This window comes from Carassius gibelio, chromosome B7, assembly GCF_023724105.1.
Source record: "Carassius gibelio isolate Cgi1373 ecotype wild population from Czech Republic chromosome B7, carGib1.2-hapl.c, whole genome shotgun sequence".
In the NCBI taxonomy this organism is placed as follows: domain Eukaryota; kingdom Metazoa; phylum Chordata; class Actinopteri; order Cypriniformes; family Cyprinidae; genus Carassius; species Carassius gibelio.
The window spans coordinates 4782912-5026704 of NC_068402.1; the positions used below are offsets into that span (position 1 = coordinate 4782912).

General features: G+C 38.3%; 8 protein-coding genes, 3 long non-coding RNA genes, 17 other non-coding genes and 3 pseudogenes across 38 annotated transcripts in view; 24 read left to right on the top strand and 7 right to left on the bottom strand.

The window, feature by feature from the left end:
• The window catches only part of si:dkey-85k7.12 (interferon-induced very large GTPase 1), a 17331-nt gene extending 13887 nt beyond the window's left edge, over positions 1–3444 (bottom strand). Inside the window, exon 1 of one of the 2 annotated variants that reach the window (XM_052560850.1) lies at positions 3185–3444. The gene's annotated coding sequence lies outside the window, so the exon portion shown is untranslated. Of the gene's footprint in view, positions 1–2435; positions 3137–3184 lie in introns of those variants that run through there. The other variant, XM_052560851.1, reaches the window with a different exon arrangement.
• Positions 3445–3553: 109 nt separating this feature from the next.
• On the top strand, positions 3554–5213 carry si:dkey-85k7.11 (endonuclease domain-containing 1 protein). Of its 2 annotated transcripts, XM_052560855.1 has the most exons (3): positions 3554–3952; positions 4061–4236; positions 4426–5213. In XM_052560855.1, exons 1-3 carry the CDS (start codon positions 3889–3891, stop codon positions 5023–5025), a joined length of 840 nt encoding a protein of 279 aa, XP_052416815.1. In that variant the 5' UTR covers positions 3554–3888; the 3' UTR covers positions 5026–5213. The 2 variants fall into 2 exon arrangements, with proteins under 2 accessions (XP_052416815.1, XP_052416814.1); XM_052560854.1 differs by having other exon boundaries at positions 3555–4236.
• A 225-nt stretch (positions 5214–5438) lies between these two features.
• Positions 5439–9611, top strand: si:dkey-85k7.10 (endonuclease domain-containing 1 protein). Its single transcript, XM_052560856.1, has 2 exons — positions 5439–6639; positions 7268–9611. Exons 1-2 carry the CDS (start codon positions 6346–6348, stop codon positions 7847–7849), a joined length of 876 nt encoding a protein of 291 aa, XP_052416816.1. The 5' UTR covers positions 5439–6345; the 3' UTR covers positions 7850–9611.
• On the bottom strand, positions 8828–9543 carry LOC127961649 (inactive Ufm1-specific protease 1-like; annotated as a pseudogene).
• Positions 9612–22783: 13172 nt separating the features above from the next.
• LOC127961748 (erythropoietin-like) lies at positions 22784–30572 on the top strand (annotated as a pseudogene).
• Positions 30573–30996: 424 nt separating this feature from the next.
• LOC127961749 (ribonuclease P protein subunit p20) lies at positions 30997–32562 on the bottom strand. Its single transcript, XM_052560992.1, has 2 exons — positions 32398–32562; positions 30997–31819 (listed from the first exon to the last, which is right to left on the bottom strand). Exon 2 carries the CDS (start codon positions 31797–31799, stop codon positions 31356–31358), a length of 444 nt encoding a protein of 147 aa, XP_052416952.1. The 5' UTR covers positions 31800–31819; positions 32398–32562; the 3' UTR covers positions 30997–31355.
• A 22-nt stretch (positions 32563–32584) lies between these two features.
• mettl3 (methyltransferase like 3) lies at positions 32585–38955 on the top strand. Its single transcript, XM_052560991.1, has 11 exons — positions 32585–33011; positions 33398–33585; positions 34026–34481; positions 34551–34726; positions 34962–35175; positions 36043–36230; positions 37019–37057; positions 37136–37244; positions 38306–38371; positions 38471–38583; positions 38727–38955. The coding sequence occupies exons 1-11, from the start codon at positions 32909–32911 to the stop codon at positions 38836–38838; spliced, it is 1764 nt and encodes a 587-aa protein (XP_052416951.1). The 5' UTR covers positions 32585–32908; the 3' UTR covers positions 38839–38955.
• Positions 38956–39052: 97 nt separating this feature from the next.
• On the bottom strand, positions 39053–46330 carry LOC127961750 (uncharacterized). Its single transcript, XR_008154497.1, has 3 exons — positions 46165–46330; positions 40784–40879; positions 39053–40495 (listed from the first exon to the last, which is right to left on the bottom strand). It is a non-coding gene; the product is annotated as an uncharacterized LOC127961750 (long non-coding RNA).
• A 3812-nt stretch (positions 46331–50142) lies between these two features.
• LOC127962188 (transmembrane 4 L6 family member 5-like) lies at positions 50143–55539 on the bottom strand. Of its 2 annotated transcripts, XM_052561689.1 has the most exons (6): positions 55184–55539; positions 52886–52951; positions 51432–51512; positions 51078–51220; positions 50747–50936; positions 50143–50462 (listed from the first exon to the last, which is right to left on the bottom strand). In XM_052561689.1, the coding sequence occupies exons 2-6, from the start codon at positions 52913–52915 to the stop codon at positions 50445–50447; spliced, it is 462 nt and encodes a 153-aa protein (XP_052417649.1). In that variant the 5' UTR covers positions 52916–52951; positions 55184–55539; the 3' UTR covers positions 50143–50444. The 2 variants fall into 2 exon arrangements, with proteins under 2 accessions (XP_052417649.1, XP_052417648.1); XM_052561688.1 differs by lacking the exon at positions 55184–55539 and having other exon boundaries at positions 52886–53161.
• Positions 55540–56251: 712 nt separating this feature from the next.
• Positions 56252–56442, top strand: LOC127962791 (U2 spliceosomal RNA). Its single transcript, XR_008154659.1, has one exon. It is a non-coding gene; the product is annotated as a U2 spliceosomal RNA (small nuclear RNA).
• Positions 56443–63377: 6935 nt separating this feature from the next.
• LOC127962778 (U1 spliceosomal RNA) lies at positions 63378–63541 on the top strand. Its single transcript, XR_008154647.1, has one exon. It is a non-coding gene; the product is annotated as a U1 spliceosomal RNA (small nuclear RNA).
• A 13799-nt stretch (positions 63542–77340) lies between these two features.
• LOC127962792 (U2 spliceosomal RNA) lies at positions 77341–77531 on the top strand. Its single transcript, XR_008154660.1, has one exon. It is a non-coding gene; the product is annotated as a U2 spliceosomal RNA (small nuclear RNA).
• A 1177-nt stretch (positions 77532–78708) lies between these two features.
• LOC127962779 (U1 spliceosomal RNA) lies at positions 78709–78872 on the top strand. Its single transcript, XR_008154648.1, has one exon. It is a non-coding gene; the product is annotated as a U1 spliceosomal RNA (small nuclear RNA).
• Positions 78873–80061: 1189 nt separating this feature from the next.
• LOC127962797 (U2 spliceosomal RNA) lies at positions 80062–80252 on the top strand. Its single transcript, XR_008154663.1, has one exon. It is a non-coding gene; the product is annotated as a U2 spliceosomal RNA (small nuclear RNA).
• Positions 80253–87414: 7162 nt separating this feature from the next.
• On the top strand, positions 87415–87578 carry LOC127962780 (U1 spliceosomal RNA). The gene has a single exon (XR_008154649.1). It is a non-coding gene; the product is annotated as a U1 spliceosomal RNA (small nuclear RNA).
• Positions 87579–95238: 7660 nt separating this feature from the next.
• LOC127962781 (U1 spliceosomal RNA) lies at positions 95239–95402 on the top strand. The gene has a single exon (XR_008154650.1). It is a non-coding gene; the product is annotated as a U1 spliceosomal RNA (small nuclear RNA).
• Positions 95403–96060: 658 nt separating this feature from the next.
• Positions 96061–96251, top strand: LOC127962789 (U2 spliceosomal RNA). Its single transcript, XR_008154657.1, has one exon. It is a non-coding gene; the product is annotated as a U2 spliceosomal RNA (small nuclear RNA).
• A 6505-nt stretch (positions 96252–102756) lies between these two features.
• LOC127962783 (U1 spliceosomal RNA) lies at positions 102757–102920 on the top strand. Its single transcript, XR_008154651.1, has one exon. It is a non-coding gene; the product is annotated as a U1 spliceosomal RNA (small nuclear RNA).
• A 657-nt stretch (positions 102921–103577) lies between these two features.
• LOC127962796 (U2 spliceosomal RNA) lies at positions 103578–103768 on the top strand. The gene has a single exon (XR_008154662.1). It is a non-coding gene; the product is annotated as a U2 spliceosomal RNA (small nuclear RNA).
• A 4089-nt stretch (positions 103769–107857) lies between these two features.
• LOC127962784 (U1 spliceosomal RNA) lies at positions 107858–108021 on the top strand. The gene has a single exon (XR_008154652.1). It is a non-coding gene; the product is annotated as a U1 spliceosomal RNA (small nuclear RNA).
• Positions 108022–108674: 653 nt separating this feature from the next.
• On the top strand, positions 108675–108865 carry LOC127962788 (U2 spliceosomal RNA). The gene has a single exon (XR_008154656.1). It is a non-coding gene; the product is annotated as a U2 spliceosomal RNA (small nuclear RNA).
• A 7418-nt stretch (positions 108866–116283) lies between these two features.
• Positions 116284–116447, top strand: LOC127962785 (U1 spliceosomal RNA). The gene has a single exon (XR_008154653.1). It is a non-coding gene; the product is annotated as a U1 spliceosomal RNA (small nuclear RNA).
• Positions 116448–126532: 10085 nt separating this feature from the next.
• Positions 126533–126696, top strand: LOC127962786 (U1 spliceosomal RNA). Its single transcript, XR_008154654.1, has one exon. It is a non-coding gene; the product is annotated as a U1 spliceosomal RNA (small nuclear RNA).
• A 5491-nt stretch (positions 126697–132187) lies between these two features.
• On the top strand, positions 132188–132378 carry LOC127962790 (U2 spliceosomal RNA). The gene has a single exon (XR_008154658.1). It is a non-coding gene; the product is annotated as a U2 spliceosomal RNA (small nuclear RNA).
• Positions 132379–133639: 1261 nt separating this feature from the next.
• On the top strand, positions 133640–133815 carry LOC127962798 (uncharacterized; annotated as a pseudogene).
• Positions 133816–137484: 3669 nt separating this feature from the next.
• Positions 137485–137648, top strand: LOC127962787 (U1 spliceosomal RNA). The gene has a single exon (XR_008154655.1). It is a non-coding gene; the product is annotated as a U1 spliceosomal RNA (small nuclear RNA).
• A 649-nt stretch (positions 137649–138297) lies between these two features.
• LOC127962795 (U2 spliceosomal RNA) lies at positions 138298–138488 on the top strand. Its single transcript, XR_008154661.1, has one exon. It is a non-coding gene; the product is annotated as a U2 spliceosomal RNA (small nuclear RNA).
• A 9899-nt stretch (positions 138489–148387) lies between these two features.
• LOC127961432 (uncharacterized) lies at positions 148388–152452 on the top strand. Its single transcript, XR_008154447.1, has 7 exons — positions 148388–148745; positions 150705–150832; positions 151075–151158; positions 151252–151805; positions 151918–152004; positions 152139–152219; positions 152306–152452. It is a non-coding gene; the product is annotated as an uncharacterized LOC127961432 (long non-coding RNA).
• A 10-nt stretch (positions 152453–152462) lies between these two features.
• On the top strand, positions 152463–155961 carry LOC127961431 (uncharacterized). 2 transcript variants are annotated; one of them, XR_008154446.1, is made up of 5 exons: positions 152463–152775; positions 152846–152984; positions 153158–153323; positions 153720–153806; positions 153910–155961. It is a non-coding gene; the product is annotated as an uncharacterized LOC127961431 (long non-coding RNA). The 2 variants fall into 2 exon arrangements; XR_008154445.1 differs by having other exon boundaries at positions 153720–155961.
• Positions 155962–158807: 2846 nt separating this feature from the next.
• Positions 158808–165450, bottom strand: LOC127961015 (transmembrane protein 88). Its single transcript, XM_052559938.1, has 3 exons — positions 165177–165450; positions 162891–163289; positions 158808–159501 (listed from the first exon to the last, which is right to left on the bottom strand). The coding sequence occupies exons 2-3, from the start codon at positions 163281–163283 to the stop codon at positions 159220–159222; spliced, it is 675 nt and encodes a 224-aa protein (XP_052415898.1). The 5' UTR covers positions 163284–163289; positions 165177–165450; the 3' UTR covers positions 158808–159219.
• Positions 165451–169603: 4153 nt separating this feature from the next.
• Positions 169604–242857, bottom strand: LOC127961481 (lysine-specific demethylase 6B). Of its 7 annotated transcripts, XM_052560615.1 has the most exons (25): positions 242385–242856; positions 239482–239636; positions 217357–217393; positions 190204–190266; positions 181987–182085; positions 180545–180634; positions 180176–180299; positions 179965–180054; positions 179670–179880; positions 179287–179538; positions 179040–179204; positions 177728–178231; positions 174430–177554; positions 174179–174305; positions 173915–174020; positions 173586–173791; positions 173330–173433; positions 173124–173192; positions 172788–172936; positions 172561–172675; positions 172275–172462; positions 171878–172019; positions 171674–171800; positions 171381–171551; positions 169604–171287 (listed from the first exon to the last, which is right to left on the bottom strand). In XM_052560615.1, the coding sequence occupies exons 7-25, from the start codon at positions 180292–180294 to the stop codon at positions 171264–171266; spliced, it is 5994 nt and encodes a 1997-aa protein (XP_052416575.1). In that variant the 5' UTR covers positions 180295–180299; positions 180545–180634; positions 181987–182085; positions 190204–190266; positions 217357–217393; positions 239482–239636; positions 242385–242856; the 3' UTR covers positions 169604–171263. The 7 variants fall into 7 exon arrangements, with proteins under 7 accessions (XP_052416575.1, XP_052416577.1, XP_052416579.1 ...); XM_052560617.1 differs by lacking the exon at positions 181987–182085 and having other exon boundaries at positions 242385–242857; XM_052560619.1 differs by lacking the exons at positions 217357–217393; positions 239482–239636; positions 242385–242856 and adding an exon at positions 190380–190734 and having other exon boundaries at positions 174430–176956; positions 177047–177554.
• Positions 242858–243793: the final 936 nt, after the last annotated feature.

The window sequence follows — 243793 nt, forward strand, 5'->3', positions numbered from 1 at the left end:
TCCTTTTCGCTTCACTGTTCTGCACGTCTCTCTTTGTGGCACTGTTTTGACGTGGGGGCGGAGTCAATTGACAGGGGCGTGTACAACATGCCTCCATGGAAATGACGTCATCAGTCCTAGACGCAGCTCAATGATCCAGGTGCAGTCATGATGAGCAGAGACTTTCGAGTGGATCGTTTATTTTTATTCAGTAGCATTAAAACATTCATGTTTTCATTTTATTTACTTTATTAACAAATGTATATGTATTAGCAGCGTTTGCTCAAGTTAAAGAAGTTGTTAACATGAACATCTGCTGTTTATTTCTCTCGATGTGCACACTTTTATGTGTATTATTGGGATCGCAAATCATTTGAGTCATTTCTGGAGTTCGTAGCGGGTTCGCGAATCATTTGAGTCAGCTCGGGAGTTCGTAGCGGGATCGCGAATCATTTGAGTCATCTGAATCCAGTTTGGGAGTTGGAGCGGGATCATTTGAGTCAGTTGGGAATCGCAAATCATTTGAATCAGCTCAGGAGTTCGTAGCGGGTTCGCGAATCATTTGAGTCAGTTTGGGGATCGCAAATCAGTTCGGGAGTTCGGAGCGGTGTGTGTGTCCTAAAGACTGTGCTGCCCAACCGTTAACTGTTAGATGTTCAAAATGTAACCTTAAATCAGACACAATTCGAAACCGAAAAATAAATATAATAAGATTAAAAGTTACAGATACCTGAAGCTGTTGTATCTTGGCGTTCAAGTGTTTTGGCTGGGGGGGGGGGGGGTTACTTCCTTTTTTGAATAAGAAGAAGATGAATTTTGCAATATCCATTTTAATTTTCAAATAAATTGATCTAGTAAAATACTACACGCCAACAAACCGCCTGCTCATTTCATTGGCTGGATCGTACAGACGCTCATCGATGGTTGGCCAGTTTACATGTCAGTCAGAAGCACTAGACTCAGTGGGCGGTTTTCGTCGGGTGTGAATGACAACGTGTAACTTACTTGGGTAAATTTACAGACACTGTGGACGTGAGAGTCGAGAGATATTTATTTATTTATTTATTTAAATTCTAATATAAATTACTTTATTGGGCATGAAAACTCATTGATGGCATGGTAGTAATAAAAACATTTGGGGCTTTACTGAAAACATTCGGGGCTCCAGCCCCCTTAGCCCACCCCTAACACCGCCCCTGCTTGTATGTAAAATAGAGTTTAGAAGCAACAGAATATCTCTCTTTTAACTGAAAGTGCTGCTCCTCTCTGCTCGCTGAACAGAGCAGATGCAGAGAGATAGAGGCGTGTGCGCGCGCTGGAGAGAGAGAGAGAGAGAGAGAGAGAGAGAGAGAGAGAGAGAGAGAGAGAGAGAGAGAGAGAGAGAGAGAGAGAGAGAGAGAGAGCTCGTGCGGCAGTACCGGAGAGTCTCAGATACTTAATAAGGTCTGTCAAAAATAGTCCAAGTAAAAAAAGTCGCTAGATGTGTCGCTAGTCGCTTATTTGGAAAACAGTCGCTAAATTGGCAACGCTGGCAGCATTACCGAGTAGTAGTAGTAGATTCGATCACATCGCTCTAACCAATCCTTCTTCAGACTGATGTTGGCACCCCCTCTCAATTAGCATTAGCAAACAGTGACGTTTAGCAGACTGAATCAATTAGCACAGGGAAAAATAAATGTAGAAATGTGGAAATACATAAATAAATAAATGTAGAAATATGGAAATACAGAAATAAATAAATGCAGAAATAAATAAATGTAGTAATAAATGTAGAAATTAATAAATATATATATATAAAATAAATACATATAGAAATGCATAAATACATGCAAAAATAAAGAAATAGTCATCTATATTACCAAAATGTATTTATTTCCACTATTATTTCTGCATTTATTTATTTCTACTTTTATTTATTTATTTATCCTTCTGTCATTTTTAGTCCTTCATAGAACGTGTGTATTTGAATGACAAAAATGCACATATTGAGCGCTGATTGCCAGAGACGAGTAGAACAATTGTAGTCTCTTTTAACTTTAATATTCATATACAATAGTCCATATCGATATGTGATTCATTGTACATCCCTGCTGTAGATGTATTCATTCAAAAATAGCCAAATTCCGTTCCATTTGAGACTGGATTCCGCGATACTATCCATGTCGCTTCGCAAACATATAGACGGGGTGAATTTATTAATGAAAGTGTAAAAGCTCAGATACAAAACCAAGTTGGTACATATCCTCACTCTTTTTTAAGTGGGTATACGGCGTATCACGTAGACACCTCTTAGCAGACGAGTTTATGTTACGTTACATAGTTTTGCTTCAGGTAGAATAATAAGGCTAATTATATATGCATGCCACTTTCTGAAACAACCTTACACAGTTTTGATAACGTTATGAACACAATGTTAACGTAGCCTGCCTGTGATGAAATGCCGACTGCACACATACATAGTTTTGGGATTCCACAACTTCCCTTGATCATCCTCACAATGTATTGCTTGTAGCCATTTTGTCCTCCTTTCCGGTTCTGTATGTTTATTAGGAAGAACATCAATTCATAATTTGTTAGTTTACTGGAGGTACAGAAAACGACACAGCAACTCTTCGGCATGATTGTCCCGTGTATTTCAATTGGCGCCAAGACAATTGGCAATGTTTTCCCCCACAGGCTAAATTCACATCACGTGACGGGGCGTTCCAGGTGGCGTTCCCACACCAACTGTCTGGAAAATCTCCGCCATGTTCTCTCTGACAATACCCTTTAAGCGTGATTTGTTTGATTGTGAGATTTTTATTACTACTACTATTATTATTATTATTATTGTCGTTAAGACACACACACACACACACACACACACACACACACAATCACACACGTCCAAAAAGTATTACTAGCATTATAGTCATTTTAACTAACTTGTATTAACATTATTTACCAGATGTCCTAGGATTAAAATGGACTAGGCCTATTTGAAATTGAAATAGCCTACTATTTTCAAATTGGAAAGCTTACTGTAGGCAATTTAAGCTAACTGTAATCACAATAAGAAGTGAAAAAAACATTAATAATTTTCTAGTATAACTTATAAGATAATCAAAAGACAAACTTATGTCGAATTATGTTAAATAGGCTATTCAAGAGGGCTTACTTGCCTGCAGTTCTTTTTGTAATTTAGAATATTTCAAAGGCTACTTACAACTGATATTCACACTTCCAGCAATGAAAAACCTCTGCATTTCTCAAAGCGTAACTCGAGGATCTTCCAATGCAACAGTGACGTTTAGCAGACTGAACCATAGGCTATTTGAAGTAGGACTACATGTCGCCTCCGTCACCCTTGTTTAAGGTGTTTTGTAAAAGTATGTGTTTATATCTGTATTGTCTCTGAATTAACGTTCTAGGTTTAAAACGTTACGTGTGTCCAAAAAAATAACAATAACTTTTTATTCAATGGTTTGGTCCGACCGAAGAAAAAAAAAAAACGAAACGATTTTCTAGTTAATCGAAACCTATCAGTTCCTTGTAAATGTCCCCGCCCTCCGGTATACACATGTTGGAAAAACAGCCTTTTAGCTCAGGTGTAGCCTATTTGTAATTTCTTCACACTTCTGCCTGAGTATTTGCAGAAATGCACTTTGGCATATGATATGAGGCAATTCTGTGTCACAATTTTCTGATTAAACCCGTTTTCAATTTGTAAATTGTCGCACAGGATTTTATCAGTTCCTTTGCACGAACTAAATCTGTGATCATTCTTTTTTTCAAAACCTCCCAGTGCTCTATTGGTCAGAAACACATGCTGTAGTCAATGACTGGCAGGACAAGCGAGTGATGCTTTGCATATGATGGCTTTCACTCTTCGAAGTTATCAGACTGGTTTGGAACACCATGAAAGAATAAATGGATCTGCATGTCTTTTCATTAAAAAAAATGGACATCAGCTTCTCACTTCTGATGGCTCTTTGTAAGATTTTTATCTTCAGGCTTCTTCTATTAACAGGTTTGCGTCTGGCAGGTGGCACAGTCTCTGACAGCTTTAAAGAATGCAGTCAGTTCTTCTACATGCACACAGCACCCACAGGTGTCCGAGGGGGCAATCTGAAGAGGATCTGCCAACGATACGGAGATAAACTACGTTACGCCACACTGTATGACAGCAGTCGCCGTTTGGCGCTTTATTCGGCTTACACCTTCAAGAAGTCAGATGGACAGCGGAGGATGGACACACCCTGGATGTATGAACCACAGGTAGCAGAGTACCTTAGCATTTGTGTAGCCTATTTTAAATATTCTACATCGTTTGAACAAAAAAGGTCTTTATTTTGAGAACAGAGAATGCATCACATAGCAGTAAAATGGTACTGTTGCTGTTCTGTCAATATGAGTTTCAATGGATTTGTATTTCTTGCCCACCCCACCCCCCCCCCCCCCCCCCAGCTGGTTTCTGCAGATGAAAGCGGAAACATGAGAGAGTTGCCCTCTAGTGGTGAAACCGACCAACTGCTCGAGGAGAGCCAGGCTGTGTTAGCAGACTATGTTGATGCGGTGGAGTACGAGCGTGGCCCACTCAACCCTGACCAGCACCAGGCGGACAACCAAGACAAAGCAGCTACCTATACTCTCACAAATGTAGTCCCTCAGATCACAGACTTACTGGAGGGTCCATGGTCCGTTTATATCGATATGGTACGCCGCCGCCTGAATAACTTCTGCCGTGGTGCTGCCTATGTGGTGACTGGGGTGACTGTATCAGGGGTGACCATCCGAAGAGGAAGAGAGGACCGCATGGCCATCCCAAAGCACTTGTGGTCCGCTTATTGCTGTCCACGGTTTGATCGAAACTCACCCTATGATGTACGATACATGTTTCCCACTTATGCAGCATATGCTTTGAATGAGATAGTGGGACACAGTGTTACTGAAGTGCCTTTGAAAGCTTTAGAGACCTTTCTGAAAAGTCAGACTGACATGGACAACAGCATGCGCATCTTTTTTAAAGACTGTCTCACAGAAAATACACATGCCAATAGGGAGTGAATGAAGCGACTCAACACTCAGACATATGGAATAATTCTCAGAAAAAAATCGGTTCATTTTAAATGTATTGAATCTATAGAAAAGTACTCCATTTTAAATTTTTTTATATAATACTGGGAATATGGAGCTTATACTCGAAGAGTAAAAACACATCAATTATATTCCCAAATTTTCATAAGGTTTTGATCATGTTGATTTATTTTAGTGTTAAGAACAATTTGAGAAAATTACATTTAAATTGTTCTAACATTATGAATGTAAGAACCATTCAAGAGCATAATGTAAACAAACTAATAATAAATAAATAAATAACAGATTGAATTTGGCTTGCAGTAGCATGTGATATTAATCTTAATTCAATTTGAATGCAGTCAGGCAAGACTACACTACCTGTGAAGAGAGTAAAGTCACCTATCAGACTTCGTTGTAGTCTTTGTAGATGATTTCCATATTATCATGCCACACTGCAGAGCAAGTTGTGTGTCCATGACTTTACACGGCTTGTATCACTGCATTTAAATATCACTTTGTTGATATAGTGAGTACACGAATGTGAATTTAAAGATGTTTTAACTGCTGAAAATGTGAACACAACTCAGTGGTGACTTGCATATACTCTACAGCTGGAAGGTATGTGTAAGAGTTTTTGTAATTTTAATAGGTGCAACATGGAAAGATAAGTCAAGTAACAGTCCATCTAGCATTAAATGTATTCTTCTCACATTTACGAAGAAAATATTTCACCAGTTTGTGTGCTTATAATCTTGGCATTAGTAGTAAACAGATTTGGCTTGATGTCTGCAATGGAGGGCTCAGAGAGACAAAAGATAAATTAATATTCATAAAAGGAGAAGAGGGGATGCTGAAAGAACTAACAACAGAAGTGGTAAGATTATGTTTTTTTATACTTGAAGATCAGATGGGAGTGCCCCTCCCGAAATTACATTTATAACTTTTCTAAAAGTATAATTTTGTGAAATTTCTATCACCTCCTATTCAGACTCACGTTTCAGGCTGACCTGAATACTATATTCACCTTTAAGGAGCCAATGAACTTTAGGCCAGCAGCGAGCAAATTCACCTTGATGATTTGCATGATGAAGATAATGGCACACTGAAGTCCATCTATCAGTTAGTTCAGACTATCCGAACATAGTTTTGCATGTACTTTATACCCTGCATTAGAATTTTCAATGGTCCTCATTTTATTCTCTTCCTACCAGTTCAGAGGCAGTCCATTTTTTTTATTCTTGTGATACTTTCAGTCCAAAGAACATTTTACAGAGAAGACAGACAACAATTTAAAGTCTTTAGGACAACATGAAGCTCACAGTCTATTGCTGGTCACTGATGTGTTTGATATTAAGAGCACAAGCCGGAGTTGTGGACGACTTCTCCCAAGTAGATCGCTGTAAGGATTTCCTTTACATGGGCACTCCACCACGAGGTTACCTCAGTACTTCCCTAAAGAAGATCTGCCAGCGCTATGTGGACAAGCCTCGCTTTGTTACCCTCTACGACCCCCAAAAACACATCCCCATATATTCAGCATACACCTTCAAGAAATCAGATGGAGAGAAACGGGTCGACATTCCCTGGATGTTTGAGCCGCAGGTGAGTGTGTGTTAACAAAAACATGATACGTATATTCTGTATTGTTCAAAAGTTTAAGGTCTGTTTTTTTTTTTATTATTGTTTTTATTTAAAGAGGATGCAATAAATTAATACGGAGTTTGCAATGCAAAAATATAGTAAAAACTTTCTGAACTTTTTTTTTGGAACATTCCTGTGTGACGTATCACGTTTCCACAATAATACCAAACAATAATATCAAACAGCATAATTGTTTTCAACTTTGATAAAAAATGTTTCTTAAGCATCAGAAAGCGGCATATTAGAATGATTCCTAAATAATCATGTGACACTGAAGACTGGATTGTCCATCACAGGAATAAATAATATTTTCTCACATATTAAAATAAACTTTTACTTATATATATCAAAATAAAAGCTGCCTGGGTGAGCATTACACCTTCTTTCCTTTCTTTCAAAAACTCAACTTTTTAATGTTTACATGACTTTGCAATAATCAAGTAAATAAATAAAGAGTCTGTTTCAATACTAAAATGATACAGTTGAATGTTTCTCTCCTGAAATGTTTAAATGTGATCTGGGTTAGGTTCTGAGAATCTAAACCCATCTTAATCTCATGCTCATCACCTGCATTTTTCATTTTGCACAGCTGGCAACTGATAAAGGAAGCAGTAACATGGAACCCTTTCCTCAGTCTTCCTTAATGCACAAAAACTTTGAAGACACGCAGGCTGTATTAGAAGACTACGTTGATGTAGTGCAATATGAACGTGGCCAAATGAGCCCCGATGAGCATCAGGTAGACCCGCTGGACAAAGCTGCCACATACACACTGACCAATGTAGTTCCCCTGATAAGGGAGTTCAATTTTGGTCCCTGGAGCACACAGTTGGAGGTTACCCGCAAACGGCTCAACAATTATTGTCATGGAAAGGCTTATGTGATCACTGGGGTTACAACATCAGGTAATATGATCCGACGTGATAACCTAGATCGTGTGGCCATCCCAGAGTTCATGTGGACAGCCTACTGCTGCTCAGATTACGATCACAATGCTCCCTACTCAGAGCGGTATAAGTTTCCAGCATTCGGCGCCTACGGTCTTAATGATCGCGTGAACAACCACATGGTGGAGGTTCCTATCAAAAATCTGGAGAAGTTCCTCAAGGGCAAAATGGAGGTGGACAAGAACTTCCAGATCTTTTACAGTGACTGTGTGTCAGATGCGTAAATATTAGATGGGGATAATAAACCAATCCAATGGGTTCATTATCATAACGATGGAAGACACTATATTAAACTTAATACAAAAGAGTATGCATTGCATTTGTGTGTAATAAATGGTAATATTTTAATTCATCAAATTATAGGAGTAGTTCGCTCGAAAATGAAAATTCTTTCATCATTACTCAACTTGTATGAGTTTATTTGTTGAACATACTAGAAGATATTTTGAAGAATGTGGGTGATTGGTGCCCCTTAACCAGTAGACGGCCAGTAGATGTTTGGTTCCCACATTTTTAAAACAACTTCTTTTGTGTTCAGCAGAAAAAAAGAAGCTCATACAGGTTTGAAACAACATGACGGTGAGTAAATACTGAAAGAATTTTCAATTTTGCATGAGATATAACTTAAAGCCATGTAAACCATTAAAAGATACAAGCTGATATAAATTACTTGGGGACAAAAGGTTTCAGCTAGACAGCTTCATTTCTGATCTTTACCCTTTATTAGAGCCTAGATGTTAGTTTGTTTAATACCATGCTGTACTTCCCATCTGTAAAGCTAAAGCACATTTTGGGTAGATTAATGAGATTAAATGATTATAAATGTAAACAGAACAGACAAACTTCAGGATGCTGTTAACACTTCAGTTTCAGCTGTGAAATAAATATTAAAATTTTTAAAAAGTTGCATGCGGTTCATTTATCAGTTCTTTGTCATGGTTTGATATTCAAATACTACTTTGCTCTTGCTGTGACAGCTTTGAGGCATAAATTAATACAAGAAAGAAATGAGCATGGATGTCAATGCCATTTTCATTTGATTATTTTAATCATATGATTGGGTTAAAACAGAAAAATTACTAATTTTGCACACAAGGCCAAAAAAACTGCATTTTATAGTATAGTTCACCTAACAATAGTCCTTGTTCCACCCGTATCTCTGGATTAAGTCGATGCATATTGCATATGGGAGAAAAACCAAGTCACTTCTTAGCAGTCAGAGGGAGACAAAGATTGTAGAAAGAGCACTGATCCAAAGAACCAGCTGCTTTCCATGAAACCCAACCTTGACTTTGCAATGACTTTTTATCCAAAGGACAGCCAAAGTAATGAGGGTCCATAACAAGCAAATAACTCTCCCGTTTGCCAGTGCACACACCTAAGATCCCCTTGGAGGAATTGTCTCTGTCTCCTCCCATTATAACAGGTGACCCACGGCTAAGGAAGTGGTCATGAAGATCTTCCAAGGCTTGGTCAAGCTCCTCGCCACACCGCACATGCAGGAAACTGGCAGGAAACATCATACAACTGGTCAAGAACAAGACTTGCCTCAGATGTCCCAATCCACTCCCTAGATCCCATATTTGTCCCCAATTTCCACCAAAGTTTGTTGGATCTCAGAAAGACTAGGTGGGTGTCTGTGGCTCACACTGTGAGCTTGATTTAAACTCAACCATGAAGCCATGGTCTGAATAGTCCTGTATCCACAACCCCAACCTCTGTCTTCCTTTCCGTCACAACCATAATGATAATAGAGGCAGTCTCACTGAGCATCTGTCACAGTCTGGAGATGGCTGGAGATGGCGCTCTTTACTAAAGCATCCTTCCATGTTTTGTTATTGGCTGTCATCGGAGTTTGTCCACAAACATGTCTACCCCAATCTACATACTCCGTTTTCTTAGGTGCCCCTCTTTCCATGTCTGCACGAATATATATGGGCCGATAGTCACCGTTCAAGCACTAAAAATAAATACAAATGAACATTTCATGTGGTTTCATCGCTTCTTCTTCTTCTGTGGTTTTATTAGAGAGTTGCATATCAGCTTTCAGGAGAAGTGATTTCATTTTAAAATCTATATTCTGTTCTTAAGATCACTGTATTTGAAAACACCCTTTATAATTTTACCTGATCCTTGATTTGAGATTAATACATTTCTGATTGTAAATGATTTGCATCCAATTATTATTTAATTTCTTTCCTGCTCATACATACTGTTTCCATTACTTGGCATGTTTCACATAATCGTGTGCTATGTTTACCTAGTATATAAAAAGTTATTATAAGTTACGGTATCGTTTGTCAACTCTGTTATGGGCATATTAACCAATGTGTAGAAATAACAATAAATCATAACAGGAAAAATCCTTCTTGTTTCATTAGACAAAAATAGTTCTAAGATAGCTATGGTTATGGTCAATGCTTATTGGTCCGTGACGTGATTAATGAACGACTCGAAAAACCCGAACAATCATGAGATTAACTAATAAATTATCTTTCCGGCTCAGACTGTATTGACTGAACCCATAGACAGTAAAAGAAACTGAAACAGGTGAACTAGACTAATTTCAGAACGGAAGCTATAGAATTTTGCGCATGCGCGATTGAACGAATCACCCCCCAAGACGACTCGTTCTTCCCGAGTAACATTAAAGATTCATTGAATTTCATTCCAAATGAGCGAATCGTTCAAGAACGACCCAAATTTCAATCTGAACACTCAGTCAGCAGTTAAACAGATTTTTCACTAACACACAACTTAAATTGGGTCACTTCGAGACGGTCATCCACTTAAAGTAATAATAAATTGCAATTCAGTTGCCTAAGTGAGTGAGAAGTTGAAGCAGTATCGTTATAACCGTTGAGTTCCTTCGAAGACGGACTGGCAGGCTGATTCAAACATGTAAAACTTTTTGAACATTTCATCAAAACAACTGGTAAGCTCTATTGATTTGATCGTTTATTCCTTTGTATGTGATTCAAATTTCACTTTTCGCGCTGTGTTGTTGTTTTTTTGCAACTAACTGAAAGACGCTGTGCATGGCATGCAACTCTGATAATATTTCTGCTGGGTTAGTGCGGATTTCCCATTTACAGTTACAGACATACGTGCATGATGTCATTTTTTAGTTTTCACTTTTAATTATTTGATGCACTGGCTGGCATTTATTAGGAAGTTGTTGATACATTATTGAAATTATTTTATTTTTAGGATGTTTAGTAAAAATATATCCTACATCCCCTGATTATGCTCATATGCTGAGTTCATCAGTAGGGGGAGCCAGTCATCCTAAAATTAGATCCATTCGACTCTCCTGGCTTTGGAGAGTACGGCAATGAATTAAATTTTTTCATTAATTTTCACTGTTTGGTTTTACAGTGTATGAATCAGGTAAGCTACGTTATGTAACATGTTTATTAATTAATTAGAAAATTTGGTTGTGCAGTAAATGCCAACCTAGAGATGAATATTATGTGCACTGAATATGTTGTATTGTTATGCATCGTTATAGTTGCTAATCGATTGTCCAAAGATCATGTTTCTCAACTAATGCATTAAGGAATCATATATTTTACATTATATTTGTTCCCCTTGTTGTATGTTCCCCTAGTTTTATTATTATCTTGACACTTTGATTGGAGCTTACATTCTTTGTGTTTTTCAGGTCATGTCCACATGTACACAGTATTTTTATAAATTGAGTTTTTCCTTCCTCCATTTAAAAAAAAAATAAATAAATCTACATCCACTTGAAAACGCAAAAGCATGCTATGAAGCACTGTCAAGAGCATGCCAAGCCAACAAGTGACAACCGTAAAGCCATGTTGCCCAATCAGAACCCTGAAAAAGTTTATAGTAGGCGGAGATAACAGAGCATGGACACAAGCCAATGCTTGGTTTCAGTGACCTGGTGCTGCGTTTGTGTGGATGCATGGAAAAAACTCCAGTTTTGAAAATACCTGTGTTTGTGTGGACAGTCCCTTAGTTGTTTTCTTATGGACAGAAATACTAATCTTCCTCTGTCCATTCCCCAAGACAAACAAAGACCTCTACAACCAGAGAAGCAACACTGGCAGAAGTAGTATCACACATTACTCCGCTAATAAAGGTTTCAAAGCAGGAACAATCCCCAAAATATCTCTGGATAGACTGGATGCCATTGTCGCCGGAAAGAAAAACAACTTGTACGAGGACAAACAAATGGTATGGTAAACACAGCTGTTTTGACCTACCATGTATGTTCATGCATTTAGCTGCATGATGAACTTTATGCATGATAAAGCTTTATGTTCTCTTAATCATTAAAATAGATATCCTGTTTTACATAAAAATGTCCCATGCCATTACCATTTATTGTCGGCCTATTGTGAAACGGTAGCCATTTGAAGCTATACAACCCAGTTATACAACCAAATATTTATTTTTGAAATAAAATACAGGGATTACGGTTAAAATATTTCATCAAAAGTAATATTATAGTTTATTAACAGTTGGCTTTAGTGGATGCATGTAAGATCCATTAAACTGAAAGGGATTTAAACCAAGGTCAAGACACAGCATCTACCTAGACACAGAAAAAACATGTATAAAAACAGATCACAAGGTCAAAGAATAGACTACGATAAACAATGTATGATAAGGGATACGTGAATGCTGGCTAGAAATGTAATGTTTTGACTTGAGATAGAATAAAGATGAACACTTAAGATCAGACACAAATCTGGAGATGGAAGAAATTCCAGAACGAACCTAAATATGAGGCCCCTGATGCAAAATACCGTAGTTAGAATGGAAAGAATAAAACCCTGTTCCTAAAGAGGTCACACTGTTTGTGGGCGTGTAGTTATGATTCAAGCTGGACACAAGACTGTACGGAAAACTGTAGGTGAGTGGAGGCTTGGCAGGGTCAGAACATATTACACTGTTATTGCATGCAACTTTTCAGAGATTTTATTGCAAATGTGTAAATTTTTATTGTTTAAACATTGCATGCTAATAGCATAAAGGAATTACTAAGTTAAGTGTTGCCACTTTTTGAAAATGTTTGTTGCCAAAACCTTACTAAGCTCTCAGGTTTAACATTTTCGTTGATGTGTATTGTGAATGTTTCTGTAATATTATGTAAGACACTTGTGACTGCATTACTGTCTTCTCTGTTAACTTCAGCAGTTTTTTAATTACTGCTGTCTTCATTCATGAAATGACCTCAGGATTTCTTTCTGTCCACTAGCAAGCTGTCGGTCATTCTCTAAATGGTTTAACTGTGAATTAGGCATAGTGACGTGATTAGCATGTGTGTGCTGTTTAAGACTGGTTACACACAAGCTTGTCAAATAATAAAAAAAAAATATTGTATTTATTGGCGTTGAAGGACATGTGACTTTATGCACAGCATGTTTTTTGCTAACGGAAAGTTTTAAAAAAAATGGGCAGTGACTATTTGACATCTGTAGTTTACACAAAATCAGTATAATTGCACAAATAGCACATCATATGCATTGGGGTAAAAATAAGCTGGTGAATGATGGTTGTTTGATAGCATGTGAAACATTTTTTTTATTTGAATGAAGAGAATAAAAAAACAGAATCAGTTTATGATTTATTGTTTAAGGGCTAAATATAATTAAGATTTCTATTGTTTCTGCTTGAGAGAGAAGATATCCTTATATGCTTACAGCCAGAAAAAGCTGGTAGTCTATCATTGTAAAGAGCAGATTTTATCAGTAAATGAAGCTCTTTCCAGTCTATTAAAATCCCAACACCTCCTAAAGAGCAGTGTGATATTTATAGCTGAAGATGAAGGGTTCAGGGCGAGAGGAAAGGGTCTTCCCGAAACAATCAGTCAGGTTGTTTAAAACAGTAGTCACCAGAAGGCTGTGTGTGGGAGAACACTGTCATATCTGCAGGTTTCCTCTTTTGGCCTGTAGTTGAAACGGAGTTGGAGCTTCACTTTGTAATGCATGCATATGTAAATTAAAACCAACTGAATTTAAGTGTCACGTGATCCTTCACAAATCATTCTAATATGCTGATTTGGTGCTCAATTATTACTTGTGCTTAATGATTATTTTTAAGGGAACTGTACAAGATTATCTGATGAAAGTTAAAAAGAAGAGCATTTATTTGAAATAGAAATCATATGTAAAATTATAAATGCATTTTTGTAAATGGCACTTTCCATCGATTTAATGCATCTTTAATGAATATAAAACTATTTATTTTTTATATGACACGGTTCATAAAATATTTTGCAGTAAAAGCGGTCTTTAACATTAATAATAATAATATTTGTGCCAAGCATGTTAGAATGATTTCTAAAGTATGTAATTGCCATCACAGGAATTCATTATATTCTAAAATGTATTGTGGGCTCCTAGGGTGAAATTATGTTTTATTTGCCACTAAACAAAACCACAAGAGAGGCAGAGGGAGAGTTAACCAAACAGAGGCTTTTATTCAGCCAAGAAATATTGAGGGTCCAAAAAGAAATCTAAATGGAAACTTAAGTTCACACAGGGCCACCTTAAAATGGGAGACAGAGCATAGAAAAGGCAGGTCTGTAAGCAACATGTGACAAAATTCACCCCCTTTGCTTTTCAGCCAGTTGTCTTCGGTTACTCTTTCGCTTGTCTAGACCATCCAGAGGCTTTAGCACCTTCTCCTCAGGCCGCTCTCTCAAACTGAAGCAGAGATCCTACCTTTATGATGACCTCCATTAGGTAATCATTGACTGCAGCTGTGGGTGGTTCCATGTCTGGAGGGTGAGCAGGTGGAAGTACTCATGATTGATGACTTTTCCTAGCCGAGGCCTGCTCCTCTGGTTTGGGGTTTCTCCTTCCCACATTGGCTTGCCACACATTCCCCCCCTCAACTCCAGGCTATTACCAGGAGCGACCGACCAAAGGCACTCCTCCCTTCGAGACAGGGCATCCACATTTCCTTGCAACTTTCCACCTCGATGCTCTACTCTGAATCAGAAGTCCTGTAGAGCCAGGAACCAACGTGTGACATGAGCATTAGAGTCCTTTGCAGTAGACATCCTTTTCAGAGGAGCATGGTCTGTAATAAGGGTGAATTCTCTACCCAGCAGGTAATATCTCAGCTTTTTGAGAGCCCACCTGATGGCCAAACATTCTTTCTCAACTGTGGAATAATTGCGTTCATGTTTGAGTAACTTACGGCTAATGAACGTAATGGGATGTTCCTCTCCATTTCTTTGCTGTGAAAGGACTGCTCCCAAGCCCGTCTCTGAGGCATCAGTTTGGACAATGAAAGGTTGTTGGAAGTCTGGAGTTATCAACACTGGGTTCTCACCCTGCTTAAGAGAGGAAAAGGCCTGTTCTACTTCAGTAGACCAGACGACATGGTGAGGTAGGTGGTTTTTGGTCAAGTCATGTAATGGAGCTGCCAGTGTTGCAAAGTTTGGGATAAACTGACGGTAATATCCAACCAGACCCAGGAATGTTTTTACCTATTTCTTTGTTACCGGTTTTGGCCACTTGGAGGTGGTGTCATTTTTTTTTGGTTTTTTTTGTGGTCGAACATTACCACGTCCAATGGTGAACCCAAGATATTCTGCCTCTTCCAATCCTAATTTGCATTTGGTTGGGTTGGCCGTAAAGCCTGCATCCCGGAGGGCGCTCAATACAGCCCGCAATCTGCTCAGGTGGGAAGACCAGTCAGCACTGTGAACCACAATGTCATCCAGGTAGGCTGCAGCATACTCCTGATGGGGTCGAAGGATCTTATCCATCATTCTTTGGAAGGTTGGCGGTGCCCCGTGGACCCCAAATGGTAGAACCCGGTATTAAAATAACCCATCAGGAGTGGAAAATGCTGTTTTTTCCTTGGCCTGGTCAGTTAAGGGGACCTGCCAGTACCCCTTAGTCAGGTCCAGAGTGGATACAAAGTGGGCTGGCCCCAGGCGCTCAATGAGCTTATCCACTCTGGGCACTGGATAAGCGTCAAATTTGGAGATTTTGTTCAATTTTCTAAAATCATTACAAAATCCTTGATAACTTCAGTCAGCTGACCATGGCTACTGCAATTTTCCTCTCTGTATATTTACAATAAAACTAAATAGGATATCAAATACCATTGCCTCCTTTCGTTTTCATTTTAACACAAGAACAGCTGCAGAAATGTACTTAGTTCAGGGATATATATATACACAATATATATATATACAATGAAACAAAATATTATATAAATTTGCCTTTATTTTCATTTTAAATTGAATACAGACCAAAGAAAACCTGTTAGATTTACCACGCAGCTGAATAATATTTTATGTTTAACCACTAAAGAGACATCAGAGCCAGCAGCACATATCAAAAGGTCTAGCCGAGGTGAGGCTGCTTCTCGGTGGATAGATGATCACTGAGCTCTCGCTGATTGCGTGGAGCTGACGGTCTCTGAGATCGGCGAAACACATTTTTAAATAGGTGCTGTCTTTATAAATAAACCACGGATTTGAGTTTTAAATAACTACATTCTCACCTGAAATACTTTTAAAATTACATTTCATGACACAATAAAAGTTATATTTTGAAAATGTTGATCCGAATAAATGGTGGTTGAACTCAACCAATGCTGAGTGAACTCAACCAATCAGGATGTTTAGTGCCCAAATCCCACCCCCGAAAGTTCCGGAACTTTGAAAAAGTACCACCTCGCCTGCAGGGACTTTCTGAGGGGCAATTTTTTGCCCGGAACTTTATTTAGTTCCTAGTTCCTGTGGTTGAAACACACAGAGTACCAGGCCAAAGTTCCTAGTTCCTGGGTAAAGTTCCTGCGGTGGAAACGGGGCATTACACTGCCATCAGGCTTGGACTAAAACAATTGGGCTCGACCACTCACTGCTGGATCCTTCAATGATGTTTAGGGCCAGCATCTTCCTTACTTCCTCACGAATAGCTTCCCTCTGAGCTTCTGGGATGCAATAGGGCTTCAGTCTCACTTTCCTCCCAGGTTCTGTGACTATGTCATGGTAGACCACTGTGGTCCGTCCTGGTTGTAGGGAGAATACATCTGAATATTGGCTTACCATCTCCCGAAGGTCTGGTTTCTGGGTTGGGCTCAGGTGTGCTCCCATTTCCACAGGTTTCTGGGAGCAAACTTGGGATGACAGTGTGGACAGCAAACATTGCCCTGGCTCATACAATTTCTTGAGTAAATTTATGTGATAAATCTGGTGGGCCCGGCGCCGACCGAGCTGCCTAATCTTATAGTTCACCGTCACCGTATAGGCCCACCCGTTCAACAACTTCATACGGCCAATGCCACTTGGCGAGAAACTTGCATTCCTGTGTAGGGACCAACACCATTACTTTTTCTCCTGGTTGAAACTCTCTCAGCTGAGCTCCTCTGTTGTAGACTCATGCCTGGGCCTCTTGTGCCTGTTTAATGTGCTCTCGAACAATTGGCCATACTGGAGTCATCCATTGCATCTGTTCCACTACAGAGCGATGTGGCGACGGTTGATTCTCCCAGACCTCTTTGGCAATATCCATCAGCCCTCTTGGCCTTCGCCCATAGAGGAGTACAAATGGGGAAAATCCAGTGGCGCTCTGGGGCACTTCCCTTATAGAGAACAGCACATAAGGCAATAACTGATCCCAGTTTTTCCCCATCCACCTCAATCACTTTTCTCAACATTTGCGCTAAGGTCTGATTAAACCTCTCTACCAACCCGTCTGTCTGAGGATGATACACAGAGGTACGAATCTGGCTCACCTTCAGGAGTTTACACATCTCTTTCATGATTTTGGACATGAAGCAGGTACCCTGGTCTGTTAGAATCTCTTCCACAATGCCCACTCGGCTGAAAAGCGTGAATGTCTCTCTGGCCACTGCTTTAGCAGTTGCTGCTCGTAGGGGTATACCCTCTGGATATCGCGTAGCATAATCCAGGATTACCAAAATGTATTGATGGCCCTTGCTGGATTTGGGAAGTGGCCCCATGATGTCCATTGCTATTCTGTGGAAAGGAGTCTCAATAATGGGTAAAGGAACCAATGGGTTGCGATAGTTTACCTTGGGGCTGGTTTTCTGGCACATTGCACACTGTCTGCAGTACTCTTCAACTGCTCTCTTCACCCCTGGCCAGTAAAACCTCCTCAGGATGTGTTCGTATGCCTGCTCCATTCCCAGGTGGACTCCCAAGATATGGGAGTGAGCTAAATACAACACTCTAGAGACTGCTCAACAACCTCCCCATCAATTCTTAATGACTCGGTACAGCAAGTTATTTTTAACAGCAAAATATGGATAAGTTAGTTCACTCACCCCATCTAGTAACTGGTCATCCACAGCCTTGATGCTTTTCCAAGCATGTTCCAGGTTAGGGTCTTGCAGCTAAGTGGTGCCAAACTGCCCAGGCCTATCCCTATCAAATGCCTCCACTTGGGGGACCTCAGAGAAGTCTTCACCATTAGAGGGAGTTTCTGCATCATCTTCCAGAGGGACATTTACTACACCACTTTCTGGGGTCACTGACTGCCTCCCTGACTGCTGATCTGAAGGTGCTGCAAACACCCGGAAGGACTGAGGTTTTTCAGTACTTCGCTTAACATGGCTTTTAGGCCTTGGTCAGGTTTTTCTGGGTTCTAGAGGCCAATAACGCTCATACACTGGGCAGTCCCTGCCTAACAGAACTGGTACTGGTAGGCCGTCAACCACCCCAGCTTTGAGAGTACATGCTCCTCTGGGTGTTATCATCTCAACCTGTACAGTTGGGTAGCTCTTCTGATCTCCATGAATGCAGGACACCACTATGGAGGGGCCTTTTGGCCCCAGAGCATATTCAGGCTGAACTAGGGTAACCACACTTCCTGGGTTTAGAAGGGCTTCTGTGTCTTGGTTGGCCACTCTTACAGGAATACGGGGGGCTGTTGTCTCTTGGCTTGCCCAACAGGTCATCCCATAGTGACATGCAGAGGGCATGGATTCTTCCCTTCCTGGACAACCCCAGGATAGGTGACCTTCCTGTCCACAGGAGTAGCATCTTTGTGGGGTTTGGCTGCTGGTTGGTGTCCAGAGATGTGGGTTTGGGTTCTGGGCTGGTGTTACTGACCTTGCCAACTGAGAGTCCCCCTGGTTTTTTGGTGGCCCTCCTCTGGTACTTGAACGGCCCATTCTCGATGGATCCTGACGATTCACTTTCATTACCTCGACTGTCACTTGATGGTTTTCTAATAGGGCTGTCAGAGTTTCTACATCAGCAGGACTGGTTTGTGCAGCATAGCGCTTGGCCTCAGCTGGCAGGGAGCAAATGCAACGGTCCTGCACAATCCTTTCCACCACTGAAGGGCCTTCCCCTGTAGTGAGCCAGGCTTTTGTCAGTCGGATCAGTGTGGCGATTTGAGGTCTAACTGGCTGGGTTGGATCAAAAGTCCATGCGTGAAAACGTTGGGCACGAGCAGGGAGGCTATGCCCATAGTGGGACAAGATGGCCTGCTTTAACTTCACATATCAGCTGCATCTTTAACAGGTAGATCCTGACAGGCTCTTTGGGCTTTCCCGGTCAAAAAAGGTTCCAATAAGGTGCCCCAGTCTTCTTCAGGCCATTTCTCTCTGACGGCAGTTCTCTCAAACACCTCCAAATAAGCTTCAACATCATCTGGAGTCTGCTTAGTAAGGACCCTCCCTGGGTCCTATACAGTATTATAATAGAAAAAAGTTATTTTTAAATTATAAGACTATTTCGCAATATTAACATTTATTAATATTATAATCTTGAAAAATAATAGTTTTAACCATATTGTTATCATTGTTTACTGCATTTATTTGACCAACAATAAATTTAAATACTGAAATATGATTGAAATAACTGTTTTCTCTTTTAATATATTTAAAAATATTTATTTATTTTAATATGCCGCTGTGTTGCCAAAACATCTTACTGATGATAAAATCTTACTGACCAAATGTGTGTGTGTGTATTCTATGTAAGCATAAACAATAAAGAGAACCACTAACAGGGCAACAGTCTGAAAGAAAGCTTTACCCGTTGAACTCAAGATAATTAATTCAGGATGCCTCTTATTCAGAAACAATAACTTCCGACAGGCCACGTTAGTGGCTCCGACCTCCTCGTCCTCTATTCTATTATGTAAGTTTCCTGTCTTGTGGCGCGCCACTGGACCTCAAACAAGGAGACTAATCTAGCTCTCTTTCCATTCAGGAATAAAGAGTCATTCTCTCTTACTATGCAGGTCTCCTTCTTATTCTCACCCACTGTCTCTCTCTTCATCTCTGCAGTGCTTCTGGTTGTCTTTGTTTTCTAGTAAAAAGGGGAGGGTGTCCTTGGGTCTTCCTCCCACACATAACCCCCTTCACTTTTTTTAGTCATCCCAATTTCAATGACAGGGTCCAAGCCTCGGAGTCACCATGCCGAGACTCCCCCGCCCTCGCCCCCTCCCCAGCCATCACACATGTTCCACAGCACGTACCTTGTCTCTCTTTGCTCTCAGTTTGGCTCAGGCAGAGCAAACAGTAGTTTGATCAAACAAGACGGCAAATGATTTAGAAAGATTTAGAGCCATGACAACAAACATGGTGTCTGTAGGCAATACAAGAACTTGTCTACGTGTGTGCAAACACCTTATTATTGTGATGTTTACTAAAACAGAGGAAATAATAAACGGTGATATCCAAACAGTTTTTATGGCTTTGTGAGCTGCAAAGCATGATATCTATCACAAACAGTGTAAGCGATACAGAACTTGGCTGTGTGTGTGTGTGTGTGTGTGTGTGTGTGTGTGTGTGTGTGTGTGTGTGTGTGTGTGCGCAAACAACTTCGAATTCTTGTTTATTGAAACAGATTAAATAATATACAGTGAATGTGTGTTATATCTCATGCAAACAGGTAAAGATATTAGAAGCAAATTTAGAGAGAAATATATTATAAGTAAAACAGCAAAGAGGTTTGAGGTTATATATTTTATAAAAAAGAAAAAAAAAACAATTCTCATATTGGTGGAAGCTTTTAAACAAATAGAGAGACCTTTATCGATTATCTGTAGAATTGAGAGGAGTTGGGCCTCGTACATGTACTTGGAATCATATACATTGTACAACTGTTGCCCAAACAACTTGTATTCTGTCATCCTTTAACAAACAGACCTGCCTGGAAGAGCACATGAAATACATGTGCTGCACGTAAAAAATGTATTCTTCTGTTGATGCACTGAAAGGAAACTTATTTAAGACTGACTATTGACTAATGAAACAGATATATAATTCAGCTTAGTAATTTTTGACTGTAAGAAAGAAAAGAAAGAAAAAAGCCACACAAGTAACCTTTGTGCCTTAGACAAAATCCGTAGAGATTCTGTCTTGTGAATGCCCTCTAGAGATGTATAGATAAACTTTATTGATCCCTGAGGGTAAATTCAGTAGCTTTGAACTCTGTACACTCTTTGTCTTCTCAGTGACCCAGTCTGTTTTCCTGGATAGACTCCCTTTACCTTCCTGAATTACGCTACTCTGCGCCAATTATATTTAAAAACTTTTGAAGTGTAATATTCCTGATGTTATTTGTGATCCTGAACCACAAAACCAGCCATGAAACCACTTGAAAGCTAAACAAATAAGCTTTCCATTCATGTATGGTTTGTTAGGATAGGACAATTTTTGGCAGAAATACAATTTGAAAATCTTGATTCTGAGGGTGCCAAAATAAAAATAAAAATATATTGATAAAATCGCCTTTTAAAGTTGTACAGATAAAGTTTTTAACAATGCATGTTACTAATCAAAAATTAAGTTTTTAAATATTTATTTGAGGAAATGTACTAAATATCTTCATGGAACATGATCTTTATTTAATATACAAAAGATTTTTGGCATACAATAAAAATGTATCATTCTGACCCATATGTTTCTATAATATACCCGTGCACAACCCGTGGTTTTGTGGTCCAGGGTCACATTTGTCCATTTGCCAGACAATATAAAGTAGTACTGATACTTTTTCTCCTTAATTTTAGACTACACCTGTCAGAACCAACATCTGAAACAACTTCCAGAGATTCCAAATTTGAGCTCCAAATAAAGTTAACACTAAGGTTTCCGAAAAGGGGTTTTCACAGGGATGCCAGAGAAGAACCAGTTTGGGTTTCCCAAAGGACATTTCAGTAAACCTTTCTGAAACAAACAAGCATTTATTTTCTTAGTGTGAAGAGCATTAGAATAATCTAAACAGCCTTTTCCCCACTATAAAGAACCTTTTGTTGAATGGAAATGTTCCATTAATGTTAAAGGTTCTTCATGAAACCAAAGATGCCGTTAAAGGACTTTTATGTAGTAATCATGTAATGAATTACAAAATATGCGGTTCATGGTGGTTCATGATGTTTCAGTTCCCCTGCCAATTAATTAATATAAATGAGAAATAACACTAAACAAACTAAATCTGAAAAAAAAAAACATAATTTGAAGGATTTTTTTTTTTTTTTTAAGGGTTTCACTAGTATTTTACATGTAACATTGCAATGCATTGTGGTTTAGAGTTAACACAAATGTCTGTAAAATTAATGGATGATGTCCCGTGCAATCAGCAGCCATGCATTTTATTTAATTATTTCTTTTAACAGTGAAAGGTGGAGTTAATGTGGTGAAGGGAATCTGCTGATGATGTATACATCTTTATTGTGATTAACTTTAATTTATAACTTGGCCTATAACTAAATGTTATGGTTGCAAAATGATCTAAAATGATAAAAGTTTAGTTGCTACCTGAATGTCACCTATTTATACTTTACTTTTTAACATCTCTAAAGATAGGCCCCCTGGTCTTGGACGGTTGCAAAACCGTAGTCATTCGTTTGATTTATCTCCTTGTTGGCTTTAGATCTCCAAGCTATAGGTTACTACTGGCATACAACATGTTATCTAACTATATACACATATATTTAAACAGGACCTAATTCTTACCAATTTAAAGGTATGCTGAATTAATATGAAGAACTGCTTATCAGACCCTAAACACAAGCAAACGTGCATTGTTTCATTTCTTTGTGTTACCTCCCTTGTTTGGAAGTATACAGTGGAAAATTGAGCTAAAAGATCATTGTAAATTGCCTTGAGAGGAAGCTCTTTGCTGCGCTATTTACTTTGAGAAAACTGATATTATGTGAGTAACAATGAAAGACTAATCCTTTCCAAAACAGGAAGTTGATCTGATAACTATCACGAGACTGTTATATTTGATTTTTATTTTCAAAGTCATGAATTGAAAATAAATAAATACGCATTACGGAACCGATGAGTGCTGACAATACCTTAAAAAGCTTCGGTTGCAATTAATGGGCAATAGACGGAGCTATGGACGAAACGGAGAGGATCCTGTAAGAACTGGATTCTGAGATGCAGATAACCAGTGAGTAAATTAAACGGCTTCAGTCTGTCCTTTTTTTTTTTTTTTATCCCGCCTGAAGTTAAACATTTTTGTAGCAAGTCCATTCTCCACCTCTTTCTGAACATTAAAGAGAGAGGTCCACCTTTTCTGCTAAGTCGCGGTGCGCTTTCGTGGAGTGAGGGGGAATTTACATTCATAGAAAGCTTGCCAATAGGGTGCTGCACAGCCGAGCGGATCGCAGTACGTGCTCGTGGGAAGGGACGGTGTCATTGTATTTGATCGCGTGTGCGTCCCACAGAGTGCTTGGAAGCAGCGCGCGCTGGATGTGTCTGTGCTCGAGGCTATCCATGTCTTTTGTGCCACCAGCTGAGCAGGCTCTGCGCGATATTTATCATTTTTAATCATGTGTTTGAAAAATGCCAAGTTGTTTTGCGAATGTTTCACGGTTCAGGTAAGATACGCTTTTATCAAACTGATTCTTACTGTCTTAATGTGCATTTAAAAAATTCATTGTCGAGTGAAATTCATACTGAAAGGAATGAATAGCAAACAATATGTTTAACGTTGTTTATACAGCATGCATTGCATTGAGAGGAGAGCCAAACAGTCCCAAATCATTTTATTCTGACACTACGAAAAGTGAACACACGAAAGTGCGTGGGGATAGCGGTATCACTGCAATTAAAAAAAAAGTGCATGTAGAAATAATAACAATACATTGATTTAAAACTGTAATTCCCATTGTGCTCAGTCACATCACTTTTTTAAAGATATTATTAACCAAGGAAGTTAAGAGCTCTCAGCTTGCAATCTATTTGTGTTGGACTTTCCCATGCATGACCTAGCATCTTTATTAAACATGAGTTTTACATTACAGTGAGAGCTGAGTCAGTGTAAAATTGCTGCATCATCAAAAGTTGACAGTGGACTGGCAAATTCTGTTCTGAAATGACGTCCCATGTAATGGGACAATGACTTTGCAGAAAAATCTCAATTGCAGATCAAGGGATGATCACACATGGCTTCTCCCATGATTTTATCTGTTAGAAAAAAAATTATACTTTCTATAATTTCTATTGCCAAAATACACTTTAAACACTTAGAAAAAATCTTTATTTTATTAATGTAGTGGATATTTATTCATGTAGTCAATGTATACATGCTGAAATTGAAATATCGGTTTGATCTAATGGTTGTAATTCAAGATTTCACTCTTCTTTTAATATATAATTATTTATATTATTATATGTTCTAACCCAGTAAAATAATGTACCATTCTAAAATTCGGGGGTCAATTGGTTTAAAAAAAAAAAAAACGTTTACATTGTTCCACACAAATCCAGTTTCACAAAAATGAAGCGCATGTTGTTCAAAACACCCTGAAATTTTTTTTTTATCACAATCTACACAATAATGTTAAGCAGAACAGCTGTTTTTAACTGTGATGATAATAAGAAGAAATGCAGTAAATCAGCATATTCGACTGATTTCTGAAGATCATGTGACACTGAATACTGGAATAATGGTTGCTGAAAATTCAGCTTTGTCATCACAGGAATAAATTACATTTCAAAGTATATTTAATTTAAAATAAGTTTTTTTAAGTTGTAATAATATAAACACAAAATTACTGTTTTTACTGTAGTTTTGATTAAATAAAATACAATGTTGGTGAGCTTTCTTCTAAAAGCAAAAAAGTCTCACTGATCCTTAAACTTTTGAACAGAAACTAAAACAAATGTATATATGGGGGGAGGCAACAGCATCCATGCAGGGTGGTCTCTTAAGTGACCTGTAGTAGCTGGGTCACTATGAGAGATGGAGGTGGGGGCTGCCTAAAATAAACAGAGCTCTGTGCTCATATGTTGAAGTGGGGAGGCCACGCGTAATTAAATTACGTGACTGTGAAATGCTGGAGTCTTGGTCAGATGGAATATAGGTCTAGTTCCTGGAAAAGCTGTTCGAGATGGTCTGATTACATGGTGGACGTGCGTTTTGTAGCATTCAGACAGTTCTTAGATTTTCGACAGGTCATGGTGTCAACAGAACTTCTGTCGCCTTCGTGACAAGACGCCATTCTCTGCCAAGATCAGCAGTAAAGTCATTTGTCAAGCTGAGGCCAAAAGTGAGATCACATCCACTCATCTCAAAGTCTAAAGGAAATTCTGATCATTGATGTTCTACTCTAAATTTTGACCCAACCTGGAGTTCTACATTACATGTGCTCAAGATCAGAGCATCTCCAGAGGGTACATCTGCTTTGATAAGAGACCTATTGCGTCATAACCCACTAAAGCTGAAAGACTGCATTCAAAGACATAAATGCCAGAATATCACACGACTGACTACATAGAATGAATACTTATTCATGCGGTACTTATCTGCCTTAAACTGTGTAAAAAGTGTGTCTTAGGAAGCAATAGGAAGAGATTAGAATTACCATTTGTTGCCACTGCAAATATGTATTTTTATCGTTTAATTTCTGGTTCGACTCAGACCTTAGGTTTCACACAATCTGACACGCATGTGATAGAGGATTAGATGCTGCAGACCAGACATACACAAACACTCTTTCTGTGTAATCTGTCTCTTTATTCCAGATAGCACGGTGTGGGTGTGTCTTTTTCTTCATGAATAGAATTTTCTGCTTTTTTCAGGGCATAATGTTGGTGACTTGTATCTTGGTTATGATATTTGGTGGTTTTAGTTAGTTCTTTACAGTTATCGATTTATTTATCTTGCACCAAGAATGCAGTCAAATGGTTATTTACAGCATTCACATGATGGAAATCTTTCACTTTTACAAATTGAGACATCTTAATCTTGAAGAGCAACAAGGAACAGAGTGGCACTTCATATTTTAACTGGAAATCACAGGATCTAAAGACCAGGTCACACCAAAGATGATAACTGTAATTATAAATCTTTAATAATGGCTCTAATTCTATGAGAATTGGAAAGTTCGCACCATAACTGTAATGATAACCACACAGAAGAATAACATCATAGGAATCACGTTCAAAGTTATTTTTAGCTGATGAATGGTAATATATTGAGCCAGTCATAATCCATCATGCAGCTTGAACATTGAAAGCAACAGATATAGCTGACATGACTGAAGCATGTCCATATAATAAGCAGAACATTATCGTGCACTGGTGTGGATGTAACTGTTATAGTTGTCTTAGTAGTTATTATTTCTTGATGTTAACATTGTGAAAACTGCTAGCTGCATGAACACGTGCTGGACTACAGATGATAAAAGGTGCTTAGTTAAGATGCCAGATGAGCAGAAGTACTTCATATTAATACAAAATCACTTCATATACCTCTTTACCTAAACGTAGGAGTGCTCCACCTTGTGGCAAGTCTTGTCACCATTCGTTAAAATTACATTTGCTTTAGTCTCTTCAAGATAAAATCAAAGTCAGGTTTGTTGTTATTTTTAAGTATTAAGTTGTATTGTTTTGTAGTGAGTATATACGCCCTTAAACATTTGTCAAAATGATATCAAATACAACAAACTGAGTTATTAAACATAAAACAATTAAACTTTGATTACAAATTGTTCAATTATGATTCAAAGCAATTTGTTTTCAACATGTATATATTTTATATAGAAACATTTTGTACGTAATAATTTTTTACAATAATGTTAATATTTGTTTCTCTTAAATTTGTAATATCGTATTAGTGTCATTACAGTTTGACACTGATCTTGATTTGTTGTATGCATGCCAGGACTCTTTGCCGTACTGCTGATGGTGCTGGAGTGGACCCGTCCAGGCCTGTCCTCCCCATTACGCCCCATCTGTGACCTGCGCGTCCTCGACCATTTCATTAAGGAGGCTTGGGATGCAGAGGCTGCTATGGTGAGAGACATGCACATGATGGCTGTGATGTTATAAACACGTTTCAGTGTAACTCCAAGCAGTTCACTTTCTTTCTTTCATCTGTGCAATTCTTAAGCACGTATTTGCAATGCCAAGTGTGCAGTCCGTCCTCTTCGCGTGTGCCCTCTCTAGCTGTTTCTGAACACTAGTGAATGACTCCTTACCCACTGAAAGAGTTCCCACTGAATACCACATGACTTTGAAATAAATGAAGCTGGATAAATTGTCTTCTGTAGAACTGCTTTATAGCTAAATTTCATAACTGATTAACTTTGCAACACATGACACTGTTATTGAAATTAATTGATTGAAAATAATGACACTGTTGCCTTCTGTAGATCTTCTTATAGCTGAATTAAACTTTTAATATTTTGATTAACCTTAGGCAAGCTGAATCAACAGTGAACTCACTTGTGCTGAACAATGCCAATTCAGTAGTTAAATCATGTTTCCCAATGAACTTTGCTAATACTGACACTGTCATTGAACGAAGCTGAGCTGAATAATGATGCTATTGTCTTTTTGGTGCCATTTTATTGCTGACGTTGTAATTGTTTCACAATTGAAGGGGTTTGCAACATTAATACTGTTATTTTCTTGTGTAGGACTGTTATGCTGCTTTGAAACAATTTCTGTTGTGTAACATGCTGCATTAATTAATGACTTGAATGTTTTTGCTATCACAGAGAGCGTGTAAGGATGCTTGCAGCATTGCAACAAACTTCACTGTTCCTCTGACAAGAGTTGATTTTGATGTCTGGGAAGCAATGAATGTAAGTTGTCCTGCATGTTCCCGTTGTGAAGACTTAATATAATATAGATGAATATCTTATAAATAATGTGGTTAACACATTCCTTTCTGAATCTATTCTGTATGTCTCTTCAGATAGAGGAGAAAGCTCAGGAGGTCCAGTCAGGCTTACACGTGCTGAACGAGGCCATCGGCTCATTACAGGCGTCTAATCAGACTGACGTGCTACAGTCCCACGTAGATGCCAGTATTAGCAACATTGCCAGCATCAGACAAGTGCTGCGAAGTGTCAGCATACCGGTGAGTTCATGCAGGTCACTTGGAGAAAGAGAGGTCTCTTATGCTCAGCAGGGCTGCAGTTAAAATCGATTCAAAACAGTTATATTGTGAACTTTTCTATTATAATATATTTTAAAATATCTTTTATTCCTGGGATGTCAAAGATGAATTGCTCCTGTCTTCAGTGTCACCTGATCTTTCAGAAATCATTCTAATATGCTGATTTGTTACATTTATTATTATTATCATCAGTGTTAAACAAACAGGTTCTTTGTAACTTCTTGTGTTCTTGCTGAGTAAACTTTTGAACCATTGTGCTCCAGAATGACACTTTTCATTAGCAAATTGACATATACTGGCATGCATTTTGCATGTGCACAGTGCATTTAAGCTGTACTTTTCATTCAATATACACAAATGGCATCAGCTTCTCTGTTTTTTGAGAATCAAACCCTGTGACGTCTTGCTCTCCCACTCAAGCTACAGGAACAGGAAACTGGATGTTATGCTAATCAAGTGTAGTGTACTACAAACTTTTGTCAACTTCAGGAAGAAAGCATGTTCGTCGCATTAATGTGATTGTGTGGTAGTGCTAGATAAAAACAAGCAGAGGCTATGGGACTACACTCTCGGCTGAAAACAATAGGAATAGAAATTAAGAAATAAAATGGAAATTAAGCATTATATTGTGTTGTGTTAAAGGAATAGTTCACCCAACAATGAAAATATGCTCAGGACATCCATGAAACAGATACGTTTTTCTTTATTGGAAGAGATTTGGAGAAATTTAGGATTACGTCAACTGCTCACTAATGGATCCTTTGCATTGAATGGGTGCCGTCAGAATGAGAGTCCCAACAGCTGATGATATCCCATTCACTGCAGAGGATCTACTGGGGAGTAAGTGATGTAGTGCTAAATTTCTCCAGTTCTGTTCTAATGAGATCTGAGGTTGAGTACATTTTCCGCAAATTTAAAGTAAAACTTAATGGAAAATGTTCTAGTAGAAAATCACCAGTAGTTTTGTTACAGATTGTGTGTTTTTCTTCCAGTCAGTATAGAAAAGTTATTCAGAATTTAAAAGCATGAATATGAGAGTTTTAAATATTAGTTGCACTGCATTATTACTCTCTAACCCATTTCCCTCTGTCCCTCAGGAATATGTACCTCCTGCCAGCGGTGGAGAAGACGAGGAGACACAGAAAGTATCATCGATCTCAGAGCTGTTTCAGGTCCACAGCAACTTCCTGCGGGGAAAAGTGCGTCATCTGCTTGCCAGTGCACCTGTCTGCAAACAAGGTGTCAGCTGATAGACAATTTTGAGCAAGGGCCAAACTAATTGGAGCTCCTCATATCAGAAGGGCAGGATAATGGGCTATTACAAAGGATATGTTGCTGAGGTTTGAATGACTGGGAGTTGTAGCACTTTGAAAGATTTACTCACAAAGGGAAAAGAAGACATCCCCCAGAATGCAAAGCGCCCGCTTTGGCTGCCTTTGCAGAAAATCAACCAAAATCAACCAAACGCAATCATGAAACTTCAAGAAATCACTCCTCTTTCCCCACATGACTGTTGGCACTTGCCCAGCTCGACTGGGAAGGTTTATCTGGGACTTTTTTTTCCAAGTGTTTTGTATTGCTTATAAAATTGTCATTATTTATATAGATGATATTTCTTAGAGCTGGAATCACTTGCTTTTGCAGGTTCTTTTCTGAAGCTATTCAAGTGAAGACCTCTCTTCCTCCATTCACTGTGGCCTGAAGCACCTCCAAACATTGAACTGTTGATAGAGAAGCCTATTTATCAATATTAAATATGCACTGTAGGTTTTATATTCATTTCGGTGTTACGTCTGTGTGTGTGTACGTATGTGTGACTTTCGTGAATGCTGCAGGGAATGTTTCAAGCTTCGGGGAGGAAGGCTGTAATGCTGAATTCTTACGGGTCAGTTGGGGTGAACAGGAAGAAGGACTAGATTGCTGCTTGTGTCGGGGGAATTGGAAGCTTTCGTGAGAGCTGATGAGGCTTTGCGTTAGCTCATGTCTGAATTACGCGGTCCTGTGCAGATAACGTCGCTTCCAGGAACAATATTGATTAGTGTGTGTATGACGAACATCCTGGCCTGCTTCCACTTTACGCACGACGCTGCATATTTGCCTTTGGGAAATGATCGTAAGGTTGACATTTTGTTTCTTTTTTTTTTTCTGTATAACTTGTGTTTTTCGTAAATAGCCTGTTTTTTTACGTCTGTCAATCAGTCTCCGTCTAGATGCAACAAAGTATGTTTGTAGATGTTTTTTTCCTGTTGTTTTGCTGTTGTTTGGTTCTTTCATCACAATGTCATTTGGTATTCAAATACAAAGTACTATTCTTAGCTGAAAATAGAAATGCAAAAACAAGGAGAGAGGAAGTTTTTCTTTTTGTCTTATGAAGCATCTCTGCTGAGAATGTCAATACACTGCTCACAATTCTGTAAATACATGTGATTCCAATGTGAATTCTTGAAGAATTTGATGAGAAAACAAGTACTTTTTTAGCTATGAGAGGAAGAACTAGGCATACATTATGCCTTAGACATGGCAGGATTATAAAATAAGTACCGGATTTTTGTCATGTTTCCACTGAAGGAATTTAGTCACACCACTAAATGTTTTTGAAAACCCTTTTGTGTCATTCCTTTTCACTCTACTTGCTACCAAAATATCTGCTCTTTTAGTTTGTTCAAGAATGGCTGGGCAAACATTTTGATACAGTATACTTAATAAAAGCAAATCTGATCTATTACTGATCAGCCATCAGATGTCGACCCTCTGCATCTTTCAGATAAATTTAAGCTTAGCTGTTCATCCCATCCGTGCTAACATGCCATCTCCATTTCCCACTCAGAAAGTTATACATATTAAAATTTTATGGCATCTGTGCCCCATATTATAGCCACACACTTGGTGAAAGGAGACCCTTGTCAAATCGGTCATTATTAGCCAATAGCATTTTACAGATGAACAATATAGGTATTAAGTTAGAACTTAAAATCATTTATCCTTAAAATAGACTATAACTATAAACAGAAAGACGAAAACCGCAGGTAGCTCATAACAATGTCTTTTTACTTTCCATTTAACTGAGCTTTAAAACACAACTGATGCGTGATCTTTTGGTTACAAGTTCACTATACATGAGAAAACAAATACATAATCTGACATACCATAATTCTGAAGGTGGGAAAAATATACGATACGGCACATTTCCTTTCTACATTGTTGCTCAAATTAAACATTCAAGAACACCACAGCATTTAATTAAATAAGCTTCAGGCTGAACCAGAATAGTCATGCAAAATAAAATAGACATCACCTTTAAACCACTCACACATACCACGAACATTTCATGATTGTTTATGAAGTCTTTGAGGTTGTCATTTGTTGTGTTAATACTTATACTGGCTCTATGGGTTGGGATAAAACACCTTGATGTGTATTGCGGAGTTATTACGGGTGCGTGTGAGCGGCTCCGCCGCCTCATCCGGGTCATCGGGCTCCAGGTCATCTATGAGCTCTACGGTGGACGTGTTGGCCGCCAGCTGCAGCGCACCCTGGCTGGACGTCTGGAGCTGCAGGGCGATGTTTATGGCCCGGTTGATGGCCAGTCCCAGACCGTGGATGCAGATTTCCCTATGAGCGTCCAGAAGCTTCTGACACCTCGCCAGCTGGGCCTTGAAGTCGGTTTTCATGTTGACGTAGACGTCGTTCCGTCGTTTGGGCAGTTTGCGCGGCAGACGCTTGCGGAGGGTGAACTCCATCGGGTCCACCTCAAGCGTTGAGCCCTCTGGGGCGGGCACCATCGGGTTATGGGCTACAGAAGCGGACACCGGGCTGCGTGGCTCGGCCATGTCAAAACACGGGAAAAGCTCTGTACCGAAAGAACAAGAGGTTAATCAACGCTTAAAGTTGATATGTTGTTGTTGTTTTCAGCGAGTGAAAATGACACACAGCAGACCTGTGAACACTCATAAATGTTATAAATTGGCACTAATGTTAGCAGCTGAATATATTCACATATTCATTATTTAGGTTTACATATCAATTAGTACAAAATAGCTAAATAAATGGCGGCTTTTGTTTGTTTAAATCAAAAGTCTTTTGATTGACTTCATTGAACCGATTCATATGAGTCAATCGGTTCCGGAATCGGACTAACGTTACACTGTATGTTATCGAGCCATTAAAAATAACCGACTCCTGCGAGTCCTCGTTCATGAATCGTCGGTCGCACTGTTTGTTTAACTGTAACGTTAACGTTACACCGTTGCGGCGTGGCGAAACATAAATGAACGAAACACTATTAACGTTACTGTTTTTCGTTCCGTTCGGTAAACATTCGGTCCTGGCTTTTATTTTTAATGAAACCTGTTTTCAGTTCCATAGAAATAACCAACGTTAAACCATAATCATTATCCTATATTATTTGTTTTTGAGAGCGAGTACTACCTTGAATTAGATGAGCTTGTTTTTCAGCTGCACTCAAACTAGCTGGTAAATAAATTAATCTTCGTATTTCTTCTTCTTTTAATTTTATTTACGGTTTACATCTGTGTATTTCCAGGATTATCTTCTCTCCTCATATACCGGAAGACCGCTCACTTACACAGGAACTGAAACCTTCAGACGCTCTGTTCGATTACATAATACAAACTGCTCTATTATTGGATGAAACATATGTTTTTTTTTATTTCGTATATTATATCATTATAAATTAAGAACAATAGAATAAACTGTGTCTATGCGTCTCAGTACTAATTTGAAAGAGAGAATAGCTAAAATTGCGATTATTACGTCGTGAGGGTCTTTTATTTTGAAATTCACTCTGTTTAACGGCATTGTGGGTACGGAGAGTATAGTCACTCAGCGCGGGATTACAATAAGTGAACCGACATTTATGAAATATCTGTTTAATTTGTCTGTTCTTTAGTTTTATTGTTTATCTAGTTTCATCCAAGCCATGTCAGACACATGGAGTCACATCCAGGCGCACAAAAAGCAGCTGGATTCCCTGCGCGAGAGGCTGCAGAGGAGAAGGAAAGACACAACTCAACTGGGCATCGGTGTGTTGATAAACTAACGTCACGTGCTGTGAGATCTGCAAAACGATTAACTGTACCATACATGGCATTTGAGATATTTGTAAAAAAAAAAAAAAAAATCTATATTTATAAATAAAATACTTCCTGGATATGTGAGGAGAGATATCATTGCAAACACTGTTGTTCATACATTCAGCTTCATTAGCTTGATATCAAATGCTGAATATAGAGACCACAAAAGATTCTGTAAGAAGTGTGGTATCATGTTGCCGAAACTATCTTTAAATGCATGGCAAAGGAAGAATGAATCAAGTTTTTTTTTTTTTGCAGTAGTGCATTTAGTGGGTCTATGGTGCCACCTACTGTGTGTGTGCATTTTTCCAACAATTAGGTCTTGTTTTTAACAGAGACTGGAGCTGTTGAGGGAGGATCTGCAAGGAGCGACAGCCCTGGACCGGCGCTTCAGAGTCCTCCACAAGTGGACGTTGAGAAGCCTCCAGACCCGGAACTAGAGAAGAAGCTGCTGGGATACCTGTCTGAACTGAGTCTTTCTCTCCCAACTGATTCCCTAGCTATCACCAACCAGCTAAACACAGTAAGATCTGTGTGCATGCTTGTGTACACTATGGCAGATGATGCACAGGGAAACTTTTTGAGCAATGTTGCAGGGCAACAAGGTAAGACAAAGGGACAACGACCGATCTAAAGTATCCAGTTAAAGGGTTAGTTCACCCAAAAAATTAAAAAGATGTCATTAATGACAGTGGGAAAGTGCCCAAGCAGCATTGCTCAAAAAAAGTTGCCCCATGTATCATTAACTACCAATCAAAAACCTGGACATGTAGGTTTACTCATTATTACTACCTCCTGCATTAGAGAACAAAATAGTAAAATTGTTAAATCTGTTAAGTATATGGACAATGTGAAACATAAATTGTCACATTTATCTAAACTTGTTGTGAATACTATAGAAATGTAAAGTATTTTTTGTCTTTCTGTCCTTCTCAATCTCCCACATTTGCATCTTTGACTCAGTCTGAGTCTGTAGTTTCCCATGCATGCATCCAAAGTCTCCTCCTCAAATTTTCTGCCCAAGAACTTATTGAAGTTCGGCAGCCGTCCATCACTGCCTCCTCGTCCTCTTCCTCCTCGACCCTCGTCACTTCAGTCGACCACACCAAACTATGGGCAATGATTGGCAGCACAGCCCAGCCACAGAGAACTGCCATTAAAAGAAAAGGAGATGACATCATCCATCAAAAAAGAGCCCCTGGCTCCTCCCCTTTGCTTCAAGCACCATCTTCACCTCCTAAAAAGTCCTCTGCTTCACTGGGTCCTGCCTCGAACTCGCAGCTTACAGGGTCCTCTGGTGTTGGAGGGGGCGGGCCTGAGAAAAAAGGGCGGAGCAGCAAAGTACAAGCATCTCATCTGGACATGGAGATTGAAAGTCTACTGAGCCAGCAGTCCACTAAGGAACAGCAAAGCAAAAAGGTATAATAATTGAGCGGCAAGTGCATTTATGTGTATGTGGAGTCTGATGTATGTATACTTGTGCCTCAGGTGAGCCAAGAGATCCTAGAGCTGTTAAACACCAGTTCAGCAAAGGAACAGTCGATTGTGGAGAAGTTTCGATCGCGAGGCAGAGCTCAAGTGCAGGAGTTCTGTGATCATGGGACGAAAGAAGAGTGTGTGCAGTCGGGCGACACACCTCAGCCCTGCACAAAGCTGCACTTCAGGTCAGTGCACAAACACTGCAAAAATTCTCATTAAAACTAAAAACCGTATAAAATATCTATAAATTAGAATTATAATAGTCTATGAATTAACTGTATAATCATACATTTAAAAAACTGGTGAAAATAATCATCATTAATATTTTTTACTATGCATTATGATAATATTATCTGAACGTATTATAAACAAATAATTTAGCCATGTATATGTATACATGTTTTAATTTAACCTTCTAAGGCGAATCATCAACAAACACACAGATGAGAGCCTTGGCGACTGCTCCTTTCTGAATACTTGTTTCCACATGGACACTTGTAAATATGTGCACTATGAGATTGACAGCCCTCCTGAAGCTGAGGGTGACATGTTGGGGCCCCAGGCAGGGGCCACTGAGCTTGGACTGCACTCCGCTGTGGGAGACGGCAACGATGGCAAGTTGTTTCCTTCACAGGTAAAGTATCATAAATATTGACCTCTTCCACAGCTTCTGTTATGCTATAGTATACAGTAAGTGACTTCAAGCTGAAATTAGCTGAAACCACTATGATATAGGAATAGATATGTTCTCTTGGGTTCATAAGTTCCTAATGTAAAGTCTACACTAGAGAGTTCGCTACTAACTAGCATGAAACTAACTCAGTACTTTATTTGGTGATACCATTTGTTCTTTAGTTATTTTGCTTCTTGTAACTAATGCTTAAATACATTTAATTATTGTAACAAAATAAAACTCACTCATGAATTTTTATTTAACAAGAAATCAAGAAGAAATTAGATATATATTCTGATTTATTTATTTGATCTGCACAACGTGGACTGAAGCCCATACATACAATCTGAGTTTGTAGAGAAACGCTAACAAAGTAACTCGTTCACATGTGATTCACACGTTTTCTCTCTCAAGTTATAAGCAAGTGTAAATGTCAACATTATTCTCTTTGTCTAAAAGATTGAAGTCCGAGGGGTTTAACAAGAGCTTACTCATGTAGTTACACCTGGTTGAAAGTGTCTGTTAATATTCAGTGGGAATGTAGAGTAAGTTTAATGGTGCAACACAAAAGAGGAAGTGATGTGTAAGTTGTAACTTTAAATCAAAAATAGTTGTAACTTATGTACATCCGACACAACTGGACCTACATGTGTTTCTGTCCTGTAATTGCTTAGAGCATTCTTCTTTCCTTTTCACATTTGCTGTCACTGTTCTTGTATTTGTCTACATATTCAAACACTTTTTTTTCTTTTCAAATTAAAATTGTGATTGGCATTTTTATTTTGAGACATAACAGAATTATGTCCTCTAACCTTATCCCCTTCTCAGTGGATTTGCTGTGACATCCGATATCTGGATGTGTCTATCTTGGGGAAATTTGCAGTGGTGATGGCCGACCCCCCATGGGACATTCACATGGAGCTTCCATATGGAACACTCACAGACGACGAGATGAGGAAACTCAACATTCCAATTCTGCAGGATGACGGGTTCCTCTTCCTCTGGGTGACAGGAAGGTAGGGCTCTGGGGAGCGACTGAGCACAAAGCTTCTTAAGACCCTTTTATCTAAGTGTATTAAGATTTTGCACTTTTGCCACACTGATAAATGTAAATCTAAATACAAAATAAAATGATCTTGTAATAAAAATCTGTGATTATATCCAGATGTTTTGGATATTCCAGAAATAAATTTTGAACAACTTTGAACACAATTGATTAAATCTGTGTCTAAATGCATTTTCCATTATCATATGTGACCCTGGAGCACAAAACCAGTCTTAAGTAGCTTGGGTATAATTTTAGCGAAAGCTAAAAAAAAAAAACATTGCATGGGTCAAAATTATAGATTTTTCTTTTATGCAAAAAATCATTAGAATATTTAGTAAAGATTGTGTTCCATGAGGATATTTTGTAAATTTCCTACTGTTTTGATCAGTAATATACATTTCTAAGAACTTACTTTGGAAAACTTTAAAGGCGATTTTCTCAATATTTAGAATTTTTTGCACCCTCGGATTCCAGATTTTCAAATAGTTGTATCTCGTCCAAATATTGTCCTATCCTAAAAAAACATACATCAGCTGAAAGTGTTTTTTTTTTTTCACCTTTTGGATGATTTATAAATCTCAGTTTTGAAAAATTGACATTTAAGACTGGTCTTGTGGTTCAGGGTCACATATGCATGCCATAAGAAGAGGTATCTATAAATAAATGATCTGAAGAATTGAAAAAAAGGGTAATTTAATGACGTCTTAACAACAGTCCAAATGCAGGTCAACAATAGTTCATTTTCTGTCTTCACAGAGCTATGGAACTGGGCAGAGAGTGTCTAAGCTTATGGGGGTAGGTGATTTTACATGTGGAAAATGTGATGATCTCTTTAAATATAGCTAATATTTTTGTTTTCTGTCATTCAATTAGCTATGAGCGTGTCGATGAGATTATCTGGGTAAAGACTAACCAGCTTCAGAGGATCATTCGTACTGGAAGGACTGGACACTGGCTAAATCATGGCAAAGAGCATTGCTTGGTATGTGTGAGAATATGAGAATAAGAATCAGAATGAGCTTTATTGCCAGGTATGTTAACACATACAAGGAATTTGTTTAGTGACAGAAGCTCCACAGTGCAACAGAATGACTGACTTTAAGACAGGACACAGATAATAAGAATGAGGGGAGAGCAGGGGGGTTTCCCCTGAAGTCCACGATCATCTCCACTGTTTTAAGCAGACTCGTCACCGCCCTGAATGAGGCCGATGAGTGTGGTGTCATCTGCAAACTTCAGGAGCTTGACAGAGGGGTCTTTAGAGGTGCAGTTGTTGGTGTACAGGGAGAAGAACAGTGGGGAGAGGATCGAGCCCTGGGGGGTACCAGTGCTGATCGTACAGGTGGTGGATGAGAGTTTTCCAAGCCTCACTAGCTGCTGCCTGTCTCTCAGGAAGCTGTTGATCCTCTGACAGATGGAGGTGGGCATGGAGAGCTGAGTTAGTTTGGGCAAGAGGAGGATTGGGATGATAATGTTAAAAGCAGAGGAAAGTAAGTAAGGTTCAGTGATGACCTTCAGATAAGCCAAAACTAGTCTTTCAAATGACGTCATGACCACAGACGTTAGAGCCACATGCCTGTAGTCATTTATTCCTGCAATTTTGGATTTCTTTGGGAAGGGGATGATGATGGTGGAGCTTATGAAGCATAGGGGGTGTTTTTTTTTTTAAACCTGCAATAAAACTCGATCAGATCGTCTGCCAGTTGTTGATTCTCCACAGTGCTGGGGGATAGTGATCTCCTTCAGGTCTTTCCATACTGAAACAGGATCACTGGAAAATAATTGGTTCTTTAGCTTTCCGGTATAATTTCTCTTTGCCACTCTGATCTCCTTTTCCAGTGCGTATTTGCCCTGTTTATACAAGAATCTATCCCCATTTCTGCAGGCATCTTCTCAAGGCTGCTTATATTGACTTTTCAGCAGCCATTAATTATTATTATTATTACATTTGAAAACAGCTTAATATTTTTGTGAAAATACATTATACCTTACTTGTATTCTCTCCTTTTCTTTCTCTCTATCTCTCTCTGTTTGTTTGTTCAGGTGGGAGTAAAAGGAAACCCACAAGGTTTTAACAGAGGCCTTGATTGTGATGTTATAGTGGCAGAGGTCAGTCCTAACCAGTATTGCTGATAAAGCAGTGATGAATTTAAAGTCAGTGATGATCAGTGCACTAAAATACCATCTGTCATCTGTCTACAACTTAAGGTCCGCTCCACTAGTCATAAACCAGATGAAATCTATGGAATGATTGAGCGTTTGTCACCTGGTACACGAAAGATTGAATTGTTTGGGAGACCACACAATGTGCAGCCTAACTGGTGAGTCAGACGTTCAGGGACTTTTTTGATTTCCAAATCACTTACGTGACTAAGTGCACATTTAAGTAATCAGATGTGATACCTCGCTTTATTGCTAACTTGCTCGTTTTTTCTGATCTTTCGCAACCTGATTTGTTTTCCAGGATAACTCTTGGTAATCAGCTGGACGGTATTCACCTTTTAGACCCTGAAGTAGTTGCACGTTTTAAGAAGCGCTACCCTGACGGGGTCATCTCCAAACCTAAAAACATGTGAGGACTGGGCTAGTGAGAGAATTTACAGCTGATTGTTGAACTCTGCCACAGGATTCACGAGTAAAAGAACACATTTTTATATCACTTTGCTTTTTTAAAATAAAAACACTGAACCACGTTTTTGTCGTCGTTCTGTAAAGACTCATTAATGATTTCACAGGTAATTCTTTATAGACAATTTTTTGTTAGAGTAGTATGAAAATAAAAGATACATGTTTCTTTTTGAAAAAGTTTATTTTTTACAATCATCAGTGAAAGCAACAGGACATGTGCTGTTTTAAATCTATTATAATCTATTTTTACATTGTCCTTTTTTTTTTACTATAAAATTGATTTAGACATTGCATACAAAACATACCAAAAATATCTTCTCTTTCACATTGTGACTTCAAAGGTGTAACAGTGTCTAGTGAAATCTGTTCTTTTACTGGGTTTGAGTGTAAAAATCCACATTTAACATTTAAAAAACAAATGTTAATACATGTGCACACAACAAAGTGAAGAAGTCTAGATACACATCACTAGTAGGTAAACCTGTTATTTCAAACATGTCGTAACAGAAGCAATGAGTGGATCATGACAAACATCTCCATTCATTTCAATAGTTTTATGCATGCAATAAGAAGAAAGCCTTTCAAAGTTTTAGAAACTGGGACATCTTCATAATAATATATTAATTGGTGAAATTGCATCATTACATAAAGTCTATTAAACAACCATCTTTTTTTTTTATTTTTACAAAAACACTCCTCAAGCTAAATTGGTTTATGGTCATTGCATATGTCAAAAAGACCCGAAAACTACATAATAAAAATGAAATTAAAGTCTGGGCTGAGTTATAAACATTATGTTAAAGGACCTTAATGTAGCTGCAAGGCAAAGAAAATGGCACTTACAAATAAAGCCAAATGAGCTTAAAAAATGTTTTTTCTGTTAATGTGAAAAAAACAAAAAAACATTTTGTTGCTTCACAGTACACACTAAATGTATGACAAGCAAGGCAAAGTGTGGTTCATATTATTGGGTATCCTATTCATCAAAAACCCTGAACAAATTTATATCTGGCTCAAAAAATTAAATTGCATTATAGTGTGAGTTTGTCCACAGATAAAACCAGCATCTAGTTGAGATCATTTAGATTTAGGCTGTGGAGGGCAAATGCTACAGGCTAGAAAAAAAGCACTTAATGGTTATCATGTAAACATCACTCTTAAGATTGTTTCTAAATATCCCTTTCACCCAATTACACTCAGTTGTACCTCTTTACACTCATTGCTGTACCGAAATTCAGACAAGTATCTTGACATTGATATTACAATGCATACAGCTGATGGTCATGAGTGTCCATGGGCGTGCAAGGAGAGGAAAACTTCCATGTTTCTTGTTCTCATTCTCCAGTTCCCCCCAAAAAACTCTCCAGTAAGGGACTTAAACTGGACAGGGGCTGTAAATCTGGATTCTCCAGAGACTGCCTGCAGAACAAAGTTAGTATGTTGCATCCACTGCATTGATGTTGCTATCCATCTGGTGTCTCAGCGAGAGCCGAGCCTTGTGGGAAAAATAGGCCTGTGGGCACCTCGGACTGCTGCTGCTGTCCCCTTCACTGCCCCAGGAGGTAGTGGAACACAGCCGGGGTTTCACCTCTTCACTTGCTACTGCTGAATAAGCAGGAAAAAAAATTATATATTTATCTCATTTCATAAAAAAAGAAAAAATATATATATATATATATATATTTATATATATATACATAAAAATTTAGAATCGTCACACCTCATAAAAACATAATAAAAATAAAATGTTAATGCACTAAAAAAACATATAGTTTATGCTGTCAGAGAGAGGACACGGATTTCATGTCAACTACCAATGTATCATTTGACCAGGTTATCAATTGCCTTTTATCTTTATCTGAAAAAGTGATAAAGTCTGAGATATTGACTTACCCGTCTCAGGAGGGCACTGTTTTTTGCACTTCTCCTTGCAGCGTCTGTAGAAAGGAAAGCACTGCAGCATTTTCACACCCATGTCACCAGAGGGAGCTACAGACAAGAGAAATACATGTTAGACACACTGACTATGGCCTGACATTACTATGTGTATCACCAATAAATAGTAGTGGACAGCTTTACTTCGTTATTGCACTTTACTTAATTTATTTAATAAATTAATTTAAAGTATCTGTACTTTAAAGGAGTAGTTTTATTTTGACTATTACTTTTACTTCAGTACATTCCAAAGATTGTACTTTTTACTTCCCTACATTTATTTATATTTACTCCTTATAATATATCACGTGCTCTAATTTATTGCTCCAACCGTGTCTGATTCAAGAACGAACTGATTCTTTTTTTGTGAACATTTTAAATCGGTTCCCAAATCGCACCAAATGATTCATTTTACGAATTAGAATGATCCGTTTTCTTTTACTGTCTATGGTTTGCAGCTGTTCTCGAATCGACAACTCGCTGATTCAAATGAACCGTTTAGCGCGAGTCTCCAGTGAACTGAATTCACAAATAAGAACCGTAAAAGATCTTGTGAGCGCGTGCGCGCGTCTGATGCTCCTAAAAGTAAGTTATTCATGTCGAATTTTAGGACTATTTATTGTAACTGAAAATCAGATGTTTGTGAACTAAATCTGCTGTAAAGGGTGATCTATTCAAGCCCACTGAAATGCTTGAATGCAGACTCGTCAACATCAGTGTTTCTGTGGAAAAAAAACCCGAAACATAAAAATAACACAGATTAAATAACATAACTCATGCACGTTCAAATTCCCAGCTGCCTTAATGTTAACAGTTTTATTTAAATGATATTGCATGTCCTATGTGACGTCTGTTTTTATATTGTTTATCTACAGTATACATTTTTATATTGTTTGGATTAACTAGCCGAGTAGACAAATATGAATGTTTAGTCATAACCATACTGAATATAATAAATATTGTTAGCTGATGCTAACTGTCTAGCTAACAAGCTGGCTGGTGCTAAATTGAGGTATTTTTTTCGATATAAGTCAAAATATTTGTATTCAACCACATAGATAAATTACATCTGGAGGGAAAATAAATGATGTGATGGGCAGAACATGGTAACTACAGTAATTATCAAAGTGGAAAGTGATGCCATCTGATGTTTTTACATCATAGACAAGGTTTGAGAAGAAAATTAAATATGAAAACATAATTATATTTTCCTTAAAATGTCCTTCCTTACTTCAGGCCTTATTCTCATGTCATTTATATAAACTGTGCACAACAACAAACTTTAAAAAACTTTTTTTCTTCATGGTGAAAATCAGTTGGTCTTTAAAACGGAGTACTTTTACTGGAGTAATATTTTATTACACGTATCTGTACTTCTGCTCAAGTACTTGATCTGTGTACTTCGTCCACCACTAACATTTCTAAACTAGCAAAAGTGTCTATTGTTTTTTGCCCTTCTGGTGCTACTGTGGTCATTAAGGTAAAACGGCTGTTGTTTGTTTTGATTATTGGTTGTATGTACTGTAGCCTACTGTATAATCTCATTACAGCCTTGTGTATGCAAACCTCTGTTCTGTGGTCTAATCCCATACAACGACGTCAGTGTGTAGACTGAACGGAGACGGAGTCATCCGATCGAATAAATCCATGCATGAGGTATTACACGCCAGGTCAAGTCCTCTGACAGAGGCTGGCAGTTTTGCAATCTTGGCACTATTAGGAGTTCGACTTGTAGTTTATGAATCACTTTTGTCAGCTTTTAAAGTGTATTAATCATAATTTGTTTATAAACTCGTGTTTGAAGTGATTCATGCCCTGCAGTTGTTGAGTATGTGGGTTACAGATTGATTTACTTAGTGTATGACTTGGTTCCTTTTCATCAGAATCCTATCCAAAGACAAATAGAAACATGTCTTCTTAAGAGCTTTTTGTGATGAAGTGACCAGTGCTCCTCTTATCACCCTTTCCCAGGTTTTTCTGGCCTTTGGTTTGTAGTATACAGGGTTAATGGTTAATTTTTAATGACTTGGCATTTACTCTGTTCTGATATGCTCTGTGAATCCAGTCTGCCCCAGAAACCAATGTAATACCTTAGTGGCCGACCTGCATATTATTCTTGGGTTAATGTTTGCATATTAAAATAATACATGCTGAATAGGATCATAAAAATAAAGCTTGTGTAATAAGTCATGAGATCATAGTTGTTAGCCTTGAAATGCAAGTCATAACATAAAAAAATAATGTTTTCCATCCTACTGCATGTCGTTCTCATGCATTAAAGAGTGTTTGTGTGTTAGTAAAACTGTTGTTACAGAACCATGTCACTACATGTCATTGTCGTTCACTGTCATACATAACATTCTGTTCCCATCCCGTCCTTTTATTTCTGTTATGAACTCATAAATCAGAGGAGTTCTCTCATGCTATTGTTCAGCTTCGTTAAATTGCCTGAGGACAAAACGTGCACAATTCTGAATTGTAATTAACTTTTTAAAAAAATTTATTTTGCAAATCAGTTGTGTTGAGAATTTTGTAAGTGTTGGAATAGCTCATTGTTTTGTGGAAAAATTAACATTTTGGAAAAACATCTGTTCAGATCTGCCTGCAAACATAGCATGTTATGAGCATTTGTTTTGCTCTTTGATTTGAGTTTTAGCATTATGATCATTTGTTGATTTATATTTTAAGATCTTGATTAATTAAAGAGGCTAAATGATAAGGGACTGCTTGATTTAACTCAAGTTTTTTTCATTTCAAGTTTTCAGGCTTCTGCAAATGTCTTCTTTTCATTATAGTCATGAAGTGTCACCAGTTCAGATCGCAGATGAAATTATTTGTGTTTGATAAATGGTGTAAAAAACAGCCTCAGATGGTTTGCATCAGTCCTTGCATCAAACCACAAACATCTGAGCTTTTGTGGAGAACATTGTGTCCAAGATATTTGCCAATACTGACGCTGAAAACAAAATGTTTTAATTATTCCCTTTGTTCCAGTAAATGCACACACATTTCTGTCACTTCTTGTGCCAATCCTAAACATTCCTCTCGCTTTTTTCATAACTAAAGCAAAACATAATTTATGTGGAAGCGTTCATCAGGGGAATTAAGATTCCATTCTTATTTCTTTGTGTGCTCGGTTTATGGCGAAAAGCGAAAGAAATAAATTGCCCAAACCAGTTTGGGAAAAAGTGTATAAGGAGGCTACAGAACAGAGGAAATGTTACATTTTCTTTCCTAATGGTTTAATCTTGGCGATGTTTTTGCCCAGAGACCAAGAAATTATGTAAGTAGTGTATGATTTACAGCTAAGTTGTTTACTAGTCATCTAGACATACACTTATAAATGTACTACAAGCAAGATCTTGTATACACAAAAGCAAACACACAGAAAAATCCTTATAGGGTTGTAATCTAAACTTGTGGCCTAACATAATGTCCCACTCCAGGTCATTTACCAAACACTGTGAGATGTGTTTGTGTATCAGTATGCCTGTGTTTTGTCTCTTATAGTCTGAGTACATATGTACTAAAGTTACGACACTTCATTCTACTTTGCCTCCTCCTTCATATAGCCTCTTTTCTTAGAATAGGACACTATGCACACATTCAATTACACACCCTCAGAAACAAACAAGGGCTGTCATCCGAGACATAATTTCTCACTGATTTACAGCACCACAGCATTTTTCCTGAACTGTGGATTGCAGCAATGCATAGGATGCATGCTTTTCTAATCATTTCAAGCACACCGCTTTTTTCTCAACAAGCTTGTGCATTCAATAAAATCTTCAGCATTTTTGAAGGAGATAAGGATAACCTGTGAATTCAAACGTGTTTAAGTTCCTTCTTCTGATCAAGGTCTAATTTCTGTAGGTCTAATTTCACATCTGAAACTGTGAGCTGTAGGTGAATATCCAAATGATTAATAAGACCTACTTTCAGTATCAGTGGTTTTCAGTTTCGTTGTTTACGTGGTGTAGGCTAGGCTATATTTATGAGAGGCTGATTGCCCTTTTTGGCGTCCAATATATAAAAATAGACTTTTGACGCATGCATGTGATTTAGTTCTTGCAGGAAGTTCATAAATTTGAGTGTTGATGCTTTCAAAGGTGTTAGAATCTCAAAGTGACTTTTATGATTTTAATGTCATTTTAAATCGCTTGCTACTCCCCCCCTCTCCCGCCTGGCTGCATGCTCGCGCGCGCGCGCTCACGCGCTGTCCCATTGAGACTTGCTGTGTGTGTATGTGCAGTACGTGACACTCGAGCACGCTGTGGTGTGACAGGGAAAAAGGGGGGAGGCAAATGCATATAAATGTTTAAATATGAAAGGACGTTGACAAGATCACATGTGATTTCCATGGGCATGCAGCAAGGTTATTCGTGGTCCAGACGCACCATTCGCAGACAAGTACGTTACATAAAATCTCGTGCAAGAGATCAGCCAGAGTTAAGAGGAAAAGTACATCTCTTAAGCGAAAATAGAGAGAGGCTACCTGAGCAGTTGAGCTTAACAACACATTCACTGCTGTCAAGCAGTTTGCCAAGCGATGAATGAAAATCTAACGCAAATTTCCCTCTGAAGGTTACTGGCTATTTGCTGATAGAGAATTAGTGGAATTATTTATTGGTTTAATAATGCATTTTTACCCTCTGGGAGTTCACAGTGCTACGCAATAAAATAACATTTTCACATGTAGCCTAGAATCATTAATACCCGTGTTAAAAGGTTTCATGGATTGTGTGTGGAATTGTATTTTTTCTGTCTGGCTATATTTTATATGCATCCTGTTATTCGTAAAATAGATGATAAAGCATAAAGCCAGAATAATTTTCATCTAAATCTGACTTTATGCAAGAACAAATAAACAAACACTGCTGCAGTGTTCACTAAACAAGCAAACAATGCTTCACAGATTAGGCTAGCCTACCTAAAAACTTTAAATATAGCGTAAAACACAAGCAGCATTCATTGTAGCTAAATTACAGTTGATTTGTAAAAAAAATAAAAATACTGTAAAAGGTGTATTGTCCTGTTGGAAGCAATTAAGCTACAGCCTAGGCTGCGGTAATTGATACACAAAAGCAGTTTTACAGTAAAATTATGTATTTCCACTAACAGCTTAACAGGTTTTCTTGTTAAAATAACTAATTATTTCAAAAACATATAGCCTATTTCTTACCTGAAGCAACTTTGACATGAATATTGTTAGACACTCCCTCTTTGACACACCTCCATATTGTTTAACAACCTTTATAGGACTGAATTTTCCATATTTGTGTAATTCAGTACAGTTTTATACATAGCCTAATATTAAATAGTCTAATCAATTGACTCACCGTTTGTTCTTTTGAAACGCACTTATTCTGGCACGTCAAGCAAAGAATTCTTCAGATTCCAAGTGATAGTTGAAATGTTCTCCAACTCACTGACAGATCACTGGCAATGATTGAACCCGTTCAGCTACGACAACATGGAAAGCTTCAGGTCTGAGCACAGCTTTAAATAGCTTATCTGAGCAGCACGCCCTCCTCCTCCTCCTCCTCCTCCTCCTTCTCTTTCACTCAGTAGCTTGCTTGTGTGCTGTCACGTCTCCAGCTCAGCATGAGAAAAACATTCTCACTATTCAGGACCATTTTATTCAACTATTTATAATTTTCCCACGTGCAAGTTCTTGAGGTTCTCATTTCCATACTGCATGTCATATAAATTAGTCATGCATAATGACATGCATGAATAGTTCAGTTAAAGTGGACATTTTTATTTTGTGCTGCAGTATAAGGATGATGAACATTTTAGCGTTTATGCATTAGTATTGGAAGCCACTGAGAAAATATTAACCTCGGTCTAATGCTGTACTTAAAATTTCATCCCCAAGACCATTAAGTAGTTTTAATGTTTTAGATTTATCATCATTGTTAAAGTTTTTAGAAGTTTTATTATTATGATGATTTTTATTTCGCATAATCAGAGTTTTATAGTGTGTTTAAGATATTCTTAGATCACAACTCTTGGCCATTTGCAGTTTTGCTTAATATAACTGCAGTTTTAGGCAGTAGGCCAGTCTCCACAAGCCCCCACGGCTCCAGTTTACATTCAGGGCAACATCGAACACTACTTCATGCGCTGAATCTGAAGAGCATTCAACTTCTCAAGAGTAAAAGATCAAGCAAACAAAAAAAAGCTAATCTTTACACTTCCAAGAAACATCACTGACATCAGCATAGACCACGAAATGTGTATTTACACCTTTATTCATTTTTATTTTCTAGCTGACATTCTGTTTGCTGTTTTTTTTTTTTCCAGTGGAAATTTACAAACCAATTAGAATTCTGAACATCAAGTCCACTCCACAATCTGGGTCAAAGGGCAAAGCCCCCCATTGCTGGTAACTATTGTGTGATTTAGGACCAATAGCATTAACCCATTTGCTACTGATCAGAGAGCAGTCTGAAGTTTGTCCTATCTTTTAGTTATTTCCATTTAAAGACTTAGTTATTTTAGTTATTTCCATTTAAAGACTGATTTAAGAACAGTGTTAGAAGGATAAATAAACTCTGAGATTTTCTTTGAATTCTCATCATCCATGTGGGAAAGCAGGAAATTGTTTTATGAGTTGTGGGATTTTTATTTATTTCATTAATTTATGTTTCAGTTATTTGAGAACCATTTCATTCTCTGAACCCAACTCCCTTTTATGTAACATTTTCGACCTAAAAAAATAAAGAAAATAATTAAGCCAAATTAATGCTCCAAGTTTAATTTTAATTTCTTTCTCTTCTTGTTTCTCCTGTTTAGCTCATCCCTTCTCTTATTTATTTTTTTTTATTTTGACATCTGCAGAAAGAAAGTAGGTTTATAACTCTACCTCCATGCTTAAGATCAAAATATGTTTGTAACTTTGTTGTTAGACAGTAATAGGGAGCATCCCAAACCCTGTGTTAAAAACCTGTTTACCCATGTAAGGAAAAGAATGAATGTTTGTCATGAGCATGGAATGGGATCTGATACCTAATAGACATTAGATTGATTGTTTGACTGCAGGCTGTTTAACGAAATAGTGTTGTTGAGGTCATATATCGCAGGATAAGATACGATGTATACTGTTGATACATTCTGTTTGTTTTGCTTCATCTTCCATGAGCATTGTCTCTAAATCAGATCATTTAAAGAAAAGATGGTTTGTCACTTGCCTAATACTGCACATAATAAGAGAGCACCATGTTTAATCAGCGTTAGTGTGATGGACAGAGACCTATTGTTGTTTTTGTAAAATCCAATCACATCTATTTTCCATAATGTTTCTCCCACTATCGCTGGTGATGTCTCCTGCTTTGTGTGGCACTGTCAGAAGAATAATTACCTATGATCAACACCATCTCTATTAAGTGTTTATTATAGAAAAAACTTGATTTATGATATACACTTTCAAAATGAGAGATAAAAAAAATGTGTGGGAGGAACAAACTGTTCTTTAAATCACAAGAAAGAATAAGTGCAATAGCTTAAACAGAATGACAAAAATCCTCTGCAGAAACCCAAAAAGAAATAACACTTTTTTTGAGTTGGCATATGTGCAAACTCTCGTAGGAAGATGAGTGATTTAATGAGTATTTACTCTCCCATGCACACTAAAGCAGCAGAGCTTACTTGCATGCTGTTGTTTGGTGTCAGTGCATAGAATATCTGCCCTAGTCCGGCTTGAATTGCTTTTTACCAGTTTTCCCACCCTGTTCTCCCTCCCCAAAACTGCTACCCCCACCTCCCTAATTTTGTCCCTGTCAACAATCCACCTCCCCTCCACACCCACTTTTCTCTGGGGTGTGTGTGAGCTCACAACAAGGCTGTGTCAAATTCCTACATTCATAAACCATAATGACTATGATGTTATTTGTCGATTTCAGAGGTAATGAATCACGCAGAGAAAGATGTGCAGTGACATGAAGCTGATGATTCTTCAGAAAATCAGGGTAATTTTACAAAAACTCAAGTGTGTGCATGTACGTTACATTCTTAAAGGCATACAAAGAAATAAAAAATTAAGTTTTAATATGAATTGAATGAACCTTTAAACCGAATGGTTTGAATTTAATAAATTCCATAACATCCGTTCACATGCTCCATTCAGTCTGATCCAGCGCTTTTCTGGTCTGTTTCCTTCTGCTGTTGTCTGGAGCCATTGTGGGAGTTGATGAGTGTTTTGTGCCTCTCTGTGTCTAAATGGTGGATGGCCATTGAATTAGTCTGGCCTGGTCCATGCCAAAGCCTTTAGTACAACCGCCTCTCATCATTAACTAGACAAAAAATAAAATCCTCTCCAGGTCAAAATGACCAAAACATTAGGGTTTTAATTATATAGAATTCAAATAAAATATTTATACATTTACGTCATTATATGTATGTCAAGCAATTATGTGTACAGTATGTTTACATATGTAATCCCAGTAAGAACAGAACATCCTTTTCTGGAACACACTGGTCTGGTTTGAACAAGGTCTATACATTAAGCTGACTTAGTGATGTGTACTAGGACATGCTGTTGCCTCTCTCCCCTTGTGGCTGAGACATATATGGCATGTTTACAATGATCAGTTTGCTTGGTCTGGGCAATCTGTAAGCTTGTTTTGAGATTCTACAGCCTTTATCCTAGCATGAGCTTCAAATAGGTGTTTGTGCGCAGGATTAGCAATTAGAGTGGAGGGCTGCTGTGCTAACGACGATTATGGGCTAAATATGAGCACAGGGTCTATAGACTCGATAAGTATGTCAGAGTTCATTGAGCTAATAGCAATATCCATTCTTTGAATACTTTAAAGATATCTGATGCTCTTTTTGAAAATGCCCCTTCTTAATGTTTTTACAGCTGCAGGTCTGGTTTTAACCACCAGGGGGTTTGACTTACTGTTTTCCTTTGCGTGCTGCAAGATCCGGTTTGTTCCGGTGTCAGAGTTACAATAGTGAAAGCAGTGAGTTGTGAAAAGAATGAATGACACAGATGCCGAGATGGAGAGAGGAAAGCAGAAAGGAACATGGTGGTTTTTATCAGACTTTTTTTTTTTAGAAAGCAAATGGAAAACAGCCAACCCAAGGTTTCAGAGTCTCAATGCACTAAACTAGAAAATAGAAAAGCAAGGACACACACACACAAACACACACACACGATGACTCCTGCCAAGAACACCAGAAAAAGAAAACACTCAGGGTATTTCTGTAACCTGTAGAGGAAATATCATTCTCATGCAATCTGATGCCAACTCTAATGATAGACATTACTCAAGTTAATAATGGCTCATGAGAGACAAAATAAATGTCAGCAAATTATGTTTATTGTAAAAAAAAGAGAGCTGTAGTGTATCATTAGGACCTGGTGATTAAGTATTCCAAAATGCACAGCGTTTATTAAAAAAAAGACAAATAATTTGTACATTTCTATACAATTTCTATTATATTTGATTATAATTTACTGCTACAGTAACACTAAACACATAATAAAGTTAAAATATGGTTTACACACAACATCTCTTTTTAGTGACTGCTTGGATTGCAAGTTGTTAGTGTTGTGAGAGAGCTCCAGATTGAATGGTTGTTGATTTGTTTTTGTATTCCTCCTCTGCAGATCTCATAGACCTCCCTCATCCTGTTGTACAAAAAATAACTATCATTCCCAATACATAAAAAAGGCATCTCGTTGTTATTTAGTGTTGAGAGATCTGAATGTTTACACAGTTTGGATTCGTTTGTCTGTGTTAGCTGGTTATAATACAGAGACTATTGTCATGCTGCCAGTATTCTGTTTAATAGACAGCACAAAGCAGTTCTCTTTTACATGCCAGTCTGTCAGATGTAGCTTCTGTTCAAGAAATTAAACTCAAAACTGTTTCAGAGTTATTGTAAAATGAAATGCTGTTGTGTAAACTTTACCGATTTCTTTTTCCGGCAGTCTCCACAGAGGCAGCCTACACATCCGTTCACAACCTGAATGACACAGAGTATCATCTGGATCAGAGACAGACCCAAGAGTATGGAGAACAGCACGATGTGCCAGAGAACCACATTCTCGGGAAAGGCACACTCGGACCATGTGGTCTTATCCCCCAGGTAACTGCTGTTCCTGTTACAGCGAGATGAAAAGAAGAGAGAAGGAGCTTTAGTTGAAGTGCGGGATAAGAGCTCATCTAGTGGCCATACAAAGAACAGCAATTTCCTTTTGCAATTTCATTTCATTTTTCTTAAAGATTTTAGGTGTTCTTACCTTGCCGTATCCTCAAAGGGATATACCCAATCACCATTCTTGTCTTTGCATAGAGGCCCAACAGCCAGTGCTGCAATGGCAACAGAGGCACAGTAGGCCGACCCAACAATGCCAAATACAGAAGAGAAAACAGAATTCAGCATCTGAACGAAACAAAGAGAACATGAAACATTAAACTATCAAAATCATTTATATATAGACTGCATTTACTGTATATGCAAAAGAGAAAGTTGTTTATATGTTTTTACATTGTACGGCTCCACTAGTGAGCTTCTTGTTGTGAATGATAGTGATTTTACATTTTTTTGTTAATTGTTACATGTTAGGGTGATTTTTTTTGTCAGATTTACTCACACGACAACGGTTTCCACAACAACCAGCCCCGCAACAGCCTTTGCCCCCGGCTCTGATGGCTGAGCAGCTTGGACACATCATCTGATGAATAAAAGTGAGTGCATATTAACTTATCGTCAACTGTGATCTCAACGAGATAAGGTTTGCCGTAAAGCAGGTTAAACAATGTTTGTGTAAATGATTTAAATCTAGGATAAATAATTTGTTCTGAACAATTCAAAATTAAGATTCATTATTGGCATCCATGATTTCGTGAAGAACTGTTAACGTACTTTAAAGTGGAAAAATGCTCTTCGGATTATTAAAAAGTGTTTCATACTGAGAAAATGTGTTCTTTAAATAACTGTTCACTAAATGCTTCTATGGGAAACCCTATATTGTTCTTCTTACATCACTGTGCAAAATCAAGTTTTTGGAACGTTTATTTTTAAGATTGTTTTATCAAAATGCGCTTAATCACACATCACACATCTATTTTTTCTGTGATATGTGTACTTGCTATGTAAATGCAATTATTGCTAGATGTGATCCTGAGCCAGCTTACATAACTTATAACTTATATAACATAACTTATAACTTTACTCAGGATTAATCCATCCAGGTCATATCTGGTCATATATATATATAAAAAAAAAAAGAAAAAAGAAAAAAGAAAAAAAAGAAAAAAAAAAAAAAAAATATATATATATATATATATATATATGTGTGTGTGTGTGTGTGTGTGTGTGTGTCTGTGTGTGTGTACCATTAAGGTACTAAAATGTACCTTAAATGCACCCTTCAGGGGTAAAAAAAAAATGTACAAACGTATCTTTCGAAAAGGGTACTGTGACAGATTTTGTACCTGTTTTATTCCGTTCTGAGCATTGAATCTCTGCATAGTGGACCACTGTTTGTCATCACTGTATTTGCTCACCGCAGATATATTTTTCTTCCTCCAATCTAAAGTTCCTTTATTCTTATTGACTTATGCTAATGCTTATTCAACCATACTTATTTTATTTATTGATTGGTGTGCCATGGATTATCATGAATTAAATAAATAGCACACAAAGCCTTGTTGCAGTGTTTGAAGTATTTGATGTTCTACCTAAAACATCAGACCAGGTTAGGCCTGTTCATTTAAACATTAAACATTAATACTCCACTAATAATCTCACATTCTCAGAAAATTAAAAGGTACAAAACCTGTCACTGGGGTGCTACCCTTTTACACATTTGAACCTTATTTAAGGGTGTATTTAATACCTTAAAGATACATATTAATACCTAAAGTGTACATATTAGTGCATATTAGTATTTGTACCTTTCAAAAAAGCAGCACCCCAGTGACAGCTTTGGTGAGTGCATCTCATAATAACAAGACAGACAGATTTGTTTTAGTTTTTTAGGAAACAGCCAAGTTCAGGCAAATGCTGCATGATGAGATCAATTAAATAGACTGAATTACTCACAATTAATCCACCGCCGAGCACACCTCCCATAAGCCAGACTTGAAGGGAAATCTGGCCAATTTCCAGCTGTTCTCCATTAGGGAAGAATAAAAGTATATTGGCTATTATACACAAAAATGCTGTGGGCAGAAGAATTAGCCCCACTAACCGTGCACACTTCCCAGTACACATTGAAATGGATCTGTATTTTTTTTTTAAACTTTATAAATCAGGAGAAATTGTCAAAGGCTGTGTTCTTCTCAGTGCAGCACAGGCTCTGAATGATTGCACAGAATGCCATTTGAGACTTGACAATGTTTACAGTGCTTTTATCAGTGCCATTTATGGTGCGTTACCATAACAGTGGGAAGTGGATGAAGTTTCTGGTTTGGATAATTACTGACGTGTGTACGTGTATTGTGGCTGATTTGATCAGTGTAAGGTGTGTGGGGACAATAGTTACAGTAAAGCCATAAAATGAATCCTGATAAAAAAACAAGGCCCATTTTACAGCCCTGTTTTATAATATCTTGTGTTAGAAATGGCAACTTTATTTATAATGGTTTTGTAAAGGTTAATGATACTTCTGCATTGTTATTTCTTTTCAGATATTCTTCATTCAGTACCATTCACTAAAACACTTCAGTTTAAGTAGTTTACTGTTTGTTGAAATAACATTTTTAATAGGCTAGATGTTCTTTTACCCTTATAAAGTGTTGTAAGGTGTGAAAAAAAGCTTGAAAGGACCATGACAATTAAGACAATTTTTTTTCCTTTCAAAAAAAGTTGCATGGAACATTAAACCCTAACAGAAGCTTACTGTAAAACTCAAAAGAGTTTTTACCAATGGTTTTTAATACCTAAAAGAGTTAAAATGACTGTTGAGGTGACTGAACGGACATCTTGACAGAAAATAAATAATATGGACATTAAAAAGTAGTCATAACGTATATTTTTTCTTTGTTGACTATAATAGGACCTGGGCGCCGCGTTGCATTCTGGGACGTGGCGGTCATTTTGATGGCCTCGCGAATGGAAATATACAGCAAGTCGAACGAGAAGAAGCAGAGTTGGGAGAAAGAAAAAAAATGTTAAAATTGCAAAATGCTGTGGGATTTACAGGGATACGCTAAATAGGGATGACAGGGACTGTAATGTGGACAAAATCGGCACTATTAATGGTTTGGATCTATATGAAATTCCCAACAAAGAGTGGAGCGCCACCAACGACGACGACTTGCTGTCGCACTTTTGCATTACAGATATCTTCGGCTACCTTTTTTGTTTTGTGAGCGCACTTCAGAACAGTAACGAAGCTACAAGTCATTGGAGTCTCATGTGTGGTTCACAAATGGATGGGTTCAGGAGCTGCAGGTCATAAAGCAGGCAAACAGTTTACAGTAATCCGGACAAAGGTAAGCTGCGCTCCACCTAGCTGCTAGTTTAGTAACCGTTAGTGCTAACAGCCATTCAAACGTGTGCTTTTAACTATGTGTTTAAAAAGTTTAGTTAGTAGCTGTCAACCTCCCGTTTTTTCCGGGGTTCTCGCGTATTTTAGCTCTTTCCCCGCTGTCTTCCCTTTTAGTTTTTTCATGTAAAATATCCCGTAAGCCCTTCCATCGGACCTGTCAAAGATGAACGTTGAAATATGCCCGTATTTTGGATGGGTGGCCCGGGAAATTTCGCTTATTTTCAATGTCAATGTTGACTTAAGCTATATAAATTAATATTCAGATGTTATGGTCTCCGTGGTCGCGCCTCATAGCAGGAAAGCTGTGGAAAGTTAATCCATTCTCATTTATTTCCCCATGGCGATTTTTTTTTTTTTTGCGCTATTACAACCCACAATACAACAATGGTTTACCATGGTTGGAATAGATTTTTTATTAATTAAATTAAGACACACGGCTGAGATGGAGTACGTCTAAACACTGCGCAGTAACGTTAGTCCGAATGGCAGTAAAGGAGGCCATTAACATGGCGGCTACGCCAAGGCATGTCGTCACGACGACCAAGGGTAACGGTAGAACATTAAAACTTGTTTATACTTTTTTTTTTAATACTAGAAATAAAATACTACTTTTTGAGACTTTAAATGAGGATAACATTTTAATGTTTATAATATTTGGCCTTGTTGGTCTGTAATCTGTAGGATATGTAAATCTGTGACGTTATTAAGTGGTGCACGTGAAATTCGCGAGAGGGGGGGAAAAAAAAGTTCGCGAGAGGATTTGAAGCGTTGAACGTTAACAAATGTCACAACTGCTCGGGTTCAAAGCAAGGTAAGTCATTTAAAACAAGTTATAGTGTAACACTAACCGACAGTCAGATGTTATTTGATGTGTTTTGTCGAAGACGTCGACGATTTGTTCTCAATTGGTTGTTTTTCGATGTTGCTAGTTCAAATTCAGGTAACGTTAACGCCATCCAATTAATGTTAACATGGAGGACAGGTTGTATGAACTCAAAACGCGTGGGTTTATAACATCGAGGTGTTGTTTCAAGTATTGCGTTATCTGACATAAAATATGTTCGTTGTTGGATGACATTAACTGCAAATTCAGTTAGCCTATGTAATTAGCATGAAGATGAGTAATGTTAGCCTATAATTTGCCCTGGAGCATTTTAGCTAGTAGTGCGTTGTAAACTTGGAACGTTACTGCTAATTGAGTAAAGTTACAGGGCCTAAATATATTGATCCGAAGATACAAAAGTGGTTCAGTGTGCATTTAGTAAATTTTAAGATGATATGTTTATTAATAAAGTGTTAAAAAGTTTAAGGAATGAGACACTGCATGTGCTTGTACTAGGTTTATCAGGAAAAAAACACGATGTATGCACTTATTTAGTCATAGCGTTGTTTTGTATAACGTTAGTTCCCCTAGAAGTATTATTTATGGGTTTTTTTAACATGATTTATTTGTAACTGCGTCATCGCTGAGCTGTTTGAAGGGTAGTTCTTGTTTTGTCCGCTGGGGGGCAGACCCTTCCCGCGTTTGAAGGCGATGTTTCACGTTAACTCGACAAATCCCGTGTATTTTACCTTTGCTGTCATGTTCCGAGTGACTTTATTTTCATTTCCGTTTGATACGTTTGATGATGACAACAGCTTTATATTATTACAGTCCTGGAATTGCTTCTAAGCTTCTGGTTGGCCAACAAGCACGTTACCTCACTGTAATACACACGCCTCCTCTCAGCCTATGTTGAATAAAGCTCCGATTTTTTAAACTAAATGATATAACCAAGTGGTAATACGAGTGTGTAGTCAAGATACCATGATGTACAAGAGTATTGTCGGTTAAAAAGAAACGATAATAAAACCAACGTCGTCGTCATATCTGCTGTGTCAAAGAATGTGGTTCCTGCTGTTGACTGTTTTTGGGTATCGCTTCTCGGCCTTTTGGCTAAGATCAAGTGTAGTATCTGTTCTTATCAGTTTAATATCTGATACGTGCCCTACCCGGGCACCATATATTAAATTGATTTTTGGAATTGGGAGATGGAATAGGGGCTTGCTCCGTCCACTCCACGCATCGACCCGGTATTGCAGTACCTCCGGGAACGGTGCACCCCCCTAAAATGGTTAAAAAAAGAATTGCAACGTATGTCGATTACATTAATGTAGTGTGCTTAATAGAGAAGTGTGTATTTGTCACCGTGGTGGTCTGTGTGTTGTGTTGAGGATTTTGTGTTGTATGATTATATATTTTGCCTGTTTTCCTTTGCTTTCCAAATGCTTTTAAACTATTTATCCGCGTTGCATGTGTGTGCAAAATGAATAAATGTGGTTGTCGAGCGCACGCGCGTTTCTAGTGTTTCTTGAAGTAGGCTGTTGTTGCTTGTCGCATGCTTCTACCAGTGAGTGTTTTGACAAAATGACGAAATTAATGTTCTATTCTGTTCGCATTCTCGTTGTCTCGAGTTTGTCCTCGCTGCACGATGACGTAGTTGGGATAGATTTCTATACTACGCTTACGCGCACGTTGTTTTCTTTTTATATTTATATGGTATAAATAAATATCTGGATGTTTTAGTAGACCTATAACTTTTATACTCTTGTCACGGAAAGCACACAGAGAGTGACAACGAAAAATAATATTCGATTGCTGAACTATAAGACTATCAGAGGAAAAAATAAAGACCATGGTTACCCATTTTTTCATAAAGAACAAACAAAATTGTAATTAGTTTTATTTCTAAAATTAATCGAACTAATAAAAAAAATATAAAGCTTACATACCAAACTATTTTATTCAAAACTGCCATAATTGCTTAAAGTTTGAATACACTACTAGTTTAAAATCACAGTATAATATAACTTGTGTAAGCCTATGAAATGCATCTATATCTCATAATAAAGGTTTAATTTACATTAAATACTGTCTTTAGTGGCAGCCCCACTTTGCACGTTAAAATCCAATACTGAGCATGCTCGTCAAACATCCAATACATATTGGATCTGATCCTACAGGCTGCAGCAAGGACCTCTTGGTTGTCTCAGGCATTTTACAGACTTTTGTCTGTCATAGGGATGTCAACGATTAATCAATGGATTAATCTAGAGAGAGATTGAATCTATTAAAGTTTATCGATGGCCGGTTACCTTATTTAATATTGGGATGCATGCGGCTCATGCACAAAACATGTGCGAGCAGCTGTGAATGACCCTTTATAAATGCATCATCATTCAATCATAATGTATAAATTAGGCTTTTAATGTGATTTAAATATTAAAAGTACATTAAAATTGAAACAACACAAAGTTCTTCATCATTGAAAGAAATAGAAAGGTAGTAACTAAGTAATTTCACCAGATTATTATATATCGTGCGCTTTGCAGGGCTGCGGGACACAGGACAGAAAGGATATTCATTCCTACGACATATTAATTTGTGGCAACTGCTCATGTTTCATTAATTTAGTTCCTTAACCCATGATATATATATATTATATTAAATTGAGGGAACAAATTAATAAATCAAACAAATTCTTAATGTGAAAATAAGATGCTTTAAAGAAAATGCATAGCCTATAAGTTATAGGCCTAAAATAAAAATAAGTTTTCATAAAAAAAAAAAAAAGAAATAATATATCTGACTTAAGATAACGGATTTAAAACAAGTGTGTCGTGGCGCTTCATAAAAAAGTTCACTGAAAGGAAAGGATGACAGGCCTAGGTTCAAGGTTCAAACAACACATTATTTTCCACAATTTACATTATTGTTTCTCAATATTGATAGAGGCCCTTTCAGTGAAAAACAGGTCTATTTAGTTTACAAACAATATAGATGTGTCCATAAAAACATTTAGGGAGTAAAGAAAATTGAATCTGCATTCATATAATAACAAAACACAGTTGGGTCATTCTCACGAAACTGTTGAAACGCCATGTCACTAGTGATTTTAGATATTAAACATGCAATTTAGTAATATATAAAAACACCATAATAAAGGCAATACTGTTCTCTACCTTGCACAAAGAGTAATTTCAACATAGGAATTAATTATTTTTGCATTTTATTGCGTTTTCTGCTGAAATTCTCATTACTGCAATGCGTCCAGCTGTATCTTAACTTATGTTATGTTGTAATTTAAACAAATTACAATAAAAATATTCTGAAAAAAGTAAATGGATATTGTTCTATAACTTTTCACATGACAGAAAAATGACAGATTGAATATTCATGTACAATAATAATGATACAATAGTGGAAATATAAAGTGTCCATGACTAATGTTCTCATCCTCCGCAATATTTTTTGAGGGTCATTTATGCACACAATTTTTTTTTAAATATAAATCTTGATTTTAAATTAAGCCACACATGAGGCAGAACCTTCAAAATACCAACAAGGTAGGCAGATATCTTCATATTGTTCCAGTTAAAAGTGTGAAATTCTCTTGTCAGAACGTGTACACGACAAATTGATTATCATCACCGAAACGGGTAGTTTTCCACATTTAGAAAAATATTAGATTACAAATTTTCAATGAAAATATACTTCATTAATGCCTGATTATATACACGGAGTAAAAAATTTGTTAAATCATCATGGTTTCTCTGTTGTTAGCAAAACATGCTAAGACACCTCATCCTCCGCAACACCATTTTCACTCACCGCAACAATTTAAGGCCAGTTGCGGTAGAGAGAACCTCTTTTTCGGTAATGAGAATTTAATCATACAGACAATTTTTAAATGTATAAAATTAGTTAAATTAAATATTATTTAATAACAAAACAAAAAAGCTTAAGCAAAGGCTAGGGTGACAAATTTCAGAGAAAACGTTTATACCGACCCACCAAACCCCAGGAAGGAGAGAGACATTGTGGGTTAGAGGTTACAGCAGGAGTAGTTATCAAAAATTGTTGGGAAGCCTACACAAATGTTGGTGCATCTATCACTATGAGGACTTTCTATAAGTGTAATGATTTTTATACTGAGCAACAGAACTTTGTGTGTGTGTTTGTGTGTGTGTGCACTTTGGATGGGTTAAATGCAGAGCACAAATTCTGAGTATGGGTCACCATACTTGGCTGTATGTCATATTGGAATAATTTCTAAAGGATCATTTGACACTGAAACCTGTAGTAATGATGCTGAAAATTCAGCTTTTGTCACCACAGAAATAAAATTCTGGTTTAAAGTATATTAAAAAGATAACTATCACTTTATCATACCATTACTGTTTTTACTGTAGTTCTGATCAAATAAATGCAGCCTTGATGAGCAGAAGAGGCTTTAAAAAACTTTTATTATTTTTTTATTATTGATGCTAAACTTTTGAATGGCAGTGTATTTAAATATGACAAAATGCAGCAGTTTTAAATTCTAATTCAAAAACAATTATTAAAGAATGGTTAGGGTTAAATTGAAGGAGAACATCTTTATGGAAAAAAGAAAAATATATTGTGAACCATCTTTTTAGGAATGAGCGATTTTGTAAAAACTTTAGGTTCACACTTGGGTGTACTCTTTACCAGAACCAACTCTTTCAGTAGAAAGAAAAAAATCCACTTGAGTTATCAAAGACTACATTCCCACTGTCAATGACAATTAATAAATAGTTATTACATAATTATATGATTATTACATAAAATATAAAATAAAATAAGAAACATTATTTTGTAATGTATTGTGAATATTTTTTTAATAATAAAACTAAAATTACAAAACTAATATTAGTCTTGTTTGTTTTCTAACATTGCACTATTAAGTATTTATTTTTGTGGAAAACCACAGGGTCCCCTTTAAACAGCTTCTCTTAAAACTTATTCATAAAGCAGCTGTGACAGAGTTTTACTAAGGAATGGGGAGAAATCTTAAGCTAAGAAAAAGAGTGAGGACAACCTTTTTGGTATGGATGATGTCAGCATGATTACTAACTACACCCACAGTGATTGGCTGATAAGGGATGGGTATCTGTCAGTTATTTAATAATAGAAATATTGTAGAATGAGATATCATGTTGCCATAATCAAATAAAGACTTCAAAATGAAAATGTTGCAATATTCAAATAAAGTTTGAACTAGAGTGTCACTAATTAAACAAGCATATGTTCAGCTAATTGTCAGCCTCTACATGTCTGCATCTTATAAATAATTATTATATGTATAAGCAGCCTTTTAATTAACAGACGTTAAATATTATGGCTGATATGACAGTAAGATTTAGTACAAAGGTAAAATAAATCCAAACTGGATTGCTGTGGAAACAGCCATTTTAGGATTGTGTATGATTTGGTCTTTGTGATTTAGCTGTCCTCTTGACTACCACTAACTTTTCACAGATTTAAGAGCTGATTTTTACATAAAAACACTTTATGAAGTACTTGAAGAAGAGTCAAAGAGTCCTAAAGATGTGGAGTTAGGAGCAACATTTAGTTTCACTTAAAATATTTTGTGAAAATGGCCCCTGGGGTTTATACCCTATGTTATCTCGTTATGAAGCACTGCAAAATAATTTATGCCAATATTATCTAATTTATTTTCTACATTAAATATTATTTGTTTGACTATACCACATACTTAATATGCCTATTATCATTACCGAAATCATGAACCTCATTTCCGTAACCTATGTATCATTACCGCAACATGCATTCTTTTAAGATTTAACAAATTTAAAAATAGTAGTCTGCTTTTAACTGTATGTGCAGAATCTATACATTATGTTCTTTCAGGTTTGCCACATCATTTTGAAAATATTTCAGTTTTTAATGAAAAAATTAATAAAAATGGGTTGCAAAATGCAGAAGGTGTTGCGGTAATGAGAGAAATAATTGAAAAACACATAAAAATGTGATTATAAAAATATATTTTATACCAAAGTTTCAAGTAACTGCATGACTGTTAATAAACCATTTTTAAAAATGTAAAAATGTATTATTTTTCCCCATGGCACTGGACTTATCAGAGTGTTACGGTAATGAGATTTTTAACGACATGTTTTGGAAAATGTTCAAAAAATTGTTAAATTGTCAGTAAAACTTTTCAATTTATGGTCACCGACACTTCAGACCTGGCTCTTAATGCTTAAAAAGAAAATTTGTTGATACAAACATTTTTTAAAATGTCATGTATGAAATCTTTGAAACTACGATTTCGTGAGAATCACCCAGTTAAAAAAAAGTGTCTTTTTCAGAGAAATGTTTTCAATCTATGATCAACAAAACAACCTGTGCAGCTATTTAGTTAAAACAATTGCACAATTTGTTTTCTGTAACAAAAATAAAAACATTGCAGACGATTTACAAACTACACACAATATGAATGAAAAATATACTTGTTGCAACTTTTGGTTTGTTTTAGTGTTTCCCCTAGATTTACAGCTCTTGGGGGGTTGGGGAAAATTGACACAGACATCAACACTTAAAGCCGGGTCTTTTGCAAATGGGAAAAAGCCACTCCGATCGCACAGTAAATTTGCTCAAATATCGTGAATACACACAGAAAACTAACATTGCCATGCCATTTTCAACACGAAAACTGGTAAAAAAAAACAACAACTTTTAGAAACTCTTAATATAATTTCCAGCTATTTCAATATATGTTATTTTTTCCTCATTTTATTGTCAAAGGGAGGAAAAGTGCATTTATTTCTCAAACACAACAGATCCATTATTGAACCTCAGTGAAAGTTTGATCATGACCCATTTTGTAACACAAACGGTAAACGGTAACAAATGGTTTTGGATTGTCTATATGACACTTTCATGTAAGCAGAATATCGTTGTGGAGAGATCGCTAAACTCATAGGCTGTTTTCATATCATCATCATCAGCGCTTTTTCCGCCATCTCTGTTTTGGGGCTTAGAGCTCTTCTCATCTGGCAACCACAAGCATGATCGCTAGTGAAGACTTGTTAGCAATGTATGCATGATTACATAAATGCCAAATTAAATACAACGTTTCAGGATAAACAGCCATTCTGGGTCTAAACCTGTCATCCGGTGATGAGTGGACTTTTGATGCTTGTCAGGGGCAGGATGCTCAGCACTTAAACTTTGAGAAGGAGAGCTACTCCGGCTGCTACTCGCAGTACAACGAGTGTTGCCATCTTCAGTTCCCTGTGAGCATTTAAAAAACAGAAATATTGTTGTCTGGTTTTCATCTGTTTGACACGACATTTCCCGCCGCGTGCTATCCATCCTCTAGTGCTCATCTGTATGTGACGCAAGTGTTTTTGTGTGAGTAATCTGGCGCTATAAAGAAAATCTAATCCAGTTTACTTGACCTTCAAGGGGGGCGGGCCAAGCCGTTAGGGGGGCGCCCGCCCCCCCTTATATAATGGTTGGGGAAACCCTGTGTTTTATGTTAAAGTACTCAGTTGTGTGTTTTTCTGGGCTTTTTTTGGAGCGTTATCTTATGCAAATGTATTTTGTGTTAGTTTTCATGCACACATGACAGATTTTACTTTCACTTTGCATTTGTTCAAATTTACCATGCTAAAAATCCTAAATGGCGGTTCAGAAGACCAAAATCTGTGTTTATTGGTTGAATATGGGACAGTTTGAACCAATCTGGGCATTGGGGGTGGGATTTAGCATCAACAATCGTTCCTGTTTGGCTCAAAGCAAAGAAATGCATTGGTTTCTTCTGACGAATCAACGTTGTCAAAATGTGATGACGTAATCACGTACAATAGGAGCCGCTGAATATCAAAATATGACACAAGCTCTCCGAAAAGCAGAGAATCTCTGCTTTACAACTGTTTTTCAGCATTCAGAGAAGATTAGCTAATTGTCTGTGGTCTTTAAGGTTGGGTTTCTATGTTCTGAGGAGAATTTTATGTGCTGATTTACTCTACTGTTGCATCATGGGAATGTTTTCTCTGTAGAAGTATCATGATATGCTGTTAATAGTTAGATTTGTGGTGAAACCTTCTAAGAACAGGTGAAAATATTCTGCCGTATTTGTTTGTTTGATAGATTGTAGTAAAGTAGTGTCTCATCGTCACTGAGAATAATGTTCCCTTAAGTGCTCCCCCTTCAGGGTCGGTGTAGAATTCATACTTACCTGGCAGGGGAGATACCATGATCAAGAAGGTGGTTCACCCAGGGCGAGGCTCAGCCATTGCACTCCGGTTGTGCTGACCCCTGCGAATTCCCCAAATGTGGGAATCTCGACTGCATAATTTCTGGTAGTGGGGGACTGCGTTCGCGCTCTCCCCTGATCTTTTGGTTAAAAATAGTAAAATTTTGTAGTGTTAAAACTAGTCTGTGTTGAATTTTCTGTGTATAAAGTGTTTGTAGAATTCTGAAAGCACGAATGCAAAACATTGTCTATGCCTATAAAACAAAGTAATTTTTTTAACATTTTAATAGAATGTAAATATTGAACAAAAGTATAGTAAGTGTAGAGGTATGTTGATTTTATCAGACAATGTCGCTAATAATTCTGGATTTAAGGAATAAAGTGCGAATGACTCCTGGATATTAAAACAAATATAAATACATTTTAAGTATCACAACAGAAAAATGTGAAGAGCTTTTTGGGGCATTCAGTTGTATACAATAGATTTTGGAGAATTAGGTAAGGACTGTATTTGTGCTGGAATAGGTCATTTTGTATCTGCACTGTTGTGTTGGTAAGAACACATAAGACTGAACCAAAGTTAGGAGTTTACTGTTGATTTAGGTTGAGTTGTAACAGTGAGTGGTCTGAAAAGATCAAAGAATTATTAGAAATACAGCTGATTAAATAACATTCACTCAAGCAATAATACAGGTTACATTTGTTGCAGTACACAATTGTCCACAAGATGGCGTCGTAAGGTTACTCTTAGCATTAGATATGAAAGCCATGTCAGAAACTCCATCACATATTATTTATGTGTGTGTGTGTATATATTTGCACTCTAGAACACTAGTCAGTCTGAGGGGGCTAAGGCTCCTCTAGATCTGTGAATGCAGGAAGGCGGATCAGACGAGGTAGATATTTTCGTTAACTTGAATCTCTGCAGCTCTGATATGGCCATCAGAACCTGGGAATGTCTTTACAATTTTGTCTACTAAACCATAATGCTCGTGGTAGTTGTGGATCGATGAACATTACAATAGTTCCAGTAGAGAGTTCACTGGTGTCTGTGTAGTGGTAGTGATGGATGAAACTTAACCAGAACTGATCGGCTAGAAATTGACACTACCTCCATCTCTGTCTGTCCATAAGTTCTGTAGCAGGATAAACTACAAATGGTAGTGAGCTCTCTGGCCGCACCATGAGCAGATAATTTGGTGTGACAGGGTCGAGGTTAGCTACATTACTGGAAATGGTAATTGCTGTTAAGTATTCCCTCCACTGCGATGAACACTGTTTGGAGTACTTACTCTGTTACGAATTGGGAGCTAACTGTGATGCGAAGGGCAGTCTTGACAGAATTAATTTCTCTTTCCCAAGCACCCCCAAAGTGTGGGGCTACAGGTGGATTTAAGTGGAATGCAATTTTCTGTTTAGCTTTGCATCTGGAAAGTGAGTGTCACAATGGCTTCTTGCAACTCTTTGTTCTCCATGGAAGTTAGTGCCATGGTCTAAATACAGCTCAGCAGGTGTGCCACGACGGGCTACAAATCTCCTCGAGGCCATTAGAAAAGAATCCATATAAATGGATGTAAGGAGATCTAGGTGAATACTTTGAGTTGTGAGACCAATTGAAAATTATTTTTTACATCCTCTGCCAATCTTGACTTGAAATGATCCAAAACACTCCATGCCTGTACTATAAAATGGAGGTTTGAGTAGTCTAGCTGGTGGGAGATCTGCCATTTTATGAATTTGCACAGATGTTGTTGTTTACGGATAGCTTCCCACTATGCAGTTCAGAGATTCGGATCTGTAGGATTTACTACCTCTATGTTTACAACACGTGAATTCATCCACTTCTCCCGAGATACTTAAAAGTAAGTGGCTGGTGAACTGGGAATAGAATATGTAAACACTGAAGTTACTTACACGATGTGTATCTGATATGAATAAAACGTGTCGAATTATAATGGAAAGGGATTATTACCTCTTCCATAGACATCAGTGTGTATTTTACAAACTCTAAATGTATTGTTTTTTAGTACTTATGTGGTTGAAAACACGTAAAAGTTGTGATATATGACAGCTCTGCCTCTGAGCGTGCCTGTCTCTGCCCCCAGCCCCCCCGTTCCAACGTCTATGCACGCTGTACAGAGACAGCGGATAAATTAGAAAGAAAGAAATGAGTGCGGGAGATAATGCGGCCGGTGGTAGTGCAGAATCTGACTTGGTGCCAAAACATAAATCATCTTCCATAATTTGGAAGTATTTAGGATTCAGAAAAGACGATGCAAACAAGAGTGACGTGTTGTGCTGGTCGTGCTTAGCAAAAGAACACGTAGTCATATAGTATCGATAACGAGATATCAGGCATGAAAATCGAGATATGAAATTTTGTCCATATCGTTCAGCCCTAGTGCACACCCCTAGTTCCAAGTACTGTTTGTGGTAAATCAGTAATATCAGTTACAGCAACTTCTCTCATATGCCCACAGAAGATTAATAAACGCTCTTCTGTCTGGATTTCCGGTGGCTGTATGAGGGGGTTGATAGGCTATGCTGATTCAAACTCAAGTAGGAATGATGGTCCTTGGCTACATCTATTGGGCATTGAAAGTTTGGAAAGAGTTTTACCTCTGGTTTGGTCATGAGCAGGATTACTACTTGAATCTACATATCGCCAGGTACATTCAGCGGTCAGCTCTTGAATTTCAGCTATCCTGGTACCAACAAACACCTTGAATCTGTATGATTCAGACTTGAGCCAGGCTAAAATGGTAGTAGGATCTGTCCATTGTGTCACTGTATCGAATTGAAGGGAGAGCTCAGTATGTAAGAGTTTGGCTATTTGGGCACCATTCAGGGCAGCACACAGCTCTAGTTGGGGAATGGTCAGACATCAGTTTGAGGCGACCTTGTTAGTAAAAAGCCTAACTGAAAAAGACCATTGTCATCCTCCATATGTAAAATAGGCAACAGATCCATACACTCACTTAAATGCGTTGCAAAAGATGTGACTCTGTTTGGTGTTGTGAGAATGATCGATACCTGAGGTTGTGACACAGCAGAGTAGTGAAGATACTTGCCAACGTAGGCAGTTCTGCTTCCCATTCGCTACAGGATCTCAAAAGTTCAGCAGATAGATTTGGGTCATCCCAGTCTTGTTGCTTGTCCCATATCTCTGAACTAACTTGAGTTGCAATACTCTGTAAATGTGTCGAAGGGTACATTGGTCCAGGCTTGACAGGACGGGTATTATACCAAAGGACATCTGATTTGTAGTGCCACCTTAAACCTAGTGCTGATTCTTGCAAATTGGTACGATCTAGAGAGAGCCACAATTCTGTACTGGTAGATCTTGCTTTCTATAGGTGGTCTAGCATATTTGGGTCATTACTTGCCCACTGGTGAAGTTCATAACCACCGCTGGCAAAATGGTAACAGAGTTGTGGAACATCCCTTTAATGTTGCCGCTTATTGCCACTGGGTGTTCACGAAAGCGTAGGAAGGCTGGTCCTGGCAGTGAATAGTCATTCAGGTTATGGCCTTCAAAGTTAAACGAACAATTAAAAACCACTCTGTTTTTACCATTGTGCTGCACAAGGTGGTGAGGGATGAACCATGACTCGCTGTGTAAATGAAATGTTTCAGGTAGGAGTTTGACGACATAACCCAAGGTCTCAAATTTCTTCATCTCCTGTTGGTAGGCGGCCGCTTTGATTGGGTCTTTCTCCAGGTTTTTCTCTTTTAAGGTTACAAAGCACTCCCTCCATGGGAGCTTGAAGACTGAGCATATTCTTCTTACGCAAGAGAGGAGTGGCATAGCGACACACGCCATCTATCATTACTCGGACAGTGTTTGACTGGAGCAAGTTAAGGGCTTCTTTGTCCTGCTTAGACAGAGTAATAGATTTCTCTGATCTGTCAGGAATCACGTCTGCTTGCCAGAGTCTCTCAAGACTGTTGCTGGACCTTGTAAAGACCAACCTGGTCATTTCCTGACTGCTGACGGACCTCCAGGTGGACCAAGTCATACTGGTTCGATAGGAGTGATAAGGTGAGGATGATCCACTCCGATCAGTAACAGGGGACAGGCTTTGTGTACAGGCTGTTATGGTAAGCCTCTGTCGGTAGGAGTCGGTAATGTCACTGAAGCTCTGCAACAGGGTAAGTATGTTCAGTCAAGCTCAGTTGTTCTGAAGTGAAGGCTCCCATTGTGTTGTAGCACCTGCCTGGCTGAGATGGAGTTAAAATCTGAAAAGACCCTGAGGCACCATGAAGCCTAGTAATGTCTTGCCTCATAGTTCACAAGACTAAGTCCTTTGCCTGGTTTGTGAGTCCCAGCTTTCTGGCTGCCATTGGTAATAGCGTAGTTTATTCAAAACAATCATCAAGCACAGTGTAAGTATCTAGGCTCTGCCCCTTAATGCTATAGAATGACTCTGACCACTTTCAGAAATACGCTACTAAACCCTTGAGGGCGATCTAGGCATAGCCTTTTGCTAGTTTAACTAACTAAACGGGTCCCTTAATTTACTGGCTTAATTGTTTACTTAATGGAGAATCTGGAGGTGTTTTCCATTACACAAATGGCAGAGTTTCTTAAGAGTGCACAAGAGCTCGATTGTTGCGTCCACACTTTCAGCATCTGTTATTATTCTTAATCCAATCACTTGAAATTTGGTTAGGGATTGGAATGTGGGGCACTGATTCGGGTAGTGTTCTTTATTGTCACAATATGGACAGAAGGCAGAGATCTTAACTAGACGCTTGTGAAATTTAGGAAAATGGTTCATTTGAGCCATGGAGGCTTGTTGTCTGTCTAGTCTTGGCTTTAGTCTCCCATTGATCCACTCAGGAATGGGCTATATCTTTCTGGGGCCACCAAAGCTCTCTGGATCTTGGAACCAAGACTTGAACTTCAGCCATTTTGTTAAGTCAAGGAGAGTTTATACTCCACCTGGTTCATAACTCACGTGTCTGCGGAAGGATGCTCCTTGTTCTGGAGGGAGTTTAGACAAAAGTTGAGCCACATGAGATCCACAGTGCAATTCAACATCTCCTTCATCCCCTAATGTCATAAGGAATCATAAGGAATGTATCTAAAGAGCAAAACTGTAGCAAGGAGGAGGTCGTGAGGAGGTAAAAGAATCTCTCTTTCCTGTTGTTGGCTGTCTTGTGTCCTGAGTAACTCTGAGTAGCAACACTAACAGAGTAAATCAGAGCAGCTACATTATCTGGAACAAAGAAATTTGCATGAGGAGGAGCCGACTTCGAGATCCAGAAAAGCATGCAGGAGATGCTTATTAACCAAGTCTAAGGTCAGATCCTACACTTCAGCCCCAAGTATTAACCCCACTGCACTTTGGACATCAGGGAGTGATGATGAATGTGACAGTTGTGTTCTTCTCTCTTACTCCAATAATCTGTGGTAAGGTACCAGGGGTCCAATGTCGAGCTTGATTATTCTAAAGAATCAGGTGAACCAACAAACTCTTCTCTTTGATCATGATGACTACTAGATGTACTCGGATGGGCCATAAAAAGATCTATGTCGTAATCATACTGTTGAATGTCATATGACCCATGTGGTTGATGGGTTGACTGTGGCAGGAGGACATTAGCTCTAGGCAGCCCAGCGTACTGCAATTCAAAATCTTTAAAAGTAGGTTGGCTGACAAACTACGTCTAGGGTGTGCTCCTTGAACTTGATTCTCTGCATTCAGGTCATCTAACATCATTAGACAAGTGTAGACGCAGCATCAAGCTCGAAGGTTCAAATTGTTTTGGAGTATTAGGTAAGGACTGACAGACAAACTTTGGCGTGGATTGCCCCAATGACAAGTAAACAAGCTTGTAACTCAAAGACCACAAAGCTGCATTCACTGGATATAAACAATTTACTTTCTAGTCATTAACTCGCTCACATAAGACCAGTAATAAAGGCAAAGGAGAGATTAGCGCGGTATAGGAGAGTTCACCGTTAGTTTCTTGCTGACTATGAGGCACTGACTGATATCATTCAATAAACTGCATTCTGATTGAATGAATCCTTCGTGAAACAGTATGTGACAGATCAGAGACTAGAACAGATCTGAGGTGCTGAACGCAAACCTGACGTCATAAATATGCAAATTAATGTGATGTGTCAAAGTTATAGTTTCAGGCTCTGCTTGCATATTTGGAAATTAGGACAAAAGTATTGTAATTTTCCTACTGTAGCGTTACAAGATTATTTACCTGTGAAAATACTAACTTTTTTTTCCAGTGCAATAATTTTACAATGTATGGCTATTATTGTCATAGGAATAATATACAATTATTTATTTTAATTTGCTTTGTGTTAGCACAGAGTTAATATTTCCCTTATCTTTGTGGTAGATGATCCTTACATGGGTATTTGCTTTATTTAATCACAAAGCTTTTGTATTTGTTTCCCTCAAGTATTGTTTTGGCTACTGCACTCATGGATTCTTTGACAACCCCTCCATCAGTATATGGGTTTTGCGTTGACCCAAAGTCCAAGCAACTCTTGAGGGGAACACTCATGAGCAAGTTGTTGGGCAGTCAATGTGTGGCTCAGGATCTTGGTTGACTGGCCATATTGGGCTCTGAGACTACTTATTATTTGAGAGCTCACTTCAGATTTAAGTGGTTATGTTTCTTAACTTTTGTTTTGTCTTATGGAATTTCACATTGGCATTTTTAATAATTGCCACGGTTTCTGAACACATGAGACGCACTGATTTAGGTGCTCCAAGTGGGAAGTATAAACTGAAATGAGTCTGTCCATTCCAGATTAAAAGCTCTATTTTTACTGTCAACTTTTCTTTTTTTGGAGAGCGTGATTTGTTAGATCTTTCTAAATCTTCTGTAACTTTCTCCATCTCACTTGTCTTTTTCCTAACTTTCTCCATCTCACTCTCCTGTTTCTCTCTCATGGTTTTTTACATGTGTCGCTAAATTTTTCATGTTACTTGCCTCCTCTCTCTCTCTCTCTCTCTCTCTCTCTCTCTCTCTCTCTCTCTCTCTCTCTCTCTCTCTCTCTCTCATCTGTCTGCTCAGAAGAGTTGATGCATGCAGTTGGTCTGTGCTTTTCCACTACCCCATCGTAAAGACTACAAAAGATGCGCCAGATGTGCAGCCTTGCCTTAGATTCACTTTAAAAAAAAAAACTTTGTTTTGTGAGTTGTGCAAGTGTTTTTGTTTGTTCCCTGCATTTCGAAGATGCTTGTTTTACAAACAAGGCCCAGTTTGATGACGTATTTGCACATCGTTTATTTCTTAAGGATAATGCAGTCCCAATGAAAAAGGGTCACGATCGTGTGTTGGAACCAAATGCGGTGAGTAAAACTGCTTCAAATATCTTGTTGTTCTTAACTTAGGTATCAGCGAGTAAGCACATCAAGTAAACAACATGCGATGTTGTCATCAAACTGCACTTTACACATGTACAGCTTAAAAAAAAAAAAAAAAAAGACGACATAAAGTGGAACTTAGTCATTTTCCAAAACCGCTAAGCAAATATATACAGTTTCAGTACATACCACATGGAGACGCCTTTGCTGATACTGCTCTTGTTAAATTTCAGCCTCTGGATCTGTGTCACAGGCAGCTTCCAAACGCTCTCAACGCGAAAGCCTACTGGCGCTCTTGATTCTTTAGCTCCGCCCACACATCCCACCTCCAGCCACTTGTTTTTTTCCGGGAAAAATCGGTACAGACTATCTTTCTCTTATAAATATTATAAAAATAAAGATTTTTTGGAGTTATGAAGGATTCAGTACTACTCTATAGGTACTCAAGATTAACAGGATATTGAGTGAAAACGAGCAGTTCACCCCCACCCCCCCTTTAAGGAAACTGAATCTTTTGAATAGCTTCGCGCGAACCGTTTGGGGATCTCTGAGAATTGAGGTAATTTTAAAATGATATTTTGACAAAATGACAATGTTTTTTAACCTTGGATGGATTTAAACCTAATGTACAGGGCTTATAAACAGTGATAGGAAGCTTAGAATTTTCATCTTACTGGCTCTTTAAGAACATAGGATGGAGCTCTTAATTTTGAATTCTCAACATGCATTAGATTAAGCTTTAAAATGTAAAAAAAAAAATTCCAATTCTTCAATATGTCAATATCATGGACTTTATTGCAATATTTACAGACTAGTGTTGTCAAAAGACCCGGTATTTTGGTACCAAGTTGGTACTAAATTTTTTTTAAGTGACGGTACCAGGTTACTTTAAGTACCGGTAGTACCGAGGTCCCATTCAAACCCGGTTCAGCGCTATGATTTCCGCGAAGCAGAAAACGAGGATGGAATCTCAAAGTCATGAAAATGAAACTTGCATTTTAATATGGACAGTCATGGAATTTGTCAAAGGTAGCATAAATTAATCAAATCAAATCTCCATATGGACCAGTATCTGTAAATGTTTAGCCGCAAAAGTTGATTGAAATATGAATGTGTTCTGCGCGTCTCTGTGTGAATTAATGAATGGCAGAGACGTGCGGGTTTGTTTACTTCATAGACTGAAGCGCATGACGCATTAATTTCAGCATCTTGAGCTTCAGAGTTCTCTCTCCATCAAGCGATCTGAACTTATCAGTTAATCTCAATGGACGCACAGCGTCCAAATACACACCTGTATTTGATGCTCTGTAAACTCTTTGTGAAGGCGCACGACTCACCGTCGCTTTACTGATAGCGCTGTTTCTCACACATGCAAAGAGAGAGAGAGTCTTACCACGCTGAATCGACTCGCTGTATGTAAACTATTCTTTGTCTTCTCCTGTCAAAATAATGGAGTTCATTTAGAATTATTCATATTCATTTTCGAACAAGCAGAAGACATACCGGTTTCTCTGGTAGTGGGCGGAGCTAATGTGCAAATGGCAATTTCATTGGCTGGTGCTGATCTTGTACCGTCCCTGTTTTGATTTCAGCAAATCAATGCAGAGAACGTGATTAATATTCATGAACCCAGCAGCTCATCAATTCATAGTGCATTGTATATACATTAGTATGATAGTAGAATTAGTAGTAGTATTATCTTTTAATAATAATTAATATGATCTATTACTTTTTTTTTTGTGTTTTTTTACAGAAACTGACCAAAATGACCAAAAATATCTTAAGCATCACCACCGGTCTTAAGTTCAGTTAAAATGACAAATATGCATTCATTAGGCCTTAATATTACATTACTAAGAAATATTACTATTATTTAGTAAAATGTATGTGATACTGCTACTACTGTTGAAAATTTTTTTATAAAGAAATAAATCACAATATTTCTTACATGTTTTAATTTTAATAGCAAATCCCCTTTATTTACCAAAAATAAAATGTTTACATTTCATAAATTAAGACAAATTAAATTTGGGTGAAACTTGTTTACTGTTTTTCATAATTATATAACTTGTAGAAAAACTATAAACACAATTGTAAATAAGCGTAAAGAATGGCATTGGTTTTATTTTTAGTGCTAAAAAGTTATTTTTTTTTTTTATTAGCATATTTTTGTGTTTTGCTTTTGTACTGAAATTGATATCGAGAACCTTGGATTTTCAATTGTATCGGTACTGAATACTGAAATTATGGTACCGTGACAACACTATTACAGACTACATGCCTTGTAATAACTGTTTATTCAATTTGAACGTATTTGCATATATTTACAAAAACATAAAAAAATGTAAATGTGGTGTTTCCCAACACTTGTGGTGTTTTTTTTTTGGTTTTTGTTTTTTTGTGAGTGTAGTGAGTGTGAGTGTAGGTCTGTTGTGTTTTTGTGCTTTAACTCCTCCCCTCATCCCACCCTTTACCCTCCTACTTTTCACAGCTTTGTATGCCCATTTCTTTTGTTTTTAAGGTGTGAACGACTGGTGCTCAAGTAAGGGGGATTTTGTGACCCTTTAATCCTTACCTCTCTGTGACCCTTTAATCATTATCTGAACTATGTTAAATACATTCTGCACAAGAACTCTTAACCCTTTAGAACCTAAGGCTAAAATTGGCCGTTTTCACTCATTTTGGTTTATTGAGTATAAAATTATAACATAATGTGGTATCTTCAAGTGTAAGGTGTCATTTTTTTCAGAAAAAAATAGGCTTTCAGGAAATTACAGTTATTGTACATTATTTAGTGTAATGAGTTAGTAAATAGAATTAAAATAGACAAAAAAATTAAAAACGGGAAGAAATTGTACTGGTTTTTATTTAGAAAAAATCTGAAAACTCATGATCGAAAGAATCTAATGCCTCAATCTTGAAAAAGGAACTATAATACATATATACAAGTATTTTTGAGACACTGGATTGCACGGTTTTCACTCAGGAGCCATTTGTGGTACTCCAGTTCTCCAGGCGTTTTTGGATCCTTCAATCCAGTCATTTAAATGTGGGGCTCTCTGAAGCAGTTCCTGTCTACAGGACTGCAAGCATATGCCGCGTTTCCACCGAAATTACCCGGAACATTTTTACCAGGAACTTTTTTTCCCAGGAACTTTTTTCCCCCCAGACCTGTTGCTTTCTGCGTTTCCACCGCGGTGTAAAGTACCGGGTAGATTAGGCAAATAGACTGGTGACGTAGGTCTGCGCGCGTTTCTCAATACAAAGTACTGCTGATTTGTTTGTTTTTTTAAAGTACGCTGATTTTGGACGTGCATCCTCGGTAGTTAGTTCAGACTTTGTGCATTCGACTCAGGAGTGTGATGTCCGCGACGACGCAAGTCCGGTAAATCTATAAACAGCAGCGTACTTGATAACTTCAGTCAGCTCGTCTTGGCTACTGCAATTTTCCTATTTACAATAAAACGAAATGGGATATAAAATACCACTGCCTCCTTTGGTTTTCATTTAAGCATAATAACAGCTGCAGAAATGTACTTAGTTCAGGGATATGTGTATATGCAGCCATTACAATGAAACGAAATATTATATAAATTTGCCTTTTTTATTTTCATTTTAACATATAGATAAATTGAATACAGACCAAAGAAAACCTGTTAGATTTACCCCGCAGCTGAATTATATGTTATGTTTAACCACTAAAGACACATCAGAGCCAGCGGCACATATCAGAAGGTCTAGCCGATTTGAGGCTGCATCTCGGCGGATACATGAGGACTGAGCTCTCGCTGATCGAGTGGAGCTCACCGTCGCAGAGATCGGCGAAACACATTTTTTAAATAGGCACGGTCTTTATAAATAAACCATAGATTTGCGTTTTAAACAACTACATTCTCGCCTGAAATACTTTTAAAATTACATTTCATGACACAATAACAGTAATATTTGAAAATGATCCAAATAAATGGTGGTTGAACTCAACCAATGCTGCGTGAACTCAGATGGCTTTGGCTACTGTTATTTTCCCCTCAGTATATTTACAATAAAACGAAATAGGATATAAAATACCACTGCCTCCTTTCGTTTTCATTTAAACATAATAACAGCTGCAGAAATGTACTTAGTTCAGGGATATGTGTAACGTTATATACATCCATTACAATGAAACGAAATATTATATAGACTTGCCTTTTTTATTTTCATTTTAACATATAGATAAATTGAACACAGACCAAAGAAAACCTGTTAGATTTGCCCCGCAGCTGAATTATATGTTATGTTTAACCACTAAAGACACATCAGAGCCAGCGGCACATATCAGAAGGTCTATCCAAGGTGAGGCTGCCTCTGGGCGGATAGATGATCACTGAGCTCTCCCTGATCGTGTGGAGCTCACCGTCTACGAGATCGGCGAAACACATTTTTAAATAGGCGCTGTCTTTATAAATAAACAACAGATTTGAGTTTTAAACAACTACATTCTCGCCTGAAATACTTTTAAAATTACATTTCATGACACAATAACAGTAATATTTTGAAAATGTTGATCCGAATAAATGGTGGTTGAACTCAACCAATGCTGCGTGAACTCAACCAATCAGGATGTTTAGCGCCAAAGTCCCGCCCCCGAAAGTTCCTGAACTTTAAAAAAGTACCACCTCGCCAGCAGGGACTTTCTGGGGGGCATTTTTTTACCCGGAACTTTTATTTAGTTCCTGGTTCCTGCGGTGGAAACACACCAAGTACCGGACCAAGTCCCTAGTTCCTGGGTAAAGTTCCTGCGGTGGAAACGCGGCTATAGTCCCACATCACATTCCTGGCATGTCCATGGGGTGCTCCTTTTGCATCGTATGCAACTTTGTGAAAGGTCTTGAGTATCACTCACAGGAACAGGCAGATGATCGCATCTCTCTCTCAGCCGGCCATCCAGGGGAACATCTGTGAGCGGAGCAGCTAGCAGCTCCTGAAAGTTTTGCCGTGTCATGAGCTTATCATGGTGGATGGCACACAGCTCTTTGTGTAAAATGAAGCTGTTGGTCACTGCAATATCTAGGAAATGCTGGAAAATGGTCACATACGACTTGTTTTATGGGGCACCGACTTTGTTCTGAGCATCTTGTTGGAGGTGTCAAGTCCCCCCATGTACTTATTATACAGCTACAGCTGCGACCACGGCCCCGGCCCCTCTGAGATGGTGTTGTGTTCGATGTAGATGGCCCATTTGCTTCTTCGTAGATAACTGGAGAAGCCACACTAAAAAAAGAAGCAACATGTGTTACAAACTCACTATTTATGTACATAAAAATACTTTTTTATTATGAAGCAATTTATTAGTAAGAAAATTTTTTTAAAAAAATATATAAATATATAATAAATAACTATAATAATAATAATACAATAAAATAATAAAAATAAACCCTGCAGTTACTTACACACATTTGCATACACACAATCACACATACATACATGCACCTACTCACACACACATATACAGATATAGACATAAATGTATGCATGCACAGTCACGCATGCACGTACGTACACACACATCATAGACTGTATAAGACACACACATGCACACATACACAAACAGATACATGTGCACACAGATACACACAAACAGATATACACATAAACAAACACACAGATATACAAATGCACACATTAGCAGTAGCACACACAAACGTATGCACACATGCATGCACACAAACATACATATACACATGCACGCACACATTCGCATACACACACACGCACCTTTACTTACACACACACACACGCACGCACGCACACATACTTGCACACACACACACAGATATGTCCATGCACTTACATACACACAGAAAATTATGTATGCATGCACACGCACCCATAGACATAACGCTAACGTTACATGAGCAAATATGAACGCATGCATGCACATGCGCGCTTACAAATGTTTGCAACGCACATATAAGTGTGTGAAACCGTGTTTTTTCGTACAGAAACACGGAGTCTGACTATTTTATTCATTTCTCATCGATTAATCAGCAAGAAACAAATAAATAAGCTTCACTTACCAATCCACGACTGGATCAAAGCCAGCAGCATACGCCTCAACATCTGAATACAGACTCCGGGTCCGATGAATCATGTTCAGCCTCTTCCCAGGTGTCATCAGAGATCAAATCAATCGCCTCCTCTCATGTAAAACCTTTTTTCGCCATGTTTTTTGTTCGTTTTTGTTTATATTTCACACTCTCAAACTTTCAAACCTGCTGGGCTCTGTATCTCCCGCTTCAACTCCGCCCTTCCCCCTCTCCCCGAAAGCTGCTGTGATTTGCTGCTGGAAAGCATGCAGTTACCGTATTAAGCTGTATATTGTCTTAAAGCGCAAGATGTCTTCTATCAGACGCAATTTGATTTTTTTTCATAGTGCAAACGGTTGCTGAGTTATGAAAACATTAATACCGCATGGTAAATTGTGTCGGCGCCGACACGTTCGGTTTTAAAGGGTTAAAGACCCATTTTAAGAAAATATACTAAATAAAAGCTAACCAGCATCATATCTGCTGTGTCACAGAATGTGGTTCCTGCTGTTGACCGTTTGTGGGTATCGCTTCTCGGCCTTTTGGCTAAGATCAAGTGTAGTATCTGTTCTTATCAGTTTAATATCTGATACGTGCCCTACCCGGGCACCATATATTAAATTGATTTTTGGAGTTGGGAGATGGAATAGGGGCTTGCTCCGTCCACTCCACGCATCGACCCGGTATTGCAGTACCTCCGGGAACGGTGCACCCCCCTAAAATGGTTAATAATATGTGTTGTTCTTGTGTGATTTTAGTACATTTTAAGAAATAGTCAGTATTTTTATGTTTTAAATTTTGTTAGTGTATAGTTTTGGGATGGATTGTTATAGTATTTACATGTTATTTTTATTTTGTTTGAAAATGCAGGAGAACAAGGGTTTTTCAATCATAATTTTTGTGTGTGCAAAAGCAGTGGGTAAAGGTTCTGCTGGATGGCGTCATTTACACCTGCTAGTAGGTGTTGTAACTAGACTAATTTTTTTTCCGTAAATTTTTTATATAGCTTTTACTATTTAATACTTTTTATAAGTATTCTGATTGTCTAAAATAATAAAGTGGGATGTGTGTTCATGTGGAGGAATCTGTCAATCACTGTTATGACTTTAATTTTTTTGCATTTTTTTGACTGCAGTACTGTTTGACAGAACCTTCTAATGCCTGCCTACAACTGCATGATAAACATGTACCCATTAAGCACAGCCAGACTTTTTGTATTTTTGATTTATATCTTAATCAAACTGCTTTTGTCATTGATGAAAACAAAAATAACTTCATTCAACAGTTTGTCTCCTCTGTGTCTCTCTGCATAACCGTAGCGCCATTTTGGGCAACTTGAGCTGAACACAAGCCGCGTACACCCTTCTGTGTCATCCGCGCTGCATTGATGCGCTGTTTTTGGCAAGCCTGCTTCTACATGATTGGTTGACAGATCTACAGCCACTGTGGCCAATCAGAAGCAAGTGTTACTAACTGCAGCGTGAAATGAACCCCAGCTCCACCTCTTTGGGCGCCTGATGGGGTGGAAGGATAGAGTTGTGGGTAGGGTTAGGGTGAGAGTGTGGGTGGATGTTCTACCTCCCCCCATTTAAGCACATTCTATTTGCTGCTCCTCACTAGTGAGGTGGAGCTACACATAAGCACCACCCATCTGGTCTGCAGTGAGCAGCTTTTCATCAGAAGGCCCAACTGTCTGAATGTAGTTGTCAATGATCGCTGTAGCCTTTGTACTACTGTAAAAATTTTAGGACCAATGGTTCAACAAGGTATACAACTTAGAGTTGATTGAGAGTTCAGATTGTGATGAAGAACCATATGGAGTAAGGTAATGTCTCATCATCACTGAAAATAATGTTCCCTTAAGTGCTCCCCCTTCAGGGTCGGTGTAGAATTCATACTTACCTGGCAGGGGAGATACCATGATCAAGAAGGTGGTTCACCCAGGGCGAGGCTCAGCCATTGCACTCCGGTTGTGCTGACCCCTGCGAATTCCCCAAATGTGGGAATCTCGACTGCATAATTTCTGGTAGTGGGGGACTGCGTTCGCGCTCTCCCCTGATCTTCTGGTTAAAAATAGAATTCTAACATATATGGAATTATTAGTAGTTTGAGGAGTTTATCTATCTCGTTAGAAAGTTATGGATCAGTATGTTTGTTAGTGGAAATACAGTGGATTGTTTAATAAGCTAAGTGGATAAAGAACATGAAGTTAATGATGAAAACCCAAAATTCAAATCAGTATGGACTAAAAGATAAACAGGCTTGTGCCTTTTATTTCCCCTTTAAGTGTTAAACAACAAATGTCTTTATTGGGGCAGCTGTGGCCTGATGGTTAGAGAGTTAAAGGTCACAGTTTCGAGTCTGTGCTGGCAGGAGTTGTAGCTGAACAGCGCACTCCTCCACTCTCAGTAACCATGGCTTAAATGCCCTTTAGCAAGGCACTGAACCCCTAGGTGCCCCCCAGTGACATGACATACAGCCAAGTATGGTGACCCATACCCAGAATTCATGCTCTGCATTTAACCCATCCAAAGTTCACACACACACGCGTACACAGCAGTGAACATTAACACGGTGTGATCACACACTCAGAGCAGTGGGCAGCCAATTCTGCTGCGTCACCCGGGAAGCAGTTGGCGGTTTTGTGCTCCCTGGCACTTCAGTTGTGGTATTGCCAGCTGAGACTCAAACCCACAACCTTAGGGCTAGAAGTCAAACTCTCTAACTACCAGGCCACAACTTCAAAACATGCTTCATTTGTTCATGATAGTTGTAAATGTTCTTAAGTTTCTTAATTTAATGTTTTTTTTTTTTTTTTTTACTTTGATATAGTCATATTTTTAAAAAGCAGTGTGCCCCTGTTTCTATCTCCACTTATTGTTCTTAAAGTCTGTAGTGATTTTTTTTTTTTTTTTTTTTTTTTTGTAGGACTGTTGAGTTGTTGTGCTTTGACCCCTCCCCTCCTTATATTGGATCCTCCCCTCATCCCACTCTTTAACCCCCTCCCATTTTGTTGTAGTTTTGTCTGCCAATTTATCAAAAAAAAAAAAATTTTAATCTAAGGTGTGAATGACCAATGCTCAAGTAAGAGGGGTTTCATGACCCTTTAAGCCTTACCTTACCTGAGCTATGTTAACAATTGCATTATGCAGAAGAACTATTAAGAGTTAAAAAGTTAACTAAAGCTTACCAGTATCATATCTGCTGTGTCAAAGAATGTGGTTCCTGCTGTTGACTGTTTGTGGGTATCGCTTCTCGGCCTTTTGGCTAAGATCAAGTGTAGTATCTGTTCTTATCAGTTTAATATCTGATACGTGCCCTACCCGGGCACCATATATTAAATTGATTTTTGGAATTGGGAGATGGAATAGGGGCTTGCTCCGTCCACTCCACGCATCGACCTGGTATTGCAGTACCTCCGGGAATGGTGCACCCCCCTAAAATGGTAAAAAAAAATATTTACACTATTGGTGTAGTGTAGTTTAACCTTTTTAAAATGTGGAGTAATGATGCTGGAGATACTTTTTATTTTTGTAGGTTTGATTTAATCAGCAGGCAAGGAAATAGGGTTCATTCATAAACATTGTGTAAGTGTATGTTTTCACAGAAGCAATGGGTAAAAATGTTTATAGGTTCTCACTCCAGCGTGTAGTAAGATAGCATGATAGAAGGTCTGGAATTCATTGCAGCTTTCATTGGTAAAGGCCCCTCCCATGAGGCCATTTGACCGACATGTCAAACAACCAATCACAGTTTGTTTTGTAAGGCTGGAGTCAGATTGTCTGAAAAGGGGTATAACTGCAGCCTGGAGATCTCCAAATAGGGGCAGGAACTCCAAAACAAGAGGGAGCTCCAAAATAGGCTGTGGCTTCCTCCCATTGAGAGACAGGCGCATGACACGCACAATTTTCCCCCAATCCACTTAAGTGCAAACTTCGTCCCTCAACTGATTCTGAAGTTTTTATTGGTTGTGTCTCAAAGTGTTTCCTAAACTATGAAACAAAAAATGCTAATCCCTAAACCAATCCCACACCTTAACCAGTGAAATTGACTGAATGGCGGGATTGGCGCTGAATAGCGTGTTAAAGTTGCAATTCAGGAGATAAACGTTTAATAAGATTATGCGATATGAGACTCACCGCACAATGCCATCTTTTTAGTTACACCCAGTATCACTACCCCCTCCTAGCCTACAAATTTCATGTTCCGTTGTTTGGAATAAAACGATTGAGTAAAATCTTTCCCCTTTGCTGGGACGGCTCCTGAGGGATTGCAGTTTACATCATGAAGCAGAGGTTCAGACTTGGGTCCAAACACCAAAGGGCAGAAGCTTTGGCCTCTGCTCTCGTGGAGAATAATTTATAAAGTTTTATTTTGAAATGTAAGTCAGTAACAATTGGCTGAAGCCACAGCCAATGGTGAAAGTCTCTGCAAAAGGAGACCCTGCCCCGCTTTGGAGGTTCTGCCCAATTTTGGAGTTCACTGCCCATTTTGGAGATCTCCGGTCTGCAGTTAATCCCACTTAGATTGTCTGGACTGAGGGATGACTTTTCCCTAAGAGAACAAAGGACTTTCTTGATAATTAACATTTGAACACTCTCCTGAACACCCTCCTGCATAGGTTAAAGTGCCATCGGAGACACACCACGCCTAGCCGTTCACACCTAACCATCACACTCCCTCATTCTATATTCCACATCCTTTCTCTCTCACCTAAAATTCACTCTAAATCTGTGCAATGTTAAGTGTATACAACAGGTGACTATATGTTTGGTATCATTTAAAATGTCCCAGTGCAACTGGTACAATGGTCTCAATCTTACAAAAGTAGATTAGAAGATGATACAGATCCTAAGAGTCAAGAGAAATTTTGATTACTGTAATGGGAGTGCCCTTTCCAAGGGTCCTCCAATTAAATTACTTTCTGTTCCCTTTGAGTTGTAAACCCACTCAGGTTTGGCACCCTAGTTAATGCAAATTCCAATTGTTAGTTTCTGTCTTCATCTCGGGGGATGTTTGTCTTGGTCTGCAGTATTTAAAGGACTGCAGTAAAAGGATCAGGGCAATTCTGTAGCCAGAAAGCATGTTGAGTGTCTCTTCACTTCATACAATGTATTTTCTAAGGTCTTGTATGCATATTTTACTTTAAGATGCATCTTTGAGAATTTGATATTTTGTATTGATATGATTTTTATATGTTTGAATTGGATATGTAATTGGCAGAATTGACTCTAGTCTTACGGTGAATCCTTGTTAGCGACATGAATACATGACACAAGTTAATATTAAAAAAGTTTAAGTAGAATAATCAAATGTCAGAAGAATGGGTCTACTAATTAGAAAAAGACCTACAACCAATTTGCATTCCAACCTAAATTCAAGGTCATACTAAAATGGAGTGAGATTAATAAAATGGTGTCAGATTTGACCTAACTAAATTGAATAACTCTATGCGCTAAAAGACCGAACACGCAGGAAACCTTCATCCAGCAACCTTCATCATGTTTCGAGGCGTGGAAATGTCGCCAAAATAACAGAACAGTGTGTAAAAGTCTGTGACATATTTAAAGTGCACGGCATAGAAACTTTATATTAATTCACATACTTGTTCAGCATTTCAAGTTGTCTCGAGCCCAGTAGTCCTTTGAAGACTAGTTAGGTTAGTTTCAACAAGCAGGCATATCGGAGATGTAAACCAATGGAAACCCTGGTGAGTACTAGGAGTGTAAGAAAATATCAATACACTGGAGTATCCCGATATTTTGTTTGGGGATACTGTATCGATTCTCAAAAATGGAATATCAAGATTTTAATTTCGTGGCATTAAACAACTTAATTTATTCTTTTTTTTTTTTCATAAAATAAGTAAACTTGACCGAAGTTCTTGTGGGGAGAAGAATTTATTGGAGGTAGCAGTTCCTCAGCAGTGTTGCTAGCATGTTATCCTTCAAACAATCTTAACTCAAGGTACTGTCTGTGAGAACGGACCTTTATACCTGTCAACAAATGTGCTACAAACAATACAATAACACCCCATGGAGAGCCAATGATAGTGTAACCTTTTGATGACTTGAAAGGATCTCTCCCATGGAGAGCCCATTCATTGACCTGATGTTGACCTAAGAGGCTGATTATATGTTCCATTTGTTTCACACTATTGTGAACAAAGAACAGCAGCCTACAGTTGATTGCAAATACATTCAACCAGAGTTAATAAAAAACCAATAATATTGCACTATTTACATTTTGCTAAACAATAGTAATACATTACTGGCAAATACTTTTCTTTAAATTGAACCGGACGCTGAAATCACTGCGAGTGTCATGCATGCTTCTGTGGGTGTAATAAACCAAGTAGCGCTTCTGCGCCATTATTTAGCCCTTGTGGATTGTTCAAATTCACTACCCTTTCGTGTTGTTCGGGATGAAAACATCCACTCAATTAAACTGCTGTAAAAATGTATCAGATTCATATATTTTTTTTTTTTTCATTTTTTTTTTTTTTCATAAATCTGTTAATCAACCTCAGTCCTGATCAAAACTACCAAATGTTTTTAAAAAAATCCAAGATTTTAACTCTTTAATTGCCAAATTCATAAATTATGTTACTGATTTGGGGGAAAAAACACACAAAATGAAATTTTCAATATAAAAGTAATTGTGGCTGGATTTTTTTTTTTTTACTTTTTATAACAGTCTTGGGCATGTCAAAGATTAGTAGCAACATTGGCTTTGATGCATTTTTAGTTTTTGTGAAGCATTAGATTTTATTTTTTTCTCCCTAATTTGTTGTTGGTGGCTGTTTTTGCCCCATTGACTTCAATTATAACAACATTTTTTGATTGCAAAGCCATGACACCATGTAATCATGCATTCTTGATTGTTTGTGGTTTTCCCTTTTGGGAAGAGGTAAAATTTGTTAATTTTACAGTTGATCACTAGGTGGGAACATTAACCCTTTAGATAGGCCTGTGCAAAAAAAGGCTTAGTTTCTGGCTTGTATATGGAGTTATATGGAGTATAACAGCAAATTATAGTGTTTGTGTGTGTGTGAAATTCTTGATTGTTGGTGGTTTTCCCTGTTGGGAAGAGGTAACATTTGTTATTTTTACAGTTGATCACTAGGTGGGACCATTAACCATTTAAATAGGCCTGTGCAAAAAAAGCTTAGTTTCTGACATGTATATGAAGCTATATGGAGTATAACAGCATATTATATTGAGTGTGTGTGTGTGTGTGTGTGTGTGAAAGAGAGAGAGAGTGTGTGTGTGAGAGAAACCTTTGCGCACTTACCTTAATGTATTTCAGAAAATCACAATGTACACCACCTTTTAATGGTGGTGAAAGTATTTGGTTAAGTGATGAAGTAAAAAGTGCTGTTTCCGGGTCCAGGCCTCAACTCACTTCACTTGAGAATATGACCTCAGCAGCCTTTTATGAGCATTGTTTATTCATATTGATAATTTAAGTTAAACGCTTTCAAACTTACGATATACATTACAGTCTCTGTGTTCACAGTGTCCCAAACACAAATAATATTTGTTTTTTTTATATTAATATTTTCATTGTCTGGCTATCTGGTTCTTCGGTATGGAGTTAAAGGTTAATATTCTAACTTTTTCGCTAGTATTCTATAACATTGTGAGTTTATATTAGCGCATTTTGTTGTTTTCTCCTGGTAACTGATAGAGCGTTTGGACACGGAAGCACTGCTACGTGACGTCAGACTTAAGCGAATAGACTAAACAAAAGCAAAGTACGTGGTTAAACACTTGCATGCCATTGTGCTGAATATTTAATGGGGAAAAGAGCAGCAAGCAACACGAGAAAGGGATTGACTTGTACCAAAGTTTTAGAAATGATTATGTAGCGTGACCCCTCCAGCGAGCTGCAGCTTATTTGAAATTGGTATTGCATTTTGGTTCATAATACATTGTTCATCAATTTGATGCAAAGTAGATTTTTTTTTTTTTTTTTTTTTTTTTTTTTTTTACAGGATTTTAAGGTTTTAAACTGTCTTTACCATCAAGAAAAGAGGAGCATTTCATATTTAGGCCATCTGTACTTTTCACCATCAAAGCAAGTGCAGAAACACTTCTTTTTTTTTTGTTTACTCCATGTAGTTCTGAGAGCATGGGGTGCATATTTTGATTTTTTTTCAGATACTGTACATCAAGGTAAGTGCACAAAGGTCTCTCTCACACCCTCTCTTTCTCTCTCTCTATCATACACACATGCACAGTAATTTGCTATTATACTCCATATAACTCCATATACAAGCCAGAAACTAAGCCTTTCTTTGCACAGGCCTATCTAAAGGGTTAATGGTCCCACCTAGTGATCAACTGTAAAAAATAACAAATGTTACCTCTTCCCAACAGGTAAAACCACCAACAATCAAGAATCTCTCTCACACACACATACACACACACACTATAATTTGCCGTTATACTCCATATAACTCCATATACAAGCCAGAAACCAAGTGATCAACTTTAAAAAAAAAAAAAAAAAAAAAAAAAAAGGAAAGGGAAAACCACAAACAATCAAGAATGATTGAACCTGTGTCTGCAGATGTTCCTGATGAATGCGGTCAGAGATTTGCCCATGCGTTTCCTTCCTGTGCTGTCATCTGAGCCAGGAGAAAACAGCTTGAAGCTGACTGACTGTATGAAGGTGAAGTTTCTTTAGAACTTGACAGTGACTTAACCATAGAGGAAACTTTACCTGTTCATTGTGAAAATGATGTGGGTGAGAGTGGTCTTTCAGATTAAGTTGGTGTTGGGACAGTTGAAGGTGAACCACTTGGTATGACCTTAACAGACAACATCACTTCGGACAATTTTTCTGGGGAGTTTGTCTCTCAGCAGAAAGGTATATCAGATAATCTTTTGCCCTTTATTTTTAATTTCCCCAGGGAGAATTTTATTCAAGAGCAGTTAGATGATGTAACTCTTAAACCTTTGTTTTCAATGGTACATATTGAGTGACATAAGCCGCGTTTCCACCGCAGGAACTTTACCCAGGAACTAGGGACTTTGGCCTGGTACTGTGTTTCCACTTCAGGAACCAGGAACTAAATAAAGTTCTGGGGAAAAAAAAAATGCCCCTCAGAAAGTCCCTGCTGGCAAGGTAGTACTTTTTCAAAATTCCTGAACTTCCAGCCATCTTCCAGTGCCTTGTTGGCAAGGTATTGTTTGGTTGTAAGACTTATTTTGGATGATGTGGTCTTGTCTAGTTTGTCTTGGGCAGATTACCTAGTCCAAATAAGTTATTTTGTCATTTGACAGGCCTCTTTGATCGGTAGTTCAGTTGATCTTCTACATGATTGGTGGAAAGACCTACAGCCACTGCGGCCAATCAGAATCAAGTTGCAATAACTGCAGAGTCAAATGAATTCTAGTTCCAGCTCTCTGGATATCTAATGGGATGAAAGGATAGAGTTCTGGGTAGGGTTAGGGTGTGGGTGGATATTCTACCTACTCCCATTAGGCACAAATTATATTCGCTCCTCACTGGACATCTAGCCAGGGGGAGATCATGTAAGCTCCACCCATTTTCTCTACAGTGAGAACCCTGACATCCAATTGGGTAAAACTGCAGACCGGATATCTTCATAATGTGGCATGAACTCCAAAATTGGGCAGAACCTCCAAAATGGGACGGAGTCTCCTTTCGCAAAGACTTTCATCATTGGCTGTACCTTCAGCCAATTGTTACTGACTTGCATTTAAAAATAAAACTTTATAATTGAAACATTGTTTCTAGTTCATCTAAAATAAAATATGCGATATGAATAAACATTCTCCATGAGAGCAGAGGCCAAAGCCAGTGGTGTTTGGTCCCAAGTTTGAACCTCTGCTTCATGATGTAAACCGGAATCACCCAGGAGCCGTCCCAGCGGAGGGGAAAGATTTACTGTCGTTTTATTCTAAGCAACAAGGCCGTCCCGGAACACAAAATTTGCAGGCTAGTAGGGGGTAGTGATGCTGGGTGTAAATAAAAAGGTGCCATTGTGCTGTGATTCTCATATCGCATAATGTTATTAACCATTTATCTCCGGAACTGCAACTTTCTTTACCATGCTATTCAGGTCCAATCCCGTCATTCAGTCAATTTCACTGGTTAAGGTAAAGTGTGGGGTAGGTTTAGGGGTTAGCGTTTTTTTGTTGTTGCATGGTTTAGGAAACACTTTAACTGACACAACCAATAAAAACTTCTGAATCAGTTGTGGGGCAGAGTTTGCACTAAAGTGGATTGGGGGAAAAATTTTGCATGCATGTCGTGCGCCTGTCTCTCAATGGAAATAAGCCACGCCCTATTTTGGAGCTCCCACACTGTTTTGGAGTTCCGGCCCCTATTTGGAGACCTCCAGGCTGCAGTTATACCCTTTTCCTGACATCAGAAGGCCAAACTGTCTGAATGTAGCGGTCAATGATCACTGTAAAAACAACTTAAGGACCAGTGGTTCAACAAGATCTGGAGTTTAGAGTAGATTGAGTGTTTACATCGTGATCATGAACCATATGGAGTGACGTCTCATCATCACTGAAAATAATGTGACCTTAAGTGCTCCCCCTTCAGGGTTGATGTAGAATTCATACTTACCTGGCAGGGGAGATACCATGATCAAGAAGGTGGTTCACCCAGGGCGAGGCTCAGCCATTGCACTCCGGTTGTGCTGACCCCTGCGAATTCCCCAAATGTGGGAATCTCGACTGCATAATTTCTGGTAGTGGGGGACTGCGTTCGCGCTCTCCCCTGATTTTCTGGTTAAAAATAGAACTGTAATGTACACCAGTTATAAGGTATTTTTACTAATTTAAAATGACTTTTATCATATGTGTGAACAAGTTGTGGATTAATACAAAAGTATGTTTTACCAGCGTTTCCACTGTAATTACCGGAAATAATTGTACCAGGAACCATTTTTTCTCAGAACTATCCCATATATATATATATATATATATATATATATATATATATATATATATAAATTGCTCTTCATATAGGCAATACTGACTTGAAAATGATTAACTAACAATCTGTTCAACAAAGTTCTTTGAGGCACAATTCTACAAGAAAGATAACTTAGTGTCTGTGCCTAAAGTGCTTCACTAAGCTGAAATTTAAACTTAAAACATTTCAAGATAAATTAAATAAAGAAAATCTAAATTAAATGTTTTAAGGACTTCAAACTGGACATTTCATGGCTCAGTGTCAAAAGGCCACAAAAGGAACATATTCCATTGATTTCTTAATCTGTATCATACAACAGTAAATATTTGTCATCTAGAACCCTGATGAACAAAATTCCTAAAAAAAAAAAAAAAAAAAAATCATTATTATTGGCATAAGTGTCTCTAATTAAAGGAATATTCTGAAATAATGCAATAGCTCAGCCTGGAGTGTCTGCATTGGCAGAGGAGCCTGCCAAATGATCCATATGGTAGTACACCGTAGTGTTTAAGAAAGGTCTTCAGGGCCTTTGAATTATATGGGAGCCACCTTGTCACCTTCACCCCAATGTGCATCAGCACACTTACCCCAAAGTCAGCCCCAGTGACCCTGAGCTCTCTCATTGATTTTGGAGTAATTTTGGTACGTCTTCCAAATTAAATGTAGAATGCTATACAGTTTCCCTATCTTTGGGTTGTCCCTCTTCACTGACAACATTGCCAATTACAATCTGAAGATAGTCAAATTTCAAATGTAGATCTGCTCTATAAAAGAAAATAACCAACAGATTTTAGGGTGTCAGTCATACCTTATCTTCTAGTCTTACCTGTGAGGCATACAGTGGAAAGGCACAATGTGGTCATATGCCTCTTGCTGCAGAAGGGCTATGACACCCCCTTTGCTGCCCACATTAACAGCAGCACCATCAGCACCCAGAGCAATGATTTTCTCCAGCCAGTTACTGCACTGGTCCCCAAGAGTAGCAAATGCTTTCTTTGAGGCAGCATAAATTCCTAATTAAACATAAAAAGGATAATACCATTTACTTCACAGATCAAGAGTTTATAATGCAATCTATTTTATATTCTTTTTCATTTTTAATAAAAAAATTACATGTGGTTAATGCAGTAACGAGACGAAATGCATATTATTGACACAGGCTACTTGACGTGACATGGCTTACCTTGGGCATGGGCATGCTCAAGCTCAATGTGTCTAATCAGTATAGAGCATCACAGTCCCGCCCACAGCCCGAGAGAGTTTTGGTGCCGGAAGTAAATTTCCCATTCATTTCTCCCATTGACTTTCGGAAAAAAATCAGTATCTAAAGAGTTTTAGAGCATGTGTGAGGATAACCAGCTACGGCTGAACTCATAAACATATAGTATCATTTAGAGTGAAAAAATTAAGAAAAAATCCAAAAAAAGTCAAAGGTACAAGACTGCGTACATATTTTCATTTCAAGCGCAGGAACTACTCATCCCATAAACCCACCGCGCCTCACTCAATTCAACTGAAGCCACAACCCCGAACGAGCCTTTTGATCGACTTCCAAATCTGATGACGGCCGCCCGCGCAAACTTTTTCCTCCCAGTGAATTTTATTTTATATAGTGAATGTGCAGTAATAGCAGTTATTTCAGTATTAATCGTGTAGATAGTGTTTTATATCGGTATTAGGGATGTCAACGATTAATCGATGATTGATTAATTGTCGATAAGAGATGCAATCGATTAAGGCTATCGATGGTCGGTTAACCGATTCAATGTTGGGCTGCGTGCGGCTCATGCGCACTCAACACGTGCGAGCGGCTGTGAGTGACGGTGACGATATATAAAAGCATCATCATTCATTCACAATGTACAAATTAAGCTTTTAATGTGATTTAAACTTTAAAGTACATTAAAATAGAAACAACATAAGTTCTTTAACATTAAATGCAATAGAAATGTGGTTACTAATAATTTCATCAGATAACTGTTTTATATCGTGCGCTTTGCAGGGCTGCGGGACACAGTGACAGGACAGGTAGTCTATTCATTCCTACAACTTGTTAATTCATTCCTACGAATTATTAATGTGGCAATTGTCCATGTTTCATTAATTTTGTTCCCTAAATAACCCATGATTTAAGTGAAATAAGGGAACAAATTAATAAATCGAACGAATTCTTAATTCATGAAATCTTTAATTTCCCTTCCCATGTTTACCACAGTAAGAGATGCGAAAACAGTTATTAAAAGCGAAAGATAATAAAATAAACCTGTGAAATTAGAGGGTTAGACTATGAAGATTTAGGAAAAGAAACAATGCCTAAATCTACTGAATTTGTGGAAATTCGTGACCAACCGGCAAACCAGAACAAAGCCGCGTAAATGAAGACTATGGGGTCCAAAAGCATGGTCGCGATCTAACATTTTCCAGTTAACCTATTATTCCTCTAATAAACAAAGCTTTTATACCACACTTGTCATAATCAGATCTTATCATTTCTAAATAAATAATTCCTGGATTCAAAACAGCGATTAATAGGCGCTGTGACCGACACATTCCCGGAGCATTCACTGCTGTCACTAAACGGTGACGCCGAGCATCGTTCACAAGTTTCTGCATGGACCTGACTAGGGCACAGGTTCTAAGCCCTGGGACAAAATGGGATTCTTTAAGGAAAATTTATAGCCTACTAAGTAATAGGTCCAACATAAAAATAACAATTTGTTTTCATGTTTTTTTTTTTTTTTTTAAATAGGCTATGCGAAATATATCCGACTTAAAGATTAACGGATTTAAAACAGAAGTGTGGGCGCTCCATAAGTTCACACAAAAAAAAAAAGGATGACAACGCATTCTGTTTGTTTGCTTTATTTTACAAGAGCACAAATCTTCTGTTTTTATTGTGAGTGTGCACAAATGAAAGTAAACACTTTTGCGGAAAATATATATATTTTTTTTAATGTCTCAGCTGTTTCGATCGCGCCGGAGCCTGCTGCACACGTATATTCTAGAGATTCAAACTTACATCGCAGTCTGTTCATTATCAAAATAAAATGTCAACTAAACATTAAAAGGTTACACTGGTCAGTTTAAATAGACCGTAGTATACCGGTCCACTCTGCTGTTATGCCAAGGACGTTTTTGCTCATATGAAGAGGATCATCTTTTCCGTCTATATGCGAATGCAAGCCTAGTTTACATTATAAATAATAGTTTAACATTCAAATACATTGCGAATATGGAAACATTTCAATTTGTGCCGAATGAGACATGAGCAATAACCTCCAAATAAATCTAGCCAAAGCCGCGCTCGCTCATCCTCGTCTGCACGCATGCACTGTCACGATCTAATGCGCTGTATGCCGGATTTTTAAAAAATCTGACATTTTCTAGGACAGAATCCAGCAGGATCAAATTAATGTGAGCAACTGTGTTTTGGTGCAGCAGCGCCGATGTAGTTCACTTAATGTGCAGCGCAGTCACACGCGCTCCACATTTCGGATAATTTTATACAATAATGTCAGTTGAAAACATTGCAATTGTGCTTTAAAATACAACAACAATCACCACAAAACCATTTAAAGAGGCGCGTTCAGCGTTCTCCGTGCGGGATTGGAAACTGTCAACAAAGTAAAATGACCTCAAAAGTATGGCGCGCTCTCTTCATTTTATCAAATGATCATAATCGCATCTATTCATTTTATAATCCTGCTACTAGCATTTTATTCAGACTAAAACCTCTTTAATTCAAGTGAGAAAGCGTTTTGTGTGTGTGTGTGGCTTTTGCACATCCTGTCATACCGCTGACTGCGTGCCTGCAATAGACGCATTTTGCAGTATTATGGTTAACGATTAATCGATTAATTGATCGTTAATTTAAACGACGATCGATCATGGAAATAATCGAAATTTGACATCCCTAATAGGTATTGTGTATTGATTTTTATATTTATCATCCTGTATTTTATATTGTGTGCGTGTGTGAAAGTGGTTAACGATAATGTCAGCAACATGGTGCAGTGCTTTTGTACCTGACTGCTATCACCGCTCAGTCGTCAACACGTGTCGTTGTTATTACACAAATGTTCAGTAAATGCACAAAAAGGTATGTCTCTAGGCTAAATATTGTTTTGACCGTGGCATTATAAAATGCTTGATATATGACTCATACCATATGAAGGCTACAGTAGCCTAGCTAAAGTGGACGATAATGCTAACGTTACCAACCTCCCTGCAAAACTCTCATTGCAGCCAAGAAGATCATGATTGCACTAAGTCTACCGTGCAAAAACGCAACACAGGTTGTTATTTTATTTTTTTTATTAATGATCTTCAGTATTCACGGACCTTCGCGGGGGTTTAACCAGACGGTTACACGAGCTCCACCAATCAGATGCATCATTGTGGGTAATGAAGTACTTGGCCAAGACATCGTGAATAAAAGGCATTTATCTCAAAACAAGGTTAATGCCCCATGAACCTTTGGCGTTTATATGAGCATATACTATCGCTTAGTACAGCCGTAGCTGGTTTTAAGTCTACCCTGTAGGGATGCACGATCATGATTTTTCTTGGCCGATTCCGATACCAATTTTTTTACAAGCAAACTGACCGATACCGATTTCCGATTTTTGTTTATCTTTAAGCAACAAACAAGAAAGAAGGAAAGTATGCATAAACAATGTTTATTTGGTATTCAATAGGCCAAACTGGCTTTTGGTTATTGAAAACAATAACCGTAACCATCTGAAATTAACGGCAGTATCTGCACAGTAAGTAGCCTAAATTCAATACAAACAGATGGTACAGACAACAGCATTTAGCTTTTGTTCTTGAACTGGGTTGAAACTACATAGAACTGGCCTTAAATTAAAAGATTAACTGTAACCATGTGAAATTAAAGGCAACAACTGCATAGTTCTACAGTCCAAACAAAATACACGACACATTTAATAACATGTTTCTTAATCAGCAATCCGTATTTGATTTAGTTTTTAAATTTGGTTTAAAAAAAAAAAAAGCGTTACCAGTGAGAATAACAAAGTAAATTATTACAAAATGTTAAAATCAAGTAATGTTGGTGCGAATAAAACACGGATGCAAAGTGTTTCATTCGTCCAATTAAAAAAAATAAAAAATTTAGGGTAATGATTCACATATATTTTTTTACTTGAGCCAATGAAAAATTAATAACTTGTCTCCAGTTAAAAAATTATATAGATGTGAATCATTACCCATAACTGTTTTAATTGGATGAATGAAATACTTTTTTTCACCTAGCTACAGTAGGTGATTTTTAAATCAAATTAAGTCGATGCATTTGTAAGGTAAAATAAAAATAATCCTCCTATACAGAACTGACGTTTAGGCTACTTATGTCTTTTCAAACGTGTATGCAGGTTCTACTTTACAAAAAAAAAAAAAAAAACATCCAACACATGAGAAGTTGATCTGAACATATCTTCACAGTCTACTCATGTTCAGGGCACGGCTCGCGCAGCTTTAGTGCGTTCGCGCAGGAAAGGCTCTTATTTTGTGCGCCAGTAAGCCTCAGACATGTAGCTCTGCACGTCCAGTGCTGAACGGCTGCCCGTGTCCTGCGCGCAGATTTTGAAAATCCGTCCGTACAAATGACATGATATTGAATGATTTCAATATAGTCGATGCACGCGGCCGCACTTCCGGAAAAAAACGGCCAGAAAAAGACCAAAAACCGGCCGATTGCCGATGGTGTATTTGAAGCAAAAACCATCCGGTTCCGATTTATGGCCGGTCAACTGGTGCATCCCTATTACCATGTATGGTTACATTTTTATGGCTTATACCCCAACTGTCAATGCAGAAATTGTATAGAATTTTTACTTCCGGCACCGGCTGTGGGCGGGACTGTGCTCTTTATTCACCGGTCTTCCTCTCCACGAGATACGTCCGTACACAATGAAGCATTCCTTTGTGGCGATATCTCTGTCTCTGTCAATCAGGAATGCCATGTATGCACTGTTCACAATTTGCACAGATGTCTTTTTTTTTTTTTTTTTTTTATGTATTGGCAATGACTCCTAAAATTTGGGCGCATGTGACATCATTGCTGTATGTTGGGTTTACGTTCAAGCCATTTTTCATAAGAATTTTTTCGGACTTGAAAATAGTGAAGAGAAGTTCTTTTGCAATATTGTAGGCAACGTTAAACTTGATTATCATCTCGGCCTCGTCAGATGATCTGTTTGCTGCTGCCTGGCACTGAAAGGCAGCTGGGAGAAGGGGGCACTTCGGCAGTGCATTTATCTCGATGTGTAAAGTGTTTTATAGTTGCATTGTGCTTTTTTTCAGTGTTTCAATTGGAAATGTATTACAACCAGTCACAAATAAACTATTGCCGGCCATGGTCTTCCCACACGCTTTACAGTAAATGCAGTGCATTATATTATCGGCTTTACTTATCTTAGCCAGGGAAACTGCTCAAGCCACTCTCTTTGAAATGTATAAGTTACACCCAGCATCTCTATGCCCTCCTAGCCTGTGAATTTCATCCCCTGTGACGGCCCTGTTGTTTGGAATAAAGCAATTGAGTAAAATCTTTCCCCTCCGCTGGGACGGTTCCTAAGAATCCTGAAGGTTCAGACTTGGGTCCAAACACCACTGCCCACAAGCTTTGGCCTCTGCTCTCATGGAGAACATTTATTTATATAACATTTTATTTCAGATGAACCAGAAACAATGTTTATTTTATAAAGTAACAATTGAAATGGTAACAATTGGCTGAAGCCACAGCCAATGGTGAAAGTCTTTGAGAAAGGAGACCCTGTGCCAAGTCCAGGACTAGTTGAGTCCAAGTCAAGACTGAGTCCAAATGAGAGAAGAAATGGTTCTCTTCAAGACCACATACTTAACTACTGATAATGTGATGCGAGAGAGAGCATATCTCCTATTCTAAGAAATGTGTTATTTGTAATGATCAAAAAGCATGTGCAAAGTAACATCTCTGTAACAACATCTTCTGGTTTTACCCCCAGTTCGACCCTGGGAGCTAAACTATGAAGGACACTGGCCCTCTAGAACCGAGTTTGGAGCTGTAAGGTCAAATTATTTTTATGTACTTTTCATTTTATTTACTTTATAATGCTGCTTTTGCTGACATTTATGTCTGTGGTCAAAAATTTAAATGACTGATGCCTTGGCACAGTGCACACACACGCATGCAAAACTAGGGTATGACATTAACCATAATGCATACAAACTCCACCCATTTTCTCTGCAGTGAGCACCCTTTTAAAATAAGGCCCGGCTGTCTGAATGTTGTTGTCATTGATCACTGTAGTTTTTGTACTTCTGTAAAGACAAGGTTATACAGTTTAGAGCAGATTGAGAGTTTAGATTGTGATCATGAACCATATGGATTAAAGTAATATCTCATCATCATTGACAATAATGTTCCCTTAAGTGCTCCCCCTTCAGGGTCGATGTAGAATTCATACTTACCTGGCAGGGGAGATACCATGATCAAGAAGGTGGTTCACCCAGGGCGAGGCTCAGCCATTGCACTCCGGTTGTGCTGACCCCTGCGAATTCCCCAAATGTGGGAATCTCGACTGCATAATTTCTGGTAGTGGGGGACTGCGTTCGCGCTCTCCCCTGATTTTCTGGTTAACAATAGAACTGTAATTTACACTGTTTAAGGAATTATTACTAGTTAAAAAGGGGTTTATTATAACTGTGAATAAGTTTTGGGATTTTATATCAGTATGTTTGTTTGTGATACTTATACATAATACATATAATATTTGTCCTGAAATAACCAAATGCTTATTGTTTAAAGTATAATTTTTAAAACTTGCTTAATTTGTTTTTGATAGTTCTATTAATATTGTTTCTTAAGGCTTTTACTTTGATTATTTATGGTCCTATTTTTTAAATGCAGTATACCCCAGTCTTTATCTCTATTCATTGTTTTAGTGTCTGTGGTGAGTGTGATTTGTAGGACTCTTGAGTTATGTTTTGACCCCTCCCCTCCTCATACTGTCTCCTCCCCTCATCCCACCCCTTTACCCTCCCATTTTATCAACGCTTCGTCTGCCCATTTCTTGAACCCTTTTCAAGTCTAAGGTGTGAACGACCGGTGCTCAAGTGAGGGGAGTTTAATGACCCTTTAAGCCTTACCTTACCTGAGCTGTGTTAACAATAGCATTCTGCACAAGAAGTATTTAGAGGTAAAAAAATAAAATAAACCTTACCTAACCAGCATCATATCTGCTGTGTCACAGAATGTGGTTCCTGCTGTTGAGTGTTTGTGGGTATCGCTTCTCGGCCTTTTGGCTAAGATCAAGTGTAGTATCTGTTCTTATCAGTTTAATATCTGATACGTGCCCTACCCGGGCACCATATATTAAATTGATTTTTGGAATTGGGAGATGGAATAGGGGCTTGCTCCGTCCACTCCACGCATCGACCCGGTATTGCAGTACTTCCGGGAACGGTGCACCCCCTAAATGGTTGAAAGTTATTATTTTTGTCATGCATGATGTTTAAAGAAATGGTTTATATATAATTACATTTGTTCCAGGTAATTAAGGTGGAAATGCAGCATATGGTGTCTATAACTTAAGTATGCGCATGCTTTTTAACGACGTGTCACGTAGGCCGCGAAAACAATTGATGTCATCATGCAATGCAAATTACACACGCGTGTATGCGTGTGTAATTTGCATTGTATGATGACACCAATTGTTTTCGCGGCCTACGTGACACGTTGTTAAAAAGCATGCGCATACTTAACAGAATACTCTACAGAATAATAAAATGTTAGACTTAGTCCGAGAGCTCTTAGTCCCTCCATTGAAGCTGTGTGAACGGTCTATTGTCCATGTTCAGAAAGGTAAGAAAAACGTCAAAGTAGTCCATGTGACAACAGAGGGCCAGTTAGAATTTTTTGAAGCATCGAAAATAAATTTTGGTCCAAAAATAGCAAAACGTACGACTTTATTCAGCATTGTCTTCTCTTCCGTGTCTGTTGTGAGAGAGTTCAAAACAAAGCAGTTTGTGATATCCGGTTCGCGATCGAATCATTCGATGTAACCGGATCTTTTTGAACCAGTTAACCAAATCGAACTGAATCGTTTAAACTGTCTCCAATATGCATTAATCCACAATTGACTTAAGCTGTTAACTTTTTTTTTTATGTGGCTGCAGGGCTCCAGACTGCGACCAAATGGTCGCATTTTGCGACCAAATTTTGAGTGTGTGCGACTGAATTTTACATCCAGTCGCACATGTGCGACCAGTAGATTTGCACACGCACGCACGCACGCACACATACTTGCACACACACTTGCACACATACTAATGAGACGCGAGTGTGTGCTCGCGTCTCATTAGTCTGTGAGGCGGCAAATGAGTGTGAGAAGAATAGGGAATGGCCACTGCAAGTGGCTAAAATGTGTGGAGGGGGAGGGGCCTAGAGATAATTGAGCGCGCGTAAACATCTGTGGGAAGGAAACAGAGACAAATATCATCACAACCTGATATGTGCGTGCGTCTGAGCTATGAGCAAGCGAACTATTGATTCGTTCTTCCGACCTGCGGCTAGTGTACCAGTGCCAGAGTCTACAGTGTCACCGTCAGATGATGATTCAGAGTCAGAGGTTGGTGTGGCGAAAAAAAGTCCGCACCAGGGCCGGCCCGCGGCATAGGCAAATGCTAAGGGCGCCACTCATCCATAGGGGCGCCAGAATGAGTGAACTTTTTTTTTTTTTTTTTTTACCTATATTTTTTTATAATAGGATACTATTTAAAAACCAATAATTCGAAACACTTCCAAATAAAGCAAAAAAAAAAAAAAGTCTGGCTCTTCAATCTTCCCCCACCCATCGAGTGCTTGAAGTGCGTCAGAAAGAGCGCGCGCACGATTAGTTGTTGGTAATTTGTTGTGTAGCGTGCCCGACGCCACATCCAATGTAGACAGCACTGTTTTTGTTAACACACAGCTCGTAGAAACGGGCCTGGCAGCTCGCGCCAGTTCTAGACACGGTGAAAGTTTCCTGATTGTGACGCAAGGCCGAATTTACATGACACATTATAAATGATCATAGTCTGCGATAGATACACTGCCAAAAAGAAGAGAAGAGGATAAAGACAGAGGTAAAGAGATGTAGTGAAAGAACAATTTATTGAATAGGAGCAAGATACTATAATTTCATGGCAGTTATTTTTACCTTAAACTTAATGTTAGCAGTTGTTCTGAGTTCTGAGTCCCCAGACTGTGATTTTGTACAATCTTGTCAGTTTTAAGACGCATTTTTTATTATCACTTTTTTTTAAATAATGTTTTACTCTACAGTTGTGCAGTTTTGGGGGGATACAGTACAGGCCAAAAGTTTTGAAACATTACTATTTTTTTAAGTTTTTGAAAGAAGTTTCTTCTGCTCATCAAGCCTGCATTTATTTGATCAAAAATACAGAAAAAAATGTAATATTGTGATATATTATTACAATTTAAAATAATTTGTTTTCAATTTATTATACTTTAAATTATCATTTATTTCTGTGATGCAAAGCTGAATTTTCAGCATCATTACTCCATTCTTCAGTGTCACATGTGACATCCAGTCTATCACATGATCCTTTAGAAATCATTCTGATATGATGATTTATTATGAGTGTTGGAAACAGTTCTGCTGTAGTGTGTGTATGTGTGTGTATATATATATATATATATATATATATATATATATATATATATATATATATATATATATATATATACACACATGTACATACATACATACACATGGGGCGCCAGGTAAAATCATGCCTAGGGCAGCAAATTGGTCAGGGCCGGCCCTGATCCACACTCACCATTTTCGAGAAGACTGGCTGTAAGAATTCAGATACTGAGGTACTATAAGCATTAGAACTACCTTTCACCAAATACAAAAGCCAGCTCGACCTTCAAAGGAAGAATGGCTTAAAACTTAACGAAACATACCACAACGATACAGCATGCACACAAACTTTTTTACTATGCACATTTTTTATTCTGAGTGTATGGAATTTTGTTTACTATTTGTACTGTCATGACAGCGATGGTGCTGTCAGTTTACCTTGTTGTTGCATCTTCAAAAGTGCAGAATAAAATGTGACACTGAATTTGAAACAGCACATTGTAATTTCTGCATCTATTATTAAAGTATTTATTAGTAATACAGTGGAAATTAGTAGATTTGGTTAGCATGTTGATTTACGGTGTGCGCCCCTAAATTTTCTGGTTGTGCCCCTAAAATTTTCAGTTGGGGGCCACTGTGCTCCTAGTGAAAAAAGTTAGTCTGGAGCCCTGGGCTGACACTCCCTCTGAGTTAAAACAAACCAATATCCCGGAGTAATTCATTTACTCAAACCGTACACTGACTGACCTGCTGTAAAGAGAGACCTGAAGATGAACGCCGAGCCGAGTCAGATAATGACTCGTTCACAAAAAAAACAACAACCGTTTTTGTTGTTTTTTTTGGTTTGTTTAATTTATACGTTTTTTGTTTTTGCTTTTTTTTGCACCGTGTGATGAGTAAAGACTGACAAGATATGAAGATATTAAACTATTTTAATAGTATCTTTTCAGAATTTAACCTACTGTATGTTCCCTGGCTTGGCTTTAGTTTTTTTTTTTTTTGTGAACATTTTGATTTTTTTGGTTTGTACATTTGGTGCAGCAGAGTTTCAAGCAGTGCTTTTTTAAATAAAATTGTTTGTTCATTCAACTTCTGAGGCTGGTTATTGGTCACCTGTGGTATCGATTTAATATCAATAATGAGGTATTAGATTCAGTAACGTACCAAAACCAGAATTGTTATATATCTCCCTATACCCAGGTAGTCTTTTAATATCTCACTGCACCGTAGGCACTGGGTCTGTGAACATGGCACCTGGAACTCTTGGTTGTATTGTGTAGAAAAAAAACAGCCTAATTCAAGACACCTAATTTACAGAAGAACAAACAGTATTCACCTTATTTCCCATGGCAAAAACGGTGCCGCCATTGCACTCGTTTTGTCATCTTCCGACTGAGGGGAATGACGTAACGTTACCACTTTTCTAACATAAACACTTTTCTCTCACTTCAGTTATCAGTCATGCGTGGAAGCCGCTCCGGTGGATGACGTAAGATGTATGCGCACCGCGTGTACCTATGCTAGTCTCTCGAGTTTGTTTATTGGAGTGAAGAAAGCAAAGTTTCCTTTCTTTGGCAAAGGAAAACCAGTCTCCTCTTGGTTTATATTGAAATCTTCCTACATCTTTCTGTGCAAATCTTTGGTTTGTACTTCGGTGCATTCCTATTGAAATATTTTTTTTTTTACAAAAACGTATGTTGTATTTATAGAAGGCCTTTATTTAATGAACATATAGAGGTAGACCGACAGAGGATTTTGCAGATACAATAGCTAGGTTGGACCACACTGGCCGATACTGATTAATTAACCGATATTTTTTTAAATGGATACTTAACAAAAAGTAAAATGGTGCTTAAACTACTGAACCCTAGTAGTTGTAGTTAGAATAATAAAAGTAATGATAATAATAGTAATAGTGAATGTTGAAATTACCACACTCTAATAGGGCACTAGGAAATCAGTTTTATTTTTTCCTGAATTCCATTTTATTTTTTTCAAAATTCAGAATTTTTTTCATTATTTGAAGGCAATAAAACTTCATTTTTTATCTTTTAATCAAAATTAAGAACTTTTTTTGGCAAGCAAAAGATTTTCTATTAAAAAGAAAACATGGAAATGTGATTATTCCTTAAAAAATATTGTTGGTTTTATTGTAGTAGTAGTAGTAGTAGGCTATGTACATTCTACTGAAAAGTAGACTTCAAAACAGACTGAACTTTTTAATTGATGGGTTGTGATATGATGCTAGTTTTACTCCAATCAAACAGTCAAATGTTCATTAAAGCCCCTTTCACACTACGATTCCGGCAAATACTCTGTAAAGTGTTCCGGCAATTGTTCCCAGGTCGTTAGATTTTGCCCCTTCACACCTTCAGTGATTACCCGGGATAGGTGCGTGATTTCACACACATACCGTAAAGGTCCTGTAACGACACGTGACATCAGGGCATGACGTGTAATGTATGAGTAGAAAACGTTAGGCACGTTATACTTTCACTGAAGCAAGCGAACGATCTCTGCATCAGCACGGAAAGTGAGGAACTAAGTGATTTCTGCTTCATTAGTTTGCACTTTTTATTTTGTCGCGAACGTTGATCTTCAAAATAGCTGGTAAAACAGTCGCGATTATTTCGTATCATAGTATGAGTAAGGAAATTGAAAGGATGGATCAGTATCATTTTTATTTATATAACATGACAAGACAATCATTGTTACATATAATTATCTGTCATGCAGTTGATAAATGACACTGCAATAATGTGTCCTCTGTGTGACATTTACATTTTTACTTTACTATATTGCAAAGCATAGACTTTTTTCCTCCCCTTTATTTCAGAAAAATATGCTGCTCCTCGTTATTTTAAAGTGAAGAAATCGAGAAACTTTTATTTCTGCCAGCCAAAGATGATTCTGAAAGGACACACCTGTAATCTGTTGCTATAGTAACTAGCGGAATTTCATGATCATCATGCTCTTATTTTTGTGCAGTTGTCTCATCGCCACTGCCGTCAAATATTGAGAAACTTTATAAAGTATCATATTTATATTAAATTAATATATTACATTGGTATCTTCTCCGATACCCATTTTATGACCATTATTGAGCTGATTATTTTCAATCAGCTAGAATGATTTGGGACATACTAAGTTTAATGTGGCTTAATGCATTAAAATGGTGTCTAAAAAAGACCGAACTCCATAAACGCAATAATAATAATAATAAAGCATTCACAGACAAGCAGATAAGTCCAGAATAAGAACGCAATGCGTTTAATTGCACGTTAAGCATTTTCCTCCGATAGAAAACCATCAGACTAAAAGGAAAACGCTTAACGTGGCGTAATGCATTAAAACGTGTTTTTAAAAAGGCCAAACAGCAGTAAACATTTTTAATAAAGCATTCTATTTACACACAAGCAGGTTATGGGAGGAAAATGCTTCACACCTTAAGCACGTTGTGTTCATATTCTGGCCTCAAATCTGCTTGTCTGTGAATATAATGCTTTATTAATAATTTGTTTACTTAGTTTGGTCTTTTTAAAACACGGTTTTATTTCATGAGGCCATGTACTTTCATGCTAAACACTTTTGAATGTCCCAATGATTCATTTGTGAATTCGACTGGTCCAGATAAAACTTGCAGCAGACATCTCTTGATTCAATTATAGTGAGTCTAGTTACCAATATACAACTGCATTATTGTAAAGGCTTTGTAAAACTGCACAACGTTTTTAGCTTTTTAATCAACATAGTGTGTCCTACACCTACTAAGCACACATTTCCTATCTAGTATGTCTATGAAAGATCAAACCAATCAGATTAGTTCGGGGGCGGGGCTGTACGTGCAAACACTCCCCAGGTCCAGCCCTGCCTCGATCTGCAGGCTGCAGCCGGGTGTACTTGAAATTGAATGCAAATGGTACTAACTGCAGTCAAATTAATTCCAGCTTCACCTCTCTGGATATCAAATGAGGTGGATGGATAGAGTTGTGGGTAGGGTGAGGGTGTGTTCTACCTCCTCCCATTAGGCACAAATTATTTGCTCCTCCTTGCTGGATGTCTAGCAAGGGGGAGCTACATGTAAGCTCCACCCATTTTCTCTGCAGTGAGCTTTCTTTCATAAGAAGGCCCAATTGTCTGAATGTAGTTGTCAGTGATCACTGTAGTTTTGTACTACTGTAAAAACAACTTAAGGACCAGTGGTTCAACAAGATCTGGAGTTTAGAGTAGATTGTTTAGATCGTGATGATGAATCTAATGGAGTAATGTCTCATCATCACTGACAATAGTATTCCCTTAAATGCTGCCCCTTCAGGGTCGGTGTAGAATTCATACTTACCTGGCAGGGGAGATACCATGATCAAGAAGGTGGTTCACCCAGGGCGAGGCTCAGCCATTGCACTCCGGTTGTGCTGACCCCTGCGAATTCCCCAAATGTGGGAATCTCGACTGCATAATTTCTGGTAGTGGGGGACTGCGTTCGCGCTCTCCCCTGATTTTCTGGTTAACAATAGAACTGTAATTTACACAGTTTAAGGAATTATTACTAGTTAAAAAGGGGTTTATTATAACTGTGAATAAGTTTTGGGACTCTATATCAGTATGTTTGTTTGTGATAATTATACATAATACATATAATATTTGTCCTGAAATAACCAAATGCTTATTGTTTAAAGTATAATTTTTAAAACTTGCTTAATTTGTTTTTGATAGTTCTATTTATATTGTTTCTTAAGGCTTTTACTTTGATTATTTATGGTCCTATTTTTTAAATGCAGTTTACCCCAGTCTTTATCTCCACTCATTGTTTTCGTGTCTGTGGTGAGTGTGATTTGTAGGACTCTTGAGTTACGTTTTGACCCCTCCCCTCCTCATACTGTCTCCTCCCCTCATCCCACCCCTTTACCCTCCCATTTTATCAACGCTTCGTCTGCCCATTTCTTGAACCCTTTTCAAGTCTAAGGTGTGAACGACCGGTGCTCAAGTAAGGGGAGTTTAATGACCCTTTAAGCCTTACCTTACCTGAGCTGTGTTAACAACAGCATTCTGCACAAGAAGTATTAGAGGTAAAAAAATAAAATAAACCTTACCTAACCAGCATCATATCTGCTGTGTCACAGAATGTGGTTCCTGCTGTTGAGTGTTTGTGGGTATCGCTTCTCGGCCTTTTGGCTAAGATCAAGTGTAGTATCTGTTCTTATCAGTTTAATATCTGATACGTGCCCTACCCGGGCACCATATATTAAATTGATTTTTGGAATTGGGAGATGGAATAGGGGCTTGCTCCGTCCACTCCACGCATCGACCCGGTATTGCAGTACGTCCGGGAACGGTGCACCCCCTAAATGGTTAAAAGTTAATATTTTTGTCATGCGTGATGTTTAAAATGTGTAAACAGTTTATATATAATTACATTTGTTCCAGGTAATTTCGGTGGAAATGCGGCATATGGTGTCAATAACACGCATGCGTGTAATTTGCATTGTGTGATGACATCAATTGTTTTCGCGGCCTACGTGACGCGTCGTTAAAGCGCATGCGCATACTTAACAGAATACTCTACAGAATAATAAAATGTTAAAGTGTTAAAGAACATTAAAGGGTTAGTTAACCCAAATAGGAAAATTGTTTCATTAACTTACTCTCATGTAGTTCCAAACCCGTGACACCTCAATTTATCTTTGTAACACAGTTTAAGATATTTTAGACTTAGTCTGAGAGCTCTTAGTCCCTCCATTGAAGCTGTGTGAACGGTCTAATGTCCATGTCCAGAAAGGTAAGAAAAACATCAAAGTACTCCATGTGACATCAGAGGGTCAGTTAGAATTTTTTGAAGCATCGAAAATACATTTTGGTCCAAAAATAGCAAAAACTACGACTTTATTCAGCATTGTCTTCTCTTCGGTGTCTGTTGTGAGAGAGTTCAGAACAAAGCAGTTTGTGATATCCGGTTCGCGATCGAATCATTCGATGTAACCGGATCTTTTTGAACCAGTTCACCAAATCGAACTGAATCATTTAAACTGTCTCCAATATGCATTAATCCACAATTGACTTAAGCTGTTAACTTTTTTTTTATGTGGCTGACACTCCCTCTGAGTTAAAACAAACCAATATCCCGGAGTAATTCATTTACTCAAACCGTACACTGACTGACCTGCTGTAAAGAGAGAACTGAAGATGAACGCCGAGCCAGATAATGACTCGTTCACAAAAAAAACAAAAACGTTTTTGTTGTTTTTTTTGGTTTGTTTAATTTATATGTTTTTTGTTTTTGCTTTTTTTTGCAACGTGTGATGAGTAAAGACTGACAAGATATTGATATTATGAAGATATTAAACTATTTTAATAGTATCTTTTCAGAATTTAACCTACTGTATGTTCCCTGGCTTGGCTTTAGTTTTTTTTTTTTTTTGTGAACATTTTGATTTTTTTGGTTTGTACATTTGGTGCAGCAGAGTTTCAAGCAGTGCTTTTTTAAATAAAATTGTTTGTTCATTCAACTTCTGAGGCTGGTTATTGGTCACCTGTGGTATCGATTTAATATCAATAATGAGGTATTAGATTCAGTAACGTACCAAAACCAGAATTGTTATATATCTCCCTATACCCAGGTAGTCTTTTAATATCTCACTGCACCGTAGGCACTGGGTCTGTGAACATGGCACCTGGAACTCTTGGTTGTATTGTGTAGAAAAAAAACACCCTAATTCAAGACACCTAATTTACAGAAGAACAAACAGTATTCACCTTATTTCCCATGGCAAAAACGGTGCCGCCATTGCACTCGTTTTGTCATCTTCCGACTGAGGGGAATGACGTAACGTTACCACTTTTCTAACATAAACACTTTTCTCTCACTTCAGTTATCAGTCATGCGTGGAAGCCGCTCCGGTGAATGACGTAAGATGTATGCGCACCGCGTGTACCTATGCTAGTCTCTCGAGTTTGTTTATTGGAGTGAAGAAAGCAAAGTTTCCTTTCTTTGGCAAAGGAAAACCAGTCTCCTCTTGGTTTATATTGAAATCTTCCTACATCTTTCTGTGCAAATCTTTGGTTTGTACTTCGGTGCATTCCTATTGAAATATTTTTTTTTTTACAAAAACGTATGTTGTATTTATAGAAGGCCTTTATTTAATGAACATATAGAGGTAGACCGACAGAGGATTTTGCAGATACAATAGCTAGGTTGGACCACACTGGCTGATACTGATTAATTAACCGATATTTTTTTAAATGGATACTTAACAAAAAGTAAAATGGTGCTTAAACTACTGAACCCTAGTAGTAGTAGTTAGAATAATTAAAGTAATGATAATAATAGTAATAGTGAATGTTGAAATTACCACACTCTAATAGGGCACTAGGAAATCAGTTTTATTTTTTCCTGAATTCCATTTTATTTTTTTTCAAAATTCAGAATTTTTTTCATTATTTGAAGCCAATAAAACTTCATTTTTTTTCTTTTTTTCTTTTAATCAAAATTAAGAACTTTTTTTGGCAAGCAAAAGATTTTCTATTAAAAAGAAAACATGGAAATGTGATTATTCCTTAAAAAATATTTTGACACGTGACACGTGACATCAGGGCATGACGTGTAATGTATGAGTAGAAAACGTTAGGCACGTTATACTTTCACTGAAGCAAGCGAACGATCTCTGCATCAGCACGGAAAGTGAGGAACTAAGTGATTTCTGCTTCATTAGTTTGCACTTTTTATTTTGTCGCGAACGTTGATCTTCAAAATAGCTGGTAAAACAGTCGCGATTATTTCGTATCATAGTATGAGTAAGGAAATTGAAAGGATGTATCAGTATCATTTTTATTTATATAACATGACAAGACAATCATTGTTACATATAATTATCTGTCATGCAGTTGATAAATGACACTGCAATAATGTGTCCTCTGTGTGACATTTACATTTTTACTTTACTATATTGCAAAGCATAGACTTTTTTCCTCCCCTTTATTTCAGAAAAATATGCTGCTCCTCGTTATTTTAAAGTGAAGAAATCGAGAAACTTTTATTTCTGCCAGCCAATGATGATTCTGAAAGGACACACCTGTAATCTGTTGCTATAGTAACTAGCGGAATTTCATGATCATCATGCTCTTATTTTTGTGCAGTTGTCTCATCGCCACTGCCGTCAAATATTGAGAAACTTTATAAAGTATCATATTTATATTAAATTAATATATTACATTGGTATCTTCTCCGATACCCATTTTATGACCATTATTGAGCTGATTATTTTCAATCAGCTAGAATGATTTGGGACATACTAAGTTTAATGTTGCTTAATGCATTAAAATGGTGTCTAAAAAAGACCGAACTCCATAAACGCAATAATAATAATAATAAAGCATTCACAGACAAGCAGACAAGTCCAGAATAAGAACGCAATGCGTTTAATTGCACGTTAAGCATTTTCCTCCGATAGAAAACCATCAGACTAAAAGGAAAACGCTTAACGTGGCGTAATGCATTAAAACGTGTTTTTAAAAAGGCCAAACAGCAGTAAACATTTTTAATAAAGCATTCTATTTACACACAAGCAGGTTATGGGAGAAAAATGCTTCACACCTTAAGCACGTTGTGTTCGTATTCTGGCCTCAAATCTGCTTGTCTGTGAATATAATGCTTTATTAATAATTTGTTTACTTAGTTTGGTCTTTTTAAAACACGGTTTTATTTCATGAGGCCACGTACTTTCATGCTAAACACTTTTGAATGTCCCAATGATTCATTTGTGAATTCGACTGGTCCAGATAAAACTTGCAGCAGACATCTCTTGATTCAATTATAGTGAGTCTAGTTACCAATATACAACTGCATTATTGTAAAGGCTTTGTGAAACTGCACGTTTTTAGCTTTTTAATCAACATAGTGTGTCCTACACCTACTAAGCACACATTTCCTATCTAGTATGTCTATGAAAGATCAAACCAATCAGATTAGTCCGGGGGCGGGGCTGTACGTGCAAACACTCCCCAGGTCCAGCCCTGCCTAGATCTGCAGGCTGCAGCCGGGTGTACTTGAAATTGAATGCAAATGGTACTAACTGCAGTCAAATTAATTCCAGCTTCACCTCTCTGGATATCAAATGAGGTGGATGGATAGAGTTGTGGGTAGGGTGAGGGTGTGTTCTACCTCCTCCCATTAGGCACAAATTATTTGCTCCTCCTTGCTAGATTTCTCTGCAGTGAGCTCTCTTTCATAAGAAGGCCCAACTGTCTGAATGTAGTTGTCAACGATCACTGTAGTTTTGTACTACTGTAAAAACAACTTAAGGACCAGTGGTTCAACAAGATCTGGAGTTTAGAGTAGATTGTTTAGATCATGATGATGAATCTAATGGAGTAATGTCTCATCATCACTGACAATAGTATTCCCTTAAATGCTGCCCCTTCAGGGTCGGTGTAGAATTCATACTTACCTGGCAGGGGAGATACCATGATCAAGAAGGTGGTTCACCCAGGGCGAGGCTCAGCCATTGCACTCCGGTTGTGCTGACCCCTGCGAATTCCCCAAATGTGGGAATCTCGACTGCATAATTTCTGGTAGTGGGGGACTGCGTTCGCGCTCTCCCCTGATTTTCTGGTTAACAATAGAACTGTAATTTACACAGTTTAAGGAATTATTACTAGTTAAAAAGGGGTTTATTATAACTGTGAATAAGTTTTGGGATTCTATATCAGTATGTTTGTTTGTGATACTTATACATAACACATATAATATTTGTCCTGAAATAACAAAATGCTTATTGTTTAAAGTATAATTTTTAAAACCTGCTTAATTTGTTTTTGATAGTTCTATTTATATTGTTTCTTAAGGCTTTTACTTTATTTCTGGTCCTATTTTTTAAATGCAGTATACCCCAGTCTTTATCTCTATTCATTGTTTTCGTGTCTGTGGTGAGTGTGATTTGTAGGACTCTTGAGTTACGTTTTGACCCCTCCCCTCCTCATACTGTCTCCTCCCCTCATCCCACCCCTTTACCCTCCCATTTTATCAACGCTTCGTCTGCCCATTTCTTGAACCCTTTTCAAGTCTTAAGGTGTGAACGACCGGTGCTCAAGTGAGGGGAGTTTAATGACCCTTTAAGCATTACCTTACCTGAGCTGTGTTAACGATAGCATTCTGCACAAGAAGTATTAGAGGGAAAAAATAAAATAAACCTTACCTTACCAGCATCATATTTGCTGTGTCACAGAATGTGGTTCCTGCTGTTGAGTGTTTGTGGGTATCGCTTCTCGGCCTTTTGGCTAAGATCAAGTGTAGTATCTGTTCTTATCAGTTTAATATCTGATACGTGCCCTACCCGGGCACCATATATTAAATTGATTTTTGGAATTGGGAGATGGAATAGGGGCTTGCTCCGTCCACTCCACGCATCGACCCGGTATTGCAGTACCTCCGGGAACGGTGCACCCCCTAAATGGTTAAAAGTTAATATTTTTGTCATGCGTGATGTTTAAAATGTGTAAACAGTTTATATATAATTACATTTGTTCCAGGTAATTTCGGTGGAAATGCGGCATATGGTGTCAATAACACGCATGCGTGTAATTTGCATTGTGTGATGACATCAATTGTTTTCGCGGCCTACGTGACGCGTCAATAAAGCGCATGCGCATACTAAACAGAATACTCTACAGAATAATAAAATGTTAAAGTATTAAAGAACATTAAAGGGTTAGTTAACCCAAATAGCAAAATTATTTCATTAACTTACTCTCATGTAGTTCCAAACCCGTGACAACTCAATTTATCTTTGTAACACAGTTTAAGATATTTTAGACTTAGTCTGAGAGCTCTTAGTCCCTCCATTGATGCTTTGTGAAGGGTCTACTGTCCATGTCCAGAAAGGTAAGAAAAACATCAAAGTACTCCATGTGACATCAGAGGGTCAGTTAGAATTTTTTGAAGCATCGAAAATACTTTTTGGTCCAAAAATAGCGAAAACTACGACTTTATTCAGCATTGTCTTCTCTTCCGTGTCTGTTGTGAGAGAGTTCAAAACAAAGCAGTTTGTGATATCCGGTTCGCGATCGAATCATTCGATGTAACTGGATCTTTTTGAACCAGTTCACCAAATCGAACTGAATCGTTTTAAACTGTCTCCAATATGCATTAATCCACAAATGACTTAAGCTGTTAACTTTTTTTTAACGTGGCTGACACTCCCTCTGAGTTAAAACAAACCAATATCCTTGAGTAATTCATTTACTCAAACAGTACACTGACTGAACTGCTGTGAAGAGAGAATTGAAGATGAACACCGAGCCGAGCCAGAAAATGACTTGTTCACGAGTCAAGAATCTGATGTGTCTGACAGAAACGGTTGTTGTTTTTGGTTTGTTAAATTGATACGTTTTTGGGGGTTTTTTGCACCGTGTGATGAGTAAAGACCGACAAGATATGAAGATATTAAACTATTTTAATAGTATCTTTTCATAATTTAACCTACTGTATGTTCCCTGGCTTGGCTGTAGGTTTTTTTTTTTTTGTGAACATTTTGATTCTTCTGGTTTGTACATTTGGTGCAGCAGAGTTTCAAGCAGTGCTTTTTTAAATAAAATTGTTTGTTCATTCAACTTCTGAGGCTGGTTATTGGTCACCTGTGGTATCGATTTAATATCGATAACGAGGTATTAGATTCAGTAATGTACCAAAACCAGAATTGTGGTATCGATCCATCCCTATACCCAGGCAGTCTTTAAATATCTCACTGCATCGAAGGCACTGGGTCTGTGAACATGGCACCTGGAACTTTTGGTTGTATTGTGTAGAAAAAACACATTAATTCAAGACACCTAATTTACAGAAGAACGAACAATATTCACCTTTATTTCCCATGGCAAAAACGGTGCCGCCATTGCACTCGTTTTGTCATCTTACTTCCGACTGAGGGGAATGACTTAACGTTACCACTTTTCTAACATAAACACTTTTCTCTCACTTCAGTTATCAGTCATGCGTGGAAGCTGCTCCGGTGGATGACGTAAGATGTATGCGCACCGCGTGTACCTATGCTAGTCTCTCGAGTTTGTTCATTGGAGTAAAGAAAGCAAAGTTTCCTTTCTTTGGCAAAGGAAACCGGTCTCCTTTTGGTTTATATTGAAATCTTCCTATATCTTTCTGTGCAAGTCTTTGGTTTGTACTTCGATGCATTCCTATTGAAATCTATTTTTCTTACAAACTTTCTTACAACGCATGCTGTATTTATAGAAGGCCTTTATTTAATGAACATATAGAGTTTGACTGACAGTGGATTTTGCTGATACAATAGCTAGGTTGGACCACACTGGCTGATACTGATTAATTAACCGATATTTTTTTAAATGGATACTTAACAAAAAGTAAAATGGTGCTTAAACTACTGAACCCTAGTAGTAGTAGTTAGAATAATAAAAGTAATGATAATAATAGTAATAGTGAATGTTGAAATTACCACACTCTAATAGGGCACTAGGAAATCAGTTTTATTTTTTCCTGAATTCCATTTTATTTTTTTCAAAATTCAGAATTTTTTTCATTATTTAAAGGCAATAAAACTTCATTTTTTTTCTTTTTATCTTTTAAATCAAAATTAAGAACTTTTTTTGGCAAGCAAAATATTTTCTATTAAAAAGAAAACATGGAAATGTGATTATTCCTTACTGATTAATTAACAGATAGTTTTTAAAATCTATACTGAACAAAAACTAAATTGGTGCTTAAAAAAAAAACTACTGAACCCTACTAGTAGTAGTTAGAATAAAAAAAGTAATGAAAATAATAATAGTAATAGTGAATGTTGAAATTACCTCACTCTAATAGGGCACTAGTAAATCAGTTTTATTTTTTCAAAATTCCATAATTTCCATTTTCATTTTTCTGGATTCCATTTTTTTTCCCACTCCTTTTTAATAGATAAATTAAAGTTTAGCAATCAAAAAGCAAGTCTAAATAATTAAAATCATAAAACTTATACATTTTTACATCAATTTAATGTTTAGGGCCTCATGAAATGTTTTTTTTTTTTTTATTATTGTACAAATTGTGTTTCAACATGTCTAATTATTTGAAGGCATAAACTAAACAAAATTATTTTCATTTATCTTTCAATGAAAATTTAATTTGGCAAACAAAGGGGATTTACTATTAAAGTTAAAACATTGAAATGTGATTATTCCTTAAATATTGTTTTTTGTCATTTTAGTAGTAGTAGTAGTAGGCTATGTACAGTCTACTGAAAAATAGACTTCAAAACAATCTGGACTTTTATTTTGATGGGTTGCCGTGAATACCTTTACAATTCTGTGAATGTGATATGATGCTAGTTTTACTCAAACGGTCAAATGCTCATGAAGTTACTTTCAGAGCAGTTCTGGTGATGATGATGTTGTTGTGGCAAAAGCAATTATTAACAAATAGCATCACAGTTTAAGAGACAAGGAATCAAATTATATTTATAAAGAAGTTTATTTTCCTTAGAGGTGTGTTCAAGTTTAAGCCGCTACCCAGAAGCACAACAGACCTAGATCACACTGAAAACAGACAGCCTTATTATGCTGTTATAACCCACCCCTCACACACACACGTCTTACAAGGCTCCTCCTCTGTAAATTACCACTTAACCCCATAAACCAATCTTACTGGTTTTCAGAAAAAGCAATGGTTCTTCAAACCCCCTGGGCTTTTCACAGATCTTCACATCTGTGAGGTTTTCAATTGCTTTGTCTTTTCTGCACTAAAGAGTTCAAAGGCGCTTTCTGATCTTTCGTTTTACTGTGTGTTTGTGTGCCTTCACACCCTTGAGGTCAAAGGCCTTTATAGCTAACTCCTGTCTTTCCTGAGTAAATTAACCACACAAAGGCTCTTTGCTTTACTGTGTGATGTCTTTGTTGCATTTCAGGTGACATATTGAGAGAGAAACACAAGTTAAATCAAAAGGAAAATAAAAATATATAAAAACCCACACAATGTCTAAAAGTAAATAAGAGTAAAATATTTTTTTTCTACTAAATTTTTCATGTGTTTTCATCATTTAGTGAGACGGTAGATGCTGAAATCACAGTGAGCATCACGCGCTCTTCAGTATATTGCCGCGTTTCCACCGAAATTACCCGGAACATTTTTACCAGGAACTTTTTTTACCAGGAACTTTTTTCCCCCCAGACCTGTTGCTTTCTGCGTTTCCACTGCGGTGTAAAGTACCGGGTAGATTAGGCAAATAGAATGGTGACATAGGTCTGCGCTCATTTCTCAATACAAAGTACCACTGATAAAAAAAAAGTAAGCTGATTTTGGACGTGCATCATCGGTAGTTAGTTCAGACTTTGTGCATTCGACTGGGGAGTGTGATGTCCGCAACGACGCAAGTCCGGTAAATCTATAAACAGCAGCACTTGATAACTTCAGTCAGCTCATCATGGCTACAGCAATTTTCCTTACTGTATGTTTACAATAAAATGAAATAGGATATAAAATACCACTGCCTCCTTTCGTTTTCATTTAAACATAATAACAGCTGCAGAAATGTACTTAGTTCAGGGATATGTGTAACGTTATATACAGCCATTGCAATGAAATGAAATATTATATAGACTTGCCTTTTTTATTTTCATTTTAACATATAGATAAATTGAATACAGACAAAAAAAAAAAACCTGTTAGATTTACCCCGCAGCTGAATTATATTTTGTTTAACCACTAAAAACACATCAGAGCCAGCGGCACATATCAGAAGGTCTATGCCAGGAGAGGCTGCTCTCTGTGGATACATGAGGACTGAGCTCCCGCTGATCAAGTGGAGCTCACAGTCTACGAGATCGGCGAAACACATTTTTAAATAGGCGCTGTCTTTATAAATAAACAACAGATTTGAGTTTTAAACAACTACATTCTCGCCTGAAAATACTTTTTGAATTACATTTCATAACAGTAATATTTGGAAAATGTTGATCCGAATAAATGGTGGTTGAACTCAACCAATGCTGCGTGAACTCAACCAATCAGTATGTTTAGCGCCAAAGTCCCGCCCCCGAAAGTTCCGGGACTTTGAAAAAGTACCACCTCGCCAGCAGGGACTTTCTGAGGGGCATTTTTTTACCCGGAACTTTATTAAGTTCCTAGTTCCTGCGGTGGAAACACACCAAGTACCAGGCCAAAGTCCCTAGTTCCTGGGTAAAGTTCCTGCGGTGGCAGCTTGTCAGTCCAGAATTAGAACGCAACGTGTTCAATTATATGTTAAGGTTTTCTTCCCAAGGAAAATGCTTAACGTGGCTTGTGCATTTTAAACAGTTTTTAAATTACCACACTCAATAAATATTATTAACATGGGCTAAAGCTTTATTCATAAACATTAGCCACGAAAATCCATCTACATATTCTAGATCTCGTCAGGGTTATTTTTGAATTGTAAAAGCTGCATTTGAAAAACATATTAGTCTACAGTAATTTGCTATGCTCAACTGCCACTGTCCACAGCTGCGGCTGTTGCTGCAGAGTTAATTTGTGAAAATGCTAATATTTTATAAACATTTATAATTAAATTTAGTAGGGGTGACTCCAAAAAGTCGACATATTGATGTTTTGATTTGAGGAGCCTGATTCGACCACCCTGATTCGACTACCAATCTAACAGTCGAATATTTGCGGTGTGTTTATGCCATTTTGACTATATAGGGGAGCTCAAATGTCTGATTTCACATAGAACTACCAGTTTTCTCCCTTTAAGTTAATATACAGCCTATTATGATAAAGCTGTAAAAATCTGAAATGAAAATTTATTAATTTAATTCAAATTAATATTTTAAAGTGTGGGAATAAATCCAACCACTCCTATAGGTTTGGTTCACTTCCCATAATCTGTGACCGACAGAGGAGCATCTTGGAGCCACGGATTTATAACTTTACCAAGACTCAAACTGACACAGGCACAGACTGGATTTTTTCGAGCAGGTTGGGTACAAGTGATTTTAAAACATTTCAGCCAGTGTATATATATTGTGGATATATTATTTACCTGATAAAGGATGCATTTGGTTTTGAGTCAAGCACTTCATTGTAGTGATATCTCATCAGCGCACTGCGCGAGCAGGTCAAACTACAACGCGAAATATTAATAACTATGATTGGGACCGTTAAATACATACTATTATAATAAGAATATCATTATACTAAAACGCTATGAATTTTTAGAGTTTAGCTGCAGTGTTTCTGCACATTGTTTCGTAAAGAACGTGTCCACAAAAGGAGTTAGCATTCAGAACCCCGCGGATATGTTCATGTGCATTCTATTCAATAAATAAAACTTTAAAGACAAAAACATTGCAAATTAATTTAGGCATTAACATTTTTTCATTTATAAAAATATGAATTTATTCGAGACCTGCTACAGCGCATGCATGTTAAATATCCACTACGTAATGCATGTAGTCCAGCTATATCTTCATGCTGCAGGCTGCAGCGAGGAGAGACCCAGATGTTTACCGGAAATTTCCCACCGCTTTGCAACCCTAATTATATCACTTTTGTAACTTTAATAAGAAATATATATTTTGTTTACACAGAAGAATATGCAGTCGTCTTATATTTGATTACACAATGTAGCATTTCTTATTTAATTGTTCAACTGTGTTTTTTTGTCCTATTGCCTGTAATTAGTTTCTATTTAATCGCTGGTTGTTTACTTGTTTTAGGTGAGTTTTTATTTCTTTTAAGGTTAGCATTAGTTGTTTGTGATTTTGACACTGGTGACATTTAAAAGATGATTCTATGGTATCAAACATTTTGATTTTATAAAGACCTTTTTAGAAGCAAAAATAACTTTTTATAACTTAAATCTTGATATAAGATTTGTCATATTGCCCTAATATATCTGCTCATAGATGGATCTGTACAGATCTGTATAGGCACTGTACCAGTCTTATGAATTCACAGATTTTAGCTTAGTAACTTAAAACATAATCTGCATGCATGATAGAACATAGTAAAAAGAGTCACGTATCTCAGTTTTAATCGAATCATGTTTTCCATGTTTTTAATTCCAAATGTTTAAATCTAGGCCTATTTAATAAAACTAGTCAGTCTGAGTGTTGTCATGACATTGTTTTTTCAATTTTGGACTGTATTTGAGGGAAAAATCTAATGTCTGCCAAGCTTGTAGCTGTATTTAACTGTATTTAATCTCATAAAATTCATAAATATATCTAAACCTTTTTAGTATTGTTACATTTGGTTCCTCTCTTATAGCCTTCATTGTAAACTTTCTTGTCATTTCTAGTTATATAATTCTGTATAATATTCCTGGTAAATTCAGAAAATATGATGTTCGTGATTGTGTCAATGTGTCAATTGTGTTAGATCTTGGAGCATCTCTTGTCTGATTGGTAGTTCATTCATCCGCATGACCTACAACCACTGGCAAATTGCAAATGGTACTAACTGCAGTCAAATGAATTCCAGCTTCACCTCTCTGGATATCTAATGCGGTAGATTGATAAAGTTGTGAGTAGGGTGAGGGTGTGGGTGGATGTTCTACCTCCTCCCATAGGCGCACATTTTATTTGCTCCTCCATGCTGGACATCTAGCAAGGGGGGCGCTACACATAAGCTCCACCTATTTTCTCTGCAGTGAGCTGCCTTTCATCAGAAGGCCAAACTGTCTTGAATGTAGTGGTCTATGATCACTGTAGCCTTTATACTACTGTAAAAACAACTTAAGGACCAGTGGTTCAACAAGATCTGGAGTTTAGAGTAGATTGAGTGTTTACATCGTGATGATGGACCATATTTTGTAACGTCTCATCATCACTGAAAATAATGTGACCTTAAGTGCTCCCCCTTCAGGGTCGGTGTAGAATTCATACTTACCTGGCAGGGGAGATACCATGATCAAGAAGGTGGTTCACCCAGGGCGAGGCTCAGCCATTGCACTCCGGTTGTGCTGACCCCTGCGAATTCCCCAAATGTGGGAATCTCGACTGCATAATTTCTGGTAGTGGGGGACTGCGTTCGCGCTCTCCCCTGATTTTCTGGTTAAAAATAGAACTGTAATGCACAACTTTTGAGGAATTATTACTAGTTTAAGAGGGGTTTATCACATCGGTGAACAAATTGTGGATTAATACATCAGTATGTTTATGATATATACATAAATGTATTATTTTCCATGAAATAATGAAATGCTGAATGTTTGAAAGTGTAATTTTAAAATCTTGGTACATTTGTTCATGATGGCTGTAAATATTATTTAGGTTTTTACTTTGATTCATATATGGTTTATATTTTCTCCCTATGTATTTTGCCCATTTTGTTTTCAACATTGCATGAATTAAAAAGCCAAAAAGTGCTTTTTCATGTTTTGTCTTGCTTTTTTCAAAGCTTTGTGATCATGTATCTGCCGAGAGCATTCTCAACTCTGCTAGTCTTTCTGTCATTTACTGCTGGCTCTGATGTCTCTTTAGTGGTTCAACAAAATATAATTCATTTTGGGTAAATCTAACAAGTGATCTATGGTCTTTATTCAATTAATCTAATTCTTCCAAGCATGTTTCTTTTTATTCCTTTTTCTGTATGGGTTAGGATTAGGGTTTGTCCCACATTGTTTCGGATTTTCCCTCCGCTATGTCGTAATCATGTCACTACTAGAGCAAGCTCCTGATTGAATAAAGCGTCGTGAAATTTCTAAAGTTTCAACATTTCTGAAGTTCAGATTTTTCAACTCACCCCCGAAACATTCAATTTGTGCCGCAGGTTGTCTATTCACGTCTTTGCATTGACTTAATATGTAAATCACTCACGCTTCATTCGCATCTGGTGTGAACGCTCCATCCCACTTTAACTGCTTCTATTCTTAAACACTTAATGATTATCTAATCAAAATAAGAGCAGTGCTGAGGCCATCCTTAAAAATATTCTTGTTTGCCGTAACCCGACTGACCCTATCAATTTAGGACCGACTCAATTTGTTTTGTTTTGCTTTCAGTCTGACCGACTTGCAGATTGTAAATTTGCGTTAAGACCAACCAATTTTTTTTACTTTTCAAACAACTAATACAAAAGCAATAGTAGTATTAATCATATTTAAGTATTGTAAATATATACATTTCCTAGGCCTACATACAAACGAAGGCTATCTTCCTTAATAAAAAAAAAAACAGTGACGTCATCTGTTTACACTATTGGTTAACGGATGTCACAATATGGCCTGTGCGTTCGCTTCATCTCCTCTCATTCATTGTCTGAGTCAACGGTTCGCGCTTGGTAATGATGGTTGCGGCTGCAGTAAACAAAATGTTCGGTGTCACTGTTCAAAGTCATATGGGTTCGGCACCATAATACATCTAAAAAATGCATTAAAACAGCTCGACACCGCTTTAACTTTGCACGAAGTTCTGGAAAAACTGTGCCCAGATCTTTTCCCGTCCCTTCTCCCGGTTAACGGATGTCACAATATGGCCTGTGCGTTCACTTGGTCTCCTCTCATTCATTGTCAGAGTCAACGGTTCACCCTTGGTAATGATGGTTGCAGCTGCCATAAACCTTTTTCTTTTTTTTCTTTTTTTTTGGAACATGCGTCACACTGCAACTGCAGCTTCGGACACATGCATAACAGCAAATAATACTTCTTCACAATTTATTTATTTTTTACAACAGAAATATGAATTCTGACGGTATGTAGACAGTCTCATGCATAAAGATACAGATTCGGGCTAGAATCGCCTAGGGCTGTCAAAATAGCTGAAAAACTAAATTCAAATTTTTTACTTAAATATCAAATTCTAATTGTATTCGATTTTAAAATGTATAATTTCAGTTAGGGTGAAGAAAAGATTTTTGCTTCTCTTCTGAGGCCTCAAGATAGCGCATTGAGCAAAATAATTTCGCACGTTTATTCAGTTATTTTTTTATTAACCAATTATTAAGTTGCTTGAACTATAAACAAAACAGCGTCATGTATGCATGCATTGTTAAATAAATAAGGGCAGAAAATCAGTCGCACACAATCATTTTTTTTTGTTCATTTAAAAACATGAGATGCAGTGGGATGGGGAACAAAAACCCAACATAAAATCTCTGTTTTTAGAAAATTGAATTAAATACACACACTGTCTGCATTACGTCCTTTTCGTCATCCACGTGCAGGCATTTTTTGAGACCGCGTGGATGGTGCGCGTACACGAAGTGAAAGATGAGACAGCATCTACTGTGTGTCGAGCTCGTCCTTTGAAAGTTGTGTAGACACGGTTGTGCGCGCAGCGAGATGTAATGGAACGCGGACTGTGAAGTACCGGGGCTCATAAGGTGGCTTCCTGTATGCAACGTTTTTGCATTCGGAAGTGGACTTTTATTTTTTGTTTGTTTTTTTTTTGACAGCCCTAGAATCGCCTATGCGTTTTTTTTGTGGTTGTTGTTGTTGTAACAACAATGAGTTTTACATAGTAATTAACTCAAATGATATATAGGGAATTTGAATAATTAATCAAGAATTTGATTAATATATATCTCAGATGACAGTTACATTTAATTTTATTGATTATGAAAAATAGCTCAATTGCCAATACCAATACTAATCACAGGGCACTGTAATTTACTCATTAATATGTCAATATAACATTCTTCATATCAATTATTGTGATCTCTTACTGTAAATTACTGCAGATCAAACCGTGGTATGTCCAGCACACCACTGTAGACCTATCAATTTTCAATAAAGTTATCACGCCTTATAATTCAAGGAAAAGTATTCTCTGGCCATGAAAATATTATCCTATCCTTATGATAAATTTAGTTTCTAAATTTAGAGCTTGTAGCTAAAGATCAGAACATTTCAGTGACTCGTAATGTGAGTGGGGTGGAGTCCAGGCCAATCATTTTATATATGGGTTTTTAATAATTCAACTAGTAATACATCAAACTACAAATCACACAGAGTAAATATGCGTACGAAAATACAGACAATAAACATTTACAAGACATAAAGGAATCCAAATAAAAGAGAGAGAGAGAGAGAGAGAGAGAGAGAGAAATGGAGAAAGCGAGAGAGATCACAGAATGAGCTCAGGTATGAAAATCAGTCAGTAAACCTTAGTGGAACCAACAACGAATCAAATAATAGCAACACTTTAAAGCAGCATTTAAATCTCCATAGAAAACGATACTTGCATGGCCCAGTGGGTGAGCGTGGTACCGGCGACGCACGTGTGATGTCACGTGGTCCTTTGAAAACTGCGCGCGTGGGCCGGAGGCCGTGTGACGCGCGTGCAAGCTGCGCTGGATCTTGGCGTGAGCGTGGAGTCACGTGTTCCTTTGTTGCAAAGAGGTGTTCGTTCATCTTCGCGCGGTATTTGAAAGGTTCAACAAACAATGTTCCAGAATTCGTCTTCATTGTGTGGAGAGGCGAATAGTTGAATAAACTTAGTAAAGAAAAGAAAAGAAAACAACGAAAATGAAAGTTTCCAAATGAGCCATGAAAATGGCTTTCCTCTCCTCAGTCCGTGTGCTGAGGGGGGAGGAGAACTGAGCGCGGCCCGAGGCCGCGCGGAGCGACGTGTCCGAGAACGGAGAACGGGAAAAAGAGCAAGAAGAGAGAGGCGGACCTTGTTCGGTCGACTCTTATAGCTTGAGATGTTCACGCCTCTTTTCGCGTGAACCACCCAATGAACATCCGCGATCTGAAGCGGCGGGAAAGTTCCTTTGTCTCTGGGAACAACCCACCCTAATGATTTAGGACTTGTCCGATTTCATCAGGGATATTCTAGCACGTTCGTAATTCCAGAATAATACATTTTTCATTACTTTACTTTAGATAAGTGGGTCTGTCAAAGCATGACGATTAGAACAAGACTAGACATAATATATATATGACCAAAGATCTAATTTTTAGATCGAATTACACATTTAGAGATTTGTTTAACACATGATAACACTGCAGATGTTGGGAAACATCTAAATGTACCAAAAGGGAATACGTAATACATTTATAAAACATGAAAACAGAAAGTTAATGAATACATTCCATAGAATGCATTGTTCAAAAGAAGCCAGTGACTTGGCTTCTCTCCTGTCCTGTGTGGTCGTAACTTTTACAACCTGCAAAAGTGGGGGTTGCAGAAACATGGCTTTCTTTGAGAAGGTTAAAGTGAGGAGAGACATTTCCTAAAGTATGAGCTTGCAACTTATACTCTTCACATAACAAGGATTAACCATTTTATGCAATCCAAAAACATAATTAAAATACATATTAATAATAAAATGAAAGTAAGGAACTTATACAAAAAGGTTTCCTTTGTCTCCAGTGTGTTGGAGGAATTTGGGTTGGGGGTTTTCGTTTCTTCTTTGAAGCTCGCATGGGTATCGTAAAGTAATTTAAGTCCAGCCAGGCTGGCATTTAGTACCAACAGTCTGAATTTATAAAACAGAATTTAACCCATGAATCGCTGACCTGCATGTCTGTTACATTGTTGTTGACATTTCTAATCGTAAACACAGCCATGTTGAAGCCTGCAGTAAATGTTTTGCATTATGGAAGTTCTCTCTGCTTATTTTTTTTTTCCGAAAATGTTGCACTCCTGTTTGTCATTGTGCACGTAACTTCACACCGATAAATCATCAGAAATATTGGTCTTTACATTCGTCCTGCCTGTTGTCCATGGATTTATCTATATTTGGTGTTATTTGCCATATAAAACTTTAGACATGCAAAATGTCTAATTAATCTTACAATCGATTCAATTAAAACTTGTCACACAAATCAAAAAGGATTTTTTTCACAAAAGTGACAACCCAAGAAAGCAAAGTAAACGGTCTCTCATTTGTATAACAGTGCCTCATTTTTTTTCTTCTCACCTGAAATTCATGCATTAAACATTTTTGACAAAGGTATTCATTTGTTTGAGGTCTATATAGCCTGCATCAAAATGAGGTTTCCAATTATGCACCTGAAGGCACGGGTTGAAGACCCAGTCAATGACGTCACGATGTGCTAATTTGTTTAAAATTCCTCTGAAAATGTCCTCTGGTCGACGTGTGTGGGTGCTCTTTTCCGAGAGAAATGCTCATATAAAGAGTTCCACCATCGTCTACGTCATTAGATCCACAATAGAAAAAAAAATAGCCAAAACTTGTACCAACCCTGAAATACGATTTTCGGCACAGAGATTTTGTCATTGATTCAAATTATTTTTTAAAACTTTGGCCATGTTTAGCATGAGAATCCATCTTTTTAACACTGTGAACAACTCTGAATACATGAAAAACTGTAGCCCCCCCTTTAATAATTAGCTATTTACAGTGCAACTTCTGCATATCAATCATGTTGCAGTGCTTGTTGTATGTAATGGTTACAGCACCGATGTGCATCCTGGCGATAAACATTGCAAATTAATTTAGACATTAACATTTTTACAATGTAAGTCAAAACACTTGCTACGTGTGCTGCGTTAGACCAATTCATTCAACTGAGTCGCTGTGGCAAAATGTAAAATAAAAATATGAATTTATTAGAGACCTGCTACAGTGCGTGCATGTAAAATATCCACTACGTAATGGATATAGTCCAGCTATTACATCAGGCTGCAGCGAGGACAGACCCAGACGTTTACCGGAAATTTTCCACCCATTTGCAACCCTAATTATATCACTTTTGTAACTTTAATTATAAATATACATTTTACTTACACAGAAGAATATGCAGTCTTTATATATATATATATATATATATATATATATATATATATATATATATATATATATATATATATATATATATATATATATAAATATATATATAAATTATTTTATAAATAATTTAAATTATTTATTTAATTGTTAATTGCTGGCTGTTAACTTGTTTTCGGGTTAGGGTTAGCATCAGTTGTTTGTGAATGACACTGGTGACATTAAAAGACTCTTCTATGGTATAAAACATTTTGATATTTAAAAGACCTTATTTGAAGCAAAAATAACTTTGAAATATATGATCATTAAAATTACTAATTTCTTGATGAGATTTGTCATTGCCCACCCCTGCTTACACAGATGCACACAGGAGCATTTGAAAGCCACGTCTTTCATAGAGCTGCAACTAACGACAATTTTTTTCTGTCGACTAATCTAACGATTATTTTTATTACAATAATTAATCTAATGTTCTTTTTTTTAATTAGCTAATGAATCCTTTGGATAACTTTACCAAAAAAAATATAAGTACAACTTCTAATATAATATTTCAACCTTTATTCATTTTCAACTTATGTGGTTGAAGTTTTTACAGTATAGAATAAATAAGAGGCAAAGAAAATTATTTTGCTATGGTAAATATGAGCTTATGATAGCATTTATAATTAAACCACAGCAGCCATAAATTTACAGTTGTCTGAGACGTCATGAAATGTTCTTTAGCATCACAAACCATAAAATGTAGTCAGGGTTCTGCTATGGTTTAGCATGGTTTCCAGAGATCTGGAGCTGATTCGGGGTAGCTCGGTGGTTTGTAACTGTTGTCTCGCGGCGCGCTGTCTTTTAAGAGGCCGTTCACATATCACGTCTATTGCGTGCTCAAGTTCATTATTTCCAATGTAGGCGCGCGAAAAGCGCGCTCATAATGGAAGCGACGCGCTCGTTTTTTCCCGGCGCGTCTGCACCACATCGAGTTAAAAACATCTCAACTTTTCAGAATGCTGCAAGTGCAAGAATATCAGACCTGAACCAGAAAGTTGGTCACCAGATCACATGGTAACCAGTTAACCGTAACACCGGAGAGCGCCGAGATGTTTTCCTCTGAGGTGCTCGCGCATCGCAGTTGTGCTGCCATGGTTCACCATATCTGTTTTACAAAGGGAACAAAGGGCCATTTTATTTGTCCTCTGTTTAAAGTATTCACATACTTTTGATAACAATGGGTTGACTGAGACTGTTTTTGTTATAGAATGCAACTTTCTCCATTCCCAGTATGCCATTACGCGAGATGTAAACAAACAGTGTGACGCGTCAACGCATTTCACGCACTTCGACGTAATCGATGACGTTGACGCGTTGTTGCAGCACTAGTCTATCAGCAGATCCCTAAAAGGGCTGTCACTTTTAGTTCGAAAATCAATTGCACAATCGATTGGACCAACCAAAAAAAGTTTCGAAAATGAAAATAGGGAATCGATTTTAACCAAATATGTACACTATTAATTTTTAAATAATTAAACAATTGAAAAATATAGATGTAACAAAACTCACAACCAAGCAGAAAAAGAAAATAAAGAATTCCGAAAGTGCAGTATGCGTTGCGAAAGCTAGACAGACAATACAAGCAATTTTACACGCCTATAAGACCCAGTGACGTCGAAAGCGTCCTCGTATGCTGTGTTCTGGCGCAAATGATTTCAATGTTAAGTCAATGTAGAGGCGTGTTGACGCGCGTGTTGAGGTCTCGTGGCAAGGTAGACGCGAATTCGCTTCATTCGCGCATCTGGTTACAGGAGATTCTGAGTTATGAAAAGGACAATTTCAAGCTGACAGCAATCTGCTTTTGTGATGGAAAATTGGCAGTAATACCCCCCACCTTGCGCAGCTGTACCTGAGTGTCCCTGGGACATCAGTGCAGTCGGAGCGCTTCTCAACAGCTGGATATATAGTGTATAAAAAAACGCTCTGCTCTGGACCCCGAAAATGTTGATCGACTTGTTTTCTTGTCCAATAAATTTGTAATGTCCCTAGCCTTTTTGCGCGTTTCATGCCTACCTAGTGCCGACTAGCCTAAGTGTCGGTCACGTTCAATAAAAAAAAAAATATGGCCTGTTCTCAAGTCCATTTAAAGTTTCATTCTTTGAACAGCTGTTTGAAATGGATTGAATCACTATTTAAAATAATCTTGGAGATTTTTGAAATGCCTGAATCATAAATGCAGCTGGGTTGAAGCCTGCAGTGATGGTTTTCTTTTATGGCAGCCGTCCCCTCTGCATATATATTTTTTTGAGAATTTTGCACTTCTGTTGCTCTTTATTCTGCCAGAAACTTCATGCCAATAAATAAGAAAAATTGCTGACTTGTGCGTTTCCAGCGCTCTCTTTATGTTCGTCCGTTATTTGACGTTGAAAAAGGAAACGTCTTTTTTTTTAGACATGGAAAATCGATTTTTCAATCGTTTCAATGAACACTGTCTTAAATCGAAAAAGATTTTTTCACAAAAGTGACAGCCCTAATCCCTAATATTTCTGCTCATAGGCAGCGCTGTAACCAGTCTTATGAATTCAATGATTTAGAACTTAAAATATAATCTGCATGCATGATAGAACATAGTAAAAGTCAAGTTTTTCCATGTTTTAATCTAATCATGTTTTCCATGTTTTTTAATTCCAGATTTTTAAATCTAGGCCTTTTGGTAACACTTTATAATAACTGCATGCTATTAATCATTAGTTAAGCATTAGTAAACAGATAATTCATAATTTATAAAGCATTAATAGACAGTAATAACCAGTTTATAAATACAGATATAAATGCTTTATTCTCGATTTAAAAGCATATCTATAATGTGTAATTTCATACTTTATTCATGATCAATTTATCATTTCTCAATGAAGTATAGCATTATTCACAAACCAGTTATTTAGGAGTTGCCAGTGATTCATAAGATCACAAGAAATGTAGTAAATTCAGGTAGTTATAAAGCATTTAGTAGTGGTCAGTTAACTATTTATGTGAGCTCATCTAAAGTGAGTGCTAGTTATGCCTTGTAAAGCATTTATAAAGGATATTTAAAGGCTCAGTTATCTTCTGAACAAAAACAGAAACAAACACAACACAGTGATACAGAACATAGAAATATTAACAGCCTTTAAATCTCATTTGTAAAAGCTTTACAAGGCATAAATAGTCCTCACTTTAGATGAGCTCACAAAAATAGTTAACTAACAACTACATGTTTTATAACTACCTGAATTAACCCTGAATTACAGTAAAAAGAAATGTTAATAAACCATTTATTAACACTATAAGTAACTATTACTATATGTCTGAATAAAAAGATGTATGAATGCACATTTAAATAGTTTATTAATCATTTACGTACAATTTCTAAGTGATCTTATGAACCACTGACAACTCCTTAACTTTTGTGTAAATAATGCTATACTTAATTTAGAAATGATAAATTGATCATTAATAAAGTATGAAAAAACAATTATTAAATACATTATAGATATGCTTTTAAATCAGGTATAAAGCATTTATATCTGTATTTATAAACTGCTTATAAATGTCTATTAATGCTTTATAAATGATGAATTAACAGTTTCCTAATGCTTAACTAATGATTAATAGCATGCAGTTATTATAAAGTGTTACCGGCCTTTTTAATGAAACTAGTCAATCTGAGTGTTGTCATGAAACTCAGTTTATGCTTTTTTGGACTGTATTTGAGGGAACTATCTCATGGTCTGCCAAGCTTGTAGCTGTATTTAACTATTTAATCTCATTAAAAAAATCACAAATAGATACATTTGGTTCTTCTCTTATAGCCTTCATTGTACATTTTCTTGTCATTCCAGTTATATAATCCTGCATAATATTCCTGGTAAATTCTGAAAATATGATGTTTGTAAATGTGTCAATGAGCAGACAAAATTAGACCTTGGAGCATCTCTTGTCTGATTGGTAGTTCCGCATGACCTACAACCACTGTGGCAAATGGTACTAACTGCAGTCAAATGAATTCCAGCATCACCTCTCTGGATATCTAATGCGGTAGATTGATAAAGTTGTGAGTAGGGTGAGGGTGTGGGTGGATGTTCTACCTCCTCCCATAGGCGCACATTTTATTTGCTCCTCCATGCTGGACATCTATCAAGGGGGGCGCTACACATAAGCTCCACCTATTTTCTCTGCAGTGAGCTGCCTTTCATCAGAAGGCCAAACTGTCTTGAATGTAGTTATCTATGAACACTGTAGCCTTTATACTACTGTAAAAACAATTTAAGGACCAGTGGTTCAACAAGATCTGGAGTTTAGAGTAGATTGAGTGTTTAGATTGTGATGATGGACCATATTTTGTAACGTCTCATCATCACTGAAAATAATGTGACCTTAAGTGCTCCCCCTTCAGGGTTGATGTAGAATTCATACTTACCTGGCAGGGGAGATACCATGATCAAGAAGGTGGTTCACCCAGGGCGAGGCTCAGCCATTGCACTCCGGTTGTGCTGACCCCTGCGAATTCCCCAAATGTGGGAATCTCGACTGCATAATTTCTGGTAGTGGGGGACTGCGTTCGCGCTCTCCCCTGATTTTCTGGTTAAAAATAGAAATATAATGTACATGTTTTATAAGGAACTTTAACTAGTTTAAAAGGGATTTATTACATCTGTGAACAAGTTGTGGATTTCTATATCAGTATGTTTGTTTGTGATATACATAATACATATGTCCTGAAATAACCAAATGCTTAAAGTATAATTTTAAAACTTGCTTAATTTGTTTGATAGATCTATTAATATTAGGGATGCACGATATTGGATTTTGGCCGATATTCGATATGCCGATATTTTCAAAATAATTTTGGCCGATGCCGATACCGATATCGATATATATACAAATATATACTGATATATTTAAACTTTAATTTTACTGAAGAGAAATCCATGTATCTCTTCTGTACTGATTCTACCATAAATGTATTATTTTACAAATGTAGACTGACATTCACATCTGAAAAACAGGTCAATTATTTCACTTGGAGAATATCGGTTTGGCTCATCGGCAGAAATATTCATATCGGCCGATACCGATAATGGTCATTTTGAGCTTTTATCGGCCGATACCGATATTGTGCCGATATTATCGTGCATCCCTAATTAATATTGATTCTTAAGGCCTTTAATTTGATCATTTACGCATGTTTCACATATAATCCATCTGCAGTGCATATGCAGTCCAAGGATGTTACGTATTAGTGGTGGAAATTATGATTCTTTCTAGTGATTCGTTCATTTTCAGTTCGTTCACCAAAATGATTCGTTCAGAATCGTTCACTGATTCGTTCAGTGACCATTTCTTCGTATTACACAAAATAAGCCAGCAGATGGCAAAAAAAAGTGTATTATGTTGTTATGTCTTAAGTCAACGAACGTATTCACTTGTTGCAAAAACTAATCTGGCTTTATTAAAATGTGTGTATAATCGCATTCAATATATAAAGTCTAATTAAGTTGTTCAGATGAACAAAGCACAAGGTTTTCTTGCCTAAATAGCATTTTAATTGTTTGGTCAGACAGTTTGTATATTATATATTCACATTCATCAATCGTGGATTAAACGTGGAGTTGCTAAATATCAAAACAAGCGTATGTGCACAGTACAGTACCTATAACTGCGCTTTGCATTTTTGCGAGATTGACATGCTAAATGGCAGACTGACCCGGTTTACTCTCATTCATTTCGTTCACGAACGAGATAAGCTATGTACCAGTTTATTTCATTCACGAACTACATGTATCCGTTCATTCAGCTCGTTCACGAATGACATGTGTGCCAGTTCAGTCATTTCATTCACGAACGAGATTTACTAAATCATTCAACTCGTGCACGAACGACATGTGCTTTGCCGATTGAGAAACGTGATTGGTAAACGGTTTGCCAGAATATACCCTGACCATCAGGTCAGTCATTTCATTCACGAACGAGATGTATCATTCAACTCGTGCACGAACGACATGTGTGCCAGTTCAGTCATTTCATTCACGAACGATATGTATCAGCTCATTCAACTCATTCACGAACGACATGGGTACCAGTTCAGTCATTTAGTTCACGAACGATAAGATCTCTAGATCTAGTTCAGACTCATATGAAACTCGTTCATTGAAGGGCGTATTCGTTCACTACATTCAAAAAATCAAATACTCTGTCACATCTCATACTCGAAGGCTATTGGCTCGAGGTTGAGTAATTCTTTGACAGGATGAAACAGTTGTTACCCGGTTCACTGAGCTGCGCATGCGCTGCTTATAGCGCCGCGCTGCTGTGGAGGGAGGAACTTCACTGAACGAGAAATATGAGTCAGTGGATTACGTGAACGAGAACGATTCGTTCACCTAAAAGATTCGTTCAAAAAGAACGATTCGTTCACGAACGACACATCACTATTACGTATGTGGTGCTGTATGTATCGAGCTAAGACCGGGCGTGCTAGTGCGTGCCAGGGCCAGTCGCGTTTCCACTGTCACTTCCGGGGCTTCCTCGGAGCCAACGACCAGGGTTTTTGGCCCTACGAAAACCTTGGGCCAAAGCGGGCCAGCTGGGGCTAGAGGAGGAGTTAAGAACAAAGGCGGAGTTTCTCTGTGTCTGGAGAGCGTCAGCGCCGATCATTTCAGAAAGATAACAGCTTTAACAGCAGCATTAAAGGGGGGGTGAAATGCTATTTCATGCATACTGAGTTTTTTACACTGTTAAAGAGTTGGATTCCCATGCTAAACATGGACAAAGTTTCAAAAATTAAGTTGTACGTTTGAATGAGTATTTTTGTTCCAAAAAAACCTCTTCCGGTTTGTCACAAGTTTCGGAAAGTTATTTTCGAGTATGGGTCTGTGTGACGTTAGATGGAGCGGAATTTCCTTATATGGGTCCTGAGGCACTTCTGCCGGGAGAGCGCGTGCTCCCGTATAGCGAGGCTGAGCACACATTTCACTGATCAGAGCGAGAGCATCGCGAAAAGTCACAAAAGAAGTGTGTTTTTGGTTGCCAGGGCAAGACAACCCTGCACAGATTACCAAAAGAGAAATAGCATTAAGGGACCAGTGAATGGAGTTTATTTTTACAGAGCATCAACGGAGTTGTGCAAGTGTTTTTGTTTGTTCCCTGCATTTCGTAGATGCTTGTTTTACAAACAAGGCCCAGTTTGACGCCGGATTTGCACGTTTATTGCTTAAGGATAATGCAGTCCCAACGAAAAAGGGTCACGATCGTGTGTTGGAACTGCATGCGGTGAGTAAAACTGCTTCAAATATCTCTGTGTTGTTAACTTAGCTATCTGCGCGTAAGCACATCAAGTAAACAACATGCGATGTTGTCATCAAACTGCACTTTCCACATGTACAGCTTAAAAAATAAAAAATAAAAAAGACGACAAAGTGGAACTTCGTCATTTTCCAAAACCGCTAAGCAAATATATACAGTTTCAGTACATGCCACATAGAGACGCCTTTGCTGATGCTGCTCTTGTTAAATTTCAGCCTCTGGATCTGTGTCACAGCTTCCAAACGCTCTCAACTCAAAAGCCTACTCGCGCTCGTGATTCTTTAGCTCCGCCCACACGTCACGCCTCCAGCCACTCGTGTTGACTATCTTTCTCTTATAAATATAATAAAAATAAAGACTTTTTGGAGTTATGAAGGATGCAGTACTACTCTATAGGTACTCAAGATTAACAGGATATTGAGTGAAAACGAGCATTTCACCCCCCCTTTAAAGACTTTTTAAAATAAGTTGAGCTCAAAACTAACTCTTAGTTAGCAGCAAGTGTTTGAAATAATCTGATCCGATGTGGATTATAATCACTAAACAAGGCAGAAATATTTATAAACTATGTAAAAGACTATGCACGCTAAACATTTACGTTACCATAGTAAAGATGGTAAATATGACCGCTCGGATTAATCAGACGTTAGCTTCTTATTCTCTATCACAATTGTGTATTTATTAAGTAACATTTTATCTGTCGTCTCGTTTCGTGAGTTTAGCTCCACGTTGCATATCATCAAAATATAATAATGATTTTTGTTCGGGATTAGCTTTTTTAAAAATAGCGAGTCTGCACTGCAGATCATTTCAGAAAGATAACAGCTTTAACACCAGCATTAAACACGTTTTTAAATAAGTCGAGCTCAAAACCCTCTTTCAGTCAGCAGCGAGTGTTTGAAATAACTTGATCCAATGTGGATTATAGAATCACCATACAAGGCAGAAATATTTATAAGCGATGAAAAAGATATGCACGCTAAACATGTGACCATAGTAAACATGGTAAAATATGACCGCTTGAAGAAATCATCAGCAGCTTATTCTCTATCACAATCGTGTATTTATTAAGTAACTTATAATATCTGCCACAAGCCTCGTCTCGAGAGTTTATCTCACGTTGCCTATCATAAAAGAATATAGCCTAATAATGTTTTTTGTTCGGGAGCTTTTATAAAAATAGAGAAATTATCATTCAATCTAAATATGACGGCTATACTGTGGCTAATAAACAGAAACAGACTCAATAAGCAGGCTATTTTCATAAGCGTTAAAAATAAATAAATAAAATAGAAATAAGTGTATGTGTGATTAATTTTGAGTCCTGATGATAAATTAAATCAATTCTATAGTTATAACATCGATGTTTTTGAATTTGAATATATATCACAAAGCATGCAAACAAACGGCCGCTTTTATCATGTTCCTGTGACTTATTTCTTAGTTTTCTGATAACTTCTCTTTGATGGTGAAATGATGAGGTTGCATGACGTTGTTCTGAGAGGCGTGTAAAGGGCGTGTTTTAGTGACGTGCAGCGGTGCTTCAGGCTCCACTGTGGAAATCCTGCGCTATTCTGGCCTCGTGCTACTGGCCCGGGGCTATGAGCCCCACCCAGCCCGCTTTAAGCCCTGGCTCGCACTGGCCCGACAGTGGAAATGCGGCTATTGTGCTTTCACACAGGGCGCGTTTGCAGTCACTACTGATCCGCAGCTGTTTAAGCCACAAAACACAACATTTGTCCATTATTTTGATATCAAATCATGTAAAAAAAAAGAGAAAACTTCCATTTGACTCCTAGGTTTTTATAATAAGTTGCTGAAACAAGCTGCAACACATTTAAACACAACATTAGCCTACTTGTTAGGATATCACAAACATATTAAATCTCACCACTGACAGAAACAGTCGACTCTTGTGCCTTGCATTTAAATCTTTATTGCACGCTATCCAACGGGTCTTAAATAACATTGTTTTTCTGCCTCTATAAAAGTGCATATATGTTGCCTTGTTTCTGTAAAGCTGCTCTTTTTCTTGTTTTAAATCTAGCCAAAAACCCATGTGTTGCGTGTGACACACAGCGAGCTTTAATTAGTGTACATTTATTGTGAAATGACTGCATTTCCATGTCAATCCATGTTCATTCTTACCGCGCTGTCACTTTAATTCAGCGCATGCAGAACAGCAAAAATAGATGTAAACGATCGCTGCACTGCTGCGGACGCACTGCTCCTGGAACCCATTGACGGACCTCAACCACGTGCAGTGTGAACGCTGAAATCAGTTAACATGGGTGTGTAAAAAAAAATATGCAACGCATACGCACTGCAGGAGGAGTATGTGTGAAACGGGTGTCATGGTTCAATTTTTTTTTTTTTTAAATGCAGTGTGCCTGAGTCTTTATCTCCACTCATTGTATTTGTGTCTGTAGTGAGTGTGATTTGTAGGACTCTTGAGTTATGTTTTGACCCCTCCCCCCTCCTCATACTGTCTCCTCCCCTCATCCCACCCCTTTACCCTCCCATTTTATCAACGCTTCGTCTGCCCATTTCTTGAACCTTTTTCAAGTCTAAGGTGTGAACGACCGGTGCTCAAGTAAAGGGGAGTTTAATGACCCTTTAAGCCTTACCTTACCTGAGCTGTGTTAACGATAGCATTCTGCACAAGAAGTATTAGAGGTAAAAAAAAATTATAAAATAAAGCTTACCAGCATCATATCTGCTGTGTCACAGAATGTGGTTCCTGCTGTTGACTGTTTGTGGGTATCGCTTCTCGGCCTTTTGGCTAAGATCAAGTGTAGTATCTGTTCTTATCAGTTTAATATCTGATACGTGCCCTACCCGGGCACCATATATTAAATTGATTTTTGGAGTTGGGAGATGGAATAGGGGCTTGCTCCGTCCACTCCACGCATCGACCCGGTATTGCAGTACCTCCGGGAACGGTGCACCCCCTAAAATGGTTAAAAAAAGATTTGCAATGTATGTTGATTACATTAATGTAATGTGCTTAATAGAGAAGTGTATATTTATTTCCGTGGTGGTCTGTGTGTTGTGATGAGGATTTTTCTTTGTGTTGTATGATAATATATTTTGCCTGGAGTCGATTAACGCGGATACGTTTGAGTCATTTTCTCCTGATAACCCCGAAAAGAACTTAAATGACACTTTCAGTTTTAATCGTACAGATAAGAGCAATACATCAATCGATTCTGTAAAGGGTCTACTTTTTTTTTGGGATACCGACATAAAACTTTGTACACTTATAAAATAAAGATAACAAACAAGGTTTGCTGTCTGCATCCTTTGTCTTCGCTGATCTTCTTTTACAAACACGTCATTAAAATGAACTGTAACTCTGTAACATGTAACTCTGTAACATGTACTGTAACATGAATACTCAACGAAATGACATGAGTGAGATATCTATAGAAAGCTTGACATGTCTATTTTTAAACTAAACAAGTGCCGCCGAAAACAGATATTTAGATTGTATGTTGTGTTGAGGATTTTTTTTGTTGTATGATTATATATTTAGCTGTTTTCCTTTGCATTATCCCATATTCTCCTGAAAATGCTTTAAAACTATTTAACCGTGTTGCGTGTGTGTGCAAAATGAATAAATGTGGTTCTCGAGCGCACGGGCGTGTCTAGTGTTTCTTGAAGTAGGTTGCTGTTGCTTGTCACATGCTTCTACCAGTGAGTGTTTTGACAAAATTATGAAATGTTCTGTTGTTCATATTATTGTTGTCTCGTGTTTTTCCTCGCTGCACGATGACGTAGCTAGGCTAGATATACTACGTTTACGCGCACGTCTCCACTGAGCCCATAAAGAAGCATCTCACATGCCTGTTCTGGGGAGTGGGGTGAAAAATAAATTGATAAAGACTCATCCCCGGTTTTGCACAACAGATTACTTTTAAAGAATATTAATTTGTTTTTTTATTGTTATATCAAAAGTAATTGTTGTTGTTTTACAAAAATATAATGCATGTGTGCTATTTTAAACTTGTTTTTACTATTATTTCTACTTTTAAAACATTCACACCTGTTAAAACATATCACAAACATGGAATTTTAAAAAAGTTATATATAATGGTTTTAATGAAGTTTGTATTTTATTTTAAAACGTGTATTTATTATATGGTTTCTGGCATGCTTTAAAAAAAATTGGGTTATTGAAAAAAAAGAAAAGTGTGTGAAAAAGTAAAACGGTGACAACTTTTTCGAAAGAAAAAAATCTGTTCTTACTGGTTTAATGTCTGATACGTGCCCTACCCGGGCACCATATATTAAATTGATATTTGGAATAGGGAGATGGAATAGGGGCTTGCTCTGTCCACTCCACACATCGACCCGGTATTGCAGTACCTCTGGGAATGGTGCACCCCCCCCTAAAATGGTTAAAAGTTATTATTTTTGTCATGTGAGCGGTTTAAAGAAACGGTTTACATATAATTACATTTGAAAATAAGAAAAACATCAAAGTAGTCCATGTGACATCAGAGGGTCAATTAGAAATATCTCACTGCACCGTAGGCACTGGGTCTGTGAACAGGGCACCTCGAACTCTTGGTTGTATTGTGTAGAAAAAACACCCTAATTCAAGACACCTAATTTACAGAAGAACGAACAATATTCACCTTATTTTCCATGAAAAAACGGTGCCGCCATTGCGCTCGTTTTGTCATCTTCCGACTGAGGGGACTGACGTAACGTTACCACTTTTCTAACATAAACACTTTTCTCTCACTTCAGTTATCAGTCATGCATGGAAGCCGCTCCAGTGGATGACGTAAGATGTATGCGCACCGCGTGTACCTATGCTAGTCTCTCGAGTTTGTTCATTGGAGTGAAGAAAGCAAAGTTTCCTTTCTTTGGCAAAGGAAAACCAGTCTCCTCTTGGTTTATATTGAAATCATCCTACATGTTTCTGTGCAAATCTTTGGTTTGTACTTCAGTGCATTCCTATTGAAATATATTTTTCTTACAAAAACACGTATTTATAGAAGGCCTTTATTTAATGAACACATAGAGGTCGACCAACAGTGGATTTTGCAGATACAATAGTTAGGTTGGACCACACTGGCCGATACTGATTAACCGATAGTTTTTAAAATGGATACTGAACAAAAACTAAAATGGTGCTTAAAAAAAAAATACTGAACCCTACTAGTAGTAGTAGTTATAATAATAAAAGTTATGATAATAATAATAATAATAGTAATGTTGAAATTAACACACTCTAATAGGGCACTAGGAAATCAGTTTTATTTTTCCCTAAATTATATTTTATTTATTTTTTCCTGAATTCCATTTTATTTATTCAAAATTCTGTTATTTCCCTTTTAATTTTCCTGGATTGTTATTCTTTTTTTCACTCCTTTTTAATAGATAAATTAAAGGTAAGTAATCAAAAAGCAAGTCTAATTAATTAAAATCATGAAACTTATACATTTTTACATCAATTTAATGTTTAGGGCCTTATGAAATGTTACATTCTTTTTTTTCTCACCTTTTTTTGTTTATTGTACAAATTCTGTTTCAACATGTTTAATTATTTGAAGGCATAAAACTAAAAAATTAAATATTTTCATTTAGCTTTTAATGAAAACTTAATTTGGCAAACAAAGGGGGATTTACTATTAAAATTAAAACATGGAAATGTGATTATTAAATATTGTTGGTTTCATTTAAGTAGGAGTAGTAGGCTATGTACATTCTACTGAAAAATACACTACAAAACAAACTGGACTTTTATTTTGATGGGTTGCCGTGAATACCTTTACAATTCTGTGAATGTGATATGATGCTAGTTTTAGTCAAACGGTCAAATGCTCATGAAGTTACTTTCAGAGCAGTTCTAGAGATGATGATGTTGTTGTGGCAAAAACAATTAACAAATAGCATCACAGTTTAAGAGACAAGGAATCAAATTATATTTATTAAGAAGTTTATTTTCCTTAGAGGTGTGTTCACAAAGTTTCAGCAGCTACCCAGAAACACAACAGACATAAATCACACTGAAAACAGACAGCCTTATTATACTAACAATGGTCCTTCTAACCCACTGGGCTTTTGTTATCTTCACATCTGTGAGGTTTACAACTGCTTTGTCTTTCCTGCACTAAAGAGCTCAAAGGCTCTTTCTGATCTTTGTTTTAGTGTGTTTGTGTGCCTTCACACCCGTGAGGTCAAATGTCTTTATTTATAGCCAACTCCTGTCCTTCCTGAGTAAATTACCCACACTAAAGAGTTCAAAGGCTCTTTGCTTTACTGTGTGATGAAGAGGTAGTCACCTGAAATGGTCTTCTAACAGTCTTGGAGTTCCCCGAGAGATGCTTAGCACTTGTTGGCCCTTTTGCCTTCTGTCTGCGGTCCAGCTCACCCCTAAACCATCTCGATTGGGTTCAGGTCCGGTGACTGTGGAGGCCAGGTCATCTGGCTCAGCAGCCCATCACTCTCCTCCTTGGTCAAATAGCCCTTACACAGCCTGGAGGTGTGTTTGGGGTAATTGTCCTGTAGAAAAATAAATTATGGTTCAACTAAACACAAACGGGATGGAATAGCATGTCGCTGCCAAGATGCTGTGGTAGCCATGCTGGTTAAGTATGCCTCCAATTTTGAATAAATCCCCAAGGTGTCACCAGCAAAGCACCCCCACACCATCACACCTCCTCCTCCAAGCTTCACGGTGGGAACCAGGCATGTAGAGTCCATCCATTCACCTTTTCTGCGTCACACAAAGACACGGTGGTTGGAACCAAAGATCTCAAATTTGGACTCATCAGACCAAAGCACAGATTTCCACTGGTCTAATGTCCATTCCTTGTGTTCTTTAGCCAAACAAGTCTCTTCTGCTTGTCTTTCTTTAGCAGTGGTTTCCTAGCATATATTCTACCATGAAGGCCTGATTCACACAGTCTCCTCTTAACAGTTGTTCTAGAGATGTGTCTGCTGCTAGAACTCCGTGTGCCATTGACCTGGTCTCTAATCTGAGCTGCTGTTAACCTGTGATTTCTGAGGCTGGTGACTCGGATGAACTTATCCTGCGCAGCAGAGGTGACTCTTGGTCTTCCTTTCCTGGGGCGGTCCGCATGTGAGCCAGTTTCTTTGTAGCCCTTGATGGTTTTTGTGACTGCACTTGTCACGTGTCATTACGGGACCTTTACGGGTTTGGTGTGAAAGCACGCACATATTCCGTGTAATCACTGGCAGTGTGAAAGTGCAAAATCTAGTGACCCTGGAACAATTGCCGGGAACACTTTACCCGTGTATTTGCCGGAATCGCAGTGTGAAAGGGGCTATACAGTGATGTGCATCTTAAAGGGTACGTGACGTCACAATTTCATGCTAATTTTGAGTACCTATAGAGTAATACTGCATCCTTCATATCTCCAAAAGTCTTTAGTTTTATCATATTTATAAAAGAAAAATACAGCTTTCCGATTCTCTTCGGAAAAAGCAGAGCTCCTGGAGGCATGCTGTGGGTGGAGCTATATAGTCAAGTTATGTGCTGATTTCCAACAAAATACAGAAATCTGATGAAATTGTACTTGCATGAATGGGGTATTTTATCACTGGGACCATTCCATGTTTTAATAGCAAATGATGTGGAAATTCAGTGTCGACCTGGGCCTTGTTTATAAAACATTCGTCACTGAAAAGACAACACAAACACACTTGCTAAACTCTGTCGCTGTCCTGGAAAAACACTTATTTGGTAGGGTAAGGGTGTGTTCTACCTCCTCCCATATGCGCACATTATATTCACTCCTCCTCGCTGGATGTCTAGCGAGGGGGAGCTACATGTAAGCTCCACCTATTTTCTCTGCAGTGAGCTCTCTTTCATAAGAAGGCCCAACTGTCTGAATGTAGTTGTCAATGATCGCTGTAGCCTTTGTACTACTGTAAAAACAACCAAAGGTCCAGTGGTTCAACAAGATCTGGAGTTTAGTAGATTGAGAGTTTAGATCGTGATGAACCATATGGAGTGATGTCTCATCATCACTGAAAATAATGTTCCCTTAAGTGCTCCCCCTTCAGGGTCGGTGTAGAATTCATACTTACCTGGCAGGGGAGATACCATGATCAAGAAGGTGGTTCACCCAGGGCGAGGCTCAGCCATTGCACTCCGGTTGTGCTGACCCCTGCGAATTCCCCAAATGTGGGAATCTCGACTGCATAATTTCTGGTAGTGGGGGACTGCGTTCGCGCTCTCCCCTGATTTTTTGGTTAAAAATAGAAATATAATGTACATAGTTTGTAAGGAACATTTGCTAAATTAGAAGTGGTTAATTACATCTGTGAACATTGTGGATTTCTATATCAGTATGTTTGTTTGTGATAATACATATACATAATACATATATTTGTCCTGAAATAAAATGTTTAAAGTATATATTTGCTTAATTTGTGAAAGTTCTATTAATAGTGATTCTTAAGGCCTTTAAGTTTATAATTTATGGTCATTTTTATTTAGATTTCTATTCAAATGCAGTATACCCCAGTCTTTATCTCCACTCATTGTTTTAGTGTCTGTAGTGAGTGTGATTTGTAGGACTCTTGAGTTATGTTTTGACCCCTCCCCTCCTCATACTGTCTCCTCCCCTCATGCCACCCCTTTACCCTCCCATTTTATCAACACTTCGTCTGCCCATTTCTTGAACCCTTTTCAAGTCTAAGGTGTGAACGACCGGTGCTCAAGTAAAGGGGAGTTTAATGACCCTTTAAGCCTTACCTTACCTGAGCTGTGTTAACGATAGCATTCTGCACAAGAAGTATTAGAGGTAAAAAAATAAAATAAACCTTACCTAACCAGCATCATATCTGCTGTGTCACAGAATGTGGTTCCTGCTGTTGACTGTTTGTGGGTATCGCTTCTCGGCCTTTTGGCTAAGATCAAGTGTAGTATCTGTTCTTATCAGTTTAATATCTGATACGTGCCCTACCCGGGCACCATATATTAAATTGATTTTTGGAATTGGGAGATGGAATAGGGGCTTGCTCCGTCCACTCCACGCATCGACCCGGTATTGCAGTACCTCCGGGAATGGTGCACCCCCCCTAAAATGGTTAAAAGTTATTATATTTGTCATGTGTGATGTCAGTAGATGTTTAAAGAAATGGTTTATAATATAATACTACTAATAATAAAATGTGAGGGACCCAGCCGCGCGCGCAAGCTCACCTTCACTGTCTTAAAACAACATGAGGGCTGTCTTGCTCTCTCTCCCTTGCGCATATAAAAAAAAAAATCAATTGACACGATGGTGTCGAACACAAAAAAAAAAAAGACTATGAGCGCTGTCTTGGCTCTCTCTCCCTTGCCCATATAAAAAAAAATCTATTGACACGATGGTGTCGAGAAAAAAAAAAAAAGACTAAGACTATCCGGTGATGAAATGTTTTGATGAAAAATCTGTAACACTTAAACTATTTAACAAGGAAGTTGTGGCCTAATGGTTAGAGAGTCTGCCTCCCAATCGAAAGGTTGTGAGTTCGAGTCCCGGGCCGGCAGGAATTGAGGGTGGGGGGAGTACATGTACAGTTCTCTCTCCACCTTCAATACCACAACTTAGGTGCCCTTGAGCAAGGCATCAAACCCCCAACTGCTCCCCGGGAGCAGCAGCATAACTAACGTAGACTAGGCCACTTTGAAGTTGGAATAAAGAAATAAAATGAGTCCTCTGTAACATCGTAACATCTCAGCACTCTAAATAGGCATAGGCCCATTTAGCCTATAAATACAAATGCACCAATAAAACGAGTCTTTTTTAACAACTTAAATTAAGATAAATTTTATTTGGCAATAATGAAATTAAGATAAAGGCTCCGCCGGATTTGCTTCGCCACTAGCAGCTGACATTTAATAAAAGAATAATGCCAATATTAGCGTATATACTGTCCACATTTTGCATTTAATACTCAATGAATATATAGTCATTTGATAAACCTTACCTCACAGAGATTAGGCTAAGCCTACATGTTTTTGTGGAGGAAAATGATTGAATCCACTGTAGATGTCTTCAGCGCGCTCCTGCGCTCACTAATGGTGCGTAATTTTTCACTCATTATTCACTCATTATAAACGGGTCAAAACTTTTCCAAACATCAGACTTTGCTTTAGTTGCTGGTGCAACCAAAACATGTTCGCCAGAGGCAAGCCTCTTTTACACCTGCTCAGCATCCATTTTCACATCTTTCTCAAGCTAATCTAATCACATCACAAACCGGAGCGCAAGCCCGAGCTCACATAAGATATAAATTATAGGGATGGGCATTTTGGGAAATTTCTCATTTCGATCATCAATAGGTTTCAAAAACGATTAATCGATTAATCGGGGGCGGGGCTTATGATAATAAATAATAATAAATTAAGCCCGAACCCAACCAAACCCAAGATCTTCAGCTCTAATTGGCATGAAGTGCTGTCAGCTGGCAATGGTGGCTTATTTTCATAACTCAGCATCTCCTGTAAGAGGTCGCTTTCGACGTCACTTGGTCAGGCGCATATTTGCTGGTATTTTCTGTCTAGCTTTCGCAATGCATACTGCACTTTTGGAATTCTTTATTTTCTTTTTCTGCTTGTTTGTGAGTTTTTAATTGTTTATTTTTAAAAAAAAAATAATGTACATATTTGGTTAACCCCTTACTAGTAACCCCCCTTTTTTGGCATGGAGACCGAAATTACATACCCAAAATAAAAAGGTTTCTGCTCATGATTCTTTCTGACTAGATACATAATCAACCTTTGTTCACAAAGCTGACACTTTAAAGTTTACTGTTCAGGAATCAGAATCACTCAGACTGTTATGATAATAGAGATATATAAGCTCAAACATAAAAACAAAAATAAAAATATTAAAAACATATGTTTTAAATGTATTTAAAAAATGTTGATGTAGGAAATGAGTTTGAAAACACAGTGTAGCTAAGGCCACAAGTCTTCCAAGACTTCATAAAAAATTTCATAATCGAATCTGTAAAACTGTGAATTTTATGAAATATTTTCTAAGGCCATGTCATGTGTGTTTTTAGAGAAGGCTAATCAGATTGATTTATGGCACTTGTCATCTCTAGAAGATCTCACATGTAAACATTCCTGTGCTCTTTGTGTATGTTTCACTGTTGAAAGCTGCCCGATTCATTATTCTATTGTTCTCACCAAACGAGTCTTTCACACCTCCGCCAAGTATGACACATTATCCGCATTATTCTTTTATCATTATTCTTTTGTTTTTATTCCACCTTTATTAGCCTTGATTGTGGTTTTTCAGGCTTTACAAAGCAACAAAGCAGCGATCTCACTTCAGTGTCTCTTTGCATTTAGCCCCTATTTATCAAAAGTCTTACTATAAAAATACAACAAAACATTTCCTTACGACCTTACGTGAATTGAGACAAAAATGCATTATGAAGAAAAGCACCTGCTATTAGTAGCATTGGTGCTAACGTTAGCATCAAGCTACATCTGACAATTTATGAAATTATTAGTACACTTTTACTCAAAACTCACTTTAAACCCCGATCAAGTGTTTATAATAACTTCCTTTAGCGATCAGAGGTGGAATTTGGTCGTTTACTGTTGTAAAAATGTTATTTGTAGCCTTTTTCATCGCTGCACAAGTTAGCATTTCCGATGTACATTTTCGATTATTTTTTATAAAAAAGCCCCAGATCTCAAGAAATTCTCATACCAAGCTTTACTATCGTAATCGCGGGTTTATTATTCGGATATTTTGTGTGTACAGAGGTGTTTCAGTGTTGTTTTGGCCAGATAACTACCAGGAAGTGTGCAGGAAGCATGTGACACGATGGGCGGTGTCCAGATATGACACTCTCAGATTGACATTGGGAAGGCCCAATCGGAGTCTGAGTGACACACAGCACGAGCTGCCGGCACAGCAAACACATACACAGATCACTGGGAGAGGCTGTTTATCATCTGATCGCGTAAATCCGTGGAAAATTAATAGAAATGACGATTCTGTCTGAAGAAATATGAAGTAAACATCAGTAAATATATCCATATATCTCCGCAGATATGCATCTTTGGTCTAAAAATCCTTATTGACGCTGTTCAGTGAGTATGTGTACACAAATAAAATGCTGCTGACGTGAAGGAATATGAGTGAGTGGTGAATTTCTATTCAAAATGTGGCATAATACGGATTTATTATTTTGCACTCCTGACATAAATCACTAAATATCTGTCACTGCAACAATGTTTTATCAAAATATTGGTCAAATATCGAAGCTAGAGTCTTTAAACTTTCAATTGATGCACAGTTTTTCCAGATGAAGTAAGACAGTGATGTTTAATGTGCTGTGAAAGTGAAACAATAATAAACTGGGGCCGTCGGCGATGTTTGCACGTAAAGGGGATGAAATCGATTCCCTATTTTCATTTTCGAAACTTGTTTTGGTTGGTCCGATCGATTGAGCAATCGATTTTTGAATGAAAAGTGACAGCCGTAGTTAATGTTAACAATTCAAACCATACCCTAAAGTTACAAACAAATAATTTACTCTAATTTAAATAATACTCTGTTTAAATGATTTAAAATGAGAATGTAAGGGTGCTCACCCCATTTTTGTTTGTTAGAAAAATTTGATTTCATATCGCAATATATATTGCAGAAAAAAAAAATATCGTAATTTTTTTCCCAATATCGTGCAGCCCTAGCAGGAACCAGGATCTTAAAGTTCTGGGTAAAAATTGCACTTCAGAAAGTTCCTGCTGGTGAGGTAGTACTTTTCAAGATCTGGAACTTTCAGGGGCGGGACTTGGGCGCTCAACATGCTGATAGGTTGAGTTCATGCTGCAATGTGATTTCAACCACCATTTATTCAGATAATTTTTAAAATATTACTGTTATTGGGTCATGAAATGTAGTTTTAGAAGTATTTCAGGCGATAATGTAGTTGTTTAAAACTCAAATCTGCTGTTTATTTATAAAGACAGTGCCTATTTAAAAATGTGTTTTTTACATATATAATATGGTTTAACTGGTTACCGTGTGATCTGGTGACCAACTTCCTGGTTCAGGTCTGATATTCTTGCGCTTGCGGCATTCTAAAAAGTTTAGATGTGGTGCGGAAGTGCCTGGAAAAAACGAGCTTATCGCGCGCCTACATTGGAAATAACGAACTTGAGAGCGCAAAAGACGTGATATGTGAACGGCCCCTTAAAAATCAGTCACACACCACCGAGCTACCCAAAATCAGCTCCAGACCTCTGGAAACCATGTTAAACCATAGCAGAACCCTGACTACATTTAATGGCTTGTGATGCTAAAGAACATTTCATGAGGTCTCAGACAACTGTAAATTTATGTCTTCTGTGGTTTAATTATAAACGCTATCATAAACTCAGATTTACCATAGTAAAATAATTTTCTTTCCCTCTTTATTATTTTATACTGTAAAAACTTCAACCACATTGGTTGAAAATGAATAAAGGTTGAAATATTATATTAGAAGTTGTACTTATATTTTTTTTTGTAAAGTTGTCCAAAGGATTCATTAGCTAATTTAAAAAAAATTACATTAGATTATTTATTGTAATAAAAATAATCGTTAGATTAGTCGACTAAGCGAAAAAATAATCGTTAAATTAGTCGACAGAAAAATATAATCATTAGTTGCAGCTCTAATCTGTGCGCGGTAGTCCTCAATGTTACCTGCTTCTGCAATGAGAAAGGCCTTTCTCAACAGTATTGGACATGGCAGCCCATGGCAGAATTGTTGGCAAAAAATTCCTTAAGCAGAGAAAACACACACAAACCTTTATTATTGGTGGTGAAAAAAAAAACCTTATACTGTGGATTCAGAGATTTGAACCTATTACAGTGAGGTTTCCTGCTGTGCTTGAAGTCAGATGGAAATCTGCAGTCATATGCAATTTTCAAGGTCCCGTTATTCGCAGTTTTTTGAAGCTTTGTGTTTACAGTGTACAATATAACGTGTTCATGTTTCGCGTGTAAAAAACAAGTATTTTTCACGCAATTCACCTATCTGTATACCTCTGTTTTCACTCTCATAAAAACGGGCTGATGACTTCCTTGTTCTATAAAGTCCCTCCTTCAGAAATGCGTAACGAGTTCTGATTGGGCCAGTGGTTCCTGTGTTGTGATTCGACAGCAGCTGAGCGCGCACTGCCCTCCTGCTAACATGATTGGGCTAGAATGCACGTGCTAGAGATGTACTTATAATCACAGGAGCGTTTTTACTGACGAGATGTGCATGAAAACCCTAACATCTAGTTAACAAAACTAAACAGCATTGCCCTTTGTGTAATAAGTTACAGACACTGTTAAACGCACCAATTTAATACACTTACCGGTTGTGGTCCATAAACAATGCCTTCTCCAGACAAAGAGGGAACTGCTCCACCTTTCAAGAATAATCTTTGTGCGAATCCGGCATTAAACTGATTGAGATTGAGGAAGTTGTCCTCAGCAAAAAGTGCTGCACATAGTTTTACATGTGGATTATAATTTTCGGGAACAGAGTTAAACATAAATTGTAACCATTAATCTCCAAGTACAGCGTCCCTGGGAAGCCCAAACAAAGATGATTTGACTCCAAGATGAAAATAACAGCGTTTCAACGACATGGCAAACAAAAATGCAGCTCTTCCTCTTCTCTATCGGAGCGCAACAAGACCACGCCCCTTTTTTTGTGTGGGCGGAGGTTAGTCAAAACACTGTTTTAGTGACATTATTACTGCAGGAACTAGAGGGCTGTAGTCCAAACGGGTCGTTTTTTGTAGGCGAATTCTGATAAATAAAATATCTCGCTTAGCATTGAACTTTGAGCTTTAGCATTTTACAGATATTATTTATACTCTAACAACAACATTACACACTAACTAAAGTTTAAAACATGGGATCACGGAGAAGGGGACCTTTTAATGTTTTTTTTTTTTTTTTTTTTTTTTTTTTGTGTTTTGGTAAACACTAACTTTGACTTACATGTGATCTTCCCAGGTTTTTCGTACTGGCTGAGGAGGATGGTGTACAAGTCCTTTCTTTGCAGGTACTTCTCGCAGTGGCTCTCCAGGACCTGCCTCCACACCTTGGCCATGGTGTTGCCCTCGGTGCAAACCTTCATCAGGCAGATAACCTGCTTGTCCACACCTCGCCAATCTATCAGAAATCAAATCATTGTGAAATTGTCCAGAGAATTCACCGTAGCGTCAAGACAGCAGGGAATACGGATCTGTGAGCTGGATAAGGATGCACGCATCCCATGAGAGGCACCGACTGATGGAGTATTCCTCCTACTCCTTTGCAGCCTTTTTGCAAGCGTTGCATGCAAGGACTTCTGTCAGCATGGAGTACCAGCCAGACATGTGGCAGATCTGCCTGATTGGTTAAGAATACCCACAACGTTAAGAAAGGCCTTCTGACTGGAACGTGCCGCACACTAAGACTGGTCTCCAGAAAACAACGGAGCTATGAAAGGGTCTGCTGAGGGGAACTTTCCTTCCACCACTTCAGGAAATTCAGGAGGGTGAAACCACATTCTGTTGTCCTTCAGCTGCTGTGGGAGGGTCCCTACCTGAAGCGCTTCAGAGACTTGGTGGTGATGTCCTTCGCCTTCATCACCAGCTACTGCTGCACAGAGCAGTGCGTCTCCTGTGCCATTTTCCTCTCGTGGTCGGTCCCGGCTTGTGGGTCAATCTGAAGAGTCTTGTGCAGGCTGTACCACTGCCACTTCTCCAGGAATGTAAATGACCTGAAGCGGCCCTGCCCATTAATGGCCCTGTCCATGTTGATCTCGAGGTGACAGGAGACTTGTGGACACAGCTGCACATACTTCAGAAGGAAATCGTTCACCCACTTGTCAGGGCTCGCTTTTCTTTCATGATGAGAAGCACCAGGCTGCAGCCTGCAGATCGAGGCGGGGCTACATGTGTCACCTCACCCCATAACTACTCTGATTGGTTCGATCGTCTTTCATTAGACATACATGATAGGAAATCCGGTCCCACTTTATATTAGGTGGCCTTAACTACTATGTACTTACATAAATAAGTACAATGTACTTATTGTGTTCATATTGTATTGTAAAACACTTTTGCTGCTATTGAGGTGGGATAGGGGTAAGGTTAGGGAGAGGGTTGGAGGTATGGGTAAGTTTAAGGGTGGGTTAAGGTGTAAAGTATGGGTCAACAGTGTAATTATAAATGTAATTACAGAAATTAAATACAGATGTAATTACATGCAATTTATTTTAAATATAAGTACAATGTAAAAACATGTATGTACACAATATGTACATTGTACTAAATTATTAATTAAAATGTAAGTACATAGTAGTTAAGGCCACTTAATATAAAGTGGGTCCGGAAATCCAATAGTTGGTGTAGGACAGTATATTGTTTAAAAAGCTAAAAACGCTGTGCAGTTTTACAAAGCTTTCATTATAATGCACAGGAGATTACAGTATGAAAAAGAAAATGAAAAGGATGGATCGGTATCGTTTTAACTTGTATCTTGACAAGACAATTATTGTTACATATAATTATCTTTCATGGAGTTAAATGACACTGCAATAGGCTAATGTGTCTGCTGTGTGCCATTTCAATCTTTACTACGTTGCAAAACATTGACTTCCTCTCCTTTATTTTAGAAAATATGCTCTTCCTTGTGTTTTTAAGGTGAAGAAAGCGAGAAACTTTCATTTCTACTGGCCACTGATGATTCAGAAAGGACACCTGTAAACTGTTGCTACAGTAATAAATTCAATTTCATGCACATCATGCTCTTATTTTAGTGCAGTTGTTAAGATTATTATTTTAGCAAACATTTTCCTACATTTTTACACAATTTTAAGTTAAACTTTTATGTATCATTCAATGGTATTATTTAGAGATCAGTGATGCGAATGCATTTTAGACCCTTTGTTTTTACTCAGTCCATGTTATAAACGCATATCCTAGAAATAATCCATGCATAAGTTCTGATATGACCGGTTTCAGGGGCGACCAAAATTGAAAAAAAAAAAAATCACATTTTTACTCATTCCTAGTTCGAACCAATTCCGAAAATCTAAACCACAGCGGTCAAATATTGAGAGAAACTTTAAAAAGTATCATCTATTTATATTAAATTAATATATTAAATTTGCCTCTTCTCAGAGACCCATTTTGTGACCATTATTGAGCTGATTCTTTTCAGTCAGCTGAAATTATTTGGGACATTAATGTAGCTTAATGCATTAATGTGTTTTAAAAAGACCAAACTACGTAAACACCATTAATAATAAAGCATTATATTCACAGACAAGCAGATGAGTCCAGCATAAGAACGCAAGGTGTTTAATTAGGTTACGTGTTAAACATTTTCCTTCCATAGAAAATCATTATCTTAAAAGGTAAACACTTAATGTGGCGTAATGCATTAAAACGTGTTTTAAATAAGACCAAACTCAGTAAACATTTTTAATAAAGCATTCTATTTAAAGACGAGCAGGTAATGGGAGGACAATGCTTTACACAAAATTAAACGTTATATTCATATTCTGTGCTCAAATCTGCTTGTCTGTGAATAAAATGCTTTATTAGTCATTTGTTTACTGAATTGAGGTAATGGGGTGACATCTAATTTTGGCTGAAGACATAGAAATTGTAATTACTTTTTTTAAAGATAACCTCAAAAAACAGTCTATGCTGCAGTGCAAACAGTGCAGAGCAATGGCCGCTGTAGACTTTAGACAGTCCGGCCTGTCGATTGGTCACGAGTCTACAGTGATCCAATCAGAAGGCTGGACTGTCTAAAGCTTAGACCAAACTGGTCCCATCATCCACAGTTATTATAATGTTGTGTGTGTGTGTGTGTTGGTCATTCTACAGAAACATCTATTTTTCTGTCCCTAGCCTTTACAGAAATATTACAATTGAAAAACACAGTAGTGTTAAACTTGTTAAATATTTGAAAATAAAAGAATGTGTTGTTTGACCAATTAGACCTTGCGCCATCAATGTGGCAATATTTGTTTTTAATTAATTATAAAGAATTACAAGCACCACAAAACTGCTTGTCCCCACAGCCATGTACAGAGGAAAATTGCTTTACTTTGCAGTCAAAAGCAGGTTTTTCTACCCTTTAAAATACAATAATGTATTCATATCGATCAAATTATATCGAAGTTGTCACTGGTGTTATTTATTTTGAAAAAAAAAATCACACTGACATCATCACTTGACTTCCTTCCTATTTGATAAAGATCTATGAAAAAGGCTCGTTAAGTTCACGGTTTCTTTTCAGTTATCAGACATTTTCAGACATTTTTTTTAATGCATTTTTCATCAGTTTTTTCACTGGTGTTACCTTGTTTTCTTCCACACAAAATAAAACCGTCTCATTTCTTGCATTTTCATTATTTTTCTGACTCTGAATACATATTCTGAAATAAATAGACTAAAAATGGTACATGTGGTCTTGAAATAATTGCATAAAAAAACTAAAAAGAAAAATAAGATCTCATTTATATGCATTCATAAAATCAACAGGTAATCTAATAATCTGGTCTAAATTTAAATGTTAGAAAAATAAATGCATTTCAACATATTTCGCCATATCAAAATCGGACGTTGCTGTAGAATGACCCATATATATAGTTGTTTAATGTACACAAAAGCGGGACTAGTTTTACAGGGGGTTGTTAGAGAAATCTGTTTCACAGACGTCCTTGGTGTATTTTAATCCCGTCCGAATCTGCCACGTCTGTGTTTTTCTCACACAACCTCTCTGTGATAATTCCAGAGCAAATTACCTATTGTTTACTCTGTGATCCTCTGAGAAAAATAATTTTTTGCATTTCCTCATGTGTTTTGGCCCATGTGAATTGCCGTAGATGCTTTTACCGCATATATGCTTCCCGGCAAATAAATAATAATAATAAAAAGACATAAATTGAAAGAAAATTAGGAGTAAACCGTTAATACTGGCTATTGTAAAATCAGCATCAGGTAAGATTACTCACGTTCATTTATGCACTCTGTTACATAATCTTTTAATTACAGATGTACCTTTAAACTAAAGAAACCACACATTAACATGGTTTAGCTATACTAGCCATTTAGTATTTATTGTGTAATACTAATGTTAATCAATCCGAATGACTATATGCAATCATAGACAGTAAAATTCAACGGAGACAAGTGAAGTACTTCCTGGGGGTCGAGCGTAGCCAAGTAGCAGACTCAAACTGAGTTTGATGACATAGATGTGATGTGAGCAACCAGTCTGGCTGTGCCAAAAGGAATCTGAATCACCCAGAGACGGCGAGCGTGAACCGGAGCACAGTTTGGTAAGTATTGATTAATTCTTTTTATCATTTTGCATAGTATTTGTTAAATTTTTTAAAGCCAGTACACCATATTAAGTTATTCATAATATTATGCATGATATTAAAAAGTTATGTAAAATTATATTCAACTTGTGATATGAATTCATAAGTTATCCATGTAAATGTAAGGAGATAACCAGATAACATACTAGGTGCAGGCTAATTATTGCTAACGAAATGCTAGTTAACATTAGTAATTAATTTTAAACCGCTAAGTTGAATAAGTTAAATGAGTCATATTTATTTAACCGCCCAGGGAGCGCATATTTTAAATATTATTTAAGCATGATTAAATTAGGCATTAGTAAAGATAACGTGCTTGCTGGCCACATGTTAATTGATGCACATGGTGTTGTATAACGTTAAATGGTCCCCAAATATAACCACAAAATGGCGTTAACTGTTATCTACATTGCAAGAGTAATGGATGAATCATTCATATAAAAGAGTTATAGTAAATTGCTTGGGACAAAAATGTCTGCTTTGGCCTGTTAAGTAACGTATAGATAATAAATGGACAATAACGTATGTCACCAATAACATTAGTCATTTTTGTATTCATTCAATATATTCATTTTAATTAGTCTCTTAAAATTGCTCATTGTTCTACATGATTTCATCTCTTTGTGTAAAACATTTGACCATATAATATTCCAACGTGTAAAGAATTGTGAGCTAGGTTGTTAAATCTTGTAGTTTTGGCTAATAAATCATGGTCAAAAACACTTGAACAGAAATGGTTTTGTTTATTTCACATTAGATTATGTAGGATGGAACATGTTGTAGATGGCTTCCAACCAGGATGAAAGGGATCATATTCATCTTCAAGCGTATCTTATATCTGTAAATAAACGTTAACGTTAACCACGATTGACGTTGAGATGTTTTTTTTTTTCTTGCAATGCATGTGTAATTTTATCATAATTTCACCATCCTCCATTAATATAGATACCCCGTTACCCATACTTCATTATTTAATGAAGTAGTTAAATTATTTAAAGTTTCTGGACAAGTGTTACTTCATATGTAGTGAATACTTAAAGCTGCAGTTGGTAACTTTTGACGCTCTAGCGGTTAATAAACAGAACTGCTTGCGTCTTGCGGAAGAACATTGTAGCCGGAACTACTTCTCTCTGTTTATGTCTATGAAGAATCACAAAGGTACTGGGTTACTCCGCCGCGGTATCACCGAAGCAATCTAAAATAGTCCGAATATAAACACTTATTATAGGTGCACCCTAGTGATTCAGGACAAGCTAAAAACACGGTTTGGAAAATGGATTCATGGTGTACTCGCTTATTATATACATTTTTCTACATTTTGAAAACAAACAAAGTTACAGACCGCAGCTCTGATTGGTTGTTTCTTACCGGGAGCGGTAAAATAAGTAAAATAATTTACATTTATTTAGAACATTTGGTAACACTTTAGAATAAGGTTCCATTAGTTAATGTTAGTTAACTACTTTCGTTAACATGAACTAAGCAAGAACAATCCTTCTACAGCATTTATAAGTCTTAGTTCATGTTAATTTCAATATTTACTAATGCATTATTTAAATCAAAAGTTTTGCTTGTTAACATTAGTTAATGCACTGTGAATTACCATGAACTAACAATGAATAACTGTATTTTCATTAACTAACATTAACGAAGATGAATAAATACAGTAATAAATGTATTATTCATTGTTTGTTCATGTTAATTAATACATTAACTAACATTAACTAATGGAACCTTATTCTAAAGTGTTACCGAACATTTATTTATATAGCATATTTTATTTTAGATGAGCTAGAAACAATGTTTGATTTATAGAGTTTTATTTTGAAATGTTAGTCAGTAACAATTGGCAGAAGCCACAGCCAATGGTGAAAGTCTTTGCGAAAGGATTTTGAAACCCTTCCCCCCTGTATGCAGTGCACGCATATGGAGTGCGTGATTTCTGTGACGCCCAGATGTACAAAACAGACCCTCCCATCTCTGTAATAAACACGGAGATGTTAGTCCCGTCCGAATTGGTGCATGAAAATCGCAGACGTCAGCTGGTAAGAATCAAAGTCTCGTCTGAATAGGGCTAAAGACATAACAAAAAATCGGTTAAGTCCATTATGAAGATGAGTGTAATAATGTGGAAAGGAACAATAAAAAGTATTGAACACATTTGAACACATTCAAATTTATTCAATACTTGCTTGGGGACTAACTTAACATTATGGTGATTATAATAGACTGTTTCCTACAGGTGTGTTAAACATTGATCCCTTGTTTCCTACCTTGTGCATTTTAGACACAAATAAGCAGCAATGCCTTCTTAAGGCTTCAAAGGAGGCCAACAGGAACACAGTCCAGGATAAACCAGCTTGTGAGGAAGGTAATATCTCATTGATGTGTTTCCACTGCAGCATAGTCTTTTTCCTTTTTTTTTAGCTTATCATTAAAGTCATTACAATTTCTCTGTTTTCAGCCAAAAAGAGATGCCAGTCCATTACCTCGACTCCATCAGACGTGCAGTACCTTGGCCAGCTCCAGATTACATTTGGCAAATACAACGGCCAAAGTTTTAAATTGCAGCTGAAGAACGATGTTGGCTACATTTTAGTATGCTGTACTTAACAGAATTAACATTTTTTTATAACTTTTTTTTTTTTTTTTTTCACAAATTGATTACCTTATGTGATATTTTAGTCTGCTTGATATGCAAATAAAAGAACGCCACCATCATGAAAGAAAAGCGAGCCCTGACCGAGTGGGTGAATGATCTCCTTCTGAGGTATGTGCAGCTGTTTCCACAAGTCTCCTGTCACCTGAAGATCTACGTGGACAGGGAGATTAATGGGCAGGGCCGCTTCAGGTCGATTACATTCCTGGAGTTGTGACAGGGGTACAGCCTGCACAAGACTCTTCAGATTGACCCACAAGCCGGGACCACAAGCTCCAGCTCCTCAGGGTCCAAAGGTGATGGTGGCTGTGTTTGTGATGCTCTGCTGGTTGAAGCTCTTACCTCCTTTGAAAGATGAGGTTTATATCACTTTATTAATGTCTTGAATTATTCATGTTATTATGGCATGAACCCTGTATTAATAGTCAAAAAACACTGTGTGTGCTGATGACAACAACTGTCCTCATTTAGCAGTTGGGGGTAGAAAAAAGTCTCCAGAAAAAGACTCCCATCCAGATCCTGCACAGAAGCCAACCACAGACTGTTTCACCGTATGCTGTAAGTACCTAGTTTGTACATCACAATTACCTGTTACCTCCCCAATTCCAGGTGGGGCACCATAAATGGGTAGGGCATGCAAAACTATGCCTAGGAAAATGAAAAATGTTTTCACTAATACACTTACGTTTAAGGCTCATGCATCAGTTCCTGCATCAGCACCTCAGCCATGCCTGGGTACTGCGACATCAGCAGCAGACACAGCACATCCTGAGGTAACTGGTAAGTAGTCAGTGGTTGTTAGACAAGGAAACTGTTTGGGTGTTTGTTACATAAGATTTTGTCTCTGTTATACTACCAGGTGACGCTTTAGGGTTGGCACAACATGTGGGAGTCTGGTCCTAATGGGCTCACCAGCGCAGACATAACGTGGCTAAAGGAGGATGCTGAAAGAGGACTTTTTCAGAGGGCAATGTCTTATAAAGACAAGCACGGCAGCACGAGGCGGAGGAAAAAAATTGTGGTTTCACCCTCCTGAATGTCCTGAAGTGGTGGAAGGAAAAGTCCCCTCAGCAGACCCTTTCATAGCTCCGTTGTTTTCTGGAGACCAGTCGTAGTGTGGCGTTACAGTCTTCAGTGTCCAAGGTCTGACTGCTCAGCACGTTCCAGTCAGAAGGCCTTTCTTAACGTTGTGGGTATTCGAAAACTGTCAGGCAGATCTGCCACATGTCTGGCTGGTACTCCATGCTGACAGAAGTCCTTGCATGCAACGCTTGCAGAAAGGTTGCAAAGGAATCACAGAGCCGTGTTCCCTGTTGTCTTGATGTTACGGTGAGTTCTCTGCACAATTTCCCAATGATTTGATTTCTGATAGATTCTGAAAAAAAAAAAATCTAAGCAGGTTATCCGCCTGACGAGGCATTGCACCGAGGCCAAGGTGTGGAGGCAGGTCCTGGAGAACCACTGCGAGGAGTAGCTGCAAAGAAAGGACTTGTACACCATCCTCCTCAGCCAGTACGAAAAACCTGGGAAGATCACACGTAAGTTAAGTTCATTGGTTTCTTTTCGCATATGACTGCAGATTTCCATCTGACTTCAGCACACCAGGAGACCTCACTGCAATAGGAACAGATCTCCCCTCAATTCACTCTCTAAGTGGTTTTTTTGTTTGTTTTTTCACCACCTATAATGAAGTATTTTTGGTGCTTTTTAGGGAATTTTTGCCAACTATTCCAGTGACCACTAGCGAGGAGAGGGCTGCCGTGTCCAAAGCTGTTGAGAAAGGCCTTTCTCATTGCAGAAACAGTTAACATAGAGGACGACCGCACACAGATTATGTCTACTTTTGGCAAAGTCCTAAAGTACAACTCCACCAAAAGGTAAATTAAACCGTTTTACAAATGCAAACAAACAAACAAAAGTCTGATTATCTATTCTTGCATCATGGGGAATTTCAGTCATTAATAAACAGTAGTAATAACTATTATGGTAAATATAATATTTTTATTTTATTTTGACGGTTAATTGGAGATATATTACATTTTACAAAGAAGTATTTGTTGGACCAGTTTTAAAGTTTTATTACACTTTTGGTACTGAAATATTCCCTTCTTTGCTGGGATCAGAATAATCCAGTTTTTTGGGGATCAAAAGTATCCAAATCTTATGAAAACATTTTAAACAACACAAACTGAGGATTTAATCCAGATCAAAACCAAGATTGGATTTTTTAATCTAATATGAATTCAAAATCTTTCATTTTATTTTTTTTTCAGCAGTACATGGATCGCGGCTGCTGTTGTATCCACGACGTGTCTTCTGGGGAGCAGCTCTTGAGGGAGTGGACTGACAGGGGTATGCTGGTATGGCTCGACATCTTTCATTGGATCCATCGATTTGATGCAGCCCTACGGATGGATTACCATCCAAAGTATGCCCTGTTTAAGTCTGCCCTTTCCGCTGCAGTCTTTGTCTACAACAAGGGCGATGTGGCTCTCCTGGTACAGGCGATACGTGCCAGTTACCCAACAGCCAGATCATCGAACTGCAAGTCAGACCTCCGCCGTCATGTAAGGAGGATAAAGGTGGGTGCCAAGGAAACCTGTGCAGGTGTTCAGAGTGCCATTGATATCTTGAAGGGAGCAGCTGGGATGGATGAACCAGGTGCATCTGTTCAAGGACGCTGCAGCCATCGACCACATCTGGGAGAACCAACAGAAGCACCTCAAATGCATCCAGTATCTGCCGGTGAGAAACATGTACACCATCACATCCGTAACGGTGTGCGTCTTCCACAATACAGCACAGTGAGAGGGAGCAACAGCCTGGAAGACCAAAAAGTCATTTCGAGTGGGTGAGGATGAAGATGATGAGGTCTCTGTTGCCGCAGCAGAGGAGGAAGAGGAGGAGGAGGAGGAGGACGTGGGATATAACTCCAACAGTGAGGGTGATCGTCTGACTCCTCTGAGAAACAGTCTGTGCCTCACTGACCAGGTAGCGGCTGCAGAGTTCGATCCCTGTGTGGAGGATGTGTGCGGTCCCAATCATCTCCCTGGATACCAACACGTAGAGGATCTGTGCAAAGTCCTTGTAGAAATTGCCTTTGAGGAGGAAAAGCTTGCGATGAGTTGTTCCAGTCATCAGTGCCTGGAACAACCTTAACCTCCACGATCGCAGCATCCAGCAGTTCGACAGCCTTTAATCGGCGCACTGGGGCAATACTCTGTTCGGTCGAACAAGTGGAGATCCGTCTGAGGCATCTTCGGTGCAAAAGCTGAAGTTCAGCAAGCGTTACTCGGGCACCCACTTGGTTGACTCCAGAAATAACAGTCTGATGTACTGCCTTATTAAACAGCTGTGGCTTCATCCTGGTTCAGCGTGTGCAGCAGAGAGTGACTGTGGGTGACGCTGCACTCAGCAAGCTCGGCATTCCGATACTAAAAATTAATTCAAAGTGTGTTAGTGAGTTCATCAGGAGGCAGGAGGTCTTGTCAGCCACAAATGTGACAGATCAAGGTTTGGCTGTGCTCCGTCGTCATCGGAGTGTTTCTAGCACCAGCCAGCCTCCAGCGATTGAGCTTCCTGACGAAAGACCACACACCAGCCGACCTACAGTGCAGTATCAGGCCACTGAATCTTTGGCAGGGACCAGAAAGCTTAAACCGAGACTCCCACATCTCTTCTCTCTGGCTCCCGCTCCTCCCCCTCAGATGTTACCTGCACCAGTCCAGACCATGTGCACGTCCACGCCAACTCAGCTGATGGGTGCACCCCTAACAGGACCTCCTGCAGTTTCCCTGCCGCAGGCATCCATCCCGTCACCGTCGGCATCAAGATCGACTTTCTACAAAAGAAAGCAGAGCGCAGTGGCATGGAACATCCAGATACAGTAAAAGTATACGTCTGTGCAATGTGCGGCCAACTCACTCAAGGCCACAAAAAGTACCGAAAAAAGAGCTACTGCGAAAGTTCTAAATCGTCCAAAGACCTTGCTGGACAAACTTTTAAGAATTTTGCAGACTTTAAAAAAGCAGTTGACGTTCTCTTGGGCTCTCAATCTCAGGCCTCGTGAGTTTGTCTAAACAGACATCACCAAGTGTTATTGTTCTACATACCACTTGACTTTTATCACTGTTATTAATAAATGTTACACAACAGTTGATTGTTCTACAGTTTATGTTATGGTTGTGACCGTTTTATAGTTTATTGCCATTTAATAATGGTTTACAGTTCTTCACTGGTTTGCAATACTGATGTCTTTTTAACTTGAGTGACTGACCTGGAATACTTGACCTGGCATAATGCCTATTATAAATATATCACTATTCCTGTTACTGTTGCTAGCAACGATATTAATATAACTTCCGATAATAATACAGAGATATTCATTACAAACACTACACATATCTAATGTGTAACTTTGAGCAGGTCAAACAACACGTTCAAAAGTAATTTTTTTCCTTTGCACTTTTAACAAAGTTAGTTCAGATAATTGAGAACAGTCTGTTTGTTTTTCTAAATGTGGGAATGACTAATAAATTGAACAATTTGTTTAACTTCTATTTTCTGATTTCCTCTGATCTTTATTTTAATTCAGCCACACATCATCAAAATCCATGACAATAATATGCTGTCCATTTTTATAATAATGTCCCCCAGTAAGCCTGGTACAGGTGGGGGGTGCCATTGGGTTTCTTCCACAACCGCCCTCAACCATCAAGCTCCACCTGCTACACACACACAACCATTACTTGGTTGGAACAGCAGCTACGCTTATTATTTCTCTATTTGTTTCTCTGTTTTGCCACAGGATTTACATCCCGTGGTAATTTAGGATTTCCACCAGCTTTAGTCTGGATCCAGAACACCTGAGAAGAGATGACACCCACTCAGAGGAGTAGCATCTGCCTGCAACACCGGAGGCTCAATTTTATTATCTATAATTTTCCTCCAGTAAAAACAATAAATATCATATCAGGGTTGTTATACATGTTTGCATATAGCAGTGATGCTACAGACATTGAATGTTTTTACAGGCACAAAAAAAAATCCAAACCTTATGGTTTTCAGACAAACATTTTTTATATTTTGGGGGGGGAAAGCCAAAAATGAATAAAGAAAAAATAAAAATAAAACAATAGCTCTGCTTTACTTGTAGGGCTGCACAATTGGGTTTTTATAGATCATTATAACTAATGATGATTATGGTTATTCTTTCTAAATATAAAACATTTAAAATATTGTTATTACAAAAATAACAAGTGAGACTCACTGATGACATTACAGGAAATCCCTTATATGGACAAAACACTTTCAGCTTTCGCTGTAGATGTAGCCTAGTAGCTGAATAATATGCATATAGATGTTTTACTAATGATACATGAAGACAATAAGCAATGATTGTGACAATGTATAGTTTTATATGTTGTTCAAGACATCTCTGGTATTTTTATAAGAATAAAGTGCATTTAAAATGCAATGCTAATCGACAGCCTTTATAACGTTATAGGATATTTTGCCTCATTCTGTTTCATAAAACCATGTCAGATCACAAAAATAAGTAATTTCAAATACTTGACTGATGTTATGAAGTGAATTTGGAGTAAAACATCATTATACTTTTGTTGGACAACAGGTTTGTAACCTTTTCTTATGTTTTGATGGTAACCAATTAGCAAGATAGGCTAACACACAAAAACGTATGTTTATGTAGTGATCTGTTTGAATTAAAAAGTTTCCAATTATATTCTCACTGGTTCTTTATGCATTTGCCAATTTCTCAAAATGAACTGGTAGTGATAATCTGAATAGGTACTAGAGTCTAATGAATGAGTACTAGTACCTAATGAATAACTCCTAGTGTAAATAATACTAGTAACACTAGTCAAAACTGAATAGTTGATCTCTCAATGACAGATTCCCATAGAAGTCAATGGCAAAAAAAAACAATTTGTTAGTAGAAACAATATAATAGTTAGTAGCCACTACTGAAATTAGGACTAGTATCTAATAAATGAGTAACTAGTAATTAATCAGTATGTACTGTCTAATGAATAAGTGCTAGTACTTAATGGAAAAGATGCATCTAAAAAAAATTCTTTGTTTTCTGTAGAAGTATATCATTCTGAAAATGTTTTAACTTGTATATCATATTATTTTGAAAGCTTCAGTGATTTGCTTTCCATAAATTGTTTCCATTTCCATTTGTAGTATTTCCTTACACCCTGGCTTTTTGTCTTCATCCCTATTCATACGTTTCTCATGTGGCACCTCATGATGTAGATAAAATGTCATATGCATAGAATAATATGAAATATATATATATATATATTATCTCTCAAAATTATGATGTTAAAAATGTGGATCTAAGCAGAAACCTCTTACATTAGTTAAACATTAATTTGAATATTTTATATGTTTATGTATGAATTTGTGGACCTATATAATACACATTTTCAAATTGTATAGCATACCTGTTGCTGCCATAATAATGACCCATGTGCTTGTCTTTCATCTTTTTGTTCTTTACCCATTTAACCCCACCGGTCTCAATTTTGACCATAAAAAATAAAGGTTTTCATTTATAAAGCTCTAAAAACATTGACTAACGTTTAAGTGCATTTCCTGAAAATATGTAAATAAAAAAAAGAAACATTTTAAAAGTTAAAGGGTTTCACTGAAATATATGCAGTTTCACATATTTAATGCAAATTGTCACATGACCAGAGCAGTTTTTGTCCTGTTTGCACCATCAGTCGATGATGACCACCTCAAAGCTCCAGAACAAAAGATTAGTAAAGTATGTTAAAGATATGACAAAGATTTTTTGTTCTATAATATCTTTAAGGTGTAATATGTGAATTCACAATTATTATATTTTGTTGAGTGTTTTCACAGAATGAGAAAACACGTTGAGGATCATAATTATGACAGGTGGCATAATAGTGAATTTATACATATATTTAAATGACAAAATACTGCAATTAAATTAAAAGTTTAAAATGTTACAAATAAGTTACAATATAAACATTTTATGACTGCGGAAATATGTTAATTCCATGTTCACAATTGTGACAGACTATAAAACAAATTTTACACACCTTTCCAAAAAACTTTCAAAAAATAATTATTGGCCACTAATGAAACACTATCTGGAAATGTTCTTGTCTGAAAAATTTTTTGGGATTAAACGGGTGGTCAACGGCTCCCACTAGCTGTGGTGGAGCAATTATAAAATATTGTTATTTTTCCCCCAGTAATGTGTGTGACCCCATGATAATCAACTTACCTCTGAATAAGGCTTATGAGTAATTTCTATGTTGTCTAAATAAATATTGTGCAGAATTAGGAGAGCAGCCCTTCAGTTCTGTGAAATTACAGAATTTAATGATTTGAATATAGGCCTAACATTTAAGAAAAGGGAAATACACAACACTGTACAGGTTTTAAGAAAAAAATATAAAATATTTTTGACAATGTTTTCAGAAAAATGTGCTGACCGTTAAGAATGCAGATAGCATTTGTTATACAAAGAGTACATACACATCATTTTTGGATATTTGATTATTTTATAAATGTCAAGTACTGAAATCGATTAATTAACACTATAATAGTTGCATCAAAAATTGACAAACATGGTGTAAATCGGTAAATAGGAATTCTTTGTCTTTGTCTGTCATATAGATTGAAATATTTAGGATTTTTGGTCTATAATGCATATGGTGTTCTTTCACAACATTGCATATCTCCAGTACAACAGAAGTGTAGTCGTTTCCTTCACACCCACACCTTCCCCTTCCCTTCTCCTTTCCCAGATCGCTGTCCACAGCAGCCCCCTCTCAAGCCATGGTGCTGGGTCGCTGGAAGGTTCTTGTAGACGGCACGGCTGTATGGAATAAAACACAGACCCAGCTGAAGGTGACGTGCAAGCCGGCAGTACGCAGCCAAGGCCAGAACCAGGAGCGGCGTCACTAGCAAGAAACCCACAACCAGCAAAGCCACACAGCCGCCGTCAGTCAGTAGATCCGAACAGTATGGTGATGAACCGTGCGGTCGCACCTGAAAAGAGAGACATTTGAGTGGTGTGGACCTGTGTGAGGTCAAGGATGAGTGCAGGAATGCATGTAGGCATTGCAGAGGAGGGTCAAAGAGAAATGAAGTGTCCCTGGAGGAACACCATCTTTGAGGTGTGGACAGACGAAGAACAGACACACTGAAGAATGTCTACCATATGCTTGTTTTCTTTAGGGAGTTGATCCTTTGTTACTTCCAAGGAAGTCTTTTTTTTATTTCTGATTATTATTATTATTATTTTAATGTAATGTTATATTTTGACAGAAGGCCACTGCTGCTCTGATTCACTAAAACTTCAATATATCATCTTTGCTTTGTAAAACTTTCCTAGGGAAAGTATTGCTAAAATGTGCAAACATTTAATATTAGAAGTGCAGCTGACATTGTTTAAATATGTATGCAACGCTTTTTAATTTTTTCTCTGTTTGAGCTGCTCTGTGCCCGATCGCTACCAAAATATAGATTCTGCATCAGCCTGCCTAAAGCTTCAATGATTGTATATGCACAGAGACTTCAAATAAACATTATGCATTATTTTAATTCTTTTGGATAATTGGCATTGCACAGGATGGAAAGGATTGAGGCATAAAGAGACCCCTACATTCTTCATCAATCCCCCTGTGAGCTGAAGGGAAGAAGAGGCGACTGAATAAACAGAGGAGAGAGATAACCGATAAAGCACATCTGCAATTTGACCTGCACTTTCTCACTCTGACAGGTTTCTTCACTCGAGTAGATGCTTGTTAAATTCACTACTCCTATCATTAAATAATATTGTGACGGCTTTAATTATGAATTTCATTGTGGTTAGAAATGTAATATGTATTGTGATGTTTTCATCAGCTATTTTGACTCTGACGGCACCCATTCACTGCAGAAGATCCACTGGTGAGCAAGTGATGTAGCACTGAATTTATGCAATTCTGGTCCAATAAAGAAACATACTCATCTACTTTTCTGGATGGCCTGACGGTGAGTAAATCATCAGCAAATGTATATTTTTGGGCTGTAAGAATGTAAGAAAACGTCAAAGGGTGATGCAGTAAAATGGAAATCTTCTCAAAGTTGGAAATCAGCCACAGTTCTCTTTTGGTATGTCTCTAAAGTATGAGGGATTCCAGCTGTCTGTAGTACTGTTGTGTGTGCAGATAAGATTAGAGTCGTTTCAGGGAACTGATGCACATATGTGGCCTTGATGTTAACCATATGTTTAGAAAGGATCCAACACCTTGAGACAAATGCACACTCATCACTTCAGTCTTTTAGATTTGGTCTTAAATCATGCAGATTCATTCTGTAGTTGGAGCTGACGCTTTGTTTATAAGTGATCCTGTTATGCATCTAGACAGAATCCTGAGTATGTGACTGCTTCTATGACAAACTTTTTACTCTTTTGAGTACCATGGTGGTCTGTTGCTCCGTTTGGATTAATCTCTCTTTCATGGGTGATCTAGTGTCACATGGGGACTAACTGGTCCGAGTGGCTATTGATCTTAGATCCTAAAGGTCTTGTAATTGGAGAGATCAGAAGAATTCGGCCTTTATTTACACACATTGACCCTTACTGACCCACGGGGGATGCGTCAAGATGATTTAAGCGGTTTTCTTCTAGCAAGAGACGAAGAGAATGTAGTAGTGAGCTGAAAGGTCTGTATCTTACACAAACTTGTCTGTAATAAAATGTGAGAGTGTTTTGTTGAAAATGAACAGAGCTGATACGGTGGAGAAGCAGTAGATCTAATCTTCTGTGGGTAATAGTGCAAGAATGTCGAGGGCGGTCGCTCGCTATACAGCGTTGTGAGAATGTTTTTAAAGGGGTCATCGGATACTACATGCACTTTTACAAGAAATGTGTGTTGGCAGTGTGTGAACAACCACCTTATAATGATAAAAATCCTCCCAGTGGTTTTTTTAATCTACTAAAATCTTAACTTTCTCAAATCGATTGTCTGGTTGACAGTAGTGTTTTAGCACAGACTGTTCTGGTGTCTTACCTCAGACCTGCCCTGAGTGAGCTGTTATCAGTCCGCCTATGTATCATCGTGTTATTTACTCCCATGCAAGTTAATCGATAAAATCGATTTATCGCCCAGCCCTACAAACTATGTTACAGTCTTTTCAATAAGACCCTAAAGAATCATATCAACTTGTTGAAAATTGGCCTCCGATGACCCCTTTAAACTCCGTGAATCTACTTCTGTCCTGAAAACACTCCTCATCCGACGTCATGACCTGCCCCTGCTAATACTCCTGCACTCAGACTGCTGAGAAATGCCCAAGATTAAGAGATTACTTGGTGAATCAAAGAGAAACAGAGGCCAAACTCCCATAAATCCCTAGAAGGATATCTTTTCCCAGATTATAAAGGACATTCCTTTAGTATCAACATTGTTTTTCTCGGGGACCAAGTTTTCAGTATGCTTTAAGCATAAATGGATTTTATTTTTCCAAGATCTAAATATGAAAGTTGCAGTGAAGACTCCGTTATTATGCAGTATTCTTCCCATTGGTATTCAATCTCATTTAAGAAAGAATTTGTATAGACTTTATTACTTGTGAAGATTTGTCATTATCTTTTTCCGATACTAAATACTGGCTGCGTATCATATGTTATATGCAGTATTGTATATTACATATAGGGCCATTTTTTACGAAACAGGGCAAATTAGCATTAGAGCGCAATTCCAGAAAAGCGCAGAAAAAAAAAAAATAAAAAAAATTGCGCACATTAAAGAACATAGACGCAGAGAGATCATTATTTCATAATGACCAAAGTAATCTACTAAGAGCAACGCAAATTACCGCCTGCTTTAAGATGGGTTTTTTTTTGGGTGGGTGGGTGGGGTTTGGGGGGCATTAAATAATGGTGCAAATACCAGTAATTTGTTGAATTCAAACGTTAGTAAATCACATTGCATGATTCATTTTAATAATCTCCTCCCATAAATGTTATGCCTGAAAGGCCTATTCAATTAGGTCAGGTGCAAAAAAACAAGTTTTCACGCCTTTTAAGCGCTAATTCTTCACTGCGCATCTTTAGTAAATCCTGAAAATACTATTTTAATGTCAAAAGATGGATTGTGCTGGTGTAAGCTGTTAGTAAATCTGGCATATACTATATTTATGATCTTTGGAGTAAAGTGTATTCGTTTTTTTTTTTTTTTTTGAATCTTTATCAGTGTTTTTCTGATGAATTATAAAATAATTTTAGTTTTTTTCTTAAGTTCACTTTTTTATGATTTTATGAAAGTCTCCTACCTTCTGACCTGTAGAATTAAGCGGCTTGCTTTTTGTTCCTGTGGACCTACTTAAAAGTCCTCTATACATGAAAAATGAAAAACCTGAAAAAAATTCAATTTCAGTTCAATTCTTACTGTTGAATGGCAGACGAAGCCGAACACCACCATGACAATAGCAGGAGTTAGGATGAGCCCGAAAACCACCCCGGCCAGGCAGGCATTGATGGCTGCGATCAGCAGGTTCTGCGCCGTCACCAGCACGGAGCACGCCCAGCAGTCCAGAGAGCCCCGGAGCTCCAGCGGCGCTTCACCTCTCCCAGCCTCCGCAGCCGAGTAAGGTGGAGGCACAACCACTCCAGACCCACCCACTGGGGTCCCGGCTGGCACAGTGGAGGCCAAGGAGTTGGTGTGCTGGAGACCGGTGTGATTGTGATGGTGGTGGTGGTGATGGCTGTTGTTTGGGAGCTCTTCAGAGAGGTCCAGGACCTGGTGATGAGCCCCCTTCTCCAGTGTGCTATTCATGCTCATCCTAGTCTGATGAAAACAGAGAATCATGGACATTACATATTACTTTGTTAAACTGTGAATGAAAGTGCTTCTTGAGTTTTGTATTTTCAGTTGTAGGCTTGAACCACATTGTCGGAGCTCAGCAAATTGTTTGCAAAACAGTTAGCCAACATTTTTTTTTGTAAATTATTTTTATGCTTTTAGATTGTACATGCATTGATTTAACAGTTAATTTACTCAAATTTTAAAGTGGCCATGGGGTTTCGGCTCCCCATCTTTAACCTCAACCATCTTAAAATCTGAGCTTATACTCAGCTGTCAACACCCTGAAAAATCAGTGAATGTGATCTCTGTTTGTTGATGGCAGTGGCTGCACTAAGCTGTCTGAAGTTATTTCTCTCTCAATCCCTGTCAGCAGTTGTTCAGAACCCTGGAACATGTCTTACAATAAATATTGTCATGGGTGGATGCAATCATAGTCAACTTTGATATCTGCCTTGGACAGTTTACTGCTTCAAAAAGGTTCAGGGCAAGGTTAAATCATTTATCGCCAGGAAGCTGGGTTTGTGATCTTTTAATTAGCTCTTTTATCAGCGACTGATTGTTATCTGAAAGCTAACTGGCGCTTTGTGGCAGAATCTTATTGGTATTTGAGTGTGTTTGGAACAACACAGGCGATAAGATCAAGTGATGAAGACTTGCATTTATATGCATAAATAAATATGCATTTATCATAAATTTGCAATAAGTAAAACCGTAATAAGACCCATCCTGTCGGGACCCAATGCTTGTAGAATAAATCCCTTCTTATTATATCCCTTCTTAATAAATCCCTTTTTATTCCTTCAGAATAAATTCATGGTGGTACAACAAATGCTACTATGATGTATACATTCTTTTACAATGTAGAAATGGAAATCTAACAGATTCTTGTCATTTAAGATCTTAAGAGACTTACTTTTCTTTATTTCACTAGATTCTTCAAGCTAGATTTTCAGGATGTTGGCTCCGGTAAAAGGTGGAGCATTGAAAAGAGGTGCCTTACACCCCCGTCAATGCTTGGACGGTTAGGTTGACCATCCAGATAGCACTCCAGAACAATAGAGCGAGGTCAAACTACACAAATAGTTTACACGCCATACAGCTGTGGCCTCAGTGCCATACACAAATCATCTAAAAATGGATACAGGATGGTCTACGACTCTTTCACACACACATGCAGTCTGACCCTTAAACACTAGATCCTGAATATGCCATCAGTGATGCATGATGAGGGAGACATGCACACGTTTGTGCGCTTGCTGATGGTTGTGTTGTCTTCCTGCCATTGTATTCTGTTTGTTACACAGCAGGTGACTCAACAAACACTAGATCACCCCTCACTCACAGGAAACGTGAACACAAGCGCACACCATGTCAAACCTGCACTGCTCCACCCACTAACTCTGTTTCCAGTTTCTGGGAATCACTAAATTGAGAATTAACTTGGAGTCAAAACTTTGGGACCGTTAACTAAACTCTACTTGTTTTATGCATGTATGAGGCTCAATTTAAGACTTGAAACCAACTTAAATATTTTGTAGCTTCAAGGTGGAATGGGTTTTTACTTTTACATTTGCATTAAGGTCTGATGTGGCTTCAGTACTTCAAAAAAGTATATATATGCCAATATATGCTTTTGCATGATGTGGTATTTTAAATGATCCAACTATATTTTGTTTCATTGGTAAACAGTCTCTCATTAGATTTGACATGTTAGACCTTACAGATATGCATCACGCAACATTAAATGACGCAGAAGTGCATTTGCTTGTTACTGGTTATGTGAATGAATGTAAAAAGAGTAGTCAAGCAGATAGCTGTATCATGACTCTGATAGGTAAGTCTCACAAGCCCTCCACAGTCTCCACTCACCCAGTGGTGTGACTCCAGATGTCCTCTTCTTTTTGTTGCCTTTGACTAACACAACATGCACTCCTTGTTTTTTTAAATGGAAGTTTGTTTGGAATTCCTGGTTCAGAAATGGGTAGAATTTCTTAAATTCTAACGTTTTTCCTCGTGTATTAGTCTGATGGTTGCTCTCATTTCTTGTGTTCTCTGAAGTCTATCGTTGGTTTTAGCTCAGGTTTGCTGTATTCTGTCCACTGGCTCTCTCTCTCTCTCTCTCTCTGTGAGGCAGACTGAGATATGTATGTGTCCTGCCTGGCAGTTATAGCAGTGCCTTTCTCTGTGCCTCCCTCGTGCCCCCTCCCCTTTTCCCTTACCCCTCTCTTCTCTCTCTTTCTTCACTCTTTGTATGGGGGAAGGAATGTTTATTTAAAGATCTGAAGTGAGAACTTTAATTACTCCGGATGGATAGAGAGGGCATGAAACCACCTCACATTTACCCCACATGTTCCAGACTTCCATTATTCTTATTTAATCGTATCATAAACTCCTCATAGCACATGGGGACGAGTGTTTGCTTTCCTGTAATCGTGTTGGTTTGATTGATATTGCCATCTCTACGTGTTCTGTGTATAAACACGTTAAGCATCATCCTCCACCCATAATGCAATTGTTATGCAACTATTGCTGGACTTTTATGGGGCATTGCAGAGATAACAGCAATTATTTATTTATTCATTTTTGGTGAGGCTGTTCCCATGGCTTTTAGGACCATATCAGAAATAAGAATTTAGAAATGTAATTAGAAATCAAAAGACTTCCGGTCTTTAATCTATTCATCAGCATTACTTCTTTAAAGGGGTCATATAATGCGATTTTCAAGTTTTCCTTTCTCTTTGGAGTGTTACAAGCTGTTTGTGAATAGATAAGATCCCTAAAGTTGCAAAGACTAAAGTCTCAAGCCCAAAGAGATATTCTATTGAAAAGTTAAGACTCTTCCATGCCCTCCTAAAAAATCCTCGTTCTACGTCAAGATGTGGGAAGATTTGGATAACACACCATTGTTTACGCAAAGGCAGCAGCACGTTTTTATATTTATATTTTTAAATATAAAAAACACAGCGCAATGTAAAAAGACAGTATAAGTCATTATAATCAGTAATTATGTCCCCACTGGATGCAATTTTTCAACATTTCCAGCATGAACTATTTTGATGTTTGTTTCAGAATACTCTCCTGATGGAACATGGTCTATTATAATATTTCTAACAGAGGCAGAAGGGTTTAGATTTTTTGTTTCTTGGTATTTGATACAATCCATGATGCCATGTATCTGAACATGATGTCCAGGACCTAAAGCAGAAAAACAGGCCCACAACATTAAAGATCCAGCAGTATATTTAACCCTGGACATGGGGTACTTTTATCCGTTTGTACTAAACCCATCTGGGTTTTTTTTACTGCTCAAATGATTTTTTTTTTTCATCTGACCATAGAAGCCAGTGCCTTTTTTAAGTTCTAGTCGTGTGTGACAACTGAATATGCTGGAGTTTGTTTTTGGATGAGCGAGGAGAACTCTCCCAAACAACATGTGGTTGTAACCCTAACCCTAACCAAATTTTAGGGTTTTCTGACCCCAGGACTCAACTAATCTTTGCAATTCTCCGGCTGTAATCATTGGAGTGTCTTTGACCACTCAAACGCTCCTCCTCACCTTGCATTAGGGCGATATAGACATGTCCTCTTCCAGGTAGATTTGTAACATCTTTGATTGATTGGAACCACTTAATTAATACCCTGATGTTGGAAACGGTAGACATATTCAATGCTTTAACTCCTTTCTTAAAGCAGCTTTCTATTTTGTGAAGCTCAACAACTATATTCTTTGGTTTTACTCCTTGTAATGGATGATTAAGGGAATTGGGCTTTTTATGAATGAGAATATATTTTACTCTAAGAATTTCTAGGGGTGCCAATAATTTTGGCCAACATACATTTATTTCACAATGAGAGCCGCCCTCAACTTGTTTTACTTCAGTGAAAGGTTGGAATTTTTTGAATGAAAGCTATACTATATTATAATAAACAATGCAGATTTATTTTCACAACCACCTTTGTTCATATTTACCAAGGGTGGCAATAATAGTAGAGAGCACTGTACATACATATACCAAGATTAACAAAGTTGAACATTTGATGTGACTGAGGCTGTTTTAGGGTCTTTTGATCAGACTCTAGTTTTGAAGGCCACATGGGGAAACAGAAATGATCACAAACAACTGATGGCCAGGACAGATTGAGAGAGCTGAAGGAAGGATGGAGAGGAGCAGCATGGTTCCTCCTTCATGATGAAAAGAAAATCAGAGAATACAGTGGGAGTGGTTGCACAGGGGAGGAATAGAGTAAATGTTGGGTTGCGTAACTGATAAGAGCCCATCTGTGGTCGAAATCACACACCGATCAATTAATGTGTAGATATAAGATTTCCCACTGCTTTCTAGAGTCAGTGGTTCCTTTACTCTTTCTCTGTTCCCCTGGGTAGCGACCCCTGACCTCACTCAAAGGAGGGCAGTCAGTTTAAGACAGTCCAAATGAAAAGATAAAACCTGGGTTAATATGCAATACATACTAGCAGTTAACAGGACATAAATAGGAAGAGTGAATATTTATTTTCTTTTTTTCTAAAGGGAAGAAATAAAGAAAGCTTGATTTGGTAATTATGGCTGACTTAACTGGCTTAATTAATTACTGGCTAAAAGATGTTGTGCAAATGATATCCAAAATATAGCTTGTCAAGGTTAGCAGTAAGTAGTTAAAACCCCTGTGTATTTTATTTTGTATTTTTTATAAGGCTTTACATGTCTTTGAGTGATTCGTTTTCACCAGCCTCTGGTTTGTGGCAAGTGCTATTTTGAGTTCCCCTCAGTGATGCTCGTCTTTGGGACTTTGTACATTAAACAAGGATTTGGCTTTCTGAATGGAGCAAAACTGAGTAATGTGATAAAGGAAGGGTGAAAAGAGCTTCCTGTACTTACAGGAAGTAGGAAATCCGCAAGCCTGTGCAACATTAACCTCTGAATGAACCTCTGTCCTTTTTTAACTCTTTACTTGAGGTCCTGGGCAGTTTTGTGCCAAGTCACTTTAAGCTAGCAAACTGGGAGTAATATGATGGGAGTAAAATTTCTGCAATAACTGAGCATGGATAACAATGTATTACAAAGTAATGTGTTATCAGTTGAAATGAATGCTTGGTGTTTGATGCTTTAGGCTGCTTGATGCATCTGATCATCATTTCAACAGCCATCAACATCAGGAGCCCACATGGGTGTGTTCATATGGAACACTACTACACAAAATGACAAAATTTCTTGTGCCAAAAGTTTAGTGATAGGCCATATTACTGAGAGCTGATCCCAAATGCAAACAAGCTCTGGTTCCACTGAACCTGCGTCAGCAGCGAAGAACAGGAAAGAACTTTGATAGGGATGAACCTGACACAAAACATGAGATCAGCTGTTAGCATGACACTTGTTCCCTCGACAAAAAGCCAATAGGATTTTTCCACAGGCTTTTGGATTATCACACACACAAAAAAAAAAATGGTGTTCAATCATAGTTCATGAAACTTTCACGTTTTGTCCATCAAGATAATCTTCACAAAGAAATGTAACTTTGAAGAATCGTGAAGCCTAAATAAAAGCACCAAAACTTAATTCAAACAAATCCTTGAGTAATATGAATATTTTTAATAATAATAAGAAACGTGTCTCCACTAACTATTCCAATAACATTCTAGTGCATTTCATCTATTAAATATCAGCTGAGGGAGCAAGTTTTTGGATATGGTAAAATTAAATTTATTTTAGTGAAAGTACTATATTTCAGCTTTGACTGCGAGTGTGTAGGAGAATATATATATATTTTTTATTATATATATATATTTTTTTTTTAATTACATATAAAAAAAGTTTGATGTAAAATTGTATATGTATATTATATATATATATTATTTTTTCCCCCCATTTATACATTCTATGTGCTGTATCCTGAATAAATCACAGCTGAAAACTGTTTAATTTATGTATCTAGTGAGTTTATTTATTTGATGATGTATGCATGACCCCTGCTGGCGTTTGATGCAAAAGATGAAAGATGCAACATAATGCAAGCAGGGGTCACTCATACTTCATTAAATGACAGACAGTTGATTCTGCCAAAATACATAATAAATGAAGCATATATATATATGATTAACACTTGTAAATGTTAGGAACCTGATAATGAATGTATGCATATTTGTCTCATAGACATGTATTTATTTCAGTTATTGCTATAAATCACCATCCTTCTGTTTTAAGTGCTGGGCTTTTTATGATGTTAAAACGTGATAAATTGTTAAGGCTTTTGAAACCTTGCTGCTTTGACTGAATGAATACAGAGACATGGCACTGATCAAAGTTTATCAAAAGCATTTAATATTATTCAGAGTAATAATATCAATGACACACGAATTCACAAAGTGTTTAAGACATGTCTGGCTCAGTTTGCTTTGTGTGTGAATTCCAAAACAGTGCAGATTTTAAATAACCACAAAAATAAAACGAAAAGAGGAAAAGTGTGTATATTGCAAGAAGGAAAAATATTTCTTAAAAATATTGAGTCGCTCAAGAAGAACTCAGCACCATCTATATCATAATCAAAACCATTTTCCTGATAATACATGAATTATTTCACACTAACGCTTCTAAAGCTGTAACAAATTACAGTATATAAATCAAAAACAATAATGCGTTAAATCCCCTTTCACACCGTTACTCATTTCAGTAAAATGCCGCAATTTACAGTTCAATGTGATTTTTCGGCCTTACAGTATGACATCCCACTACAGCCAATTACTGTATACTGTGAATATATAAAGATTATGGCTGCTGTATTCAGCAAAGCACCTGTGTCCTCAAACAAACAGCATTTACAACAGGACAGAAGCACCACTAAATGTGTAAGAGTATCAAAAAACTGATTTTAGCCCCGATAAAGAGTAGCTGCTAACCTAGGCTCAGAATCACTGACATCAGTCCAAGTCACCATCTTAGTCGAAAACAAAAGAGATACCAAGTCACCTGTTAACATACGTTTTGTGTATAACAGACAACGTCTGATGAATCAAACCCTACCCTCTGTGCTCTACAATCTACATGGACAAAGAGTCAGTTCAGAGATATTTCATATATAGACAGGGAAAGATATTTAAAGGGGCAAGCACCAGAACTCAAAGCTTGGAACTCATAAAAAGAACCAGCACCCTTGAAATCTTACTGAGGATTTAGACTAACAATAGAAACCCTTAAAACATCTCCGATAACCAAGTTGAGGCAGGGGAGAACATTTTATATCCAATAAATAGAACATTAAAAAAAAAAAAAAAAAATCAAAAGAGAATATATAGAGGTGAGAAACAATTCATTGAATAAAACCGACAAAACTGAACAATTATACTCCTAAAATGCAGGAAAAAATGACTGATCCGAAATGCAATCCTAAAATGCTTGTCCTGATGATATAAACACAACATTCCATACTGAAACTGAAAGCCTCTTTTGAAACCCGTATGTTTTGAAGCATTCTGAACAACTGTATTTCTTTTAAGTCTTAATGCTTTAGAAAAATGTCCATAGCTCTATTATTAGTATTATTAATTTTTCTCTCTTCACTAAATACAAGTCACAAGGCCAATGTGGTATATAGCTAGGCTGTTCTAGGTTTAAAAATAATAAATTATTGAAAAAAAAAAAAAAAAAGCACCCACGGAAAAATACAAAGAGCATTTACACATTTCAGTATTTAATACCCCAAAAATGAAGAACAAAACCCAAAACGACAGGATCTCGGCAACTCTGCCGCTTGTAAGCCACGACAGCACCAAACTGGAGTCTTATTGGCTGATTGGTTTTGTAAACAGTGCGGAGTAAACCGGTTCTCGATTGGCTGTTCAACAAATATTAACAGTAGTAAGTATTTTTTTCCCCCAAGTCTTAATTGGACTAAAATAAAAGATCTTGTCCTGCGAACAGGAGTTTTGGTTATGGCTGTGTGAGGACGAGGGATGAGACGTCCTCATCGGGAGCTGGAACTGGTAGCCTGAGAAAGCACACATACAAATGAGAAAGGTTAGCTCTTTTTGAAGCTTCGCGGTTGTTTGTTTGATTTGACGAAGGGTGTGGGTGCACTCACCAGGCTGAAAGAGTCGTACACGCTCATGAGCTCCTCCATGCGGTACTGCTCCAGCACTACTACATTGGAGAGGTTTGGGTTGCGTTGTCGTGCACAGTCCTCACAGTGCACCACATACATCTTCCGGCTGCCATTCTCACTGGTCACAAACAGCAGGTTAAACACCTCCACCTGCATGAGAACAAAAACTTGCATTATTATTGTGTAACTTTTTGTTTTTTTCTTTGGTTGTTTTTTTCTATCTAGGGCCTGCCTACATATACTTTACAAATTGCGTGGCACAATCCACTCACATCACACTCGTTACAGTAATAGGCCGGCTCATCCTTCACTCTGCTCTGGTAGGAAATCTTCTTTCCTCCTGCCACCAGCTGGTCCCTCAGAATCTGAATGTGCTTAATAGACTGGAGGAGACAGTGTCTGAAAAAGAGCAAAGGCAAACGGATTAAATGTCTGCTACTAAACTGGGATGTAACTTGCTGCTGCTGGATACTCACTTGATCATCTTGTAAGTGTCTGGGTCAGTGAATTTGACATTCCGTGCCAAGTTCCAGGATACGTTAATCATTGGAACGATGGATTTGACTTTCTTCACTTCGTTCCACTCAAATCTCTCTAAAGCCAACTGGTACTGATAAGCTACAAAGTCAGAAAACAGCTTTAGTTTTACACATTTAGTGACAATTAGATGAACAGTTGCAATGACTGATAAAATGTATTTAAAAGTGATTAGATTGTATTTTTTTCCATTGAAAGTAGGCTATTCCTGGCACACATCATACATTGCAATGACAATGAATAATCAGGATTTTCAGCTACAGGCACTAAAACATCCAAAAACCACCAAGTTTTGAACGATAAAGAGAAGAGAAGGTAAATGTGTGGGTTACTCACAGTTGACAGGTCCCACATTCCAAGCAATGTTGTTGCACCAGCCCACAGCCTGAACCCAGTGTACAGTGCCTGCATTGATCCACACCAGGTCTCCTGGTCTTTGGATGAACCGGTACACAGGGATGTTAGCGCGGTACAAGTCATCCAGAACCGGCCACCATGATCCTGTCAGGTAGTCGACTCCATGCCTGATAGAAAAATTCACAAACTTCTTAATAAAGTATTTAGTTTAACATAAATGTATAAGAATTAAACATAATTTGACTGTTTTTGTAAACTTTCTTACTTTTCACAGAAATCACTGATGGCCTCCCAGTAGTTGTCATGAACGCCAAACCACTCGCAGTCTCCAGGCCCAATATTGATGTTTACTGAACAGAAGTTATTGTTTTCCTGGTGTCCTGATGATACAAGCATTTAACACCAATAAAGAAAAAACTACTTGCCAAAGCAGACCTATCTTTGATTTCTACAACTCACAAATCAAGAAAGCTATTAGTGCTTGTGTCAAACCTGGTGTGCGGCAGCCAGGGACTTTCATGTAGAGTTGTACTGTATTCATTCCCAGAATGGTGTGTCCAACATGACTCAGCATGTTACCACTGGAGGACACGCGCATAAATGCCGGCAGCTTCTGCAGCTCCTGCAGCTGAGGCTTCCATCTTAAGAAAAAGACAAAAAACGCAATTTAGTTTGAAACAAAAACTGTATACAATCTTGCACTTTACATGGGCAGTATCCCATTTCTGTATCCCCAACCATATCTTGAAGTTTTAAATATTTAAGGTTTTTATAGCATCCAAATGAGATGACAAGAAAAGGTTATACATTTCTGCACAGTAGTCTTACCTTTTCGGATCGGACAGGTCAATGTTGGTGCCAAATTTTATTATCTTCCCCACAGGTTTCTGCTCTAAACTATAAAGACAAATCAAGACATTTTAAGTTAAAACATTTTAAAGATTTATACGTACATGCATTAAAAATTTTAAAAAGAGGCAGTTATTTGGACAAAATCAAGAAGTTGGTGCTGTGCTAAACTTGCAAAACATTACCTGGAGTTAGGAGCTGAAGAGCTACTGGTTGTATTCTCAGAGTTAGTGGCTGATTTCTCATCTTCATCATCATCATCATCCTCGTCATCACTGCCCTTCTCTTCCTTTAAAGGCAGATAATGGTATAGGCGCATTTTAGTGCATGATGCATATGATTCATATGGAAATTCATTTTATTTGTACAATATTTGCAAAATGACCAAGAACACTAACAAACTAATTTTTTGATGTGTTGGTTGTATGTTTGTGTTCAAACCTGTAAGCTCTCTTGGAAGCTGGAGGCCTGGTACTGGGCATACTTGGCAATTGTTGTATGCGACCTGCTGCTCTCGCAGGGCCAGGTCTGGCCAGTGCCGCTGGGATCCCAGTTCTCATCAGCTGGCTGCTGGACCTGGGTCCGGACCTCTACCGCATGCTCCGCATTTGCCTCCACCAAAGATTTTGTGGAAAACAGACCAAGATCTATGAAGAGGAAGGAAAGAAAAATTAACTAAGTTTCCACAACAGCAACTGTTAAAAATACAAAATGTACAACTTGAGTATCTGTCCATCCATCCATCCATAATACATTGTGCCTAAACCTACTTAATCTGAGGGAGCCAGCTAGTCCCCGGATGACAGTAATGGGGTTCTTAGAATCCGTGCAGAACTGTAGCAGGACCGGAGAGAATGCATCTCTTTTACTTTCCAACTGCAGAGAAACAACAACAACATGGAAATCAATTAAGACAAACTTTCACACATTGGAGCATTAACTGTGTTTTTAGTGGAGCAGAGATTCTTGTGCGTGCAATACACAAAAAGGCCACAAGGGGCAAGAGATGCTGACAATGCTACTGCAGCGCTTACATAGATGCTAGGTGTGGGGGGGTTGAGTTTCTCTTGAGGGATGGGCAGTTCTGTGGTCAAAACTGGTTTAACAGAGAGGGCAGGTAGAAGGTACGATTCCTTAAATTTCCCCTTCACACGAGCCCCCCTGAAACAACAAGACATTAAATATCAGTTACGGCCTTTCACGGTCCAAATCACATCAAAATATATTGCAACCGCAGCCAGGAAATAAACCGTTTTAAGACTTCCTACACACAAATATTGCTTACTTGCAAGCTCTGATGATTTCACTAGCGGTGTTCTTTATGGTGATTTCCTCCAGAGGAATCCTTCTCTCCTCTACCTCTGAAGCAATAAATGTCTCCCTGTCCCCACTCTCCACCTTTATGAGGCGTATCTTCAGTTCTTTGGGTGGCCCATCTGTCAGTGCTTTCAGTTTCTGAAAGTCATCAGAACATAATGCTGAAGAAGCTGATGGGTGATCAGACGAACATCCAGAGCTGGCGCCCTTATCTTTACTCCGCGTCCACTCTTCTTCACTCTGGGGTCGGCTACATTCATCCTTCCTTCTCTTCTTGTCTCCGTCACGGTCTTGTTCCTTCTCTCTAAATTCTTTACTCTGAAGGTCCAGGTTACCCAGAACCTGCCTGCTCTTTTTTTCCTTGTGTGATTTTCCGTCCCTGTGCCGTCGACTTGAGCTGGAAGATGAGGATGAGGAAAGAGACGCATCATCATGTCTTTCTCTGTGCTTTTTCTTTCTCTCTTTCCTGTCCTCATGTTTTTTGCTACTGCTACTGTGTTTGTGTTTCTTCTCTCGTTCTCGGTCTCTGTGTCGGTCCTTTTCTTTATCAGACTCTGCCTTAGAGCTCTGCCTTTGAGGGAGTACGTGTTTGTTCACCTCATAGCTATGACCAAGCTCTGCTAGTGAAGACTCGGAGATGGTGGTCAGTATTGGCCGTTTTTTCAACAAGTCTTTCACGTTTCCAGAATCCTTCTCTCCTGTGGATTCCTCCGAAATATCTTCATCATCATTGTCCAAAAGATCTGGCTGGCTTATCTTATCCCCTCTCTTGCTCTCTGATGCCCAATCTGTAGGTGAGAGGGGACGGGGCTGTCCTGAGTTACTAATGGCGTTGGAGGTTTGCGTTGGACTGCTAAAACCTGGGTGATCGGATGAACCTGATGTGGGAGAAGTGCTTTGTTGTTGTCTGCAAATGTCAGGCTCCAGAGAAAGAGATGAAGAGTACTTCACTCCCATAAAAGCAGAAGGAGGAGGACGACCAAAGGGTCCACCTCTGTAGGTGTACTTCTGGCTCTCAAGTACAGATGCAAGGTTTTTAAACATGCTGTTCACACCTGTTTGATGGAGGTGTGGCCGCTGTGGTGGTGGTGAACAGGAAGGAGTTTCATCTTCATCCCGATCTGCTTCATCATCCTCACACTCACTTTTCTCTACGTCTGGAAGGCCATACAGCTTGGCCAAGTCACTATGGCGATAGTTTGTTCCTGTTGTGGCAAGATTGATTTGTTGAGACTGCATGCTAATAGAATTGGCAGGCTTGGGAATGACCTTAAGAACCTCCTCTTCTTCCTCAAGTGAAGAAGTACGACTACAAGGAGAAGCCAGTGAACCTTGCCGACTTAACACAGGTGGGCTTGAATGGCCATCTGGCTGATAAGCAGCAGTCGGAGATTGCTTTAGGGCAGGCATGAGGTCTGGTGCACACAAATAACTCTTCATAGGTGCCACATTTGTAGAAAACAGAGGTTTCGGTACTGCCTGTTCTCTGCTCTGGCCAGAATACAACTCCTCCTCTTTCTTGATGGACTCATCCAGCATCTTCATAATGTTAGCCAATCCATCTGGTAAGAGCTCAGAAGTTTCCTCCTCAAATTGGGCACCATCAGAGTCACCACTGCAACTTCTAGCACTGCTAACCAAATTACCAAGTCCTGTACTGGGCATTTGCTTTTGAAGGCTGCTCGTAGTCGTGCTGATAGGTGTGCATGGAGAGCGAACGTCCTTGGGGAAAGCCTGATAAAGTTTGGGTGGCTCTCGCAGAGGTGGAGGGTTGGGAATTGCATTTATAATCTCAGCATTATGAGAGGTTTTCAACATGCTGATATCTTTGGATGGGTCAGGTTTCAATTGCATGGTGTGGCTGTCGATGGGGCTGATGAGACCTGACTCTGAGGGGTATTTGGGATTCCCAGTGGAATTCTGAGATGGTGCACCACTTTTCCATTTCTCTCTTTGCCTTTGCTTCTCACGGGCATATTCTGTCTGGGGGGTGAGGGGAGGTGGTTGTGACCGTTCCATATTGTTCGCTGCAGTTCCAGAAAGATGTTGGGGCACTCCTCCCCGACTCAACCAGAGATAATGCGGTGAATTCTGGCTAGGAGGTGAGATGGAGGAGAATGCATTGGCTGGGGACAAACGAGGAGCTGGAGACTCAGCTGCACTACCCGACAGCAGACGTTCCAGACTCTTGATGGCAGACTCACCGTGTGGCTTTGTCTCCATTTCTTTCCGTACTACATTCCGTTTTCCCTCTTCATTCTGGTCTCTACTTCTCTCCTCTATTTGCATGTGGCCTTGCAGCTCTGCATCAAGTTTATTCAAAGCATCAACAATGGACTGGGAGCTTGGAGCAGCAGGCTGCAAACAGGACCTTGGGTAGACTGGGGCTGGAACAGTAGTAGTTGCCTGAGAAATTGAGGAGGAGGCTTGGGTGGGTGCGGAGTTGTATGAATTACTAGAAATTGGCTTGAGGGCTGAGCTGACCTTTATGTGTTCTGGAGGTTGAGGAAAAGGTAAAGGTGAACTGACTGGAGGGAGAATGTTGAAAAAGTGTTGAGAAGTCTTGCTGGTGATGACGCTCTCACCTGATCTCTGAAGACCTGAGTTTAGGGTGGAGGAAGAGGACACTGGGGAGTAGTTGGGTCTGCCTTGTCCTATGTGGGGTTGAGTGGACTGAATCAGAGATTGTGCCCCTCGATGTGGGTTTGGAAGGGTTTCAACACCAGGGTGGACACCCTGATACCCTGGATGAGTTACATTTTGACCAATCATCGATACATGGTTTGGGTTTGAGATTAACACTGAAGAATCCATTGCTCTCCAGTTGCTCAGAGTACTGGGAATGGAGGAGGTGGTAGAGGGTGCTGAGCTTGAGGCAGGGATGCTTCCAAAATTTGTGTATAGTTCCAGAGGGCGAGGTGGACGAGGAGTTTCTAGGTTTGGGGTAATGACAGGTTTTCGTGCAGGGGCCTGAGGAGGGCTTACACGCTGGGGAGTCCCTGGACCCTGGTCGCCCCCAGTAAGCCTATTCGGTGCCTGAGAAAGGTGTGTGGCAGCCTGAGAATGCCCTCTTGCTGAAAAGTCACGAGATTCCTAAAGGGTAATTAATATTATAGTGAACAAATCATATGACACAAAATTGTTACTATTGATAATTAAATTTTACAGCACATGTTGTGACTAAACAGCTAGCAATTTTAGGTCTTGAACAGGTAGATCTGTTTGTGTATCAGAAATTTTGTTTAATGTGAAACTCTGTGTGTTACCTGGTTCCTCCAAGGTTTATGGGGTTTGTGCTGAGGTACTGTGGCCTGGTTGCTGGCTGGTGGGCTGGAATGGTCAAGCCCTGGGTGAGGCTGGAACTGGGGGTGACTGTAAGGCACAGAGGTGTGGTTTGCTGGTGAGGGTGCAGGGCGCTCCCCATCTGCCCGTGGTGGTGATGATGAGGATGTAGGTTGGGGTGGAGCTTGTTTATTCAAAGAACTCAATGCAGAATCATGTCCTCTTTGTGAAGTAGTACCACGTGGTTCCACTTGGGTCTGGGCTGAAGGTCTGCTGTTGGGGTAGGAGTAAGTAGAATGGTGGATGTGAGGGTTCTGTGAAGGTGGTCCCAGAGACTGTGGTGACTGAGCAGTCTTGTGGGACTGTGGTGGAGGACCCCTGCATTCTTCGTAGCCTCTTGTGTTGGGAACGGTGGGTGAAGACGTGGTTGATGGATTCAAGGGAGGTGGTTTATAGGGGAAGCTTCCAATTCCTGACTTAGCTGAATCCTGTATAGAGAGAATAGGAATTGGCCATGTGAGCCAAGTACATCTAATGTAAAACAAAAGAGAAAACTAAACATAACACAATACACGACTTTCATCGGATTGCTGTTCTTTACACAACTGTCGATCTTCGCTGATCTCAGTTTGAGTCATACCACATTTGACGCTACAGGTCTTGGATTACAGACAGGTATATATTTATATACAGGTATATATTTAACCTACTAAATTCATTCACACCTGATTTCTGGCTTTTGTCACAAAGATTATAAGTAAAAGCTGATAGTGGCAGTGACAGATGATGCCAAATATCAGCAAGCCGAACAAGAAAATATTTTAGAATATCAACATTCAGTTCTGTCAGGATCGCTATCGTAAAAGATAACTGACAATTAGCAAACATTTTAGGTTGGGGGTGTGGTTCTGTTCTGGGCAAACAGTCCCTGCCCATCCATGCAGCCAGGCATGGATAGGAGCTGGGAGAGGATAAATAACACCCCTATGGTAAATAGAACAGAACCAACATTAATGATTAATGTAACCGATATCATTAATGTTCTAAGTGATTATTTTATGTAACAACATTATTCAGTGGTCTGACTCAATGAGATTATCCAATGCCAAGTCCTGACTGGACGAGAGGAAGAGTTGCAGATGGAGGTGGGTGATTAGCTCATGAGCAAAGCAATAGCTGCTGAATAATGACTGAAATGACCTTATAAAGAGAATTATGATTGGTGTTGTATTCTTATAGGCAGACTAACGTGACCTGCCAAAACTAACTCTATGCTCCATTTCAGCAGTGACTGACCTGGAAATCAATGGGTCTGCTTTTGTGTTCGTTTGGGTTCCAGGGTGCTCCACCTTTGTGCAATGGGTTCCAAAAGCCAGGTTTTGGTGGGGGGTAGTTGGAGGATAGTTGCTGATTCAAATGTACAGGCGGCCCAGATATGCGCTGTATAGCGGGATTAGGCGTCTGTCATAAGAAACAGTAAAAAAGAGGTTTTAGGACAAAAAATGCAGAATTGGGCATATCACATGATGTGCACTCGACTAACCTGTTCAGACCCAGAGCTCTTCTTTCTTTTATTTGGACTGGGGCAGTCCTCCATGGGCCGGTGCAAAGAAGGAGCAGGGGTATGCTGAATGACCGAGTGCTCTCCAAGAGGGGGCCCAGGTCGTTTTAACTGTCCAGAGTGAGAATGAGGACCCCTGGATTGCTGCTGAGTCTGAGGTTGAGTCCACATATCAGGTAAAGGAGGCATGGGCCGTGAGCCATGGGCTGAGAGCTGAGAATGAGGTACACCGTACTGGTGGATAAAGTGAGAGAAAGTAGTTGGCTACAGTACTAAATACTGATTTATTCAGGAACACTATTCATTTTCATTTAACAAGAGAGCATATAAGGAGCACAGTAATGAAATCTAAGCTCAATAATCACCTTCAGTAGCTGACTGGCTCGAGCTGTGAGGTGTGCAGGAGGTCCTGCGTTGTAGCCATTGTGCAGTCGGTTGTGGTTATCACCAGGCAATGGCTCATATCCCTGGCCAGTTCTGGTTGTTTCCCAAGGCCTGGGAGGAGCATGGGTTGTCCTTTGTAATCCTGGCAACAAAGCCTGAGACAGGTCTTGCTTATCTCCTCGATGTAAGGGACTGCAAATACAAAGACACATTAACAAACCTTAGGCCAGATGCATTTGTAAAACAACAATATACGGTAGTTTATTAAAAACTCACCCATTGTTTACGAATTTATGATTTAGCCCAGTCACGTGACTATGTGGCATATGGGGGAGGAACTGGTGCTGATTGACACCTGGTAAGCACCTATCGAGAGATAAGAAAACAAGGTTTTGCTGTGATCATTCCTTCTCATAGCTCAGTTAGCGTAACTTTATCAGTGAATTCACTAAAAGCATGATCCGGCCCTGATAATGAGGTATATTACCTGGAGGGAGGTGGCCAGGCGTGGCTGCCCACGGGAGCCCATGGTCCCCGGTTGAGACCGTCCAGAGGAAAAGGGTCCCGTGTGCTGCACCCGGTGAACTGTTCTGTTGTGTGATGCATCCAGCCTAGACAATAAACAGACCATTTACTTTCCTACATGTCTTCATTGTTTTAGCCAATACATCTATCACTGCCAGGAAAAATACGCAAAATCTTGCATTCCAGCATTTAGCGAAGTTGTTGTGACACTGGACTACTCAACTACTAAATCATTATGCATTATATCTTGGCTTAACTTAAGATGGAAGAGCAGACACTTTTCATTTATTAGATAAGAGAATACAAGAGAACAAAGCACATGGTTACTCACCACACTAGCTGTGAGTGTGAAGCCCTCCACTGCAAAACAGAGAGGGCCACTCACCAACAAGGAGAAGCTGTTTACTGCTACTCTTGCCAACTGGAGAGAGAAAGAAAAGAGAAGAGATGGGACATAAGGGGGTGAGGCACAAATAACTGCCAAATCCATTAAACACAGGGGGAAAACACATCCTTTGTAGTCTGTATGAATGTTTGGCCTGAAGGCAGCTAATAACAAAGGAACCCTCCACTCTCTGCCTCTAGGGGGCAGTGTTTTTCTGTATTCTAATGGGAGGAAAGGGTGCACAGATGGGCTTGTGGGAGTTCACCTGTAGGGTGAGTACACTGAGGTCATTATAACCCTTCCTAGGGCCTCTTGGCAGAGGGTGAGAGTGATTGGAGGGAGGGGACGACCAGAGCAAAGCCCTGGAGTCAAGCCAGCGGTGTCTGTGTGCATGTGTACCGAAAGGATAGTGTGTACTTGTGTTGTGTTGCTCGAGTTTGATTATTTGCATGTGTATGAGTGTGTGTGTCTATGACAAGAGAGAGGTTAATCTCATTAGGCCAGGCGTGATGGAGAGAGGAAAGGATAGAAAGAAAGAGAGCAAGGGGTGGAGGGAAGAAAGGAACAGCAGAAGGCTTGAACAGGATGGATGGACAGATTAGGGTAAAAAGACGGGTCTAAAATTAAAGTGTTCTTTAGGGAGATACCAAAGTGAGGAGACCGGCTGTGCTCCCATGAAACATCCACGCATGCAAACACACTGAGCTTTCCCATGCATTCTCAACACACATGGCACACACTAAATGCACAAACATTGGCAAGCATGCACACACTCGATTGAAAATCGCTTGGCACATGTGCATGTATACCCATACGGCAAAGGACGCCTAGTGCACACTAATTATGGACTTGGCAAAAGCGTTTCAAGTGTGACACACACAGGCTTTATCTCTCTATAGCACAAATTAAACACACACACACATTACACAATCAAACAGGCCACAGATGCAAAACGTGTCATCCATAAAATGCTGTATAACCTGATGGATTAGTCCTGAGCTACAAACTCAACATGCAGTGTAACACTTACTGATGAAATTCACAACCCTTTAATACAGTGTTTAAGCTGCAATTTTGGCGATGAGGCATCAATGAATCTAAAGATAAATAAGTATGTGACAATATTCAGGGACTGTTTGGATAGTGTGTGTGAGCTATTCATTGCTCAGCAGGTTTAGTCAGTGCGCAAGTGTGTGTATTTTGAGCCTACAGTGCACACGAGCCCACCCACTCCTCTCTGGCTCGTAGTGTCGTACTATTAAAAGGCTTCTGCTATATTTCAGGAACTCCGGATTTAGCTGCCTATTGGGGACTGTATTAATCGTGACCCTGCAGCACACGGCATTCTTCGAACGGTTTCTGCACATTCACACAAACACACACTTTACCTGTCAAATAAGCATCTAGCACCACTTCTCAAACGTCAGAGGAATTAGGGTTTAGCACCAACTATCGATCATCTCAGCTGACTCGGTGGTCGTAGATTGCTGTAGAGAGAGATAAAGAGGTAATAACCATCAGTGCACAGAGTTTGACTTTACTTTCATTTGTGTTCCTGATCTTTTACACTGGCTTTATTCCATCCAATCAGCATAAGTGCGGTAAAAACAGCCAGGCTTTGCAGCTGTGCCAGCAGTAACCTATCATGGACAGCGTGTCAAAAATGACTCCAGAGAAAAGAAAAGTGTTGTTGTTTTTTAAGAGACGTATCGGTGCGGAAATCCAACTATCACTAGTGTAAACACCTCATGAGAAATAACGGTCAGAATTGATGGGATTTATAGAAAGGGTTTTCAGTTGGTATATGTGCATGTTTTAGCATTAGAGAAAATGTTTGTAAAGAGGCACGTTCACAGTGTAAACCAAGGGTCTTCAGCAGCGAGTCTGTCAAATATTGTGTGATCTTAAACTAGGTTTAGTGAACCACCCCCCAAAAAAACCCAACTAAAGCTTTATGCAAAAATGCTAAAACTTATTTTTTTGCAGTTTTCAACTGGTGGTCTTTTGTCCTCCAAAAAAGTTTGAAGACCAGGGTAGAAAGTTGAGGGAAAACACATTAACCCAAACTGAAAGTTTTCCATTCCCACATTACACATAGAATGACAAATCATTCTGCTACAGCTACGCTTTTTACGAGAACACGTTTTAATTTCAAGTAATACAGATTTCTAGTAATGTGGAAACAATACAGCACCCCGAAACTGATTCTTATTATTGTAAGAGAGACAAATCGAAACACGCATACACAAAGTCTGATAACAGCTCGATGTCTGCTGTGTAACTGGGGAACTCCCATGACTCAAACATGGAGAGGGCTTACCCCACATAGCCCGACTTCTCTCGCACACGCCTTACGGTCAGGTGATCGGGGATGATCCACCTCAGTCACAGCACCGGGAATTTCAGAACGTGTGCCGTCATCGATATCTGTCACAGTGTGTTGTTTTGGATGCAAAACATACGAACTGTAAATTTACAGTGGGGTTTTTTTATATTTCACCAAACCGGGGAATCCGAAACTCACCGATGTCGATCAGACAGGAGAAAACAGGTGGCTTGCGGTGATTGATTATAAGAGTGAATGAGGTTGTGTGGTTGTTGGCTCACTGAAAGGCGTTGCATCTCTATTAGCCGTCATGCTTTAGCCAACCGTTTTCTAGAAATGTCATGTGTATTTACTCATTCTTCAAAAACGATTTAAAAGTCATAGATTTTGAATAATTTCTAAATCATAAATGTTACAACGATGTCATAACTAATAAAAAAAATCCCCATTCACCCCCACATCGCCCCTCAGCTTGATAAAATTCCCCATGACAAGAAACATCAAACAACTATTCCAGTCACACCAAGTCTTCACACTTACCAGATCAATGCCTAAAAACACCAAACCAAAAGAGGGACCCATATGTGGGCGTCTCCAACCAACCCTGTCCAATCAAGCTACCAAAAAAAAAATACATATATATTCAGGAAATCACGGTGAGAACTAACCAACTAAAATATGACGTCTGAAGTGATGCGTACACTTTAAAAAAAAAAAAAAAAAAAAAAAAAACTGTTTTAGGTTATGATTCACTTTTGAATAGATGAGGACTGACATCAATAACATGGCAATGTGAAAATTCCATTTTAGAATAGTGCTTTGGGTCGTGTGAATGATGTCATCTCCCAGCATGACGACAGCGTCCTCATTCCCGCCAGAAAATACCACAACGCAACTCGGAGAGCCAACACAGCCGAGCGTTCGAGTATGCGGAAAAGAACGGCATGGAACGGATTCAAGGAATTGTGCCAGGAGAGGGAGAACAGATTGTGATAAAGATAGGTAGATGCGAAGAACAGGGGAAATGGGAGAGCTGGAATGTTCCTCAGTGATCAAAGGGGGCCAGCGGAAGGGCCTGTGGGTGAGCGCTCACATTCGGCCATTATATAACCCACCTCAGATAGAGATCACACACACAGAGGCACAAGGAAGTACAACGTCACAGTAGGCTTGTGTCTGTTCCCTTCCCTCCGTGTGTGTCTGCCTCACGTCACGATGGTGTACATGATTGTACATCTTGATCCTGAGTTCAACCGAGGACACACACAGTCCTCGCTTCTATGTGACTCTCTGGCCGAGCCCTCGCCTACATGTAACTCTGCAACAAGCCTTCCTCGACCTTGCAACCCCCTTCCAGAAATAACATTACAATAAAAACTTTCACGACTGGCCCCATTACGCTTTGAGAATGTCACAACTGGCTTCTGTGCACAGACCATGATTACTTTCCCTGCTCTGGTTTTCATGTCGTCGCCCTCGACCTGGTTCATCGCTCCTGATTTATGGTTGCTAGACAGATGATAAATCCATCTGGATGGAGCGTTTGAAGATAAGCAGCGCTAACATCACAGGCATCGATATGATATTGACACTCCAGCACTAAAATGTTGTCCAGCTGGCATCAGCTGTTAATGAATAAACATGTAGGCTAATATATAAACCAGGGCACATTAGCGGTCTATAAAAGATTGTCTTACTAGAGGGGGAAAGACTCGGGTGACCCTAATCTGAATATTCACCCTCATTCCTGACATCTTTGATTTAGGTCTCAGCTCTCAGTTGTTTCTTTTTGAGTCGACACAGAGAAACGCCATGCTTTTCTTAGTAACTAGTGGTCATGTCCTATTATGAGTAAACAACCATGCTGTCATTGTGGTAAGCACTGCTGAGAAAACACCCTTTGTCACTACCTTGAATTAGGTGTATTACTGACACTGATATTACTCATAAAAGAAGTTGTTGACATGAAACTTTACTTCTGTAACTTGCCATGTTTCTAAATGAAAAAGGATATTCATTGAAAAACTGAAGTACGAGACTTTTGTAACGTATAGGCGTTTCGTCCACACGGATCGTGCGTTTTGGGTAAAATAAAACTTTTTTTTTTTGGAAACCGGGTCCCTGAGTAGATAAATGTGAAAACGCCACCCTTGCGTTTTCGTTTGGAAAGCGAATCCGTATATTTTCTGAAACGATGACATAATCAGCCCACGTCTCGACCCTAGTCAGACAGCGCTACGTCACGTAACCGAAACAACAAATGAACAAACACTAAAATGACAGTCTTTTTATTAACATGTTCATTTGTATACCACATGCAAGGTTTATGTGCATAGTCCAAGCTTTCTGTGTTTTTACTGCATCTCTGTGGCAGAATTACAGCGCCACATGTTGGTCGGACATGTATACTACATCGTTTTGTGTCCGTTTTGTGGTTTCGTGTGGACGCAGATGTTTCTTGAGAAAAAGATTGCATAGGGAAAACTCTGGCTTCGTGTTGACTAAGCTTTAGAGGTGGATTGTGTAGTAATTTGGATGAAAGATGATGTAGGCTTTCTATGCACGATAAGACCAGAGATGTGCATTCGGAAAGTAAATACGGTCCATTTTGATCTCACGTTGACTTCAAAAACATAATGAAACAAAAGTGACAACAGATCTTTTTTTTCAGTTCACTGTGATGTACATCACAGAATACTCAAGAGAGAGAGAGAGAGAGAGAGAAGAAAGAGGGTGGGGACTCGGTTATGTTCATCAGTTGTTGATTAGATAGAGGCAGATTTTGCAGTCAGTGAAAGTGAACTAACTTTTTGGAGAAGTCCGGCAAATGTCACTAGAGCGATGCATGCCAGAAGATTATGATTTCAATTTAAACACACACGCACACATATATATAAACATGTATGTATATGTGTGTGTGTGCTCGTTTTTGTGATATATCAGGACACAACTCTGTATAATGACATGGGTATGACACCGGTATTACAAGAAGAGGGTCTTATGAGAACATAACCCATGTCCCTATTTTTCAAAATACTTATAAATCATACAGAATTAATTATTTTGAGAAAGTAAAAATGCACAAAGTTTCCTGTGAGGGTTAGGGTTGGTGTAGGGCCATAGAATATACAGTTTGTACAGTATAAAAACCATTACGCCTATGGGATGTCCCCGCTCTTCACAAAAACAAACGTGTGCGTGTGTTATACTTCCCCCATAACAACTATATGACCTGTGTTACAACTTCAGAGACGTGCCATTTCAACGGTTTAAAAGAAATGCAAGAGATCAGACCCAAGACATGTTGATATCTCTTATCTAGATAGTCAGGGAAAATTCTGCTTTTGCGCTCGTCTGTGAATGTGACTGTACCAGCATGTGAGATTAAAGAAAGCAGAACAGATATGATGAGAACGGAAGTCGTCGCCAGTGCAACAGGAAGTGGGCCTCTCAAAAGAGGGGAGGGTGTCTTAAAAGTGACTGGGGGAATGATGAAACATCCTGTGGAATATATTCTGTGTGTATTTATTTATGAATGGTCAAAAAAGTGTCTAGTTTCTCATCCTGTTAAGTCCCATTAGGCTCGGCAGATGTTGCTGTTGTCTTTCTGTCTGGGTTATATCCATACTGCTGTCGGTCAGCTTGTGTGACAGTTCTTCTGAGAACTTGAGTAAAACTTTTAAGGAACAGAAAGAGTGGCTGACGTGCCAGCACTTTACACAACAGACAGCCCAAATGGCAAAAAGCTGAAAGACGTGTGCTGTGCCTGAATGGCAGTGACTCAAGTGTGTGCGAACGTCTGCTAGACATGAAAGTCTGGAGTCTGCATCAAATTCTGCAGCCATCTGCGAGAAACAACAACTTTTAATGCACTCAGCCGCACAGACTGTACGAATGTGTCATTGTGAGATATCAGGAGACACAAGTTTGCTCTTCCATTCTCTTTTAACATTATAGATACAAAGCACCACTAATGACCTTTCTCTGTAGCCATCAACATCGCAGCTTTGCATTACTGGAACAGTCAAACCTTGAACATCGGTCTTGTTTATCTCTCGTTAGCCCCCTCCTACATTCAAACTCCTCGTTTCCCAGAAGCAAGTGCATTACACACCAACAAAACAGGCACACTTATTAGTTATTAGTAACAAAAAGGATAAATCACAAAGAAGCTGGCTCTCGGGTTGACAAGGCAACTCTTGTATGTCGCTTACAAAGTCGAAGAGGGATGCAGCCGAGCATCTAAAATATTTCAGACACTAATTGAAATATGATGAGTTAGTGATTTGAAAATGTTACTTTATGCATGCAATACAGGACAATAATCCCTCCCCAGGTTATGACGCATGTTAGTGATCTGTGTGATGCATCCTGGCTGCTCACTCGATCCAAAAAAACCTCTGAATTGAGTCACAGAAACATGACTGATCTTTTTTGTTTTCCACCACTCTCCGTTCCTTTCAGCCCCTCCCACAATAGTTTCGCCACCCCTCCCTCTCTTTTACTCACTCTCCCTTTTCCCCTCACTCCGGTGTTCTGCCAAAATGTGAGATAACAGACAGGCAAAGCAACAAAGGAAAAAATAAATCAGTCATGAGAGGGAAAAAAAAAAGATAATCTGGTTTAAAACAGAATTATACTTTTCTTTCTTGTTGTCTTTTATTAGACCACCTAAGTCCAACTCATCAAACTTAATAACAACACACAATCACAGACTCACACACTTTCTCTTGTGAGATTCCTCTAGCTTGCCTACATCACTTCCTTTTACCACAAAAGTACAGTCCTAACATGGGAAAAACTCGCCCACACACAACCGTTTGAGTTCAGTGGAATGAATGAGGAGCACTTTACAGCCTACAACTTTTTTTATTATTATTCGGACAGTCCTGAAATACCAGTATAACCACACTCGCTTAAGCCCGGCTCTCTGCCATCATCACTGTCGAAAGGCAACCGTGACATAAGCATACGTTGACTAAACACACTAGCAAGCCCACTGACCTACATGATACACCGTCATTCCTTTGTTGAAATATGCACACATGAAATATGCAACCTACACCTTTCTCGCTTTACTTCACTTGTTAGGAACACAAACACACCCTTTTGAATGTTCATTACTTAAAATTAATGATGGGAAGACAGACATAGTGCATAAAAATAAAAAACGCTGATTTAGTGATTATTTTACTTGTCGTATTGAACTTCACTAATCAAAACATTGCCCTAATGCACAGTTCTACACACTTCCAAACAATTGAGGAGAAGTATACATTCACAGCAATTGTGTTTCTTATTTAAGTCTGGCCTATAGCTTTAATAAAAGTCTATGCCGTCACAATAAAGGGGCAGTGACGCTGCAATACGGCGGCTGATTCAAAACACCCGCTGGTCTGAGGAGGACCGAGTCTCGGCAGCTGCTGCGCTCTCGAAATATACAACCTACAACTTCAAAGAGAAACAAACGCAGGCTCTCTGTTTTTACATCAGTCGTGCTAATTGATCGGAAGTCGATCTTCAAAGGGATCTTCCTGTCCTTCATATACCCCCGTGTTTACTTCCATGCAGTGTTTATGAGCGCCCGTAAAATGCAGAGTGTCCCAACTCGCCCTCCAGACACGCTCATACAACCAACACCTAACTGTTTCACTGTAACTTCACATGCTGTCAGCAATGTTTGTTCAACGTCAACACAAAATATTCCTCCTAGCATGTGACGGAGAAATTTCCCCTGCATATTCCCTTAACCCAGACGCCGGAATATGTTCAAACGCACATGCAAACGCTGAGAGAAAAAACACCCCACCCCCAGGTTGGGCTGGAGGCTTGTTGTAGTTGAAAAAGATGCAAATGATTTCCTTTCAGACAGACGCAGTGAGTTCAGCACGAGCAGGCTGAGGCAATCCATTCAGCTTTATGAGACCGCCCAGCCCTCCCGTGTCAAACAAAGAGCAGCGGATCACATTGCCATCACACACACATAAATGGGTCAATGAAGTGGTGCTCTTTCTTAGGTCGGTTAAATTTTATTTCAACCTCTTTTCTTCCATAGAGAGTTGAAGGTCAAAAACATGTAGATGCATGAAGATAAATAGAAATAGTAGTCGTTTGGCATAATCTTTTGCTAGTGTTAAAAAATGTATGCAAAGAAGCAATTCTGTTTTCAAGTATGTGACCATGGACCACAAAAAAGTTTTTTATTTATTTTTTTAAATCACCTAAAAGCCGAATAAATAAGATTTTTTTTTTAGTATAGGATAATATTTGGCAAAGATACAACTATTTGAAAATCTGGAATGTGAGGTAGCAATAAAAAAATATAATAATAATAATAATAAGCTAAATATTGAGAAAATCGCCTTTAGAGTTGTCCAAATGAAGTTCTTAGCAATGCACAATTACTAATCAAAAATTAAGTTCAGATATATTTATGGTAGGAAATTCACAAAAAATCTTCATAACATTTACATAAATGTAACATTTACTTAATTTCATAATGATTGTTTTGCATAAAAGAAAAATCACTAATTTTAACCCATACAATGCATTGTTGGCTACCGCTACTTATGACTGGTTTTGTTCTCCAGGATCACATATTCTTAATTCAGTATGGCTTAAGCATATGCAGGCTATTTTGTTGTTGTCATGTGACAAGAAAACCATATAACAGGGGACCAATTTAGACTCATGACTGTGTCAAAGTCATCAAGATTTATATGAAACTAAGAAAATAACTTTTGCTTTATAATTTAGTATAATGTAGTAAGATACTTGTAAAAGAAATCTGTATTTGTTTGGCACCAGTGAGCATGTCTGGACATTGGGGATGGGCCAGGTCAGTTTACTCACTGAACCCAACCCCTTTCCACCGGACACACGTGGGACAGAGGCTTTACAACCTACATCTAAACACTTAGTGCCTGAACACCCTACCTACACAATACAGCAAAAGATTACACAATCACACACCCAACCCAATAATCAAACCATGCTTTGATTTGCCCAAAGATTATCTCTCTAAAGACAGAACGTCATTCATTGTTTCAAAGGCATGTGTTTGTGGGCACTAAAGAGTTAATGCGCGTTAATGCGCGAGCGCTCCTCTTCCGGTCACTGTTACTACAACGCTTTCATTCACACAAACTGTTGCTACTCTGTAATAAGAAGTGCAACGTTCATTTCTTTCCAGCACTCAACTATGAAGTAGTCACGAGTTTGCCACAGGGTTAACAACGATAAAACAACTGAAACAAGAGAGAGATCTGACTTAACTTACCCCGAAGTAGTAAAACTCGTTCAGCTTGCGTCTCCACTAGCGCTCCCAAAAGTTAGACGGGATCTGTTGGAGAACAAACGAGGACATCATGTTATAAGCCCTGCCGGAATAAAACGCTGCTGGAGAACAAAAACAAGCGTTAAAACACGAATATGTTGCTAAATCCATGACAGTACCGGTGAATATCGCACGCGCAGTTTATCAGCAACTTCTCCTTGGCGTGCAGATGAGTGTACCAGCTGAATAACAACAATAGTAATCCGGCAAAATCGTCTATTTTCGCGAATCCTTCGGTTTAAACGTCAAAAGTCTGTTGTTTTTCTCCGCAGACGGCGTGCTGCTGATATTTAATGTTGTTGTTGGGTAAGTCTTCGCTCTGTATAGCGAGCACAGAGCTGTGTTTGTGAGCTAAGGCAGGGATCGAGTTGCGCTTGGGTTTTTTAAAGGGACGCACAGCTTCGGCTACTGAGGCGCGCGCTCTCCTCTCTCTCCACGGGACCGCCCCTGTCGTGACGTCAGCGCGCACGGCACCGGAATTCCCTGACAGCGCAAACCGGCGCATCTCCGCCTGCTGCCTTATTTAAGACGGACTCGTGACTCGTGTCCTACTCTCACAGCCAGCCGGGACAGCAGTTCCGCCTCCCAACTATTAATAAGTCTGAACACGATGATCACTCCTCAGAAATAATCCAAAAAAATGCTGTACCCAAGACTCACTCATACAAGCAGCGTCATATATATAGACTCAGGACACGCTATTCAGTATATATGGGGCTAATAATAATTAGTCCCATATCTAAAAATAATAATAATAATGTATTATTATTTGTTACTATTAGTTAATTTTTGTAAGATGTCGATTTCAATTTTATACCATGTAAACATCCATTTATAATTCTATATTTATTAATAAACAACAACAACGAGGATGATGATAATACTATAATAATAATACTATTCTTCTTATTGCTATTATTATTATTATATAAAATTAGATTGCAAAAAATAACAAATAACTAAAAAACTTGAATCTGATGTTCAGATGGACTTAAAAAAAAAACATTAGGGCAGCTTTGCAGAGTTTATTCAAAATGTAAAAGGTTTGAAGTTGAGAGAGTTGGACAAGACAGACGAGCGCTGTAAATCAAAGTGGAATAAAAATAGGACAGAAATAACAGATGGACCGAGAAGTACTGAAATGAAGAAAAACAGAGAAAAACTGTGGATAAAATTTTAAAAATTACACTGGAAGAGTATCCCCTTTTTTTCGGACTTATTCAACAGTCACGACTAAAGTTTTTTTTTTTTTTTTTTTTTTACTGATGGCATCTGCTATGTCAGGATGTTTCTTGACTGTGTGAGGACAGCATGGTATGTTCATTTAACAGAGAACAGACGCTGCATGCGTGTGTGTGATCAGCACGTTATATTTAGCAAGGTTACATCAGTGGCAGCGAGACAAAACAGGCCAGCCAAACCACGGGAGTGTGTCACGGGAACCAGGCTTCTTGGACAGCAGCAGAAGGACATCATACACACACACACACACACACACACACAGGACATAAGCTGCTCCGAGCACAACTCCTACCAAAAACAGGCAAACATTAACAACAGCAGATGTGCGAATGGCTTCTTTGGGAACTTGAAAAATATGGCTTTTCTTTTTCTATCATGCAACTCTCATCACATTCCAGCCGCAGACTGTCTTTGCTGTTCGGAGATTGTGTGTGTGGCGATGACCACATCATAGGATACACCAGACAGGAAGAAGGGATATGACCGGGGTGTGACGGCCTGTGATCTCTCCCACTCACACCCAACCATTGTGCTCGTGTGGGCTAGGACACTAACATTCTGCCCTTACAACAGATTTCAAAAGATATGTGTGTGATTTTAGAGCACTTTAATTCCAGAGGCGCGCTTGTAGTTCCGATTGCTTGGCTCTGGCCATTTAATCAGGGAGGGACAGAGCTCAGTCTCCCGTTCTCACACAGCGGCTAAATATAGCAGCGTTCCCATGAGCACAGCAGAACTCTGAACACACACAGAAGTGAAATACGCAGAACTGTCAGATGTGCAATGGCAGAAATGAGTGGTGTGTGTATGTGTGCGTGTGAGAACCGACAGCGGCCTTTAGATCAACTCTCTGCTCCCACTTTGTGGGCTCCACTGAGTCAGCATTAGGGTGCATTAGTTGTCACAGCTGCTACACATGGATGGATGGTTCATTCATAGGGTTAACTCCCACGCCTGCCCACATTTACGCCACATACTCCCACATATGCATTACACACCATAGTTCATGCCAACTCATAGTGTAACCACCTTCTGAGGACACAGGAGGAACGATATATACAGATAAGCGTTAGCAGAATTGTTAAACCATAATCTTGTATGTGTATCTGTGCCTTGCAAACTTATTAACTAGGATTATCTGTGACTGCATACTGACAATGATGTGTCATTGAAGTCTCATCATTAATAATGGGTTGAAAATGTCAAAATCTTTGTTGTTTATGAATACAGTAATATACATAGAACATGTTTATTTCAATTCAGTTTCATGAAAAAAATGAACAATATCATAGTGATATATACATATTGCATGAATAGTTTATTGCAAAGAAAACTTTACATTTAATGAGTCACATGAATATTGTTTTAGACGCATACAGTAATATATTTTTTATTTATACTTGAGTATTTTAAGATTTATACATGGGCTTTATTATCTTTTTACATACATATGCTCAACATTTAAACAAACAAACAACACAAAGACAAAAAAATGAAGTGAATTAATAAAACTTAAATCCAATGTAAGGTTTGTGCCATATTTGCCTTAATATAACAGTGTGGTTATCAAAAATATTTTGTATGTAATGATCAATACAACAGTATGTGTATGCTCTTTAGTCACAGTAGTATTTGTAATGCTAAGATATAATTATTGTTGTTATCCATGAATTTTAAAATTATCTGTTTTACAAGGGAGAAATAATAATAAAATGCTTTATTTTATATTCATATGCCCAATTGCAGTCAATAAATACAGTCTAATAAAAAGAAGACCCAAAGTTTAGGAATCTGTCAAACACTTGTTTTAAACTAAAATTGGTTACTGTCAGCTAGTAGGCAAATATAGTCCTGTGGCTCAGTGGTAGAGCATTGTGTAATAAGTGCAAAGGTTGTGGGTTCGATTCCCAGGGAACACATGTTAGGTATGTGTTTTTTTTTAGCTTGAATGCACTATAAGTCGCTTTGGATAAAAGCGTCTGCGAAATGCATACATTCAATTTAATTTGAAACAACTAAAGAGTCTTTATTCATGCATAATAACCAAAAAAGTTTGTATGGCCTCCTTTGGCTTTAACAGTCTCTGCTGTTAACTGGCCATCTGAATTAAAAATAAATAAATAAATAATAAGGTGCTTCACCATTTTTTCTGTCTTTTTAAACACTGTATATAAATAATTTCTCAAAAAACGTATAATTATTGTGGTGGAAATGCTAGAAGGCAAGAAAAATAAAATTCCTCACTGTAATTTACTCGGGTGCTCTTTCTTTTTTGGACTCTCACCAATTCTCCACCTTCTCTCTCTGTTGCTACCCAAAGCTGTAGCTTGAGGTGGAAACATTTAAAAGCCCCACACAAAACCGTTCTCTCTGTAGAATGAAAACGACAGCAATCTTTGGTCAGATAAAGTGGGTTTATTTGTTTATTGATGACTATAAACCAGAAGTGGTTAGGCTGCTTGACTTATGACCTTAAAGTCCAAAGGTCGCCCCCCTGCAGAGAGACAGCTGCTCTGAGTTTTATAACAGGCCTCCAGCGACAACTGTAAAGTCAACACAAACCTAAAGTCCAAACGCTGTGCAACTGCAAAAGCACTGCTATTAGTAGCAACTGAAACACAACAGGCCAGTGTGATCACTGAGATGGAGAGAGAGACACAGAGATGAAAAAAAGTGATATCTTTTCTGGAATCAAACCTTGATAGCAAATCGCAAAGCTAACATCTAGTATTTCGTTTTAAATGTCACTCTGAACTCTGACAGGCTCCATGAGCTCAAAGGTCACAGTGAGGGGGAGTTTACAAGATTTAGATGAGAAAAGACCTCTATCTCCACTACCCAAAGACGTATCTAATCTCTGAAGGTGAAGAGAGGATTCAGAGGAGTATAAGAGGCCACAGACCAAACAAACATGAGAAAACACAAGTCCATGAGTCACAGAAAGTGTGACACTAAGACTCAAAGTGTTCTTGATACAGATGAGAGCACTGGTGATCAGAGAGCATGAAAGCGAGAGACAGGTTGAGAGCGAGAGAGAATGAAAAAGAGAGAAAAACAGTCCCCATACCTGCTGGGAAATCCAGCTCAAGACGGCAGCTGGTCAACCAGCTTTAATGCTTAACAAACCAGCTTGAACTTACTAGAGTCAGCATGAAATTCAACATTTTCTCAATGCATGCTATAGATCTTATAGTGAACAATTTATCACTGCATGTTTCATTTTTATATATTGTAATGTTCAATCAAAATATCATTACTATCATTCTTCTAGTGAAAATTACAAGGTTTTCTCTGTCATTTAGTCTGCTTAAACTTGCCCCTGCAAGCTTGCGTTTATCGTTACTTTAGTTTTCAATAATCCGTTAAACTGACTCAGATGTATGTCCCATTATGGAAGATAAGATCTGGCGCTACTTCCATTTAATCGAGACTTTAAACTGCTCTGACCAGCTGGTTTGTTGCAGATCCAAGATGGCTGACCAGGTTTAGCTGGATTTACCAGCAGAGATTTTTCTCCCTTCCCTGTTGTATGTACACCAGCTGGGGCATGTACACACACATATGATGACCTACTCAATACACACTCCATTAGCCATTAATGAACTTACTGTATGCATTAGCAAACAAAGCTATTATATACATCCTGTTCTGCCTTTGTATTAATGATCTCAAAAAGATGCCAACCAGAACTAAGTAGCCTATAATTTCAGGTTTTACTTACATTATTCAACTAAAAATTAGACAACCCCCCCCTCAAACATGCAAGCACAATTACCCCAGAGCTACTAGTCAAAAAATTTAAGTAAAACAGTAACTATGTCTGAAAAGCTTTTTCACCGCTGAGAGCCTCGAACCCAGATTACAAGCTGTGTCACAGTTTATCATCCTGTATGTTATAGAGCACCGAGGTTATATCACTTTACTTACCTAACCAACCTCCTTACCACACCTGCTCCTTGCGACCTACACTCAAGCTGACACAGACCGACACGTGTGCACCGCTTTTATGGGTGCAAAGTGGAAGACTAAGTGCATTCATGTTCATGTGTGAGCTTGTTTTGTGTGAATCATGGTACTGTATTCAGCTGTTCTGATGGTTAGTCACTATATGACTCAGAACTGTTCCTCGTGTTGGGACAATAGACCACATACCCCAATGTGCACACAAAACACACACACTCACACACACACACACACACCGCAACATTCACATGAGCACAGACATACAGATACTTTTTGAAGAAAATGTTCCATGCAAAATCACAAGTGACTGGTTGCAATGGCATTGCTATGCAGTTGTATGTGGTGTTTACTAAGGTGCCTTACAAAGTTATTCAGGGTTTATTATTACACCGTTATTTAGTGCACAGAAGAACACACCAAATATATCTCTGATGTTCTGCAGCCGGTTGATACAAACCCTTAAGAAAATTTAAACCGTTACTGATAATTGGTTTACAATGATAACCAAAAGTTTTCTTAATGGGAGTTTGTTGCAATCGCTTCCTGGGAACTAAAGTTTAAGTTTATCACCTGTCCCTTGTTTCTTGGTCAACCAGACAGATTGCTTTTAAAAGAAACCACACACCTTTGCTTAACAAGCACGTTGCAATGCCACATCATTAGTGTTCATGTAGCGCAAAACAGATCATGACATATGCAAAACATACCTTGAATACAATGTAGGACGCCTTGGATAAAAATGCCAGTGAAATGCTTAAATGCAAACACAAGTTAAGTTTCAATATTCCTGCTGATTTGTTCAAATCCCCAATTTACCCACTGCTATATGTTAGATCTTATTTATGGCCTGTATTTGCTGAAAAGTGTTATGTCTCCTCCACAGCCCTGCAATATGTTAATATGCCAATAAACATGACTTTGATTAACCGCAGTAACAAACATTTATAGTAGCTGCCTTAGCAAGCATCCCTAAATATAGAAAGTATTGTACAGTCACCATCACTTTAACAGTACATTTAAGGCAATGTATCTACAATCTGTGAAAGAGCCTTCCGTCCTGTTTAAGTACAATGTTACAGAGTTATACCAAGTCAAATCATGATCCCACTTATGTCCGCTTAAGTCCGTTTCATTTGTTTTGGTCTGGCCCACTAGTCTGCGTTCGTTCGTGTGGTTGTGACTGTGATCGGTCGTGTGTGGGGGTGTGCAGAAACCGCACTGAAGATTTGGTTTAGTGAACTTTTGCCACATGTCGCATGAAAAGGTCAGATTCAGCAATGTATGGTTTGCGAAAATTACCCACATGCAAACCTGTACCCACACACACAGGAATCCCTAATGCTAAGCGCAGACTCTCTTAAGAGCATCTGTGTGTGTGCATGTGCATTTGAACTCTCTCATGAATAATTAAAACGTCTTTGAACATCTGTCAGTCGTTCATGAGGGTGTGGTGCATTTTCTGTAGGTCTCTTTCAAACACAAACACACTCAGCTGACCACATAACAGTAGCCTGAGTTTGAGAAACAGACAGCAGCCCACAACAAAACAGCTATTTTCTCTGTTTTTCCCTTAGAAAGTTCAATAATTGACTTTCCATCTATATCCACCGACAGCCAGACTAGACAAAATGTTTTTTCTTGCACGCACACACACATGCACGCACACACACACACACACACACACACACACACACACACACACACACATAGACAGACAGAGCCAGAAACAAGAACATCATCCAGTCAGGTAAAAACAATCAGCAAACAGGCTCACACACGTTTCTGCACCTTCTCTATTCTGAACACACGCACAAATATATCCTAAACCCCGAGGGACCAACTTCTTGTAAATCAATCTCACAGATCTCAAGTGAACAAGACTTTTGGGCCAGCATTTCTTTACTGAGTTCAGTTCCTACAGAACGTAGCCGCTGCAGACGACTAGCACAGACAGACAGCACAGACTGTCATTATACGCCACACCAAACATCACAAATACAGTCTTCAACCTTTAATGGTACTAGCTTTTCTACTCTGTCAAAAACAGTGGCGCTATATGTGCGTTTGAAACCTGTAAAAGCTGTTTTACCATGTCCCAAAGAGGTAAAGTCATACAGAGAGGCAGAGATAAAGTCTGTTTTAGCAGCCCATATAACCCATATTCTGTGTTTTATAGCCTGTAAGTCTTTTTTTATTATTTATAGTCAAATAACTACTTTTTCCTGATTGTACTGTTACAAGGACATAATTATGCCTTGACAGGATAGTTCACCCCAAAATTAAAACTCTGTCAACATGAACTCATGTCATTACTTCATGCTGAGCTAAACCTGTGTGACTCTGTGAAGGAGGAAATAACACTGGACACCTTTAACTTTCATGTTTTGGTTTATGGAGAAAGTGAAGTGAACGACAAAACATAGAAATTATTCACCCTCTGTGTGTGCAATTAATATTGTTTGGTTGAATGAAAAGGAAATGCACTCCAGTATTATCCACCGTATCTTTAGCATAAGAGGCATGGCCGTTTTCACCTCGAATGTGCAGGGCTTCCAGTGTCCGCCGTTTCCAGTTACTGTTTGTTACTGTAGACTGGTATTTGTTATCAGATTAGTTTGATTTATTATTATAATTATAAACACGCTGTTTTGTTGTGCAGGTATTTCACCACACTTTGTTATTCTACTCTAGTTATTTACCTATAGGCTAATTCAAAGGAAATAGCATAATTCTGCACTAGAAAATCGGATGGATAGGTAGCACAACATCATTTTTGGCTGACCTGGCATAAAAGCCCCTTTCACACTGCATGTTGGTCCCGGAAAACTGCCGGATTGCCTTCTGTGGGATGATTGATTCCCGGGATTGATTACAGGTTGGAGACCTAGTAACATTGCATTGCAATACTTAATAGTTACAAAGAGTTGTTAAACAAAAGACAAAGAGCAAGTAATTAAAACTGTATGTGATGGTTTGCAAATTGTTTAAACAATTTGTGTGACATTGTGTGTGCATGCATGTAATTTATATTCTATATGTCTGTATAAGTGTGTGGTGTATTCTTCAGTAAATCCATCTGTTAACACTAGAATTCACCTTCACAAAACAGCTTAAACTCACATATGATCCACATGTGTCTGAACCACCACAAGACCACACACACACACACACACACACACACACACTTAATATAGCAAAATAATACAAATTTGTGTTCATATAAACACTGGGTTTAACAGCAGATGCTCAGTCAAAACACACTGTCATTAAAACTAAAGTATGCAGAAAATGTAAGGCACGATGAGTATGTGATAATGTCTGCAAAAGCCCAAAGCAGATTGAGAAAAAGACAGAGCAGGAGAAATTCAGTGAAATGTGGGTCTGTTTAGGGGGATTCTGGGAGTTTTGTTCTGATTCGTTTGAACTGGAAAATGAAGAAACCATCTTCTATATGATGTGAGACCAACACAAACTACATCATAGCATCAGTTGACAATCCTCACAGCAGAACATCAATCTGTGATCATGGGCTTTTCTAGCCTTTTCCTCTATAATGAGTTCTCTATATAGCATTAAACACTGCACAGTAAACTCTCTGGAGCAAAAAAACATGTTCTAGTGTTCCCCCCTTTTTTTTTTGCAAAGGATGAAGTGTTGTTTTATTTTAGTTTAACATGATCAAATCAAAGTAAACTTTGCCAGTCCCAGCTACAGTCTTGTTTCTGTGGAAATCATTCTAATTCTATGGCAATAAACAATTTACATGAATATCTATAAATATAACCACAGCAGCTGACCTTTCTACATAAACACAAAATGAATAGAGATTTGCATACTAGTGGTGTTTCATTCCTGAATGACTAAGTGTTTTGAACAAATCATTCGAGTGAACAATTCAATGATTCCCTCATTATAAGAGAGTGGCTGAATTCAAGATATATGTATATTAGGCTTCTTCTATCTCTGCCATTACTTTCCGAGATAGAGTGCATGATAGTATATATGTTTGTATATGTGTACATTAATAGGTTTGCATGCTTTGTGTTGAGTTAGTGTGTGATGCTGTATGTGTGTTAGTGAGCATGCAGGTGTGTTCATGCGTGTGCGTTGAGGCAGAACTCAATCTGTTCCACACCTGCCCGTCTCTCCCTGGGGGAGGAGCCTGAGGCCGCACAAACACACATGCAAACACACATTAACATACAAAAGCCTTTTGTGCTCACTCGCTCTTGCATACCACACATGCACACGTATATATGTGCTGAATGTGTGCACATGTGTGTGATCAGGGCTGATGACAACGCCACACAGAAAAAGCCAACTAAATGTATTTTACGAATGCAGATGCTGTAATATCAAAGAAGTGTGTGTATATAAACAGTAAGTGCAAGGAGAAATGATGATGTATAGAGAGCGGGCAAGAGAAAAAGCGAGCATTTAGTGTGAAGGAGGGGGATGTGGGTTACTATGGGACGGCAGAACCCTGTGACATGACACAGATGCACTGATGCTGAAGAGAGAGAGAGAGAGAGAGAGAGAGAGAGAGAGAGAGAGAGATGGGGGAAGGGGATGGTAGGAGAGGAGGAGGGGTGTGAAATCACACTGCTGTTCTATTTATTCTCAACCAGAGCACACGAATGCTCACACACACACACACACAGCAGGGGACGCCACTATAGCTGCGAGCAAATGGCTCCACATAAACATTCAATGAGAGCAACGTACACAGTTGCCTTTGATACTGCTGCTAAAACCAAATGGGATCAGCTTTACACACTCCTCGTATCTCGCACCTGCCGCACTGAAGGTGGTAACATGTCCACGCCAGCTTGCTCACACGCACACCGAATGATTCAGACAGTATTCAGCATCTAAACCTCAAAAGCCACCTCTCTTACTCCATCTCTTATTCATGATGCCATCTCACAGATAAGACTGTCTCTATGAACAGACCGGTATTATTATGATCTTAGAACAAAGAATCACATTACAACACAACATTTTAAGACATTTAACAGAGCCTTGTTTCCAAATTATGGATATATATATATTCAGGCCCTTACCAGGGCTCATCAGTAAAGATGGACTGAAGGTGCTGCGTTACTTGCCAATTACTATTATTATTTGTTATTATTTTAAATAAATAGTAAATAGTCTTGGAATAGGTTTAAAGTTTGCATCCTATGAAAATTCATCCTACTTTGTGAATGCATGTTATCGATCTTATAAAAATGTCATAACGTCATGTGAAATCGAGACTAGTGATCTATGTCGGGCTTCTCCAATCATTTAGTTTGCTTAAACTCCGCCCCTTGCTTGAAAATGACTGCAAGCTCGCATCTAAAATCTGAACTCATGAAAGTATCTAACAATACAATCTGCAAAACGAAAACATTCCTGTCCTACTTTTTTTTGGATGTGTCACAATGTAAGAAAACATACATTATTTGCTCTTTTTTTTCCACAAAAAAAATTAAATAAATAAAAATAAATAAATAAAATCATTAAGTACAATAAAGATTATTAAATATAAATAATCATTAAATATAAAAAAAGTTTTTTTAACTATATAAATAAAATAAACATTTGGAACAGAGGTTTGTTAATATACATTTGACTTAAATTTTAAATGACAACTATGTACAGCTTATGTCTGAAACATGTTGGACAAGTATCTTCAATCGTGCCACATGCGTTCATGCATAAAGTTTCTGTCCTAACACTCTTCATGCAGGTGAACTGTAAACTAAGGGGAAGAAATGGAGACCAACTTCCTATTTATTATAAAGAGAAATTCAACTTCATCTACAAAACCAATAGTCATTCAGAAAACACATTCATAAACACACACACACACACACACACACTCGCATTAAGGCAGCTGAATTAACACTCTAGACGTCTCACACTACAGAAACAAGTGCAGTGAGAAATCAATTACAACATCAACAATGACTTTGACTGCAACAAGACACACATACATACACAGACACACGGGGGTCGTCTATACAGGCTCCCACATCTACAGGAAATGGATCAGGTTACTGGAGTGTGAGACACACACACACACACACACACAGACACGGATCTCAGTCCAGAGAAAGGCACTAAATCTCGTACAGACCTGCAAAGAATCTCACCGTTGTGCAGCCTGAGCGGCTCCAGTTCTTATCGCACACCTCACACACACACACACACACACACTAATGTGGAGTCTTACACAACACAAACACACACACCTTACACAACAGGTCAGAGTACTGCTATAATCAGACATACTGTACACACACCTTACTCATGAGGTCAAAGCTCACTGGAAAACTGGGTTAGAAAGGTGGCTCGCCCATAATGGTATTACAGAGGAGAGAAAGAGAGAGAGAGAAGAGGGAGGAAAAAGGGTGATGACACAATCATGAAGAAATGGGGCTCTAACACACACACTTTTGACCCTGATGTGACCTTTCTCTCTCTCCATATCACTATGATCTTGCCATCGATTGGCCGGGTGCCATTTCATCCACTGATGGCGTAACTCTATCGTTCAGTCACATGACTCCATTTAAGTAATGCGAAACGGCCATCGATCACGCCCAGGGGTCACAGAGGGGTCACGCCCCATAATACACATTGCATGAAATATATATTTTGGGCAAAACATCACACGGTTTCCTCTGAAGCAGGTGTGCGATGTTCCAGAAACATTTACAATAGCTATTTCAATTCAAGATTAACAAGAAAGTGTTTTGGGCTGTCAGCAGACAAACATAGAGAGAAGGAGGAGAAAGGACGAAAAGAACAGAGGCAGATCAAAGGCATACAAACAGAGAATTAAAGATGACAGAAACACACACACGCACACACACACATACTCAAACCACAGTCTGTGTTTGTGTTTATGAGTGTTTATAAAGCTGATTTCGTGTTAAGTCCCTGCTCTATTGTCAGCATTACTTTCTAACAAAGGAATATTTTTCACATTTAATGTTTTGATGGAATTTAGTCATGAAAAGAAATTAAATCGTTTACTTCCAGGTAGTCTAAACTAAAAAACGAATGCATACTAAACGGATTTATAAATGGATTTCATGCATACCAAACATGAAAGAGATGGGATAAAGACTGTGGAAATGTATAAATATTGGCAAAGTTCTGCAAGAAAAACCATAAAGAAGCATACTGTTTATGCCAATATGGCCGCTCAATCGCAAGAAGCCCCGCCTTCTGAATGAAACAGCCAATCGCTAATCTGCACTCGCATCTCCTATCACTTTAAATGGGGAAACATCAAATTCTGCAAAACTGTATGATTAAATGTGGCTGTTTTCTTATAAACCCTCCATAAACCCAAAATGATATTATAGAATAACTCTGTCAGAATCTCTACAGCTTAATTTTTTAACAAAAGCACTGTGCCTTCCATGCTAGAGAACAAAGACGCTGCTAAATATGAATAAACTTGATATTCTGAGGCAAGACAGCTTCTGTTGTTTACTCAAGAGAATGTGTGCATGTGTGTGTCAGTCCCACCTCATTCCCAGGAGACTCAAGCGAGACAAAGGAGGCGCAGGAAACACAGGTGTGTATTTGGACTGATCGAGTTGCACGCTAACGATAATAAGGAATTTATGAGAGTGTGTGTGAGATAGAAAGTGCATGACTCTGAGAGAGACAGAGGGGAGACGTAACAAACTTTACAAAACAAATCACATCAAACGTGATCTCACCAAGAAACCACGCGCACTGTCAGCACTAACTGCCATGATAAAAAGAGTTGAAAACACACATACATGACTGTAGTGTCAATTTATTGTCAGTGTTTATAAGCATTTTTTCTGTGCAAATTGTTCCTGTCACGTGATATTTGTGTTTTCACTCTCGTTTAAGCACATAAGACCCTGTTCCTCAGCAATCCGTGCATTCTCTCGTCCTATGATGTTTGCACATCTTTCCTTTTCAAACTAACCAGCTGGGTGTCACTACCTCCCCACCTCCCCCTCTCCTCCTTCAACCAAAGAGCATAACACCAGCCAAACAACATTTTCCCTCCCCCATCCCTCTCTCTATCTCTCGTCTCCTTTTCTTCTCCAGGCAGCCTACTCAATCATTCCTGCCTGCCTCCCTCCCTTCTCTCTCCATTCCAATGAATGCACAATCCCCGGTTCGGCCAGGCCTGTCCTGGGGGTGGGGTTCAGGACACACACACACCCACACCACATCTGCAGAAGAACAAACACCCATCACAGGGAGTGATAAAGACAGAGTTTACAATGGAGACTGAGGCAAATCCAACATGACTCGAGCCACCTTTCATACTGTGATTCTGGAAAATACACGGGTAATGTGTCCCGGGAATTGTACCCGGGTCGCTAGATTTTGTCCCTTTCACCCTGCAAGTGATTACCCGGAATATGTGCGTGCGTGCTTTCACACACAACCCATAAAGACACATGACATATGGATGTGACGTGTAATGTACGCGTCGAAAACGATAGGTACGTTAACTTTCACTGAAGCTGGCGAACGATCTCAGCTTCAGCGCGGAAAGTGATAAACCAACTGATCTTTGCCTCATTATAGTTTACACATATTTTTTTCGCCCCAAATGTTGATTAAAAGTCACGCAATAAGTCATCACTACGTTACACCCTTTACGGCATTAGCTGGATTTTGTTCACACAGCGCTCGTTCCGGGACTGAACCCGGCAATGTTACTAAGTACCCGACCCGGGATAAATCCCGGAATCAATCCCGGGACATGTTTGCATTCACACAGAAGGCGACCCGGCAATGTTCCGACAATTTTCCGGGTCCAACGTGCAGTGTGAAAGGGACATTGGAAAGAAAGCTAAAACACACAAAACCAGCCTTAACTGATTTGATGGTCTTAGATGGTTTTAGAGACGCTTTGGACACTTCAGCTGTTCAGGCGATAAAGTCTCAGCTCAATTAGTTAAACTTCAGCTGGGACAGCCTAGGAAACCAGCTTAAACCATATAAGACCGGCAAATCACCTTAGGCTGGTTTTTCGGCAAAGTAATACAAGAGCATGGTTTACGCCAAAAATACCTTAGCAATTACTTATCGTCAATACTGTAAACAACAAAATTAAATTAGAAATCACATAAGAACAGTCAGGAAAAAAACTTGTTATTATTATAATTTAATTTCCTTAGTTTTTTTGATGACATCATGTTAGCTCACTGGTATTTTGACAACTATACAAAACTACTTCAGGAACACACAAACAGCCCAGTCATTACCACTGCTGACAATTATCTGATTAGCAGCTAATGAATAGATTAGCACACTGCTAATCACCATGGCATTATGGGTAATAATAGTCTTCATGCTGCTAATGTTAAGAGAGTTGGATTGTGCTCAGCGTAAACAGCAGCTAGTGGAGCTCAAACAGGAATGTAGGCTAAAAGCAAAAGCGGCCTGAGGGCGACACGCAGACACTCTGATGAAAACAAGCACTGGCAACACTACGTCAAATTCGTTTCAGGGCAGACAGTCGAAATTCGCTCTTGCGCCGATAGATGGGGCGAGGAAGAAGATCGAGAGATGTGGAGAACTAGGAATGGAGAAACCGAATACTGACAGATAAGGCCGTGCGATTGTTTTACACAATCTCCTGATGACAATGATGAAGTGTGCTCTTCCGGCAATGTTTTGTGTTTCTTTATCTTAGTGGAGAGCTTTAATGATGGGCGGAGCCAACTGATACACGCCCAGCAATGCACGCACACACACACACACACACACAAACACACATCCGCACAATGACTCTTGATTGATCGAAACACTCCAGGATGCCGGTAATGGATGTGGGTTGTGTGAGATGGACACACGGCCAGGAGGAAGTGGAGGTTCACACACTCACGCCGCCGGGGTTTGACTCTAGTTCTCAACTAACACAATCCATAACCACCACTTCCTAAGACCACAACGGACAGCACACACACACACACACACACCTGCAAAACAATTACACAAATTCACCCCACTTAACAAAGAGTCGCTAACGGAACTGGAATCTTGTCAGGATGTATGCATCCTGCTTTTCCATATGGATGTGTGGGAAACAGACACCGGAAAACTGAGGAGCATTTCTGTTTTACCTTTTCTTTTTTTGCAGTAGAGTGAATTTGTGTGACAGTCAGATTATAAACAGAGCCAGCCGGACTGAATGCATACATAAAGCTTTCTTTGTGCGGCATTCCGATTGGGAAAAGCAGTGCAACTTTCTTTTGCTCTCCACCTAGTGTGTGTTTTTATTCTGCTGAGCTGTGCAAACACAGCCCGGATACTTTCACGAGTTCAGTTTAAATGCCCTGCTGGAAGCACAAAGAAACAGAGCAGCAGCGGTGGATAGAGGGAGCGTGTGTGTCTTACCGTGTTTCCCAGTGTTATTCCCTGTGTTTCTGAGGTAATTCCACACTGAGAGCTGCTCGTTCAGCCTGTTCGGTAAAATCTCGGCTCTTATTTTCCCTTTAACCAGCTGCAGGCTTGACTACCTGCCCACCCCCACACACACAAACACACGCATGCACACACACACACACACCGGCAGCAGGGCTTGCAAACAATAATCACACCATGCAGAAGCAGACAGTCAAGAGGATGCAGGTTTCCAGCTCCAAACAAAACAGAATTCCTTCTATTTCAGCCAAAGAAAAAAAAAAGAGTGTGTCTCCCTCGTTCTCCTTCTCTCACTGCTTTCCTCCCTCAATCCTTCAATCCTTCTCCCCTCTCTCACTCCCTCCCTCTCTCTCTCTCTCTCTCTCTCTCACTCACTCACACACACTCTTTCTCTGCTTTTTTCCACTCAGTAGTCAAACAAAGAGAGGAAAGGAGCTGATCTCACACACACACACACACACACACACACACACACACACACACAGACAGCGCTTAAGCCCAACCCCTGCTATAGGCCAGCCTGCCTCTCTTCATTTTTTTCACATCTCTCGCTCTAAACAGCCCCTCCCCCCTGTCCCCTGTCACCTCTCTCTCTCTTTAGCCTCATTCTCACCCTCCCTCCCTCCCTCCCTCCCTCCCTCCCAGTGTGTGTCAGATATAAGGGATCAGAAAGTGGAAGGGATCCTTTTACTATAGTTCATTCTCTCGTTCCCTTCCAGTATTTCTGTGTGATCTCAAAGTGCATCATGCCATTACACCTGCAGAAATCCATAAAATGCATCACAGATTTCTGCAGATGCCCCTCATTCACAAACTTACACACTTTCCTCGAATGCTTGTTTATTCAATATTTTAAGTGTGCAGTGTGTTCAATGCTTTCACTAAGAATCCGAGTGAAAAATTCTTAATGAACTACACGTCAAGGAGGTCAGTAGGTCAATCAGTATTATATTATATTAGTAATTCTTGAAATGATCTGCTGTTACTTCTCTTATTTGGCCGATTAGTGCCGCAACTTTAGATACATATATTCTGGTTCATACAGATTAGATTATTCTTCCTTTTTTATTATTATGTTTTCACAATTTATTTAGAATCAGAATCAGAATCAGAATGAGCTTTATTGCCAGGTATGTTTACACATACGAGGAATTTGTTTTCGTGACAGAAGCTCCACAGTACAACAGAATGACAGCGACAGAACATAAAACACATAATAAAAGAATAAAAAATATAAATAAATAGATAGTGAATGACAATATACAAATGACAATTGTAGGCAGGTATATTACAAAATGCAGTTATGTATGTACATGTAAATTATGTGCAAAATTTAAGTGTATACTAAGTATGTGTGTTAGATAAATAAAGTGTATATAAATATAAAGTGTAGTGTGTTATCTGACCAAATTACTAAAACAACTAAACAGGAACCAGAAGAGCATAGTTATATCTTAGGTTAAGTCTTAACTTGATTAACGTTATTCAACATAAATATTAATTTCATTTATTAGATCTTTTTTAATTAATTATTTTAATAATGATCAAACATATACTACAGTTTTGGGGACAGTTTGGGGACAGTAAGCCTTCATGGTTTTAAAGGGGTCATATGATGTGATTTACATTTTTCTTTCTCTTTGGAGTGTTAAGCAAAGACTAAAGTCTCAAATCCAAAGAGATATTTTTTTTAAGTTAATCAGTCATGCCCTCCTAAGACACACCCCCACATGTCTCTGTCACAATGTGGGAAGATTTGCATAATGCCACCCAAATGTTCACGCAAAGAAATGTGAACCATGTTGTGGAGATGCAGTGTTTGGTTGTGAAAGCAAAACTACTTTGTTTGTAGTATATTCGGTTGTAGTAATATTCAGATGTGTGCAGTGCATTTTACGGAGGACAAGGACTGTTTCCTGGGAGAGTATCCCTCAACACCGGTGTCTGTTTCTATAAAGGAAGTCGTGGCCTAATGGTTAGAGGGTTGGACTCCCAATCGAAGGGTTGTGAGTTCTAGTCTCGGGCCGGATGGAATTGTGGGTGGGGGGAGTGCATGAACAGCTCTCTCTCCACCTTCAATACCACGACTTAGGTGCCCTTGAGCAAGGCATCGAACCCCCAACTGCTCCCCGGGCGCCGCAGCATAAATGGCTGCCCACTGCTCCGGGTGTGTGCTCACAGTGTGTGTGTGTGTGTGTTCACTGCTCTGTGTGTGTGCATTTCGGATGGGTTAAATGCAGAGCACAAATTCTGAGTATGGGTCACCATACTTGGCTGAATGTCACTTCACTTTCTTTTCTTCTTTTCTAAAGTAGAGCAGAGCTTGTTGTTTGTCGTTTCTCCAATCACAAATGCAGACATGGTTTGATATTTACACAGCGCGATACACAATGCAACGCATAAAAAGACAGTATAAGTCATTATAATCAGTAACTATTGGATTATTGTTGGCCCACTGGATGCAACAAATGCCTCATTTGTAATGGATTTCAATGTTTTTGTCTTGTCATGCTAGGACACACAACTAAACAGTATAGTGAGGGGCGTAACATTTCAGCCAATCACAACGCACTGGATAGCTGACCAATCACAGCACACCTCGCTTTTCAGAACGATGAGCTTTGTAAAAATTGATGCGTTTCAGAAAGGCGGGGCATAGAGGAGAAAGAGTAATGCACATTATGTGGAAAATAATGTGTTTTTTTAACCTTAAACCTCATAAACACATTGCATTACACCAAATACACACAAAAAAGTTATTTTTAGCAACATCATATGACCCCTTTAAACCAGCACTTGTTTGATATTAAAATAAATATTGTGAAATATTGCAATTTAAAATGACTGTTTTCTAACTGAAGTTACTTTCAAATGTAATTTATTTCTGTTATGGCAAAGCTGAATTTTCAGCAGCAATTACTTCTGTCTTTAGTGTCACAGTGTAAGAAATCAATCTAATATGCAGATTTGGTGCGCCAGAAAAACTTTTTATTGTATCAATGTTGAAAACAGTCATGTATGCATGTTTCTGCATGATTTTGTTTGGATACATCACTAGTGAAATTTATGTGCATGTGTGAGATACACATCTGTATGTGTGTTGAAGGCGTGGGACAGAGAATAAAGAAACAGCTGTTTTGTGCTGTAACTTTATTCCTACGGTGTCGACTCAAATCAGCCTCAAGCACACACACAACAGATGACGATATCCACGTGCAGCAGAAAACGTTCCACTGCGAGACCCGAAAAAGGAGGCTGGATGGAAAACCTGCTGACTTGGTACAAAAAAGTCATGCTTACATTGTTCAGTAATAAAGTAAGAAAACACACACACACACACACACATAAAAAAGTCGTCCCGAGATAAAATGCCAGCTATTTTTAGCTTTCTTTCATGAATTCCATTCCCATGATACAACAAAGACGAAAGTTATTTAAAAAATCTCTCTGAGAAAGGAAGGAAGGGAGAGAGCAAGAGAATTCAGAAGCCAAATAAAGCCACATTCACTATCGTCCACAGTGCCTTTGGCCCAAGCGTTACATAATTTCCATTGTATTGATTTATTACCGCAGAGATGTGGCCGTGTGCCAAGGAGAAGTGAAATATTTGACTCTTGGCCAACAGACAAAAGAAAAGAGATTGTGAGTAAATGTGTGTCAGGGAATGCTCCTGGTATCAAAGTCCTTTGTGGAGTTATGTAACCAAACATATAAAAGATGACTGAATGACACACATGACAAATAACCATGTGTCAGCAAGTCAGATCTGATGTAGTTTACACTGCTCTGTCTTTAATTAACAACTTCTTTACAATGCCTGCATGATTTTATTTTTACATTCACTGTAAAAGTTTAATTTCTGATGACTATGGCTTTGTCCATCATATACAGTATACAAGCAATATATGCAAAAGATAAAACACACATAAAAACACGTCTCTTCTGTCTACTGTTCTTCCTGTTGACATACTGTGGAGATGTTAGAGAGAGAGAGCAAGTGTTGTCATAAAGAAAGGAAACTGTGATAGGAGGAAAGGAAAGTAAGAATCATGTTCTTCTGCCCATGCCACCAATCGATTCCTCTTTTCAACATTTCCAACTTCTCGTTTCCCTTCTTTATTTCCCTTTAAAATACACAATGAGGAGCTGCTGATTAATTGGCAATTAACGACTAATGAGCTACAGCTGTGTGCTATTACCAATCAGCACATTCCTAACAATGCATCCCACAATGCACTGCTTCCGACTTTTGACCTAGATTTAGATTAAGTTCTCTTTTCTCAAGGAAACTGTCAATCAATTCATATAAACACTGTTAACCCATTAGGAATCATTATGAGCTGATTAGTAACAACAGCATGGCCATGAATGCACAGCAACATTTTTGAAGTAACAACTACATTTAAGTCATTTACTTTAATTAATGCACATTAAACTGAGCAAAATATGACTTGTAAATTATTTTAAAAATCTATTTGAAGTAAATACTGTTCTTTTGAAATATCTATTCATCAATGGTACCTGATAAAACAATAAATTAATCATGTTTTACAGAAATTTGTAAAAGTTTTCAACACTGATATAATAAGAAATGTTTCTTGAGCAACAACATATTATAATGATTGAACAGAGTAATAGCTGCTGAAAATTCAGCTTTGCAACCACAGGAAGAAATGGAATTTTAATATTTTAATTTAATTTGTTTTAATATTTTTTATTAAAATTTAAATAATAACTTTTGATCAAATAAATGCACCTTCGGTGAGTGTAAAATATTTTTCAAAAAGATAAAATCATGTAAACACTTTTGTCTGATTGAAATCATACCAGTCAAATTTGCCCAGAATGTATTCACGTCAATGAATGTAACGACTATAATCTAGGTGTTTTTATCCTTTCTTTGAACCACAAAAAGTAACATGCAATTATTCCATTATTCAATAACACAACACAAATTTGAACCATTCTGTTCACCGTCTTATTCCAAACTAAGGGCCCTATCATACACCCGGCGCAATGTGACATAAGACGCAGCGCAAGTGTGTTTGCTAGTTTCAGTCCCGCGCAGTTCGCATTTTCCCGTCCAGCACCATGCGTTTAATTAGCAAATGCATTTGCGCCATATGTGCACCCATGGGCGTGCTGGTCTAAAAACGAGGTGTTTTGTTATTTAAAGAGAGAGTTGGTAGAAAATGCGCCTCTGGGCGGGTCCACAGTGCGCATTGGCTTTGCTTATTACACACAGGGATGCGCATCATACAAACATGCCAAATATTAAAAACAAAAGGATTACAGTGTAAAAGAATATTATTGTGTAGGCCACATAAATATAAAAATGTAGCCTAGTGATGGATAGTCATTGTGGGTATTAGAATTAGGCTAGCTATTTGCAATTCAGCCTATTACTACTTATGATGAATTAAACTCTTCTTCATCCCATCCCACCTCGGGAAGCTTTGGTGGATTCCTGCTTGTCCTGTAGATGATATGCTCACGTACTTTAACTTCGCGCACAAGCAGATTGGTTTCTTTGCTTGAGAAGCGTTCAGCTTTTCCACCAACAAATTCCGCCATGTAAATAGCGATCCACCATGACGCGAGCGCATCTCGCTCTTAAAGGGAATGGGAGATGACACTCTGATTACTTTATTGAACGTTACGCCCATTACTTATTAAAAGAATAGGCACAACCCATTCCAAAAATGTGCGCTTCACACACTTTGCGTTTAGATCGTTAAAATAGGACCCTAAGTGTCTGTATGTGAGCTCCACAATGATTTGAATTGTCTGTTTGTGTGTGAGAGACGGTCATGTGACTTTTACACTGCGCTTTTCATTAAAAACTGATACCTCAACCCATCTGTCCAAAATGCAGACCAGGGAAAGACAGATAGAGAGAGAAAAGGGTGTTATAGAGAAAACTCTATTAATCACTTTCGCTCACCCATTCTTGCTTCTCTCTTCTCCATGAGAAATCATTTCCTCTGAGAATGTAAATTAGTATTTGTGTTGTCTGTCTGACATCGGCATGAAATTATAGGTCCATTTCCACCTCCATCTGACTGTCAACCATCACATCAATAATCTATTAATGCGTGCCAGCAAAATGCACATTCCCGCTGTGAATGTGAGGTGAAGGTTAAGTGCTATTCAGTGTGCTAGTCTGCCACTGTTAGCCGGTCCTGATGAACACACACACACACACACACACACACCTTCAGCACTGATGGCATGAGTGTGTCAGTGCACCCTTTACTCATACACATGACTACAAGAACAGTCATTTCTCACTGCACTCTGCACCTGTTTACATCTGACATTAACTTCCCTATCCAATCACAAATGGTCAATTGAGACAGAACGCTATCAACATGCAGAGTTAGTTTGTCACTTGTTCTTTTAATGAATGTGTATGAACGTTTCCAAATGTTTTCATCAAATTGTTGTTATAAATCTATCACTCAGTAAGAAATGAATACCCTTATTCAGCAAGGATGCATTAAAATGATCAAAAGTAACAGTAAAGTCATTTATATTGTTACAAAAATAATTAGAAGCAAATGGGTTTACTTTTTTCAAAGTTAGACTCACAACTAAACATGTTATCTTCTACACAAAAGCACTAACACCTACAGGAGCAACTATGATCATGCAGTGAAACTAAACTTTTCCGTTCTCTTCTGACTGAACTTGTTACTTTTTTTTCCAATCTGTAACAGAGAATGAATAAGAGTTGTAAAGAAAGAGAACAAGAAACATACGGTTTATTTGCAACCCTGAAAAAGCAGGATCCAAAGTGCTTCCTGTTTAGACTAGTGGGACTAAAAAGGGGGCGGGGCTGGCATTATTATATTTTAATATGTTATACTATTTCCAAGATTACAGCATTAAAACAATTCAAAGCAACAAACTGCAGAATAACCAAATCTGACATTTCTCAACTCAAACTAACTTCTGTTTATACAAGAAAGAAAGAGACAAACAAAAAGCCACGTGAGTTTTGTTGGGTTTGCAGTTTAGTCCTGGACATGTTCAGAGGGAATTCGCCTGCTCTGTTTTCCAACCCCCCCTCCGCCTGGAGCTTAAAGAATGTACCTCTACACAGCTGGCCAAACACACGCTCTCATATGGGAATAAAAACACATGCATGGAAACACACCTTATCCATACATAAGAATCAAACACATACTGGGAGATGACTTGCATGCACACTTCAATACGCACTACGGTTGCACACAAAGACACTTGCATGCATGGTAGCAAGTGTGTTGCAAAGTAAAACTTCTGCTAAAGTGTGTGCATGTGAGAAAACATGAAAAAACACAAATTTTCATATCATTTGCATGCTGTAGAGCAAGAAAGGCTTCCTTGGGAATTCTCCCCCTTTGGCTCTGCAGGCAGATGGTTTGCTCTTCCATGTGGAATGTGCAGCAGGAGCAGCCTGCATTTCATGACAGGGTGGAGCGATCCACAGCGGGGGGAGGTTATCCAGCAGGGGATGCAGGAGGAGGTGAGTGGGTTTATGGGATATTTTTAGAAATACCACTTCTGCTGGCAACACAGGCAATGCAAAGCTATAAGCAGCGGTAGGAATCATATACATGCTCAAACACAATCATGTCTACTGTCTAGTTCACGTGGACCATGAGATAAAAAGGCTCAGGAATAAACATTAGCAGGAACTTCAGCAGACCAGCAGAAACCAAGACGACAACAACTCACAAATCCACACACATACAGCTGTATCGCACAAGACTGGCCTGCAGAAACACAGACACATCTTTTGCACAAGGCATTTACACACCTACTTAACCAGATGTGCAAACACAAATGCATGCATGCTGCACCATAGTGAAACTTCAAGCAAGACTTTAAGACTTTGTCTCTGAGGACATGTTTCTCTCACAAAGGTTAACCCAAGGGTCTCAGACTCAAGTTAGCTGGGGGCAACCAGGGACAGCAAATGCTACTTTGAATTTTAAGGTATTTAAATGGTAAGTCTGGGGTTGGTGAGATTTTGTAATGCTTTTCAAACAAATCTCTTATGCTCACTCAGACTGCAGTTAAACAGTAATTTTGTGAAATATTATTTAGTGCTGGGCAACAATTAATTCCATCTAAAATAAAAAGTTTTTGTGTACATAATATATGTGTGTGTACTGTTAATTATTATGAATATATATAAATACACACACATATGCATGTATTTATTTTCTAAATATATACTGTATATGTGTCTTTATATATACATAATACATATACACAGTACACACTCATATATTATATAAATAAAAACTTTTATTTTTATTTTGGATGAGATTAATCATTGCCAAAAACTAATATTATATATATGAAGAGTTCAGATGCAAAAACCTCTAAATGCCATCTGAAATTTTCATCTAAAATTAGGATTTTTATCAAGCGCCTATGCTTAGGTTGAGTCATTTTACTTTAATGGCAATGTGCAGGTCCTTTTCCAGGCTATTAAAGTGAAATAAGTGAACACAAATATAGGAGCCTGAAAAAATTCCTAATTTTAGATGAAAATTTCAGATGGCATTTAGAGGCTTTTGCATCTGAACTCTTCATATATATATATATATATTTATACACGTTTTAAATGGCAGTTTTCTATTGTATAACAGTTGTGCTGCTTACTATTTTTGTGGAAGCTGTTACAAAGAAAAACATTTATTTGAACTAGAAACCTTTTGTAAAATTTTTACTGTCACTTTTGATCAATTATGCATCCTTTTGGAATGAAAGTATTAATTCCATAAAAAAAAAAAAATTCTTACCCTTAAACCCAAAAAGTAAAATTCTCTCTTGTATCAACAAGATAGGCTGTTAAACGATCCTGAGAACTACAGGTTAACATCTTAGACTTAGAATAAGTTTATTTGTGTTTGAAATGAGGCATTAAGATCAATCTTGATCAATGTGAACACAAATACTGCTAGCTATGCAGGCTTGTCACATTAGCGAAAAGCTTTCAAGCATTCATGCTCGCTATCATCATGGTGGAAAAACAGTTTGAAGAAATGCTGTACGTTTATCTACATATGTGCCTCCTTCCCCACTGCTCCCTGTTTTACTGAGGCAAAGATCACACACAGATTTATTTTCATCTCACATGGACCGAAAAACAGGAAGAACAAATAAAAAGTCCCTGGAAAATCTGCTCCACATTTCATCTCAACCCACCGGGATCCTGAACATCAAAGTCTGTGTGTGCGGGCGAGCTCGGGCTCATGCACCCTGATGCATATTTACTCAGCAAACACTCCGGTTCGGTTGCTAGGACACTTGCTCAGGACACGTGCTGAAGCATGACAGGGCTGCGTGAACTTTGACCTTTATAGAAGGTGATCTTTTTGACCCTGCAGTAGCATGGCTTTTCATGTGGCCTACTCTCCCATCTGATCTTTCATCTTTCCCCTCTGGCCCTGATCCACAGCTTGCAGAGATAGTTTAAAAGTGTGTGTGTAGGATGGAGCAAGTGTGTGTGAATGTGAAAGTTATTTGGAATGTAATGGCGAAAATACTTAATATTCACATATGAACGTGTGCATGTGGTTTTGAAACTCACACACAAGTAAAAACACAAATAATGCAACAACAATTTCACATTAGATATGAATGCATCTGCCTTTTTTCTATGCATTGTGTATATGATGAATAATAGACTTCACACACACTTTTATTGCTTGCACAGTATGTGTGTGTGTGACCTTGGTCTGTTTACACCTGGCATTAACATCCGTCTCATGTGATCCGGTCACTAGTGGTAAACGGATACACACTGCTGTTTACACCTGGTAATAACATGCATCTGAAATGCATCTCCTGTGACCAAGAGGGTCTCTGATTTCATGATTGTATGCACAACTCACAATATCAGGTAATGTTAATGCAATGAGACACATTGTTTTTAACCCTGTTTACGCATGTGTTTAACACTGACCACATGTGACTGACTCGAAGCAGAATACTAGGTTTAAAGAGGATTGAAGCAGGATGATTAATAAATGCTGAGTGGTGAAAACAGACCGATGCCATACATCTTTCTTTACACATATGTACACTACCCTACAAATGTTTGTTTGCAGTAAGATGTTTTTGAAAGAACTCTGTTAAGCTCACCAAGGCTATATTATTTGATCAAAAATACAGTAATATATTGAAATATTATTACAATTTAAAATAACTGTTTTCTGTTTTAATATACTGATGTCAGAAATCCTTCTAATATGCTGATTTGGTTTTCAGGAAACATTTCTTATTATTACTGACACTGAAAACCGTTGTGCTGCTCAATATTTATAGAAAAAAAGTGATGAAATAATTTCCTCAACACAAACTTAGTTTAGACACTACTCTTGTTTTGTTCCATAACAGGTCCTTGACATAGCAACCATGCAAAATGTTCAACACACACATTTCAATTTAAGAAGTCTTGCGTCTGAAAGCAGGGTCTGAATGTGTGCCCAGAAAGCCCACAGACCTAATAAACTACTGTCGGATCTGTCCAAAAAAGACCCTATTAAGTGTTCACTATCAGCTGAGTCAGCTACAGACAGCTCAGGCTTAGACAAAACACACACACACACACACACAACACAGGCACGTGCATCTGGATTCTCTTAGCTCACATACAAAGGAGTAAGTATGTGAACCGCTCTGAATGTGCTATTTGTGTGTGTGTTGGGATGTTCGGTCAGTGCTTTGATAGCTGCTGGATGTTGGAAAAGGAAAGGCAACAAGTCCAAAAAGAATGAGCGACAGGAAAAAAGAGAGAGGAAGGGAAAAAGGGTCAAACACACAAACACAAACCACATGCTGCTGGTTTGTACATGCCTCAGCACGTGAGACTTACAGACTTTCCTCACGGGTTCAAGGAGTTTTTGTGTGCATGGATGCATATAGATATATATATATAAGGCTGCTGTTTAAAAATGTGCATAAGGTTGTGTGTTCAACTGCTGTCTTCACTGCACACACACTGGTTTTAGCCCACAGAAAGACAGAAAGAGAGTGAGTCACCTTTTGGGTTAAAAAATATAAAAATAGAGTGGAAGAGAAACACACACACACAAACACACTGACCAAAGACTGAGTCACTTTAGGCCACATCCATCAAACTACTGTGCTCTGTTTCTGTTGCAGACCACCTATTGGACAGAGACATGTGTGCCCCTCTCACTGTGGGCATATGGTTGAGGGGGCGTCGACCTGTCTGGTCCCCGCCCCCATCCCGCTCCTGTCTGACTCCAGGGAGAGAATGTGAGGGAGACAGACAGGCTCTGAAGTTTTGGAAGTTTCTCTTTCCTTGGCTTTTATCTTGGATTTCAACCCCCCTTTATGTTACTTCTGTCACTCACACACTCACTAAATGGTCACAGTGTAAAAAACTCTACTAAAAGGGATAGTTCTAGTTCATCAACAAAAGAAAACGATCAATTTACTCACCCTCACGTCACTCCAAACCCGAATCAGTTTCTGTCTTCTGTGGAACACAAAAAGGGAAAACTTCATGAATATCCAGCAGGACGGATTCATTACCATGTAGTACTTCAAGACTCACTTTAACACATAAAAAAGCACCCAAAAGAGCCCATGCAGCATTTTCCAAACGCTCTGATCAGTGAAACTGTGCTAGCTGCTCTGTGTAAATTTGCAAGTTCACATATTTACAAGAATTTTACATTTCAGAAGTTCCACAATAGATCCAGAAGTGTAGCAGCATTCACAATACTGAATCTGACAAATAAAGATTACTACATTTACAGCGCCTTGCTGTACTGTTTGAATACATGAAACAAAAGCAATGAAGTGTACATATACTTTTCTTCACTGCAGTGAATGGTGCAGGTGTGATTAGTCAAAAGAATAGTTAAAAACTCTTAATAGTGAATATAATAGACCTGACTTTATTGGGAATAAAAAAAACATAAAGAAATAAGACAGCCTATTCAATTGCCTTTTGATCCACTTTAAGCAGTAATAACTTTATCAGTCTCTCACATCATTCTGGAAGAATTTTGGCCCACTCTTTTTTACAATGTTGCTCCAGTTTATTGAGGTTTGTGGGCATTTGTTTATACACAACTCTGACCACATGATTTCAGTCAGGTTTATGTCTGGACTACGACTGGGCTACTGCAGAACCTTGATTCTTTTCTTTTCAGCCGTTCGGTTGAAGATTCGCTGGTGTGTTTGGGATCACGGTCCTGTTGCATCACCCAGTCTTGGCCAAGCTTTAGTTTTTGGATGGATGTCTTTAGGTATGAGCCATGAGGTGTTTGTGCTGATATGCTTGTTAGGTTTTCACCAAACGTGCTGCGGTGCATTATAGCCAAACATCTCCACTTTGGTCTCATCTGTTCAAAGGACATTGTTCTAAAATACTTTTAAAAGATAGATGCAAACTTGCAAAACTAAACCGTGCTGCCATGCTTTTTTTAGATAGAAGCTTTCCTCCGGCAAGCCTTCCAAACATGCCATACTTGTCCCATATGTTTCTAACAGTACTGTCATGAATTGTATCATTTAACATGTTAACTGAGTCTGCGGTGTAGTTCTTAGGTTGTCTGCCATTTCTCTGAGCGTTACATGGTCTGATCTTGGGGTGAATTTGCTGGGACGTCCACTCCTGGGAGTAGACTCCCAGAATAAACTTCCTCATTGTAGAATGATGTAGGACTTCAAATTATTTGGTAATGGCTGTATTACTCTTCCCAGATTGTTGGCAGCAACAACTGCTTCTCTAAGATCATTTTGACGTCTTAACTCCTTGGCACCGTGTTAACACACACCTGAAGCTTTTATAGAGGTGCCCACACTTGCTGGTGATCAGTTAATCAAAGGTATTTGAGTAGCAGTGCCTGACTTTTTCCATTTTGGCTTTATTTTTGTTGAATAAAGAATGATAATGTATGCAATATACCATGTATTCATCTGAGGTTTTATTTTCCAAATTTTAAGAACTGGAAAGGTCCAGTTATTTTTTTTTATTTATTATATCCTGATAGGGAAACTATGGAATTCAGTAGGGTGTCCTAACTTTTTCGCATGACTACATTATACATAAAAATGTTTTTGCTAGTCTGTTAAGTTTAGCCTGAATGTTTTTGCTAGTCATATTGAGAACTGATTTCTAACTACTGAATTTTTGGTATTGTGACAACACTATCCCTTATTTGTAGAAAAGTACTGCGGTGCATGGCTCACTGTTTTATTTCAAAACACACACAGGACTGCAGATGCTGTGTAGTAAAAGTCATCATGTTACATGCAGATAAAGCATGAGTGTTTTCTTCATACGTGTTGAGTGAGAGAGGAGGGATGGTGACTGCTGGAAGCTGTGTGTAGGTTTGTGATGTTGTGTTGAATGCAGATGGGGGTTTTCACTGGCATGGGGGAAGGGACAACGTCTGGGCGCAGAGGTCATGAGGGTTCAGGGTGTCTTAAAAGTTTTTGTACGCAGACTCACACACAATTTTCACACTCAATCAGACGTGTAAGGTCAAGTTAGTGCCTCGATTTCGCTGTGCATATAAATGCCTTTACCACAGGTCTGCTGGCTTATCTAATTTAGATCCTTCTAAAATGCTGATTTGGTTTATAAAGGCCTATTCACACCAGGAACAATAACTATAAAGATAACGATAAAGATATAGTTGTAAAAACCATTCTCAATATTAAAGAAAAGCAGAATCCACACAACAACTAATGATAAAGCTGATGAATGATGAAAACATTGACACCCAATCAGAATGAATCCTGCTATAAGGAACTTGTGAATTTAAAGCAGCAGACACATGTGCGCTTGTGTGGATGCTAATATCATTATCTTTAGGGCCGTTACATAGTCAACGCGAGAAAGACTACTAGGACGACACATTTGGCTACGCACCGACGCGTAATGGCGGCCGAAGCGTAACTATGTGTAGCCTCGGGGAAGCGTATGCGTACAGATGCGTTGACTATGAAACGGCCCTTATAGTTATCATTCTGGATGTGAATGGGGTTCAAGAAGTCATCTTAACGTTTCTTAATTTCTGAATGTTCATTCTTAATAAAATATTAATGTTGAAATGAGTTGTGCTGCTGAATATCTTTGCGATAAATTTTTTGATGAATAGAAAGTAAAAAAAACAACAACATTTAAACAAAACAATTTAAAAATAGAATCTTTCGTAACATTATAAATGTCTTTATAGCCACTTATGATAAATTTAATGCACCAATGATCAATAAAAGTATTACTTTCTTTCTTTAAAAAAAAAACCAGGCCTACTTCCTCCAAACTTTTGAACAGTACTGCACATGATTACAAAGGGAACGTAAACTGTTGAAATGTTTCAAATAGTGCAGCACAGATATATATACACACATAAACACAGAAGAATTTTTTTGGGTGCATTTCTTGCTTTTTGTTTAGGCTCATACGTGTGTTTGTTACAAATGTCTACACATGTTTCTGTGGTTTGGACTCGTTATAGCTAATGATCCATTTGAGTGAGAAGAACCTAATTAAAACACTATGGAGGACCACACATGACCTGAACCACCCTAAGCTCCCCAGACAGCACTTCTCTCTCTCTCTGGGGCTCGCCGTGGGTGGTGCACGGGGCGGTACTGCAGCTTAGACGCTGGTACCACTCTGACGGGCACACAGTGAGGGCGAAGAATTCATTAACCAAAATACTTACGAGTTTGATGTGAGGCCACACACGGCGCGAGACACACACACTGCCACACAGCGGCCACCGCAGCTGCAGTGCGTGTGTGTGTGGAAGAGAGCACGTGTGGAGGGTTGTGGGAGCCGGAGATAGAGCAGGCCGTCAAAGTGAAATGATATCAGAGCCAGAGCGAGAGGCACAGATAAAGCTTGTGCGGTGCCAGTATTTGGGGGTTAAGAGAGCTGGAAGGAGACCAGCTTTGTCCTTCCAGGCTCCAGGGACTCTGGCACAGGCAGAACAGGCTTCAGCTCTGGCCCCGGGCCACATGCAGTGGCAGTGCATGCAGGAAAACCCCCGGATGAAAGCGGATCACCAGGCCACGCAAGACACACACGCTTCCCTACAGCACTAGTAACCTACAATACAACAGCTTCCGGAGCTTACAAGATATGTCTTCACATTTGTCAGCAAATATGATACTTAATATCTTAATTCTGATTGTATTTTTATTTGCTCTGAAATGGCTTAAAAATATGATTATATTTAATCAGACTAACCACATTTCCAGAAATCAAAATGTTAATGGCACAAAATAAAATAAAAGTAAAAAATAATTTTCTATCAAAAAAAAAAAAAAAAATGGAACTAATGTCAAATGGCTCAAAATGACTTTGAATGATGCACACAAATAAATAAATAAATCAATTCATTGAAACAATTGATTATCAACCTCTTAACTGATTCACAGAAATAAACAAAACTGTAGAAGCAGCTCTAATGCCAGTATACTGTAGTAAAAGCCTCATTGCAAAACTAGTGTGATAATGTCATCTTAGAAACTTTCACAAACCTGAACACAGGAATTTTTCTCATATAAAAAGTTTAAAATATAAAGAATAATTTGCACTTAAATATGAATGTAAAATGATGTACACTCATATGAGATATGATATATATAGATATATAGGGTGGAACGATACATGTATTCATACCGAACTGTTAAGGTACAGGCATCTCAGTTCGGTGCATGAGACTTTACAATGAATACAGGCAATTCACCCCCAATCCAGAAAGGGTGCCCACAGCAACGCAACGATGTTTGATAACCAGCTGCCAGCAGAAGAACAGCGAATGCCAGGAGTTTTACTTGAAAACAAAGCCCACTAGACAGTGACCATGTGCTGACTCTGAATGCGTCTCTCACAGACTGACAAAGGAGTTTACTTTAAAGGCTTGTGCACTCAATTGTTTGTGAAACGGAGTTCTGTGCTCGTGTATCCTACCTTTTTCATTCAGCACAAATCAAAATATTTCATAATATTTCCATATTTGCGATGCATCGTATCTGAATGCTAAACTATTATTTATCATAAACTATAAGCTTGTACTTCAGTTCCAATGGTGACACAGAGGCGGGCGTTTTGATGTTTTATTCACTGTATTTTATTTTGTTAAAGTACCAACCACGCTGTCAAGTTAGCAATGCTGGAACCGATGTGTTTTGTGTGTGTGTGTGTGTGTGTGTGTGTGCATGCCGGCACGATCACTTACACTGTTTCCTTATACCAGCAGAATCAACTTTAAACACTTATTGTCTTATTAATAATGCATCACTGTATAAAGGTCTGCTTTTATTTGTCTACAGTCACAATGAATCCAAAACATTGTGCTTTTTTAAAATAAAGAAAACAAATAGGATGTCACTTTCTGCCATTTGAGTTTCCTTTCTGTGAACAAATGAAGCCTGTCACAAAAATGAACTGAAACTCAGCATATATAGGCTACATTACGTGTTGCACTGTTTTTTCCACTTGCTCATCTGTAAACTTAATCAAATATATTTCAATAATTTATTTCTGGTATGTATATACAGTATATATATTATATATATATAATTAACAATGTAATACTATTTAGTATTTTCACATCTAGGTGGGAAAATGTTTAATTTGTACTACTGTCTGTTCAAAATAAATGAAAAGAAACTGAGCATAGTAGATATGTGACAGTGAAGCTAAATAGAAATATATATCTAAAACCGAAAAACTTAAACTGAAATTAAAATGCTAATTGAAAATATAAAAATAAATACTTTAAGTACTATAAGATTAAGTATACTTAAGATATAAGTACTATAAGATTATATGAGTAATAATTAAATAACTTGTGGTCAGTTAATAAAAATATAAAAAAAAAAAAAAAATTAAAACATACAAAAATGTTTTATTTGTTTGTCCATGACATGAGAACCCGAACTAACATCATAGAACTGTGAACATGCAAATGTGTTTTTCATATTCGGTTAATTCATATTAACTTTAAATCTCAGGGCTACTTCATGTTTCTAATTTGGGTCAAAGGGGTTCGGCTGACAAAAAGTTTTAGGAATAGCTATTCTCACGCCATGACGGTGACACAAAATTGATTCACAGAAATAATGACAATTTCACATATAAATAACTATTAATAAAGGCAAGTAAGTAATTTCTGATTTACAAGCAGAAGTCAAAACCATAAGTGGATGGTTACTTCTGTGACTGAAGACAGATCGTTTCAATTGAAACACTGTTTGTCTGTCTGTCCCTCTATTTCAGTTACTTCCACTCTTCTTTTCTCTGTCATCCACAAAATCTTTCTGCCGGAGGATAAACAGACAGTAGCCATTTTTTTTCCTTTGACAAAAGCCACCCATAATTCCATAGGCACCATTTTCATGACGGCAGTTCCAATAGTGAATAGTCCAATAGTACTGTTGCTTGGAATTGCATCATCACATTGTATGTTACTGCTCTGGGATTTTAGGACAAATGAGTGTTTATGAGTCAGTGCGTGTGTGTGTGTGTGTGTGTGTGTGTATAAGGATTAATGCTTTGTGCCTGAGCAAGTGACCTCTGTATTGAATAGACAAACCAAAGAGATCAAGTTACCCCATTTCCCCCCTTTTCTCCTGCTCTGTCTCTCCGTCTCTGTCGGGTGTAGGGTTTCTCCAGGCTCCAGACAGAGGCACTAATAGGGCCCTTACCCCCAGACACCAACAACACAAGGAACAGAGAGACAGACAGAGCGAGACGGTGGGGCATGTGTGTGTGAGATGGAAGGAAAGTGTGTAATTGATGGCACACCTGCATGCTATCAGTAAAAACGAGAGCCATGAGTGTGTGATAAAAGAAGAGAAACGAGATGGAGATGTGTGTGTGTGTGTGTGCGCATGCATGTTTACATTCCTTTTATCATGTTTCCTACAAGCTACAAAAATGAGTTTGCTGCTGCAAATATAAACTAAGAACAGATCCACTTCCTGACAAACTTTATCCCCGCTGCTACAACTACCTTTTCAAGATGTTCTATATCTCATGGGGCGCCCCTCATCTGTACCCCACCCCCAAATCCCTCATGACCCCTTAAGGTCATGCAAACTCCTCCCACGTGACCAGTATAACCCCACATGCAGCCAAAGTTATTATTAATGACATCCTCAGGGTAGAGATTGAACTAAACTAACTTACTAAAACTACAATCAACATAACACACAGTAAATCAAATGAAAAGGTAAAGGTAGTAACTATAAAACAAACTAACAACTAGACTCAATTGAAATCTGTGATTTAATCGAGGGATGCAGTAAATATCACCGGTGTAGAATTTAAGGCTGTTTAAGTTAACATGATTGAAAATAACATTGATAATATTAGGAAATGATTATTCAGCACCAAATCAGCATATTATAATGTTTTCTGAAGGACGGTGTGACAGTGAAGACTAATGGCTGCTATAAACAGCTTTGCCATAACAGGAATAAATTACATTTTAATATATGCGCTCATGTGTTTTGGAGGAGGCGTGGCTTTGGAGAGTGATTTGCAGGGAGGGTGGGATCTTATGCTTTCATAGGTAGCTTGCTATTGCTAGCCTCTCCGAAATCACCTACCCTACCTTTAATATTACTGTTGTTTTTTCCCCCTGTTTAAGTCTTTAAAGGAATGCACATTTAGTGAGCGCGACTTTCAAACACAATACAAACATCTGTTTGTGGACTGAACAAACAAATGCATTGCATTGCAAATACAGGTCTTGGCTACGTCTCAATCCCGGAGGTCTGAGTGATCAGATCACATCTCAAATGTGTCTTGACTAACATTTACACTAGCATGCAGTTACCAAGTATAAATACACACTAAGATGGAACCAATATGAGCAAACCTAGATACCAAAATAGTACAAGCATCTAAACAGACAGCAAATGTAAACACCACAGAGGAAAGAAGTGAAAAGTTCACATAGCATGCTGTAGGTTATATTGTGCCTGACTGCATAATTCAAAGGTTTAAAGCATTCACTTACGTATACTTCTATATGCCTCTCTATATCTGCTGGGCAAACAGACTTTACACATAAGCACACAAAAACACCCACACACACTGCAGAGGAAAGAGGCTAGATACAACAGTTACAAAAGACTGGAACCGGTTCTGTGCGTGCGATTAATGGTTACAGTATCTCAGGTAAGCGTGTGGGAATGTCTGAGACCTCTATATGTGCCGAGGTCAGCAGCTACAGCACAACATCACAAACAGAACAGAGACACACTGAGAGATACTTCTGTGTTTACATGCGAGAGTGAAGTAATCTGGTGACAGTTTGAAAGGAAGGAAAAGAAAGTGCTTTCATCGGGCACACTGTATATTTTAAGCAGTGAGCCCCTCTCGCTTTTTAAACCGCACACACACACACACACACACAACTCTCTTCCCCCGCTGGGACTAGCAGACAGACACAGTACGTTGACACTAAACCTCACACACAAACACTCACATAAATATACTCCATTCACTCACCTGGAAACAGCTGGCAGGTGTTCCAACACCAAAACACACACACTATCATTCTCGGCTCATTTAAAACTCTCGATGCATTGCAGTTCATTTATGTCTAACAGAGGGATAAAGAAACCAAACCCTCTTTTTTCAATGCATAATCCAAAACTTTCAGAACAAATCTAAGCAGTGCCACACACTGTTCTCAGGTGCTACAGTCTGCAATCACAAGTCAAAAGAGATTTCAAACATTTCTTTACCAATTATTAAAAATAAAAAAATTATCATTATATTGACATCCATATTAATGGTATATCACTGTACTTTTACTGTAAGTCAACAATTGTCTAGTCTGTATCCCATACAGGGATGCACAATATTTCTGTTTTGACTGACAGTATTTTTACATTAAGGATTGCCTTCGATGACATCTAACAATCATATAAAGAAATCTAATCTAATTAATGACATTGTTAAATGTAATCCTTCTCACAATGAATATAAATTTTTCAAACTTCCAAAAAGTTTTCCAAAAAAAAAAAAAAAATTTGCACATTTGAAAGATTTATGCAGGATCCTGTAACAATGAAGACGCTGGAGTTAATTTTCCATCACAAGAATAAATTACAATAATAACTAAATTAATACATTCTTTTCAAATATATTAAAACGACAAAAAATTGAAGTAATTTTCACAATATAACGTGTTTACTGTATTTTGATTTTTAAAAAATGCAGCCCTGGTGAACGTAACAGACTTCTTTCAAAAACATAAAAAATCATAATGACCTAAAAACATGAAGGTAGCATACATGTGTCCTATGCAAAACATCACTGAGTACTCCACTAAATCTACTGAACCTCTGAGCAACACAACTTTCCACTGGGATTAGAAGCCACAACTAAAAGCTTTTTGAGTCTTTGTGTTGTGGCTGTTCTGTTGCAGCAGTCTATGTATCATATCATCCTGATGAAACAGCAGCAGAATATTCTACATCATGTGTTTATGAGTGTAACGTCAACTTGCATTTGAGAGAGAAATCCAACATTTCTGAACTCAAGGACTCGAATGAGCTCTCTACAGAAGAGACAGCGTCCTCCACAAACAACCTGGAAAAATATCTGCCATTCACGCATATGTGAGCAGAATGTGTCGTACAGACGAGAAAGATGGAGACAGAGCGTCTTCTCCACACTACTTTAACTACTGCTGAACAAAGAGCCAGACAAAGAGAGGCAGAATGAACCTCAGACAGTTTTAAGGGGAAATAACGAGTGTGTGTGGGGGGGGGGGGCAGTCACCTGAGAAAAAGAGGGAATTTGAGAGCAGACAGATGAAAGAAACGTTACACACGTATCCCGTCTTCTGTAATTCACATGACTCCAGTCAATTTGCCCTCGACTGCAGGGACCCTGTCCTTCACAGACCTTTACTACACACACACACACACACACACACACTTTTCTCCATTCCATTTTTTTCCCTTTCCAGCTTCAGAAGCTAATTTTCACTCCCTTCATCTCTCTCTCTCTCCTCTCTCTCTCTCGCTCTGTGAGATGCAATAAGATGAGCAAAGAAGTCAAATAATGGCCTGCCACAGCAGTCAAGAGCACAAATACTCAAAAACTGAAACGGTCCTGGTGATGCAGAGAGTGAGATCACGTGAAGACCAAGTCATTCTCTGGAGTTTGCAACACTGACACACTCAACTAAATAAAGTCCAGCAAAAGCAAAAAAAAAAAAAAAAAGTCTTGTTTTATCTATCGGTGTCTCTCTACCTACCTGTCTGTCTGTCTATATATTTATCTACTGTCTGGTTCGTATGGAAGAAAGAACTGTTCACTGAATGACATCTGCACATGCTGTCTGTCAATCAAACTGCAGGTAGAGCGAGAAAAGAAAGATTTATTCTCTTAAACTGTCACTTAGTTTCATCCGCATGCACTGAGACACACACACACACACACACACACACACCTGCACATCCTTTACTTACACAGTTGATAATTGCCATCCTGTCTCACCTGTGAACCTCTTCTCTCTCTCTACTCTTCCTCTTCCTGTTGCATTCTCTCCGTCTCTCTCTCTCTCTTCTGCCATCTCCTCCTCTTTCCTTCCAGAGCAGTGAGTGAGTTTGGGAGGAGGAGCAGAGAGAGAGATAGAGGGGTGCATTATGTGTTTCTTCTCTTCAGGGGGAAAAAACACAAGAACGAGTAAAAATAACTCTGTCTGTACACGTCTAGATACTGTATGTTAGCACAGGCTCAAGATTGCATGTGTGTGACTAACTTTGACCACAGCAAGCTATATTTTACAGTCCTGGATATTTTTATCCTTGCACCACACAGTGTGTTATAGAGGATGTGTGTGCACGAGTGCTTTGTGTGGATTTCCACACACATAATATGATGTTTCAAGGTCTTGTGAAAAAGATTAGAGTTTGCTGTGAATAAATTACAAGCAATTAGAGATTGCAAAGTCTCGAAATCAGTCTATTTGTTGTTTGTATGTGACTGACATGCATGTACTACTCTTATCTCCCTGAAGTAGATATAAATGATGCTTCTTTTGCTCAAATTACTTTAAAAGCCTCTAAAAGCCTGTCTTTGCAGAGCTGTTGCACAGCAGAATTTAGATTTGTTTATTTGGTGAAGTTGGCATCACTGATTTTGTTATGTCCCCGTTTACTACAATTAAGCTGCTTTGGAAAAGTCTCTATTGCATATAAAGCAAGTGTTATACAAATAAAGCTGACTTCACTTAAAAACTGTATTTTTTTTTTCAGTTAAAGTGAATGCACATTCTCTCTTGAAAATGTATTAGGATGTATTACCTAAACTATGGGATTCCTAAAGCCACCACAGAAAGTGGTTCATAGTCTGTTGATTAATATGCGGACACCTCTGTAAAAATGTAAAACAACCAAAAAAAAAGCTATGTAACCTGATCTGCATTGGTGTTACAGAGGAACTCACTGACCCCCCAGAGTACAGTAATGCATACATGCAGTCTACAACTAACCACAAGAATCAGACTAAATCTCAGTCTTCAAATGCTAAAAATATTCTCAAACTCCATCTGTACAATAGTAGGTGTTCACTTCACACCTATAATAACTAGAAAACAAGAAAAAGAGAGGAGGGCACAAACACAGTAATAAGAGCTTACACAGCTGGGTCTGTGCCAGGAGCGATGGAGAGAGAGAGAGAGAGAGAGAGAGAGACGGGGTGTGGGCTGGAGTTGAGTGCTTTGATCTAATCTACTGTATCTCATCAACACACTCTCCACTTCAAGCTTTAACACGTCTTGTGCTGTTGTTTTTTCAGATGGATCAACATACAAACAGAGGATTATGGTAATATCTGTGTATTTATGTACTGTAATCGAGAAACTGTAATCTTACAGTAGCAGAAATTAATTCCAAAGGGAAAGCTCCCATTAAGCTGCATTTACACTGCATCCTATATCCGATTTTTTTGACGGCCCGCTTATATCATCTTTTAAAAGTGTCCCATATCTGATTTTTGCATTTACACTATACACTGCTGAAACCACCAAACGTAGATGTTCTGACCCGGAAAAAAAAAGTAAAACAGCACGAAATACAATGGATTCAGATGCAAATAAAATTATACAGTGTTTTGCTTTCCACACTATTTTGAAAAGTCAACAAAAAAAAAATCAGCAAAACATTGGACTCGTACAGCGGAGAAAAAAAGAGGAGCCCTTGTTGCAACCTGTGCGAATTTCGCGTCTCTAATAAGTCATGTGATCTCAGTTGGTGGTGTCCACCTGAGTTGACGTCACTTTTTTAATGACGTACGACTCGTATTTACTTGGGAATATCCGATTTGTCTGCTTGCACATGGCACACGCAAATGCACATATCCGATTCATATCCGATTTATTACCACATATGAATGAGGCCTGAATCCGATCTGAGAACATCGGAATCCATGCGCTTTTTTCCTGCTTACACGTTCACCGGTCATATCCGATCTGTGCCACATGAGAGGAAAAAATCTGAATTGGGTCACTTGAACCATGCGGTGTAAATGGGGCCTTAGAGAGAGCGGCTAATATAATGAAGAACTATGAGCAAAGGCTTCTTGGGGAAACACGAACAATTGGAAACATAATGATTCAGCTGTTAACATGGTCTGATCAAACGTAGTTTTAGTTAAGCTTTAAACTTTTAGAGACATAGTATAATGAACAATAATTGAAAATCACTCCGGGCAACCCAAGTTTGACTTCCCAACTTTAGCTCTCATCACAACGCTGTTCTCCTTTTTCTGTGTAGTTCACTTGTTCCATGGTGTAGTGCATGTGTACTGGACAATGCTGGTAACATGCTCTTTTTAGGACTATACATTATTTGGACAAATAAACAAACAAAAATGTTCAGTTAAATCTGATTGTTGCATAGAACTGAATAAAAAATAATATACTGGTATTTGATATTAATATATTTTCTATCCAATTTTCTTGTTTTACTTGCAGTAAAAAAATTGGTTATTTTATTGGCTTGAGTTAAATTAAGAAGTCTTACAAAATTATTTTATGTTATTTAATAAAATAATAAATAATTAAAAAAAAAGCATTTCAGGTTCATTTTTCGGCCAAATGCATCCAAAATGTTTGTTTCAGACCAGAATTTTCATTTCAGTGCACCTCTATAGTATATAAATAGCGCATATCAATCATACTAACATAGTGGACTAAATATACAGAATACTAGTGTTACTAATACTAGGCTTTGTAAAGAGACAAAATTATGTTTATATTAACCTCAAAATAATGTCAATTACTGGAGTTAGGGTTAATTTAGTGTAATTCTGATTTAAGAACAATACAGGTCAACAGGAAGTCCCCTTTTTGATTGCTAATTACATATGTGTGCTTTTGTTCTGGAGGGGAGTGTGTGGGGCCACTGGTTTGGGGTCAGTGCATGAAGGGGGTAACTGAGGGGAACTTGCCTACGTGATACTCTGTGCATAGCTCTTAACACACACACACACACACACACACACACACACACACACACACACACACACACACACATAGACATTATGGCTGGCTATACCATTATATTCCCACGAGAAACTAAACTCGTTTACAGAGACACACACAAATGCCAAGCCAAAACAATTCTGCACATCACACACACACACACACTTATACAAAGCATCTGAGCTCTACACACCAAAGAGCAACATGAAATATTCAGTGAATTTTTCAACATGTGCTCTATTCCCCCAGCACGTGTAGAAGTGCATAAAAAGAGAGAGAGACAGGAAGGAGGAAGCGGGAGGGGGAGATGGAGTCAATGAGTGCAATGGGAGAGCAAGAGCGAGAGAGAAAACCCAGCTGACTCTTTTCCAAGCAACTCCCCCTAGCAACAGCCCTGGCTCAGTCTGTGCCCTATTGGCCGGCTGACAGCCCGCATCACAATCCCATGCAGGACAATCAGCCAATGAGATGTCGTAATGGGGCGGAGCTGTAGGGAAAGCTAAGCTTTTTGGATTCCAGGTTCACCATGGAAACAGAAGCCTGGCCCTGACTAAAGGTACCCTGCAGAAACACACAAACAGACCACAACACACGGCTAGCAGTGGACACAGGGACCGATGCCTGACCTACAGCAGACCTGCATACAAATCACAGAAAACACACAGATATAGTGACAGCCCCAGAAACCTATGGATAACAACATATCAAGCCAAGCGGTGTTTGCACATATGATGCTAGATCTTTTCTCAGAACTTCACTTTTCTGAGACATTTCTTTTCACTGGCTGTGAGATAACTGCTCCCAACCTGATCTGAACTAGGGTGACCATGCGTGCCGCTTTAGGGGGACACTTTCTGGCCAGGATTTCTATATGCACGTATGGTCACCTGATGTCCACAGTCAGGTGTCCTGAAGATCACACAGGTGTAGTTCATCACATTAACCATGTACATGAACCAGAAACAAATGTTTTGTCTTAATTATGAACAACATTTGATTATATAGTGTCCAAATACTTCTTGGGTCATCAGTGAATACATGCATACACACAAGTATTCTTGAACAGAAGAAGAAATACCCAACAGCAAAATAAAAATCACTGAACTTGGTTCCCATAAGGGCTTTTTCCTTTAAAAAAGGGGGAAATTATTTTTAACAGGTTTCCTACACTTTTTGACAGATGAATATTGAATATTCATGACTTTACTAGCTGTTTTTTAATTTCTGGGTGTAGGAATAAATTAGGGCTGCAAAACAAGTTTAACATTAATTATATATATTATATACATATACATTATATATATAAATATATATACATATATATATATATATATATATATATATATATATATATACATTATATATATATATATATATATATATATATATATATATATATATATATATATATATACACACACACACACACATATATATATATATATATATATATATATACATACATATATATATATATATATATATATATATATACACACACACACACACACACACATATATATATATATATATATATATATATATATATATATATATTTATATATACATACACACACTCACACATACATGTATATATTAAGGTAAAAAATAAGTATTAACATATATTTACATATAATTTTTTTTAAACGTATACATATATGTGTATTTATAAATACATAATAAATATACACCGTACACACACATATAATATGTAAACAAACTTTTTTGAATGTAATTAATCATTATTAAACATTTTACAGCCCAAGAATAGATATATATACACGGTTTATGTTTTTTTATAAGTATTATTTATATTCTATATTTTTTTATTTATATAAATTTTAATTTATTAAAGTAATCTCAAAGGAGAAAAACTACAACAATTAACATGAATTAAAATAAATGTTTTTATATACCGTACAGTGGCATATGTCAGATTAATAGTGATAGCTGAATGTTTTTTAATCTTTCAGTCTCATAACCACATACAGACACGTTACAGCTCAACATCAACATGCTGAAATATTGCATCATAAAGAGTTGAATCATGGCATTCTCAACAACAACATCAAACTCCACCAATCCAAGCTGTTCGCTGATCTCATCACATCCAATCACATTAGCACTACAGAACACACACCGACAAAACACACACTCAAGAAATGTGTAAGACCTTCACTGGGAAACAAAGACCCTGTGACAATCTCTTTTAAAGGTTTTACGGAGCATAAGCCTGTTACAGACTCTTATCAGAAGAAACACGCAGAGGAACAGAGAAAACAGACAGCGAGAGAGAAGAGAACACGCAGTCACACGCTTCGTCTGTGCTCTTTGTTCTTATCCTGAAGAGTCTGTCTCAATATTTCTCCAGTTCTCTACAGCGAGAACAAAGCTACTGTAGAACAGACATTCACAGTGATCCATCTGTCACTATCCAACACACAATGTGTTTTAATGGGGTACGGCCTTCAAAATTAACCACAGGTAATTAGAGATATGCTGGAACTGTCCTGTGAGTTTTGGGCTTCTGGCGGACTCCCATAACAACTGTCTAATTAAACAAAACATTAATTACATTCTCAGTTTACAGTTACATCATGCATAATCACTTATGGACTTTGTGGCCATTTCAATCAAATTCATCTGAATGACAATATCAGACCAGATGAAATTCCTTTTAATACAAACACATCATTATGAATGAAGAGGTATTAAAATGTGAGTGCAAGTGTGACAGAAAGAGAAGCAGACGTGCGAGGAGTAGCTCTCACTATTCAAGATTTCATACTAGAGACTATATTTACACCCCGCTCTATTTTTACAGAAGTAAAATTACTCAATCTATCTTAGAACAGAATACACTGAACAGAAGAGAATCACAAATGATTCAGACTGAATGATTTTTAAATGAAAATCTGCAATAGGAGGTTTGTTTCAGTCAAATCGCTTCAAGTTAAATATCTGGTATGTTGCGATATTTTTATACTGTTTTTTTTTTTGTTGTAGTAAAAATCTAGTTATATCCAGGACATCGTACACGCTGATCCGGGACAAGAACATCAGCATGAGTCTAAGCGCACACCAGCAATGAATGACTCGTCCAGAATGAGTCAAGTCACTAGTAACAATGATAATGTCAATGTCGAGTCTCAAGTTTTCTAATATTGGCCGTGTCGAGTCACAGGTCTTCCAAATCGGGACTCGTTTCTGACTTGAGTCCAAGTCACGAGTCGTGAGCTGACGTCTCGGCCTCCCACCATTGCCCACATACACACATGGCATTAGATGGCTTATTATCACGGTGTTGTGGAGTTGACACAAGCACCCTGCTGTTCAGTTATTCAGCTCACAGTCTGAAGAGAGGTTAACAAGTTCTTAGAGAGAGAGACTGAGACTAGTTTTGTGCCTCGAGTGCAAGCAAAACAAACTCGGAACAGACTGAATACAATTCACACAACCCACACAAAGAATTAACAAAGATTCACACCAATTCATCAATAAGCATGCACTATATCAAACTCTCCTAGCTATTAGGTGCACACAAGGAGTGCTGTGTACTAGCTGTACAGTATGTCTGCCTGATACTGTGTGAGGGACAATGGGTGACTGTCTTTTATTAACAAAACCTAATCACATGTCAGTGCCACTGGGACTCATTGCAAAAAATAAACAGAAATAAATAAATCAATTTAAATGTAAAATTTAATTTTTAAATGTATGTTTTACAATTTATTTATTTATGTTTAAATAATATAAAATATTATTTAATACTATTTTTTAACACATACATTTTAACATATACAGCTATTATAAATATGCAGGAACTAAATCATGGTATACACTACCATTTAAAAGTTTGGAGTCATTAAGACTTTTTTTTTTTTAATACATGATGCGATTAAAATGTTTCCTTTCTCTTTGGAGTGTTTTAAGCTCTTGGTGCATAAAGAAGATCTGTAAAGTTGCAAAGACTAAAGTCTCAAATCCAAAGAGATATTCTTTATCAAAGTTAAGAGTCAACCACTCCCTCCTAAAAAAGCTTGTTCTGATCCGCCCCCACACATCTACGTCACAATGTGGGAAGACTTGCATAACGCCGCCCAAATGTTCACGCAAAGAAAGAAGGCATAACTTTTATTCTATCTTTTGCCACTGCTGCCATGACGTATAGATGCTGTGTTTGGTTGTGAAAGTGAAACTACTTTGTTTGGTCTTCCAAAAGACGACAACACTGTTCCAGAACAGTTCAACCCAAATATTCAGATGTGTGCAGTGCATTTTACGAAAGACAAGGACTGTTTCCTGTGAGAATATCCCTCAACACCGGCGTCTGTTTCTATAAAGTGGGGCAGTTCTAACTTTGCAAGGACAGTCTGGTGCTTCTGACTCACAGTCTGTAAGTACGTTCACATATGTAAAGGATATTCCACTGATGATTCAGCCAATCACAGCACACCTCGCGTTTCAGACCGATGCGCTTTGTAAAAATCAATGTGTTTCAAAAAGGTGGGGCATTTTTTTTTTTTTTTTTTTACCGTAAACCACATAAACACTGCATTACACCAAATACACAAAATAATGTTCTTTTTAGCAACATCATACAATAATTGTATTCACATTAAATTGATCAAAATTGACAACAGTTTTTAAATGTTAAGATTTCAATTTTAAATAAATGCTGTTCTTTTGAATGTATTAAGCATACAAAAATAAGGTATTACAGTTTTCACCAAAATATTAAACAGCGCAGCTGTTTTGAAAACATTGATAATACCAATAAACATTTTTGAGCACCAAATGAGCATCCTAGACTGACTTCTGGAGGATCAGGTGACACTGAAGACTGAAGTAATGGCTGTTAAAAATTCAGCTTTTCATCACAAGAATAAATTGTTTTTTACAATATATAAAAATAGTGCTTCTTACTTCATATTGCAATAATATTTCACAATATTACCACTGTTCACATAAATGCTCCACTGATGAGACTAAAAATCTTACTGACCTCAATCTTTTGAATGATAGTGTACATCAAACAACACTCACATTTTCTAAAGAAGATATTCAAATCTATATGAACTGTTTATAGCAATTCAGCTGTTATTTGTCAATCCAGAAAATAAACTGAGATGGTGGGGGGAGAAGACAATGAAAGAAAGAGATCGAGGGAGAGAAGTGGACAGGCCATGATTGATTTGACTGGGTAATGTCTGTTTGTGTCAGGGTTAAGCGGGGGACATGTGAACATGTACGTTCTTGCACACAGTCAAGTTCTGCCCGTGTTCTTGATCAACTGCATGGGTCACAGCACCAGGGTAAAGTACAGCGGTGAGCTATAACATCTGATCACAAAGCAGTCTGCATGTGCTCTCTCTCTCTCTCTCTCTCTCTCTCTCTGTCTTTCTCCCCGTCAGGGCCTCTTGAACACAAAGACCTGGTACACAAAGAGCTGAGAGCAGTGACTGCGTGGGGGGTGAGGGGTGGGCTTTGATTAGCTCCTTTCATTCAAAAGAGGAGGAGGGCGAGAAGAAGGTTTTGATTCTTACATCTGCTCAGTGAACATGGGGAACGTGATGAAATCCCAAAAGTGAAAATCATCAACGTTAACTAGAAATCATAAGAAAAAGTTAAGTACCATAACAAAATCTTTAACTAAGAGAGCATTTCTTTCCATTCTGTGCCATTGGTCAAGTTGTTAAAGACGCTGAACCCTCAGGTTACAGATGCTCCCGCAGGGATGCTCCTCTCATCCTGCTCATGGTTAGCTGGGCCTCAGGCATACATCACTTCCTCTCTACAGAAACACTCACACACAGACCTGAAGCCCCTCAGGACACACACAACATATACACACAGGAGACATTTATGTGTTACGTGTCAGATGAAGTCTCCTCCATCCTGGTCATCTCTGCAGCTTATTCATGCTTCTCACTCACTCCTTCTCATCGTCAAGTCTCACACACTCGTCCTCTTCGATATCACACACACACACACACACACACATGTGTGACGTCAGCCCATTCATTGGTCTCAGAGTGACGTCATGTTCTTTTCTCCTCGCTGTGAGGAGGTGTGTACAGGATATCCACCCACACTACTTCCTTCAGCTGACTCAGCTAATATCGCTGTTTTTTATTTGTTTCTTTTCCTTCCTTCCTCTCTATCCTTTTGTCAAGACCATACAGTTAAGTCAGCCTTTGATGGGCATGCCATAAAATATGTCTAACTTCACATGTTTGAATGTAATAGCAAATGAACCTCTATCTATCTTTATAATTGTCTACTTATCCATCCATCCGTCCCTCTATCTATTTAAAAACACAATAAAACAAAGCTGGATATTAAAGTGGAGTAAAATAATGAATGAAGAAGGTTAAAAGAACAAGTGGTTTACAGCGACTCTGTCCGGCCTCATCTGATGTCCAGCCTTGAGAAGAGTTATGTGTCACTCAAGATATTGAAGGAGAGTGTGTGTGTGTGTGTGTGTGTGTGTGTGTGTGTGTTTAAAGGTGACTCTGTGAGAGAGGACAGTGCAGAGATGGCAGGTGATGGACAGTCTTGTCATGGTGATTGATACAATGTCCTGATAGCAGCATGACACCAGAAACACTGCAATAACTCTCTCACACAAACTACTGCACATCACCCGTTCACATACAACAGCTTCCTGTCTAATCTACAGACGACACATTCGTCTCTCCGTTCCTGAAGGACACACTGTCTCAGTGACTCACATTTCACATACACAACTCCTCATAACGGCTTGTTGAAACTCCGTTTTAGAAAAAGAATAGAGCTAGTGCTAGAGGACTTTTTGCTTTTGTTAATTGTATAATAAATAAAAAGGAAACAGAATACAAAAAGATAAAAAATTGTTTTCTTTTAAGAAAACAAGCAGTAAATTAATATAGAGCAAGTCTTTTTTTTTTTAAGAATAAAGGTAAATAAAGATGAAAGAGATGTTTTTGAAGCCGATTCTTGAAGATGGCTAAGGATTGAGTTAGGGAGGTCATTCCACCAGGAGGAACATTTTATTTAAAAGTCTGTAGAAGTAATTTTGTGCTTCTTTGGGATGGCACAATCAAGCGACGTTCACTTGCAGAACACAAGCTTCTAGAGGCACAGAAGTCTGAAGTAATGAATGACGAGCCAGAGGTGGTTTTAAAGGCAAAACATCAATGCCTCTATTTGTAGCAAATGCATGATTCCTTACATTTATATAGTGCTTTTCTGGGCACTCAAATCGCTTTACGCAGAAGGGGGAATCTCCTCAAGCACCACCAGTGTGCAGCATCCCCCTGGATGATGCAACAGCAGCCACAGATAACATGATGTACTGAGTGATGATGAAGGGGAGATATGGGGACGGTCAGAGACCTATGGGCAAATCTGGCCAAGAAAACTTTCAAAGGAAATCCTGGGATTTTTATTGACCACAGAGCATCAGAACTTCAGTTTAAAATCTCACCCAAAAGATATTTTTCTCTCTCTTTTTTTTTTTTGTGGGTATAGAGTCCCCATCACTACACTGGGGCGTTAGGACCCACACAGACCCCAGGGTGAGCAGAGCACCCCCTGCTGGCCTCACTTACACCTCTTAGAATAAACAGAGGTGTGCAGAACAAGGCAACTGTGACATGACCTTTTCTACCAAACAAGGTATTTGAGCTCACTGTTTAATATTACGAAACCCATTCCAAACCTGATTGACTTTCCATTAAAAGAGAAATATATCTGTTTTTCTGTCCATGGCGGTTTTGGACCCATTTCATTTGTGTTCCACAGAAGAAAGTCAGTCATACAGGTTTGAAATGACATGAGAGTGAGTAAATGTGACCACATTTTAATTTTGGGTTGTTATTCCTGTGAAAACATTCTTGACGAGTATAAGTGACCTTTGTGTTTCAGCACTTTAGGTCTCTCTGTTCCTCTTCTATATTTCTTATTCAAACAATTCTCTTCTTTCCATCACATCTGCAACGTATTTTTTATTTAAGACAAAACAATGCGTGCATGTGTGTTTGTATAAAATACACACACACACTGTCTACTCATTAAAAACAGCAAGGGAGACAAGCAGAGCAGACATACACTGTACAACAGAAATCTATGAGAGCTTACTGCATGGTTTACATCATTAAATCAATCAATCAATCACTTTAATCCAACACCAGCCAATGGAAAGCAGCTGAGAGCTAGTTAAGCCATGAACCCATCAGCATCTCCATCATATACAACACTGAGCCTCCACAAACACACAGAAGAAAACACAGCAGGACCATTACTTGCTCTTTCTAAACCACTAAAATGACACTTCATTTAATATTACTGGTCAAATCTAACTTAAATTCTATGGACATATATCCTTCTGTGAGTGACCACAGAAAATAATGTTGACCTGTCGCTCATTTTCTTTTCATTGATTTACAGTGTCATCCTTTAAAACGCAAGTTTTGCAGGCGAGTGTTCAGACATTATTTTAGTTAAAGCACACTTCTCTTCTTCAGTGTTTCTCACTTGTCATATGAAGGTGGGACTCATTTTCTAGGCGGATGAACTGGTTGTGCGTTCCTGTGCCTCGGTATATTAAGTATAAACATTTCTAAACGCACAGTTACCGGTTTATTTTTCCGGTTAAGATCTAAGTTGACAGACTGGATATACTTTGCACAAATAAGGAAGGAAGTGATTCTAGTGGTCTCGTACTGAAAAGTTTCATGTCATCATTAGACCTTTGTTGAAACAATGTGACAGCTGAATATTGTATTATTTAACATCTGACCTGCTAGCCGTCCACTTTAGATACACTACAGCTCAAATGTTTAGGATTTTTTAAAAAAGATTAATACTTTTTTTCAGCAATAATGCAAGGCTACATTGTTACAGAAAATTTCGAATAAATGTGACTTCTTTTGAACTTTCTATGTTTCAGTTTCCACAAAAATATCAAAGAGCACCACTGTTTTCAACATTGATGATAAAAAGAGATGTTTCTTTAACACTAAATCAGTATATTAGAATGATTTCTGTAGGATCATGTGACAACTGAAGAGAAGACAACTTAATTATCATATCAACTGACCTCAGTCCTCTCCATCGACTCCGGTAACGTCCAGCCGCCTGCGTCTTCATCTGCGTCTTCATCTTCCTCCTCCATCAGATGATTGAAGGTCCTGTGGCCGTGGTTTAAAGCCTGCTCCAGAGAGAGTCTCATGTTGGCCAACCAAATCTCAAACTCTGTAGAAAAGAGAGAGAGTAAATACAAACATTTACATTACATTAACATTACTGTCTGCTGACCCTGCCATTTCACTGCATATCAACTGGCAACAACATAGCACCTAAACTGATTCTTCTACAAAATTTAATTTTGTTGGTTCCATCTAATGCACTTTTGATGGTGGTCAGCATGTGGTCCAAAATATGACCCGCAAAATAAATGAGAAATGTGCTCTCCCTTTGATAAGCCTATTTAAGTTGCCATCATGACTTATTTTTATTAAGCACCATTTTTCCCTGCTGTCCAAAACATCATCAGAACAGACCTGTGTCTCAATTTTGGGACACTATTACACTCCAGGTTGAGAAGCAGTGCAGCACAAGTGTACAAAACCAAAGCAATGTTCCTTGTGTTAATTATAAGTGCTGTGCTCACGTGATCAACTGTATCTGCACGTTTTCTTGTCTGACATGAAGAAACAGGCCTGAGTTTGCTTTTCTTTTTCTGAGTATGTGCTGCTATCTAGTGGGATGATACTGTACCACACCACTTTACTCCCATAATATAAAGTAACATGTAGATTTAAAACCAAATGGTGATGCCGATGTGAAACAAATGACATTTTAAACACAGGGACAAGGAGCAGAGGTCGGGGTAAACCTCATATCCGCGCAGTAACAGTGATTCAATGAAAAAAAAGTCAAGTCTTGAAATTTTTCGTAATACAGCAATGATTAGTGTCCTCTAGATACAATAACAGATTAGTTTGGGTTTCAAATACAGATTTGTTCCTATTTACAAAGTGACCTAGATGGCAGAATTGTATGCATTTTTTTTTTAAAGAATTTATTTGCAGTGTGCATGAAATCAATGAGCATTTATTAAAACACTCAATGCAAATGCTTCTGGAGTTTTATGGCAGATTTGTCAGTGAACCTCAACTGATGGTAATGTGAACCAGGCTGAAGTGGTGGTATGAATAATAAAATGAAAACTATAATCATGTGTGGTAACTAGAACCTTTGAAATCTGAGTCCTAAAGAGGAATAAGTTCAGAATCAACAAGTGGAGTCTAAAATATCACAACTACCTGATCCAAGCACATGCATAACAAAGCAAAGTTACAAGTGGGAAACTCGAAAGGGTGTGTTGATTTGAAACGTGGCAGAAATAGTCTTTATATTGAGATCAGAGGGCAGAAAGCAAATCTGGAGTGTATTATAATATGTGATTTTGCAAGTTAATTTAATTTTACAGTCTGTATTAAAAAGATACAACTAGTCCAATCGTAATTATTCGATTTTTTTATGCAAAACAAACATTTCGTTTTGATACCAACTAGTAAGCTGAATTGAGATATATTCATTTGGGCTTATTGTTCACAATATAATTTTTGTTTTGTTTAAGTTATTTCCACGTTACGTTTTTTTTAGGTAGAAGTTTCTCAGGTGCGTTGGTAGGAAGCATATCTTTCTTAAAGGTGTAGAAACTACTGGGCATGCACACATCAATATTTTTCTCACACTGTTACAACAGTTTTTGCATTATTGTAAGGGGTGGGTTTAGACGTTAATAAAACACAATCTAATAGGCAGAAATTTTAATTTAGTGATAGCTTTTGGATTTTGTAGCATCCCTTCTAGCGACAACCATTAAGGGTTTTATTTAGCCACAGCAATTCTGTTTTATTTTTCAACCTCACACTTATAAATGGCTGTTGTTTGACCTTTGTGTGCTTGTGCTAAGCACTGAAATTGCAATATGTAGTAGTATTCATAAACATTTCTATTAGCTGTGCTGGTAACTTGACGTCACCAAGTGAAGACCCTCTCCATGTAGAATAAATATCTGTTTTCTATTAAACTAATATGAGTGAATGTGAGCATGCATCATTTTAAACATATTTCTCAAAAAACACTTTTTACACAGTGCAAAACTTGAATTAGTAAAAAGAGTGAGTACACCTTTAACTGAAGACTATAACAGCCGCCATGACATTTCTTTCCTTTCCCAAAAGCGTGGCACCTCTCAGGCTCTAGAAGGCTCTGAGGGGAGGCGCTTTAGGTGGAGCTGCAGCGCCCCCCTGCGCTCACACACAGGAAACGCAGGAGGACCGAAGGGGGCGGCGACGTACAGTCATCACAAGAGAGGAAGAGAAAAAAAAAAACATGCCACAGAAAAAATTCAAATGTTCTTCCTGGAAAATACCCGATCCCGCCACAACTTCACAACATGACATTTCCGAAAGAAAAAAATGCGACACACTTGCGCGCCTGCAGCCAGGCCCCAGTCTCATTCAGCGATTATCTGACATTTAATTATTTAACTATGTGAAACCATCACTTACAGCGCGGGTTGATTTACACAGGTGCAAAATGTGCATTAATTCACATATATAAAACAAGTCTATGTAACGTTACTCTGCTATATTCCTCATGCTATGATTGCACAATATTCAACTCCCACGGTCTCCCCGGTTCGCGTTAACTATGATCTCACCCGTGTTACTGGTAAAGGGTGGGTAACTTTATCCACCACTCATATGGAAACCCACACTACTTTCTGTTCGCAACCGACACAAAATGACTGAATTTCATCAAAACGCATGGAAATCAAATGCGGGAATGTATCACTCTTCCGATATTAACCAACCCACACCGGACACGTTTCGTTGCGTTGCGAACCTAGTGACACATTGGCAACGCAAACAGCTAATGGAATACAACAGGCGTGGTGCATAAAGTCCAGAAAGTGTCTGTCTTTACCTGCTAATGCACAGAGGGTCCAACTAGGAGGTGGTTTCTTCTTCTTCTTCTTGCATGTCCTCATTGTAAAAATGCAAGCGATATAAGCAACTGCGCAGTTTCTTTCGCCTCGCGCGGTGAATGAACGGCGCAGCGCGCGATCCGCCAGCACCTTCATCATGTCATACATGAGCACATTTGAATCGCACACTGTAAAATGTCGGCGCAGCTGCGTTATGAAACCACTGTAAGAAGAGATGATGTGACAATTTGTTCCAGAGTCTTCCCCCCAAAAATGCATTCACGCACGCACGCATCTCACGACTTCTCTGGTCTGCTAGTATGATGATGCGCGTTTGGCCAGACGAGGATGTGGATGTGGAGTCCCTCGTGTCCACTCACGAGTTTGATCTGAGCAGGAGATGCGCGTTTGGAGATTGCGCAGTTTTTAATCCTCTGCAAACGCAGGCACTCCCCCTTCTCTTTCTCTCGGATGTTTCCCCCTGCACTCTTTCGCTGCTTCCCCTTCTCTTCTTCTTTCTCCTCCCTCGCAGACGTTTCCCCCCTCGTGCAGGTTTATTTTCGGTGAACGAGTCTCTCTTGGACCCGCCTCCGTTTCTCCCGGACTCTTCCAAATTCCTCCATCACTCCCTCCATCCGAGCAGAGAGCGGGGGTCCGGTCCCAGGGCCAGCAGGCTGCTCTTGGGGGCAATGTGGGGCTGCTAGTGTTGATTGAGTTTGGGTAATCTCTAGTGAATTAACCCTTTTATTGTTTTAAGATTATTATTTTTGTAATACATTATTAATTGTAATAAATGGTTTATAAATAAATTTAATAAAGTGTTTATAAAATAACTACGTTATTGTCATGTGGGTTCAATTTGAACCATATTGGGTGAACCTGACATGACGTGATTCATCTTAAAATATGATAGCTTTTAATATTGATCAAATATGACTAAAACATATTTGACAATGTCTCATCATTCCATTCTTTATAAAAGTTTAACCTGAAGCTATTTTCTATGAGAGAGAGAGAGAAACACTTCTACACACCTGTAGTGCAACAGTTTGAATGAATGAATGGATATGCTGCCGGTGTGCAGAAATAGGGGTCAATTCATTATAAAACATTAGATTAGAACATTAGATACTATAAAATAACAGAAGTAAAAAGGGACACTGTGCATTTATTAGAAGTGTTACTCAAGAATCTACAATTTATGTACAATACATTTTTTATACATTTGTTTGTGCATAACACGGTTTGGGATCAGATTTTCTCTCTTTTTCTCATTAAGGGTGTCTTTAAACACTTTAAAAATAATTATAATGAAAATACGCTAAATAAGATTTTGCACAATATGTTTGGGACCAGATTTTTTTCTCTGTTTGGGACCAAAATCTTTAACAAGGGTGTCTTTAAACCA

What these genes read in the sequence shown, in the direction of transcription:
- si:dkey-85k7.11 (XM_052560854.1), top strand. Translation starts at nt 3,889, where the DNA reads ATGGATCTGCATGTCTTTTCATTAAAAAAAATGGACATCAGCTTCTCA. An exon ending in CCTGGATGTATGAACCACAG is followed by an intron (nt 4,237 to 4,425) that starts GTAGCAGAGTAC and finishes CCCCCCCCCCAG; the next exon opens with CTGGTTTCTGCAGATGAAAG.
- si:dkey-85k7.10 (XM_052560856.1), top strand. Translation starts at nt 6,346, where the DNA reads ATGAAGCTCACAGTCTATTGCTGGTCACTGATGTGTTTGATATTAAGA. An exon ending in CCTGGATGTTTGAGCCGCAG is followed by an intron (nt 6,640 to 7,267) that starts GTGAGTGTGTGT and finishes CATTTTGCACAG; the next exon opens with CTGGCAACTGATAAAGGAAG.
- LOC127961749 (XM_052560992.1), bottom strand. Translation starts at nt 31,799, where the DNA reads ATGGCCGAGCCACGCAGCCCGGTGTCCGCTTCTGTAGCCCATAACCCG.
- mettl3 (XM_052560991.1), top strand. Translation starts at nt 32,909, where the DNA reads ATGTCAGACACATGGAGTCACATCCAGGCGCACAAAAAGCAGCTGGAT. An exon ending in GCAAGTTGTTTCCTTCACAG is followed by an intron (nt 35,176 to 36,042) that starts GTAAAGTATCAT and finishes TCCCCTTCTCAG; the next exon opens with TGGATTTGCTGTGACATCCG. An exon ending in TTCCTCTGGGTGACAGGAAG is followed by an intron (nt 36,231 to 37,018) that starts GTAGGGCTCTGG and finishes CTGTCTTCACAG; the next exon opens with AGCTATGGAACTGGGCAGAG.
- LOC127962188 (XM_052561688.1), bottom strand. Translation starts at nt 53,056, where the DNA reads ATGTGTACTGGGAAGTGTGCACGGTTAGTGGGGCTAATTCTTCTGCCC. An exon ending in TGCTCGGCGGTGGATTAATT is followed by an intron (nt 51,513 to 52,885) that starts GTGAGTAATTCA and finishes TTTATTCATCAG; the next exon opens with ATGATGTGTCCAAGCTGCTC. An exon ending in CCCTTTGAGGATACGGCAAG is followed by an intron (nt 50,937 to 51,077) that starts GTAAGAACACCT and finishes TCGCTGTAACAG; the next exon opens with GAACAGCAGTTACCTGGGGG.
- LOC127961015 (XM_052559938.1), bottom strand. Translation starts at nt 163,283, where the DNA reads ATGAGCATGAATAGCACACTGGAGAAGGGGGCTCATCACCAGGTCCTG. An exon ending in GCTTCGTCTGCCATTCAACA is followed by an intron (nt 159,502 to 162,890) that starts GTAAGAATTGAA and finishes CTCTCTTTTCAG; the next exon opens with GTGCGACCGCACGGTTCATC.
- LOC127961481 (XM_052560617.1), bottom strand. Translation starts at nt 180,294, where the DNA reads ATGCATCACACAACAGAACAGTTCACCGGGTGCAGCACACGGGACCCT. An exon ending in CATAAATTCGTAAACAATGG is followed by an intron (nt 179,881 to 179,964) that starts GTGAGTTTTTAA and finishes TTGTATTTGCAG; the next exon opens with TCCCTTACATCGAGGAGATA. An exon ending in ATTACTGTAACGAGTGTGAT is followed by an intron (nt 171,552 to 171,673) that starts GTGAGTGGATTG and finishes GTTCTCATGCAG; the next exon opens with GTGGAGGTGTTTAACCTGCT.